The 249,042-nt window shown below is 32.1% G+C and overlaps 7 protein-coding genes across 10 annotated transcripts; 4 read left to right on the top strand and 3 right to left on the bottom strand.

Annotated features, from left to right (window-relative positions):
* Window positions 1-3,121: 3,121 nt before the first annotated feature.
* Window positions 3,122-3,823, bottom strand: LOC148303705 (U6 snRNA-associated Sm-like protein LSm2). The gene has a single exon (XM_088269521.1). It carries the CDS (start codon window positions 3,731-3,733, stop codon window positions 3,446-3,448), a length of 288 nt encoding a protein of 95 aa, XP_088125647.1. The 5' UTR covers window positions 3,734-3,823; the 3' UTR covers window positions 3,122-3,445.
* Window positions 3,824-4,668: 845 nt separating this feature from the next.
* LOC148303706 (DNA-binding protein Ets97D-like) lies at window positions 4,669-18,402 on the top strand. Its single transcript, XM_088269531.1, has 12 exons — window positions 4,669-4,821; window positions 6,937-7,099; window positions 7,891-7,986; window positions 9,448-9,569; window positions 11,063-11,246; window positions 12,015-12,264; window positions 12,721-12,846; window positions 13,674-13,747; window positions 14,482-14,567; window positions 15,700-15,856; window positions 17,480-17,633; window positions 18,270-18,402. Exons 2-12 carry the CDS (start codon window positions 6,937-6,939, stop codon window positions 18,400-18,402), a joined length of 1,545 nt encoding a protein of 514 aa, XP_088125657.1. The 5' UTR covers window positions 4,669-4,821.
* An 8,843-nt stretch (window positions 18,403-27,245) lies between these two features.
* On the top strand, window positions 27,246-40,875 carry LOC148303707 (amine oxidase [flavin-containing]-like). 3 transcript variants are annotated; one of them, XM_088269524.1, is made up of 10 exons: window positions 27,246-27,425; window positions 28,836-28,969; window positions 31,282-31,469; window positions 32,530-32,752; window positions 33,565-33,766; window positions 34,799-34,961; window positions 36,542-36,669; window positions 37,463-37,612; window positions 38,960-39,105; window positions 40,158-40,875. In XM_088269524.1, exons 1-10 carry the CDS (start codon window positions 27,374-27,376, stop codon window positions 40,374-40,376), a joined length of 1,605 nt encoding a protein of 534 aa, XP_088125650.1. In that variant the 5' UTR covers window positions 27,246-27,373; the 3' UTR covers window positions 40,377-40,875. The 3 variants fall into 3 exon arrangements, with proteins under 3 accessions (XP_088125650.1, XP_088125648.1, XP_088125649.1); XM_088269522.1 differs by having other exon boundaries at window positions 28,836-29,032; window positions 40,158-40,874; XM_088269523.1 differs by having other exon boundaries at window positions 27,247-27,425; window positions 28,836-29,032; window positions 40,167-40,872.
* Window positions 40,876-42,310: 1,435 nt separating this feature from the next.
* Window positions 42,311-77,137, bottom strand: LOC148303708 (protein takeout-like). The gene is made up of 5 exons (XM_088269519.1): window positions 76,718-77,137; window positions 52,426-52,666; window positions 47,445-47,578; window positions 45,573-45,722; window positions 42,311-44,555 (listed from the first exon to the last, which is right to left on the bottom strand). The coding sequence occupies exons 1-5, from the start codon at window positions 76,809-76,811 to the stop codon at window positions 44,404-44,406; spliced, it is 771 nt and encodes a 256-aa protein (XP_088125645.1). The 5' UTR covers window positions 76,812-77,137; the 3' UTR covers window positions 42,311-44,403.
* A 17,198-nt stretch (window positions 77,138-94,335) lies between these two features.
* LOC148303709 (MFS-type transporter SLC18B1-like) lies at window positions 94,336-113,962 on the top strand. 2 transcript variants are annotated; one of them, XM_088269530.1, is made up of 11 exons: window positions 94,336-94,981; window positions 99,373-99,542; window positions 100,993-101,140; window positions 102,826-103,012; window positions 104,482-104,597; window positions 105,542-105,735; window positions 106,095-106,190; window positions 107,030-107,198; window positions 109,485-109,624; window positions 110,818-110,898; window positions 112,511-113,962. In XM_088269530.1, the coding sequence occupies exons 1-11, from the start codon at window positions 94,871-94,873 to the stop codon at window positions 112,599-112,601; spliced, it is 1,503 nt and encodes a 500-aa protein (XP_088125656.1). In that variant the 5' UTR covers window positions 94,336-94,870; the 3' UTR covers window positions 112,602-113,962. The 2 variants fall into 2 exon arrangements, with proteins under 2 accessions (XP_088125656.1, XP_088125655.1); XM_088269529.1 differs by having other exon boundaries at window positions 94,337-94,981; window positions 110,812-110,898.
* Window positions 113,963-132,167: 18,205 nt separating this feature from the next.
* Window positions 132,168-242,362, top strand: LOC148303710 (uncharacterized). The gene is made up of 5 exons (XM_088269526.1): window positions 132,168-132,405; window positions 162,341-162,425; window positions 217,984-218,917; window positions 236,987-237,108; window positions 241,495-242,362. Exons 3-5 carry the CDS (start codon window positions 217,998-218,000, stop codon window positions 241,752-241,754), a joined length of 1,302 nt encoding a protein of 433 aa, XP_088125652.1. The 5' UTR covers window positions 132,168-132,405; window positions 162,341-162,425; window positions 217,984-217,997; the 3' UTR covers window positions 241,755-242,362.
* On the bottom strand, window positions 149,984-151,629 carry LOC148303711 (uncharacterized). The gene is made up of 2 exons (XM_088269518.1): window positions 150,160-151,629; window positions 149,984-150,070 (listed from the first exon to the last, which is right to left on the bottom strand). Exons 1-2 carry the CDS (start codon window positions 151,627-151,629, stop codon window positions 149,984-149,986), a joined length of 1,557 nt encoding a protein of 518 aa, XP_088125644.1.
* Window positions 242,363-249,042: the final 6,680 nt, after the last annotated feature.

Here is a 249,042-nt window from a genome sequence, read left to right on the forward strand (position 1 = left end):
CATTTATTGGGCAAACAAAGAATAAATGGTTAAGGTCTTCCTCTTCAAAATGACACTCGCAAATGGGGGACTCAAAGACACCAATCTTCGCAAGGTGCTCTCTCGTACAGCAGATTTATTATATTAACAACAAATAAAAAAATAGAAATATGGGTAAAATTTTCAATCTCTTTGAATAATTCACCGATCGCTTTGAAATTTTGACATAATGTTGCAATCGAATGGTCGCATGTTTTTTAACCGTGACAGGTAAAAATATGTTTTTTTGTTACCGTAATGACAGCGCCATCTGTTCAATGTAACAGCAACACACAATAATTAACATTATTCATAGCAGAGTGCTACTTGACTGATGCTGTCACTTACAATTTTTAATTGCATTGCATTGCTGTTACTAAGATTTTCAATATATTCAGCGCTTCACAAGGATTGTATAATTAAATTGTCGGGTTGTGGTCCCTTGGTTAGTGTTGCGTACTCTTAAGTCAGACTTTCTGGGCTCGAACCCACTCTACCACAATTTGATACCTATTTTTGATAATGAGGCGCTTAGGCTCACAGAAATACTATGAAATTGAAGTATTTTTGTAAATATTATTTTTTGACATCTCAACATAGATGAAGAACAAAATGTAAGTTTGGGCATTTACGGGGTTTACGACCATCATAAGGTGGTTTAAGTGCTCACAACATTCACCAATTCTACCCATGATTGACAACCACACTACTTAAATTCTTGGAAGTTCTACATATTATATGAACCAATTTCGAAACATTGTTCTTCAAGCACTAGAACTTCACTAGAGACATTGGTGAGATGAAAGAAGCTTTTTTTATTTAGTACAAACTCTTTCATTTATATTCGAGGTTTGAATTCTGTATCAATCTAGAATCTTTTTGTAAATAACAAAAACACAAATATATTACACATATGTGATTTTTTTATTTGATTTTGTGTGCCCGGATACACCTAGTATGTAATAAAAATTCTAAAATTATTATTAAATGACTCATTACTCAAACAATGTATGTATTGTATGTTTTCCTTAAATGGATATAATCATATCTATCCAAAAAAATTATCTCACTGCTTCCTTACCTCTTATCAGAATATGGATTACTCCATGTGACGAATCTTAAAATCCTTTTATTAGATATTTATGATATTGTTATATACAACAAGTGGCTGCGCTTTAAATTACAATATTCATTTGGTAACTATAGACGCTACTACCAATGTTTGGCTACCCTTACAGAGGCTTTCAGGACAGTGTTTCAAAATATGTGCATCTGTAATTAACTGAGACTTAAAATCTACATCAATATTTAAGGCCCAGTATTCGTTAAGTCACAACTTATTTTCTCTAAATCCAGGTTACATTTTGTAATTTTTGTTTTTTTCATCGCTGGTCTGTTTTTGGTTGGTTGGAAGACATTGCTTTTCAGCAATAAGCCCGCCAATGTACTTATTTATTTTCTTTACATGAAGTTTAAATAAATAAATAAACGTTTTACGTAATTATTTTTTTTCTTAAAACACCGTTTTTGCATTCAATAAATAAGTTTTTCTTTGAAATAATTATATGGTTTTGAAAAGAAAAGAGTTATTTAAAGGTAAGGAGTTATAAAATATTTTTTCTAAACATTTTCCTAAAAACAAAAAAATATCAGGCGTGACCAGACATGTGACCTCTCCGGTGGAATTAATCCTATGTTAGCGAATATCCTCATAACGCTATTATACTGTTTTGTAGCCTGTTGGATCCTTGACATATTATTAACCTGTCCAGTAGTGAGTTGAGTTTCCACAAATGAAACGATCCCACCGGAGTGAGTGTTTTTTATGATAATTTTTTCTCTTTTTTGAAATACTAAATCGAAGTTATATATATTTTTTAAAGCAAAGCCTCTACTTTTAGTGGTTTGATTGCAGGTAGGATATTAAGGATAGGGAAGGTAAATGTGAAAAATACATCGTAAACACCCATACAATTGAAAATAAATCTTAAATTTATTTTGCATTTGGCGAGAATCGAACCCGCGACGCTAGTTTCGTAGTCGAGTTTCTACCCAAATACCCCACGGCGCCTGCCATATTGCCATATCACAACATATTGTCAAAGACTACTAGTTAAAATAATGCAGATATATGTGGATAGTAAGTATCAATATTGTAGTCTAACATAATCAAAGATATATTATGTTTGATAAAAGGAACTAAAAGTAATCCGCAATAAACTCTTACCTGTTCCGATTATCCATAGTTATTAAACAAAGGAAATATTTATAAAAGTTCTAGTCTCACAGATCGTTATAAAATTCATTCTCCATAACACCAACCTCTTGTTCCATTGTTGTGTCGCTAGACTTCTATTTATTTTGATTAAAATATAATTTAAGTATTATTGTTTATGGCTTAGTGCCATAAACAATAATAACAGCTACTGAGATCACTTCAATTAACATACTATCTATTATAAGAGGTTTCCACTACGTACATGTACATTTCAGTATATAATATAGTATACAATTGGTTAGTTTATTCATTTAGTTATCTCATTTCTCTTTGCGTAGTTTAATCTTGTGTTCCAACCTTAACACACTAAAGACAGGAAAGGTATTTCTACCCGTTGAATCGATTTGGGTTTAATAAATTTAATACAATATTGGAAGTATACAGAGTGCCGCTGCTTGCTCAGTCTGCCAGAAAGTGAATATGTAGATTGTTAACACACTTAGGACGGGAAAGGTATATCTGCCCGTTTGGTTGATAGATGCTTAAGGACGGGAAGGGAATTTTCATCTCCTGCTGGCCCCATTTCAAAGTCAGAAAACAAGAAATTATTTAATGTTTTTATAAGAATATTTTGTGCCAATCTCTTTCTTAAGGTCTTAACTATGTGTACACAATTATCGAATCCCATCGCCAGCAGTCTGCAGGCGTAAAGGACACCTTTCCTTAGTGTGTTAAGAGATGATTCTCACTATATTAACTTGTTTAGTTCCTTACCTGATTACACATAATGATCAATAATCTCAGGTAGATCTCTTGCATCTGCATCATAATGGGAATCACACTAAAGGCGCGAAAAATTTGTAAGATAAAATCAAAAAGTATTTTTAGTGTGATAGATTCTTTATTTCAGTATTTTTTTAACAATCAGACATCTCAATTCCAAGAAAATATTTTCAACATCAGGTCTGAGGTATATAATAAAAAAATGAAGGTGTAGACAAAATATATTGACAGGAGATTTAAATAAACTCAATACCTGGAGAATTCTATATTTAAGAAATATTACATTATAATTCATTACGAAAATGCAAACTCCATTATAACAGTTGTCTTCAGAGGTTGCCAATGTAAAGAAATAATATTCCTTTGACTTTCTTCATTTCATTTTCTTAAAATTAGACTTAGAAGTATGGATAAACATTAATATGACTATCTTGTGGAAACGGCGGCTTCTTTACGTGCTGCATCCTGAAGAAGTTGTGTGTCCACTTCGTCGGCCGGTAATTGAACGTATCTGACGACGGATCCTCTGATGAAACAGTTTTTGACTGAGAGCATGTGGGGGTATTTATCAGAATCTGTCACACTGATGTCGGACAATTTTATGTTCAAATACTGGTCGACTGAGTGCAAGGTCCCGCATATGCTTAGGCCGTTTTTGAGCTCCACCACCACATCTTTCCCAACGAGGGATTTGAAGAAGGAGAAGAATAACATTGTCGGTTTTAATAAACGAAAAGCTTATTTTAAAGGTTTCAAACGTGCATCAATACACTTCAAATTTATGCTTTTGACAGCCGGAGCCGGTTGACATAGAAAAAACGAAGAAATATAATGTGTCATAGACAAGAAGTATAAATTGAGTGTTCTGTTCAACAAACAAAAAAACAATAACAATAAATGGAGTCGATGCGTATCGTGCACTTCTAAACATATACTCGTATCCCATCAGTCCATCAGTAACTGTCGGTGAAAAAAACTATGAAATATAAGGAGGGTTAGGAATGAAATTGTTTTCTTCCTTGCATTGAAAACAACTCCTGTGCATACAAAATGGACACCTGCATGTATAAATTAGTAATAATCAATTTAGCAACGCAAAAAGTTTGTGTAAATCATGAAAAAAAGTATCCATAATACATTTCACACAAAAATCAATAAAAAAAAAAGTTGATTTTTTAAAATTAAAACTCACTTACTACTACTACCATCACACCGTTTCCTTGCAGGGGTAGGCAAAAATGATGGAACGCCACACTCTTTTGTCCTGATATACACTCTTAGCCTCCTTCACATCCATATATCTAGTCATACATATCCTCCAATTAGGCAGACTTTTGACATTTTGACTTTTGAAATGTATTTATTTATTGAAAAAACCATTTGACCATATCGCTGCTGATCAAAAAAATATTACGGATGTCAATACACAGCATTAATTGGACAAAATAATTTCAATCTGAAAATCACGTTCTGAGAGAGTGAGTTTAATTAGAATGCCACCAAATTATTAGCAGTACATTTCTGCAATGTCACAAACGTGGGTACCGACTGCGGTTGCACAAATGTAGGTAAGTACTTATCTTTCAATATAAAAATTATCTTAAATATTTTTCAAAAAGTTGTCTATGAATTTTTGGAGGAAGTGGAAGCAGCTATTTTGTCATTATCGTTCAATTTCGACCGCGTATAATTTATATACGCCTTTTAATATAATAGTTATAATAACTTATCTATTCATCATATTGTACCTGTTGTATATCGCTATAATTATAGCTAAATCGACGGGGGCTACGACATATTCAGTAAGTAAAAAATCGTACATATTCGTTCGGTGTCTGTATCTGTATCCTTGAACAAATTATGTTGACATGTTCTTTTGCATTAATTTCTAAAAAGTAAATATTTTCTTTTATTGAAGTAAGACATGAAACGATTTTACTTCAAGCGCATAGTTTACAATCATTATAACCGTGTTACACTTTTTGGTTATACGCTCACACGTCAAAAACATGGCTAAAGTTTACATGACCTAAAAGTACATAAACTTTTTGACAGTTGACAGTTTACATTTTATTCTTCATATTACTCGCTTGATTTTCTATTCCTACCGCTGTTAATAAATGGAATAAATTAGATTTAGTAACCTATTTTATATTAATTTGATGGATTCGTTAATTTGTTCTAAAATATTTTGTTATCATTTTCTGTCAGCTAGGCAATTTATCAAGTAAGTCGTTTTGTCGTCTACGCCTAAAATAACGCAATAAAGATAGATATTTATATATGTATCTTTATCTCGTAGTTCAGTTATTTTAAAATTAAAATAATCAGTATCCAGAGCGAATATCGAATTTAACATACTTGAGAAATGACAAGTGAGATTTTTTTCGCGCCGGTTTTGACAGTACTGGTACCAACTTTTCAAAACCATGCATATGCGTGAGGATGCGTGAAACACCTCCATATTAAAAGTATTTCAATAAGCGAATTTTGCAAATGATGCAACAAATGGTCAATATTTTGAGTTTATTTAAATCCTAAGCTCTCCTATTGAAAAAAAGTGAGCTTGCATTTTGACGTAACATACTATGGACGGGAAAGGTATTCTTACCCGTTCGGTCGATTGATGCTTAAGGAGTAATACAGAGAGGAAGAGAGTTAAGAAGTACATCCTAGTTTTTATATAATTTTGTATATATAAGTACTTCAATGTCATTCATGTTAATTTCTTTCTAATTGGAGCTATTGTGTACATATAGTTTAGACCTTTTCAAAGAGATTGGTACATAATATTAATATAAAAACACTAAGGATGGAAGGATATTTTTACCTGCTTGGTTGATTGATGTTTAAGGACTGGAAGGGTATTTTTACCTTCTGCGCGGGCCTCATTTCAAAGTCAGAAATTAAGGAATTACATATTTAATGTTTTTATATGAATATTATGTACCAATCTCTTTGTACATTATTATCAAATCCCGTTGCCAGCTGTCTGCTTGTGTTTAAAAACACTTGTCTGAAGTGTGTTAATACTAATGTCGGCTTGTAGTCCCGTGGTAGTGTTGTGGACTTTTGAGTCAGAGTTTCTCGGTTCGAACCCACTCTACCACAATTTGATACCTATATCTATTAATGAGCTGCTTAGGCTCACAGAAATAGTATGAAATCGAAATATTTTTGCAAATAATAAAAACACAAAATTTCCTTTAATTTTTTAACCGCGTTAACTTTGTTCCTGAGAGACACCCATGCGCGGCGGTATTTCGCCGTTTTTTAAATGATTACTTTTATCATGTATTTAATTAAGTCAAAAACGTTCAATGAGATTCATTGTGCCTTTATGGTACTCTATAATACACTTGTGTCACATTATTCTTGAAATATATCGTAATATAAACAAATAAAATCGTAACATAAATAAATCAAAGCACGCATCGTGTGTCACTCTTACCCACTGGCGATGCATAGCGTCGAGAGTGAGACAGATATAGGGCATGATTATGGCACGGATTAATTATCGACCTCAAGAAAAATCAGGGATCTGTTCTTTTATTTATCCTTGTGATGTTACAAATTATTAGTCAGATATTTCAACAGATGTCATAAGGCCAAGGATTGACGTATTATTTTATTGAAAGTTCCACAACATGAAAAAATCCCTCTAAGTTGAACTGAGGTTCGAAACTTGGAGCAAAGTAAAAACACATACGCTTATGTCAGCCGCGTAAGGGGGCATGTTTTGTGAAAACACATACGGTTATGCGAGCCGCGCGGATCCGGTTAAAAAAATAAATACATAAAGGATGAAAAAAATGTTGAATGATATTCGACACGGGACATACAAGGAAAAAATTCACTCGGAATGAGATTCGACATTGGACCAGTCAGGGTTAAGTCACGTTTGTATGGGTTTTCAGATGGATCCCGATGAGAAACTCGAGGATCTGCTGTCACCGCCGACGATTAAACTGGAAGTACCTGACGAGGTGGCGCGCCAGTATCGCCTCGTGGACGGAAGACTCATAGCCATGGACACCGATAACAACATCATCTCGCAGTTCTCCGAAGAGGCCGACCTGTGTAACTTATTTCTATTTATTGATATATTTTCTTTTCATTAATTGATTCGGCAGTCACTTTGTGGTAAAATCTATCCATTTTTAATTAATGTTTTACTTAGTAAATACCACTATTTCTTAAAATATACTGTGACACGTGTTTCGATGCATTCCGCATCATTTTCAAACACCGTAAAATGAAAAGTGTTTGAAAATGATGCGGAATGCATCGAAACTCATGTCACGTAGATTTTAAGAAATAGTGGTATTATCTAAGTAAAACATTAATTAAAAAATGGATATATTTTCTTTAGTTAGTTTATTCATTCAAACCCTTACCCGCACCCCAATGGTGCATAGGGCACTGCGTCATATAAATACAGTATTATCTTGATCGTTAACAAATGAAGGAAAGATGATCAGCCCTCCGCTTCAGGTACCAGTCCAGGGTAGTATTGAATAAATATTGCAGTGATTAAATCACTAATATTTATTTGGCCCCCCCTGGGAATCGAACTGGGGACCTCCAGTACGGGAGCCTAGCGTGCTGATCATTACACTACGGAGGCGGACAAAAGTTGGTTTATAGGGTATTGTATTTTGAATATTGAAAGCATTTACTTGTGGATCACAGTGGTATATAATTTTTTGAGAATTAAAAAGACTTTTCTTTTTGAGCCACTTACATTTTTTATTAACAACCAACTAGTTTCGGCAATAACCTGTTGCCCTCTTCAGGGTTTATTTACAATTACACTACGGAGGCCGACACTATATGCGATTAGATTTTATTAAATGTTTTCTTTTTTTCAGGTTTATCAAGTCAGGCAGATGAACTCCACAGTGTGTATTCTGAAGACCAAGAAGTGGAAAGCAGTGCATTGGACGAAGACACGGTAGACTCTAATGGTATGTATCACTCAAAAACTAATTATTATATATTAGAAATATCAACATCCAGAAGGTGTCCTATCTGGGGCATGTGCTTAGAGGAAAGGACTATTAAGTTTTTGCACCTAATACTAAAAGGCAAAATAGGTTGATGAGGTGTGGGCAGAAGGCGAATTTCCTGGCTCCGGAATATACGAGGTTGGACGGGGATTAGAATAGTTTAGGTGCTGTTTAGAGCTGCCCAAGACAGGGACATATCGTAGTCATACAGGAAAAAGTGACCAAGTGCATTGTTTTACAAAAACGTGATCATTGACTATTTGTTATCTGACTAGCTTAATATTGCCCTGAAAAAATCCCAAAGGATTTTAAACTTGGAAGTATAATATATTGACTAATTAAAAATGACTAACTGCATTGGTGTTTATTTTCTTGCCAAGCAATAGTGACTTAAATGGCCCTCCGGAACATTTTACGTTTTGGTAGTTGGTCACTTTCTCCTGTACGACTACGATATACATAGTCAACGTTGGGGGGACCTTACATGGTCCATAAAGAAGAAAAATTCTTGTTTTGTTAATATTTTATTATTTATTTTTATTTTTGAAGGAATTACCCGCAAAGCGTCTATTTTAGATGCTAGTCTGCAGGTAGGATAGTAAGGATAGGGAAGGTAAATGTGAAAAATACATCACAAACACCCAGATCAATTGAAAATAAATCTTCCCTGAATTCATTTTGCAATTGGCGGGAATCGAACCCACGACGCTAGTTTTGCAGTCGAGCTCCTACCCAACTACGCCACGGCGCCTGCTGCATATTATATCTGTTAAACGATGACAAAAGATGTGCTATTTTATTGATAATACATATCGGTGTTTTTATCCTTGAGTGATAAATGAATAAATAGCTGATATTACAAAATGTATCACATCATGAGTTTATATTCGCACATAAATGCGTCATGAGATTTATGATATGTATAGGAGTTCCAAAAATTTGAGTAATGTGGTTGTCAATCATGGGTAAAATGGTGAATGTCGCAAGTGTGTAATGAGATCAGAAGCCCTGTAAATACCCAGATACCTATATCCTTCTTCATCTATGTTAAGATGTCAAAAATGTAATGATATGATTGTTTTATTTACCAACTTAACACATTTCGGACAGGTGTTTTTTACGCCTGTGGACCGCTGGCGATGGAATTTGAATTATTTACATGTAGTTAACACCTCAACAAAGAGATTGGTACAAAATATTCGTATAAAAACATTAAATAATTCCTTCTTTACTGACTTTGAAATGAGGCTGGCGCAGAAGGTAAAAATACCCTTTTCGTCCTTAAGCATCAATCGAGTGAACAGGTAGAAATACCTTTCCTGTCCTTAGTGTGTTAATAAACATTTTTACATGATTACCCATAAGCATATTAGTTTCATAACTTTCTTCTTCGTTCTCATGATTGTTTTCTGATTTCAGATAATGTATTAGTTCAACTCATGGACATCAGGACCAGCCTCTCGCGGCTCAGAGTGATGTTAGAGCAGAGAATTGGGACGGACCTCTCCGACTATGAATTCTGGCTCCAAGACTCAAAAATGGCAAGCAGATTTTGTTTAATTTAATTTTCCTTTAAATAGGTACCAATCCCGATACTTTACTGCGTGGATAAAGTGATTAAGTCGCTAACCGAGTAAATTATCAATAATTGCAATTGGACCAAGAATTACGGAGCATACAATTTTTTAAACTTTATAAAATAAATCAACTTTGTTTTAACCATTTTCTCTTGGTACACTTTTTCCAACCGGTTTCGACAAGAACCTTGTCATCCTCAGGGTTTATCTACTAATTCTAAAACATTGAAATACTCATAGTTAGGTTATAGTTAATTTATAAAAAGTGGTTAAAACAAAGTTGTTTTATTTTATAAAGTTTATAAAATGTGCCACAAAGTATCTGCGAAAAACATTCAAGAAAACATACTATTTTTGCTATGACATTTAAGTTACAGATAGACATGCTACTTATTAAGCATGCTCTCTAGCTGTACATAGGTTGCTACTTAAGTCGTGAGATATGGCAACACCAGTGTGAAAATGTGAAATCTGACATTGTCTCTGTATAGTTTGCCATTTTTAATGGTAAATATACTCATAACGTTTTGTCATACGAGTGATATTTTTGTAGTTTACGGGTACTTGAAAAATAAATTAATGAAACTAAATCGTGAACATTTTTGTGCGAAGATTTTCTATGACTTTCGGCGTGGATTAAACCAACAACAGTATGCCGGTCAACTCGCTGCGACTTTTGGTGATGAAGCACCATCTCCAGCTACCAAGTTTCGCTGGTTTTCTGTATTCAATTGTGGTCGCATTTCGTTACAGGATTTCACGAAGGTCGACTAAAATCAGCTGTTGTGTAGGAGAAAATTCATTCTTTGCGTGAACTTATATTGCAATATCGTCATGTGACATACTGTGAGATTGAGGCATGCTTGGGCATTAGTTCCACTCGCAGTTTTATGTATTTTTCACATTTTTACCTTCCCATCCTTACTATCCTACCTGCAAACAAGCATCTAAAATAGAATCTTTGCGGGTTAATCCTTTAAAAAAAATCCATCAATATTGCAAGAACGATTAGACGGCCCCTATGTAAAGTACTCTATCTGAAAATCTGTTACTTTACAGGAGAGAGCTTAGAAGATTTTTTCAACATATTTTTTTTTTATTAATTAACGGTTTTATCTGTAATTCTAAACTAGTATTATACATTAAAAACACGATAAAATAATGTATTAAATTGTTTTAAAACTTTATGCTTTGTCAAAATTGAGTAGTTAGCGTTTTAGGAGTTCAGTTCATTTTGAAAATTTGATGTAGATAGCGTCTTATACGCCTGAAAACTAGGCGTAATTTATTTTATAATTTTTTTTTGTTTATTTATATTTGCAGATAACGGTCAGTTGATAACGTACACCAAATATCTCAAAATTGACAAAAATGTAGTTAGAGCACTTTACGTAGGGCACGTCGATTTGTTGTTATTGTTTTTATTTTTTATTACATGTTTTTGTTAATTTTTTTAGTTGGAGAGCCACAAGACCCTGGTGGAACAGTGCATCGACAGGGCAGGGCTGGTGCAGGTCAATATTCAGATCCGACCTAATCAGAAGAGAATCAATATTGTCGATGTGCTTAAACCGGACGAAGAGTTCTTGCACATGGCCAAGGAAGACAGACTCGCCTTTATGGAAATGCCGTCACTCGAAGGTATGTAAAAATGTAAATTATTTGTAGACCAGTTTTTTCCAATAAAACTGTTAGACAAAACTGGTGGTTGTTCAATAGAGTTTTTGAGTGGTAACTCTCCTTATCATTCATCATTTGATGTGTTATATAACCATCTTCTTTTTCTTCTTCAAACACTTATCCGCACCCAATGGTGCATAGGGCACTGCGTTGTATCGAGTGCAGAGTTATCTTGACTGTTACTCACATGAAGGCAAGATTTATTAGTCCTGGGTTTCAGGGACCAGTCCAGGGTAATATTAAATAAGTGTTAGGGCGTTATGTTGTGCACTACATGGAATTTTACCGTCCGGCACTTCAATTAGCATATAAAACGGATGATTGGCTTGGATTGGCTTGTGCTTTTGTCTTTCTTTCTTCCGATTGGTGTGCTCGATCGGTGCATGATCATGGTGCATCAATTTAGCATCGCATAAATTTGATCATGCTAAACTGTCGTAGTCAGTTTTATTTTTCAAAACCAGGCTGCTGGACGGTAAAATTCCGTGTAGTGCACAAGCTGCCTTAGTAACTCGACACTGGCTATAACACCCAAGATGGGGGAAAAGCCATTGAAAAGAAGAAGAAGAAGAAGAAGCTGCCTTTGAGTGTAATATCACAAATATTTATTTTCACTCACCCTGGGATTTGAACCCGGGACCTCCAGCACGGTAGCTAAACATGCCAACCATTACCCCACAGAGGCCGACTAGCCTAAATAAAATAATATATTATAATATTTGTTTTAAGGTCCCAACGATATGGACCCCGGAGCGCAGCTCATGGAAGAGGTGGGCGACGTGGAGTGCGTGGATGACGTGCTGGGCAGGAGCGACGCGGAGCTGCAGGGGGGCGCTGACACGGAAAGCCAAGGAGAGGGGGAAGTCGACCCCCTGCAAATCACCCAAGGGGGCGTGTCCAAGCTGGCCAAGTGGATGGTCGACGCGCAGTTCAAAGCCGACCAGATGAGGCTGAGGATACCGGAGGACCCCAAATTTTGGTACAAAAGACTTTTAATATCTATTCCTACTTTATATTTCTGTCAATATTAACATAGATGAAGAAGAATATGGAGATAAATATCTGAAAAAAAAAATAAAACAAAAATACATAAAGAAACATTTTGAGTGTGTCCAAATACTTGTTCATAAATCTGGATTATCTCCAATTATAGGAGTCATTTATCGTATTATTTTTTGACATCTCAACATAGATGAACAAGAAGTCTGGGTATTTATGAGACACCACTTTACATGCGTATAACATTCACCAATTCTACCCATGATTGACAACCACACTACTCAAATTCTTGGAAGTTCTATATATATATATGATCCAATTTTGAAACATTGTACAAGAATCACTAGAATTTTCACTAGTAACATCTATTGGTGAGATGAATAAGCTTTTTTATTGATCAGAAACTCGATAAATTAATTGTTTATTATTGTCATAGGTCGATTCCCCAAGTAAGACACTGGATCCAGTGGGCCGTGAGACAGTTTAATCTCACCGGAATCAAACTCTACGATTGGTCCATAACTGGAAAGCACCTTTGTGAAATGTCCCTTCAAGAATTCAAGTAGGTCGCTTATTATTCTCAATTGCCTTTTATAGAATATGATAAGTTACTCAAGTCTTTTCTACAGTGAGACCTCTTGGTCAGTGTATTTTTAAACTTTATAAAATAAAACAACATTGTTTTAACCACTTTTTTATTGGTACACTTTATCCAACCGGTTTCGACAAGAACCTTGTCATCATCAGGCTCCATACTGTTTTTGGGCGTTTCCATTCGTAGTTGTCATTTGGAGTCAAGTATTTGCTATGCAACGCACAATAAAAACAACATTTAGGAGTTTTTAAATCATATTTTTTAGATCATATTTTCATATGGTGTACGAAGTGCGTGGAAGTTTTTGGTAGGGGAAGGGTAATTAACTATGAATATTTCAATGTTTTAGAATTTAGTACATAAACCCTGATGATGACAAGGCTCTACAAATAAAAACGTGGTTAAAACAAAGTTATTTTATTTTATAAAGTTTATAAAATGTGCCACAAAGTATCTGCAAAAAACATTAAAAAAAGTTTATTTTTATGCTAAATGTATTACCATGGTCATTATATGTATTGTCTGCCTCCGTAGTGTAATGGTCAGCATGCTCAGCTACCCTACTGGCGGTCCCAAGCTCAACTCCCAGGTAGGGGGGGTCAAATAAATATTTTTCACTCTAATATTTATTCAAAATTACCCTGGACTGGTTGTACCTAAAGCGGAGGGCTGATCCCCTTTTCTTACTCACACTGGGGATTTCCAGTATGGTAGCCAAACACTCTAACCACACTGGATATGTCCATCTATAAGAGCAATTTTGTATGGTGTAATGTGATTTGGTTTTCTTTCAGAGAAAAATGTCCATCAGATCCTGGAGACTTATTTTGGACACATTTAGAACTCTTGAGGAATTGTAAATTTATAGGTATGTTGAATTTTGTTTTTTTCATTATAAAATAAACTATCGTCCTGCTTCTACACCCAAAATTAGATTACTTCTAAAACCCTCCCCCCTGTCGTCTATGTTCCCACTGATAAGAAATAAAAAATAAAATAATAATTATTAAATAAATAAATAAAAATAAGAAACAGCTCCTACCCCCCCCTATTCATCATTCAACATCCCAAGGACCCTACTCTCTCATTTAGAATTAGCATCACGTACGGTGTTTTAAAATGATACGGAATGCATCGAAACATGTCGCTCACTCCTTTCAACAACGTCATATATCAAAAATCTTAAATTTTCAGTTGTGTAAGTTTTCGCAATGCCCAGAAAATGTACTATATCCCAGCAAAAGCGGCATATTTTTAACCTAATATTTACCCGCTACAGGGCGGAAAGTGTTGTTTTTGTATTTTAAAGAAGAGGTATTGTTTAATTATTTTTTAAATATACTAAATGTTTTTCAAATAGAGAAAAAATATTCAGGTTTTACCTAAAAAGATCCGTCACACAGTAAAAAGTTCGATAAGTGGCTTGATATTTATTTTCAGTTCATTTTATTATATTTTTAAACTTTAAAAACGATCTCCTGAAAAATAAAAGTTTTTCTATATATGACGTTGTTGAAAGGAGTGAGCAATGTGTCACAATAGATTTTAAGAAATAGTGGTATTTACTAAGTAAAACATTAATAAAAAATAATTATTTTACAGCTGTGGTACAGAATGAAGATCCTAATGAGCCGGATACTCAAAACACATCTTCAACAAGTCCGGTAGCCATAAGGAAGAAACCAAAAGTTAGTATACTTCTTCTTCTTCAAAACAATGATGTGCATTGTTATCTTATCCGCACCCGATGGTGCATTAGGCATTGCATTATATGAACACGGTATTTTCTTGATCGTTAACACTAGAAGGAAAGGCGATCAGCCTACCGCTTCAGGTACCAGTCCAGGGTAATATTGAATAAATACAATAGTGAAAAAATCTCTTATATTTATTTGACCCATGCGAAACCTCCGGAACAGTAGCCGAGCGTGCTGACCATTACACTACGGAGGCAGAGAATATATAGAAAAAATATTTTTAAATATTTTATTAGCCGGTTAACTGCCGGCAGGTACATGTATGGCGGTACCCAGCACGCCGCGAATTTTACGACAAAAATAAATCCCTCTAAACATATCGTTATTGAAAGTGTAATAATGTTTATTTATAAAACTTACCAAGTAAATGAAGAGTCATTTATCCATAATCATAAAATTAATTCATGGTGCAGGGTTGTCACAAAATTTGTCTTAGAAAATATGAAAACTAAATTATACGTCAAAAGTAATTGTTTATGTTAGTTTAAAAAGTATACACACACATAAACACACACTATGATTTTAAAAAATTAAAAATCATCAGAATCGACACTAAAATCACTGTCATTCATTCGGAAGTGACGGCAACTCGGGGATTATTGGACAACCCTGAGCGCCATTAGTTGTTCTGACGACATAGCTCTCTTTAATTTACGTTTAAAGTGGTAAAAACAAATTCTGTTTCAATTCTAAGTATGCAAAGATATTCTCAATAGATGTCACTATGCGTTCAATATATTTGTACATTTTAAATAACTCATTTTCTTTAGTATAAGCCCATTTAAAACGGCGCGTCTTAGACGTAATTTTTGTATGAGCGGCGCTCAGTTCACAGAAAATTATGCGTCTTAAGACGCTCTTGGCAGTTAACCAGATAACTATTTTTATAAAAATTTTTTTTTCAAAACCATATAATTATTGCGAAGAAAATTTATTTTTTCAATGCAAAAACGGCGTTTTAAGATAAAAATCATTTACTTAAAATGTTACCTGGATTTAGAAAAAATAAAGTTGCGATTTAACGAATTCTTGGCCTTGAACTAAAAGCTAGTTGCTATTGCAGGCTACTCCGCCAGAAAGCAAAGTGTCCTGTAATACCTCCATCACCCTGATGTCGGCCAGCGTGAGTCGGAGCGGGTACAACGGCCAGATTCAACTCTGGCAGTTCTTGCTGGAGCTCCTCACCAGCACCGATCACACGCAAGTCATCCAGTGGATCGGTAAGACCTCTTTTCTTCTTCTAAACCCTCACCAGCAAGACGGCTGTCCAAACTTAAAACACAGTAAGGGGCATTTTTTTTGAAAAATATTTTATTGCATTTTTGGACTTAGTAGATTCTTCTTAGTCCAAAAATGGAGAAAAAACGTTTTTCAAAAAAAATGTCCCTTGCTGTGTTTTAAGTTTGGACAGCCGAAGACCTCTTTAATCCGAATGCCGAAAATGTACCCTCTGTTTGGACTAGTGGAGCGTTCGTATTGCAGTACAGAGAATCTGTAGGGTATTTTATATCAAATAAAATGAATATGTATTGTGAAATTTTGAATTTTCGATTTAAAATTATGCTTAAATTATCTATTAAAAAAAGATCTAAGTACCTTCTTCTTTTAAACGTATAACTCAAATAATACATATTGGCTAACTTTTTTAATTTTCATATTTTTGATTTTTCGTTTCCTCTTATATGTAATCAAATATTTGTAGTTTATATTAGCACTTTTAATCTAATTTTATTACTGATAATATCTATTGTGTTCCTGCCAGTGATCTTTATTATAACCTAAAATATAATGTATACCCACACACAGGCCATGCCTTTATGGGATCGTTTCTTGTATTAATATTTTATATATTTTTGTACTTGTAATTATAATATATTGTGAAATGCAAAAGAATTTCAAATTAAGAAAGAAATGTTTTTATTAAACCTTTTAGAGAAATAAATTATTTTGTTTAGTAAAGATTTATTTAATAACAATTGAAAAGCTTTGTCTCGCAATTTACGTGAAAGCATCTTCTCTGGTACAGGAATATCCACTTGGTTAGTCCATTCTAGGCATGTTTATAAGGCAGACACCGCTCTTGAATTGGGAATATGTGCTACTGCTTCTATTTTATTTATTGTTTCGGCATTAACTTTGTGGTAAGACATGTTACAATGATTAAAGAAAACACTTCGTTTTTTACCACTTGAGTACTCAAGTGGTAAAAAACGAAGTGTTTTCTTTAATCATTGCTACTGCTTCAGCGTCAAATATTTCTGCAACTGGTGTAATGTTGGTGGTAGCATGGATTTCTGTTTTTAAGAAGCGCGGGAGGGATGTTTGGATTAGCGAGGGTTTAGATTATAGAGGTCCGGCTATTTTAATGCAGTTTATTTTTTGACTAGTTATTTTATTCACAACATACACTGAACATATCGCTCACACCTTTCAAGAACGTCATAAATCAAAAATCGTAAATTTTCAGTCATGCATGTTTTCAGAATGCCTGGAAAATGTACTATATCCCAGAAAAAGAGGCATATTTTTAACTTAATATTTACCCGCTACAGGGCAGAAAATGTTGTTTTTGCATTTTGATGAAAAGGTATTGTTTAATTATGTTTTTAAATATACTAAATATTTTTAAAATGGAGAAAAAACCTTCAGGTTATACCTAAAAAGATCTGTTGCACAGTAAAAAGATCAATAAGTGGCTTGATATTTATTTTTAATACATTGTGTTGTATTTTTAAACTTTGAAAACGTTCTCCTGAAAACTCAAGTTTTTTATTTATGACGTTCATGAAAGGAGTGAGCGATATGTCTTGTGATATTTAAACGAGTGTCACTTCACATTTAAGGTACAAACGGAGAGTTCAAGCTTCAGGAGCCGGAGATAGTGGCCCGATTATGGGGTCTTCGCAAGCACAAGCCCACCATGAACTACGAGAAGCTGTCCAGGGCTTTGCGGTACTACTACGATGGAGACATGATATCCAAAGTTCACGGCAAAAGGTAAATCATTTGACTCACAACTCTGTTCTGCAGCATCGGCATCATGTACAGACCAAGAATGCTACCCCATACGAGAGAGAGACCAACTACTAATTTAAAGATGAAGAAGAATATGGAAGTCTGGGCATTTATGGGGCTGACGACCATCATAGGCGGGTTTAAGTGATCACTTTACACACGTGCAACATTCACCAATTCTACCTATTATTGGAAGTTCTAAGATGTCTCTAGTGAAGTTTAAGTGATTCAAGGACAATGTTTCAAAATTGGTTCATATATATATATAGAACTTCCAAGAATTTGAATAGTGAGGTTGTCAATAATGGGTAGAATTGGTGAATGTTACACGCGTGTAAAGTGATCACTTAAACCAACCTATGACGGTCGTCAGCCCCATAAATGCCCAGACTTCTATATTCTTCTTCATCTTTGATGAGATGTCAAAAAATAATATGAAAATAACTTCTGTAATTGGAGATAATCCAGATTCTGTGAACAAGTATTTGGACACACTCAAAATGTTGTAAACTAATTTTGGTGCTTAGACGATGTGGTGTTAGCTTCCTGTTTTCACAAATTTTCTGTTAATGCCATTTTCACCCAACTTATGTATGTATCTTTGTAATATTTTTCCAGATTTGTGTATCGTTTTGTCTGCGACCTGAAGCAGCTCATTGGCTACGATGCGGGTGACCTTGCCAAGCTCGTCAACAAGGGGTCCACCAAATATGACAACGAGGACTCCAACAACTTCACAGTCTACTCGTGAGTCGAGAACATGGGTTCGCAGCGCTGGCGGTGCCGTCCTGCCGTTACCGGCTGAGAGAACTACAGACCTTAGAAGGCGGAAGGAAGGGAAAGGATATTGTCTCTATATTTAGGAACAACATAGAGGAAGAGTCTAACTTGAGTCTAAGAGAAGGATATGGGATGTCTGGGTATTTACCGAGCTTATGACCTGTCATGGGCTGGTTAAGTGATCACTCTACGCGTGCAACATTCTGCATTCTATCCATGATTGACAACCGCATTACTCAAATTTTTGAAAAAGTCTGTACATTTTTGACATTTCAACATGGATGAAGAAGGATATGGAAGTCTGGGTGTTTACAGGGCTTGCGACCCGTCATAAGCTGGTTAAGCAATCACTTTACACACATACAACATTCACCATTCTACCCACGATTGGTAACCACTACTCGAATTTTTGGAAAGGATATTGTCTACATTTTTGACATCTCAACATGGATGAAAAAGGATATGAAAGTCCGGGTATTTACAGGGCTTATGACCTGTCATATGCTGGTTAAGTGATCACTTTACACACGTGCAACTTTCACCATTCTACCCATGATTGACAACCAAGCTACTAAAGTTTTTATAACTCCTACATGTATCATTAATCTCATGAAGCTCTACATGTGAGTTCACTGGAGCCATCTACGTTTGGATTTGGAAAGCTCTAATTTTGCAGAGACTCTTTTATGTCTTTATGATCCAAACACCGGATCATTTTTACATATTTGTAAACACCTTAGAACATGATTTTCAGCTCATAATTTGATCAGTTATTTAATTCACAACATTTTGATTGTGAACAATAGATTATAATATGACCGGTTAATTTATTCACTAGTGCAGGGGTTCCCAAAGTGTGCGCCGCGGCGCTCTGGTGCGCCGTAGAAAGTAAAGAGGGGCGCCGTGAGTCGATCCTCTATCATTATCCGAAACCACAAATATTCTCGGGTACCTATGAAGCAACAATTTATTTTTTGAGAGCTAGCATCTTTCTACCCAACAACTTTTATTGTAGGTACCTACCTATTTCTTTCGACTATAATATATGTACATACATATTTAGTCACATTGTCTTTTCCAAATAGCTGACTAAAGTAGGGCGCCGTGACAAAATACTAAACTTGTAAGTGCGCCGCGGGCTGAAAAAGATTGGGAACCCCTGCACTAGTGTATCAAAATACTTGTTCACAAATCTGGGTTTTTCTATTCTGTCTTCATCTATGTTGAAATTCGAAAAATGTAAAAATAACAAGTATTTGGACACACTCAAATGACAAAATATTGTCTCTCCCCATTCTGGCAATTTTCTTCCCCCATTTATGATTTTTTTTTACAGGGGTTCGCCACATCAAAATAGTTGAGAACCTGTGGTCTAGAATGAATTATAGACATCTGTACATACTTGTTTTTATATAATTTTGTATATATAATTACTTTAATTTCGTAACTCTTAATTTCTTTCTAATTGGAGCTATTCTTTTAACATATGACGCTGTTAAGGCTGAAGGAAAAGTACTAACTTATTGTATACGCAGAGACTAAAATAAACACGTTACTCAAAAGGAATGAATTATTCAGCCTCTGGCATGCAGTGCCGGATCAGGGCGTTTTATAAAAAGAGCCGAATTGTGATAAATAGCTTGCAGTAATAAAACAAAACTGGTGTTCAATGTAAACTTTCACTACATGCTGATTCTAGCTCTCATCTGTACCCAATGGTGCATAGGGCACTGCATTTCATCGACACATTTATATAATTATTTTTGATTATGAGAATACAAGGTTATCACTTCTGCCAGTCCAAAGTTATCATTATTAATAACAATGTAAAAGCTGGTTTATTTAAAATCTCAAATCTCCTTTCAAGAAGCGCGCTCTCCGCCGTGAGCAGTGTTAAGTGTCGCGTGTGTTGCTGTTCCTTCAACAGATGGCGCTGCCATTGCGATAAAAATCTGTTTATTTTAAAAACATACTTTAATGTCACTTTCATTTGAACGCAACATTTGGTAAAAATTTCAAAGCAATCAATGAATAACATTGGAAGATTTAAGATTTTGAATAAATAAACACCATTTTTTTTATTTATTCAAATACAACATCATTATAAAATTTCAGAGCAATCCATGAATTACTTTGGGAGATATCAAGTTTTGAACTAATGAACATTAACTTTTTTATTTATATAGATTATACAGTAAAGTGTTGAATGTATGAATTTTCTAACACACTAAGTACGAGTGTTTTTTACGCCTGCGTAAAGCTGGCGATGGGATTCGATAATTGTGTACATACAGACCTTATTTTTTTTAATTTACATGTTAGTATACATTTGAATTGTTGGGTAATCTTAAAAAGTCTTAGTCTTAAAAAGACGAAACGCGTCACGTATAAACATATACATAAATAAATGTAGAATTCAATCCAATAAACCTTGTTTAATTTTGGATATATGTATTACCCAACAATTCAAAATGGAATTCTACCAACTGTCAGCAGTTACAATAAATAAGTATACATTTATTTAAAGAACAATTTTAAACATATTTTTTTGCAGAGACCCACCAGCCACCTTGTGTGTCTTGTCAGTGGAGTTTTTTTCACATAAATTTTTATTGTTTTTATCCATTTTAACGTAATATACTCCCAAAAAAGCGAGAGAAAATTTAGAATACAAACTACACAGCTAGAAGTACCAACGAGTCCATTCGCCATCGGTTCCTCCTGCTGGCCGGCTGCGCAGGCGTCTTGCGGCCCGGCGTGGCCAGATTTGATTTTTAACAAAAAATATGATATTTTAATATGTATGAAATATTTACAATCTTATGTGTATTTACAATTTTCATAGAATTGACTCTTGGTCATTTACCCATTCCTTTATTTTGCCTTTGTTACATATTTTATTTTGACCTCTAACCCCTACCAAGAAATTAAAAATGTTTGAAATGATATATTGCAGTGTTTGACTCCCATATTTATTGTTTATTCTTGGGACTATCAAACCTTTGTTGTGTGTAAAATCAAAGAGATTGTTATAAAATATTTATATAAAAATATTTCATAATTCCTTCTCTACTGCATTTGAAATGAGGCCGGCGCAGGAGGTAAAAATACCCTTTGCATCCTTAAGCATTAGTCGACCGAACGGGTAGAAATACCTTCCCCGCCCTTAGTGTGTTAATATGGAAAAAAAAAATTTATTGTGATGTACCAATTTCGTAGTATGAATTTCGACTATACTTTTTTGGTTTACTGTAACATTGGCTTTTAACTCTTTCCACTCTTTCCACTCTGACCACTTTTCCTCATAACTGATCAGCTACTCTGATAAAAAAAATGCGACGTTTTTCTACCATTAAAATAAATATTTTGGTTCCCTTATTTTGGGACACTGTCTGGCAATTCGTATGACCATGTAAATTAAGATTAACTGTATTTATCTGAAATATTTTTTGATAAAACATACTTGGGTGATAGAGAAATCAGTGACTAAAGTTATACTTGCGCCGGACCAGACATTGTGGCCCACGGAGCTGCCTACTAGAATCATACGGGCCAGAATGTCTGGCCTACAGAGTGGTAAGAGTTAATATTATTGCGTACAAATATTATATAGTTACACGCAGTGATCCCATATTATCAGTATCTCTTACTGATGACGTGGGATTTCTGTAACAATGTAAAAATATCATAACAGGGTATTAACGTTATATGCTTTTTTGTAATTTGAAATTTATAAATCGATATGTATCCGGCTCATGAAATTTACAGTGTCTTATTTTAATTGCTACTAAACACATGTGGATGTCTTTGGAATGCATATGGCGTACAATACATTTCTTCTCTATCTTTTGGCGTTGCCTATAGCTCTATGGTCATCAACTTTTTTGAGAAAAGGGAAAATTTATATTGATTTCTGAGATCAGGACTCAATATAACCCTAATGTATGAAGCATGGAGTTGGCAAAATAAGGATGAAAGTAAACTGAATGCAGAGTAAACTCCATCTCCCAGATAAATGTGCGTCAAAACGATGTATTATAGATGTTAGAATGGTGTTTGATGTAAGAAAATAATGCAAGGCTGAGATAAGCATTATCAATACATTTCTTGAATGTTTTTTTGCAGATACTTTGTGGGATATTTTATAAACTTTATAAAATTAAACAACTTTGTTTTAACCAATTTTTTTTATTATTAGTACACTTTAACCTACCGGTTTCGACAAGAGCCTTGTCATCATCAGGGTTTATTAAATTGTAAAACATTAAAATACTCATAATTAATTACATTCCCTTACCAAAAACTTATATGAAGTTTAGTGGAAGTTTTTGGTAAGGGAATGTAATTAATTTTGAGTATTGAGTATTTTGATGTTTTAGAATTTAATACACCCTGATGATGACAAGGTTCTTGTCAAAACCGGTAGGTTAAAGTGTACTAATAATAAAAAAGTGGTTAAAACAAAGTTGTTTGATTTTATAAAGATTATCAATACAATTCAGAAAGGTGTGTTGAGATGGTTTTGGTATGTGAATCAAATGAGTAAAGAAAGGATATTTAAACAAATTTATGAGGTGAATGTGGTTGGTAATAGAAGCAGAGAATGACCGAGGAAAACTTGGCATATTCAAGTATTTCAAATACTTGAAAGTGGTCAGGTCAGGAGTCAGAATAATCGGCGGGTATCTATGGGTACATGCATGAATGTAGAAGAGGCAAGGATTGTTTGCAAAGACAGAGTGTTAAAGCTTTATATTTCCTCTGCCTTCCCCTGTGGGAAATGACATTATGGTTAGTAAGTTAGTTCATATATTCTTCATGAATTATTTATATGCCCAAAATTTGGAATTTTTTGAGGGCCGTATGGAAATCTTTTCCGGGCCGGATTCTGCTTGCAGACCTTATGTTGGTGAGCACTGGTCTATAGTTTTTCCCATCAGTCCATATTTTCAGTTTTTTGTATTGTACATTATTATTCTCTATTATAAGTCATACCTTGGCGTGTTTTTGTTATTTTTGTTTACAATTTATCATGGAGGCTCAAGATGGAATGGCCTTTCTGTAATGTCGCCAGGTTAGGATTTCTCACTGTATCCATGGTTGCCAGGTGGCAATTATGAAAATACCGGGTGGTCCACCATATGCATTTCTAAGTCATCTGTGTGTGTAAGAGCCACAAATGACTTTCGTCATTGTGACTGCCATATTTACCGTATATACTTTGATAGGTAGACGTTTAGTTTAAATCTTTTTACATGAGAATATTTATAAATCTAATAAATCATAATTAGATAAAATTTATATATTAGGGGCTCGGAGATGTTCAGTGAAATTGTCAATATTTCTATCAATGACGCTCATGGTATGACGTGTTGGTCATAATATAGTATAAAAATGGCACCATAATAATTCAATTCAATTCAATTAATTTATTTTCAATTAACATATACATTACAAACTAAAATATTTAAAGCGTATATATTAAAATTGAAAATATGCAAGAACTATTCGGCTGTCCAAACTTAAAACACACTAAGGGACTTTTTTTTTGTAGTAGGTTTTTTTTGCATTTTTGGACTAAGTAGATTCTACTTAGTCCAAAAATGCAAAAAAAAAGTACAAAAAAAATGTCCCTTACTGTGTTTTAAGTTTGGACAGCCGTATTGCTAAAGGTGTAGAAGAATCCCGCTTCGGAAAACTCCTTCAGACACATGGAACAGATTAATATCCAATGAGATATTGTTCAACATAGCGGTAGCTCTTCTACAGGCATAACCATCGGCAGGTTGGTCCTGTCGAATTATTACTACTACAACTACTGACCCTTATATGTACTCACCCAATGGTGCATAGGACACTGCATCAAATTAATGCAATGTTAATTTCATCATTTATTATATGATGGCAGGATGACTAGTGCTGCAATGCAGGTACCAGTCCTGGGTTATATTAACACATTGTTGTCGGCGGTTTTTTCATCAACCCCGACCTTAATTAGTATACTATTTAGGGTCGTGTACTAATCACAAGTAACTGCAAACCCAATTCCCATCTGTACTATGTTTTTTGGCGTCTCTTGCACTCTACCAAAAGTAAGCAAATGGAACGCTTTTAAGCGTCTCCCGCTCTCTACCAATAGTATTTAAAAGACGCTTTCAAGCATATCCCGCAAACAAAGTGTTAATAAACTCAAAAGTTGTATTAGAAAAGAATTTAGAAATATTTAAATCACATTATTCCACAAAGTTAATTCATTTTATAATTTCCTAACTCATATTTTTTTCTCACTTTCAGACAAACCTCTGAAATACAGATTATTCGTAAAAATAATAATTGTCAATCATGATAAAATTTATAATTTATATTTGAAGCGCTAACTTTGTGATTTTCCATTTTATAATTAAAATGTAACTTTCTTTTAAAATCACTATAAATATTTTATTATAACATAATTATAATCAGTCTTGATAAAGAAGCGGTTAGCTTTGAAACCGGTAGACATTATAATTAAGTTATTTTAAAATTTTTATAGAGATTTTAAAACAAAGTTACATTTTAATTATTTATGATAAAATATTATTAAAATATATCGCTCACTCCTTTCAAGAACGTCATAAATCAAAAATCGTCAATTTTCAGTTGTGCGTGTTTTCAGAATGCCCGGAAAATGTCCCTATATCCCTATATTTACCCGCTACAGGGCAGAAAAGGCATTGTTTAACTATTTTTTTAAATAAACTAAATATTTTTCAAATGGAGAAAAAACCTTCAGGTTTTACGTAAAAAGATCTGTTGCACAGAAAGAAGTTCAATAAGTGGCTTGATATTTATTTTTGATACATTGTGGTATATTTTTAAACTTTAAAAACGTTCTCCTGAAAAATCAAGTTTTTTGATTTATGACGTTCTTGAAAGGAGTGAGCGATATGTCATTCTTTATTGGTTGTCTCTGGGCGCCTTATTTTTGTTGTATGAATATATCTTATGTGTATATATATATAATTGTAAGTAATTGTTGAAGAATACTACATTTGTATAAAGTTCTTAAAAAATAAATATTTTATGAAATAAAAAGAAATGTGATAAAATATTTTTATATGAATGTCTTATTATTTATTCTTCTCCCTTTCTCGATTATTCTTTGTTTCTTTTGGAAACAAATAAATTAATATAAAATAATCTTCATGTGTGCGTGTCATGTCAGGACTATCACTTGAGAGTAATTGTCCTTGTATTGGGCAGCTCTAAACAGCGCCTCTACGGTCCTGATCCCCGTCCAATCTCGTATATTCCGGAGCCAGGAGATCTGTATTCTGCACACACCTTGTCGACCTTCTATTTTGCCTTTTATGATTATCAAAGAATAATTTAATTACAATTAGTAATATAACTAACTAACGAACTATCACACCGCTTCCCCGTAGGGGTAGGCAGAGAGAATAGAACGCCACACCACTCTGTCTTTGCAATGCGAATTTACAAATGCAAACAATAATAATATTTCATATTTCAATTATAAGTCAATGGACTAATTAACCAGCACTGTGTTTTGACGGTAGGCAGAGAGAATAGAATGCCACACCACAACATTCTTAGTCTTTCCACATTCATGCATATCCTCATACATACTCGCCGATTATTACGACTCCTAACCTGACCATTTTCAAGTATTTGGCATACCTGATCGTGCAATGTTTTTCTCAGTCTTCTTCTGCTCCTTTTTCCAATTACATTCGCCTCATAAATTTGTTTTACCGTTCTTTCCTCACTCATTCTTTCTACATATCCAAACCATCTCAACACACCTTTCTTAATTTTATCGATAATGCTTATCTCTGCTTTGCATTCCTTCCTTATTTCACTATTCGAACATCTATCATACATAGTTTTGTCACACATTCTTCGCATTTTGACTACATTCAGTCTACTTTCATCCTTCTTTTGTCAACTCCATGTTTCACTTCCGTACATTAGAGTTGGAACCAGTACTCCGTCGTGTACTGCCAGTTTAGCTTTATTATTAAAAATTAGTAATATTATTTTTTATATTCATTTACTATTTTAATTTTATTAAAATTAAACAATTCAATATACCACTTTATCGAGTTTTATTTTTATTTACGACTAGTTTCAAAAACGACACATGTTTTCATCTTCTGGTACAAATTAAAACTAACGAACAAAAGTATATTTAGGTGTATATATGGGTTAATTAATATAGGGAGGGGGGTTAAGGAACAAGATTTATTGTAAAAGGAAACATTGATAATAATGGTGACGTATTTTGAAACAGTATATTATTAATTATTGTTTTATCTGAATTAAAATTTTTATGTATTTCTAAACTATTCATGACTTGACCTTTAATTGTAACAGAGTGTAATAATTTAAGTGTATGAGAGTCAAATGAGTGGTTAGTTTCCATGATATGATTTGCAAAATAAAACTTGATAAAGTGGTATATTCAAGTGTTTAATTTTAATAAAATAATCATGTCATTCCACAAAGTTAATGCTGAATCAATAAATAATACTATTATAATGTTTAATTTTTACTGTTTTGTTTTACAATTCAGCATGATAGCAAGCTAGAAATTTGGCGATTTTAAAAATGAAGAAATATTAGTATTTTTTTATATATTTGAAGAATAAATAATAAAAAAACCTGAATTGGGGAATTTTAAACGTCAAGACAATTATAATCTTTTCTTTGAATTTAGAAACCTTAAAATGTAATCTAATAAAACAATTGAAATTCTTGTTTTATGTCATTGTAATTTTTAAAAATATTTTCATGTCAAAATTAAGTGTGAAATATGGGGCACAATTTGGGAAAAAGTCAACAAAATTAGAAGTCAGTTGAGATGTATACATAAATGGCAATTTAATTCAATTTTATAAATCCTCCGTCAAAATTAAACAACAGTAAATTTTTTGTTATGAATGTCAGCAAAATGTTTTGCAGACGTTATTATTCTTGGAAATACAATTCCTGGTGAGTGATAAAGAATAATAATATTAACACTTTGACTGCCAACTACGAGATAACTTGTAAATTGTGTTCTTGGCTTAGGACGCTGATTACGAGTAATCTTGTACTGTGTTTACTTGCAACAATAAACAATAAACTCGTAATATATCAGTGCTAATATGGATAGATGGCGCATGGGAAGAGAACAAAAAATCAATGCTGGCTTACATGAACACAAAATTTATTAATAAAAGTTTATTAACAAAATTCAAGAAGTAAAATAATATTTTCAATTTCATTAATTGATTCGGCAGTCACTTTGTGGTAAAAAGCTCCTACCCCCTCTTCAACCTCCAACGTCCCAAGGACCCAACTCTAAAATTTAGAATTAGCTTCACAAACGGTGTTTGAAAATGATGCGGAATGAATCGAAACAGGTGTCACAGTAGATTTTAAGAAATAGTGGTATTTACTAAGTATTTATTTAATAATTTTTCAAAATATATTACATACATAAGTCATATATATATATATATCATTCCCGATGAGTAATTTCTATTTCTCATTTTGGGACATGGGATTAAGGTTAACAAGACTAGAACACAAATAATAAAGTTACAAAAAAGATTTTAAAAATAACCAAAACTAATACATGGCAAAATATAAAAACAATAAACAGGTATAATAAATAGGCATAAGAAGCATATTCAAAAGAAAATTATAACAAATAAATATTATAAATCAAGAAGTAAAAGAATATTTTTAATTTCATTAATTGATTCAGCAGTCACTTTGTGGTATAAAGCTCCTACCCCCTCTTCAACCTTCAACGTCCCAAGGACCCAACTCTAATATTTAGAATTAGCTTCACATACGGTGTTTGAAAATGATGCGGAATCCATCGAAACAGGTGACACAGTAGATTTTAAGAAGTAGTGGTATTTACTAAGTATTTATTTATTATTTTTTCAAAATAAATTACGCACATAAGTCATATATATATATATAACATTTCCGATGAGTAATTTCTATTTCTCATTTTGGGACATGGGATTAAGGTTAACAAGACTGGAACACAAATAATAAAGTTGCAAAAAGATTTTTTTAAATAACCAAAACTAATACATGGCAAAATATTAAAACGATAAACAGGCATAAGAAGCATAAAGTAAAACTTTAATTAAAAATGAAAATTTTTAAGGTTGGTTTTTTAGACCGGAATTCTGAAAATTGCCACGGCAGTCAACGTGTAAATATTATTTATTAGTCGGACACTGGATTATCACGCTACGGATGAGATGTCAAGTTTAAAGGCCTTCTTATCTATCTTTGCTCAATTTAAATGCTGCCACTACTCTCAAAAGCATCGCTACTGCAGTGATCAAAAGGCTTTTTTTAAATCTCATTATTTTGTCTATGGATTTCAAAATATAGGGGCTTTTGCTGCTCATCTTTTGAAGGAAAAACTGGGTGAAAGTTGTGATGTGCTTCTTATAAACCAGAGATCTGCCAAGGAAGAGAGGCTAAATGCAAAGACCATAAGCAGTATGTTGGGAACTGACAAAAAAGTAACTAAATTCCCTTATGTCTATGAAAAGAAAACTGAAACTGATGCAGCTAAAGAAATATTGGTAATTTAAAAATGTTATTCCCAAATTTGTATTTCATTCAACACATTCATTGGCAACTAAATAATATCTTGTGATTAGCTTCCTTACACTTCAAGAGGACCATTTGATGCTGTGTTATGACCTGCTATAAGTCTGTCTCCTTAGTGTAGTGGTTAGCGTGTTTGGCTACTGTGCTGGAAGTCCGCAGTTCAATTAGCAATGGAGTCAAAAGAAATATCAATGATTTTCTATTTTCAATATTATTCATATTTAAAGCATTTACTTTATGGTTAGTCATTTTTACTTATTAATTTTTTTACAAAAATGTTATTAAAATTAGTATATAACCACTCACCGAATCGGAAATTTAAAAAAATTAATTAGTATAAAACCATTCGGTCGAAAATTGGTATATAACCATTCGGTGAGTGATTATATAGTAATTTTATTAACATTTTTGTAAAAAAATAAATAAGTAAAAATGATTTTTTACAACATTTTGAGTGTGTCCAAATACTTGTTCACAAAATCTGGATTATCTCCAATTACAGGAGTTATTTTCATATTATTTTTTGACATCTCATCAAAGATGAAGAAGAATATGGAAGTTTGGTCAAATTATAAGCTTAATAATAAAAATGAAAATGGTATTTTCTGGCGTTTCTCATGTGTGTGATTATAATCCAGGATTCGGATCTCACATACTAATATAAGAGTTTCTGCTTAGTAAAAAAGCTTCTTTACATCTCACCAATAGATGTCTCTAGTGAAGTTCTAGTGATTCAAGAACAAAGCTTCTAAATTGGTTCATATATATAGAACTTCCAAGAATTTGAGTAGTGTGGTTGTCAATAATGGGTAGAATTGGTGAATGTTACACGTGTGTAAAGTGATCACTTAAACCAGCCTATGACGGTCGTAAGCCCCGTAAATGCCCAAACTTCCATATTCTTCTTCATCTTTGATGAGATGTCAAAAAATAATATGATTTTTTACTTTAATATTTATTTAATATCTCTCTGGGATATAAATAAATATTTAGTATACTTGATGGAAAGGACTAATGACCTTGCTTTCATGTAATGAATGGTAAAGATAAGACTATTAATATGGTGCAGTGCTTTATGCAACATTGGATGTAGACAAAGGCTAGAAGAAGAAGAAGAAAACACTTATAATAAACTGCAGATATTGGCAAACGGCTCCATCTATTGTGCCTTAGTAAAATGCTTGGCAATGAATGTATTGAAAGTGTCTTCAATTTTATGTTGTAAAGTCGAATCTGGATACAAGATACCTAAACACAAGTGAAAGCTCATTAACACTTCACCGATTGCACGGTTTTGCGGGAAGTTTATGAGTGAAACTGCATTTTTTTGCAAAAATTAACATACCACTGCATGCTCCATATTAGAGTACCATTTTTTACATGCGTTATCAACTGCATATGCCACGTTGCGTTCCCAGCTGTATGCAACTTTGATTACAAAAAAAAAAAAAAATTATGCTTTGAAATTTTACTACTTGATGGCAAGATATATTATTGAAATATTGATTAAAATTAATGATATCTATCGAAACCATGGATTTTTTAATTCAATATTTTGTACGTATATGTAGGATATTTCACTAATGTCTTGGTATTTTATATCCAGCTTGGACTTTACAACTTAAAATTGAAGACACATTCATAACATTTATTGCCAAGCATTTTACTAAGGTAGGATATGTTATTAAAATGTTAATTAAAATGAATGATATCTATCGAAAACATGGATTTTTTAAATCATTTTGTACATATTTCCTACCATTAAGATATTTATAAATACTCTTTAATTATGAAATATCAATTAACTATAGAATATTTAAAAATCCATGTTTTTGACAGATGTCAGTTTTTATAATAAAATTTTCGTAAGTATATCTTGCCATCGAGTCGTGAAATTTCAAAGCTCAAATATAAATATAAGATAATGTTTTTTTTTGTTGTGAGCAAAATTGCATATAGTCAAAATGCCAATGTGGCATATCCAGTTGATAATGCATTGCTAAAATAGCATGCCAGCATGGCCTATGAAGTGGTTAAAGTGTTAAAAGAGAGCTAGCTTAAGGTCCCGTCATTTAAACCCTCTCTAAAAAAACAAACAAGGATTTATATCTCTTTTGAGAGACCTCTTTATAAGAGAGAAATGTCCCAGTCGCTTGGAATTTCTTATATCTAGGTTCAGTTGTATTTATTTATAGATGGTTTAGGGTGTTTTTTCTTTCAGGAAAATGGATCTTTGAGAATCCTAAAGCAGTATGAGAAATATATAGATCTGGATTGTAACAATGCAATTGACATAGGAGATTCAGAAAATCTGACCATTTTAAAGAAAATTTATCTTGACGATGAGTTGAATGTAGTAGCTGAAACTGAAAATAGTCAGAGTTTTCCCTATGGAGGCTTTCTGGGGAGGTTGAATAATATTTTTCATTTATTTTTATTTTTTATTGTTTAATAGTTAGATTGATCACTTTATACGCTGTTCACATTCATTCCCCATTCTACTCATGGTTGACAACCACAATACTCTGATTTGGATGTTATATTTATACTTCAATTTAAAACATTATTTATATGCTCCTTCTTTGGTGATATCTATGGTTAAAATTGGTAAGTTTTTATTAGTATAAATGTTAATAAACGTATGTGAGATTCTTCACAAATTATTTTACATATCGCTCACTCCTTTCAACAACCTCATATATCAAAAAACTTGATTTTTCAGTAGATCGTTTTTAAAGTTTAAAAATATAATAAAATGTAATAAAAATAAATATCAAGCCACTTATTGAACTTTTTAGTTGCAACAAATCTTTTTAGGTGAAACCTGAATGCTTTTTCTCCGTTTGAAAAATATTTAGTATATTAAAAAGAAAAATTAAAACGATACATTTTCTTCACAATTAAAAAAACAACACTTTCTGCCCGTAAATATTAAGTTCAAAATATGCCGCTTTAGCTGGGATATAGTACATTTTCTGGGCATTCCGAAAACCATCACAAGTGAAAATTGTTAATTTTTGATATATGACGTTGTTGAAAGGAGTGAGCGATAAGTGAATTTTTTTATATCAGTTAGATTAAGGTTTTTTTACTAATGATTTTTGATAGAATTCCATTGAAGTAATATAGTATTTACTTCATTTGTTATTATTTATTTTATCAGTCACTGGATTATTCACCCTACAGATGATATATCAATTTCATAGGTTTATCAACTTGAGATGAAAATCTATAATTTTTATATTCATTCTTATGCCAAGCCATTTCAGCACACCTTTTTTAATTTGATCAATAATGCTTTTCTCAGCCTTACATTTGTTCCTTATTTTACCATTTGAACATCTATTACACATTGTTTTGTCGCATACTCATATGTCTTTAAAGAATTTTCCAAATTTATGCTTTACAAAGTTACCCATTGATGCTTCAATTACAACTTTAAAAGATTTTTCTTGTACTCCCCTGTTAGTTGGGAAATTTGGCACTGGTTTGGTGAGTTGGATAGTCTGTCGAGACGTTTACCTCTGGCAGGCATCTCTATCTGTCCCGTTTCCCCGGTGGCCGAAGCCCTTGAGAGAGAGCTAGACAGCATAAGCGTCTCACAGCACGCACACGGTTATATATTCACTCCGTTGGCGATGTCTGCAGTAGAGGAACTGGTGTGGGACAGATGTGGCGTTTCACCTGATAAAGTAAGAGGCAATGCACACTGTATTTTATTTAATCCACTTGTGCTAAGTTTTGGTAGAAAATACGAGCTATCAGCAACTCTATGAACACAATTGTTATTGCCTTGCACTTTACGCATTAGTAAAATAAATAAGCTTTTAGTAATTCCTTACCAACAAAGCTGTCTTTGCCTCGTAACTGTATACAGTAGTGAAATAAAAAAGCTTAAGTAACTTCTTACCAAAAGAGTTGTTTTTGCCCTGTAACTGTATGCATTAGTACAAAATACAAGCTTTTAGTAATTCCTTAGGAATAGGGTAATCGCCTTGTAACTGATTGCAGAGGCGTGCATTCTATATAGGCAGAAAAGTAGTGCCTACCCTGGATTACTTGCGTTCCATATAGAAACACGACCAGTGCCTACTATACCTTATACTTACCCAACCCTACTGCCTGCCTGATTAAAAATTCTGTGCACCCCACTGACTGTCTGCATTAGTACAATGAGGACACTTTTATTACTAAAAGTAATTCATTGGTAAGGATTTACATCCTTACCAATAGAGTTGCGAAAGCCTTGCAAGTGTATGTATTAGCAAAATGAAGAAGACTAGGTGTAGATTCTAGCAATTCTTTACTAATAGAGTTGTCATCGCCTTGCACCTTTGTGCATTAGTAAAATAAAGACGCTTTAAATAAGAACTCCTTACCAAAAGAGATGTTAACGCCTTGCAAGTGTAACCATCATGTTATAATTTTAGTCTATCCATTGGTCTTCGATTTCAAACTTCTGTTTTGAAAAATATTTACTATACTTTTACTTTTCCTTAAACAGGTGTCTGTATTATTTTACTTGTGGGTAAGAAATAAGAAGATGGTTCGTCACAACAGCGGGCTGACACTTTTCAAATCCACCTCCCACAAAGTCATAGCCTTGTGGAATAAACGGGGGAACATCCGCATTGATACTGATGAACTGGAGGGGAAATTTGAGTGCAAAACTTTGGCTATTGCTTTAAAGCCGTCTGAGATACAAGGTAGGAGATACATCAACAATGTTTTACAATATGTTTTGTATATCTACAACAGTAGATACATATTACTTAATGATTAGCATTCGTTAAGTCGCTACTTATTTTTTTATATTAATTTTTTTTTTACCCTTATTTGCACCCGATGGTACAAAGGTCACTGCATCGAATTGACGCAGTGTTATCTTGATCATTACTTACATAAAGGCAAGGTGATCACTCTTGTGCTTCAGGAACCAGTCCAGGGTAATATTAAATAAATATTACAGTGTAAAATCACTAATATTTATGTTAACCCCTCTAAGAATCAAACCCGGGACCTCCAGCACGGTAGCTAAACACGCTGACCATTACACTACAGAGGCGGACGATAATTTTTTTTTCTAAATCCAGGTAACATTTAACATAATTGTTTTTTTTAAAAACACCGTTTTTGCTTTAAAAAATTAGATTTTCTTTCAAATAAATATATGGTTTTGAAAAGAAAAGAGTAATTGAAAGGGGTTAAAATATATATATGTATATATATATATATATATATATATATATATATATATATATATATATATATATATATATATATTTTTTTTTTTTTTTTTTCTATTTATACTCTGAAAAACAAAAAAATATCCAATATACATTCCTTAAAAAAATCGGGTGTAAACAGACAAGTGACTTCTCCGGCGGTCTCCGGTGGAATGAATGCAACTTAACGAATGCTTGGCCTTAAGGATCGGTGAAATCACAAAGTGAACTTATAAGAAATATCATAGAATTAAAATCATAACTTCATTGCTAACTTTATCAATTCATGCCTAACAAGATTGAGTTTCATCTTTGGTTTACACTTAACAATATAGTAACTTTAATCATCAAGAGTAAACCCATTCCCACTTAGTAATCTACATGCCTCCGTTGTGTAATGGTTAGCTTGTCAAGCTACCGTGGTCTCAGTTTGATTCCCATGGTGGGTCGAAATAAATATTATATGACAATTTGAAAATACTGAATCAGTTTATCATGACCTTTTGTTCGCAGATATTTATATAGATCCAAATCTCTTGAGCGCCAATGACAATTTGGAAATACTGAACAGAACTTTTCATGGGAAGAAGACTACCTTTAGTTTAGAATATAGTGAACCCTTTTGGAGAGACATGGGCTACAGTGGAGAGATATTTAGTTTTGGTGGACCAATCAGGTAAAGCGCTTTAAAATTATCCGGAACATTGGTCTGTATGTTCCCGATAGTTACCTAAGACAGCGTCGACATAGATTGTTTCACATTCCTATACACAGAACCAACCTGCCGATGGTTATGCCTGTAGGAAGAGCTATCGCTATGTTGAACAATATCTCATTGGATATTGATCTGTTCCATGTGTCTGAAGGAGTTTTCCGAAGTTGGATTCTTCTACACCTTTAGCAATAGTATTCTTGCTTATTTTCTATTTTATATTGCCTATATCTATGTGTATGTTTACGATTTAAATTTAAGTTTGTAATGTGTATATTATCTATAAATAAAAATAAATCGAAATTGATTTTGGATTATAAAGTTTGCATTTTTGATAACTGACTAACTAACCATCACGCAGCTTCTCTTAAGGTTGGGATTGACCGGAGAATTTCGTCGTAATATAACGTCGTAACATCGCTCCCAGCGAGCATCACCAAGCATTTAAAACTATGGATGGAGCGCTCGGCTCGGTGTACTGACTGCCTGAATGCTCGCATCGTAACGTGTTTTGTTACGACGAAATGCTCCGGTCCGTCTGGAGACTGACTGACCACTAAAGGTGGACCTTTAGGGGTAGGTAGAGTGAAAAGAACGGCACACCACTGTGTCTTTGCAAACATTCTTTACCTCTTCTACGTTCATACATCTCCTCATCCACAACAGCTGATAATTCTCACTCCCGCCTGACCGCTTTCTAGTATTTGAAATACTTGATCATGGCAAGTTTTCCCCAGTCTTCGTCTGCTACTATTTTTAACTATTTACATTCACCTCATATATATGTTTTATCGTTCTTTCCTCGGTCATTGTCAGTCCACATGTCTGAACCATTTAAGCACACCTTTCTTAATTTTATCAATCATCCTTATCTCAGAATTGCATTCCTTATTTCACCATTCAAACATCTATCATACATTTAACTAACCAACTAACTAACCATCACGCCGCTTTGCCTCAGGAGTAGGCAGAGAGAATCGAACGCCACACCACTCTGTTTTTGCAAACATTCTTCGCCTCTTCTACATTCATGCATCTCCTAATAAATACCCGACGATTATTACGACTCCTAACACGGCGACTTTTAAATATTTGACATACCTAGTTGCGCCAAGTTTTCCTAGGTCTTCCTCTGCTTCTTTTTCCAAATACATTCGCCTAATAAATTTATTTAACCGTTCTTTCCTCACTCATACGTTCCACATATCCAAATCATCTCAACATACCTTTCTTAATTTTATCAATAATGCTTATCTCAGCCTTGCATTCTTTCCTTATTTCATCATTCGAACATCTATCAAACATTACTGGATATTGTGAGAGGTCACATTTTGACTGCATTCAGTCTACTTTAATCTGTTTTTTTACCAACTCCATGCTTCACTGTCAAATATTTAGTTCAATGAAAAATAAGACTGCAGAGACTTTAATAAGTCTGATTCAACATAAAAATATTAATAACAATACCATCATAATATTATATGTATATAATTATTTACATTTTGTAGGTTTGTGAATGAATAAATTGACATTTTATTTACTAGGTCAGCTCATGAATGCAAATTTCATTCATTGGTAACTGAACAGGATCCCATGAATGAGGCAAAGACAAATAAAAACAAGTCGAAAAGATTTGTTATATCTGGGAGTTTACGAAAACCGGATAAAGATGGTAATAAATTGAGCACTCAATTACTTAGATTTTAAAGGTTTGTAATGACTGAACGTTACTAGTCACTAAGTGATATTGCCCATGATAGAAGGACCTACGACCTGAGGATGAGGAAAGCTGACCTCAACAGTCAACAAAGACAATAAGTTAGGATAGAGCCAGGAAGGAGAAGAAGATGCTACAAATTGTCTTGTTATTGTACAAATTGAAGTGTGTTGTACAAATTTTGCAAATTGTATTGTTATTTTACAAGTTGTATTGAATTGTATTGTTATTAACAGAACAAACAGTATTGTTATTGTACAAGTTGCTATTGTGTCGCCTACTTTCAAAATCCGCCAGATCCATGTAAGTTGATTTTACAAAAAATGCAAATTCTCCAAGTAACATTTCTGTTCAAAAGATTCGTCTGTCTTTAGATTAAATATTATGAAATAGAGAATTTTTTAGAAAATTATACAGTATTTAAAAAAAAAAAACGAGACACAAACCGATAATGACGTCATCTTAATTTTTGACCTATCCCCGCTCTTTGATTGGCCGATACGGGTCAGAAAGCAAGTTCCATGAATATAGAGGAATTTGAAATATAATGCTGTTTTTAAGTATTTTTTAGTAGAGTTTTCAAGTATATAAATATTTTAAAGAATTGGCATTCTGATAGAGAATTTATTTTTAAATCGTATAAAATTGGATCTGGCGGATTTTGAATGTAGGCGACACATTTATAAGTTGAACCTTTTCTACAATATATCTTTCAGATATGAATTTCCTTGTATTTTTTTTCTTCCAGAAAATTGCAACTGTGGCAAATTTATAGGGCAAGACAGGGTTACAGAAATACTAAGTAAATGTTTCGGGGAGAAAGCTAACTATCCTCTTCACTATTTAGAAGAAAAAGACCACGATTTTATAGAAGTACCCCAGTTAGGAGATTTTGTTGGTGAATATACCTTAGTTTTTAATAAATCTTGCCTTAGTTTGAAAAAAATACTTTGTTTGATTAAGTATTCCAAATACTTGGGTGTGGTCAGGTCAGGAGTCAGAATAATTGGCGGGTATGTATGAGGAGATGCAGAATGTGATAGAGGCAAAGATTGCTCGCAAAGACAGAGCGGTGTGCTGTTGTATTCTCTCTGCCTGCCCTTGTGGAAAGCGGCATGATGGTCATTTAGGTTTTTTTTGCTTTTTTTTTACTTTTTATTATATTTATTAATTTCTTCAAACACATATCGCTCACTCCTTCTAACAACGTCATATATCACAAATCGTCAATATTCAGTTGTACATGTTTTCAGAATACCCAGAAAATGTTCTATATCCCAGCAAAAGCGGCATATTTTAAACATGATATTTACCTGCTACAGGGCAGAAAGTGTTGTTTTTGCATTTTGAAGAAAAGGTGTTGTTTAATTATTTTTTTTAAATGTACTAAATACTTTTCAAATGGAGAAAAAACATTCAGGTTTTACTTTAAAAGATCTGTTGCACAGTAAAAAGTTCAATAAGTGACTTGATATTTATTTTTAATACATTTTATTATATTTTTAAACTTTATAAACGATCTCCTAAAAAATCAAGTTTTTTGATAAATGACGTTGTTGAAAGGAGTGACCGATATAAACAATTTAAATTTATAATGTTAAATTGAAAATATGTGTTTAATGTGTCCTTACTGGGTCTTTCCGCACTAAAGGCACATTTTACATTACATATTTTATAAAATTATTGTAAAATGTGTCAAAAATCATGCAGTAATGGAAGACATGGATGATGATGCGATCGATTCCTAATCTTTTAACCTCCATTTTCCATTTATCAATATCTCTTTTATACATGATTTCGATATTTATTGACTTTCTGGATAATGGAAGCAGGTTACATAGCTGTATTGCATAAAATTCAATGTTTTCTTGACCAAATGTGGTATATCTGATGTGTTTCTACATTTTTATTCTTATAGTTCTATGTTTGTTTTTTTTTTATAGTGTGCTATAGTGTATGGTTTTGGTAAGAGTTTATTTCTTATAATTTTAATGTGTAACTTTTAAATGCATATAGTTATACATATAGTTGTTTGACTGTCTCATTTTCATTGTAGATTTTTTTTTAATACTTCGTCACTCTTACCACCCCATCTAATAATCCCATACTTTAGAAAAGACTGACATAAAGCATACCAAAAAATACAAATTATTTTGTATTAAGGATGTCATGAGTTATTTCAAAGATGTAAGTAAGTTTTTTGGTAGTATTTTATTTGTTTACCATGACTTTTTTCAAATTTAAGGCTTACTGAGGATGCAAACATTTGATGGTAAAATGCGTAAAATTGACTGGTCGTGTCTTGATTTAAATAACAACTGCGATCTAGATTCTGCTCTTATGGCTGGATACAAGACTTATGTCAACATTATGTATATGCTGAGGCCACAGGTATTTTGAATTTGTTTTTTATGAATCGCGTTATATTTTCCGTAAAGGGACTTGTACACATGATCAGCGTCTCATTATCAAGCTCTTATGAGTTCAAATATGAGACCTCATTGCTTTGAGTGCTTCTATTCTGCTTTTCTCACTTAATCCGCCACTCAATATATTCGTAGGATTTTTATATTATTTATTTATTTTTTCTAAACATATTACATACATAAGTCATATAAATAATATTCTCGATGAGTAATATATATTTCTCATTTTGAGACATGGCTTTAAGGTTAACAAGACCGGAACACAAATAATAAGTTACAAAAAAGATTTTAAAAAGATAACCAAAACTAATACATGACAAAATATAAAAAAACAATAAACAGGTATAATAAATAGGGATAAGAAGCATATTTAAAAGAAAACTGAAAGGATAACTGATGGAACTTCTGTAATTAGGATGTTTTTCTCTTATTCTTACTATAATAATAATAATAATAATAGTAGGACTCTTATCCGCACCCCACTGCATCATATAAACGAAGTGTTATCTTGATCGCTTACACATGAAGGAAAGGTGATCAGCCCTCCGCTTCAGGTACCAGTCCAGGGTAATATTGAATAAATATTACAGTGAAAAAATCACTTTTATTTATTTAATCCCCCTTGGGAATCGAACCCGGGACCTCCAGAACGGTAGCCGAGCGTGCTGACCATTACACTACGGAGGCGGACATTCTTCTCATTATTCTTACTATAAACATAACATTCAATAATAATTCTATAAATAATAACACTTTTAAATATTTGTTATTAATGGTTCTTCCTTTCTCATGGTAAACGATGAATAAAATACTATGGTACCACTTGTCATCTGCATTTTTAATCGCTTTCGCCAATTTTTTTGCTGATTGCAGTCCAATCAGTTGACTCCCGATTAGACCCCGGATTGAATTGTAGATGCGTTGTTGTTTTTAATTAACTGTGAGCAAACACAGTTCCCACTTATTTGTGTATTTAAATTTATTGAATTTAATATTATTTGAAATTTATCCATGCAGAATTTTCAGGCGGTGAGTTTTCATGACTTATCGAGGATCTTACCATATACTGACATCTCGGGGCCTACCTGCAAGGAGATGTTCTGCTGGTATATTGCGGCCTTGAGAAGAAACACCAGTGCAAAGGCTGCTGGAGGCTTGATGCTAGCTTCTTTGCTAGCTTATGTTACGTATTCTTACATCCATAGAGGAGGAACACCAAGCAACCCAAACGCTTGAATTTTGTTGCTGAAATATCTTTACAGGAAAAATTAAAAAGATTTATTAATACAATAATATGCAGAACTGTCCTCATCATTCATCACTTTGTGAAATTTATTCACTTATCTAACCTAACCATAAAATAACCTTTCTTCTATTTTGTATGTTAAAAGCATTGTGTTTGTGGTATGGTAATATAACACTCTCTTTGTCATTCATCGTTGTAAAATACCACTCAAATACTCTACTTCACGACTACTGGTTTCCGAACAACCTCATCAGGTCAACTATTGACTAATTTTCACTAAAAACTAAATTGATAAAATAATAGGCATACGAATTTTACATCTTAATAAAACTGGCTTTCAAATCACAAAGTGAATGATGAATGATAAATAGAGTTTTATATTACCAAAAAGCTAATTATGCTTTTAAACTACAAAATATTATACTTTATTAATAGGTAGGTACTTCAATAGTTTTATACTGTTTATACTTTAAAAATTATCTTTATTTTTATAAGCAATTAGAAAATGCAAATAAAAATTGTAAAATAATAATTTATTTTGTTTTATTATATTTTCTTACGACAACCATATTATGAGATAAGTAATACAATAAGGTAACTCTTTCTTACATAAGGTTTGTTGGGAAATTGAAATGTAAAGTTGTGATCAATTTGATAAATATGTTTTTGTATTTTTCTTCTTCTTCTTTTTCTAGATCTTAAGGATTTGTTTGTGCCTCTGCTTGTAGCTTTTGGAATGTTGACTCCCAGCTATTTTTCCACCTTTTTGGAGGTCTGCCTGGGGTCTGCGTCCTTCAGGGTTTCCTTGAAGGACGATATGTGGAAGTCTGTCTTCTGAGATTCTGTTTGCATTATCATTCCAGTATCGCCCCTCGTTGTCGTCCCCACCTCACAATATCCTCCGTCTTACATATGATCCGGATGTCGGTATTTCTTACTCGGTCTCGCAATGTGTTTTCGATTATGGATCGGAGTCTTCATCTCGGAGGTTCGAAGTCGAGAGTTTGTTCTAGAAGTATCTTCTCTTGCTTCAATCCCATAAGTAGCTATAGGTCGAACACATGTTTTGTATATTTTTATTTTACTTTCTTTTTTTCATATGTTTGTTCCTCCACACCAAGTTTCTGAGGTATTGGACTGTATTTTTATACTAAAAAAAAATGCATCATAAAAATTCTCAATGATTTTAATGCGTTATGATGTATATTGGTACATAAATACAGACCTAAAAGTAAAGGTGAATGAATAAATGACTAAATACTGTGAACAGAGTGGATGATGCAGTGAAATTAGTTTTAGCAAATAATAATCACCGAAATTTAAATTGGCTGTGTACAATGGACTCTTAATGCATTAGAAAAGAATGCTAGGCTTTTGACGAAGTGGTCTGGTCAGTAGTCAAGTTGTAATTATATGAAAAGTGTGCGGCAAAACAATGTAGGATAGATGTTTGAATGGTGATATTAGAAAATAAAACAAGGCCGAGATAAACATTACCGATAAAATTGAAAAAGGTGTGTTGAGATGGTTTGGACATATGGAACAAAAGAGTGAAGAAAAAACAGTAAAACAAATTAATTTATGCGAAAGAGGCGAATATTTTTTTCAAAGACAAGTTGGTGTGACATTATATTCTTGAGCGTGATGGGTAGTTAGTATATAATATGTACATGGTCATGGAAATATAATTTTGTCCGCCTGGGGAATCCCCAAGAGGGTCAAAATAAATAGTTTTTTCAATCTAATATTTATTTAATATCACCCTGGATTGGTGCTTGAAGTGCAAGGCTAATCACCTTTCCTCTGTGTATTTAACGATCAAGATGACACTGCTTCTATACGGTGCAGTGCCCTATGCACCATCAGTTGCGGATAACGTTTAAAAGGAGAAAGGAAATGCTTAAATAAATAATAAAACAAAATATTTGTTCGTACATTTTATTCTTTATTCAGTTTTTAATAGTATTTTATTTTAAAAAAAGTGTCTTCTTGCTTAGAAATATTCTATTCAAAATTAACCTATTTATTTCCTTATCACAGTTATTTCTTAACAGTATTATAATGATGAGCCATCCACTATTATTTATTTCAATACATAAACTGAATTTGTATTTAAGTAACATGTTTTGTACATTTCAAACTAATCTTCAAACTTAGTCGTTACAATAACTCGAGGATATAATTTCCTACATTAATGTACCAGATAGAAATTAAAGTATTTAAGATGGAGTACTTATATAATTAAGATCAGTGGTTCTTAACCTTGTTGGAGGTACCGAACACCACCAGTTTCATATTTCATTTTCATATATTTTTTAATTCAAAACATAGGAATATATTTATACATAGGTGGACAAAATGAACAAAACCATTAAAAAATAAAGGAAAAAATCCATACTAACATGACATACAACAAAACAAAATAATGAATATTTACTACAAATAAGTGTGACCTCTGCTGTCGCCTTTCAGAGACCAGTTCAGAAATGTGTGGCTTTACCTTGGGCATGTGCCACTCTCATGTCATTTTTGCAACAAAGTCTGTTCCTTTCTTCGTTTTTATATCCAGCGTCCTCCAAAAGGATTGGTGGCAAAGATATGTTGTAACAAACGGTTTGAAAATCTCCAGAACTTTCTTAGTAATCAGGGTACGTTACCATTTGTTTACACCAAAACGTTGAGACCTCTGCCGAACCCGGGAAACTGACTCACCAAACCCCTGGGGTTCGATCAAACCCAGATTAAGAACCAATGATTTAGATGGACTATTTATACTCTATTTATAAGATTACAATATCCTATTTAAGTACAATCTATCAGTATTATGCCATATTTATTACACAGGAGTTGTCTTCGTTTGAAGAATGTGGAAGGAAGATTTAAGCAACTTTGGTGCAATTCGCTTATTGTGATCATTCAGAGACATCATAATTTTTATAGCAGTAACCTAATTGAACATAAGGCCAATAAAAATACATGCAGTTAACAGTAAGCATTTGCAATTTTGACCAAGGACAGGATTTGAACGTGATCATGCAATTTGACAGCATCTATCTTGTTTATATGCAAGAAGATGGAAGTCAGTCTGAGAATCTTCGACTAATGGCAGCACTGTTAGCCGAAATTCCATATCAATTGATTATAACTAAAATTTGAAGGAATCCAACAACAGTGCATTTATATGTACATCTTTCAAAAATAAATGCAATTGGATGTTCAATAATGGGCAGAATGGTGAAAGTTACATAAGTGTTCAAAATTATCACACTTATGTCAGTTTGTAAGCTTTGGGATGCTGAGACTTCCATCTTCTTTTATCTAAAGAGGAACAATAGACGCTTCATGTCAAGTTGAGACACCTATATCATCCGTAGGGTGCATAATCAGGCGTCTGATTTATGTACATAAAATGTAAATGATCGTTTGTTCAAAATCTCCTAAGTTATACACCGATTGATTTGAAATTTCGACACAACGTTGCATTCAACCACTGGTATGATACCGACGGCCCCTGCGTAAAGTACTCTATCTGCAAATCTGTTACTTTACAGGAGAGAGCTTAGATGATTTTTCCAACGTATTTTTATTTATTAATTAACGGTTTTATCTAAAATTCTAAACTAGTACTTTACATAAAAAAAAACGATAATATAATGTATTAAATCGTTTCAAAACTTTATGCTTTGTCAAAATTAAGTAGTTAGCATTTTAGGAGTTCAGTTCATTTCGAAAATTTGATGTAGATAGCGTCTTATACGCCTGAAAACAAGGCGTAATTTTTGTTTGTTTATATTTGTAGATAATGGTCAGTTGATAACCTACACCAAATATCTCAAAATTGAAAAAAATTTAGATTGAGCACTTTACGTACGTCAATATGACCCTTCTGTGTTTTGCTCAGCAATATAATAACTAAATTAAGTATCGTGTACTCTTATTTCTTATTGTGAAGGACTTAATAGTACAATTATTGGTATGCAAGCATTAAATTAAATGATATCCATTGGGGAATTTGGATTAGGGTTTGAGCCACACGTTGATGGGGATCTTGGGGAAGGCGCTGTTGAGGAATCCCTTGAAGTGTTTAGCGATGCTTTGACAGGCGGCAGGTTTCATTTCTTCGATGATTTCGTTAGCGTTGTTGTTGAGAAACTGGTTCATTGCCTCGCCTAGAGAAATTCAAATATATAATAAACATACAACTAGTATAAGATTAGGATACTAACTGTACGTATTTATTTAGGATTGAGAAATTTAAATTGTCTTTTTTCAGAAATTCAGAAGACTATTTTACTGGCTACATTAATGAACAATAAAAAATTCAACAAATAGAAATTATACGACTAGAAAATAAATAGTACAGTGTAAAAATATACATTACGATCCCATTTGGTTCGGGAAGGTCAGGTTAGGACACTTCATGTTTGAGTTCACTAAAGCCATCAATGGGTTTTTTTATATTTTTTTAATTGCAGATACATTTATTATTTACCTTGCTTATAATGTACAAGGTTTATAGATCTAGTGCATTTATGTTTCTTCTAACAAAAAAAAAGTTTTATTTTAATCTGTGTTGGGAACAGGAGGGATAATCTAGTGTGGGCCAGTCAAGAACTTCTTAGCATTTGCTCATTTTTTGTCATCTCATCAAAGATGAAGAAGAATATGGAAGTCTGGGCATTTACGGGGCTGACGACCGTCATAGGCTGGTTAAAGTTATCACTTTACACACGTGTAACATTCACCAATTCTACCCATTATTGACAACCACACTACTCAAATTCTTGGAAGTTCTATATATATATATGAACCAATTTAGAAACCTTGTTCTTGAATCACTAGAACTTCACTAGAGACATCTATTGATGAGATGTAAAGAAGCTTTTTACTAAGCAGAAACTCTTATATTAGTATGTAAGGTCCGAATCCTGGATTATAATCACATACATGAGAAACGCCAGAAAATAAACCCGTAAATAAACTGTGTGTAAACCGTGTGTAACCCGTAAATGCCCAGACTTCCATATTCTTCTTCATCTTTGATGAGATGTCAAAAAATAATATGGAAATAACTCCTGTAATTGGAGATAATCCAGATTTTGTGAACAAGTATTTGGACACACTCAAAATTTTGTAGATCCTAATCTGGTTAGGATCTTACATACGTCTAAGTATTCAATAATTACCGATAACATTTCCCCCGTTGACCAGATCCTTGATCTTGAACCTGGACTTCTGCAGCTTGAAGTCCACGAGCAGCTTGTCGATCATCATGTAGCCAACTCCGTCTCGGACGATCTCCTTACCGAATATCCTGCCGATGGCGGACACGTCACCTAGCACACAAATTAACCAATCTCTTTTATGTTTTGTATATTAAAAGCATCATTAACTTTATGGTATGGTAATATAACACTCTTCCGCCTCCGTAGTGTAATGGTCAGCACGCTCGGCTACCGTTTTGGAGGTCCCGGGTTCGATTCCCAGGGGGGTCAAATAAATATAAGTGATTTTTCACTCTAATATTTATTACATATTACCCTGAACTGGTACCTGAAGCGGAGGGCTGATCACCTTTCCTTCATGTGTTAACGATCAAGATAACACTGCGTTTGTATGATGCAGTGCCCTATGCACCATTGGGGTGCGGATAAGGGTTTTGAATATAACACTACTTATCATTCATCGTTCACTTTGTGTAATACCACTTAAAAGCACTACTTCACGACCACCACAAAAATGGCCAAATTATCTCCGACGTATGTTATAGCCTCTGCCTCTGTGGTGTAATGGTCAGCACGCTTTGCTAACATGTTAGAGGTCCCGGGTTCGATTCCCAGGGGGCTTAAATAAATAATAACAGGTTAACCTGTTTAGCACGGTAGCTAAACACGTTAACCATTACACCACGGAGGCAGAGAAAATTACAAGATCACCTTAACCAGCCAATGATAGGTTGCGCCCAGACTATTCTTCAATATTCTTCTTGGTTTGAGATATCAATCAAATAAAATCTTTATTTGAGATTTTAATGAAAAATCTTCAAACTAATCTTCATACTTAGTGGAGGAAATCTTCACACACTTAAAATATACTGGTTAAATAAATAAATATCATAAATAAACTACTTTATATTTTATTTATTTTGAAGGATTATTGACTAAGTGGCAATTATATTTTTATAGTTTAAAATAAAATGAAGTCAAGGTGGTCAATCCTACGCTTTAAAAACTATTACAAGGAAACATAAAAAAATAAATAAAAAGTGTTTAAAAAAATCTATATCATATTAATGGTGACAAGACAAAAAATGACTTTATGCATATTAATTATATTGGATATTTTGGGTTTAAAAGCAACACAGCTTGAACAAGTAATTAATGAAATGAACTGTATTATATATATATACACACATATATATTTACAGCATAATAATGAAAGGTACCTTACCAGTAATGAAAGGTGGCATGTATCACGCAATTTTAGGTGCTTTGCTAACCATCACGCTGCTTCCCTGCAGGGGTAGGCAGAGAGAATCAAACGCCACACCACTCTGTCTTTGCAAACATTCTTCTCCTCTTCTGTATTCATGCATCTCCTCATACATACCTGACGATTATTACGACTCCTGACCCGGCCGGTTTCCAGTATTTGACATACCTGATTGTGCCAAGTTTCCCTCAGTCTTCCTTTGCTTCTTTTTTCAACTACATTCGCCTCATAAATTTGTTCAACCTTTCTTTCCTCACTCATAAGTTCCACATGGTTTGGACCATCTCAACACACCTTTCTTAATTTTATCGATAATGCTTATCTCAGCCTTGCATTCTTTCCTTATTTCATCATTCGAACAACTATCAACCATCATTTTACCACACATTCGTCTGAGGGATCGCATTTCGACTACATTCAGTCTGCTTTCATCCTTCTTTTGCAAAGCTTGGGTGCTTTGCAATAAATAAAACAAAATAAAATAATCCAAACTCGTTACTTTTTAAGATGTCCCTGTTTTTTTTTGGTCTTATAGGTAAGTGATGGTAAAATGGGTTGTGACTGACCAAAGGCCGCCCAGAAGTCTCCTTGCGACCTCACCGGGAAGAGAAGCACGTTCCCCACTACCTCGTACTGTCCGGTGATCTCGATCCTGGGTAATGTCAGGCCGATGTCAATACGCAGCTTTGGAATGTCACTCCTGAAAAGGCGGTCCAAAACAATATTAACAATTTTACCATTTACAACATTTTGAGTGTGTCCAAATACTTGTTCACAAATCTGGATTATCTCCAATTATAGGAGTTATTTTTCATAGGAGTTATAGGATTCGGACCTCACATACTAATAAAAAAAATTCTGCCCAATAAAAAGCTTATTTTCATCTCACCGATAGATGTCTCTAGTGAAGTTGTAGTGATTCAAGAACAATGTTTCTAAATTGGTTCATATAAATATATATATATATATATATATATATATATATATATATATATATATATATATATATATATATATATATATATATATATATATATATATATATATATATATGTATATATATAGAACTTCCAAGAATTTGAGTAGTGTGGTTGTCTTTAATGGGTAGAATTGGTAAACGTTACACGTGTGTAAAGTGATCACTTAAACCAGCCTATGACGGTCGTCAGCCCCGTAAATGCTCAGACTTCCATATTCTTCATCATCTTTGATGATGTCATAAATAATATAAACTGGTACTTCTTACTAGGGTAGGCAGTAGAGGTAGCTAGTACGGTAAACTGGTACTACTTAGTAAGGTAGGGTATGTACTGGTTGCGTTTTTATGTGTCACGCGCGTAAGTTAGGATAGGGACTGCTTTTCTGCCTATATGGAAGGCACGCCCCTGGTTTTAACGAATCACTCACTTCTTTCAACAACGTCATGTATAAAAAAGATCGTCAATTTTCAGTTGTGCATATTTTCGGAATGCCCAGAAAATTTACTGTATCCCAGCGAAAGCGGCATATTTTTAACTTAATATTTACCAGCTACAGGGCAGAAAGTGTTGTTTTTGCATTTTGAATACAAGGTATTGATTGTTTATTATTTTTAAATATACTTAATATTTTTGAAATGGAGAAAAAACATTCAGGTTTTACCCTAAAAGATCTCTTGCACAGTTAAAAGTTCAATAAGTGGCTTGATATTTATTTTGAATACATTTTATTATTTATTGATTTGTCGTTTAATTTGTAGTAGGTACTCCATTTTAATTTCTGTATTAATTTTTAAATCACACACAGATTTTTTTAGTCTACTGAAATGTATTTTATTAACAAAAACACATAAAAATGAATATTGTGACAATTGTTTCGCCTAGTTATGGCATTTTCAAACAAATATCCATTTTATTATATTTTTAAACTTTAAAAACGATCTCCTGAAAAATCAATGTTTTTTTTAAATATGACTTTGTTGAAAGGAGTGAGCGGAGTGTGAGGTAAACAAAGACACAAGTAAAAGGATAAATAATTCATTTTAACTTTGATGAGACCGGTTCTACTAGAAGACACTATTTACCTTTCGAATTGTCAAGAATGAGCAAAATCATCAAATTCAAGTTCAAATTCAAGGTTACAAATAATGTGAAAAGAACGCATATTACTTGTTTTATTGAATTTTTTGCCAGCCTTTGTAATATTGTTGTTAAGATCCAGTATTCATTAAACGCAACGTAATCTTCTATAAATCCTGGTAACATTTTACGTTAATTGTTTTTTTTAAACACCGTTTTTGCATTGATAAAATAAGTTTTCCTTCGAAATAAATATGTGGTTTAGAAAAGAAAAGAGTTATTAAAAGATAAAAAGTAAAAAGAAATTATATTTTTTTATATTTCAATAAGTTTGAGTTTCATTTAACAAAAAAAATATTGTTAAATGTACCACTGCAAAAAACATTAAAAAAATGATTTATTAACCTATGGATATACCCTGGTCAAAAAATAAATTGGGTTAAAAAAATTACATTTTTTTTCTATAGCTTGCTGACCTCCGTAGGTCAGCATGCTCGGCTACCGTGCCGGAGGTCCCGGGTTCAATTCCCAGTGGGGTGGTCGAATAATAAAAAGTGATTTTTTCATTATAATATTCATTCAATATTACCCTGGACTAGTACCTGAAGCGGAGGGCTGATCACCTTTCCTTCGTGTGTTAACGATTAAGATAACACTGTGTTTATATGATGCAGTGCCCTATGCATCATTGGGGCGCGGATAAGGGTTTGTATTTTGATTTTTGATATATTCAAAAAACAAAAAATATTCAATATAAATTCCAAGAGAAAAAAAATGAGAAAAAATAATTCTGCGTTATACAATGTAGTGCCCTACGCACCACTCCACTTGGTGCTGATAAGAATTAGAAAAAGAAAAATTCTAGTTTTTGATTTTACTATAATATAAGTATATGAAATATTTATTTTATTACATTACATATGGTTGAGGATTAATATTTGTGGTAAATAATTTTAATTAGTTTGTTGAAGTGTGTTTCAATATTTGAAGAATATTTGAGACAAGTGCTTAGTAAATATACCTATGTTTATATAATTTCCTGTATATGAAAAAAAATGTTTGATCTCACCGTACAAACCATATTTCGCCGGTTACATTAAACGCTTCTATTAAAATATTTTCTAACTATTAAAGTCCATCTAAACACGTGATCATATCCTACAACATTTTGAGTGTGTCCAAACACTTGTTCACAAAATCTGGATTATCTCCAATTACAGGAGTTGTTTTAATTGGAGATAATCCAGATTTTGTGAACAAGTATTTGGACGCACTCAAAATGTTGTAAATGAATTATCCAGTCAAATTATAAGCTTAAATAATAAAAATGTAAATGGTGTTTTCCGGCGTTTCTCATGTGTATGATTATAATCCAGGATTCGGACTTCACATACTAATATAAGAGTTTCTGCTTAGTAAAAAGCTTCTTTACATCTCATCAATAGATGTCTCTAGTGAAGTTCTAGTGATTCAAGAACAAGGTTTCTAAATTGGTTCATATATATAGAGCTTTCAAGAATTTGAGTAGTGTGGTTGTCAATAATGGGTAGAATTGGTTAATGTTACACGTTTGTAAAGTGATAACTTAAACCAACCTATGACTGTCGTCAGCCCCGCAAATGCCCAGACTTCCATATTCTTCTTCATCTTTGATGAGATGACAAAAAATAAGATTAGGATCTGATTAGGATCTTGCATATGTCTAAATATAAGGATCTCTGCTGAATAAAAGTTTTCTCAAACCACCCATCAAACGGTGGGAAGTAGTGGAACAGAAGGCCTGTTGATGATATTCAACAGTCCTTCTTTAGCAGTTTCCTCCCAGCAATTAGCAAATGCTAAGAAGTTCCTGATTGGCCCGCACTAGATTATCTCTTCTGTTCCCAACACAGATTCAAATAAAACTTTTTTTTATTAGAAGAAATAAAAATTTACTTGATGATCCATAAACCTTGTACATAATAAGAAGGTATATAATAAATATATCTGCAATTTAAAAAAAAAACAAAAAAACATACCATTGATAGCTCCGGTGAACTCAAACACAAAGCTTCCTGACTTGACCTTACCTAACCTAACCGAATCCTAATGTATATTTATTATTTGGTTCATATATATAGAGCTTCCAAGAATTTGAGTAGTGTGGTTGTCAATAATGGGTAGAATTGGTGAATGTTATACGTGTGTAAAGTGATCACTTAAACCAGCCTATGACGGTCGTCAGCCCTGTAAATGCCCAGACTTCCATATTCTTCTTCATCTTTGATGAGATGTCAAAAAATAATATGATCATATCCTGTTCACAGTCTAACCTGATCCTTGTGGTAATGTAGTTGCTATTGGTAACCTAACAGCCTATTTAAAAACCTCCCTCTTACCTAATTTTTATAATGGTGTAGTTCGTGTTAATATCCTAATACTCTATTTAGAAACTTTGACCTGATCCTCGTTATGGTATGGTTGCTGTCCGTATTCTAATACTTAATAGAGTATTAGAATACGGACAGCAACCATACCATAACGAGGATCAGGTCAAAGTTTCTAAATAGAGTATTAGGATATTAACACGAACTACACCATTATAAAAATTAGGTAAGAGGGAGGATCACTGTAATAGCAGTGATCCGCAGACTTTTTCTATTCAAGGTACATCTACCAAATTAAGAAATTTCAGAGGTGCACATTTACCATGTTATAGTAACATATTTAACATATTATGTTAAATGCGAAATGTGACCCTACTGAACTGAGCACAGGCAATCAAAATTTGGAGCAGTTGTGTTATTTTCTCAAAACTAGACTTTTTACGCGGCACACCAACTAATCACCACGGTACACCAGTGTGCCGCGGCACACAATTTGCGGAACAATGCTCCATTAGAACCTTTGTTTACCTCTTGATGGTTTAGTTGGTGTTAATGTCCCAGAACCTCTTTTGGTGTAGTTGCTATTACAATCCCAACACCCTATTTGGAGCCTCTATCTCACCTGATCCCTGTAATGGTATAGTTGCTATTAGTATTCTAACACCCTGCTTAGAACCTCTATCTTACATCGTGGTGGTGTAGTTGTTATTACTATTCTAACAACTTATTAAGAACCTCTGTCTCACCTCTTGTAGGTATAATTGCCTACCACCTATTCGAAACGTCCACCTCATCCATCAGGATGATCACTCGTGATGGTGTAGTTGCTATTAGTATCTTAACACCCTATTGTCTCATCTCATGTTGGTGCAGTAGGTATTAGTATCCTTACACCATATTTAGAACTTCGTGGTGGTGAAGTTGCTATTAGTATCCTGACACTATACTTGGAACCTCTGTCTCACCTCGTGTTGGTGCAGTTGCCAACATCCTACTCAGATCCTTCTCCTCACCTGATCCTCGTGATGGTGTAGTTACTATAATTATCCTAACACCCTATTGGAACCTCTGTTGGTGCAGTTGCTATCACAATCCTAACACCCTACTCGGATCCTCCGCCTCACCTGATCCTCGTGATGGTGTAGTTGCTGGCGCCCACGACGGACATGTTGCTGAAGGCCGCCTTGATGCGCACGGCCCCGTTGCCGTTCTCGATGCCCATGTAGGGGATGTGCAGCGGCTCGATGCTGGGCACCTGCAGGTCGGCCAGCCCGCCCACCAGGTAGGGCTTGAGGTGCGTGAACGAGTTCTTGATGCACGCGTTCAGTTGGGGGTCGCTCCGGCTGCACGGCAAGATGTATTCCGCTGCCGAAAGAGACACACAGAATTAACATAAAAAGAAAACTACATGTAATTTAATTTCATAGAGATGGACCATCTAGAGATGGTGCTATGATAACAACATATAATTGTTCAATCACGAGCAGGATGGTGAATTCACACAAGTAACAATATTTATTTACAAAGCTATATGAAATAAAATTGTTTATTACAATCAAATACTCTCTTATTATTTTCTCTCCCCTCCTTTTCCAACACATTCCATTTTATACCATATTCTTACCTATTACTTAAATAAATTTAGAAGTTCCTAGAGTTTGAATCGTGTGGTTGTCAATTATGGGTAGAATTAGTGAATGTTACACGTGTGAATTACACACGTATAACATTCACTAATTTTACCCATAATTGACAACCACACGATTCAAATTCTTGGAACTTCTATAGAGTGATCACTTAAACCAGCCTATGACGGTCGTAATCCCCATAAATGCCCAGAATTCCACATAATTTTTCTTATCTTCATCTTCTTCTTCATCTATGTTGAGATGTCAAAAATAATTTAAATAATTCGACATGTTTTTATCCGTTATATCTGTAGTACATTAAATAGAGGTCGGTTATATCGAGGCGTTGCTGTAATGTTGTAATTCTTCTCTTCTCTTCTAATGTCGTCTCATTTTGTCGCGTAATTTTGTAAACATAATAAATATCCATATAATACGGATAAGTCACATCTTCATTGAATTACAAGACCGCCAATTTGCCGGCTTATTGCTATTATGTCACCGGCACATTGCGCGGGTAAGTGGCGCGTCGACCGGCTCCGTCTGCTGTGATCTATTGCGCAACGCGTTCCCATTTCTTCTGCGCAGAGAGAGAGAGAGCGAGAGAGTGACGGGGGCGGGGGGTGGGGCGGGCGCGCTGCTTGCTGGCTGCGGTGAGAGTGTTACATAAGACGGCCTACTTCTCGCGGCGCATGCACTCGCGATGTGAACTCGGTGGGGAATGTGTCTAAGGTCACGCGCTGACACACGCGCGAAATTGTTAAATTAACTTATTGATGTTTTAAATTATACTCGTGTATTTGTACCTCCGCCTTTGTCCGCCTCCGTAGTGTAATGGTCAGCACGCTCGGCTACCGTTCTGGAGGTCCCGGGTTCGATTCCAAAGGGGGGTAAAATAAATATAAGTTATTTTTTCACTGTAATATTTATTCAATATTACCCTGGACTGGTGCCTGAAGCGGAGGGCTGATCACCTTTCCTTCATGTGTAAACGATCAAGATAACACTGCGTTTATATAACGCAGTGCCCTATGCACCATTGGGGTGTGGATAAGGGTTTTATTATTATTATTATTATTATTTGTACCTTATAAGTATATATATAATGGATATTTTAAATATTTTTTACCAAACACTCGTTTTGTTACCACTTGAGTTATATTTACTACTAGTTATGGAAGCTTATGCTTCATCTGCAGGTTTGTTATAATAAACAAGATACGAATATTGCCAGATTGATGACAGTCATGGAAAATGACGAAAATGCAGCTTAGATGTGTTTGAACGCATCTTAGCTCTATTATCGTATAAAAAAACAGCTAAGTATCAATACTTTTTTTGCAGGGCTTTTTTTCCATGTAACGCGGCGTTCCAGCACCTTTTTTCAGGGATTTTTTTTTTATATTTCAAAATAAATTAGACGAAATAATATTTTAGCTTACTTTGTTACAATCCATATTTATATAGTTCGTCAAAATGATAATATATAATGACCTCACATACAAATATAAGAGTTTCTGCTTAATAAAAAGCTTCTTTACATCTCACCAATAGATGTTTCTAGTGAAGTTCTAGTGATTCAAGAACAAGGTTTCTAAATTGGTTCATATATACAGAACTTCCAAGAATTTGAGTAGTGTGGTTGTCAATAATGGGTAGAATTGGTGAATGTTACACGTGTGTAAAGTGATCACTTAAACCAGCCTATGACGGTCGTCAGCCCCGTAAATGCCCAGATTTCCATATTCTTCTTCATCTTTGATGAGATGTCAAAAATAATATGATAATAAATGGTATTGTTATGGATATTTAAATGATCTTTCAAAATTTTTTTTTCAGTGAAAAACTTGACAGGAAGTGAGTTCCAGGACCTTTTTTGTTAAAAAAAAGTACTTTTTGTGTTAAAATGAATTATTAAGCACAATTTCTGAATACGTTATTATAAGACTTTATGGTCAATATTGACGCTTTTTTATAAATCTCTTTTGCTTATTAATAACTAATATATACCAAATCCGGTGTTTTTTTAACCTTAAGATTTAAATAAAAATTGAAGGGCAACTAAGAATTATGTAAATAAAATGTTAATAAAAGGGTCATCTTTTAAAAGTGTCAAAGATATATTCACTCACGAACCGACTCACATTAAATTGCAAAGGTCAGTAGTAAAATTAGTTAATACACGTATGTTTTTTATCATAATAATAATATATAAATAAAAACTCGATGTTGATAATTTAATAACGTGGTTTCCTTGATTTAATTTGGTGTAAATCACAGACTAATGAAGGATAAAAAAAAATGTCACTAAATTCATTTGCATACACTCAATGACTACAAGTTAGAAATATAAATAATTATAAAAAATGTCGAATGCATTAACAATATGTACAAAGTAAAAAGATATATTTTAAATGTATCTAAAAAATTCAGACGATGACGATATCGCTCACTCCTTTCAACAACGTCATATATAAAAAAAACTTGATTTTTCAGAAGAACGTTTTTAAAGTTTAAAAGTATAATACAATGTATTAAAAATAAATATCAAGCCACTTGTGGAATTTTTTACTGTGCTTTCTTTCAAGGAATCTTTTTAGGTAAAACCTTAAGGTTTTTTTTATCTATTAGAAAAATATTTAGTTTATTTCAAAAAATTATTAAACAATACTTTTTCTTCAAAATGCAAAAACAACATTTTCTGCCCTGTAGCGGGTAAATATTAAGTTAAAAATATGCCTCTTTTGCTGGGATTTAGTACATTTTCTGGGCATTCCGAAAACATATGTTTGAAAATTATGCGGAATGCACCGAAGCACATGCCACAGTAGATTTTAAGAAAATGTGGTATTTATTAAGTACAATTTTAATAAAAAATGGATAGATTTTACCACAAAGTGAATGCCGATTCAATTAATTAAATCCTTACCTTTAACTAAATTTTCTTTTCAAAACCATATATTTATTTCAAAGAAAAAACTAATTTTTCGATACAAAAAAGATATTTTAAGCGAAAATCATGTAAAATATTACCTGGGTTTAAAGAAAATTAAGTTGCGATTTATCGTTTATCGAGCCTTAATGCTTGTCAGAAGAAAAAAACAAATCAAATTTATTTATTTAAAGTAATACCGAAGTTAGCAATGCTTATGTTAATATGCATAGAAGTGAAAGTAATGTAAGGATATTCTAGATGTGAATGAATTTACGCATAATTATATTCCTTGCAAATTATTTCAATGCAACCTTGCCTTTGGCATTATAAGGAATCGAACCCGTGACCTCGTCCACCTCACGCGAGCGTTACACCCAAACATAACTTATCACTCGTTAGTCCTCCCAGCGGAAGTTTGGTCATGATCTTTATTATATTAAATTTTTATTATTTTCAAAAATACTAAAATACACAAGAGTTTAGACTTGTGAACAAGGTTTTGAACCCACCCAAAAATGTTATTAATTAAATATTCTGGTCAAATTTCAAGCTGCATGATGATGTTTTTTTTAATTACCTAACGTCCAAGTGACTCTGAAATCTAGCTACGGCTTATGCAACACTGTTTATCATGTCCCTAATCAGGCTTCAACTTTATAAGTTTCATAGCCTATGCCTACTTGTGAGTGGATTTACTCTTTATGTTTAAAGTTACTATAATTTAATGTAATTCATGAGTGAAAATTCTAGGCTAAAACACTCGCTATGATGATGTTTAAGGGCGTCTCAAAGTATTAAAATAAGTTAGGTTAGCAGATTTGAAAAGCCCTGATGTAAAAAGTAAGAAATAAACTCAATTTCATAATGATACATTCTTTTTTTAAAGAGAAATATTTGTGTTTTTATTATTTTTAAAAATACTTCTATTTCATACTATTTCTGTGAGCCTAAGCGGCACATTATTAAAAAATAAGTACCAAATTGTGGTAGAGTGGGTTCAAACCCAGAAATGGACTCAAGAGTCTGCTACACTAACCATGGGACCACAACGTAATGAAAAATGATACTTTTAAATCAATATTAAAAATTAAATTTAATGATAAATTTAATAAAGCTTGAAGAATAATAGTTTAGCAATGAAATATATATTTTATATATAATTTTATATAACGGACTTTCGGCTTTAACGGACACCCCTCTCCCCAAACAGTCCGTTATATCGAGGTTTTACTATATTTTAATAAATGTTCATGGGTATCAATAAACTGTTCCAATTTTTTTTCCAAATTAATCCTTGCAATTTCATAATCAATGTTTTCAATACATATGTAATTATATTATATATAAATAAATCAGTTCCTTGCGTTCTTGAACTGTTTTTTTTTCTTTAATATTTTTATTTTAATTCTAAGGACACGGCCCTCTCAATACATGAAATATGCATTATTTCTCACTATCAAGTATGGCAGGATTTTTGCCATAATTTAAATAAGCGTTGAAGAAAATTTATTGGTTAAACATGAGTTCAAGGGTGAGTGGGTACTTGCATTCATGTTTCACTGACTCGAAAAATTGGTGAAATAAAATGAGAATTGAAGCTTTTTCTTCTTATTTGATCTGGTGCTGAATATGTTTATTAAGTATGACATATAAATGTGTATTTAAACAAGAGTAGTAATATTTTTTTTGTTTTTCCTCCATACTTGTTTTTTAAAATTGTTTTTAACAAATATTAAATAATAAGCCAATATTATTTATTGACAAAGCATTAAGTTTGAAGAAAAACATGATGATTTAAATATTTAAAAAAAAAACTTGTAATAGACCACTTTTTGAGAGTCAACTAATGTAAACATGACTAGTTTCGACTAAACTTTTTATTAAATACAATATAACGTCTAATTTCATATGTAAAACGTCCAATTTGATTTATAAGGCATCCGATTTGATCTGTAAATCGTCCAATTTGGTTTGTCAAATGTCCAATTTGAAGATAAAACGAAAACGTGGTTACGAAACATGTAAGTACGTTTTACAACATTTTGAGTGTGTCCATATACTTGTTTACATATCTGGATTATCTCCGATTAAAGGAGTTATTTATTTATTAATTTTATTTTTCTTCATGTTGAGATGTCAAAAAAATAATACATATCGCTCACTCCTTTCAAGAACGTCATAAATCAAAAATCGTCAATTTTCAGTTGTGCTTGTTTTCGGAATGCCCAGAAAATGTACTTTATCCTAGCAAAAGAGCCATATTTTAAACTTAATATTTACCCGCTACGGGGCAGAAAGTGTTGTTTTTGTATTTTGAAGAAAAGGTATTGTTTAATTATTTTTTGAAATATACTATACATAATATTTTTCAAATGGAGAAAAAACCTTCAGTTTTTACCGAAAAAGTTCAATAAGTGGCTTGATATTTATTTTGAATACATTGTACTATATTTTTAAACTTTAAAAACGTTCTCCTGAAAAATCAAGTTTTTTTATTGATGACGTTCTTGAAAGGAGTGAGCCATATGTACCTTTTAGTCATCTTTCGATACCGTACCCGTATATTGTATATTGGCGTTTATCATTGCCCTGTAGAGTTGTACCTTGCGATGTGAAACAGCTTCTCCGCTCTGATATCTTGATATCTACCAGATCCTGATATTATGCAATCATGGCATCCTCCTTCCTGGTTGCAAGAGTCCTCAACCAGTTTCTATCACCTTGTTTCCGGATGTTATCCGACCTACGGGTTTTAGGTCGGCCAAGGTTAATGCGACTCGTTCTTGGACCTAACTCGAGATCTCTTCCGGTCTAGCTAGAGCTTGTAGTCGCACAACGTGCTGACCACAATTTAGGTTCACATTACTTTGTCTTTGCAAACATTTTTCGACTCTTCCGCATTCACAAGTCACTCACTCCTTTCAAGAACGTCATAAATAAAAAAACTAGATTTTCAGGAGCACGTTTTTTAAGTTTCAAAATATAATACAATGTATAAAAAATAAATATCAAGCCACTTATTGAACTTTTTACTGTGCAACATATCTTTATAGGTAAAACCTGAAGGTTTTTTCTCCATTTGAAAAATATTTAGTATATTTAAAAAAAATATTAAACAATTAATTTTCCTCAAAATGCAAAAATAACACTTTCTGCCCTGTAGCTGGTAAGTATTAAGTTAAAAATATGCATCTTTTGCTGGGATATAGTACATATTTTGGCATTCCGAAAATATCCACAACTGAAAATTGACGATTTTTGATTTATGACGTTCGTGAAAGGAGTGAGTGAAATGTCCTCATACACCCTACTTACTTATTTACATTTTAGCTTTCTTCTTGTGTCCAGTGTTGAATAAATGCCTGTCTCTTGGACTTCCACAGTTGTCTGTTGGACGCGACGCTCTTCCAGTGCAGGCCCGCCACTTTCTCAATGTCATCGGACCATCTCTGGAGCCTACCCGCGCTTCTAGGCCTCCAGTCAAGCACCTGCTTTTTCCATCTATCCTCAGACATACGTGTCACATGACCTGCCCAGTTCCAAATTTGTTCCGCGATTCTTTGAGTCACATCTATTATCTTCCTGAGGGATATTAACAACATTTTGAGTGTGTCCAAATACTTGTTCACAAAATCTGGATTATCTCCAATTACAGGAGTTATATTATTTAGTTTTCTATATTATTTATTTTTATAGTTTTTATATTATTTTTTTGTCAAAAAATAATATGAAAATAACTCCTGTAATTTGAGATAATCCAGATTTTGTGAACAAGTATTTGGACACACTCAAAATGTTGTTAATAAATTATGTGGTCAAATTATAAGCTTGATAATAAAAATGATATATTCTGGCGTTTCTCATGTATGTGATTATAATCCAGGATTCTGACCTCACATACTAATATAAGAGTTTCTGCTCAATAAAAAGCTTCTTTTCATCTCACCAACAGATCTAGTGATTCCATTACAATGATTCAAAAATTGGTTCATATATATAGAACTTCCAAGAATTTGAGTAGTGTGGTTGTCAATAATGGGTAGAATTGGTGAATGTTACACGTGTGTAAAGTGATAGTTAAACCAGCCTATGACGGTCGTCAGCCCCGTAAATGCCCAGACTTCCATATTCTTTTTCATCTTTAATGAGATATCAAAAAAATAATATGCAAATAACTCCTGTAATTGGAGATAATCCAGATTTTGTGAACAAGTATTTGGACACACTCAAAATGTTGTACATAAAGGATATGTTTGGGATCCTTCTCTCCATTGCTCCTCATGCATATTCGCCGATTATTTCGACTCCTAACCTGATCGCTTTTAAGTATCTGACATACCTGATCATGCCAAGTTTTCCTCGTTCGTCCTCTGCCCCGTTTTCTAACTGCATTCGTCTCATAAATTTGTTTTACCGTTCTTTTCTCACTCATTCGTGCCACATGTCCGAACCATCTCAGCACACCTTTCTTAATTGTATCGACTATGAATATTTCAGCTTTACATTCCTTCCTTATTTCACCATTATACTTCTTTTATATGCGAATATCTATTATATAATTTTTTTTAATAAATGTCATGCATAAAATAAGTTTTTAATAATTACTTTAAAAATGTTAATTTTGGAACATTTTCTAAAAAAACCTGTGGGCGATTAATTCAATTTGATATTGTTATTTATGTGACACAGGTGGCCTCGAATTCAACTTTTAATGAACAAAAACTTGATTTTTTAATATTTTCAATAACATTATGTGTAACAGGGATCTCTAACGTAGACAACATTGCAAGAATTTGAGGCAGTACCTTGTGCACCATTGGATACCCATGAGGGTTTTTACCCTTCTCCTTCTTTTTAGAAGAAGGCTTTTGATGTAATTATTATTATTTTAAAAGTAAATTTCGCTTGGTAAACACCACTTCTAATTTTTCAAAATCCAAAGTGACAATTGTTTTGATGCATTCCGCATCATTTTCAAACATCGTAATGATACGGAATGCATCGAAACACGTGTCACAATAGGTTTTAAGAAATAGTGGTATTCACCAAGTGAAATTTGAATGAATTTTAAAGAAAAAGTGGTATTCACCAAGTGAAATTTAAATGAAATATGGATAGATATTGCCACAAAATGACCGATTAAAAAAAGGAATAACCCACAAAGCGTCTATTTAGATGCTTGTCTGGAAGGATAGTAAGGATAGGGAAGGTAAATGAGAAAAATACATCACAAATACCCAGACTAATTGAAAATAAATATTTTTTAAATTCATTTTGCAATTGGCGCGAATCGAACTCGCAACTCCAGTTTCGCAGTCGAGCGTCTACCCAACGCCACGGCGCCTGTCATGAAATTATTATTATTTTTAAGGTTCTAGAGTAGTTTACTGGCCATCGAAGAATGATCGGTTGAAGTATACAATATTTCAAAGGGGAAAATGCTGGAAAAGGTTGGGAACCTCTGATATAGAACAAGGATGATTATGTTATTTTCCATATTTCGTAAAATTGTAAATATAATCACGGAATGACGTCCACATAAACTTTACGAGAAAATCAACTAACCGTCATTTGTACATGTATTTGTTGATATCAGCCATTTTTTGCATTTCATTATGGAATCCGTACTAAACGGTTAAAAAATATTATACTATTATAAAATATTTTCTTCATTTTAATATAATTACGTCTTATTTTACTTAGTGTATATAATTCATTTCGGTACATATTTTCCCTTTCATTTTACAATATTAAAAATTAAAGACTGCGACTAAATAGTATAAAAATAACTTAAATAATTGTCTATTAAAATAACATATGTTACAAAAAACAGACTAGTGATATTGGTCAAAACGTTTGATACCATATACACCTGTTTGCAATCAGAGGGTAGATAGTACTTGAACATTTAAAAAAATATAAATTACAAATTTATGATAATAAGGAAGGCAAAGGATAAATGGAGTTAAGGGAAGGAGGTAGAGGGAAAAACTAAGGTAGGACGTTTGATGGACAGTCAAGATACTAATAATAGATAGTAATGTCTCAGACGTTTCTTCAAAGTTATTAGAGAAGGTGCATTTTTTACAAGGAGAGGTAATTCATTCCATAGTCTGGCCGCTAGGACAGAGATATATGTAAACAAACACATAAGCTCGTGTGTGTGTATGTGTGTACTTAAAAGCCTTCAGAATCAAAAAATAAAAACGTTTGTTATAAAAACACTCATGGATATAATATTTGGTATAATATCATTACTAACAATAAAGGTTTGAATATTAATTATGTCTCAATTAAATTATTGAAATTCTTAAGAACGTTAAAACGCAACAACGTTAAATTATCAAAACAAAACAGCGAAATAATGACGAAATTTAATGAATCACCAAGTAAAATTGAGGCCCAAATAGAGCGATGCTCAAATTCTATAAGGATATTACTGAAAAATTTTACTAGTGCGATTTAAAAATTCCATTCAGCGTTAAAAATTTCAACCAGGTATATGGAAAATTCCAGTCTGGCGTAATTAATTATCTGATTTAGGAAATGTAGCTAAGCTTTATAAAACAAATAGAAATTTCGTTATGGCATGACTGCAATACGGAATCAGGCGAGGAAATTACAAAACGGCTTTTCCAGCTTACTCAAAGTAGATGGATGGTTAGAAACTGACTTAAAGTAGACGGTTGGTGCGATGACGTAAGCATGATGGGACTTGCTATCTGTTAAGGCCCATTATACGAAAAATCGCAACTTAATTTTCATAAAACCCTGGTAATATTTGCCGTTTTTAAATTTTATGCTTAAAATACGGTTTTTTTATAGAAAAATACATGATTTTGAAACGAAAAGACTAATTAACTAACTTCATTGTAACTGCAGATAGTTGGTAGAATTCTAAATTGAATTGTTGGGTAGTTTATCCAAAATAAAACAGGGTTTTCGTTGGATTGAATTCTACATTTAATTGTATATATCTTAATACGTGACGCGTTTCGTCTTCTTAGGACATTATCAAACAATCCATTGTGTTTGATAGTGTCCTAAGAAGATGAAATGCGTCACGTATTAAGATAAACATAATCAAATGTAGAATTCAATCCAACAAAAACCTTGTTTTATTATGGATATATTACTTATCAATGAAAAAAGTTATTTTTCCCTTTTTCCCAATATATATTCTAAAAATCCCCCCATTGCACTGTACGCCTAACTCCAAGGTAGACGACTTTCGGGCAGACCACCAAAGAGATCGACAATTGGAAATCGACATCGCAGGAGGCTTATCCCTCTTAAAAACAGATCACATGATCTACACCAAGCAGAAGAAAAAGAAGGAGAATTTACATAAACGGAATTATTGAACTACTTTCTTTAGACGTTATTAATTTTATTTATTATTTCAGATACTGGATTATTAGCGGGTGTGTCCCTTACAGACAAAATAAAGAAAAAAATCATTATATATTCTTAAAAAAATCGCACGATCGATCTCTAGCGCGGAATCAAGAGTTCATTCACAAGTAGTGTTTTTAAGTGGTATTACACAAAGTAAACGACGAATGATAAGGAGGGTATTAAACAATACAATTATTATTTTAACGTGTTGATGAAAAAATATGTAGTTCTCGAAACAAGTCGTGTTTACATTAAAAAAATCATTATTTATTTAAAACCTAGAGTTTAACCGTAACAAAATTACTGGACTCTACATTTGACCTGACAATGGAATGATTATTAAGAAACTGGCAGTCATAAAGTAGTGTTTTTAAGTGGTATTAGGCAAAATGAACGATGAATGATAAGGAGAGTTATTTTACCATACCACAAACTTAACAATGCTTTTAATATGTAAAATTATCGAACAGATTAATTGAAAAAAAATTTTCGTTGTATTTCCGGGAAAAGTTTTATAAAATCTTTAGTTAATTAGTTACATCACAAATTAATATTTAATATAATTTCATTTGGATTCAGTCAAAGATTCTACTCTTCTTGGCATCTTCTCTATAAGGTTTTGGCACGAGGATGCCATTTTTTCATCTCGAAACTATACCTGAATTATGGACAAAATGAGATTTCCACCGTAGGGCAATCAATTTTGGAGAGCCGATTCTTACAGATTGCCGATAGATTTTCAATTAGGTTTATGTCTGCCAAATTCTTGACCAGTCCAACACTGTTCATTGTTTTTTTTGTGAAAAATTTAATATTTTTTTGGATTTGTGGCAGGAGGTTAAATCCTGCTGAAATATTCCATTACCATTTGACCTTCGTTTTTGTATTTCTGGTAGTATCTTATCCAGTAAAATTGGGTGATACTTCTCACTATTCATCATCATCATCTCAGTCACTAAAAGAAGCAGCCCTGGTCCATAATACGAGGAACACCCCTAAAACGATAAACCTTTTATCGATTGTTGCACGGTATGATCGATAATCCTGAAATCATGCGGAGCATTGGTCTGTATGTTCCCGATAGTTACCTAAGACAGCGTCGACATAGATTGTTTCACATTCCTGTACACAGGACCAACCTGCCGATGGTTATGCCTGTAGGAAGAGCTACTGCTATGTTGAACAATATCCCATTGGATATTGATCTGTTCCATGTGTCTGAAGAGTTTTCCGAAGCGGGATTCTTCTACACCTTTAGCAATAGTATTCTAGATTTTTTTTTATTTTAATGCATACGCAAATTTAAAGTTTGTAATATGTATGTTAATCGTAAATAAATTGAATTGAATTGAATTAAAAACATTTTTGTTTCAATTAATCTGTTCGATACTGTATCGCAAAAAGTGGTCGTATACAAGCGTTTAATTTTTTATATGAAAGAAAGCATATTGAAATATTCCGGATATTGAGTCAGCTTCAGCAATCGGTAGTATTTCTATGTAAATCTCAAAACATCTGCAACAGGTAGTATTTCTATGTAAATCTCAAAACACATATTCGTCCGGTCATTGTTTCGTCACTGGCCAGCGGTACCTACGCATGCAAGACTGTGAAATGACCAAATAAAAAACCCGAGCAATGTTTACGCAGAAAGTGAAATAGGTACGGCCGTCGAGTGGAACGTTGCGAATATTATAATCACTTTTATTATCCGTTGCAGCACACGACCTACTTCCTGCATTTCTCGGATGTGTGAGGGACCTACTTTACGAGCTGTCGGCCGTCTGGCGAGTTTATACTCTATGGTTTACGTTGACCAATCGATGGGAGAGAAATTTTAAATAATTTATTATTATTTACAACATTTTGGGTGTATTCAAATACTTGTTCACAAATCTGGATTATCTCCAATTAAAGGAGTTATTTATCACATTATTTTTTGACATCTCAACATAGATGAAGAAGAATTTGGAAGTCTGGGCATTTACGGGGCTTACGAATATACCTAGACATCCATTTTCTTCTTCATCTATGTTGAGATGTCAAAAAATAATATAATAAATAACTCCTATAATTGGAGATAATCCACATTTATGAATAAGTATTTGGACACACTCAAAATGTTATTCATAAATTACCTGGTCAAATTATAAGCTAAAATAATAAAATGAAAGGGATATTTTCTGGCGTTTCTCATGTATGTTATTTTACAATCCAGGATTCGGGCCTTAAATACAAATATAAGAGTTTCTGCTCAATAAAAAGCTTCTTTTCATCTCACCAATAGATGTCTGTAGAGAAGTTTTAGTGATTCAAGAACAAGGTTTCTTGATTGGTTCAAATATATAGAACTTCCAAGAATTTGAGTAGTGTGGTTATCGATAATGGGTAGAATTGAAGAATGTTACACGTGTGTAAAGTGATGATAACTTAAACCAGCCTATGACGGTCGTCAGCCCGCAAATGCCCAGATTTCCATATTCTTCTTCATCTTTGATGAAATGTCAAAAGAAATATTTCATTAAAATTTTTCGTTAACTCAGCTCAATAAATTTTCTTATAGTGTCGTTTAATAAAATTGTTGATATGCATAATTAATAAAAACCCGTTTTGATCGATTTAGTAAATTTCCAAGAATAACGACGGAGGGTACAATATATATAGTATATATATACATATGATACATTAAATGTTTTAGTGAATTTCAACTACGCCATAATTTAATATCAAGATTTTATTTTCACTAAGTTATGCAACTTGTTTACCCCACAAAATGGTGTTATGACGCATCACATGTCGAATGACGCTTTTGAATATCAATTTTTTGCTTGCGTTACATATATTGTATTTATAGTTAAAACTAATTAATTTGAAGCAAAGAGCTGATGACTTTGGATCATGACTCAGTATCAGATATTAAATTATCGACAGGAAAGGCTAAATCGAGTTTCTTTCTTTACCGTGCGTTAAAATCTCTCGGTTTATATTATATTATATTATATTATATTATATTATATTATATTATATAATAGAATACACTATACAGCCCTTCCACAGTTATTTTATTTTATTTAGTAAGTGATAGGGTTTCACCATTGTCAGACTAGTGAGAAGCTTGTAAAAATTCTGTGTTTTTTAATAATAAAGTCTTGGATACGTTCAAAATATTGAGAATGAAATTACCGGTCAAAAATATAAATAAAAAATAAATTGAAATAATATTTTCAAAGTATCTCCTAGTAAGTACAATAATGCGCGAAGAATCTGACATTCATTTCAAAGGTCTTTTTTTTACTCAATTCAACCATAGATGGTGCCAAAAACTCGCATGTGAAATAAAGTATCGATCGATTGAAGGAACATACAACTTTGAGTAGTGTGGTTGTTAATCATTGGTGAAATCGTGGATGTTACATGTGTATAAAATGATCATTTATACCAGCCCATGACAGGTAATAAGCCCTGTAATACTATGTTGAGATATCTCGGAACTTTAAGTATTTCTATGATTCCTTTTTATGCAATTTTAATACTATTTGATAGAGCAAGGAGACAGTTGCTGACTGATATCAAGGTCCGGAAGGTGTTCTCTCTGGGACATGAGCAAAGAGGAGAGTTATACGAGCTCTGACGAGGTGTGGGGAGAACACAGATCTCCTGGCTCCGGAATATACGAGATTGGAAGGGGATCAGGACCGTCAAGGCGCTGTTTAGAGCTGCCCAAGACAAGGACAATAACTTTCAAGTGATAATCTTTATTCTTACCAGCACATTTGATAATCCAACACAGTAAAATTCGGTACAACAGGACTCTATTTAACGAATTTCGAATATAACGGACATAAAATTTATTCATTTTCCACCTGTTTTTATAAAATGGAGTTTCGGCTTTAGCGGACACTCCCTCAGCCTAATTAATCCATTATTTCGCGATTTTACTGAACTGAATAGGCTGATATAAAGCGTACTAATTTTCCACAAATTGTTTTATAAGTAAAATATAACTTTGTTTTAAAATCACCATGAATATTTTATTCAAACTTAATTATAATTTTTAATTAATGTTTTACTTAGTAAATATATCACTATTTCTGTATAATGTATACCAGTTTCAAAGCTATATAATGCGATTTCAAACCAATTATAATGTATACCAGTTTCAAAGCTGACCGCTTCTTTTTCAAAACTGATTAATACCGGTACCGGTAGATATTATAATGAAGTTATAAAAAATATTTATAGTGATTTTAAAACAAAGCTATATTTTATTTATAAAATGATAAAATCACAAAGTTATTAGTTCAAATATAAATTATATGTTGAATATTTTTCGCAAATACTTGTGGCACATATTATAAACTTTATGAAATAAAACAACTAATGCACAATAAAAACACAATAAAAACAACATTTAGGTTCATTCAACAGGAGTTCTTTAAATCATATTTTTTTAAATCATATTTTCATATGGTGTACGGAGTGCGTGTTAGTTTTTGGTAAGGGAAGGGTATTTAACTAACTATGAGTATTTTAATGGTTTAGAATTTACTATATAAACCCTGATGATGACAAGGTTCTTGTCGAAACCGGTTGGATAAAGTGTACAAATAAAAAAATTGGTTAAAACAACGTTGTTTTATTTTATAAAGTTCATAAATTATATGATTTTTTGTATTTCGGATGATAGGTATCGTTTGAAAGATGTAGTTTTTTCAGTTTTTTGTGTCGTTTATTTTTAATTAGTAATTTGTAATTATTTTTAAACACCGTTTGTTAATAACACCCTCGATTACTAAATTACCTAATCGTAAGTCCCATAAACCTTAACACACTTGGCTATTGAGTATGCGATTTATGAAGCGTGGTGTTGACACTTTAAGTATATTTGAACACGTATGTTACAAAGACATTAATTTTTGTTAAACAGACATTAACTATTACCAAATATCGTAAACAATGGATTCATTAAATGCGTCGCCACAGGACGCTGGTTCAATACTCGAAGATTGGGATGACTATGACCTCTTGTTCTACCGTGTTGCTTCAGTATTCCTACAATATGATTCAGTATTCGTACAAACTAATTTTGTACTGATATATGTGTATCCTGGCTCTTCAGATACCCTTTTATGATGCCTTCATACGGTGAAATAGCCGTTACAAAAATAAGTTAAAAATTTCAATACAATTAATCATCATTAAAGTTATAGGAATAATATTATATAGATAAAGTGAATCATACACGTATGTGGATATACTCCTACATAAATATATATTCTTCATACTATTTCTGTGAGCCTAAGCAGCTCATTTTTGCAAAAGGTATAAAATTGTGGTAGAGTGGGTTCAAACCAAGAAACTCTGACTAAAGAGTCTGTGATACTAACCATGGGAATATTTAAATATATATATATATATATATATATATATATATATATATATATATATATATATATATATATATATATATATATATATATATATATATATATATATATATATATATATATATATATATATATATATATATATATATATATATATATATATATATATATATGTAATAAAATACCTAGGTACCTACCTATACGTTTTAGTAAGTACTTACAAATAGTACCTACATAAAACAGTTCTACCACCAGATGTCGCATGTGTCGCACAGAATAAAACAAAAGACTTCCGATAGAAAAAATATAATATTCTGAACTGTCAGAATCAGATAGATAGATAGAAAAAATATTATAAAGATAAATTAAGAATAAACTTTAATTATAAACTTAATTACAAAGCAACACATTGTTTATTTTATTATTATACACCCAATTACAAGTCCACTTTTAAAAATATTCTGATTGTAATTAATTTAATTCATTCATTTTCCAATGTCTTCATTCTTTCTTTAATTTTTTTTAAATTTTTGTAAATATGTCAGTCTGTAACAATCCCATTTAAATCTACTTTTGACCTGATGATAGAATGATTATTCCGAATTTGGTTGTCATGTAGTGTTTTTTAGTAGTGGTATTACATAAAGTGAACGATGAATCATAAGGAGAGTGTTATATTACCATACCACAAAGTTTACAATGCTTTTAATATACAAATATTAATTTCATTGAATCTTTAAAACACTCTCTATTATTATTACCACATAAACTTTATAAAGATGGGATATGTTACAATGCTTGTGGCATCAAAACTAATTACAAAATGCAGTAAGTTTTCCGTTAATTACATTAAAATACTATAGTATATGCAGAAATTATTACAAACTATATTTTAAGTAAACGCATCCATTAATATCTGATGACGAAAAAAATAAAATACTTATTCTATGTACATACTAGCAATTTAGAGGCGATATTTAATACAGTGGAACCTCTTATAACGAGCACCTCTTAAAATGAGTTACTCGCATAACGAGCTGAAAAATGTGAAAAAGTTGCTTCCTCAACAAGCGACATTTAGCATCACGAGTTACAGAAAAGGGTAAGTCCCTTTTTCACGACATTCACTTGTGAGCCGGGACTTCCGGGCCAGTCAAAACAAAAAAAAAATATTTTTTGACATCTCGTCAAAGATGAAGAAGAATATGGAAGTCTCGACATTTACGGGGCTAACGACCGTCATAGGCTGGTTTAAGTGATCACTTTACACACGTGTAAAATTCACCAATTCTACCCATTATTGACAACCACACTACTCAAATTCTTGGAAGTTCTATATATATGAACCAATTTTGAAACATTGTTCTTGAATCACTAGAAATTCACTACAGACATCTGTTGGTGAGATGACAAGAAGCTTTTTACTAAGCAGAAACTCTTTTATTAGTATGGGAGGTCCGAATCCTGGATGTGTGATTATATCACACACATGAGAAACGCCAGAAAATATCATTTTCTTTGGATTATTTAAGCTTATAATTTGACCAGATAATTTATTTACAACATGAAAATAACTCCTGTAATTGGAGATAATCCAAATTTTGTGAACAAGTATTTAGATGAAATTAACTCCTGTAATTGGATATAATCCAGATTTTGTGAACAAGTATTTGGATGAAAATAACTCCTGTAATTGGAGATAATCCAGACTTTGTGAACACAGTATTTGGACACACTCAAAATGTTGTATCCAAATTAATGCTTACTATGAGAGGTTCCATTGTATTTTGCTAGTTTTGTTCCATGCGAATGCGGAAGAATGACTAGAAATTTAAAAAATGACCTCTACTTTCCGATATTTCTACCATACTGTGATTTAAAAACATGAATAAACCAGTTATTAAACATTTTTTCTAATATCTTAAGACATTGGGTTATTGGTTCCGAACTCTTGATACAAGGTTAAACGATTTCTACAACCCGTTGGTTATGGAATTCTTTCACAAGAATGTGGAAATAATATTTAAAATCATAGACAAGCCGCTACGTAAAAAACAAAGATATTTTTAGAAAAAAATGTTTTAATACTAAATGTAGGGACAATAAAAAAAAATGTCAGGCATTTCCTAGTGTGTGAAACAATTCAGAAATAGTGTCATAAACAGAAATACAGAGTTAGTTACAGTATTCAAAAGTAGGTACCTTGAATAAATTTAAAACAAAGAAAAAAATTATGCCAAAAACGTATCCACATCGCAAAAACGATTGTAATAAATGGATTATTTTACTTTCTTACGCGACTGTTTACTTTAAAGTATTTTAAGTGATATATTATTTTTTGACATCTCAACATAGATTAAGAAGAATATGGAAGTCTGGGGATTTACGAGGTTTACGACCGTCGTAGGCTGCTTTAAGTGATTACTTTACATACGTGTAAGATTCACCAATTCTACCTATGATTAACAACCATACTACTTAAATTCTTGAAACGTCTATATATATTCTTCAAATTCGAAACATATTGCTTGAATTCACTAGAATTTCACTAGAGACATCTATTGGTGAGATGAAATCTTCCTTATTCTTCTTCACCTTTCATCATGTTGAGCTGTCAAAAAATAACTCCTCGATTTAAAAAAAAAATATGAAAAATAACTCCTATAATTGGAGATAATCCAGATTTGTGAACAAGTATTTGGACACACTCAAAATGTTGTAAAGAAAACCATAATGAAAACTCTAGTTTGGAGAATACTGTTATATGGAAGCGAAATGTGGACAATCGGGCAGGCAGAACGGGGGTGGCGGGAGGCGTTTGAGATGTGGTGCTATAGGCGCATGTCGGGTATTTATTGGACGGGACGTATAAGAAACAACGAGGTATCAAACAGGGCTGGGAATTTCAGATGCTTATTAAAAAAAGTTAGATTTTTAAACACCATTAGACATTTAAAAAAATTACAGTGTTTGGAAATGATACTAAACAAAAAAAATTAAAAAAAAAACAAATAAAATAAATACATCGAAACAAGTATCAAAATAGATTTGAAAATATAGTAGTATTTACTATAAAATCATCACATCAAACCCTTATACGCACCCCGATGGGCACTGCATCATGTAAACGCAGTGTTATGTTGATCGTTAACTCATGAAGGAAAGGTGATCACCCTTCCGCTTCAGGTACCAGTCCAGGTTAATATTGAATAAATATTAGAGATGAAAAAATCACTTATATTTATTTGATCCCCCTCCCTGGGAATTAACCCCGGGAATCACTGTATAAATTAATAAAAAAATTAAAACTTATATAAAAATGTTTTTTTTTAAAATTATGATAATGACGTATTCTAATCATGCATCTAAATCAAATTGGAATACGCAGCTCCAATCTTCGCTGGCATCGTTCCACATAATGTGCTATGCTAGACCTTGAAAAGACCTATGGCAGACCATCGGTCAAGTCTCATTACCAGGTTGCCGCTTCGAGCCCAGGTCACGTACAGAGCATTCGTTGACTGTTGAATATACCCATAGGCTACCTGCATTATTCATAGGTTCATTGTTATTGAAAATCGCAAGACGAAAATGGTGCATCTAACGTTTACTGCTAATTTTGTTTTTCTTTGAAGTGTTTTTCAGATCGTTTTAAATAAATTATCGTTTGTGTAGTATTAAATTTTGTTTTTGTATGTAAGTCATGATTCTGATGGATTTCAAAGAATTTGGCTTACAAAATAAATGGACCATCGAGGAATGATTTTATTTTCATATTATTTTTTGACATCTCATCAAAGATGAAGAAGATTATGGAAGTCTGGGCATTTGCGGGGCTGACGACCGTCATATACTTCCATATTCTTCTTCATCTTTGGTGAGATGTCCAAAAATAATATGAAAATAACTCCTGTAATTGGAGATAATCCAGATTTTGAGAAGTATTTGGACACACTCAAAATGTTGTATTGATTTTATTTTATTTTTTAAATTTTCTTCACTATTTGTATCCTTCGTAAATATAAACTAGGTAAGTATATAGCAACTGGGTAGTTTATTTACTAGGTAAATTAACAAATAAGAGATTCTTACATATTTATAACTGTGTTTTTCAAAGACATATTGTATGGAGATAAAAAAAAGGTACAGCAGTGCAGTCAGCCGCTCTACTCTACCAAACTTTGGCTCCATATGTATGGAGCATATACTCGTACAAGGTAAAATAAACGTACATACATATGTACAAGAGAAAAGTTATAACTTATAAATTATAACAGAAAAGTGCATTTCGGACACACTCAAAATGTTGTAAACAAATTATCTGGTCAGATTTTATGTTTAAATAATAAAAATGAAAATTATATTTTCTGGCGTTTCTCATGTGTAGATTCGGACCTCACATACTAATAATAGAGTTTCTGCTTAATAAAAAGCTTCTTGTCATCTCACCAACAGATGTCTCTAGTGAATTTCTAGTGATTCAAGAACAAAGTTTCAAAATTGGTTCATAACATATAGAACTTCCAAGAATTTGAGTAGTGTGGTTGTCAATAATGGGTGGAATTGGTGAATGTTACACGTGTGTAAAGTGATCACTTAAACCAGCCTATGACGGTCGTCAGCCCCGTTAATGCCCAGACTTCCATATTCTTCATCATCTTTGATGAGATGTCAAAAAATAGTATTGTTGTCAATCACGGGTAGAATTGGTGAATGTTACACGTGTGTAAAGTGATCATATAACCAAGCCTATGACGGTCGTAAGCCCTGCAAATGCCCAGACTTCTATATTGTTCTTCATCTACGTTGAGATGACAAAAATTACTTGTATCTATTAGATATTAAATTATATTGAATAGATACTTTATGTCTTAATTTTAAATCAAACACAGATTTTTTGAGTCTACTAAGTTGTATTTTGTTAACAAAAACACATAAAAAAATATATTGTGACAATAATTTCGCCTTGTTAGGGCATTATCAAACGAATGAGTTTTTGTCAATAAAATACAACTTAGTAGACTCAAAAAATCTGTGTTTGATTTAAAATTAATACATAAATTAAAATGGAGTTCTACAAATTAAAAGCCAAATCAATAAATAAATAAATTGAATAGATACGCCTACGTTTCCTGAAATTTTGCAACTGGCAGTACTCGCTCGTATAGTACATACCTATATTGTATAACAGTGTTTGTATATGATTTTCATGTATTTTATGATTTCAACCAGTCAGTAATGACAAGAGATGCAATGACATAACATAAAGAATCTACCGTTGCAAAAGTTGTTGCAACATTATCATCACAACACACTTTGAAGATGTGCATAGATCTCTTCCTCATGTTGGTATTTGTGCAGGTCCTCGCCAAAAAGTTACATTTCCAATAATGCAGAAAAAATCCTTTAAATGCAAATCTTTTCTGTTTACTGTATTTTACCGAAATCTTAATTAAAGTTGCGACAAAACGTGACCAATCCTGTGTTAAACCAATATGAAATCATTAAATCGTACAAAAACGTAACAATTTTACGATCTAGAATTCCTGATTACTTAAAATCATTTAAAATGGAAATGTAACGTCTTGGTGAGGACCTCCATATTTTCAAGTCAATGGCTTTTTTATGTCGCTGGATGAATAAAATAACATAAAACAAATGTTTAAAAACGAACTAAATAACCATCACGCCGCTTTGACGCAGGGGTGGGCAGAGAGGAGAGAACGCCATACCAATCTGTCTTTGCAAATAATCTTGGCCTCGCATTGACACAGAGTTACATTGATCATTAATTACACTAAGGCATGGGGATTAGTCCTGCGCTTCATGGCGATATTCAATAAATATAAGAGTGAAAACATATGTAAATAATTAATTTTACACCTTGGGATTTAAACCTGGGACCTCCAGCATAGTAACCAATCGCTCTAACCACTACAGTAGGTACAGTAGCGTACTCCTAATTAAAAAATAATAATCTAGTGCTTAAAATAAACATAAGAAGTTTTGTTTTCATTTTCTTTCTAATAAAGCTTTCTATGGTTTAAAATATGTTTTTGTAAATAGGTATTGATTTTTCAAGTTTCGGAATCGTTTATTCGTAATTAAACTAATTTAATATAATTTTTTTAAACATCTCAACATAGATGAAGAAGAATATGGAAGTCTGGGAATTTACGGGGCTTACGATCGTCATAGGCTGGTTTAAGTGATCACTTTACACACGTGTAACATTCACCAATTCTACCCATGATTGACAACCACACTATTCAAATTCTCGGATCTTATATTTATAAATATATATATATATATATATATATATATATATATATATATATATATATATATATATATATATATATATATATATATATATATATATATATATATATATATATATATATATATATATATATATATATATATATATATATATATATATATATATATATATATATATTTATATATATATATATATATATATATTTATATATATATATATAAATATATATTTATATATATATATATATATATATATATATATATATATATATATATATATATATATATATATATTTATATATATATATATATATATATTTATATATATATATATAAATATATATTTATATATATATATATATATATATATATATATATATATATATATATATATATATATATATATATATTGTTCAATTTCAAAACAAAGCTATGACGGTCGTAAGCCCCGTAAATGCTCAGACATCCATATTATTCTTTATTCATTTTGGAAGGTGAAAAAAAATAAAATAAAAATAACACCTAATTGGAGATAATTCAGATTTGTAACCATGTATTTGGACACAATCAAAACTAATTTTACATTTTAAAATTACAATTGAATTGAGACCACGTCAATTTCTTAATAATTGATTCACGTTTGGGTGCTTTTTTAAACAACTACATGTGGAAGATGTTGAATTAAGGTACTTACTTTTTTTATTACATATTGCCAAATCATCTCTGTTGGCATTTTACGAATCTTACATGAGCTGAATGCAACAGATAGTATTTTATGAAAATATATATCGTAAATACATGTAACATATCGCTTACTCCTTTCAACAACGTCACATATCAAAAATCGTCAATTTTCAGTTGAACATGTTTTCGGAATGCCCAAAAATGTACTATATCCCAGCAAAAGTGGCATATTTTTAACCTAATATTTACCCGCTACAGGGCAGAAGGTGTTTTTTTGCATTTTGAAGAAAAGGTATTGTTTAATAATTTTTTTAATTATCCTAAATATTTTTCAAATGGAGAAAAATCTTTTGTTGCACAGTAAAAAGTTCAATTAGTGAGTTGATATTTATTTTTAATATATTTTACTATATTATTTTTTGACATCTCATCAAAGATGAAGAATAATATGTAAGTCTGGGCATTTACGGGGCTGACGACCATCATAGGCTGGTTTAAGTGATGACTTTACACACGTGTAACATTCACCAATTCTACCCATTATTGACAACCACACTACTCAAATTTATGTTGAATTAATCCAGATTTTGTGAACAAGTATTTGGATACACTCAAAATGTTGTAAATATTTTATTATAATTTTAAACTTTAAAAACGATCTCCTGAAAAATCGTGTTTTTTTTATTTATGACGTTGTTGAAAGGAGTGAGCGATATGTGGCTGGTGTTTTGCCTATCACACGTAAAAACAAATTTTATGTAAAACAATTTTGTTCTGCAATGGCAGCGCCATCAGTTTAATATAACTGAAATATACTGAATACTAAACTAGGCTAATCACGGACAGCATGCTTCTTGACACTGCTGTAATTTAGCATTTTAAATGTTTTTGATTACATTTGTTGTTTTAAAGGTTTTTAAAAAAGTATTTTGATTCACTTATGAATTAAACATTAGAAATATATTTAAAAATTTTTTTTTATATCTTTTCCATTTAACCAGACTGACCTATAGAAACGTGCGGCCAGTTACAGTTATATTTACAAAGTAAATAAATAGTATTGATAATACATATTTAAAAAAAAAATGAAACAATAACTTACGTGTAGCTTCAAAAAGTCCATTTTGAGCCTCCGATGCCAGTGATCCCAAAATTAGGAATCCGAACAACACTACCGATGACATTAAACGAAACATTTTGAAAATTTTTATTTAAACTAACACAAATTATTGAAAAAAGGAAAAAACCAAATTCTATTCGCGCCCTTATGAAAATGTAACGCAAAGCTGCGCGCGCTTTTAAAATCGAACTGAATTTGAAAAAAGCGAACGTTCCGTTTTGTTGCATAGACAAAATGGAATATTTTTAAATGCTAGGCTGTCGAAGATGGCCGTGTCGCAGCCAGTCGTTCAATTGTGTGATTTTTTCCTTGTTGCACAATATTTTTTAGGTTAAATCGGGTGTTATGTCATGCGAAGTACGTAATGCCGGATCGAGGCTCGCGGCTTGAGATCCGGAGAGTGAAAGCAAGCGCGGGCTGTTGAGCCAATTTATACCCGCGTCAATCGACGCAATGTTTGGCGTTTTTTAAAATTCGTATTCATAGTGCGATCCTCCTGGGTGTATCACCATTTTACTTGGTAAAGTCAGATCTCAGAAATAATCGGTCAGAGTAAGATTGACATTGACGCATTTTATATATAATATATTTTTAAAAATATTTTCACGATTGTGTAACTAATTTAATGCTAAAAAGTATTAGTTAATTTGTTATTTTGATGCAGGTATAATGTTTCAGTAAAAAAATGCATCTTTAAACGTTAATAATTTATATATTAATAATAATAAAGTAGTTTTGAATTTTGAGGATTATTTTTAAATACTACTTAATATTTTTAAATTTGAAGATAATATATTAAATTAATATATGAAAATGAATTAATATTTGAAATAACTATATAACTATATGAAATAAACACACACACACACACACACACACACACACACACACACACACACACACACACACACACACACACACACTTTGAATAAGCAGGGTAGGCAGGGTGAATAGAACGCCACACCAATCTACATTTGCAAACGATCTTTGCCTCTTCCACCTTCATTCATCTCTTCATACATACCCTACGATTATTTTGACTCCTGACCTGACCAATTACAGTATTTGAAACACTTGAGCATGCCAAGGTTTCCTCGGTCTTCCTCTGCCTTTTTTCAACCACTATCGCCTCATATATTTATTTTACTCTCTTTCTTCACTCACTCGATTCACATGTTCAAACCTTCTCAACATACCTTTCTTAATTTCATCAATAATGCTTATCATTGCCTTGCATTCTTTCTTATATCACCATTGGAACATCTATTATGCATAATTTTGCCGCACATTCGTCTGAGTGAACGCATTTCAACTACATTCAGTCTACTTTCATCCTTCTTTTGCTTACTGCATGCTTTAATTCCGTGCATTAAGGTTTTATTTTTCCTGTCTTACCTTGTGGAAAACTACCACTATAAAAATAAAATAAAAACTACACTAAAAGTACCAAGCGAGTGTTTTTGCCTAGAATTTTCACTCATGAATTACATGAAATTATAGTAACTTTAAACACAAAAAGTAAATCCACTCACGAGTACGCAGAGGCTATAAAACTTAAAAAGTTGAAGTCTGAGTAGGGTCATGATAAGCGGTGTTGCATAAGCCGTAGCTAGATTTCAGAGTCACTTGGACGTAAGGTAATTTAAAAAAAAAACAAACGAAAAACACTAAAAGTACCTCTACACTAAGAGCTCAATTGAAAAGTATCCAAGTATTTTTCACTCCAATTTGTATGACAACAGTCAAGATAAAACCATAATATTCTAGAAATAATATTTATTTACTTTTTATATTTTAGTCAGTAAACAACCCAATTATTTAGGAAATAGTTTTGTTCAATGAACCACTTAGAAGTATTTTCTTATTTCATCATACAGACCTTGTAGTTTTGTTTTGTAAACGAATTTTAAAGTAATAAAATCGATTGGGTAAATAATATGTGACTGATGGGCATAAAATCAATCGATTTGTATGTCGTAGTTATAGAGGTTCTTAATTATGAACCATTTATTTTCATAGCGTTATATAAAAGTACTTACTTATCCACCATTAAAGTAGGTACCTACCAATCCATAGATAAATCTATTTAAGTAATATAAATTATTTATTTACACTTCATGTATAGAAAATAAATAAGTACATTGACGGGCTTATTTCTAATAAGCAATTTTCAAACATTTTCTGGACATTCAGAAAACATACACAACTGAAAAATGACGATTTTTGATATATGACGTTGATAAAAAGAGTGAGCGATATATCATTTTCGAATACTGTTGGTGAATTATTAAAATAAAAGATATGTATATAAAATTCATAAATGCATAATAACATAATTTTATGAGTGTTGCCCCATTTGGGTTACTAGATATCCCAATGCAAACATTTATTATCAAAATTTACCTCATAGATTTGATAAATATTAAATAAAACCCCTATACAAATATCTTTATTCTCTAAACTGTCGTAACTGACATATTTTAATAATTCCAGTCTCGACGTAGTCTCTCGTGGCGTAGTTACGTAGACGCTTGACAGCGAAACTGGCGTCGGGGGTTCGATTCCCGCCAATTGCAAGATGAATTCAAGAGAGATGTATTTTCAATTAGTCTGGATGTTTGTGATGATTTTTTTACATTTACCTTCCCTATCCTTACTATCCTACCTGCAGACTAGCACCTAAAATAGACGCTTTGAGGGTTATTCATTTTAAAAAGATTGATTTATTTTTTAATTGCTGTTAGAACATGATACGTGATACGTGTCACATTAGATTTTAAGAAATAGTGGTATTTACCAAGTAAAACTTAAATTAAACATGGGTAAGTATTACCACAAAGTGACCCCTGAATCAATTAATGAAATAAGACATAATATTTTTTAGTTTTTCAGGTATAAATGTGCTCTGAAAATTTCATACATATTTCAACGTTAATTCATATATATAAATAAAAAATAAAAAACGTAACTACTTTTGAAAAAAAAACAATAAAATAAATATATAACCTAGAATCTCACTATTTTAATTTAATAATATAAAACCCTTATCCGCACCCCAATGGTGCATAGGGCACTGCTTCATATAAACCCAGTGTTAAATTGATCGTTTACACATGAAGGAAAGGTGATTAGCCCTCCGCTTCAGGTACCATTCCAGGGTAATATTGAATAAATATTACAGTGATAAAATCACTAATATTTATTTGCCCCCCCCTGGTAATCGATCCCGGGACCTCCAGAACGGTAGCCGAGCGTGTTGACCATTACACTACGGAGGTGGACGAATAATTTAATCGATTAATTTAATCGATTGAAAAAAAAGACAAATTGAACCTTTATGAAATACTCTCAAACTCATTTCAAATTGAATTTATGGTAATAACAGACTATCACACACGCAGGGATAGACAGAGGTGATAGAACTCCTCAACACTCAGTTTTTTAAAAACATTATTTTCCTTTTCCACATTCATGCATATTCTCATACAAATTCGCCAATTATTCCGACTATTCATTATTCAAACCTGTCCTCTTTTTAGTATTTGAAGTAATTGATAATGCAGAGTTTTTCTCGTCTTCCTCTGTTACTATAACTAACTAAATTTTTGTCTCATATATTCGTTTTACTGCTTTTTCGTCACTCCACGTGTCCAATCCATCCAACGCAACTTTTTTTTTTATATTTTACCCATATCACTTTTTCCTAAATTTTCCAATCAAACAGCGAACATACATCGTTTTGTCGTAACATTCATTGGAGTAATTGCTTTTTGACTGTATTCAGAAAATGCTCATCGAAAAATTGAGAACACTCAGTTACGACAGTTGGCCAAGAAAACGACGATACCATAAACATTTAAAATATTATGGTCTTTGCAAATCTCCTCAATCCCACTTCCGCGATATTTATTATGAAATATATCCACACCATAAGTGCCTACGTATAAATTAGGCACATATCGCTCACTCCTTTCAAGAACGTCATAAATCAAAAATTGATAATTTTCAGTTATGCATGTTTTCGGAATGCTCAGAAAATGTACTATATCCCAGCAAAAGAAGCATATTTTTAACATGATATTTACCCGCTACAGGGCAGAAAGTGTTGTTTTTGCATTTTGAAGAAAAGGTATTGTTTAACTATTTTTTTAAATATACTAAATATTTTTCAAATGGAGAAAAAAACTTCAGGTTTTACCTAAAAAGATCTGTTGCACAGTAAAAAGTTCAGTAAGTGGCATGGTATTTATTTTTAATACATTGTATTATATTTTTAAACTTTAAAAACGTTCTCCTGAAAAATCAAGTATTTTGATTTATGACGTTCTTGAAAGGAGTGAGCGATATGTAAAATATTTTTAAGAGGTGAGCAGAGATTTGAGTGTGATTAATATGTTTTTTAAATAAAAGTTATGAAAATATTGTAGACTGTCTCTTGGCGACCATCCCGTTTTAACCCTCATTAGCACCAATGGTGCATAGGGCACTGCATCGTATTGTCAATAAACCATATGATGTCATAAAACGTTCGATGACAGAAATTTGATGACGTTTGCGAACGCACGTTTTTCGTTTTATTCAAATATCTATGTTTAAACTTTAAAATCTCCCTTAGTTCCCAACAGATTTCAATAAGAATGTTATCAATAGTCTTGTGATTTTTCATTTTATTTATTGAACGGCTAATGCTTTTAACATAATACATATCTTATATAAAAATTGTCCGCCTCCGTAGTGTAATGGTCAGCACGCTCGGCTACCGTTCTGGAGGTTCCGGGTACGATTCCCAAGGAGGGTAAAATAAATATAAGGGATTTTTTCACTGTAATATTTATTAAATATTACCATGGACTAGTACCTGAAGCAGAGGGCTGATCACCTTTCCTTCATGTGTAAAAAACGATCAAGATAACACTGCGTTTATATGACACAGTGCCCTATGCACCATTCGGGTGCGGATAAGGTTTTTATTATTATACAATACACTAATAGAAAAAAGTCTTAAACATAAAATAATAATGAAATAACAAATAGTAAGCGATGGTATATACACGTCTCCTTCACACACAATCAGCGAGCAGCGAGAGGGAGTGAAATATAACGTGTAAATTTATCCATTATAACATGGAGGAGAAATGCTGAGAAAGTACAGACTTCAAGGTGGATAACAATATATGAAATAAATCTATACTTTCAAAAGCATTGGCTGACATGTGAATTTAATTTTAAATTATTATCCAATAATCCAACATCGTGACAAAAGCCTATCGAAGAAAGTTTTAGATTTGTCTAATACGTGTAAGCGTATTTTAAGACTGCCACCTTAACTGGAATAATTTTCTATATTTCAGGTTTTAGACGATGTTTGTGGGCCAATGTCACATCGCTATCGCTGTATCGTGATATTATATATCCGTAAAACTAATTTTACTTCTTTTAATGACTAATCACTCCTTGTTTTTAAACGTAATATAACTTGGCATGATCAAGTATTTTTAATACTTGGGTGTGGTCAGGTCGGGAGTCGGAATAATCGGCGGGTACGTATGAGGAGTTGCACGAATGTTGAAGAGGCGAAGATTGTTTGCAAAGACAGGGTGGTGTGGCGTTCTAGTCTACCTGCGGGGAAGCAGAGTGATCGTTAGGCGTGGTTGGGTAGACGCTCGACTGCGAAACTGGCGTCGCGGGTTCGATTTCGATATATATATATATATATATATATATATATATATATATATATATATATATATATATATATATATATATATATATATATATATATATATATATATATATATATATATATATATATATATATATATATATATATATTTATATATATATATATATATATATATATATATATATATATATATATTTATATATATATATATATATATATATATATATATATATATATATATATATATATATATATATATATATATATATATATATATATATATATATATATATATATTTATATATATATATATATATATATATATATATATATATATATATATATATATATATATATATATATATATATTTATATATATATATATATATATATATATATATATATATATATATATATATATATATATATAAACATATATATATATTGACTTCTCAACATCAACTCAAGTCTAGGTATTTACAGGGTTTATGACCTGTCATAGGGTGGTTAAGCGATCACTTTACACGCGTAATATTCATAATTTTACTCATGATTGACAGCCGCATTTCTCAAAGTTTTAGAATCCTTACATATATCATAAATTTCATGACGCTTTCCATATGGAACGAATGAATGAGAAAATATTTTTTTTGAGGCAGATAGAATTGGAAATAAGGAGCAGAGGAAGGCCAAGGAAAACATCGGTAATATCAAGTGTTTCAAATATTTGAAAAAGGGCAGTCAGGAATCGGTATAATCGGTGAGTATGTATACGAGGTGAAGATTGTGTGCAAAGATAGATTTGCGTGGCGTTCTATTCTCTCTGCCTACCCCTTCGGTGAACCGGCTGATAGTAAATTAGATTTCTTAGTTATCGTTGCATAGCATTTTCGGGAAGAAACTTGCAAAATACTGATGCTAGTAAATGTGGTTCAATGTATGAATACGGTTCCTCTTAGATTACGCGTTGTTACTTTGGACCAGTGTCAATTCGACCGCGATCTCCCCTACATGTTTTGCGCAATTTAGTCTTCTTCCTTGTCAATTTTTTCATCTCTCGTCCTTCTATTGTGTTTTCTGCACTAATGTATCGATAGACATTCGTGTCGGCGTTCGTCGATGAGTTGTTGTCGTCCATTTGTCGAAAAAGGGCGGACAAATTGTTGTAATAACCTACCATGATGCCCTATTTAGGATTAAGTGCGACACTAACCTTCGAAGTACGAATCAGTCAAGATTGCAAATTTATAATTGACAATGACACTCGTACTGCTGCTACCAGCAAACGGTTTCTCTGCAAAGGTAGGCAGAGACGATGGAACCCTACGCTAGTCTGTCCTGATATATCGCTCACTCCTTTCAACAACGTCATATTGAAAAAAAACTTGATTTGTCAAGAGATCGTTTTTAAGGTTTAAAAATATAATAAAATGTATTAAAAATAAATACAAAGCCATTTATTGAACTTTTTACTATGCAACAGATCTCTTTAGGTAAAACCTGAATGTTTTTTCTCCATTCGAAAAATATTTAATATATTTAAAAAAATAATTAAACAATACCTTTTCATCAAAATGCAAAAACAACTCTTTCTGCCCTGTAGCGGGTAAATATTAAGTTTAAAATATGCCGTTTTGCTGGGATATAGTATATTTTCTGGGCATACCGAAAACACGCACAGCTGAAAATTTTCGTTTTTTGATACATGACGTTGTTAAAAGGAGTAAGCGATATGTATACTACTAGCTTCCTCTACGTCCATACATCTAATTAGTTATATATATGTCCTCCGGTTACGTAGATTTTTCACAGATCCAGATTTCATATTCTAATTGATTTGATCGTGTCAAGTCTTGTTGAGATGTCAACATGTTACTCGTGTGTAAAGTAATCACTTAAACCAGCCCATGACGGTTTTAATCCCTGGTCGTATGCCCAGACTTCCATATTCTTCTTCATCTATATTGAGATGTCAAAAAATGTATAAAAAACTCCAAAGTGGAGAAATCAATATTTGTGAATAAGTATTTGGACACACTCAAAATGTTGTGAATAAAAATAACTGATCAAATTATAAATTTCATTTAAAAAATTGGAAATCATTTTCTCAGGCTTTTCCCAGTATGTAAAAATATTCTGAATTCGGATCTTGCTTTCAAATAAAGGGCGTCTGCTAAATAAAAAGCTCTCCCAATCCAACATAGATGGCTGTTGTGAACTCATATGTTCTTTATGATGAGATTGATCATATATGTAGGAGTAGAATGGTGAATGTTGAACGTGAGTAAAGTGATCACTTATCCAGCCTATGACGGTCGTCAGGCCCTTAAAATCCCAGACTTCCATATTCTTCTACATCTTTGATGAGATGTCAAAAAATAATATGAAAGTAACTCCTGTAATTCGAGATAATCCAGATTTTGTGAACAAGTATTTGGACACACTTAAAATGTTGTATATAAATAAATAATTTATATTACTTAAATAGATTTATCAATCGATTGGTAGGTACCTACTTTAATGGTGGATAAGTAAGTACTTTTATATGACGCCATGAAAAAAATAGTAAAAAAATTAGAGTAGTGTGTTGTAGTAGTGTTTTTCTTCATCTAAGTATGTTGAGATTTCATTTTTTTTAAAAGCAATTGTTTTATTTATAATTTTATCATGTCTTACCACAAAGTGAATGCCGAAACAATAAATAACGGAAAAATAAATGACGTCACACTTCTAGTCTTGAAATTGTGTCATACTGCCATCTGGTGACAAAACAAAATATTATTCAACTTGATCAACTTGACTTCTTTATGTAAATTATACATACATCCGTGAAATTGTGAATAGCTACCTTTGTGGCCTCTTTACTTTTCAGAGACAGTCAATAGATGACGCTATTGAAGTAATAAAATTAGCCAAAATAACACGATTTAATTTTTTATTATTATTATTTAGGGTTATTCAAACCAGAATACACATCCGATTATTTTAAATACTAGGAGACGCCTAAAAACATGATAATTTTTTTTTATGCGGCTTATTATTTGACCAGAATATTTTATTCACTTCATTTTTATTTGAGTCCAAATACTTGCTTACAAGCCTAAATTCTTGTAAAAAAATGTCGCAAAAATTACTTTTTATTATTTTTTGACATGTCAACATAGATGAAGAAGAATATGGAAGTCTGGGGAAGATTTACGGGGCTCAAGACCGTTATAAGCTGGTTTAAGTGATTACTTTACACACGTTTTACATTCAAGAAATTCTACCCATGATTGACAACCACACTACTCAAATTCTTGAAAAAAAAAGAACATTTATTTGGAGATAATCCAGATTTGATTTGTGAACAAGTATTTGGACGCACTCAAAATTTTGTCAATTAATAAATATTTATTCTTCTTCTTCAAACCGTTATCTGGACCCCAATGGTGCATAGGGCACTGCATCATATAAACGCAGTGTTATCTTGATCGTTATCACATGAAGGAAAGATGACCAGCTCTTCAGGTACCAGTAGGTACCAGTCCAGGGTAATATGAAATAAATATAAGAATGAAAAAATCATTTAAATTTATTTGAACCCCTCCGGGAATCGAACGTGGGACCTCCAGAACGGTAGCCGAGCGTGCTGACAATTACACTACGGAGGCATACGTCTTACAGTATAAAATACATTTCTTTTTAATTCTTTAAGTTTTTTTTAAATTTTTTTAGACAAAATATAATATACGAGTACATTCAGGCATCTCATCATACATTTTCAAACCTTTATACATCATACAATTTTGCGATTCTGTTTTTTTTTAAATGCCTGCCTTATTTTATCCTTATTTCTAGTACTAATGATTATGATTTTTATTTTGATTTAAAACTACTTTATCCTTAAAATATTAAGAAAAATTTAATATAAAAATAAGCATATTATTATATATATGTATATTAGTCTTAAAATGGTTACAAAACCGTTGTTTTTATACCACTTGAGTTTACCACAAATGTCTTACCACAAAGTAAATGCCGAAAGAATAAATAAAATATATTAGTCTTTATATGTATACAGTTCTTTAATGTGATATGGACATGTGGAGCGAATGAATAACGAGAGAATGATTAAGAAAATATATGTGGCGAATGTCAGCGGGAAAACAGAACGAAGACGGCCGAAAACGGAACGATCAATCAGAACCTAAAATCTGGTGGTGTCAAAAGCCTGCGTAATCGGAGGGCATGTATGACTAGATGTATGGACGTGAAGGAGGCGAGGAGTGTATGTCAAGACAGAAGAGTGTGGCGTTCCATCCTTTCTGCTTACCCCTGCGGAGATACGGCGTGATGGTAGTAGTAGTAGTAGTAAAATATATTAGTCTCTTTTTTATAAGTAACAGTATATTTCAGAAATCTGGCAAGCCTACCTATGCGCCATATCGCTCACTCCTTTCAAGAACGTCATAAATCAAAAAACTTATACAATAATATCAAAAACTAACACAATGTATTCAAAATAAATATCAAGCCACTTATTGAACTTTTTTCTGTGCAATAGATCTTTTTAGGTAAAACCTGAAGGTTTTTTCTCCATTTGAAAAATATTTAGTAAATTTAAAAAAATAATTAAACAATACCTTTTCTTCAAAATGCAAAAACAACACTTTCTGCCCTGTAGCGTGAAAATATTAGGTTAAAAATATGCCACTTTTGCTGGGATATAGTACATTTTCTGGGCATTCCGAAAACATGGACAACTGAAAATTGACGATTTTTTATTTATGACGTCCTTGAAAGGAGTGAGCGGTATGGGTTCAAATGCAGTTTTTTTCAATTATTTTTTACACCAGTGTTATGGAGAAAAAAGTAACATCTCGTTGAAGAAACATGTGTATGTTGGCGCCTAACTTCTGGTGACAATAAAGTTTATCAAACCCGCGACCCGGAAAATGTAATATCGCTAGATTACCACAGCTAAACGCGACACGCCGTACGTGATACGCAATACCTACGCGCGCTACCACAGATTACTAATTTCTACGCAGTTTACAAATAAATATGAAGATTTTCAAACAATCGCTTAAAATGAGACGGATATGCGTATAAATCGACGATAGGTCAGCAGATAGGTACCTCCATTATAAATTATTATTAATTATTAAATGCGGATGAAGGAATGAAATAAATATAAATATATGTACATTTATATATATATATACATATATATATATATATATATATATATATATATATATATATATATATATATATATATATATATATATATATATATATATATATATATATATATATATATATATATATATATATATATATATATATATATATATATATATATATATATATGTATGTATATATATATAAATATATATATTTATATATATAAATATATATATATATATATATATATATATATATATATATATATATATATATATATATATATATATATATATATATATATATATATATATATATATATATATATATATATATATATATATATATATATATATATATATATATATATATATATATATCTATATATACATACACATACATATATTATAATAAGCATTACACACATAGCACAGATCATAGATATAGTATGAAATTGAAGTATTTTATTAATTGTTTCGGCATTAACTTTGTGGTAAGACATGTTACAATGATTAAGGAAACACTTGTATTTATACCACTTGAGTTTTATTAAAGACTACTAGTTTCGGAAGCTAAACTTCCATCGTCAGGTCTGAAAATAACATCAGACCTGACGATGGAAGTTTACCTTCCAAAACAAGTGGTGTAAAAACAAGTGTTTCCTTAATCATTGTAAATTAAGGATTTTTTGTAGATGATAAAATCACAAATACTTCTCTTTTTTTAAATAAAAAAAAAAAAAAAAACTTTGTTGTCTCTAAGTTACGAGCTGCGTAATACAACTTCCATACAAATATGAACTGTTGTCTTTTGGCAGAATTCTTCAAATATCATTATCAGATGATCATTTCGGGAAAGGTTAAAAAAAGACTTCCGGGCTGCTGCGTTCTTCCTCACACGTCCTCATTCCTCTCAAAGTCATGCCATCCTAACAGTCTATAAATAACATGTTTTGACGGTCTGTAAATATGTACATAACGAGGGTACTGTGTTGAATTTTGATAATGACCGTCTTCTAGGAATTATGTCAAATTGAATACAATTATCATTAGACTATTTTTGAAGATAACAATGTAAACAGTAACAGATCGATAAACTAATCGTATTTCCGCTGTCAGTTACGTCAACATTAAAAAATCATGGATCCATATAAAAAGATTGATGTTTATATTAAAAAAAACCCTCTCCGCCTCCGTAGTGTAATGGTCAGCACGCTCGGCTACCGTTCTGGAGGTCCCGGGTTCGATTCCCAAGGGGGGTATAATAAATATAAGGGATTTTTTCACTGTAATATTTATTCAATATTACCCTGGACTGGTACCTGAAGCGGAAGGCTGATCACCTTTCCTTCGTGTGTAAACGATCAAGATAACACTGCGTTTATATGACGCAGTGCCCTGCACCATTGGGTGCGGATAAGAGTTTTTTTATTTAATTTATTTTTATTTTTATATATATTAAACCTCGCGTTAAGCATAAAAATTCATTTAAAAAAGGCAAATTTTCCATAAAAATAAAGTATTCTATAAATTTTCTTTTTATTTCTTTTTATTTGCCGAAGCCATGTCCATGACTTTTTCAAGTTATGGACCATAGTCGATTTACGCGTCCAAATGGATTACCCCTTAAGCATTATTTATTTATATATTAAAATTAAGCACTGATTTTTAGAGTGTAGTAAATTGTATTTTATTATTTGACATCTCATCAAAGATGAAGAAGAATATGGATGTCTGGGCATTTACGGGGTTGACGAGCGTCATAGACTGTTTAAGTGATCACTTTACACACGTGTAACATTCACGAATTGTACCCATTGTAGACAACCACACTCCTCAAATTCTTGGAAGTTCTATATATATGAACCAATATAGAAACCTTGTTCTTGAATCACTAGATCTTCAATAGAGACATCTATTGTTGAGATGGAAAGAAGCTTTCTACTAAGCAGAAACTCTTATATTAGTATGTGAGGTCCGAATCCTGGATTATAATCACACACATGAGAAACGCCAGAAAATACCATTTTCATTTTTATTATTAAGCTTGTAATTTTGACCAGATAATTTATTTACAAATTTTGTGAACAAGTATTTTGACACACTCAAAATGTTATAAATTGCATTTTGTTATTAAAAACACAAAAACTAAATTTGTGATAGTTGTACTTAACAAAATTACCTGGGATGCTATGTCAGCCATTTTCATTTTATTTATAGATTTGGCGTTTAATTTGTAGAACTCCCTTTTAATTCATATATTAAATTTTAAAATCAAACAAAGTTGTGTTGAGATGGTTTGGACATGTGAATCTAATGAGTGAAAGAGAACAGTATAACGATTTTATAAGGCCAATGTGGTAGGTATAAGAAGCAGAGGAAGACCGATTTCAGAAGTAAAAATAATCAGCTGGTATGTAAGATGAGATGCATGAATGTAAAAGACGAATGTGAAGACGAAGATTATATATGTATGAAGATTATACATACATATGGATATAACATACGTAGGATATTACTGTTAGTAGAACCTGAGAGTGAGAACATCAATAATGGCTACGGCACTAGGGGTTGCATACCCGTATTTTTGCATCCCACTTCCTTGCACATATCGCTCACTATTTTCAAGAACGTCTTAAATAAAAAAACTTTATTTTTCAGGAGAACGTTTGAAAAGTTTAAATATATAATACAATGGATTAAAAATAAGTATCAAGTCACTTATCGAACTTTTTACTGTGCAACAGATCTTTTAAGGTAAAACCTGAATGTTTTTTCTCCATTTGAAAAATATTTTGTATATTTAAAAAAAAAACAGTACCTTTTCTTCAAAATGCAAAAACAACATTTTATGCCCTGTAGCGGGTAAATATTTAGTTAAAAATATGCCGCTTTTGCTGGGATATAGTACATTTTCTGGGCATTCCTAAAACAAGGTCAACTGAAAATTGACGATTTTCGATTTATGACGTTGATGAAAGGAGTGAGCGATATAATACACCTTTGACACCAGCGTCCGTAGGTCTTCTCTACCATCGCCAAGATCACAGCATCGTCTGCATGCAAAAGTCAACAGGCAAAAAAATAAATTAAATGAACTTTTTCGTTACGTCACATATCGACGGGATCTCTGAATCAGTATTCAAATAAATAAAAAAAATTAAAAATGAAATAAAATTTTCAAAAGGTGGTGGTATTATACGAGTATGTACCTACCATTCATGAGATTTTTTTAAATAACATATTCATAAGAAAAATTCACCAATTAGTAAAAAAATAATATTGATAATTTTGACGAGTTTGGACTCAATATGTCAGAGATACTATATCTTTCAGCCCAAATACTGCCCCAACCTAATCTCAACGATATGACAATATTATATTTTGTCTCTAGATACATATGAAATTCATAATTAATTTGTCGGAAATTCTTATTCCATCTCAGGGTTGTCAAAAATCTGCAAGATAATGAAGCCTCAATCCGAAAATAATATATATTTTTGAATATTATTATCTGACGGCGCCGTAGCGTAGTTGGGTAGGCGCTCGACTGCGAAACTGACGTCGCGGGTTCGATTCCCACCAGTTGCTAAATAAATTTAATAAAGAAAGAAATATTTCTTTTCAATTGGTCTGGGTTTTTGTGTGGTATTTTTCACATTTACCTTCCCTATCCTTACTATTCTACCTCCCGACAAGACTCTAATAGAGGCTTTGCGGGTTATTCCTTTTTTTTTTTAAATAATAATAAAAATAAAATAAAATAAGAAAAAGAAAAAGCTCCTACCTCTTCAACACTCAATGTTCCAACTGTAAATTTAAGTTGATATATGAAACGTTAAAATCAAACGCTGATTTCTTAAATATATTAAATTGTATTTTGTATAATTTTTGACATTACAAAAAATAATGTAAAAAATAACTCCTATAATTTGAGATAATCCAGATTTGTGACCAAGTATTCGGACACACTCAAAATATTGAAAATTGTATTTTATTGTTAAAAACATATTACATGACATTAGTTGGAAATGCCATAACGATTGCCACAAATATATATTTTTTTGTGTTTTTAACTAAAAATACAATTTAGAAGACTCAAAAAATCAGTGTTTAATTTTAACATTTAATAAATAACTTTAAATGCGGTCAAACGCCACACATCAAAAGCTAAATCCATAAATATATATAAAATTTAGACTTACCTTCACATAAGGTGTTTGAAAATGATGCGGAATGCATCAAAACACGTGTCACAATAGATTTTAAGAAAAAGTGGTATTAACTTAGTAAAACATAAATTTAAAATGGATATATTTTACCATTTTTTTTCTAAGTGACTGCTGAATCAATAAGTGTTTTTTTTTATATTTCGGTAGTGTAAAGGCAAAGGGGTATATCTGTCTCAGACCAAATTTTACAGGAGAGCAAAAACAAACTTGTCAAATTAAATAACTCATTTGTTTTTTGTATTTTTATGTGTACATATCTTAATAAAACTATAATAAGTATTGCAACTACAGCTATATCCTTTTGCCAGATTATGGAATACACTATTTTAGACGTTTTGTGGAACAAACTTAGAAAATTAAAAATTTGACAGATTTACCCCTTTGCCATTACACGATAGTGTAATGGCAAAGGGTAAATTTATGTAGGATTTAAAGCATTAACTCTGTGGTCAGTCATTGTAACAAATTGATAGTCATTACCACTCACACAGGGAAATTGCGAGATGATTAGTTACTAGATAAGTTAGTTTTTAGCTTTAAGAAAATTGGTTTTTATTTATATAACTGAATAAAAAGTTCAATAATATTTATTAAATTGGACACTGGGTTATTCACACTACGGATGAGATGTCAACTGATGGCGTAACAACCGACCATAATTCCTGGCTGTATCGAAAACCTTACCGAATAACTCGACACTGGCTATAACACCCAAGAAGGGTGAAAAGCCATCAAAAAGAAGAAGAAGAAGAAGAAAACCTTACCGCTATGCGGTAGGATGTAAGATCATTGCAAACTTTCAAGAATTAGTGCAATATGGATGTGCAATAACGGGCAGAATGGTGAACGTTACACAATGTATAAAGTGATCGCTTAAGACAACCAAATGCCAAATATTGTACATAGTTTATGCATAAAATGTTAACATCGAACATTGATTTTATTGGAGTCTGCTAAATTGTATTTTATGTTTATTATTTTTATTTTATTTTATTTTCAAAAACATATTACATATGTAAGTCATATATACATATAATATTCCCTAAACCTAAACCTGAATTCTAATAATAATTTATTAAATAATATATTGTTTCAAAATTCTTCACCATTGCTTTCCATTTTTCCTTTGTTTTCAAACTCCGTCCCTTGACTAACCCCTTCCCTTTACTTTCCCCTCTCCTTATTTATAGAACAATTTTATATTTTATATTTTAGTTATTATACAGACCTGAATGATGGAAGTTTAACTTCTGAAACATGTAGTCTATAATAAAACTCAAGCGGTAAAAAACGAAGTGTTTTCTTTAATCATTGTATAATATTCCCGATGAATTATTTGTATTTCTCATTTTGGGACATGGGATTAAGGCTAACAAGACACAAATAATAAAGAAACAAAAAAGGTTTTTTTAAATAACCAAAACTAATATATGGCAAAATATAAAAACAAGAAACAGGTATAATCAATAGGCATAAGAAGCATATTTAAAAATAAAAATAAATATTTAAAAACATAAAAATAAAATTTGTGACAATTGTTTCGCCTTCTTATGGCATTTTAAAACTAATGTTGACATTTATGTGTTTTTAACAACAACAAAAAAATACAATTTAGTAGACTCTAAAAATCAGTGTTTGATTTTAGCATTTAATGTATAAATTGAAATAGAATTCCACAAATTAAACGTAAAATAAAAAAAAGCCATATTCTTGACTTACATAGAATATAAACACGTTTCATATTAAGTTGAGACACTACTAAAATAATAAAATTTCATGAATGTGTTTAAAAAAATCATTAATATGTCATAAAAAATACTTACTGAATTGTATGATATGTTTGCGAGTACCCCATTAACGTTGTCACCATATATCTGAACAACAAACTAGATCAAATATAGAAATCCTCTAGTGCACAACATGATACACGATTTACCCACACCGAAGGTTTGATAGTCCCAAGAATTAACAATAAATATGGGAGTCAAACACTTCAATATATCGTTCCAAACTTTTTTATTTTGTTGCCGACGGAGGTTAGAGGTCAAAATAAAATATAGAACAATGGCAAAATAAAGGAATGGGTCATTTACCCATTCCTTTATCAACAGTTAATTCTATGAAAATTTAAAAAAAGTTTTTATTTTCAATTTTTTCTTTCTTTTTTTATGTGTAGGTACTTTAGGTTAAAATAGATAAAAACAATAAAAATAACATATGTAAAAAGAACTCCACTGACAAGACACACAAGGTAGCTTGGTGGGTCTCTGCAAAATATATTTTAAATATGTTTTTAATTTTTTAAATAAATGTATACAGTTTAAAGAAAAAAAAACCCACTTTACCAACCTTCGCTGATCATATTCGAGTGTGTATGGACCTCATAACACTATACTGACGCATAAACTAAATAATTGTTGCAAAAACAGTATAGTACCCCTTGTGAAAGTGTGGCATCCTTGTTTATTGGTTTTGTTATTCGTAAAGATAATGTACAATCAGGGGTCAAAACAAGTAAAGTTTCGTTCTTATTTACTGTGAATCGGTGCAAAAACACGTCTCGTCGTCTACAGTACTAAAATACACATCCATTTAGATTATATGACTAGTCAAATATCAAAGATAAGTGTTGTGTTTACTCGTTGACATTGCGTACTTTGAATTTGTTTATATACAAGCAATTTTATCATAAAGTAATATTATGTGATTTTATTCAAGTTATAACGAGGCATTTGGTGCAGTGATTTGGGAACAACATCACCTTTGAATATCGTCATTCATTTAAATAAAAATACTGAATTTTTGGAATAAATCCGTGTGAATCGATAAAAATAATATATAATATAATTCGAACAATGGTTTGATTGAAATTTTAGATTGAAATAATAGTGAAAAATTGGTCAAACATGAAAACAAGAAAGATCTAGTAATATTTTTTTAGTTTGTAAGATCTCTTACTGCTTTTATTAAAAAAAAATATTGAAACAGTTATCGAGTCTGTCGCATTACATAGTGTTTTAAAATATTTTAAAAGAGTTCATTCGTCCGAAACATGGGTTTTAAATTCACAAAACGACAATGGATGACAATAATTGCAATGTCGATTGCAGATTTCTGCAATGCTATTTGTGTCTCACTACAAGCTCCGTTCTATCCTCATGAGGTACGTATTTACTATAATGAAAACTAACTAACTAACCAACCATCGCGCCGCTTCCCCGCAGGGGTAGGCAGAGAGAATAGAGCGCCACACCACTCTGTCCTTACAAACATTCTTCGCCTCTTCCACGTTCATGCATCTCCTCATACATACCCGCCGATTGTTACGACTCCTAACCTGACCACTTTCAAGTATTTGGCATACCTGATCGTGCCATGTGTTTCTCAGTCTTCCTCTGCTTCTTTTCCCACTAACATTTGCCTCATAAATTTGTTTTACCGTTCTTTCCTCATTCATTCGTTCTACATGTCCAAACCATCTCAACACACCTTAATTTTATCGATAATGCTTATCTCAGCTTTGCATTCCTTCCTTATTTCACTATTCGTACATCTATCATACATCGTTTTGTTGCACATTCTTCTGAGAGATCGCATTTCGACTGCATTCAGTCTACTTTTATCCTTCGTTTGCCAACTCCATGTTTCACTTCTATACATTAGAGTTGGAACCAGGACTCCGTTGTGCACTGCCAGTTTAGCTATACTATAATGATATGATATAGGTACTATATGATATGATAAACTATAGCTTTACTATAATGATCTTAAAATAATTCTCCCAACATATGAGATTACAAATATATTGCCTCAAATAATGTTTAAAACGACTCACAGCAACACCAAACTGATTTTGAACTATATTCATCTTCATACTACACGGGATATAATTGAATTTGATTTTTTTTGCTCCTTACCTTTCAATAACTTTTCATTCAAAACCATATGTCGCTCACTCCTTTCAACAACGTCGTATATCAAAAAACTAGATTTTTCAGGAGGTCGTTTTTAAAGTTTAAAAATATAATGAAATATATTAAAAATAAATATCAAGCCACTTTTTTTTCTATGCAACGGTTCTTTTTAGGTAAAATGTTTTATTTTGAATTAAACATATATTTAGTATATTTAAAATATAATTAAGCAATACCTTTTCTTCAAAATGCAAAAACAACACATTACACAAAATAAATATCAAGCCACTTATTGAACTTTTTACTGTGCAACAGATCTTTTTAGGTAGAACCTGAGGGTTTTTTCTCCATTTGAAAAATATTAAGTATATTTAAAAAACATTAAACAATACCTTTTCTTCAAAATGCAAAAACAACACTTTCTGCCCTGTAGCGGGTAAATATTGAAAAATATGTCGCTTTTGCTGGGATAAAGTCTATTTTCTGGGCATTCCGAAAACATACACTACTGAAAATTGACGATTTATGATATATAACGTTGTTGAAAGGAGTGAGCGATGTGTATTTGGAAGAAAAACTTATTTTTCGATACAAAAAAAATATTTTAAGAATAAAATTCAATTACGTCAAATGTTACCTGGGTCAAAAATAATATAATTGCGATTTAACATACGTTGGGTTTTAAATCAAATAAACTTTATTATTGTCCATATGGCAACTAAAATTTAAGGTGACGCAATCTTTATAAAATACGGAGAGCTAAAAAATTACAAAGCTTTTTATAATGCTTGATAAAATTAATTAAAATTAAACGAAAAAAAAGACTGTGTCCAAAATTTTATTGGCCAACGCTGCATTTAATTTTACTTGCGGGTTGTTTACCACGATTTTTATCAATATCTTAACGTAAATAATGGAAAAATAGACGTTTGGGTATTCACAGGGTTTACGACCTACCGTTGGCCGGTTTAAGTACTTGCTTAACTAACTAATATATTATTAGATTAAAACCAATATTTTTAGCTTTTCCACTTTATTTTCATTTGACCAGCGACCGGGTTTTGTCGTTACCGACATCGCCAGTCTGATGATGTCGGTAACGGCGAAACCCGGTCGCTGGTCAAATAAAATAAAGTGGAAAAGCTAAAAATACTGGTTTTAATCTAATAATATATTAAAATGCAATTCCATCACGAAGTATCAGTGGATAATATAAATCTATTGATAAAATTATGTTTTTTTTCTAAAATAATTTTTTCGTTATTTTCCATATTATTATTAATAAAGCAACTTAACTTTAATGTATTTTTTTTTAATTCAGAGAAGTTGAGGAATAATATAGACTTTATAAAATAAATAAAAACTTTGTTTTACCAACTCTGTATTAGTTTAATAATAATGAAAAGTGATTTTTTCACTTATATACAAATATTTATTCAATATTACCCTGGACCGGTACCTGAAGCTGACAGCTGATCACCTTTCCTTTATGTGTTAACGATCAAGATAACACTGCGTTTATATGATGCAGTGCCCTATGCACCATCGGGTGCGGATGAGGGTTTAAAGAAGATTTATGTGTTTTCAATTTAAGTTTTACTTAGTGAATTTCACTATTACTTTAAATCTACTGTGACACGTGTTTCGATGCATTCCGCATACTTTTCAAATACCTTATGTACATACGGTGTTTGAAAATTACGCGAAATACTTCGAAACACGTGTCACAGTAGATTTTAACAAATAGTGGTATTTTCTATGTAAAACTTAAATTAAAAATGGATAGGGTTTTCCACAAAGTTACTGCCAAATCAATTAATGAAGAGTATTATTTTTTGTCATCTCATCAAAGATGAAGAAGAATATGGAAGTCTGGGCATTTACGGGGCTAACGACTGTCTTAGGCTGGTTTAAGTGATCAATTTACACACGTGTAACATTCACCAATTCTACCCATTATTGACAACCACACTACTCAAATTCTTGGAAGTTCTATATATATGAACCAATTTAGAAACCTTGTTCTTGAATCACTAGAACTTCACTAGAGACATCTATTGATGAGATGTAAAGAAGCTTTTTATTAAGCAGAAACTCAGAAACTTTTTTTATTAAATTAGTATGTGAGGTCCGAATCCTGGATTATAATCACACACATGAGATGAAATGTTGTAAGATATATGAGATCCAAATTTTTTTAAAGTGTAGTTGTCATTCATGGGTAGACTGGTGAATGTTACACGTGTAAAAAGTGATCACTCAAACGTAAATACCCAGATTTCACCTATGTTGACATGTCAAAATGTAATGTTAAAGTTCCCCGATATCGTTATTTATTAAATGGCTTCTGCCATTGAAGATTGTATGAATAATTACCAAAATTAAATATTTACATTTATTTTAACGACGCATTAATCACTGTGTACATTATCAAGAAAAAGCCGCTATCAGTCTCCAAATATTATCTGACATATATTGTAATTTTATTTATATTAAATTAATAACAGCGAGATAGTTTGTCAATAAAAATGGTTGTCAGTTGTCATAATGATTTGATTTTTATTTCCTGTTATAATAATTATTTCCTGAAAAAAAATAGTAAATTTATGTATGATATTTATATTTAGACCCGGTATTTGATAAGTCGCAACTTATTTTACTGTTAATCCAGGTAATTTAAACATTTTATGTTTTTGATTTTTTTCTTACGACACCGTTTTTGCATTGAAAAGAAAAGTGTTATTGAAAGGCAAGGAATTGATTTTTTCTTCTCTATTTACTAAAAAAAACAAAAATATATCCAAAATACACCCTTAAAAACAATCGGGTGTGAAAAGACGTGTTACCTCTTTGGCGGTTGGCAAGGAATTTTTTTCTCCCTAGATACTAAAAAAACAAAAATATATCCAAAATACACCCTTAAAAACAATCGAGTGTGGAAAGAAGTGTTACCTCTTTGGCGGTTGGCTGGTGAATGAATTCTGTCTTTACGAATATCCCCTTTATGTAACTCTCATGTATGGAAGTGAAGCATGGAGTTAGCAAAAGAAGGATGAAAGTAGACTGAATGCAGTCGAAATGTGATTTCTCAGTGCGGCAGAACGATGAATGATAGATGTTCTAATGGTGATATAAGGAAAGAATGCAAGGATTAAGTAAGGTTTATTGATAACTAACTAACCATCACGCCGCTTTTTCGCAGGGTTAGGCAGAGAGAATAAAACGCTACACCAATCGGTTTTTGCAAGCATTCTTCGCCTCTTCCACGTTCATGCATCTCCTCATACATACCCGCCGATTATTACGACTCCTAACCTGACCACATTCAAGTATTAGGCATACCTGAGCGTGCCATGTTTTTTTCGGCCTTCCTCTGCTCCTTTTTTCCAATTACATTCGCCTCATAAATTTGTTTTACCGTTCTTTCCTCACTCATTCGTTCTACATGTCGAAACCATCTCAACACAGCTTACTTAATTTTATCGATAATGCTTATCTCAGCTTTGCATTCCTTCCTTATTTCATTATATAACAAAAAAAAATCAAATAATTATTCTTAAAATAATAAAGCTGGTCATGTACATTGTGTGTTAGCGAGTACACCTTAATTGTAAATAATATGAGAAATTCTCCATTTCAGGCTGAGAAAAAAGGCTGTGTCGCGACTGAATATGGTCTAGTGTTTGGTATATTCGAACTGGTGGTATTCTGCGTCAGCCCATTCTATGGTTCTCACCTCAACAAAATAGGGCCCAGAGTCCTCTTCAACGGAGGCATCTTCACCACTGGAACATGTGCCATTCTCTTTGGGTATGTATTCAGTAATATTTAAAAATACATCAACTTTGGGTACGTATTCAGTAATATTTAAAAATCCATTCACTTTGGGTATGTTTAAAAATCCATTAACCTTAAACATAAAAAAAACATTAAAAAATGTTATGTTTAAAAATCCATTAACCCATTCTTGGTTGGCATATTCTACCAGCAATATACCAACGATCACCAGTTTGCAGTCGCACTGTCTCTAGATAAACTAGACAGTTTTTAAGTGATTAATTAAAATGGGAACTATTTCCGAAATCACGTAGAAAATGTAATAATCTTAGTTTCTAATTGATAATTCATTTCATGACATTCTAAAAGAAAAATCGATTTTGCAGTGCCAAATTCTCTTTTTTTCTGCAAAGTTATGTTGACTTGCCATTAAATTTATATTGACTTGCCATTAAATCTCACTTGCCATAAAAAGGATGATTTAAATATGAAAATAGAACTTTTTTATTAGACCACATTTGTACCTATTATTTTTAATTTTTTTATTTAATATGGTTCCAAAAGTTTTTTTTTTAAATTCATTTTATATACATTTCTACTTTCACAATCTTAAAATTGATAACGCAGTTCTCTCCAATAAAGAGACTAAGCTTTTGTCTAGAGCTCTGTAGTTCTCTAAACTAACCATGTTTACATAAATAAACTTTATGGATTTATTTATTTATTATTTAATGTTTAGTAGCATATCAATCTACAATTTATTTCATATTTTGGACTATTATCGCGGAAGTTGAAAGAATATGATGTATTTCTTATTTTTTTTAAACCGTTAAAAAATAAAGTCACATTGTAATATATATATATATTTATATATATATATATATATATATATATATATATATATATATATATATATATATATATATATATATATATATATATATATATATATATATATATTCAAGTGAGTCCGCGGATCAAGAATATTTCATCATTAACACAAGTTTATATTTTCATCTGCTGATGAAAATATCTGTAAAATATATGAAATTAGTTCTCGAAACTAGTTGTGTTTACCATGCATTTATAAACTCAGATTTTGACTTATACAAGTGTTTTAGTCGTATATTTAAATCGCAATATTTATCAAGACATACCTACTATAATGAAAAATTGACTTATACCTTAGAATTCAACTGAAAACAAAATTCGTAAATGAGTAAAACTTCGACTCCCACTTTTGTGCTTGAATTTGGTAAATTCAATGAAATTTTTCATGGAATGTGTGTAAATTTTTACCAGAATTCTTTCACATACTAAAAAATACCTGAAAATATAGTTAACAATCAAATTATGCTTATTTTTGGAGTAATATTCAGATGATTTGAGGGTGTCCAATTTTTATTATTTTTTTAGGTTCTTGATTCACATTTGCTCATAGGATTAGATGCATTTTTTCTAATGTACGATTTATTGTCTTTAGATTATTGGACAAGGTGGAGGGCCACTATCCCTTCATAATCCTGAGCTTCATCATCAGGATAGTAGAAGCGATGGGCAACGCCGCCTTCCTCACAGCATCCTTCGCTATCATTGCCAAGGAGTTCCCTGACAATGTCGCTACTATGTTTGTGAGTACAATACAAATAACTGGTGCAAACTTGCTTTGTACCCAATAATAATTTGGGAAAAATGTTTTCCAATGATGAAAAGTTTGATAATGATGTAGAAAGGAGAGTGAATGCTGGGAATATAGTGAATGGTGCACTGAATTCAGTTGTAGCAAATAAAACTTGAGTCTTAGATCATCCACCAGTGGTTAGAAATAACGAAAGGAGATGATCTTTAGAAAAAAACTAAAAACACATTTGTTTGCTGAATCATTTCCACCATAATATTTTCCCCGATTCATTCACAGTAAAGCGCCCTTGTTGAGGTAGTATTTTACGAAAATGGCGCTATATTAATTATCCAAATTCATTATTAGTATTGTTATTTATCCTTAATTAATAAAAGTGAAGCGTGGAGTTGGCAAAAGAAGGATGAAAGTAACCTTAAAGCAGTCCAAAAGCGTTTTCTCAGACGAATGTGGGCCAAAAAGGTGAATGATGCTGGTGACATTAGGAAAGAATGCAAGGCTGAGAGAAGCATTACTGATAAAATTAAGAATGGTAGATTGAGATGGTTTGGATATATGATAAGAACGAAATATGCACATTAAAACGATTAAGAAATTATTGAGAGCTAAATCTGAACTGCAATTCTAGTCCACCTTTATTATTAAAGCATTAAGAATTCCAGTAGTGATCATGTCTTTAAGAACAGTGTCCGTCGATGGTTGCTTCTCGTTGGAAGGGACAAGGTAGAAAGTGAGTTAATTAAAGTCCAGGTGTGATTATTTTATTGTAAAACCTTTATACTGTAAATTGTTATTTTATCTATTGTATGTAAAGTAATTATATAATGTAATAATTAAAAATACAAATAATAATAAGAATCAAAAATTGTATTAACATGTAAGTATTTTGGCTCAACACGGGCCATGCCTAATGAGCCGTAATACATATAGTAAAAAAAATAATGTATCTGTGAAATAAATTAATTAATTAAACAATTAAATTATAATTATAGACCTTTATTCAATAACGGATACTATTTATTTATTTTTATATATTTATTTATTTCAAAACATATATCATACATAAGTCATATACACATATAATATTCTATTTCTCATTTTGGAACATGGGATTAAGGTTAACAAGACTGGAACACAAATAATAAAGTAACAAAAAATATTTTTACTAAATAACCAAAACTAATACTAAAATATGGCAAAATATAAAAACAATAAACAGGTATAATAAATAGCCATAAGAAGCATATTTAAAATATAAAAAATGGGAAAATATAACAAATGAGAAAATATAAAAAAACATAAGATTAAAACTAAATATGACTAATGACTACATATATACTCCCAATAAAACTTGATTTCACACTTAACAAGGATTTAATTAATTAAATAAAAAATCTTTTGAAAGTAAGGTATCCATAAGACCATTACTAAAAGCGAATAATGTCCTTGCATCTCCTTTGAAAGTTTGATCAAGTCAGATTTGTATGTCGTTATTTTAAGCACGTTTCCACGTTCTTGACAATAAGGTGGTTTCTCACTTTGCTTTTGATAGGGTTCATGCTTGAAAGAGATTGTTCTCATGGCTATGAAGAGTCGAAGAGAACCGCACTTAAAAGGTCAAAGACCGGCTCCGGAGCCACACCTTACCGACCCATGATGACTTTGTGTTGATTTTAGGCATCTCTGGAGACCTTCTTCGGACTTGGGCTGATCGTCGGACCTATGGTTGGAGGAGCTCTTTATTCCGTCGGTGGTTACACGACTCCCTTTGCTGTGATGGGTTCTGTGCTGTTTGGAGCAGCAATCATGACCTATTTTGCTCTTCCCAAACACGATGAACCCGAAGAAGACTCGGAAAATGGCGGTAAGTCATGAAAAATACTTTATTTTATTGTTTCGGCATTAACTTTGTGGTAAGACATGTTACAATGATTAAAGAAAACACTTGTTTTTATACCACTTAAGTTTCATTAAAGACTACCAGTTTACACTCTCATAAATTTTAATGATTACACCTTGTTCCACATAAAGGCCAAATTATGAATTATCAAGAAAATTTAAAAATCCAAAAAAACCTAAATTCTAATAGTAATTTATGAAATAATATATTATTTCTAAATTCTTCACCTTTGCTTTCCATTTTACCTTTGTTTTCAAACTCCGCCCCTTGACTAACCCCCTCCCCCTAACTTTCCCCTCTCCTTATTTATAGAACAATTTTATATTTTAGTTATTATTCAGACCTGACGATGGAAGCTTAACTTCCGAAACTAGTAGTCTTTAATAAAACTCAAGTGGTATAAAAAAAGTGTTTTCTTTAGTCATTGTAAAAATACTTTATGTTCCATTTGAAAATGATTTAAAGAAGAAGTAAAAATAATAAAGAAAGGTGAAAATAGACTGAATGCAGTCGAAATGGGTTTTCTGAATTCAGAAGAATGTGCGGAAAAACGTTGTGGGACAGATGTTCGAATGATGAAATACGGAAAGAATGCTTGGCCGAGATAAGCATTATCAATAAAATTAAAAAAAGGCGTATAGAGATGGTTTTGGCATGTGAATTGAAAGAGTAAAGATAAAATAGTAAAATAAATTTAAGGTGCTAATGTGGTTGGTGACATGATCAAGTATTTCAAATACTTAGGCGTGATCAAGTCAAAAGTCATCAAAATCTTTTTAACAGCTTATTATATCAGACACTGGATTACTCACCCTAAAAATGATATATGAATATAACATACGCAATAATTTTTATTTGAGATGAAACATCTGTCGTTTTTGCACGAAAAAAGATGGAAGTTCGACCATCCCAGGGCTAACAACCTAACATTTGGCTGGCTTAAATGATCAATTTATACACTTGTGTAACTTTCACCATTCTGCATATTTTGGAACATCCATATAGCATTAATTTTTGGAACTTGTATATCGTAGTCATACAGGAGAAAGTGACCAAGTGCATTGTTTTACAAAAACGTGATCATTGACTATTTGATATCTTACTAGCTTAATATTGCCCTGAAAAAATCCCAGAGGATTTTAAACTTGGAAGTATAATATATTGACTTGTTAAAAATTACTAACTGCATTGGTGTTTATTTTCTTGCCAAGCAAAAGTGACTTAAATGGCTCTCCTGAACATTTTACGTTTTGTTAGTTGGTCACTTTCTCCTGTACGACTACGATATATGCAATGGTCTTAGGTCCTTTTCACATGTGGGTTCAATTCAATAGTTTTGGAATGATTCATATTAAATGATAGTGTTTCATCTCAAGTTGAGTCACCTTTAATACTAAAAATATTGATGATTATTTAAAAACCTTTCCTTTCAGCCTCTTTGATAACCCTGCTTAAGATTCCATCTGTTCTACTTGCTGCGTTGACTATCATAATAGCAAGTACCAGCATTGGTTTCCTGCAAGCAACTCTTGAACCTCATTTGCGACAGGTCAGTACTAACCTAATCCAGTCCAAATATTATCACTCTATGTGTAGCTCATTGTCAAAACCTTTGATGTTTTTTGAAAACGTATCCAAATCGCAAAAAAGGCTGTAATAAAAGGATGCTTATACAAAAGTGACCTTTTTACGCTTGCGCTTTAAGCATGGAAGTACGTTTATGGATGCGGCTTTTTAAAGCGTCATGCGATTAACGATATATGTAGGATATAAATTTGAGTAGTGTGGTTGTCAATCATGGGTAGAATGGTGTATTTTGCACGTGTGTAAAGTGATCACTTAACCAATTTATGAGACGTCGTAAGCCATTTAACTACCCAGACTTCCATATTTTTCTTCATCCATGATGAAATATCAAAAAATATACAGTCAATGCTTCGAATACATATTAATAAAAATTTAGTAATAAATTATACTCGGGTTCATTTAGACTTATTATCTTGTTGATATTTGCCAACCCTAAGACAGTTTTTTTTCAATCAGTAATATATTTAATATATATCTAGAGAAAAATATAATATTGTCATAGCGTTGATATAAGGTTGGGGCAGTTTTTGGGCTGAAAGATATCGTAGTCGTACAGGAGAAAGTGACCAACTAACAAAACGTAAAATTTTCACGAGGATGGGTCTTTTACTTGGCAAGGAAATAAACATCAGTACAGTAAGTCATTTTTAACAAGTAAATATATTATACCTTCCAAGTTTAAAATCGCTTTGGGATTTTTTCAGGGCAATATTAAACTAGTAAGATATCAAATAGTCAATTATCACGTTTTTGTAGAAAAAATGCACTTGGTCACTTTCTCCTGTATGACTACGATATATACGAGTATGTATAAGCCCTGTAAACGCCCAGACTACAATGTTCTTCTTCATGTATATTGAGATTTCAAAAATGTAAAAAAATTAGATTTTAAATAATAAATTCTAGTTCGAGTTCACCCCTGTGATCCTTGGTCTAATGTTCATCATCAACGGAGGGGTATACGCCGTGTCGGCTCCCGCTTGGGGGTGGGTTTGCGACAGGCCTAACTTCAACCCCAAGTGGATCAGCCTGCTGGGCTGTGTGTTCGTGGCCCTCGGCTTCACCCTTGTAGGACCGGCGCCATTCATCCCCAGCGAAACGTGAGTTATCTTCAATTATTAAATAATTATTCTTCTAATAATAATTTATTAAATAATATATTGTTTCAAAATTCTTCACCTTTGCTTTCCATTTTTCCTTTGTTTTCAAACTCCGCCCCTTGACTAACCCCCTCCCCCTAACTTTCCCCTCTCCTTATTTATAGAACAATTTTATATTTTATATTTTAGTTATTATACAGACCTGAATGATGGAAGTTTAACTTCTGAAACATGTAGTCTATAATAAAACTCAAGTGGTAAAAAACAAGTGTTTTCTTTAATCATTATAAATAAATCAACTAATAAAAAACTACTTTGCCATTGTCAATTAATTTTCATATGATTTAATTTGTTTTTAGAACTGTATGGATTTGTATAACAGGATTGGTGTTACACGGATTTGGAATGTCATGCCAATTAGTTTCCTCCTTCACGGACGCCCTCAAAACTGCTATGTAAGTTCTTATAAAATGTGTTTTTTTTTATCTTACATACTCACTTATCATTATGCCGCCTTCCCGCAGGGGTAGGCAGAGAGAATAGAACGACATACCAATATGTATTTGAAAACAATTTTCACCTTTTCTAAATTTATGTATCTCCTCATACACGTATATACATACCCGCCGATTTTCCAACTCTTGACCTGATCACTTTTAGTATTTGACAAATTTTATATGCCAAAATTTTTTCGGTCTACTTCTGCTGTTTTTTCCAACTTCATTCACCTCATTAAGATGTTTTATCGTTCTTTCCTCGCCCATTCGTGCCACATGTCCAAACCATCTCAACACAACTATACATTTTTCATAGTTACTTTGTCCACCTAAACCTTAAATTGCACCGTCTGCACTGACTGAACTCTTCGGGAAGCTGGACTGACCTGGGTGGAAACCAAGGAAATAACGTTAGACAGGGTGGCTTGCAGATGACTTGCGGCGGCCATATGCTCTAACTAGGGAGTGAAGATGCATAAAGAAACTTTAAAATATTACTTTTAATTTGATTTATTATTTTATTGTTATATTATTTATATATAAAAAAATAAAACCCTTATCCGCACCCCAATGGTGCATAGGGCACTGCGTCATATAAACGCAGTGTTATCTTGATCGTTTACACATGAAGGAAAGGTGATCAGCCCTCCGCTTCAGGTACCAGTCAAGGGTAATATTGAATAAATATGACAGTGAAAAAATCACTAATATTTATTTTACCCCCCTTGGGAATCGAATCGAATTATATTATTTAAAGTTTTATTTTTGTTTTATTGTTGTTTTATTATTGATTCCAGCGGAAACGGATTCCCAAACGGAATCGAAACATATGGGCTAGTATCAGGACTATGGACTTCGACGTTTGCTCTTGGCGCCTTTATCGGTCCTACAGTTTCAGGATTTCTGTTCGACAAAACTGGATTTAGAATGTCCACCATATTCATCTTGGTACTGCACACATTATCGGTAAGGTTTTATTTATCATTGTCTAAAGAATTGACTTCGTGTGCAGACATTGGCCAGAGTCGAGCCATCCGAGTGTGATTCCTCGTCAGGAAGAATTACGATACAATACAATAAAGTCCAATTGTGTCGCCTACTTTCGAAATCCGCCAGATCCAATATAATAATATTTAAAAATAAATATAAGATATATATATATATATAAAACCCTTATCCGCACCCCAATGGTGCATAGGGCACTGTGTCATATTAACGCAGTGTTATCTTAATCGTTTACACATGAAGGAAAGAATTATGGATGGATAAAAAAGTGTTATGGATGAAGGAAGGATGATCAGCCCTCCGCTTCAGGTACCAGTCCAGGGTGATATTGAATAAATATTACAGTGAAAAAAATCACTTATATTTATTTTACCCCCCTTGGGAATCGAACCCGGGACCTCCAGAACGGTAGTCGAGCGTGCTGACCATTACCCTACGGAGGCGGACTTAAATAAATACTCTATCGGAATGCCAATTGTGGGTTTTATTTGTTTAAAATATTTAAATACTTGAAAACCCAGCTGAAACAGCTTGTATTTCAAACTTCGCTATATTTATGAAACTTGCCTTCTGACCCATATCGGCCAATCAGAGAGCGGGGATAAGTCAAAAATTAATATGACGTCATTATCGGTTTGTGTCTCATGTTTTTTTTTAAATACTGAAAAAATTCCCAAAAAATTCTCTATTTCATAATATTTTATCTAATGGTAGACAAATCTTTGAAACATAAATGTTAGCCGGAGAATTTGCATTTTTTGTAAAATCGACTAACATGGATCTGGCGGATTTTGAAAGATTTTTGTTTTTTTTTTAAATTGACACAATTCGCCAATGGACTCGTTGGTGTGTTTAGCTGTCCATGAAATTCGGAGCTTGCGCCTCCAACACCACATTTCAAATGCGTCAATTTTTCTCCTTCCTGCTTCTTTTATGGTCCATGTTACAGAAGCATAAAGAAAAATGGAGAAGACCAAACTCCCGACAAGCTTCATCTTGGTGTTGTTACTCACACCCCGGTCTATTCAGATTTTGTCTAGCTTAGACATGGCACTTTTGGCAATGGCGATACGACGTCTAATATCTCCTTTGCTAAGTGCGTTCATGCTTATCTAAGAAAAAGTGGTATTTACCAAGTAAAATTTAAATTAAAAATTGATAGATATTACGACGTCTGGTCTCTTTTTTGCAAGTACCTTCATTGCTTATTTAAGAAATAGTGGTATTTCTCAAGTAAAATTTAAATTCAAAATTGATAGATAGATATTACGACGTCTGATGTCTCTTTCGCAAGTATCTTCATTGCTTATTTAAAAAATAGTGGTATTTCCCAAGTAAAATTTAAAGTCAAAATTGATAGATATTACGACGTCTGATCTCTCCTTCGCTAATTGCCTTCATTACTAATTTAAGAAACAGTGGTATTTCCCAAGTAAAATTTAAATTCAAAATAGATAGATATTACGACGTCTGATCTCTCTTTTGCAAGTATCTTCATTGCTCATTTAAGAAATAGTGATATTTCCCAAGTAAAATTTAAATTCAAAATTGATAGATATCCGCCTCCGTAGTGTAATGGTCAGCACGCTCGGCTACTGGTCTGGAGGTACCGGGCTCGATTCCCAGGGGGGTTAAATTAATATAATTGATTTTTTCACTGTAATATTTATTCAATATTACCCTGGACTGGTACCTGAAGCGGAGGGCTGATCACCTTTCCTTCATGTGTAAACGATCAAGATAACACTGCGTTTATATGACGCAGTGCCCTATGCACCATTGTTTTTTTTATATTAAACCTTTGAACGCGTTAAGCATAAAAATTCATTTAAAAAAGGCAAATTTTCCATAAAAATTAAAGTATTCTATAAATTTTCTTTTTATTTCTTTTTATTTGCTGAAGCCATGTCCATGACTTTTTCAAGTTATGGACCATAGTCGATTTACGCGTCCAAATGGATTACCCCTTAAGCATTATTTATTTATATATTAAATTTAAGCACTGATTTTTAGAGTCTAGTAAATTGTATTTTATTATTTTATATAAAGCAGTGCCCTGTACACCGTTGGGGTGCGGATAAGGGTTTTATTATTATTATTATTAAAATTTAAATTGAAAATTTATTTAAATTAAAAAAATTAACAAATTATTATTAATAAATTCAATTTAAACAATTTTAATTAAAAATTTGATAGATATTACCTCAAAGTGCCGAAACAATTAATGAAAATGTGATTCTTTTACAGGGGCTGTTAATAATGCTTTATTTGATATTTGGAAAGCAGAAGCTTGCTGAGTTTAAAGCACTAGAAGAAGAAGAAGGTGACGATAAGAATGAAGAAAACGTAGAACGGTCGTTGATTAGAGGCAATGGCTCACTGAAGAGGTATGAATAAGTTTAAATAAGAAGAAGAGTCATATCCTGAATTGAGAGAGTGATACCAGTGGACCACTTTTTTATTAATACAATTTAACCGTTTCGACAAGAACCTTGTCATCATCAGGGTTTATTAAAATCTAAAATATTAAAATACTCTCACCAAAAACTTCCACACACTCTGTAAAAAATCCTAATGTTATTTTTTTAAAGTTGTTTGATTTTATAAAGTTTATAAAATTCGCCACAAAGTATCTGCGGAAAACATTCAAGAAAAGCACTTAGTCCGTTAGCTTTGCCATTATTTTATTATTATTATATCATTATTTTGCTTTTATACTAATGTGACACAAAATATTGTGTCGGGTTGTGGTCCCGTGGTTAGAGTCGCAGACTCTTGAGTCAGAGTTGGGCCCGAACCCACTCTATTACAATTTGATACCTATTTTTAATGATAAGCAGCTTAGGTTCATAGAAGTAGTATAAAATCGATATGAAAACACAAAAAATTCTCTTTTTATTAAAATAAAAATAAAATGTTTAGAGGAATAATTTTATATTAAAATATCCCTTTTCCATTAACAAAAATAAAATCCCGCCATTAAAAAACTTTAAATTCCTGATAACTTGTCAGTTTTGTATGTGTAATGTAGGTAATTTATGCATTCTAACAAAAAAACAATCCTTTATTTACCGACGATTTTTTAAAGACTTACCTTAAAAAACAAACAAATTCTTACTTATACGGCTGTCCAAATTTAAAACACAGTAAGGGACATTTTTTTGTAGTAGGTTTTTTTTGATTAAATAGACTCTACTTAGTCCAAAAATGCAAAAAAAAGTACTACAAAAAGATGTCCCTTACTGTGTTTTAAATTTGGACAGCCGTATAGTAAAAAAGTACATTTAACAAAAACATTATTAATTTCTATATCATCTTGTTCATTTACAAGTAGAGATTTATCTAATTTGATAACGCAAAAGGTTTTCTCGAAATGCTCCATAACCCGTAAAAAATTGAGAAAAAACATAATTTAATTTTTTTTAATGAAAATTCAAACAATTTTGTACAGTCATGAAGAACATTTTCGAATTTTTCCTTATTCTGTTTCAATGTACCGACTATTCTAAATATTAAACATTTTCTCTCGTATGGCTTTTGGTAGTTGATGTGTTAATATGTGAATATTCAAAAGTTCCAGATCACAAATTGGAATTTCTATCGAAAGAGCTAGACCATCTGGATTGAACAGCCTTATAGCGTGTAACAGCTTCAAAAACAGGTATCTATAATATTTTTAAATGAAATAAGTTAATATTTATTTGTAATCAATCTGAAATTTCCTGAAACAGCAATACTTATTCGCGAAACATAATAGATGCTTTGATAAATGCTTTGTGTCGGGTTGTGGTCCCGTAGTTAGTGTCAGGAAACTTTTAACCTGTCCAGGAGTATGGACGTAAATGAACGTCCGTGCGAATTTTCCTTAAAGGAGTATAGACGTTGATGAACGTCGAAGTTCGTCTGTCAGTTAGTATGATGTAACCTGTATAGCAATGACATCTGTAGATATTTGTGTGTAATTTTGTCATAGTTAAAAAATATTTCGAATAGAAGTTTTTTTAAGAAAAATATTTTTTTCATGTTAAAAGAACCCACTCCCCATAGAAAGTCGGACATAATTTTTTGTACTACCGGAAAGATTAAGTAAGAGTTGCTTGGTTCGAACCCACTCTACCACAATTTGATAGCTATTTCTGATAATGAGCCGCTTAGGCTCACAGAAATAGTATGAAATTGAAATATTTGTGTCAGTAATAAAAACACAAAAAATATTCAATTTATTATCAAACACTTACACACTTAAATATTACACAGATTTTAAACGGATTTATTTTTCTTGAAATTGAAAAATTAGAAATAAGTGAAGCGATCAATAAATAAGCAGTTAAATTTAATTTTTCACATTTGAAAATATCCCCACAGTAATTCCTTTATTTTCTTTCTCTCTTTGTTCTTATTCTAACTCTTAACTACACACAATGGTGCATAAGGCACTGCATCGTATAGAAGCAGTGTGATCTTAATCGTTAAATACACGAAAGAAAGGTGATCTGCCTTGCGCTTCAAGTACCAGTCCAGGGTGATATTAAATAAATATTAGACTGAAATATTACTAATATTTATTTCGTCCCTCTTGGGAATCGAACCAGAGACTTCCAGCATGGTAGCCTAGCGTTTTTACCACTATACTATGGAGGTTGATAAAAAAAGCTTTTTTTTTAAATGATAATAATAATTTCGATTCATATATATGAGACCGTAGTAATTTCAGTTCAGTTTGTAAGTACACAAAGTGAACGATAAATAATAAAGATAGTGTCATATTCATAAATCGCTCACTCCTTTCAAGAACGTCATAAATCAAAAATCGACAATTTTCAGTTGTGCATGTTTTCAGAATGCTCAGAAAATGTACTATATCCCAGCAAAAGTGTGCATATTTTAAATTTAATATTTACCCGCTACAGGGCATAAAATGTTGTTTTTGCATTTTGAAGAAAAGGTATCGTTTAATTATTTTTTTAAATATACTAAACATTTTCAAATGGAGCAAAAACCTTCAGATTTTACCCAAAAAGATCTGTTGTACAGTAAAAAGTTCAATAAGTGGCTTGATATTTATTTTTAATACATATTGTTATATTTTTTAACTTTAAAACGTTCCCCTGAAAAATCAAGTTTTTTGATTTATTACGTTCTTAAAAGGAGTAAGCGACATGTAAACTGTAATTGGATCTAACTGTACACATGATTTTTTTGAATGAAGAATAAATTCCGAATTTAATTAAGCTTAGCTCATGTATTATGTATGAATGTGTCAACTTTTTCAGGAGCAGATCATGGGCTAGGGGTAACAACAGTGTTGGTGGATATGGACGATCCTATGGGAGCATGGCTACAGACAGATATCGTCTCACATAATATTATTAAAAGCTATATATACAATATTCGCTCTAATATTAAGTAAAAAAATACCCTAACTTATACGAATACCAATACATATTTAAAGACAACAAAACCATAGAATCCATGGAATGTCATTTCAAATATAAATTGAATAATTTCATTTTGATTAACTATTTTATGGTTAATACCAATATTTAAACAAAATTGTCACACATGTTTTGATGCATTCCGCATCATTTTCAAACACAGCATCAAATTAAATAATCTTTTTTAAAACACCGTATTAAATCTAATAATCTATTTTTAAAATCTGCGTTAGTTCTTCCATCTCCCTTTTTATAGTCAGTTGTATTCAAATTCGAATTAAAAAAAAAAAATTAAAATACATTTTTGTGGTAATATATAATCGAAATTTACTTGGCAAATACCAATTTTTATTAAAATCTATTATGACACGTGTTTCGATGGAGTTTTCTTTTTTATTTATCAGTGGAAACATGGAAAATAGAAAGAGACTTTAGTAACTGTAATATTGATAAGTATGGATTAATTATTATCTATTTGATATTGATGTAGAATGCACCGTAACACGTGTAACGATATATTTAAATAAATAGTAATATTTTTTGAACATTATAGGGGCAGTTGACGATTCGGAGAACAATAAAAAACTTTATAGAATTCATATTTGAAAGATATTTTTTTTAATTGCAACAGGGCACTGCATCTCATCGTTGCAGTGTTATCTTAATAGTCAATGAAATGAAAGCAAACCCGATCAGTCTTGCAATTTAGGTACCTGTCCAGGATGACGTTTCATCAATATTTCAATGAAAAATCATTCAATGGTCTAAACACCACACTCTTGAAATGGATGATTTAAGTTGATCACGGTAAATGATGTTTTCTTTTTTTTAACCTATGATGTTCCACCATGAATATGGTCCTTACATCATTCAAAGAAAGAATATTACTTACATTACATCGTGAATATAAATACATTTATAATTACATAATTTAATTGACAGGTCAAAACACGTGAACAGCCTACAAACGGTTAAGAGTTGAACTAGCCTTAGTTTATTTGAAATTTTGACACAAACCTTAGACCAGGGATAGCGAACCTTAAAAGAGCCTGAGCGCCATTTTTTTTAATAAATAATATTTCGCCTGCCACATGCCATGGAAATAAAAATGCATCAAATGTTTGTGTAACTTTAGATTTTCTTATATTAAAAAAGCAATAATACATCAAAAAAAGATAATTACCTACTTGTCAATGGCAAAATAAAAGAAAAAAAATAGACTTCACTACACTTTGAGTGTGTCCAAATACTTGTTCACAAAATCTGGATTATCTCCAATTACAGGAGTCACTTTCATATTATTTTTTGACATCTCATCAAAGATGAAGAAAAATATGGAAGTCTGGGCATTTACGGGGCTGACGACCGTCATAGGCTGGTTTAAGTGATCAATTTTCACAGGTGTAACATTCACCAATTCTACACATTATTGACAAACACACTACTATGACGGTCGTCAGCCCCGTAAATGCCCAGACTTCCAAATTTTTCTTCATCTTTGATGAGATGTCAAAAAATAATATAAAAACAAACTAACTAACCATCACGCCGCTTCCCCGCAGGGGTAGGCAGAGAGAATAGAGCGCCACACCACTCTGTCCTTGCAAACATTCTTCGCCTCTTCCACGTTCATGCATCTCCTCATACATACCCGCCGATTGTTACGACTCCTAACCTGACCACTTTCAAGTATTTGGCATACCTGATCGTGCCATGTTTTTCTCGGTCTTCCTCTGCTTGTTTTCCCAATATAAAAATTGACTTAATAAAAAAAAACTAGAACCCCTTAAACTTCATCATTATTGAATTTTTTTGTTGAATTCTAGATGCCATTTTTTTATATCAGGTTCATGGCTAGTAGTTTTTTAATAGAATACAAGCAGGAGTTAGTACTTTCTTCTGTAAGTCTATATTTATTTGCATGATCGCTTTTACTTTTTTTCTCTTCATTCGCGTGTCACCTTATGGCACGCGCGCCATATGTTCGCCATCCCTTGGTCTGATATAATAAATATTAATGCAATTATTTTTACAAATAGCTAATTACTAATATAATTTACTTGTGTGCTTAATATTGAAGCATTTTCAATTATTATTTTATAATACGACAAAATATGATATTATTATTTGAAAATAAGCATTATTTTTTAAAATGTGAAAGTCTATTTTATGAACAATTTGTTATGTACATAATTACATGTTTTGTATTGTTTTAAATTTGAATAAATTGATTTTTATAAAAAGAAGTTTTCATTGTATACTTATCTGAATTACATATTATTTTTTGATATCTCATCAAAGATGAAGAAGAATATCGTAAATGCCCAGACTTCCATATTCTTCTTCATCTTTGATGAGATTTCAAAAAATAATATGAAAATAAGTCCTGTAATTGGAGATAATCCAGATTTTGTGAACAAGTATTTGGACACACTCAAAATGTTGTAAATAAATTATCTGGTCAAATTATAAGCTTAATAATAAAAATGAAAATGGTATTTTCTGGCGTTTCTCATGTGTGTGATTATAATCCAGGATTCGGATCTCACATACTAATATAAGAGTTTCTGCTTAATAAAAAGCTTCTTTACATCTCACCAATAGATGTCTCTAGTGAAGTTCTAGTGATTCAAGAACAAGGTTTCTAAATTGGTTCATATATATAGAACTTCCAAGAATTTGAGTAGTGTGGTTGTCAATAATGGGTAGAATTGGTGAATGTTACACGTGTGTAAAGTGATCACTTAAACCAGCCTATGACGGTCGTCAGCCCCGTAAATGCCCAGACTTCCATATTCTTCTTCATCTTTGATGAGATGTCAAAAATAATTAGAATATGGAAGTTTGGGCATTTACGGGGCTGACGACCGTCATAGACTGGTTTAAGTGATCACTTTACACACGTGTAACATTCACCAATTCTACCCATTATTGACAACCACACTACTCAAATTCTTGGAAGTTCTATATATGTATATGAATCAATTCAGAAACATTGTTCTTGAATCACTAGAACTTTACTAGAGACATCTATTGGTAAACAAGTATTTGGACACACTCAAAATGTTGTGAATACATATTACATAAGTTAATATTTCTAATAACTTATGTAATATATCATCAAATATAACTAACTAAACTTACTGACCATCACACCGCTTCCCCACAGGGGTGAGCAGAGAGAATGGTATGCCACACAACTGCCATACCTGATTATGCTAAGTTTTTCTTGGTCTTCGTCTGCTCCTTTTTCCATTCACCTCATAAACTTGTTTTACCGTTCTTTTGTTACTCATTCGTTCCGCATGTCCCAACCATCTCAGCACATCGTACTTAAATTGTATCGATAATGCTTATCTCAACTTTGAATGCAATCCCTATTTCACTTTTCGAACATCTATAATGCAACGTTTTGCCGCACATTCACCTGAGGTATCGCATTGCGACTGCATTTAGCATATTTTTATTATTCTTTTGGCAACTCCATGTTTCACTTCCATGATTGTACATGGAAGTGACGCATGGAGTCCCATGGTTGGAACCAGGATTTCGTTATGTACCGCCAGTTTAGCTTTCACTGATAGGTTTTTATTTGCAATAACTAAAATAAAGCATATAACGTAAAATGTTTCGTAAAACGTAAGTCACCATAAACAAAAAAATGCTTGGATCAAAGCAATTCATTCAAGGCAATATTTTATCTTTAAAAAGCTTGGATCGATCTCTGTTGAGCATTATCCGAATCCAAGAGAATATAAAGCGACCATAAACCGATTGAATTAACCGGTTGATAATTATCATATGAAAATATTATGTGGTATTTACAACAGAGGGCGCTGTAAGGAAGTTTTGTTTCAAGTCAAGTAGAAAAAATGCAAAAAATCTTATCATTTTCCATCCGTCAGTCACCCATCGAGAATTTTTTTTATACGATGTAATCTGTGGTCCTTTTTGTATTTCTTTGTTAATAATGATCCAAAGATTATTGTTCCGTAAAGTTAATGCCAAATCAATAAATAATATAATTATGAGCAGTAACACAAATCAATACAAAAAAAAACTAGGCATTTAATAATTTTAAGAGTCTCAATCGCCATGTTTTTTTCAAGTAAATGATTTCACGATTTACAATGCCTGCATTGCTTCTGTTCTCTTATACGGCTGTGAAACATGGCACCTTACAAGGGCCCAGAGCAGCCGTGTACTAAGCTTTGAGAATAGGTGTTTGCGGAGAATTTCAGGCGTGCGGTGGTTTGATTTTGTGAGGAATGAAGAGATAATGCGTAGGACGCAGCAAATCTTGGTCACAACTGTCTTTAAGAAAAGGCGATTCAGTTGGCTTGACCATGTACTCCGCATGCCTCCTGAGAGCCGCCATCAAGCTTGCCTCTTTTACAAGGTATCAGGTTCGCGCCGCCCAGGACAACCACTGCTGACAATTCGTCGGCAGTTCTCGTCAGAACTTCAGGACTCGGATCTGACTTGGGAGGATGCAAGGGAGCTGGCAGCCGACAGAAAAGCCTGGAGACAGTTTGTGGACTCCATATGCTCCACCTAGGGAGCGGATATGGTTTATTATTATTTTTTTATTTTATTTTAAATGATTTCATACAGAAAATTTCCCCCTAGTAGGATGAAAATAAAATTTAGAAAAATACTTGGAAATAAAAAAAAAATGTTAAATTTTTTTTTTATTAACAAAAGTATTTATTTTTGGAGAAAAGAGATTTCAAAATTTTAACAAACAATTATTTACGTTTTTATAAATAAATGACTAACCACAAAGTAAATGCTTTATATATTAATAATATTGAGGGTAGAATATTTACGTTTTTATTTATATAGATAGATGAACATTTCATGTCGATATTCTTGGTATTCCTGATTATATTTTCTATTTATTTAATTAGATTCATGGAAGTTATGGGCAGTATTATTTCTTTTTAAATTTTGAACAAACAAATATAATTTTTTTTTATTTATATTCAAAGATGGACATTTTGTTGATTTGTTTGGTATTTATTGATGAAACTAATATCGCTAACCCTTTTCAAGAACGTCATAAATCAAAAAACTTAATTTTTCAGAAGAACGTTTTTAAAGTTTAAAAATATAATGCAATGTATTAAAAATAAATATCAAGCCACTTAATAAACTTTTTACTGTGCAACCGATCTTTTAAAGTAAAACCTGGATATTTTTTCTCCTTTTGAAAAATATTTAGTATATTTTAAAAAATAATTAAACAATACCTTTCCTTCAAAATGCATTAAAAAAAATTGCCCTGTAGCGGGTAAATATTGAGTTAAAAATATGCCACTTTTGCTGGGATATAGTATATTTTCTGGGCATTCCGAAAACATGCACAACTGAAAATTGTCGATTTTTGATTTATGACGTTCTTGAAAGGAGTGAGCGATATGTTCAATTAATTTAATCAAATATTGGTAGTTTTAGTTCGTAGTATTTAAAAAAAAAATATTTTCAATAGAATTTCTATTAGGTAGTTGTTGAAAAAACTGGTAATACCTTCATTTAAATCATTCCCAGTAATGATGGTTGCATTCTTTTTGGATATAGTCAAAATCGTGACGCATTCGCGGCGTACGGTAAGATCGTAAATTATAAGCAAAATATTATTTATCTGAGCCAAAGTTGTTATACGGAATAAGCGGGAACAGCGCGTCACTTCGTTTTGCGTCAACTTCGTAAAAATATAAACAAAATGAACTTTGCGAGCAAACAAAAATTGGCAACACTGGTATAGGGAAGTCATAACTCAAAAATCATGATTTAATCCACGAATTTATTTTTATATTATTGTTTTTTTTTTTAAATATATTTTTAAAAAGAAAGATTAAGCTTTTTTAAATAACCCGTAAAGTCTCTACTTTTGAGGCTTGTCTGCAGGTAGGATAGTAAGAATAAGGAAGGTAAACGTGAAAAATACATCACAAACACCCAAATCAACTGAAAATAATTATTTCTTGAATTTATATTTTTTTTGGCGGGATTCGAACCCCCGACGCCAGTTTTCCAGTCGAGCGTGTACCCAATTACGCCACGGCACCTGTCATAACTAATCATAATAACTAGTGTGATGATGTCGGTAGCGACGAAACCTGGTCACCCGCCAAATAAATTTAAAAGTGGAAAGATGTATACAGTTGTACATATCAAATCACTAGTATGTATGTGTATATATATATATATATATATATATATATATATATATATATATATATATATATATATATATATAAAAATATATATATATATATAAAAATATGTATATATATATATATATATATTATATATATATATATATATATATATATATATATATATATATATATATATATATATATATATATATATATATATATATATATATATATATATATATATATATATATATATATATATATATATATATATATATATATATATATATATATATATATATATATATATATATATATATATATATATATATATATATAAGGCTGAACTAGGGACAATTGAATAGTTTAAGAAAAATATTTAAAGTGGTATGAACATATGTATAACAAGAGAATGACTATAAAGGTGGCGAATGTGAGTGGAAGAACGGAACGAGAACGGCCGAAAAAGACTTGGCACGATCAGATCAATCAGAACCTAAATCTGGTGGTGTCAAAAGTCTGCGTGATCGGAGGACATGTACATATGATTAGATGTATGGATATGAAGGAAGCGAAGACTGCACATCAGGACAGAAGAGTGTGGCGTTCCATCCTCTCTGCCTTTCGAAAATTCATATTCGGCGTTTCTTTAGTATAGGTACTTCATAAACTCGAAAGAATAAAGAGAGGATAGAAAAACGAATATTTTGAGTTATGACAGAATGTGAACAGACGTGCGATTCCGTCAATTCTTAAAAAAAATAACTCCAGAATATTGTTACACGTCAAATATTCACAAATTTCGTTAAAATATTGCATTGTTTGCTTCCGCTAAGGAACGAATTTCGCTCGGCTTATTTTTTATAGCGCCGTAAGTAAAAACAGAGAAAAAAACAATAACAGCTATAAAGTTTGTTATTAATTTCCTGTTGATGATGTTTGACATAACAGAATCAATTTAAAATATTTTTCTTCAATATTGTGCGTGTATAAAAAAAATACGCTGTGTTTCGGAATATGGACGCTGCAGTCCAGTTTAAATGCATGTAGAGACATCATACAGCGTAAATAAATCGACGTTCATTAAGTAAAGATTTATAAATCCATTAAAATATTATTCTTAAGGCCTTATTCGCAATAACAAATTCATTAAGCGTACAGCTGCGGGGGGAGCCGGACGTTATTTCACGTCCGACTTTTTTTAAAGAATACATTTAAGTTTTTTTGTTTGTTTTTAGAATAAACATATCGTAGTCGTACAGGAGAAAGTGACCAACTAACAAAACGTAAAATGTTCAGGAGGGCCATTTAAGTCACTTTTGCTTGGCAAGAAAATAAACATCAATGAAGTTGGTCATTTTTAACAAGTCCATATATATATATATATATTTATATATATATATATATATATATATATATATATATATATATATGTATATATATATATATATATATATATATATATATATATATATATATATATATATATATATATATATATATTATATATATATATTTATATATATATTTATATATATACAACATTTTGAGTGTGTCCAAATACTTGTTCTCACAAAATCTGGATTATCTCCAATTACAGGAATTATTTTAGGAAAAAGACTTGGCACGATCAGATCAATCAGAACCTAAAATCTGGCGGTGTCAAAAGTCTGCGTAATCGGAGGGCATGTATGACTAGATGTATGGATGCGAAAGAGACGAGGAGTATATGTCAGGACAGAAGAGTGTGGCGTTCCATCCTCTTTGCCTACCCCTGCGGGGAATCGGCGTGATAATAGTAGTAGTAGTACAGGAGTTATTTTCATATTATTTTTGACATCTCATCAAAGATGAAGAAGTATATGGAAGTCTGGGCATTTACGGGGCTGACGATCGTCATCGGCTGGTTTAAGTGATCACTTTACATACGTGTAACATTCACCAATTCTTCCCATTATTGACAACCACAAAAAATAATAAGTCCATGTATTATACTTACAAGTTTAAAATCCTTTGGAATTTTTTTAGGGCAATACTAAGCTAGTAAGATATCTAAAAGTCAATCATCATGTTTTTCTAAAAAATGCACTTGGTCACTTTATCCTGTATGACTACGATATATTGAAAAAAATATTATTTTTCGTTATATTTTTTAACTTCTTACCTTTCAATTGTTATTTTCTTTTCAAAACCATGTATTTATTTCGAAGAAAAACTTATTTTTTTAAATACAAAAACGGTGTTTTAGGAAAAACAAAATTAATCACGTCAAATATACCTGAGTGAAAAGAAAATAAAGTAGCGATTTATCGCAAGTTGCGCCTTAATATAACGTAGTTTTTTGAGTATGTCCAAATACTTGTTCACAAATCTGTGTTTTCTCCACTTAGGAGTTATTTTTAACATTTATTTGTCATCTCAATATACGTAGATGAAGAAGAATTTGAATGTCTGGGTATTTAAAAGGCTTGATACCTGTCATAGGCTTGGAAAAGTGATCACTTTACACACTTTATACTTTATACTTCGGGAAAAGAAGCAGAGGAAGACCGAGAAAAACATGGCACGATCAGGTATACCAAATACTTGAAAGTGGTCAGGTTAGGAGTCGTAACAATCGGCGGGTATGTATGAGGAGATGAGAAGAGGCGAAGAATGTTTGCAAAGACAGAGTGGTGTGGCGCTCTATTCTCTCTGCCTACCCCTGCGGGGAAGCGGCGTGATGGTTAGTTAGTTAGTTAGTTAGTTATGAAAGAAAATTGTTTACGATATGCAATCAAGAGTAGAGCGGCTGAACTGCACTGCTTCACCTTTTTTCATTTTCAGTACAATTTCGCTCACTCCTTTCAAGAACGTCATAAATCAAAAATCGTCAATTTTCAGTTGTGCATGTTTTCGGAATGCCCAGAAAATGTACTATATCCCAGTAAAAGCGGTATATTTTTAACTTAATATTTACCCGCTACAAGGCAGAAAGTGTTCTTTTTGCATTTTGAAGAAAAGGTATTATTTAAGTATTTTTTTAAATATAATAAATATTTTTCAAATGGAGAAAAAACCTTCACAGTAAAATGTTCAATGATATTTATTTTTTATATATAGTATTATATTGTTAAATTTTAAAAACGTTCTACTAAAAAATCAAGTTTTTTGATTTATGACGTTCTTGAAAGGAGTGAGCGATATGTCTTCAAAAAACTGTAGTAAATATGTAAAAATCTGTAATATATAAGTAGGGTACAAATACTAAAGGATAAAAAATATACAATCTATTTTAGATCTACCTACCTCCGTTATCCTTTGGATGTGTAAAGAGTACACACTTTGATTCAGCAGAGATGGAATTACGTTCCAATATACATATTTCAGGTAAGTATTATATGAAATTCATAAGATGGTGAAGCTTTTGTTTCCATTAATCCTTGGTATACATACGGACATATTTATAATTACATATTGGATATAAATCCTTTCTTGTATTAGGCAGTATATTCGTAGTCACAGAAGCTCTAGACAACAGCAGAGAAGAAGTTCAGTCACCCGAGACATAGAAGACACTACTGGCCAAGAGCCCATATAGAGTATGCGTAGCTCGTAGTGAGATCGCCATTCGTTCTACAATCGAACGTTTTAACCATACCTATCTGGAAATTTTAACAAATGATTTGTTTTGAAGAGAAATATATAAATAACTAATTAAACATCATGCTGCTTTCCGCAGAGGCAGGCAGAGAGAAATGAACGCCACGCCCATATGTCTTTGCGAACAATCTTTAGGATCATTCTTTTCAAAATATATTTTAGTATATATTTTGAAAAAAAAATCTTTTTGTTGTTTAACTCCTTGCCTTTTAATAACACTTTTTTACAAAATCATATATTTGTTTCGAAGTAAAACTTTTTTTTTCAATACAAAAACTGTGTTTTAAGGAAAGGATCAATAACGTTATGGCCCTATACACGTTAAATCCAAAGTTTTTTTTAATCCAGGTAAAATTTGTTTTCTTAAAACGCCGTTTATAAAAACGGCGTTTCAAGAAAACAAATCTTGATAAAGAAATATTGAAAAAACATTTTTTTCATTGAAATAAATACAGTATATGGATTTGAAAAGAAAAGAGCTATTGAAAGGTAAGAAGTTTTTTTTCTCAACATACATACTAAAAAAACAAAATCCAATAATTATTCTAAAAAAAATTAAGCGTGAACAGCCGTCCAGCCCTCAGCTCGATCGAGCGCGTTGTGATTTGAACGCTTGAGTTTTTTTTTTAATTTAAATTTTTAATTAAAAAAAAATAATTTGCGTTTTTATTAATTACACAAATATTTCAATATCATACTATTTCTGTGAGCCTAAGCGGCTCATTAATAGAAATAAGTTATCAAATTGTGGTAGACCTTAAGGATCTGAAGTAATCTAGACCTTAAGGAAATCGTAAGTCGTGACGAACGAATGACGATCGGAAATATGCTAGAATTTAAAGTGTAACATAACGCTTTTAGGTATTGCGTACATGGAAGTATACTCGCATGCACACAATGACTATACGGCTCTCCAAATTTAAAACACAGTAAGGGACATTTTTTTTGTAGGACGTTTTTTTTGCATTAATGGACTAAGTAGACTCTACTTAGTCCAAAAATGCAAAAAAAACGTACTACAAAAAAATGTCCCTTACTGTGTTTTAAATTTGGACAGCCGAATAGTCAATGTATATTTTTGCAGCAGGTCAATCTCGGATCTGCAATAAAGCAGTACCTAACCTGCCAGACTATAAAGCATGTCAGAAAGGTAACGCATAATGTTGGAGATGCATACATTTGCATGCAATTTGGAATATATTACTTTAAGAGACTGTGCTTGCTAATAAAGATGCGGTTTAGATGCAGTACTCGCTATGAACCTATATGATGTAATATCCGGTATGGAGGATTTACAAAATGAGACGTTTTGTTGGCCTTTGTTGGTCTATGACGTAAACAATGATTTGGGAAAATATGACATCATATTTTTACATTTTTGACTTAAAAACACATGCAGTTGAAGAAGAATATGGAAGACTGGATATTTTCAAGGTTTATGATCTGCCATAGGTTGGTTAAGTGATAACTTTACAGTTGTATAACATTCACAATTCTACCCATGATTGACAACCACACTACTAAAATTTTTGGAACTCATACATATCTAGAAATTTTAAAAATTTTAGTTGTGTGGTTGTCAACCATGGGCAGAATTGGTGAATGTTACAAGAGTGTCAAGTGATCACTAAACCAAACCTTTGATGGTCGTAAGCCCTGTAAATGTCCAGACTCCCATATTCTTCTTCATTTATGCAGAGTTGTCAAAAATTTACACTTTATTTTGTGTTTCACAATTACTGTCAACTTTATCTTCTTTTTTCTGGCTATATCTTAACTTATTATCATCGTAGACTGTTGGTCAGACCTCCTCGTCCTCAGGTTCTAGATGCTTCTATAATGAACAACCAGTAAATGCCCAGACTTCCATATTCTTCTACATCTATGGGATGTCAATAAACACTTTTATTTTTGTATTATAAAATAAGCAATTAGTTGTTTTTAATAAAATTTCGGACTCAACTACCGTGAAAATCATCCAAGTGCAAAACAAGGACTAGAAACTACATATGGAAGTATGTGTGTGTATGTGTGCGTGTGTGTGTGTGCGGCAGTATTCCTGTCCACCGTGCGTTTGGTAAAAAGAGGTCAGAAGAAACAGGAAGTGTGGGGAAGAATGAACATCCGGTGTTAGTTTTAAAGGCGATCACGAAGGCGTGAAACAATGCATTGAACAACCCAAGAAGCTCCTCAGTTTATATCCTTTATGTATCGATCCTTGCACTTGATAATGATAACTGTATATCGTAAATGGGGATTACGAAATATGCACAGATTTAAAAAAAAATTACATTACAGTTGTATTTATTATTTACCTTAATTATTAATTTGGAGTAAGGTCCTTAAAATATATTGCCTACTAACCAGCTCCCTGACATATCGCTCTCTCCTTTCAAGAACGTCATAAATAAAAAAAACTAGATTTTTCAGGAACTAAAAACTAGTTTTTAAAGTTAAAAAATATAACACAATGTATTTAAAAAATATCAAGTCACTTATTGATCTTTTTATTGTGGAACAGATCATTTAAGGTTAAATCCGAAGGTTTTTTCTCCATTTGAAAAATATTTAGTATATTTATAAAAATAATAAAACAATACCTTTTCTTCAAAATGCAAAATCAACATTTTCTGCCCTGTAGCGGATAAATATTAAGTTAAAAATATGCCTCTTTTGCTGGAATATAGCACATTTTCTGGGCATTCCAAAAACATGCACAACTGAAAATTGACGATTTTTGATTTATGACGTTCTTGAAAGGAGTGAGCGATATATAAAAGAGAACTCGTTCGGGCATCCAAAATAAATGATCTGAAAAAATACTTTACGGAAAGATATAATATGTAGCGTTTAGTTATATTTTCTTATTTTGTTTTTACATTATGTTTTTTTTATATTTATTATATTTTCTCATTTGTTTATTTCAAATATGCTTTTTACCCTATGTTTTCCTCATTTATTTCTTTTAAATATGCTCCTTATGCCTAGTTATTATACCTGTTTATTGTTTTTATATTTTGCCATGTACTGCTTTTGATTATTTAAAAAAAAGTAATTTTATTATTTGTATTCCAGTCAGGACAATCACAGCCACAGCACGCTGTGGTAGTGATTGTCCTAACGAAGAGACGGGTACGTCTCGAAACCGGTAGACATAAAAATCTCGGTGAGTGGTTAGATACTAATATTACTAACATTTTTGTAAAAAAATAAATAAGTAAAAATGACTTACCACAAAGAAAATGCTTTCAATATTGAACGTGGCTACTTGAACTTTGATGTGTTACTTGAGCCCAGTATGAAAAAAAGATTTAAATCTGTATTTGGTCTACAATAATGAACGTATCGACATGATTCATTGTTTCCCTGACAGGTGACACTTATTGCCACGATACTTCGATCGATACCACGATCTAATTTTTTTTTGTACTGGGCTCAAGTAACACATCAAAGTTCAAGTCCCGTTCTACGGTAGTTTAAAAAATACTTCGAATTAAACAAAGTAATTTCTTAATACTAGAATAATAGAAAATGATACTACTTTGTTTAAGTTTGACCGTGTTTTTTTTTCAAATAAATAAGTACATATTACAAGGTAGCTCTAAATGAGTGACTGGTTTCTAGAAGGGACAAATCTAGAATGCCCTTGCCAGACTGTGCGGGTGTGCACGCAATTCTTATATTGTTGTTACCAATGTGTCACAAATATCCCCACATTCTTTAAAACCATACTTGGTGTCGAGAAATATGAGGGGTGTTTTGAGTTACGACACAGGGTGCCTGACCTAAATTCATTCCACAATTTTAACTTAGCACCTGCCTTAAATAATAATGTAGAGTCACTTAGTCTTCATTACACACTTCTCTCTCTCTCTCTCTCTCTCTCTCTCTCTCTCACAGGTGAAATATTTAGTAACTCATGTTTGAGCAACAAGTGATAAATCATTTGTCCCTTTCGAATTCGATTAATTTATGAATTTCACTTTTAAAGAACACGCTCAATAGGAACTTATATTTCGATGACTGAGATAAAACAGAGAAAATTAAGTAGCATTTATAATTGATGAGTGGGTATATAATTTTAATTAATAGGGTATTTTAATTAATCGTGGATATCGAGTTGAATATATTTTTACGATTTTAACCCTAGAATAATAACTATCGTAAAAATTACGACGGCAAAATGACGATTTCTGAAAAAAATAATGTTTGTGACGTTCCTGCGCCCCCTGCTTCATAGTATCTTCCAGATGTACTTTTAATTATTTTCATTATAACGTATCTCTTGCAAAAATGTTGCATTGCTTGTAAAATAAAAAAAAAAAATGATCTCATTTATTCTGGTTTTATTTCTAAATTCTTTATTTCCGCCTCCGTAGTGTAGTGGTCAGCACGCTCGGCTACCGTTCTGGAGGTCCTGGGATCGATTCCCAAGGGGGGTAAAATAAATACAAGTGATTTTTTTCACTGTAATATTTATTCAATATTACCCTGGACTGGTACCTGAAGCGGAGGGCTGATCACCTTTCCTTCATGTGTAAACGATCAAGATAACACTGCGTTTATATGATGCAGTGCCCTATGCACCATTGGGTGCGGATGAGGGTTTTATTATTATTATTTATTTTTATGTCGTAATTTTACAAATACAACGTCGCTCGTAGGGAGTAGCGAGTACATAAAATTAATTACGGTAGGCAGTAGAGGTAGGTAGTAAGGTGTGTTAAGTTCTATTTACTAGGGTAGGCAGTAAAGGAAGTTAAAAGGGTATATAGGTACTACTTAGTAAGGCAGGATAGATACTGGTTATGTTGGGTAAGTTATGATAGGCACTGCTTTTCTGCCTATATAAAATGCACGCCACTGCTCGTAGGATAGTTAAATAATCTAGGGTTAATTATGCTTAACTAATGGTTTCTTTCTTGCACTGATATACTTTTGTTGCGTTTTTTATGCCCCTTGCTGCAAAATATATTCCCAATGTACCTTTAATGTTTTTTTTAAATATTATTTCCTGATGTTTTTTACACATTGTTTTATTTTATAAAGTAAATAAATTTATATTACATATACAAATATTTCTTCGCATTGTTTATCATTATGAAGGTGCCTACAAAATATACAAATGTAGTATAAAGGTATAGTGTGACAATATAGTTAGTACAGAATATATTGTCAATAAATTGAAATTGTGTTTTGACAATGAAAATACTGATTTTTTCCGATTGAAGAAATGTTGAAAATCGTTGAAAAATGTCTCATAGAGAACAATATACGTAAATATTTATCTCTTTTATTTCTCAACATATCTTCTACCATGATTCCACTCAGATTCCGCGCAGACTCGAAAATGAAGAAAAAATCACATATCCAGCAGTTGGTTGCATGAGAATTTGATTCGAATTCCACGTGCAAACGCTTTTTAAATAAACAGAAATGAGTTTAATTTCAGTATTTATTATGTTCTTTAAAAATATGAAATTCACGAGATAATTCTTACTGACACAATGCTATAAATAATTTACGTTTTAGAGCAATCTTGAAGTTGATCGGTTTATTTTTTTGTTTGTTTTTTTTTTATTATTTGAGTTAGTTTTATTTGAGTTGGTATTATTCAAGTGTTTAAATATATTTAAAAAATCAATATATTCAATAATTAACCTTGTAAATAACCAAACTCGTCTTGATAACAAACAATTCAAAGAGAATAAGTTATTGATATGGAAATTTTTGTAGTCTGGGCATATTAATAAAAATCTTGATAGCAACCTTGTAAAGCGCTGTTTTCCAAACCTATATAACAATTGTGTACAAATATTTGAATAGTATATAAATGTTTATGAATGACTTTCAATTAGAACATTTTGTATATTTTCATTGAAAAAAATAATTGAATTTCAAGTGTATAAACTAAAAATATTGTTCAGCTCTTAAAATAACACAATACACTGAATTTTACAAGACAACGAGAACTTTTTAAAGAGAATATAATTTATATTTGAAACACTAACTTTGTAATTTTCCGTTTTATAATTAAAATGTAACTTTGTTTTAAAATCACATTGAATATTTTATTATAACTTAATTATAATGTCTACCGGTTTCGAAACTAACCGCTTCTTTATCAAGACTGATAATATTAATAATAGTATCAGTCTTGAAAAATAAGCGGTTAGCTTCGAAACCGGTAGACATTGTTATTAAGTTATAATAAAATATTTATAGTGATTTTAAAACAAAGTTATATTTTTATTATATTTATTTTTTAATTTCCTAAATTTATTTATTTAATTTAGTAATTAGTAGTATTTAATTTAGTTTAACTTTTTTTTACAATTTAATACAATTTCTATACATTTCTACTTAATTTTAGTAGCGCTGAGCCTCTCCTCAAAAACAATATTTCAAATTTCGGTCACTCCTTTCAACAACGTCATACATCAAAAATTGTTATTTTTCAGTTGTAGAAAATGAAACTGTACTATATCCTACCAAAAGCGGCATATTTTAAACTTAATATTTCCCCGCTACAGGGCAGAAAGTTTGTTTTTGCATTTTGATGAAAAGGTATTGTTTAATTATTTTGTTAAAATATACTAAATATTTCTCAAATGGAGAAAAAACATTCAGGTTTTACCTAAAAAGATCTGTTGCACAGTAAAAGGTGTAAAAAGTGGTTTGATATTTATTTTTAATACATTTTATTATATTTTAAACATTAAAAACGATCTCTTGAAAAAATTTTTTTTTTTTTAAATATGACGTTGTTAAAAGGAGTGAGCGATTTGTAAGGCGCTTATATGAGATGGAGTAAACAGTCTCGAACGCCATTCGACATGTTTATTTGTACTCCTAACACGTACCTATTGGAATTAATTTTAGCAATGAAACGACATTGGATAATTTAGTAAACACCAAGATGATTTAGGCTGAAGAATAATACACACAACAGCGACTCTTGAATGAATAGAGATCATCAGACAGCTGCAAACATTGAATGTGATCGAGGAGTGCGGAGTCGGATGGAGCAAACAACAGAACATCTGGTGCTAAGAGCAAACCACGCTAATAAGGTAAATTGACATTTCTCATAGAACAAATACAGTATCGAGTCTGATGTTCACATAAATGACATTCAGGTGACGCAACGCTCTTTCGATAAATAATGAAGTCTTCGTTGCTCATTCAATTTGTATTAAATCACCTCGTTCAGAAGTAAGCAAGATGTACAGGACGTCCTAAAAGCTACGGAGAATCCTGTTTTTGATGGTAGACCTGACCACAGACTATTACTTAGACTGAGTGAAAATCATGTGGTTTTCGGTGTTTTATAGTCGATCACAGTCCGGCGTTGAAATTAAGTGACGCTTTCAACTATTTGACATATGTACCAGATCACGCCAAGTTTTATACATATTTATATATATTATATATATATATATATATATATATATATATATATATATATATATATATATATATATATATATATATATATATATGTATGTATATATATATATATATATATATATATATATATATATATATATATATATATGTATGTATATATATATATATATATATATATATATATATATATATATATATATATATATATATATATATATATATATATATATATATACGTCTCAAAGATACCATTTCAACTTAATGTTCATTTTAATTTTTTTTGCAAGGTCGCTTAAACCGAATATAACGTTTTAATTGTAATTCAATCATTTTCCAACAGCTGTTTTACACTTGGAATTATCGCTCTACATACAAAACAATTTTGTGAATTTCCTCTTGAGTTTTATACCGGTTAAATTTGTGAATATTGATTAAAAATTTAAATAATAATCAATATTCGTTACGAAACATCCTGCATATGAGGCCACTGTAAATTGACAAAATATTATCAATTCAAGCAAACATATTTTAATATTTTACATGCAATCTTTTAAATAGATTTTCAAATAATATTTTAGAGATATTTTGTCATAAATAAATTCCAAACAATTGTCAGACACGATCTCCTGTATTGCTCTGAGTGCTGGATGATGTATAACACCTACTCTAGGCAACTAGAAACTGCTGAAATGCGAATGGTTAGATGGTCAGCTAGAGTGTCCCTTGGAGACAATTTGAAGAGTTCCACGCATTCGTGGAAGCCTGGCTGTAACCAATAGTTAAGTTAAGGAAAAGCAATCGAGATGGTATGGGCACATAAGACGTAGTGAACCTGAACATATTGTATACCAGGCGATTGGCATGGATCTTTCTCGAAAGACATTTAGAGAAAGACCAAAAAATTCGTGGATGCTACAGAAAGATAACATGATTTGAAGGTATGACCTAGGTGAAGATGTCCATGACAGAAGGACCTACAACCTGAAGACGAGGAGAGCTGACTCCAACAGTCTACAAATATGAGAAGTTAGTATAGAGCCAGGAAAAATGTATTTTGACATAAATAATGGTTGATAATTAAATTTCAGACCACTGAAAGATTAATTATAGAAAACTTCTCTTGAATTTGTGAGTTGTTTTATAATTTTTATTTGAATTCAATAACGTAAATCTAAACTCTAATTGGGTAACATTAAACAAATCTCGTGACAACTCTAAAAATTAGACTATGGTTCACACGCTATGTTTGATAATGATACTGAATGCATTGAAACACGTGTCACAATAGATACTAAGAATTAGTCATATTTACCAAGTAAAATTTTAGTTAATGAATATTTTTGAGGTTGGCTTTTAAGACCGGAATTAAAAAACAAAAACTAAGAAAACATTGATATTTAATGCCTTGCAATTTTGAATAATTCATTATCAGAATTTTAACTAAATCTTTATTAAACCCCATCGTGAAAGGATTAATCGTACTTCATATGTACCTACATATATTAATAATTGCATTTATTGTTTCGGCATTAACTTTGTGGTAAGAACTGTTAAAATGATTAAAGAAAACACTTGTTTTATGCCAATTGAGTTTTATTATAGACTACATGCTTCAGAAGTTAAACTTCCATCATTCAGGTCTCTATAGTAACTAAAATATAAAATATAAAATTGATCTATAAATAAGGAGAGGGGAAAGTTAGGGGAAGGGGTTAGTCAAGGGGCGGAGTTTGAAAACAAAGGAAAAATGGAAAGCAAAGGTGAAGAATATAAGAATTTTTGCTTTCAAGTTTTCCTTTGTTTTCAAACTCCGCCCCTTGACTAACCCCTTCCCCTAACTGTCCCCTCTCCTTATTTATAGAACAATTTTATATTTTATATTTTAGTTACTATACAGACCTGAATGATGGAAGTTTAACTTCTGAAACAAGTAGTCTATAATAAAACCCAAGTGGTAAAAAACAAGTGTTTTCTTTAATCATTAATAATTTCACATACGATATACGTTTTTTTCTCAGTAAATTAGAATTCTAATTGGATATGTTCCAACGAACTAGCCAGAGAGACGATCAAGGATAATTCGAATCTTTCATTCGAATTATCCCGCGTGACGCGCGGCCAGGTAAGAACGTAGGTAGGTACTCCAAACTTTTGATATTTCGAACAGGTAGGTACCTGCGTAGAACTTTTGATAAATAATATTTCTCGCAATAAACGGGCAGGTAGTCCGAAAGTGGGGGTAAATATCGTACTGGCTGGTTATTTTCCAGCACTCGAGCAGTTCGCTGCGACTAGCCGTCGGTTGTCGTCGTCTGCGGGAAAGAGCGCGCGCGCGGTTCAAGGATAGTGGTTTTTACATTCACATTTTTGAATTTACAAAAGAGGGAGAATTTAGTTATTTACTTATTACTTTTGTGTATCTGTGGCATTATCGATAGTTTGTTAAGTGTTTTTTTGTGAATATTTTTCGTTCCTGTGGAGTTTTAGTGATCGAAAGGATTAATCGAATGTCGACAGGTGAATTTTTAAATATATTTTTTTCATCCGGCGCGATCGCTGCGCCGCCGAATCCAAATATCTCCGGAATTGAAACTTTTGAACGGGTGGCTGTTTTGACACGTTACAAATGAAGTTTTGCAACATGTTGTGAAATGTGTGTGGAGGTCCTCACCGAAACGTTACATTTCCATTATAAATGATTTTAAGTAATCAGGAATTCTGATTTGTAAAATTGTTTCGTTTTGGACGATTTAATAATTTCATATTGGTTTAACACAGGATTGGTCACGTTTTGTGGCAACTTTAATTAAGATTTCGATAGAATACAGTAAACAAAACAGATTTGCATTTAAAGGATTTTTATGTGCAATATTGGAAATACTGTAACTTTTTGGTGAGTTTGTATGTATTGGAATTTATACCTTCACATGTATAAATTCCAATACATACTTGCAATCTTAAAAACCCTTATATTAGGGTTTTAGTTCAATACACATCGCTCACTCCTTTCAACAACGTCATATATAAAAAAAAAACTTGATTTCAGAGATCGTTTTTAAAGTTTAAAAATATGTATAGTAAAATGCATTAAAAATAAATATCAAGCCAGTTATTAAACTTTTAACTGTGCAACCAATCTTTTTAGCTAAAACCTAAATGTTTTTTCTCCGTTTGAAAAATATTTAGAATATTGAAAAATATAATTAAACAATGCCTTTTATTCAAAATGCAAAACAACACTTTCTGCCCTGTATCGGGTAAATATTGAGTTAAAAATATGTCGCTTTTGCTGGGATATAGTACATTTTCTGGGCATTCCGAAAACATGCACAACTGAAAATTGACGATATTTTGATATACCATATACCCTACACACTAAATTCGTGATTTGGCATTGAATTAAAATGTGGTTTTAGATAAAAAAATCTTTATGCCCATGGAGTCATGATACCCTGCCGTTGCTCCTCCATTTCCTTTCCCACATAACGGTAACGTCCTTTAACCTTAGTCACTTACGACATAATATCACTCCTTTTAACAACGTCATAAATAAAAAATCGACGATTTTCAGTTGTGCATGTTTTCGGAAAGCCCAGAAAATGTACTACATCCCAGCAAAAGCGGCATATTTTTAACTTAATATTTACCCGCTACAGGGCAGAAAGTTTTGTTTTTGCATTTTGAAGAAAAGGTATTGTTTAATAGTTATTTTTAATGTACTAAATATTTTTTAAATGGAGAAAAACTCTTCAGGTTTTACCTAAAAAGATCTCTTGCATAGTAAAAAGTTGAATAAGTGGCTTGATATTTATTTTTAAAACATTTTAATATATTTTTAAACTTTAAAAACGATTTCCTGAAAAATCTTTTTTTTTATTCATGACGTTGAAAGGAGTGAGCGATATGTATCCATATAATGCATTCAACTTTTAAACACGTGACTGAACCTTGCCTTCATATAATTGAAAAAAAAAACTAACTAACCATCACGCTGATTCTCCGCAGGGGTAGGCGGGGAGAACAGAACGCCACACCAATCTGTCTTTGTAAACAATCTTCGCCTCTCCCACATTCATTCATCACCTCATACATACCCGAAGATTATTACGCCTCTGACCCGGCCGCTTTCAAGTATTTGACATACCTGCTAGTCTCGGTCTTCCCCTGATTCTATTTCCAACTAAATTCGCCTCATAAAATTGTTCTACTGTTCTATATACGTATAACTTTTTCCCTGTCGTTCAGCGTTCACTTTGTGTAATATCACTTTTCTTTACCATACCACAAAGTTAACAATGCTTTTGATACACAAAATATGTTCTATGTATAATTAATGAACAAGTTAACACTGCATCAATCCGACCCCATACCCTTTACACTATTTGGGAGTTGCGAATCGAGGTCAATGAAAAGAATATGAAAAAAATAAATGATGCATGGTTTTTTTTTCTTTAAATATAATTTTTTTTAAATTATGTAATATCTATGGGTGTGTGTCGAGTTTAATGAATGTTTAACCTTTGAACAAGTATTTTAGGGTTATGCCATTATATAGCTGGTAACCTCAATAACATTTTATTTTAAATATAGGTAGGTAGGTTGATATGAAGATATTTTGAAAGTAAACCCACTACAAATTTGATTACTATTTTTTTATTACTGGCCGGGCACGCGTTGCTCTGGCTCAGTCTGGTTAAATGGAAAAGAAAGAAAATGGAAAGCAAACATTGAAGCGCCCTTGAGGTAGTATTTTACGAAAATGGCGCCGTATAAGTTATTTAATTTTTTTTATTATTATTTCTAATTTGTTAAATTTCATAAAGTTTCACATTTCAAATACTTAATATGAAGAGATGTTTGAATGCGGAAGAGGTGAAGATTGATTGCAAAGACAAATTGATTTGACGTTCTATTTTCTCTGCCTACCCCTGCGGAGAAGCGGCGTTTTGGTTACTAAGTTTTTTTCATGTCAATGTTTTTAAAAACCAATGAAACAGCAATGCAATCGAAAGCATCGAGTGATGGCACAGTTGTTAATAAGCACGCTCCCTGCCATGAGAAATGTTGAATATTGGGTGTGTTGCTGTTACTTTCAACAGATGACGCTGCCATTGCGGCTACTGTTTTTTTTAAACATGTTTTTATTTGTCACAGGTAAACACGTGTCAAAGGTTGTCAACAAAAACCACTTGAGTATATTATACTCACAGAAACTTAAGAGAGAATTAATGATGATTTTGACCAAACGTACATTTACATTTTTATTTTATTTGTTTATTTTACTAAAATTCTTTAAAAAGTAAAAAGCATTATGCTTTTGTTCGATGTGTAAGAAAACATTTACATGTTTATTTATATACGAAATTTTATTTGTGTATAAAACTAAAATTCTTTAAAAGTAATAAGGGTTATGCTTTTCTTCGATATCTAAGAAAACATTAACATTTTTTTGTATAGAAAATTTTATTTGTGTATAAAACTAAGATTCTTTAAAAAGTAAAAAGTATTATGCTTTATTCTATATATAAGAAAACATTTACATTTTTATTTTAACAGAAAATTTTATTTGGTCATAAAACTTAAATTCTTTAAAAAGTAAAAAGTATTATGCTTTTTTTCAATATCTAAGAAAACATTTACATTTTTATTTAAATAGAAAATTTTATTTAGTCATAAAACTTAAATTCTTTAAAAAGTAAAAAGTATTATGCTTTTCTTCGATTTCTACGAAAACATTTACATTTTTATGTATACAGAAAATATTATTTAGTTATATAACTGAAATTCTTTAAAAAGTAAAAAGTATGATGCTTTTCTTCGATATGTACGAAAACATTAACATTTTTTGTATAGAAAATTTTATTTGTGTTTAAAACTAAGATTCTTTAAAAAGTTAAAAGTATTATGCTTTTCTTCGATATCTTCGATTCGGTAAAAAGTACAATAAATAAGTGGCTTGATATTTATTTTTAATACATTTTAATATATTTTTAAACTTTAAAAACGTTGTCCTGAAAAATCAAGTTTTTTGATTTATGACGTTCTTGAAAGGAGTGAGCGATGTGTGGATGATCATTGATCAGCACAATCACCTCGCGTTAGTATCTTATTGTGTGTAGGAATTTTTATAGGCACTTGTTTTCCAGCATTCATTTCGGACTCATCTGAAACGTATTATGAAATATTCCACATACACTTATTATTTATTATTTTTTCCATCAACACTAAGTAATAATATTTGTTTTCGATTTTATTGATTTGAACTTTAAAAACTGGCTTTAGAAATAAAATTTATATGTGAATTTGCAGACTGAATTTCTGAATAATCAGTTTATTTGCGGCAAAACGACCTATGCTAATATGTAAAGGCAACTAGCCGTTACTCAAGTGGCGGCTGTTTGGCTTAACAGGGCTCAAAGCATTCTTATAACTGGCCTCTATCAGATACAATAATAGATTTTTCTATACTCTTTCCTTTACTGAGATATTCATTAAATAATGAATACAAAATTGTATTAATTTGATACATGTTTTGGCAAAAAGCATTATTTGAAGTTAACTATGAACTCGTTTATCTCAAAAATACTGTTTTTAACATGCGGCTATTTGCCTTTGCACATTAGTATTATATATAGATGTTCGAAATGTGAAATATGGAAAAAATGCAATTTTTTTGACATATTGCATTTACTACTATTGACCCTTATCCGCCCTTAATGGTGCATAGGGCACTGTATCCAATTGACTAGCCACAAAGTAAATGCTAAAAAACATTAATAATATAGAATTAACAGCATGAAAGTGAAGCATGGAGTCGGCATAAGAAGGATGAATGTAGGCCGAATGCAGTTGAAATGCGATCCCTTAGACAAATGTGCGGCAAAACGATGTATGATAGGTATAAGAACGCTGTAACAGGGAAAGAATGCAAAGCTGGGAAATGCATTATCGATACAATTGAGAAAGATGTGTTGAGATGGTTTGGATATGTGGAACGAATGAGTAAGTAAAGAATAGTCAAACAAATTTATGAGGCGAATATAGTTGGAAATAGGAGCAGATGTAGAACGAGAAAAACTGGGCATGATCAAGTATATTTTAAATACTTGAAAGTGGTCATGTCAGGAGTCGGAATAATCGGCGAGTATGTATGAGGAGATGCATGAATGTGGAAAGACTAAGAATGTTGTGATGTGGCGTTCTATTCTCTCTGCCTACCGTCAAAACGCAGTGCTGGTTAGTTAGTCTATTGACTTATAATTGAAATATGATATATAATTATTGTATGCATTATTATATGCTATCACAGCGTAACCTCTCATAACGAGCATAATTCGTTCCAGAATCTTAATCGTTGAGCGAAACATTTTTTGTTTTGACTGGCGCGGAGGTGTAATTCGTTATGCGAATAGTCGCTCGTTAAAGAAAACAATTTTTCCATTTTTTACTCACTTTGCCAATTACTCCATTGTATTTTATATTAAAATGTATTATTATTTACTTATTTTGTATAATGACAGTATTAGTACGGATTTTTAGGTATCTTTTATTGTTATTGAGTTCCATATGGCAATTATACTCGTATGTTGGATTTTTTCTTGTATGCAAAAAAACGACAGACCTTTTTGAAACAATATAATAATACGTTTCTACACGTGTATAAGATAACAGGTGTATAACAGGTGTTAAGACCCGCATCAGTGTTACTGATGTAAGATCATAAAAATAGGTAAGAATATTTTTATTTCATCTACGTAAGTATATACATACTTAAAATGTGAATGTCCGTTGTTCAAAATATAACATGAATATGACAAAATATATATAGGCACGGCCTAGGTGACAAGGACCTACAACCTGAGGATGAGAAGAGCTGATCCCATCAGTCTACAAAGACGATAAGGTGGGATGGACAGGAAGAGGAGATTAAAATTTGGCGAATAATTACATATTTTTCATAATTTTTTTAGCTCCTAATCTTTCAATAACTGCTTTATTAACAAAACCGTGTATTAATTTCAAGGAAACACCAATTTTTTCAATATAAAAATGGGGCTAAGCAAAAATTTAAATTACCATAGAACGGGGCTACTTGAACTTTGATGTGTTACTTGAGCCCAGTACAAAAAAATATTTAGATCTGTATTCGGTCTACAAAAATGAACGTATCGACATGATTCATTGTTTCCCTGACAAGTGACACTTATTGTCACGATACGTTCATTATTGTAGACCAAATACAGATTTAAATTTCTTTTTTGTACTGGGCTCAAGTAACACATCAAAGTTCAAGTAGCCCCGTTCTACGGTACGTTGAATGTTACTTGGCTTTAAAGAAAATAAAGTTGCGATTTATTGGGCCTTCAGTAAAGCGTATATGGTAAAATAATTATTGTATGGAAATATTATGTTTCCACACCCTTTGAGTTATTTTTTTTCTTAAGAATTATTTAAGGCGACGCGAATTCAAAAACGCATTCCGATTCGATGTTTGACATTACTTAAAATGCATAAAACGGGTAGGTACTTAAATGAGGCTGGTTCGACAATGGAGAAAAAGACCTTGTTTGTTTTTAAAAACGCGTTCCAAATCAATTTGCGGAAACACTTAAAAATGCATAAAACGGTAGGTAGTGGCTTGTTCGACAGACGAAAAAAGTTCTCGTTAATTTTACAAACAAAAATAACGGATTCCAAATCAATTTTTGAAAACACTTTAAAATTCATAAAACGGGTAGGTACTGGTTGGTTCGAAACGGAAAAAAGTCCTAAAAAACAAAACGCTTTCCAACTAATTATCTATGATTGTTTCGATTTAAAATTTTGCTTACATTATTTATTTTAAAAAAAACTGATCTACGTAAGTTCTTCTTTTAAACGTATAACTCATATGAGTAGTACATATTTGCTAACTTTTTTCATTTCCGTCTTTTTTATTTTTTGTTTTATATTGAATTCAAATATTTGTAGTTTATATTAGCACTTTTAATCTAATTTTATTTCTGATATCTATTGTATTCTTATCAGTGCCCTTTGTTATAACCTAAAATAAAATGATTACCCACACACAGGCCATGCCTTTGTGGGATCTTTTTTTGTATTAATATATATTTTTTTGACATCTCATCAATGATGATGAAGAATATGTCTTTGATGAGATGTCAATAATATGAAAAATTACCTCTATAAGTGGATTTAATGCAGATTAAGTATTTAGACACACTCAAAATGTTTTAATTTTACTTGTAATTATAATATATTTGGAAATGCAAAAGAATTTGAAATATTGAAAAATTAATTTTTTAAAACACTTCAAAATATAAGCATAAAACGGTAGGTACTTAAATAAGGCTGGTTTTACAATGAGAAAAAGTCCTCGTTTGTTGTGTGGGTGGCATTCACGGCCTGTTTGCCAACCGCCTGCTGGCTGCCCACAACGAAAGCAAGAGTTGTCGGCGTGTTGAGATTCGAACGCGTTCGGCAGTTAGAATCGGGAATTCCGACCGATTAAATATTCCGAACAGACTCCTCCTCGCCAGTTCTTACCTGGCGGAGCGTGACGTCAACACTAAACACGCCGAATTCTACCATAGACAACTGACGTAAAACAAAGAAATTCAGATGCGTTTGCTATATTATACGGGTATAGTGTGCATGCATATGGGTGTATTTGTATTTTTGGGCAATGCATTTTATTCTTTTTTTTATATGAGAAATTGAAATTTGGACTTGTATTATATTATATCACAATGTGTTATATGATATAACGAAGTTTGTTTCTAGTCTTTATCATATTTAAGTTTTTGTACGATAGGTTCATACATTTCACCCAACACTTATATTGAATATTATATCTAACTCTACTGTTTACTATATATATATATATATATATATATATATATATATATATATATATATATATATATATATATATATATATATATATATATATATATAATTATAACTTACTTTCACGCTGCTATTCCGCAGGGGTAGGCAGAGAGAACAGAACGCCACACAAATCTGTCTTCGCACACATTCTTCAAATTTTTCCACATTATTACAACTGACCTGACCACTTTCAAATAATTGAAACACTAGATTGCGCCAAGTTTTGTTCTATCTTACTCTGCTTCAATTACCAACCACATTCGCCTCATAAATTAGTTTTACTATTCTCATTCGATTGTCATGCTTAAACCATATTATCACACCTTCAATTTTATCGATAATGCTCATCCTCTGCCCTGCATTCTTTCCTTTTATCACCATATTGAAGTTTAGTCGCATATTTCTCTGAGAGATCGAATATATAAATATATATATATACATAGATATACTTATGTGTGTGTTTTTAAATGAACCAGGTATATTTTTTATGCCTTAAAGCCTAAAAGGTTAGAATCAGCGTGTTTTAAGCGACCTACTTTTTAAAATAAATTTGGTATTCTCACATAGGTGCCATACACCTACAGATTTGTTAAAAATACCGTTTATGAATTATATATTCATGTTGCCATTTTTTTACAATATTGTAGCTTAGTTATGTTTACATAAATTCTCCATTTCACAGTTTCATTTTGCAATGAAGCGTTCCGTTGCAAGCTGCTGACAAGACAGCTTTTTCTAAAGCCTCTACACGTTTACGAGTGACTTTAGCTCTAACCAAAAAATATGTGCATTGTAATAACAATAAATAAAGGATATTTTCTCATTTGTTTATTTTTAATATGCTTGTTATGCCTTTTTGTTTTACCTGTTTATTACAATGATTAAAGAAAACACTTTATACCACTTGAGTTTTATTGAAGACTACATGTTTCAGAAGTTAAACTTCTATCATTCAAGTCTGTATAGTAACAGTAGTTATGTAGTTATTATACAGACCTGAATGGTGGAAGTTTAACTCCTGAAACATGTAATCTTTAATAAAACTCAAGTGGTATAAAACAAGTGTTTTCTTTAATCATTGTAACATGTCTTACCACAATGTTAATGCCAAAACAATAAATATATTCCCTGTTTATTGTTTTTATATTTTGCCGTGCATAAATTTTGGTAATTAAAAAAAAAAAAAATTTGAAACTTTATTATTTGTGTTCCAGTGTTGTTGACCTTAATTCCATGTCCCAAAATGAGAAATAGAAATTATCTGGAATATTATATATATGACTTATGTATGTCATATGTTTTGAAAAAAAAATGAATAAATAGATATCAGAGGAGATAAAGATAGAAGCAAAATGAAAACAATAAAAATATTTAATTGCTATTAAGGAGAATGTAAAATGAACAATTCGGTCTATATGAATTAAATCTTATTAAAATGTGGACAGGAAAAAATATTGTAACGTAAAATGTAACCATGAAATGAGAATCATGTACACACACATATAAACCTCATTCAATTTAAAAACCAAAGTTCATCTGTACTTCCATCTAATCTCAGGCAATGACGTTCCCTCAAACCAAGCTGCAAAAAAACTGTGAATAAATTCGCAGACATAACGGAATTTTTGAACGACCTCCATATCGTATTTTAAATCTTCATAGATTCAAGTTTGGCAAGGAATTTGGAGATACGGCAGCGAAAGGAAACATGCTACTCTGAATTTATAAGTAATGATGAAGTAATGAATAGTGCGTTTTTACTCGGTGGCATTTGAGTAAATAGTATTGTTTAATACCTATATTATTAAAATAACTATTGTTAGTGTGATTTTAACGTATCAGCATTACCTTTCTAAAAAAGGGTGTTTTTTTAGATGTATACAGATTCAAATTTCCCGCCATAAATTGATGGTGGCACCCGCCGTGTGGCATGTTGCGCCATTTTGTTAAAACCACAGCTCTGTCACATCAATGCCATACAACTGAGGTACGAAGAAGTCAGTTATCATGGTTTTGTAGTGCTCTCCAATGACCATCCGAACATTCTGGCCGGTATCATCTTTAAAAAATATATAAATATGGACTAATGATTCCACCTGCTCATAAAGCACACCAAACAGTGACTCTTAATAGATATAAGGGCGTCTCAAAAAAGGCTTCTGAGTTTTTTCTTCTCCAAACTCGGCAATTCTGCTTATTGACCATTTAACCAAAAATGTGCCTTATCGGTGAACAAAATTTTGTGTTAAAAAAGAGGATCAAGCTGAATATTGTTTTCGGCCCATTCACGAACCTGCGACGCGCATAATGGTCATTCAGTGTATTTGTGGTGAAATGGCAAAACGTACTGACTACAAATTGACTGTCAACTGTCGAATCGACAGTCTGTAGAAACAATTTTGCCAGTTTAAAGATCAAACCTCTAAAAAAACATCCTTATATAAGTATAATATGTTACAATGTATAATGTAACAACATGTTAACAGTCAAATAATGTCAATTATCGATTTAATGTTTTTTTATTCAAAATACTATATCCTGTGGGCTTTTTTTGAACTACCGTTAAATTCTTTACCCAAGCATACAAACACACGTCGCCATCGCGTAGACTGACCACCCGAAAATAAGCTTAGCTACATTCGAACGTACAGGTATGTTTTCAATATAAAAACTTAATTACCTTAGCCAATCACAGCAGAGTTTCTTAGAAATGGCCTCTCATTGGCCAATCAACACAATCTTAATTATCTACAGTCGGTGAAATACAGAAGGAATGTTTGTCATCTATGAATTTCTAATATCTATGGACATTTGATGATTTAAAAATATATCCGAAAGCGATTCCATGGATAAAACCTTTATCTTTTTGATGTTTAATTCCACGTATACATTCCACGTTTATGAATTTATTTTATTTTGGGTTTTATAACCGCACTATTGGCCTTTTACTTTTATAATCGGAATAAGATTTAGACATGGGCGTTTGAGCTTAAAAATAATTCATAAATAACGACTAACGACGTTTTAAAATAAGTCGTTTTTTAATTCGGTTTTGGTTTTGATGATTTACGCCGATTCATGAATTTTGGAAAATAATCAGTTTATTTTAATTTTTTATGTTTTTGATATTAAAATGATGATTTATTTATTGATTCAGCATTAAATTTGTGGAATGACTCGCTCACACCTTTCAACAACGCCATATATTAAAAATCGTTATATAGTAAAGATCGTTTTCAAAGTTATAAAATATAAAAATATAATAAAATGTATTTAAAATAAATATCAAGCCACTTATTGAACTTTTTACTGTGCAACAGATCTTTTAAGGTAAAACCTGAATGTTTTTCTCCTTTTGAAAAATGTTTAATATATTTAACACTACCTTTTATTCAAAATGAAAAAACAACACTTTCCGCCCTGGAGCGGGTGAATATTAAGTTAAAAATATGGTGTTTTTGATAGGATATAGTACATTTTCTGGGCATTCAAAAAACATGCAAAACTGAAAATTGTTGTTTTTATACATATATATGACTTTGTTGAAAGGAGTGAGCGACATGTTGATTATTAAAAATAAAAATAAAAACGTTTGTGTAATACCACTTAATGAGTTTTATTTCATTACACACGACTAGTTTCGAAAAGAAACAGATGTTTTCATCTACATTTTCATCTTTTTGAGTTTTGCTTTTCACCAGTAGATGAAAACATCTGTTAATTTTGGAAACTAGTCATGTGTATTAAATAAAACTCATTAAGTGGTATTTTACAAATGTTTATTTATTTAAAAAAATATATAATGCATTATCGAAAGGCATTAAAAACTATATTTTCCAATTATTATGATTTTTTTCAACACAGGTATCATTTGACTAATTTAATTTTTTTTCTTATAATACCGTTTTTGCATTGAAAAAATAATTTTCGAAATACATATACGGTTTTGAAAAAAATGTAAGGTGTTTAAATTGAAAGAAAAGGACTTTGATTTTTTTTTTCAATAGGCATATATTATTAAAAAAATAGTGCTCGGAAAACACATCTGACGCGGTCGTTCGCATTCTGAATTTGAACATTTGAGATATCAGCTTTAAGCTGGATAAAATATAAATATATATATATATACTTAAGAGAAAATGTACCAAATTAAATTCCAATCAGTTTATGGAAAAAGTGACAATTACTTATTCGTCACACATGTATACACATATCGCTCACTCCTTTCAAGAACGTCATAAATCAAAAAACTTGATTTTCCAGGAGAACATTTTTAAAGTTTAAAAATATAATACAATGTATTAAAAATAAATATCAAGCCAGTGACTGAACTTTTTACTGTGCAACAGATCGTTTTAGGTAAAACCTGAAGGTTTTTTCTCCATTTCAAAAATATTAAGTATATTTAACAAAATGATTAAACAAAACCTTTTCTTGAAAATGTAAAAATAACACTTTTTGCCCTGAAGCGGGTAAATATAAAGTTAACAATATGCCGCTTTTGCTGGGATATTAAACATTTTCTGGGCAATCCGAAAGCACGCAAAATTGAAAATTGTCGATTTTTGATTTATGACGTTCTTGAAAGGAGTGAGCGATATGTGTATGTACAACTTTAATGCCTTCTTGTATGTACGTCGCATTGAGAAACGATACACGGCATAATAGCCGAGATGAAAGCAATCAGCACAGGTAGTTACAAAAAAATATACAAAAAATATGTAATTGTAATATTTTCATACGAATTGCATTCACCGGAAATTGTTCCTAATCAAAATTGGCATTGAGAGAAAAATAATAAAACAAAAATGAGGAAATGCTTTTACTTAAAAAAATGCAATATGCGGATTTTAATGCTTGTATTATAACATATGAATTGCAAAATACGCATAAATATTACAGTATTTTTAAACATTGTTGTGATTTAAAAAAATATTTAACATGTTATGTGATGAGCTGGTTTTGTTAGAATACATTACTTCCTGCATATTTCTTATATTATTTGTTATATAATTATTATATTTAGATTTCCGACTTTTGGGCACCCCCGTATTCTTCCCTCATCCAGTTTAAGGGTGTACTTTCAAATATACAATTCAGTGCGCAAGACGCAACACGTTCGGTTTGCGCATATTTTTTTTTTAGAATTTATTATGAATTAGATTTTTTGGAAGTGTATATATTTAAAAAATATTTTTAATCATTTTTTTTACTCCTTACCTTTCAAAACAAATATATTAATAGATGGCGAAGAAACACTGATATTTTTCAATACAAAAACGGTGTTTTAAGGCCTTACTCGCAAATATGGAATTTAGTAAACGACCGGCTGCGCGAGATGTCACACGTCTCTCCACGCCCATTTTTTAAGAATATATATCGGAATAAGTTTTTTTAGAATAAGTATATATTTTAAAAAATGTTTTATATTTAAAAAAATAACTCCTTACCTTTCAACAACTCTTCAATTTAACCTATGCATTTACTTAGAAGAAGTACTTAAACTTTCAATACAAAAACGGTGTTTCAATTTTATTTTTAACAATTGATTTAAATGTTGCCTGGGTTTTAAGAAAATTAAGTGGAGGGCTTTCGTTTATACCGCCTTAAAAGATCATATTTTCAGGTAAATCAACTACGTTTAGGACCCAAGTACCATAAACCCCAAAGCGAACGTATCTGCCATCGTAAAATAAAACATCGACATAAACAATGATAATTTATATCAGTACTATCGGGTGCAGATGATAAGAATAATGACAGCTTTGTAATAGTTATACATCCGGTTTTCTTGGGCGCCATTTTATAAATTTAACTTATTTTTCATTGTTAGATTCGGCAGTAACTTTGTGGTAAAATCTATCCATTTTTAATAAATGTTTTACTTAGTTAATACCACTTTTTCTTAAAATCTACTGTGACATGTGTTTCGATGCATTCCGCATCATACGGTGTTTGAAAATGATGCGGAATGCATCGAAATACGTGTCACAGTAGATTTTAAGAAATAGTGGTATTTAATAAGTAAAAAATTAATTAAACTTATTTTATTTGACTATCTTTGTTAGTTAGAGAAAAAGATCACTAAAACCAAAAAAAATATTAAAACGATATAATAAATTTCACACTGAGAGAAAGTTATATTATAAAGTGCTGTAAAAATAATAAAACTAATGGTTTCTTCTTCTTCCTGGCTCCATCCCAACTTATCGTCTTTGTAGACTGTTGGGGTCAGCTCTCATCGTCCTCAGGTTGTAGGTACTTCTGTCATGGACAACGTCACCTAGGCCATGCTTTCGAATCATGTTTTCTTTCTGCAGTATCCATAAATTCCTAGGGGGGGTTCAAATAAATATAAGTGATTTTTTCATTCTAATATTTGTTCAATATTACCCTGGACTAGTCCCTGAAACGCAGCAGTGATCACCTTGGCTTCACGTAAGTAGCGATCAAGATAACGCGCGTCAATACGAGGTAGTGCCCTATGTACCATTGGGTCTGGATAAGGGCTAGAAGAAAAATAGAAATAAAATATATTTTTATATGCAAAAATATATTTTTAAAATTTTATTCAAGTTTTACTTAGTAAATACCACTGTTTCTTAAAATCTTCAGTGACACGTGTTTCGATGCACTCCGCACCATTTTCAAACACCGTAAAACTTAAATGAAATAGATTTCTTAAAAATGGATAGATTTTACCACAACGTGACTGGCGAATTAATAATGTTTTTTTTATATTATTTTTTGACATCTCATCAAAGATGAAGAAGAATATGGAAGTCTGGGCATTTACGGGGCTTACGACCGTCATAGGCTGGTTTAAGTGATCACTTTACACACGTGTAACATTCACCAATTCTACCCATTATTGACAACCACACTACTCAAATTCTTGGAAGTTCTATATATATGAACCAATTTAGAAACCTTGTTCATGAATCACTAGAACTTCACTAGAGACATCTATTGGTGAGATTCTTTACATCTCACCAATAGATGTCTCTAGTGAAGTTCTAGTGATTCATGAACAAGGTTTCTAAATTGGTTCATATATATAGAACTTCCAAGAATTTGAGTAGTGTGGTTGTCAATAATGGGTAGAATTGGTGAATGTTACACGTGTGTAAAGTGATCACTTAAACCAGCCTATGACGGTCGTAAGCCCCGTAAATGCCCAGACTTCCATATTCTTCTTCATCTTTGATGAGATGTCAAAAAATAATATGAAAATAACTCCTGTAATTGGAGATAATCCAGATTTTGTGAACAAGTATTTGGACACACTCAAAATGTTGTAATGTTTTTTTTATTTCCCAAATATCGGACGATTATATATGTGTATTAAACAAATAAAAAAATGAGATATTGTTTACAACATTTTGAGTGTGTCTAAATATTTGTTCACAACATCTGGACTATCTCCTATTACATGAGATATTTTCATACAATTCATTGACATCTCATCAAAGATGAAGAAGAATATGAAAGTCTGGGCATTTACGGTAAATGCACAGACTTCCATATTCTTCTTTATCTTTGATGAGATGTCAAAAAATAATAAAAGATATTATTGATGATTTGGCATTTGCGTATGTGACCCAATTCCATACACAATATAACAGATTAAGAACGAAGTATAGTTGAGTCTGTGAGTATATATCTGTAATTCAATATTCTCAGCAGTTGTTGAAGAAGATATTTTAAGAGTTCAGACAGGTTGTAATGCGAGCCATGCTGCTATTAGATGACAAAGTCCTGACGAAATGAGATTATTTCTTAATGAAATAAAACTTATTTACATCCTTTCTCAATTTCGACGCCTATCTGATACGTTCTTGGAAGATCAGATTGTGCGTAATTTTATATTTTATTTCTAAGAAACAGCTATGGGTTCACCGACACAACGTTCAGAATTCACGGCAGTAAATCAAAACCCGTGAATCACATTGGTCTTGCAAGTGTAGCTCCGGTTTTGCGAGATTATTACAAGCTTATAACTCCTGTTATCCTGGTAAGATTATCTAAAATATTGTATTATTTTTTTACATCTCAACATAGATAAATAAAAAAATAACTCCTACCCAATTGGAGACAATCCAGATTTGTTAACAAGTATTTGGACGCTTTCAAATAGTTTTAAACATTGTTTTAAAAAATTAAACATGATTTGTTCGGAGAACTACTAATGTTCTCATCAACAAGTGAAAATATAAACTTATTGCTAACACGACTAGTTTAGAGAACATCTGTAGTTCTCGAAACCAGCTGTTACATTAATAAACTGAAAAGTGGTCTAACACAAGTGTTTTGTTTTGACATTTAAATTATCTAAATGACGTACAATTAAGCAGTTCGCATTCAAGGTTTTAGTATTTTCAATTGCACTTTCTTTCGGATATTAGATTTCATAATAATTGATATTCAAGTGTGTTCGGGGGCGCACTCGTGACCTCCATGTATTTATCAAGTCAGTAAGCGATTGCCATGGTGAAATGATAAAATTACCGCCCAGGTAACCTTGATCCAAATGAGCAAAAAACTAGTTTCAAAACAATTCAAATAAATTCCCAATAACGTGATTCATAAGTGCGTGTGTCATACGTTTATTGCTGATCGCAAACGCATAAGGTTGCGTCTATTATTACAAATTATTCTTCACATTGTTCATTTAATAACCATATCCGCTCCCTAGGTGGAGCATATGGAGTCCACAAACTGTCTCCAGGCTTTTCTGTCGGCTGCCAGCTCCCTTGCATCCTCCCAAGTCAGATCCGCGTCGCGAAGTTCTGACGAGAACTGCCGACGAATTGTCAGCAATGGTCGTCCTGGGCGGCGCGAACCTGATGCCTTGTAAAAGAGGCAAGCTTGATTAAGGCTCTCAGGAGGCATGCGGAGTACGTGGCCAAGCCAACTGAATCGCCTTTTTTTGACGACAGTTGTGACCAGGATTTGCTGCGTCCTACGCCTTATCTCTTCATTCCTCACAAAGTCAAACCACCGCACGCCTAAGATTCTCCGCAAACACCTGTTCTCAAAGCTTAGTACACGGCTGCTTTGGGCCCTTGTAAGGTGCCATGTTTCACAGCCGTATAAGAGAACAGGAGCAATGCAGGCATTGTATAGGCGGCATTTGGTTTTCACCGAGTATAAATCCGATCTCCAGACAGCCTTCATACTGTTGAATGCGGACCCAGCGAGTCCTAATCGCACTCCCAGTTCCTTTTGAAGGCTGCCATTTTCAGTCGCGTACACTCCCAAGTACTTGAAACTCTCGACCCTTTCGATGCGCTGGTTACTCAACGTCAAGGGTTGTTGGGCATCTAGGCATGAGCTGTTGCACAACACATGGGTTTTTGCAACATTTATTGTAAGCCCCATGTGCGTAGAGTACCTATTTACCCTGTCGACGATCAATTGAAGACCCTCGACGGAGTCATCAATTAAAACAGCATCATCTGCGTACTCTAGGTCGCAGAGTTTCCGGGAGGGGGAGATGGATATACCTCGGTCAGATGGTAATGACTTTCGAAGAATGAAATCCATGAGGATGATGAAGAGAAACGGTGCAAGGACGCAGCCTTGTCTGACTCCGGTAGAGACCCCAAACCAATCCGTGACAACATCGTCAACTCTCATTCGACATTCACTATTGAGGTGAAGGGACTTAATTAGCTCCACTAATTTCGCAGGCACCCCATAAGCTTCCAGTACTTTCCAGAGTGTGGGCCTGTGCGGACTATCAAACGCTTTCTCATAGTCTACAAAACACATCGCCAGAGAACTGTTAAATTCCTGGCTCTGCTGTAGAATGTGGCGAATATTATGGATTTGATCCGCACAGGACCTGCCAGGCAGAAACCCTGCCTGGTTTTCTCTGAGCACCTGCATAATGGGGGCTCGGATTCTCTGCAAGATTACGTGGGCAAGCACCTTCCCAGGTACGCTGAGTAGCGTAATGCCGCGGTAGTTGTCACAGTTGAGTGGATCACCCTTCTTATGTAACACGGTAATCTCCCCATTTACCCAGTCTCTAGGGCATCGCTCTTCTTCCCACACACTGGACATTAATTGGTGTAAAGGGCCAATAATGCCAGTAACGCTGCATTTCAAGAATTCCGGGTGGATACCATCAACACCAGGGGCAGTCCCATTTTTCAATTTCGACACGGCAGCTATAATTTCTGCCTGTGTCGGTGGACCATCAGGTATGGCGACCGCCCGCGGAATGCTTGACGCAGCCTCCGTGGGAATATCGAGGATGATTGGAGGAGGAGGGCGATTCAAGACCCTGTGGAAATGATCACGCCATATTTCCTTTACACGATCCGCGTCAGATTCGGTAACTCCATTTGAGTTTTTCACAGCTCCAGGGGTTACCGAATTCTTTCCGCAGATCTTCCTTGTTATTTGGAATAATTTCCGCGTGTCATTTCCTTGGGCAGCATGTTCCGCCGTTACAATAAGAGAATCGAGATGACGGCGCTTATCGAGTCTGCATGATCGTTTGACTATACGATCTTGGCGCCTGTAGTCATCTCTGAGGGTGTCCAGTTGGTAGGGGTCACTTTCACTGTCCCTCAGTGCTTTTAAGTGAGCGCGCTCAGCCATCTTTCCCCAGGTCTCATCTGACATCCAATGGGGTCTTTCTCCTATCCTGGGGCCAAGAACCTCATTGGCGGAAGAGTTGAGAGCCGATTTGAGACTAGCCCACTGTGCCTCAATCGAGTCAACATTAATGGGCTGAGGATCGGTGTCTTGCTGGACACGTTGTCCGACCGTTTCCTCGAATCTCAATCTTATTTCGGCACTCTTCAACTTGTCTAAGTTGATTCTCTTCCGCCGAGGACATCTCGGCAGACGTTTGAGCTGCAGACAGATTCTTCCGACGAGTAACTCGTGATCACTATGAATGTCGGCCCCTCTGTAGGACCTGACATCGAGGAGCTCTCGCCGGTTAGCACGTCCATAGAGGATGTGATCTATCTGCGCTCTTGTTCGTCCATCAGGGGAGGTCCAGGTGTACTTATGGATGGACTTATGGGGAAATAGCGTACCGCCAATGACAAGGTCGTTAATACTAGCGAACTCGACCAGTCTTTCTCCATTGCCATTGGCTTGCCCATAGCCGTGCCTTCCCATCACCGTTGGGGCAAGTGATGGGTCTGTTCCGACTCTCGCGTTAAAATCTCCCAATACTACCACGCGGGTTCTTCTTGGGAGAGAGGCGATGACCGCATGGAGAGAGTCGTAGAAGGCATCTTTTGTTTGGGCATCTGCAATTTCGGTAGGCGCGTAGCACTGTAGGACAGTGACAGAACTATCGGCCGTTTGGAGGGTGACGCGTATAAGCCTTTCAGAAATTGGTTCCCAACTAAGCAAGCACTTTGCTGCTCTTTCTGATAGGAGAATTGCCACCCCTTGACGGTGATATCGTTCTTGGCCGGAGTGCAGACACATGTGACTATCCAACAACCTCTTTCCAGATCCTTTCCATCGCGACTCGCTCAGTCCTAGGATATCTAACTTGTAGTCATCCATGATACGAGTCGCGTGAATATCTTTTCCGCGGACCTGCATTGTCCGCACATTGTACGTTCCAATGCGGAAAGATGAATTGTTGGATAGGAGCCGTTTAGTGAGCGCAGTCCTAATACCACAGCCGGGTCGGGGGGTGCCAGAGAAGCCGGTGTCCGAGGCATTTCGTGGACTTATCGTAATCAAAGTGTTTAGGGAGGCAGAGTGATTGGCCCTGCGCTCCCGAGGCCTGAGGTCCGAGGACCCCTCAACAGGTCGACTCAACCTTGTTTCCCGCTTTGTCTGGCCTCTCTTCACCAACCTGCTTGGCATGGGAGACCCTTCTGGTAGTTAGACTACCGCCATAGCCTGGTGAATCACTGAGGCACGCAAACCCCCTCACCGCGACAAGGTGGGGATCAAGAGGGGGAAACATTGTTCATACTGAAACAAAATCCCTGAATTCATTCTTGTGGGTTACAATCTTTGTGGTGATTATTTATAGATTTGCCGTTTAATTTGTAGAACTTCATTTTAATTTATATATAAAATGCTGACACATTAAGAACAGGAATGGTATTTCTACCCGTTCGGTCGATTGATGCTTAAGGACGGGAAGGGTATTTTTACCCCCTGAGCCGGCCTCGTTTCAAAGTAAGAAAATAAGGAATTATTCAATGTTTTTATATTAATATTGTGTACCAATCTCTTTGTAAAGGTGTTAACTATATGTGAATAATTCAAATTCCATCACCAGCGGTCCGCAGGCGTAAAAAACACCTATCCTTAGTTTGTTGAAATCAAACACTGATTTTTAGAGTCTACTAAAATGCATTTCTATTATTTTAAAAGAAATTGACAATTGTTTCGCCTTGATATGACATTTTCAAAGTAATGTGAAGATTAAATGGACTAAGGGTCCTTATATAGCCATTCAATTCTAGGTACTTAATGGTTATAACATGTGCAGTAATACTTATGGGAGAAAACAAAAGTTGAGGATAAGGCCAAGTGTTAAGTGGATAATTGGGCGTAGAGTATACTTCTTTTTATTTTCGGGGAAAGGAAGAATCTATTGACATGGCATTGTGAAACAATTAATGATTTTATAGCTTTAAAAAATGTTGGTTATTTTATAAAAATTAACCAGCTGCCTGACATATATAAAATAAACCCATTCGAGGATCCAAAATAAGTGATCTGAGAAGGTACTTTATGGAAAGATATATATGTAGTGATTAGTCATATTTTCTTGTTATGTTTTTACCATATGTTTTTTTATATTTTCTCATTTGTTATATTTTCAATTTTTTTATATTTTCTCATTTGTTTATTTTAAATATGCTTCTTACCTTGTGTTTTGTAATTTATTTCTTTTAAATATGCTTCTTGTGCCTATTTATTATACCTGTTTATTGTTTTTATATTTTGCCATGTATTAGTATTAGTTTTGGTTATTTAAAAAAATTATCTTTTTTGTTGCTTTATTATTTGTGTTCCAGTCTTGTTAACATTAATCTTATGTCCCAAAATGAGAAATAGAAATTACTCATCGGGAATATTATATGCATATATGATTTATGTATGTAATATGTTTTGAAATAAATAAATAAATAATAGACTAGTGTTATTTGACTCCAATACATGACATGAGTATTATCAAGGACTTATAGAAGCACAAATGCATTTATAGCTTTACCAGACCTTTGGTTTGTTCCTTTCGTGGTCAGTCTCCACTCGTATCTTCATCTCGGCGTACCAGCTACAGCGCATGTCGGAGATAATTTGGACCATGTAGGTTTTTTTTAGATGGGAAATTTACCTTGCTTGTATGTACAAGGTTTATAGATCATTTAGTGGATTTTTGTTTCTTCTAGCTAATTAAATATGTCTATTTTAATCTGTGTTGGGAACAGGAGGGATAATCTAGTGTGGGCCAAACAAGAACTTCTCAGCATTTGCTCATTGCTGGTAGGGAACCACGTTGCACTCCTCAGGAGAAGGCGGACTGTTGACTGTCATCAGCAGACCTTCCGTTCCACTAGAAGAGTGTTCGGCATTTTGTGTCCTACTTTGGTTTATGTATGATACTACCTCTCGTGACAGTTCCTTATGAACTATCACGGATCCGATGTCGGATAGGTCCTCACCCAGGCTCCTGCAACGCGCCCCCAGCTGTTGTCTTTGAAAGCTGAAAAGGGGGCAAAGCATCAACAGGTGAGGGACATCTTGAGGTGTCTCATCATCACACGTACAGCTGTCGATCTCGGAGATCTTGAAACGATGTAGGTAGCTCATGAACCCACCGTGACTCGTGAAGATTTAGGATTTTAGTAAGGACCATGTAGGTTAAGCGAGGTCATCCTCTGTAGCTTGTGCCTTCGCAAATGCTTTCCGCAATCGTAAAGAGCAGGCCAAGTGTCTCGTTTTATGGCCTATATCAATATCCATTTTACTTACTGTTTTGCTACTTTATTTAGTAAGTATCTAGACTCCTCAGCCCTGCTTAATACCTCGTAGTAACTTACATATTCATATATTTTTTTGAAGATAAAAGTGCGTCGTATAGTCTAAAAACACGATTAGTTTTTTTCTTATCTTCCATGAATCTAAAGATATAGGTTTGGGACGCATGACTCATCCACGGGAAGCTATAACAATACTTTATTACGTCCACCGTATCCCCTTTGTCCAGTAGTGTATGTGTAATCCCATATGCATCTGTGGATGTGTTAGTCATTAAATCTCCCTGTATTCCGTGTGCATCCTCTAACAGGACCGTACTCGCACCAACGTCGTTATTTCAAAATGAATTTAATGTAATAATAAAAAAATGAAAATTATTAATTCTGGTATTTCTCATGTGTGTGATTATAATCCAGGATTCGGACCTCACATACTTAAAAGCTTCTTTTCATCTCATTAATAGATGTCTCTAGTGAAGTTCTAGTGATTCAAGAATAATGTTTCAAAATTGGTTCAAATATAGAGATCTCTTAAGAATTTGAATAGTGTGGTTGTCAATAATGGGTAGAATAGGTGAATGTCACACATGTGTATCACTTTACACCTATTCTATATATATTTTGCATACTAAAAGCATTAGTTTGTGGTACGGTAATATAACACTCTCCTTATCATTGATCGTTCACTTTGTGTAATACCACTTATAAACACTTGGAAACATTATTCTTAAATCACTAGAACTTCACTAGAGACATCTATTGGTCAGATAAAAAGAAGCTTTTTATTGAATAGAAACTCTTATGTTAGTATGTGAGGTCCGAATCCTGGATCATAATCACATACATGAGAAACGCCAGAAAACAAAATTTTCGTTTTTATTATTATAGCTTATAATTTGACCACTTACATTTTCTTTACAACATTTTGAGTGTGTCCAAATACTTATTCACAAATCTGGATGATCTCCAATTAAAGGAGTTATGTTAAAATCATATCTAATGGAACCATCTTTAAAATTGACATCTTATCCATAATTTAGTTCCGATATTATCATAATATTAATATAGTTCACCCCCCTATAACGCTGAGATAAGTACCACGTTATCGGAGAGAACGTTCTGGTAAATGTTTTGAAATTATAATTTATTTTAATAATGACTCATTACGGTCATTTACGCTGGTTCCTTATAACGTTCTCTCCGATAACGCGGTACCTATCTCAACAATATCAAAAAAGTTATAGTTAATAGTTAAAAAATACCAATATACTACAAATTATATATTTTTTTTACTACAAAATTTTTCTTCCTACCCCATTCACTCCTGTATAATAAAGACTTCTTATAATAGACCCTTCTTACCTCGGCAATACCTTTGAAGAAGAATCTCAGCCGAATCGTTTTTTTTAAAACTTCTATTTACTTTTTCATTCACTCACAACAGGTTGAGGAATGTTAAAGGAATGTGACGTCACATTCAATCCTTCGTACTTCTATAACACAATAGGAATATTGAAATTATAGTTTTTTTTTAATATCTTATCAAAGATGAAGAAGGATATGGAAGTCTGGGCATTTACGGGGCTGACGACCGTCATAGGCTGGATTAAGTGATCACTTTACACACGTGTAACATTCATCAATTCTACCCATTATTGAAAACCACACTAGTCAAATTCTTAGAAGTTCTATATATATGAACCAATTTAGAAACCTTGTTCTTGAATAACTAGAACTTCACTAGAGACATCTATTGGTGAGATGAAAAGAAGCTTTTTATTGAGCAGAAACTCTTTTATAAGTATGTCAGGTCGGAATCCTGGATTGTAATCAAACACATGAGAAACGCCAGAAAATATTATTTTCATTTTTATTATTTAAGCTTATAATCTGACCAGATAATTTGTGAACAAGTATTTGGACACACTGAAAATGTTGTAAAGAAATTATAGGATATTATCACTCGGGAGGTATATCGAATTTCAAATATTTTACAAGACCAAGTATGTTTCAAGTTTTCCTCGGCTTTCCTCTGCTTCTTTTTCCTACAAAAAGACCAAGGAAAACTCGGCACGATCAGGTTTATCAAATACTTGAAAGCGGCCGGGTCAGGGTCGAGAAATAATCGGCGGGTATGTATGAGGCAATGCATGAATGTGGAAGAGGCGAAGAATGTTCGCAAAGACAGGGTGGTACTGCGTTCTATTCTCTCTGCCTACCCCTGCGTGGAGGAGGCGTGATGGGTAGTTAGTTAGTTAGTTTAGTTACTATATATATTTCAGACACTTGAAAGTGGTCAGGAGAAAGATCGGCTTCTATTAATGAGGAGATGTATGAATGTGGTAGAGGCGAAGATTGTGTGTAAAGACATATTGGTTAGTTAATAAGTTAATTAAGAATAATTTCACTAGTATTGACCATCATTTTATGTACTTGTTTTCTACTTCAAAAGTAATTACGTGTTTCGATAGTTGTTACACTGATAATAATCGAATCTTTCGAGTGTAATTACATATTACATGATGCGGTGTCATTACCAAAGTAATAATTAACACCAATCATATACTTATTACAGTATTTTTGTTCTATTCTCTTTAGAGAGACAAGCACTTAATCCAGATTTGTGAACAAATAATTGGACACACTCAAAATGTTGTAAATAAATTAACTGGTAAAATTATATGACTAAATTAAAATTAAAAATGATTTTTTCTAGCGTTTCTCAAGTATTTGAATATAATCCAGGATTGGGACCTCACACACAGATTAAATAGTCTCTGCTTAGTAAAAGCTTTCCTCATCCCACCATAGATGTTTTTAGTTAACTCTCGCATACTGTGTAGTGTGGTTGTCAATCATGGGTAGAATTGGTGAATGTTACACGTGTGTAAAGTGATCACTTCAATAATCCAGATTAGTGAACGAGTATTTGGACACACTCAAAATGTATAATATATACATTCTGACTCAGCTAACACTTATTTATTCTTTATAATATTTTTTGACATCTCAACATAGATGAAGAAGAATATGGAAGTCTGAGCATTTACGGGGCTTACGACCGTCATAGGGTGGTTTAAGTGTACACTTGACACACGTGTAACATTCACCAATTCTACCCATGATTGAACACCACACTACTCAAATTCTTGGATCATCTATACATATTGTAAATAATATAAGAAAAATAACTCCTATTGGAGATAATCCAGATTTGTAAAGAAGTATTTGGATACGCTCAAAATGTTAAATTTTTCACTCAATGTCAGCCATGGTATTCATAGTCAGATAATATTGATAAAATTCGATTATGGCCGGACGACTGTGAATATGCGATGACGGCATTGTCACGATATCATGCACCATGCGTGAGCGAGCAAAAAAGGGCCTAATGACCGACTACCTAAGGCTGTTTTTTTATTGCTCTTTAGGAGTCGTGGGATACGATTTGGTTCCCAAAGGAATTTTGTGAGTGTAATCAATCATGCCATTTTATAATAGTTTTTTTTCCTCCTTTTAAACACTATTCATTCGCGTATTCAAAATTGCTTATAAAATTTGACTTCTATCAAGTCTATACAAAAAATAATAATACCCATTTGCGTATTATTCGTAAGAAGTGCAAGATTTTCCAAGTTTCATATAAAAAGATGATCGAAAAAAAATATATGACGCGGTGAATTCGCTCACTCCTTTCAAGAACGTCATAAATCAAAAAAGTTGAGTTTTCAGGAGAACGTTTTTAAAGTTAATAAATATAATACAATTTATTAAAAGTGAATATAAAGCCACTTATTAAACTTTTTACTGTGCAACAGATCTTTTTAGGTTAAACCTGAAGATTTTTTCTCCATTTGAAAAATAAGTATTTTACTTAAAAAAAATAATAAAACAATACCTTTTCTTCAAAATGCAAAAACAACACTTTCTGCCCTGTAGCGGGTAAATATTAAGTTAAAAATATGCCGGTTTTGGTGGGATATAGTACATTTTCTGGGCATTCCGAAAACATGCACAAATGAAAATTGACGATTTTTGATTTATGACGTTCTTGAAAGGAGTGAGCGAATTGTGTAATTTTCTTTGAATTACGATTTATTCTGTTATGCGACCATTCCAGATATTTTACGTCATCATGTGATGGTATGTTTATAAAAAACTACATTTTCCCGAATATAACGTGTAACGGTTATAACGAGCAAATTCAGTCGGTCCCGTCATCCTCGTTATAATCGAGTTCAACAGTATTAAGAATATCATTAATATTTATAGAATTTACTTTGTGGTTAATCATTTTTACTTTTTTTTAACGAAAATGTAAGTAATGTTTCTTAATATAAATACTTACCGAGATTTTTCTTCTACCGGTTTAGAGACGTACCCGTCTCTTCGTCAGGACTATCACGACACTAGTATGCAAATAATACTACTCATCACCACCAAAGCACTATTCACACAATTATAACTACGTAAAACGTTAATCACATGCGTTTTTGGTCGACCCGAGGACCAATATGCCGATGTCTGAAATACAAATAATATATTAGACCGGTTTTTTACCTTTGTATCCTCTCCTTATCGTGTTAAAATCATCGTATTATTAGTTTAATTATGGGCGCTCAACATGTGTCAAAAACCGATAGCGAACGCAGTCGCCGTTCGTTATGTTTAACGATTTTTTCCATGATAATTGATTTCTACACCTACTACTATTACATACCCTTATCCGCACCCAATGGTGCATAGGGCACTGCATCAAATTGGTTCAATGTTTATTCGATAATTTTTTTTTATGAAAGCTATCCTGCGCTTTAGGTACCCGTCCGAGGTAACCTTTCCCGGGTCCGACATAGATTTGGAATAAAAATGCTCCTGGGAGTCTGCCTCGCGATGATTTTTTTCGCTCAAAAAATATTGTAAGTTTTCAAGGCAAAGTACTATTAAATTTTAATTGTTGTGTAATTAAACCACATCGCAATAACTCACAAAAAATATTATATTTTTCGCAAATAATTTTTCACATATAATATAATATATTCTAAGACGGGTAAATGTTAGTTACACGAGTATATGAAAAAGTGAACAACCCTTTGATTACAAAATCATCTCGCACCTTTTGTGCATGTCCTGACGTAGAGTGTTTCATCCAGAAGTATTGTTATGAATCGCAACAAAATAAAGGAGATGTTTGTGTAATATTTGCTGGATGACCGGTTCGTGCTTGGTTGCCTCGAGTTTAGTAAACTGTAACGGGCAGTTTCGCCTTTGAAATTGCGCCGTGTCACGGGCAGTCGGTAGTTAAATGGAAAACGCGGTGACGAGGTTTCGGAGGCAGTGCTGGATTTGCGTAGCGAGCGTTTTTGCCAAGTATTTTCAGTCATAAATTACATGAAACTTATAGTATATTTAAACAAAAAGATTTAATTCACTCACAAGTAGGTATAGGCTATAAAACTTATATAGTTGAAGCCTAAGTACGGCCATTATAAGCGGTGTTGCATGAGTCGTAGCTAGATTTTTAAATGACTTGGACGTTAGGTCATTCAAAATATATTGTTATAACTTAAAACAAAGGATATAAGACGAGATAAGACAGAAGCAAAAAAAAAACATTAAAAATTAACTCACATTAAGGAAAATGTAATAACTATTCAGTCTACATTAATTAAATAATTTATATTTTTTTTAAAAAGAGAAATATTTGTGTTTTTATTATTTACACAAATATTTCAATTTCATGCAATTTCTGTGAGCCTAAGCGGCTCATTATTAGAAAAAGGTATCAAATTGTGGTATTAAAATTTGGACGGCAAAAATTATTGTTACTTTCAATGTAACTATCTAACCGTCCTAGCGGCCAGACTATGGAATGAATCATGTATCTCTCCTTGTAAAAAATGCACCTTCTCTGATAACTTTTAAGAAAGGTCTAAGACATTACTATCTATCATTAGAATCCTGTCAATCAAACCTTATCCCTTAGCTTTTCCCTCTACCTCCTTCCCTAAACTCCCTTTTTCCTTTGCCTTCCTTACTCTCATCAATTTGTAATTTTCATATAATTTTCTTTCCTTTTAAATACCGTATAATGGGGCTACTTGTACTTTGATGTGTTACTTGAGCCCAGTACAAAAAAATATCTGTATTTGGTCTACAATAATGAACGCATATGTGCCACCTGTCAGGGAAACAATGAATCATGTCGATACGTTCATTATTGTAGACCAAATACAGATCTGAAATTTTTTTGTACTGGGCTCAAGTAACACATCAATATTCAAGCCCCGTTCTACGGTATATTTAACAAAATATAAAGCAGTTGCTTGATAAATTGATACAACAGTAATTTGTAATTTATGTTTTTTTTAATGTTCGAGAACTATTGCAAACAGCAATATAAGGTATCATACGTTTTGACCGATATAAATAGTCTGTTTTTGGTCGGTTGGAAGATATTGCTGTTTGACAATAAGCCCGCTAATATACATATTTATTTTCTGTCCATGAAATGTAAATTAATATAAATAAACTTTGATATGAGGGCTATTGGATTACCCCACCTTAATCCGACACTGTACGGCGGTCATGGTTTTGACTCTATATTGTTGTCTTGCATCGAACTGCTGGAGTGGCCGCGCCGAATTGGGAATAATAAAATATTATGTATTTTAGCGTCTGCAGGTTATACGTTCGTCTTCTCTGCGTGGCGGACTGAGACGATTGTTTCTGCTCTAATTTACCTCGTGAAGGTCACATTAAATTTTACCCAAAGCGTGCAAAAGGGCAATGTTATATAATGTCCTTTGTAATTGCTTAACTAATTGCGCTGTAATCTGTTTTAATATTACGTATAACGTATGACGAATGTAACAAATATGAAAAGAAGTGGGATGAACGCGTGTTACATGCCAATTAATGCCGAGAAATATGTTTCCGTACATGAAATTGATATTTTATTTACTGATTTGGCGTTTGATTTGTAGAACTCCATTTTAATTTATGTATTATTTTAAATCAAACACAGATTTTTTTGAGTATACTAAGTTGTATTTTATTAACAAAAACAAATAAAAAAATTATATTGTGACAATTGTTTCGCCTTGTTAGGGCATTTTTGATAATAACCTAACAAGGCGAAACAATTGTCACAATATGAATTTTTATGTGTTTTTGTTAATAAAATACAACTTAGTAGACTCAAAAAAATCTGTTTGATTTAAAATTAATACATAAATTGATATTTTATTTTATATTTTACTAAGCCTTCACTCGTTTACGAGTGATTTTCGTTCCAACAATCAAAATACATTATAATTTCAATTAATAAAGGATATAAGAGGAGACAGAGATAGTAGAAAAAAAAGACAACAGTTATGATGATATAAGAATGTTGCACGTGTGTAAAGTGATCACTTAAACCAGCCTATGACAGTCGTCAGCCCCGTAAATGCCCAGACTTCCATATTCTTCTTCATCTTTGATGAGATGTCAAAAAATAATATGTAAGGATTGTTTTAGCGTAACAAAAAAACGCGCTAAGAGTGTCAGAAATGAAGAATCTAAGGAGCACATCTGCCAAGAGTTTACGAGATAAAATAGGGAACATCAGGATTAGAGGAACATGCGAGATCAAAGATGTCGTTAGGTGGGGAAGGCAATGAAGAAGAATGTGAGGAGAATGGAACCATCCAGACTTCTCACATTGCACTGCAAGGCAGACTCTTGGGCAGACCACCAAAGAGATGGATTTTTTTTATTGTTTCGGCATTAACTTTGTGGTAAGACATGTTACAATGATTAAAGAAAACACTTGTTTTTTACCACTTGAGTTTTATTATAGACTAAATGTTTCAGAAGTTAAACTTCCATCATTCAGGTCTGTATAATAACAAATACAATAATAATATTTAATAATAAAACCCTTATCTGCACCCCAATGGTGCATAGAGCACTGCGTCATATAAACGCAGTGTTATCTTGATCGTTTACACATGAAGGAAAGGTGATCAGCCCTCCGCTTCAGGTACCAGTCCAGGGTAATATTGAATAAATATGACAGTGAAAAAATCACTTAAATTTATTTTACCCCCCTTGGGAATCGAACCCGGGACCTCCAGAACGGTAGCCGAGCGTGCTGACCATTACACTACGGAGGCGGACATACAATAATAATAAATAATATTACTATACAGACCTGAATGATGGAAGTTTAACTTCTGAAACATGTAGTCTATAATAAAACTCAAGTGGTAAAAAACAAGTGTTTTCTTTAATCATTGTGAGATGGATTTACACCTGGGAATCGACATCGCAGGAGGCTAATCACTCTTAAAAACAGATCACAAGGCCTACACCAAGAAAAAGGAAAAGAAAAAGAAGTTTAATCGTAAAATCGTTTTTCTGCTTATGGAATCGATCCAAACATCTTTCTACCTATCTGCGCATTGTCTATGGTCGACTATAACAGTCGACCATGCGATAGATTCCACCGCATGTGGCAACATGCAAGGTTTAAGTTATTAAACACTGAAGATACTTGTTCAAAGGGTAGTATTTGATTTTTTTCTTCTTTTTTACAGGAATAAGTGGTATATAACGAAGGTCCATAGGTCCGAAGCAGGACTTACGGACTCGAGCTGGATTACCTCAGCACAGAGGAATAATGTAAGTTTTTAATTTTATTTTATAAAGTAAAAATATCGTTAAAGAAAAACATTTGTTTTTTACCAATTGAGTTAATTTTATAATCACGACTAGTTTCGCAAGCTATGAGTATATATATTTAGACCTAAAGATGGAAGCATAGATTCCGAAACTAGTCGTTATAATAAAATAAACTCAAGTGGTACAAAACATGTGTTTTTCTTTTACAATTTCATCGTGTCTTGCCACAAAGTAAATGCCGAAACAATAAATAAAATACTAAAAATATTACAGTTCAATTTATTTTCAAAGTCGACATTTCTACTTATAACATATATTAGTATTTACAACATTTTGAGTGTGTCCAAATACTTGTTCACAAAATCTGGATTATCTCCAATTGCAGGAGTTATTTTCATAAATTATTATTTTATTAATTTATTATTTTATTAATTATTTATTTTAATCCAGATTTTGTGAACAAGTATTTGGACACACTCAAAATGTTGTAAATAGATTATCTGGTCAAATTATAAGCTTAATAATAAAAATGAAAATGGTATTTTCTGGCGTTTCTCATGTGTGTGATTATAATCCAGGATTCGGATCTCACATACTAATATAAGAGTTTCTGTTTAATAAAAACAGCTTCTTTACATCTCACCAATAGATGTTTCTTGTGAAGTTCTAGTGATTCAAGAACAAGGTTTCTAAATTGGTTCATATATATAGAACTTTCAAGAATTTGAGTAGTGTGGTTGTCAATAATGGGTAGAATTGGTGAATGTTACACGTGTGTAAAGTGATCACTTAAACCAGCCTATGACGGTCGTCAGCCCCGTAAATGCCCAGACATCCATATTCTTCTTCATCTTTGATGAGATGTCAAAAAATAATATATTAGTATTAGTTACGCTGTTCCTCTCCAAAAAAGATTTTTTTTTGAGATCTTAATATAGATGAAGAAGAATATGGATATCTGGGAATTTACAGGGCTTATAACCTGTGTTAGGCTAGTCAAGTGATCATTTTATACACGTGCAACATTCACCATTCTACCCTTCATTGATTACCACACTATTATATTTTTTTGGAATTTATATATACTTATTTCAAAAATATCATCACACTTTGATTTGAGAAAGCTTTTATTTCGCAGAGGCCGAATTTATTTTTTATTAAATGAATGCAATGTCCTAACTTGATTATTTTACGTACCTACTGAGAGACGCCTCAATACATGATTCCAATTTTTACGCAGCTTATAATTTGACCAGATATTTTATTTACAACATTTTTCGACGTTTCCTTGATCACAAATCTGTTTTTTTTACACTTTATCATCTTAACATAGATACATAGATCAAGAAATCTGAGCGTAAATGTTATGTTGTTTTTTTCGTTTTGTGAATAGACTTATGTTTTAATATATTTTACCATATGAAAAATGTATGATGTTATTACATCCAGTCAAAATTACAGTTTTAATAAACTTACACAATTGTCATAATTTAAAAAAAAATTCATTGAATTGATTATACACTATCCAATGCTCTCAGCTTTGAATCAAACATAAACAACAAAAAACTCCATATGCAAGCAAAGATTATTTTTATAAATGTAAAAAATACCATGATCGACCTTGAAGTTCCAAGAACATGATGTGATCATCAATTATTTACCATTATCTAAAACGTTTGGTGTAAATTAAGTAGAAATAGCGACAGGATACATCAACTGAAACACCTTTATGTCAAGGCTTCGGCGGAATGCTCATTACAAATTTCCTCTTTCGGTCCGTACAAACAAGTCAATTATGGTCGTTAAAACGTAACTTAAAAAATCTAAATACCACCTTGCTCTGTGCGTCATACACGCACAACTTTTCGTCAAATTATTTCAAATTTGTTTTGATATTCCACAGTTCTTAGCCCATTGCTCAGTTTTTTATTTAAAAAAATGTTTACTAATGTGGAGGTCCTAAATGATTATAAGTCATCAGGAATTCTAGCTTGTAAAATTCTTACGTTTTGGTGCGATTTCATATTGGTTTAACACAGGATTGGTAACGTTTTCTCGCAACTTTAATTAAGATTTCGATAGAATACAGTACACACAATAGATTTGCATTTAAAGGATTTTTGTGCAATATTGGAAATGTAACTTTTTGGTAAGAACCTCCGCAAATGTACTAATTGAATGTATCCCCGAAAGTAAAAAAGTTGCCCCGCTCGGAGGAGAGGTGACATGGTTTGTCAAACAATGACGCGCTAATATTTTGCACCCGATAAAACGAAAAAAACACTGCAACTGCAATCAGAGTTAAACTGATCGTTTAATTTGTAAATTCTAAATTTTATTTTATTTATTGTTTTGGCATTCAATTTGTGGTAAGATATGATTAAATTATAAAAGAAAAAAAAAATACCCCTTGAGTTTTTCTTACAATGATTAAAGAAAACACTTGTTATTTACCACTTGAGTTTTATTATAGACTACATGTTTCAGAAGTTAAACTTCCATCATTCAGGTCTGTATAATAACTAAAATATAATATAAAATTGTTCTATAAATAAGGAGAGGGGAAAGTAAGGGGAAGGGGTTAGTCAAGTGAGTTTTTCTTATTACAATGACCAATTTCGAAGGCTATGCTTCCATTTTCATGTCTAAATATAAACTGGCTATATAGTTTGTATTTGGACCTGAGGATGGAAGCATAGTTTCCTAAACTAGACGTTATAATAAAATAAACTCAATTGGTTAAAAACAAGTGTTTTTATTTTACAAATTCTAAAAATTATTTTTACGTCTATGGCCTTACGCTTTCGGATTACGCAACTAATTTGTGCACTGATTGGTGATCGAATCTTAAAACCGAATAAGTAACGACTTGTTTTAAAGTAGTCGGTATTTAAATCGGTTTTTTAGATCGATCGCCCATGTCTACCATGACATCACTTTTTTGATCCAACTCGTTTTTATCAGGTTTCGCTCTTAACCTTCATTGAACTCTAGTTTCATTCGGGAACTGAACTGATGGTTTTGTTTCTAAGAATTTTTACCCACGCAATTCACGTAATATAATCGACTTCTGTGCTGTAATATTCGATAACTTTCAAATAGCTGATATAACATCCGAATAAGACCATTATAAGCTGTGTTACATAAGCCGTAGCCAAAGAATTGAATGTCTTTATATTTGTTAAAGTACAAATTAAAAGAAAATATCGCGGATATTAAATCTAGTGTAGTGATGAGAACGTTCGATTCCCAGGGGAGTCAAAACGAACGTTAATGGTTTATCATTTTGGTATTTATTTTATGCTGTCCTGAACTGGTATCTGAAGCGCAATGCTGATCACTTTTCCTTCATGAATTACATGATCAAGATAACACTGCTTCTATGCAATGTAGTGTCCTAGGCACTATCGGGTACGGATAAGTTTTAGAAGAAAAAATGAATATATACTGTATGTGTGTATTTATATGTCAATATTTAGTAATTTTGTCTTATAAAATTTTAAGATAAAAAAAAACTTATTAGTTAAAATAATCTTTTGAAATGTGTCTTTACAAAAAAGTTTTTTTCTGATTCCTTATGACCCATTTTAAAAACTTTATATAGTAAAATAAATAAAACACAACCATTGTTTTAACGATTATTTTATGCCCTATTATTCCAACTGGTTTCGACAAGCACCCTGCCTTTTTCAGGTATGTACGTGTGTAATCCCTGAAGAAGATAAGGTATTGTCGAAACAGGTTGGAATCATAGTATCAAAAAAAGGTTATTTTATTATTATTTACCCTTTATGTGTCTGGATGATTGAAAAATTTTCCTAATAAAAAACGGTTTCTAGAATGTTTTCTGCAGATACTTTGTGGCACATTTTATAAACTTTATAAAATTAATAAACCTTTTTTCACCACTTTTTAATTAATAAAATTTAACCTACCGGTTTCGACAAGAACCTTGTCATCATCGGGGTTTATTTTAATTAAAAAACAATTAAAACATTAAAATACTCTCACCAAAAACTTCCACACACTCCGTAAAAATCCTAAAAACGATTACGGTGTTTAAGAAAAAAAAACAACCAACTAACTAACTAATTAACCATCACGCCGCTTCTCCGCAGGGGTAGGCAGAGAGAATCGAACGCCACACCACTCTGTCTTTGCAAACATTCATTGCCTCTTCTACATTCATGCATCTCCTCATACATAGCCGACGATTATTACAACTCCCGACCCGGCCGTTTTCAAGTATTTGACAAACCTGATTGTGCCAAGTTTTCTTCGGTGGTCCTCTGCTTCTTTTTCCAACTACATTCGCCTCATAAATTTGTTTAACCGTTCTTTCTTCACTCATACGCTCCACATGTCCAAACCATCTCAACACACTTTTCTTAATTTTATCGATAATGCTTATCTCAGCCTTACATTCTTTCCTTATTTCATCATTCGAACATCTATCAAACATCGTTTTGCCACACATTCGTCTGAGGGATCGCATTTCGACTGCGTTCAGTCTGATTTCATCCTTCAAAGAAGAAAAAAAACAATTCCGTTAAATGTTATAACTGATAACTGGGCCTTAAGGAATAATGATCTTTATGAAATTCGTACCTGTTTGGGCGAAGCCGGAAATAAAATCTTACATCCTGTTGCAGTCCTGCGTCGAATTCTTCAGCGTTATCCTTTTACCAAAGGTGAATCACTTCTCTATAATTCCAGAGGTGACTCATAGTCGGCCGTAAACTCAGCCTGGCTCAATATACATCTGCGAGGAAAGGAACAATCTCGCTTTGTTCTCGGAAATCCTATTCAGGCTCTCGCGCTGAAACTAAAATACCCGTGAAGTCATTAGTCTGGCCTGATGGCTAGAGAATAAAACTGCATAATGTGGTACTAAACTCCATGCATCTCATTATATATATATATATATATGTATATATCTATATATATATCTATATATATATATATATATATATATATATATATATATATATATATATATATATATATATATATATATATACATATACATATATATATATATATATATATATATATATATATATATATATATATATATATATATATATATATATATATATAAATATATATATGTAAATAAAATTCTTTTATAAATTATCATATTCAATTTACATGTATTGTAATTATAATTTGATGAAAGCATGTGTTTTCTATTAAATATGTTGTTTTTTTTACTTAATATGTTTTATCATAATACGGATCGAAACTTGATATATTAGCAACTTAGCAAATCCCATTATTTTTTAATGCGTTTTTTATGAAGTGCCAATTTTAGAGCTGAAGTTTTTTTTTTTTACTTAATGCTTACGTAAAACCCAAAGTCTACGAGATGGTAATAACATACGTAAAAAAATAATTATAGATTTTTGTTATTCATCATTTTTTGCTAATCTTAATGTATCTAATAACACGTTTATTTAAACACCTAGAAATAATTCATTGATGGAGGGTCATCATGATAATTCAACTAAAATAAAATGTTTGTTTGTGCCATTGAAGGTTAAGGAAAAAGATATTTGAAAATAATCAGTTTTTGGAGTGGGAATCCATAAATATTACAAATAATCATTGAACTTTCATAACTATCGTTAATATTGCGTATATTTTATTTATTGTTTCGGCATTAACTTTGTGGTAAGACATGTTACAATGATTAAAGAAAACACTTGTTTCATACCACTTGAGTTTTATTAAAGACTACATGTTTCAGAAGTTAAACTTCCATCATTCAGGTCTGTATAATAACATATTAGTTATTATACAGAGCTGAATGATGGAAGTTTAACTTCTGAAACATGTAGTCTTTAATGAAACTCAAGCGGTATGAAACAATTGTTTTCTTTAATCATTGTAATATTGCGTATACTTTTTTATTAAGTGAACTTAACCATCACGCTCCTTCCTTGCAGGAGTTGGCACAGAGAATAGAACGCCACACCATTCTATATTGGCAAACCTTCGCCTCTTTGTATTAAGAACTTCAAACTAAGATTCAATTAATTCCCTATATCATATTATGATTAGGTACAGAAAAGAAACATTTTTGCTATGAGAATAATGTTACAAACATACATAGAGGTATTGCGTAACGAATTTTGGCAATGAAAATCACCATTATAATAACGAGGACGTTACAAAATGTATGTGGAGCCGATAAACACAACTAAGTTTGGAGTAAGGTCCTTACAATGTATTGCCTATACCCAAATTAACCAGCTGCATGACATATCGCTCACTCCTTTCAAGAACGTCATAAATCAAAAATCGTCAGTTGTGCATGTTTTCGGAATGTCCATAAAATGTACCACATCCCAGCAAAAGAGGGATATTTTTAACTTAATATTTACCCGCTACAGGGCAAAAAGTGTTGTTTTGCATTTTGAAGAAAAGGTATTGTTTAATTAATTTTTTAAATATGCTTAATATTTTTCAAACGGAGAAAAAACCTTTTACCCAGTAAAAAGTTCAATAAGTGACTTAATATTTATTTTTAATACATTGTATTTTATTTTTAACCTTTAAAAACGTTATACTGAAAAATCGAGTTTTTTGATTTATGACGTTCTTGAAAGGAGTGAGCGATATATAAAATAGAACCCAGTCAGGGATACAAAATAAATTAACTGAAAAAATTCTTTGTGGAAAGATATTTGTGTTAGTGATAAGTTGTATTTTCTCATTTGTTTCTTTTCAACATGCTTCTTACCTTATGTTTTTTTTATATGCCTATTTACTCTACCCGTTTATTTTTTTACAGTTTATATTTTGCCCTGCGTTAGTGTTTATTTTTTTTAATCTTTTTTTGTAATATTTTTATTTGTGTTTCAAATTTGTTCCAAAATGAGAAATGAAAAATACCAATCAGGAATATTATATAATTAAACTTATGTATGTAATATATTTAAAAATATATATATTGGATTAAGGGATGGGGCGTAGTAAGTTTTGAAACTCCATATTGTCGTATTACCTCTGTGTTAGTAATTTATTTGTATCAACTCTGATGGCATCATGTCTACAACATATGGTATCACTGCCGAGAAAATCTTCAAAACTATTTTCTCATAAACACACAAACTTTGCTTGTTAGTAAAATTTAAATGTAATGACAAGTTATAATGAGATACACCATTATAATCTTAAAACACACAAAGTAATTTGTTTTTAAACAACGTAGGTGGAAACAGAGAAGTAAAGTTATTAGTTTAATACACATTAATTGTTCACTCACTTGACGAGGTTTGTTGACAATAATTTTGGATTTTAATATTGAAAACAACACTGCGATAATGACTGCACTTACAAACTATTAACAAACACCTTCAATGACTATTAAAATATTTCTCGTAAAAATAGGAAAAAAATATATTTTCATTTTGTATGGAATAATACAACAATTTAAGATTGTATTATAATGATTAAAGAAAGCACTTGTTTTTACCACTTGAGTTTTATTATAGACTACATGTTTCAGAAGTTAAACTTCCATCATTCAGGTCTGTATAGTAACATGTGTAGAGTTACTATACAGACCTGAATGATGGAAGTTTAACTTCTGAAACATGTAGTCTATAATAAAACTCAAGTGGTAAAAAACAAGTGTTTCCTTTAATCATTGTAACATGTCTAACCACAAAGTTAATGCCGAAACAATAAATAAAAGATTGTATTATTGTAAAGTGTAGAATTTCCACTAATGAGTAACAGTTAGTTTTTCTATTTTTTATTTTAAAAGCATTGTTAATATTTTGGTGCGGTAATATAACGCTCTCCTTATCATTCATCGTTCAACTTTAAAGTGGTATTACACAATGTGAACCATAAATGATAAGGATATCATTTATGCTTTACTTTTTTGATTTTCCGATTTAAATCGTATTCATTAATTTTATTCGGCTTATATTTTTTTCCTGCTTAGATTTTTTATTTTCATTAATTGATTCGCTAGTCATTTTGTGGAATTATCTATCCATTTTATTTTTTTTCCTTGGTTAAAACCACTATTTCTTAAAATCTATCGTGACATGTCGGCTGTCCAAACTTAAAACACAGTAAGGGACATTTTTTTTGAAAAACGTTTTTTTCAAAAAAACGTTTTTATAAAAAATGTCCCTTACTATGTTTCGAGTTTGGACAGCCGATGTGTTTCAATGGATTCTATCTATCCAGTAATTTGATCTTCACTTAGTAATTATATCTTTTTCTTAAAATTTATCGTGATAACCACAATAATACAAATAAATAACACGTCGTTATAAGGTTGTGGTAGGTATCTGCTTAAAAAAACATTGACAAATATTCATCGTATTCAAATAAGTAAATGTAGGTTAGATAATTTGCATAATAACTGTCGTCTGATCCTACACGATGTTAATTTTGTATTATAACCTTGGAATTATTAATATTTCTAATTATTTCATTTTGATTCATACGCCCAACGAGGATAATTTTATTTCAAACGCTTTAAATTATTCGACAGAGGTGTTGAATTATTTTATACTTTGAAATGACACTCTTCAAATGGAAAAAATATTTTTCATTTGTTATTTTTCGATTTTTCGTTAGTATAATTTAGATTTTATTTGGTAAATACTACTATTAATAACCTTCTACCTTCTAACCCTTATCCGCACCCAATGGTGCATAGGGCACTGCAACGCATTGACGCAGTGTTAATTTGATCGGTACTTACATGAAGGCAAGGTGATCACTTCTAGAACCAGTCCAGGGTGATGTTAAATAAATATTAGACGTAAAATCGGTAGCAAAATTTTTATTTAAAAAAAATTTACTTGTATAATACCACTTACTTAATGGGTTGTATTTCATTACACACGACTAGTTTCGAAAATTACACTTGTTTTCATCGAAAGGTATATTGTAAAGTGTTTATTAAAAAAAAATCTACATATCATTTCATAAAATTAACTAACTAACTAACTAACAAACCATCACGCCGCTTCCCCGCAGGGATAGGCAGAGAGAGTAGAGCGCCACACCACTCTGTCCTTGCAAACATTCTTCGCCTCTTCCACGTTCATGTATCTCCTCATACATACCCGCCGATTGTTACGACTCCTAACCTGGCCACTTTCAAGTATTTAGCATACCTGATCGTGCCATGTTTTTCTCGGTCTTCCTCTGCTTCTTTTCCCACTTACATTCGCCTCATAAATTTGTTTTACCGTTCTTTCGTCACTCATTCGTTCCACATGTCCAAACCATCTCAACACACCTTTCTTAATTTTATCGATAATGCTTATCTCAGCTTTGCATTCCTTCCTTATTTCACTATTCGCACATCTATCATACATCGTTTTGTCGCACATTCTTCTGAGAGATCGCATTTCGACTGCATTCAGTCTACTTTCATCCTTCATAAAATAAATGTCGACTCAATTAAGAATATAATACAGTAAAACCCCCTATAAAGTTAAGATAGGTAGATACCGCATTTTTCAGAGGGAATGTTATAAGTGATTAATTTTTTAAATTGTATTTTTGCTTTTTAGCCAGCGGAAAAGACTGAAATGAGTTATTTAAAATTATAGTATAATTTAAAATCATCAACCTCTACAACGTTCCCATTGATAAACGCGGTAATATCTCAACGTTATAGGGAAGTTTACTGTATTATATTATTTATTGATTCGGCACTAACATTGTGGAATGACATGTTGAGTATTTATTTTCAACCCCCTGGGAATCGATCTTCCAGCACGGTAGCTAAACACGCTAACCATTACACCACAGAGGCGTACAAAATCGCAGGACTTTTGTGTGAGTCAGAAAATATATGCAGAAAGTAAAATATGTTTGTATGTGTGCACCTTTATACGTTATTGCTCATGTGTGTGCAACTTAGAAATCTACCTACTAGCTCCCAAGAAGTCGAAACGGGTTTTTTTCCAAAGTATGTCCGATATTTTCACCTTTGCAAATATAGCGATTGGTGATTTGCGACCGGAATAAAAAGGTCAGCTCATTTGATTAATGTATTATTGACAGAGGTACGTTGAATGCTTTCCACTGTTGTGCGTGTCATTTACTGTTGGAATTTCTTTTGGCGTTTAGTATGGACTCTAAATACCAGACGACCTAGAGAAACTAAATATGAAATTATTGAATTCTGCGTTTTGGTAATGGCTAAATTAAATCGTACGTTTCATTGATTGATTCGACAGTCACATTGTGGTTATATTTGTCAATTTAGAATTTTTTTTTACTTGGTAAATACCACTATTTCTTAAAATCTATTGTGACACGTGTTTCGATGGATTTCGCATCATTTTCAAACTAAATTTTAGAGTTGTCTCCTTGGGACGTTGAAGGGTGAAGAGGGGGTAGAAGCTGTTTCTTATTTTTCCAGTGGGAACATAGACAATAGGGGTAGGTGTTAGTCTCTGTCATATTGTTAATTATGTATTTATGATTATTTATATTTTTCAAATTATTTATTTTAACCCTTCGCTGCATCGTGTATCAAATTCGTAACATAGCCAAAAGTTAGTGTTAAAACATTTATCAATATCCCATAAGGATATCCATTGCATGTTGTTGCAAATTTGATTCAAAAGTATTTTTTTGATTTTTCCTTGTTTTTTTATTTTTATTTTTATTTTTTTTATTTTTCCTCTAATGTTTAGAATAGGACACAAAAGAAATATTTTTATTTATTTAAAATAAAAGTCATGTAATGAAGGGTTAAATTATATTTAGAATCAGCTGTGAAGCTGTCACATACGGTGTTAGAAAATGATGCGGAATGTAACGTATCACAATAGATTTTAAGAATAAGTGGTATTCACCAAGTAAAACATAAATTCAAAATTGATAGATATTGTGTTATTTATTATAAAATAAAAATAAATTAATTAAAACTTACTAACTTACCGTCGCGCCGCTTCTTCGCAGGGGTAGGCAGAGAGAATAGAACGCCACACCACTCTGTCCTTGCAAACATTATTCGCCTCTTCCACGTTCATGCATCTCCTCATACATACCTGCCGATTGTTTCTACTCCTTACCTGACCACATTCAAGTATATGGCATACTTGATCGTGCCAAGTTTTTCTCGGTCTTCCTCTGCTCCTTTTTCCAATTACATTCGCCTCATAAATTTGTTTTACCGTTCTTTCCTCACTCATTCGTTCAACATGTCCAAACCATCTCAACACACCCTTCTTAATTTTATCGATAATGCGTATTTCATTATTATACGTATTACAAATAATTATTTGTAGTGATCAAAAAACTCCTGTAATTGGAGATAATCCAGATTTTGTGAACAAGTATCTGGACACACTCAAAATGTTGCATCAAAATTTATCATTCTGGTAAAAATATTGATTCTTGTTTGGTCAGCTGTCGGAATAGTCGACTGGTACGTACGAGGAGATACATGAATGTGAAGGAGCGAATATTGTTTGCAAAGACAGATTGGTTAGTAAGTTAGTTAAGTATGATTTCATTAGTTTTGATTATTTATTTTATTTATTTTATTTAAACTTCATGTACAGAAAATAAAAAGTACATTGGCGGGCTTATTGCTAAAAAGCAATATCTTCCAACCGACCAAAGACGGACTAGTGATATTGATCAAAACGTTTGATACCATATATAGCCGTTTGCAATCAGTGGGCAGATAGTACTTGAACATTTAAAAAAACATAAATTACAAATTGTCATTTGAAAAGAAACATAAATTAACAAAAGACGATAATAAGGAGGGCAAAGGAAGAAGGGAGTGTAGGGAAGGAGGTAGAGGGAGGAGGTTTGATCGACAGTTAGGATTCTAATGACAGATAGTAATGTCTCAGACGTTTTTAAAAGTTAATACATATTATTGTCTGATGTAATAGATTTTATCAAAAAACTAAAAAACAATTATTAACAATTAGACAAAAAAGTATTCAAGATTCTAATGATAAATAGGTAGAATCAGGTAGCAAGTTTAAGAGAGGAGGGGTCAGGGGAGGAGGAGATGGACAATTAGGGTTCTAAGGTAAGATAATGACGTTTCAGGCGTTTTTTGAAGGTTAAGATAGAAGGTGCATTTTTTATGTGTGATTATCATTTTATGTAAGTGTTTTCAGCTTCAAAAATATTTACGTGTTTAGATCGTTAAACTGATAATAATCGAATCTTTCGAGTGTAATTACATATTACATGATGCGATGTTATAATCAAACTGATAAATGAACACTAATTACATATCAAAGTATTTTCTGTGTAACCACTCCAATAAGCATTTTCGTTTATAGTGGCTGTCTTGTGGTGTATTGAAAGTGAAAATTGTAGAACTGGTACTGATTGTAATACATAATATGTAATATGATTGAGTAGTCAGTTTATATTGACTTTCTCATTGAGTATTTAGTACTAATTGTCAAAGTAACTCTTCTTCTTCCTTGCTTGATTCCAACTTATCGTCTAAGTAGACTGTTAAGGTCAGCTCTCCTCGTCCTCAGGTTGTGGGTCCTTCTATCATATGACCTGCCAATCAGAGGTTAGATAGTGCTTGAACATTAAAAAAACATATTATTTTTTGACATCTCATCAAATATGAAGAAAAATATGGAAGTCTGGGAATTTACGGGGCTGACAACCGTCATAGGCTGGTTTAAGTGATAACTTTACACACGTGTAACATTCACCAATTCTACCAATTATTGACAACCACACTACTCAAATTCTTTGGAAGTTCTATTAATATATGAACTTATTAAGAAACCTTAAACTAATTTACACACGTGTACAATTCAAAAACAATGTTTCGAAATTGGTTCATATATATATAGAACTTGCAAGAATTTGAATAGTGTGGTTGTCAATAATGGGTAGAATTAAACCAGCCCCGTAAATGCCCAGACTTCCATATTCTTCTTCATCTTTGATGAGATGTCGTTGTTCGTTGTTCTTGAATCACTAAAACCTCACTAAAGACATCTATTGGTGAGATGAAAAATGATCTATTGTTAAAAGATAATATGAAAATAACTCCTGTAATTGGAGATAATCCAGATTTTGTGAACTAGTATTTGGACACACTCAAAATGTTGTAAATATTTTTTTTATTTTTTCCTTCATAAATAGCATTCGACAATGTTCACAGTGTAATATAAATTCTCTCGAAACTCTATTAAATTTGAAGAGACGATTATGCAAAGCGGATAGAGTTTCCGCGCATTTCGCCTTCCTGAGCTGTGCAATGCAAGATGCCAAAGGTCGTCATGACGAAAACAGAGAAATTGTATTTGATTATCGCCTGACATCGGGAGGGGAACATCTCGCCGAATCTCTTCCGCGACTTTCACAAAATGAATGCATTAGGTTTGTGCGCAAATTCAAATTATCTTACGGGAACTATTTCTTCCCATAATCACACTTTGGCTCAATCTAGTTCAATAGATATAGGTTTTTCATTTCAAATTTGACGTTTTACAAAACAAATTGTACGTTATATTGTATTTTATAAATAAGTTAGAATTTTCAAAATATGTACAGTTTAGTACCCGTGATTTGTCCGCCTCCGTAGTGTAATGGTCAGCACTCTTGGCTCCCGTATTGGAGGTCCCGGGTGCGATTCCGAGGTGGGGTCAAATAAATACAAGTGATTTTTTTACTATTACCTTGGATTGGTACTTAAAGCGGAAGGCTGATCACTTGCTCATCATGTATTAATGATCTAGATAACACTGCGTTCATTTGATGCAGTGCCCTATGCACCATCGGGTGTGGATAAGGGTTTGAAGATAAAGAAGACTCACGATTCAAATCTTAATTGAAAATCTTATAGAATTGTAAAACGTCTATTTTAAAGTGAAAAAAAATTACATACTGGAATACGCCTGAAAACATGGTTAATTTTTTTATTATTTTATTATTTATTTTATTGAGTGATACGTTGACCGAAATTCAATGTCATCAAAGCAGTTAGTAGCTCGTATGTAGTAAGGCAATGTCACCAGGGTTCAATTTATCGGACCGACAATGCTATTCGCTTGATCGTTGACATTCAACATCATGGTACTATCCTTAGTGCAATCTTTGCATTAGTTTATGGCATCCCATATTAATATTTAATTGTTAAGTAGGTACTTACCAGTAGCGGACCAGTGACTTGCAATACAAATTACTATACGAATTTTTTTTTACTTGTTGTACAGCTACGAGCTACGATAGGGCTGCCATATTTCCAAAATCTGGTCTCTTCATACAATACATGTTAATGTAATTACTTGAAAAAAGTTTGAAAATTATTAAAAAAAAAAAATTATAATAAACCCTTATCCGCACCCCAATGGTGCATAAGGCACTGCGTCATATAAACGCAGTGTTATCTTGATCGTTTACGCATGAAGGAAAGGTGATCAGCCCTCCGCTTCAGGTACCAGTCCAGGGTAATATTGAATAAATAAAACAGAGAAAAAATCACTTACATTTATTTTACCCCCCTTGGGAATCGAACCCGGGACCTACAGAACGGTAGCCGAGCGTGCTGACCATTACACTACGGAGGCGGACGAAAAAATAATAATAAAAAATTCCTACGGAGGAGACAGATAAGGCTCGTTTTTTGTGTTATAAAATAATATATTAATGTATTAACATATAAAAATAAAACATTTTTTAACAATTTTTTTCTTCAGTTTCAAACTTTCACGGAGAGAATAAAAAGGAAGTTAAAAATAACAATTATCTTTTTTACTATATTTATTTACTCTAAAGAAGTCCATATTTTTTTGATTTTGTGACATTATAAATGTCGTGGGACATTGGTGTGAATAAAGATAACATGTCACACTAATATATTAAGGACATCGGATTTCCTTTCAGCATCTAATCATGCTCATCGTTTATTTTTTCTACGGTCTTTTCCGGTTGTAAAAGAATATTAAAACTACTAAAAAATCTAGCAATGTTTTATGTTGTATTTTGTATATTAAATGCATTGTTAACTTTGTGATATGGTAATATAATTACTTTATTAAAATTATTATATTATTTTATTTTAAATTACCAATCCGCTTCTGGTCTAATGACAACACGTAGTAAAATTTAACATGACATTGTATTTTATAAAAGGTCAACAAGTGAGCATTTTTGTCCGTTTATAATCTTATTAAATTGAATTATTACTAAAATTTGAATATGAAACGCGCATTTACGCACTAAAAAAGAAAAAGAAACAAAAAATAGTCGAAATATAAGATATTGAAAACTAGGCAAATTTGGGTGATAATAGAAGCAGAGGAAGGCCGAAGAAAACTTGATATGATTAAGTATTTCAAATACTTGAAAGTGGTCAGATCATAAGTCGGAATAATCGGCGGGTATGTATGAGGAGATGTATAAAGCCAAGATTTTTTGCAAATACAGATTGGTGTGGCTTTCTATTCTCTCTGCCTACCCCTGCGGGGAAGAGGCGTGTTGGTTGGTAAGTTGGTTAGTTTTTTGAAAATTATGTTTTGAGGCTTAATGTGTTAGTATAATTCGGAAAGAAATAATGATGAATTAGACATATCGCTCACCCCTTTTTTGTCGAAACCCGGTAGGTTAACTTGTTATTATAATAAAAAGTTGGTTAAAACAAAGTTGTTTAATTTTATAACGTTTGAAATAAATGTCATTTTATGGTATGTATGATACAAGTGTTTCCACAAAGTTAATGCCGAATCAATAAATTACATATTTAATTGTTTCAATGGTCGTATACATATGAATCATTATGACACTAGTCAATAATTTCTACACATTCTTGGAAAATTTCATGTTTAGAGGCACCAGTAAAATTACTGTATTCAGTCGAACGATTTAATATTGGCTTTCATTAGTTGTTCCTTCCACGAATACACTTACTAAAGTGTAATACTGCCAGGTCAAACATATTCTTCCTTTTGTAAAATTCTTGGTCATCACTACACCTAATAACGCAAGCGGAAAACATTTATGTATTTATTTATTTAATATACATATAACATACGTAATTCATAAAAAAAATATATATAATATTCCCGATGAGTAATTTCCATTTTTATTTTGAGACATGGGATTAAGGATAACAGGACTGAATCACAAATAAGAAAGTTAAAAAAAAAGATTAAACATTAAACAAAACTAACACAGGCTAAAATATATCTTCTTATTATTCGAACCCTTTTCCGCACCTCAATGGTGCATAGGGCACTTTTTCATATAAACTCAGAATTTTCTTGATCGTTAACACATGAAGGAAAGATGGTCAGCCCTCCGCTCCAGGTACCATTCCAGGGTTATATTGAATAAATATTAGAGTGAAAAAATCATAGAGTGAAAACGAACTTGGGAAGTCCAGAACGGTAGCCGAGCGTGCTAACCATTACACTACGGAGACGGACAAAAAAAAACAGGTATATTACCTTAGATTAAGAAGTTTATACAGTATTTGTATTTAATACTATCCGCCTCCGTAGCGTAATGGTTGACGCGTTTAGCTACGTGCTTTAGGCTTCAGGTTCAATTCCCAGGAGGGGAGGGGAGTCAAATAAATATTAGTGATTTTCACTCTTATATTTATTTAATATTATCCTTGACTGGTTCTTGAATTGCAGAACTGATCCTCTTGCTTTTGTGTAAGTAACGATCAAGATAACACTGCGTCAAAACGGTGAAGTATCTTTTGCGTTTGCGGAAAGTGGTAATAATGGTGATTCAATGGACATATCACTATTTATAAATAAATAAATCCATTTAAATTAAGATTTTTGTTATGTCGACACAGATGGGAATGCAAAAATCTTGGCATTTACAGGGCTTGCGACCTATCATTGTGTGGTTGATGCGATTATTCTATATATTCCGTAACGTTTACCATTTAATCCATGATTGACAACAAAATAACTCAAATTTTAAAAAGTTTTATATACATATCGCTCACTCCTCAAGAACGTCATAAATCAAAAAACTTGATTTTTCAGGAGAGCGTTTTTAAAGTTTAAAAATATAACACAATGTATTAAAAATAAATGTCAAGCCACTTATTGAACTTTTTACTATGCAACACATCTTTTTAGGTAAAACCTGGAGGTTTTTTTCTCCATTTAAAAATATTTCATATATTTAAAAAAATAATGAAACAATACCTTTTCTTCAAAATGCAAAAATACACTTTCTGCCCTGTAGCGGGTAAATATTAAGTTAAAAATATGCCTCTTTTGCTGGGATATAGTACATATTCTGGGCATTTCGAAAACATGCACAACTGAAAATTGTCAATTTTTGATTTATGACGTTCTTGAAAGGAGTGAGCGATATATGGTATGCATGCTTCAATTGAAAAGATCAACTACATTTTCTAATAAAACATTGTTTGGGTCATATACATAATCACCGAAATTCCAACCAAGGTTTGAATATTGTTGTAATTTTGACTTGGAGCATAGCTACATATATTGAAATGTATGAGTATTAACATTTTATTTTTTGACATCTCATCAAAGATGAAGAAGAATATAGAAGTCTGGGCATTTACGGGGCTGACAACAGGCTGGTTTAAATGATCACTTTACACACGTGTAACATTCACCAACTCTACCCATTATTGACAACCACACTACTCAAATTCTTGGAAGTTATATGTATGAACTAATTAAGAAACCTTGTTCTTGAATCACTAGAACTTCACTAGAGACATCTCGGCTGTCCAAACTGAAAACACAGAAATGGACATTTTTTGTAGTACGTTTTTTTGCATTTTCGGACTAAGTAGAGTCTACTTAGTCCAAGAATGCAAAAAAAACATACTACAAAAAAATGTCCCTTACTGTGTTTTAAGTTTGGACAGCCGATCTATTGGTGATGAAAATAACTCCTGTAATTGGAGATAATCCAAATTTTGTGAACAAGTATTTGGACACACTCAAAATGTAGTATTAACATTGTTTGGCTGAAAAAGGATTACAATTATCTTCAAACGAAAAATGGAAAGCACCATTAGTATATTTTGGAACCATAAAATATTCACAACTTTGTATGAACCGATAGTTGTTTTGGTATTATATTACTTAATGCCAGACATGTCGAATTATGGTCGGCGCCATTTAAATTTCGGCCAAATGTATTCCGGTATATTGTCCTTTCTAAACACTTGAATACTCAAGAAATATTTGATTATTTTCTTTGTATTTCTTATCTTTACCAGATATAATAGTATTCCATACCATATATTATTCTATTGCGATTAATCCTTAGACATTTACAGGTAAAGCCTTTGTACGAGGGTAGATCCTTTTTGCTAATTGCATTCAAAATCTTTATTGGTTTATGAGTATTGGATCTTTTAAAATAGAAAGTAAGTAATTAAGTTTACATTTAGAAGGTTGAGTTATGAGTAAAGTGACCATACGTCCCGTTTTGAACGGGACCGTCCCGTTTTTAGATAGCCTATCCCGTTGTCCCCAAGTAAAGTTTCGGGACGCAGAAATGTCCTGTTTTTAAAAAAGAGCAACACAGTAACAATTTTTTTTTAAAAGTGCAAAAATCGACGGTAGTTTGTAGTATCGCCGTTTCATATAACTTTGCTTTCATTATTTTTTCATATTTTTATTTTCTTTATCAACATTCCTTTGCTTTTTATAAATACATAAGGCTATGAAAAAATATGACCATTTTCTTGAATATACATACTTTTACGTGAAAATTGGAAAATGTCCCGTTTTGAGGACAAAAATAAATGGTCAGTTTAGTTATGAGTCAAAAGCGGATATGTAATGTAATACAATGTATGTACTTTATATTTTTATAAAAATATATATTGTACCATATATTTACATATTGATTGAAAAAAAAATACATACTATGTCCGCCTCCGTAGTGTAATGCTTAGGATGCTCGGCTACCGTTCTGGAGGTCCCGGGTTCGATTCCCAGAGGAGAGTCTAATAAATAAAAGTGATTTTTTCACTCTAATATTTATTCAATATTACACTGGACTGGTACCTGAAGTGGAGGGCTGATCACCTTTCCTTCATGTGTAAACGATCGAGGTAACACTGCTTTTATATAAAGCAGTGCCCTATGCACCATTGGGGTGCGGATAAGGGTTCGAATGAAAAAAAATGTAGTTTTTATTTTTTATAAACATATATATATCATATTTACTAATTGATTGAAAAAAAATCTATAATAATACACACTAAGATACAATTTCTGTTATTATTTTTTTAAACCTCATCAAAGATGAAGAAGAATATGGAAGTCTGGGCATTTACGGGGCTGACGACCGTCATAGGCTGGTTTAAGTGATTACTTTACGCGCGTGTAACATTCACCAATTCTACCCATTATTGACAACGACACTACTCAAATGCGGCAAAGAAAGTCGAAGGCAAATAATAGATTCTAATAAATATTGATTACGTAGAAATTTAATATCCATGAGTAACGAGATCTTTGGGATATATTTGATATTGCAACATGTCAAAATGTCACAAAGTAAGAATAGTTTATTAGTAGTAGAGTTTACGGCTACCGCGCTGGAGGTCCCGGGTTCGATTCCCAGGGGGGGTGAAAATAAATATTAGTGATTTTTCCACTGTAATATTTATTCAATATTACCCTGAACTGGTACCTGAAGCGGAGGGCTGATGACCCTTCCTTCGTGTGTTAACGATCAAGATAACACTGCGTTTATGATATGATATGATGCAGTGCCCTATGCACCACGGGGTGCGGATAAGGGTTTGAAGAAGAAGAAGAAGTTTGGTTTAACAATTGATATATAAATCCAGTTTCTGATCATATTATTACCTAACTCCAATAGTTTCAAACATATTTTTTTAAATATGTGTAGGTACAATTATGATTAACGCTTTCAAAAAATGATTGAAAAAATGTGTTTTCGTCCATTTTAAGTTGTGCGTGTTTTCGGAATACACAGAAAATGTACTATATCCCAACAAAAGAGGCATATTTTAAACTTAATATTTACCCGGTACAGGGCAGAAAGTGTTGTTTTTGCATTTTGAATAAAATGTATTGTTTAGTTTTTTTAAATATACTAAATATTTTTCAAATGGAGAAAAAACCTTCAGATTTTATCTAACAAGATCTGTTGCACAATAAAAAGTTAAAAAAGTGGCTCGATATTTGTTTTTAATACATTGTATTATATTTTTAAACTTTAAAAACGTTTCCTGAAAAATCAAGTATTTTGATTTATGGCGTTCTTGAAAGGAGTGCGCGATATAATGGCTCATTGTCCATTTCAAACATTAGCTGAAATATTCGCAATCTGCTTTCTCTGAAGTCTCTCTAAAACCCACCTTGATGTTTTAATAAGATGGTCTACTCAATTAAAATGCAATCTTCAAAATAACGACTTTCAGTCGTTAAAAATGATTGATTGTTTATCTGTGAAGATGTTTTGATACAAAAATTTCCTAGTGAGTTGAATAAAGTTGATAATATGGATAATATGTATAATATAACCAGGTCCAAGTGAAATTTATTTATATACATCGCTTACTCCTTTCAACAACGTCATATATCAAAAAACTTGATTTTTCAGGAGATCGTTTTTAAAGTTTAAAAATATAATAAAATGTATTAAAAATAAATATCAAGCCACTTATTCAACTTTTTACTGAGCAACAGATCTTTTTAGATAGAACCTGAATGTTTTTTTTTCATTTGAAAAATATTTAGGATATTAAAAAAAAAATAATTAAACAATACCTTTTCTTCAAAATGCAAAAACAACACATTTTGCTCTGTAGCGGGTAAATATTAAGATAAAAATATGCCGCTTTTGCTGGGATCCAGTAAATTTTCAGAGCATTCCGAAAACATGCACAACTGAAAATTGACGATTTTTGATATATGACGTTGTTGAAAGGAGTGAGCGATATATGACTAGATGCACGGATGTGACTGAAGTTAGGAGTGTATCCTCTCTGCCTACCTTTTCAGAACAATGGCGTGATGGTAGTAGTAGTTATAAATTTGCATTTATGATAACATCACTCAAACGATTGAAGGCATTTAAAAAATCTTTTTTATAGTCAATTTTACAAAGATCAGATAATTTGCTGTCCATTTTAATGTTGCCATTAATAATAATAATAATAATAATAATAATAATAATAATAACACCCTTATCCGCACCCTAATGGTGCATAGGGCACTGCTTCATATAAACGCAGTGTTATCTCAATCGTTTACACATGAAGGAAAGGTGATCAGCCCCCCACTTCAGGTACCAGTCCAGGACAATATTGAATAAATATCAGTGAAAAAATCACTTATATTTATTTGACCCCCCCTGGGAATCGAACCCGGGACCTACAGAACGATAGCCGAGCATGCTGACCATTACGCTACTGAGGCAGATATTGCCATTGATTACCCAAAATTAAGCAAGAAAAATTATTTCAAAGGTCACTAAGAACGTGCTCAGTGGGTACAGTGAATATTCGATATTAATGTATGTATATAGTTATATTTTAAATAACACATAATTAATCCCTCATATTTATAATAAACATAGATAATACAATGACTTATTCTCCAACGTGGAATTCCATTTGGCGCTGTGTGGTTTATGGTGTCACGATTTTTGTATAATTCTATTGTTAACCTTTAATATTATGATAAAATAAAATATAAAACACGCTCATAAAGAACGCTGACTAGCATTATTTATTGTATTAGACATTTTCTAAACTCGGCAAAATAAAGTATAACTTAAAAATGATTTTTTATCTTTCAACATACAACAAAAATCATTAACTGATTCGGTTAAACTCCAGTGACTTATTGATGAATGTTAGCAAATCCAAGATTATGGTTTTTGAAAGAGAAGAATGCAGATCTGAATGTGAAATATTGGTAAACGGAGAGATTCTGGAACAGGTAGATGATTTCGTGTATTTGGGTAGTATGTTTTCTAGGGATGGAAAGATTGATAAAGATATAGGAAGGAGAGTGAATGCTGGGAACAAAGTGAACGGTGCACTGAAATCAGTTATAGCAAATAAAAACCTATCAGCGGAAGCTAAACTGGCAGTGCACAACGGAGTCCTGGTTCCAACTCTAATGTATGGAAGTGAAACATGGAGTTGGCAAAAGAAGGATGAAAGTAGACTGAATGCAGTCGAAATGCGATCTCTCAGAAGAATGTGTAACAAAACGATGTATGATAGATGTGCGAATAGTGAAATAAGGAAGGAATGCAAAGCTGAGATAAGCATTATCGATAAAATTAAGAAAGGTGTGTTGAGATGGTTTGGACATGTAGAACGAATGAATGAGGAAAGAACGGTAAAACAAATTTATGAGGCGAATGTTAGTGGGAAAAGAAGCAGAGGAAGACTGAGAAAAACATGGCACGATCAGGCATGCCAAATACTTGAAAGTGGTCAGGTTAGGAGTCGTAACAATCGGCGGGTATGTATGAGGAGATGCATGAACGTGGAAGAGGCGAAGAATGTTTGCAAGGACTAACTAACTAACTAACCATCCCTGCGGGGAAACGGCGTGATGGTTAGTTAGTTAGTTAGTTAGTTAAACTCCAACGCAAAATTTAATGTGTGATTAAATAATTGTAAGTAATTTAATGTGGTGTTTGAAAATGATGGGCAATGTAATGAAAATAAGAAATAGTGGTATTTACTAACTGTAATAAGAAATAGTTCAACAACGTCATTTATCAAAAAACTAGATTTTTCAGGAGATCGTTTTTAAAGTTTAAAAATATAATAAAAATAATAATAATAATATTAACAATAAATATCAAGCCACTTATTGAACATTTTACTGTGCAACAGATCTTTTTAGGTAAAACCTGAATGTTTTTTCTCCATTTGAAAAATATTTAGTATATTTAAAAAAATAATTTGACAATACCTTTTTTTAAAAATGCAAAAACAACACTTTCTGCCCTAGAGGGTAAATATTAAGTTAAAAATATGCCGCTTTTGCTGGGATATAGTACATTTTCTGGGCATTTTGAAAACATGCACAACTGAATATTGTCGATATTTGCTATATGACGTTGTTGAAAGGAGTGAGAGAAATGATTTCCCAGTTTTCGCTTGTAGCACTTACTACATGTCAAACGCCTCTAAATCGGTCGATATCAAATGAAGAGCTGATTACTGACGTCGATCAAAATCTTCTTAGTAATTGTATCTAGGGCATATCAAGTTGCATTGTGATAGTTCCTGACGATATCGAATGCATTTGTCACTTTCCCGAGTTGTCAAAGTGTCCGCTATGAAGTGACTGCGTAACGAATAGAGATTGCGTAAAATGAAGAAGGCGTCACTCAAATGCAAACGGATTGAAGCCTTCGCTTGTGAAATGCAAAGGTTGAAGTACCGCGGATTGTAATGATCATCCTACACCGAATTTAATCGACGACTCCCACATCAGAAAGAGTGAAAGAAATTAAAAAATATCACATCTTGGGAAATTTTCTGCGTTTTAATAAATTTAATGTAAATGTTGCGTCCGCCTCCGTGGTGTAATTAATGGTCAGCGTGTTTAGCTACCGTGCAGGGGGGGTGAAAAGATTAGTGATTTTACACTGTAATATTTATTTAATATCACCCTGGACTGGTTCCTGAAGCGCAAAAGTGATCACCTTGCCTTCATGTAAGTAATGATCACGATAACTCCGTGTCAATTCGATGCAGTGCCCTATGCACCATTGGGTGCGGATAAGGGTAATAAGTAAGTAAGTAAATATAGTGTCCGCCTCCGTAGTGTAATGGTCAGCACGCTCGACTACCGTTCTGGAGGACCCGGGTTCGATTCCCAGGGGGTGTAAGAATAAATATAAGTGATTTTTTCACTGTAATATTTATTCAATATTACCCTGGACTGGTACTTGAAGCGGAGGGCTGATCACCTTTCCTTCATGTGCAAACGATCAAGATAACACTGCGTTCATATGACGCAGTGCCCTATGCACCATTGGGGTGCGGATAAGGGTTTTATTATTATTATTATTATTAAGTAAATATTGCAAAACCATTCATGGTCCATTTTTTAAAATCATCTATAAGCACTCAATGGTGAATATGTATGTGGGGTTACCATACGTCCTGTTTATACGGGGCTATCCAATCAAATGTTATGGGGTAATCGCAGACATAGAACTTAAGGAAATTATCGAGAGGCCACACGTGTCTACATATATTTTTTAAAGAATGCACACTAAAATTTGATTTATTTAGAAAAATTGTTTTTATAATTTTTTTAAACTCACCTTACAGTAACGCTTTTATTTTTAAACCCATGTATTTATTTCGAAGACAAATTTATTTTTTCAATAGAAAAACGGGTTTTCCTGCAGTCTTTCACACCCATTTTTTAAAAAGAATTTACATATTTTTAAAAATGTTTTTTTAGAAGATACATACATAAGTACACTGTTTTTTTTAAACTCCTTACCTTTCAATAACTCTTCTTTTAAAAACAAAATTTCGAACAAAAACTTATTTTTTGAATTGAAAAACGATAATTTTTAATTAGGCGTATGACAAGAAATATATAAATATATTTTTTTAACTTTAAAATGTATTGGTTTTAATAATCACCGAAATGGAATGCAAAATTGACCTAGAGAATAAAATATTTTTTAAAGCGTTAATGCGTCATCCTTTCTAAATAGCAATGACGTGCCATTTGTTAGAAGAAACTTACTACCTTTTGTTGCTTGTGTGGCAAAAAATAAACTTTGACTTACTGCGTGTCTATATTTTATTGTTATTATAAAAAAATATATAAAAAAATAAAGTTTAATTCTCTTTCTAGTTTCGTTATTCAAAAAAAATTGTTATTGCAGTATAACAAATTGTTATAAAATATGTAATTTACTATTTTTTTTATATCTTCTGTGCAAATAAAAATCGAAATATTCATTTGTTCAAAATTTTAAATCTCCTTGAGCATTCACCAATTGCTTTGCAATTCGGATGCAACGTTGTATTTGAATACGCGCGTGTTTTAAATAATGTAGCACATATAAATATCTTCTAACCCTTATCTGCACCACAATGGTGCATAGGGCACTGCATCATATACACGTAGTGTTGTCTTGATCGTTGACACATGAAGGGATGATCAACCCTCCGCTTAAGGTACCAATCCAGGGTTATATGGAATAAATATTAGAGTGAAAAAATTACACTACAGAGGAAAGGTGATCAGCCTTCCGCTTCAGTTACAAGTCCAGGGTAATATTTAATAAATATTGGAGTAAAAAACCACTTTCATATTTATTGACTCCTGAAACTGAACTACTGAACCTCCAGTATGACAGCCGAGCGTGGTGACCATTACACTTCAGATAAATGTATAGACATGCTACTTTAATTTTTTCAGTGCGATTTAAAAAGTACATTCAATCGCTTTGTACATACTTGTCAGATTTCGATACAGGCACCACAGTTTTTTCGTATGTAAATCAAAATTTAATTATTTAATTGAAATAGCACTTACATGGAAATAAAACGAGCAGGTTTTTTACGTCGAGTTTGTTATAAGAGCGAAAGTAGAAATCTTAAGAAATCGTCTCAAGTCAATGAAGTGGCGATGCAAACTGTTCGCTTTTACCTTTCAACGCCACCACTGAGATAATTATAAGTTAATATGTTCACTTTTATGCCTGCACTAAAAATGCTGCTAATGAATGATGCCGTCTTTTGTTTAAATAATAATAATAAATCTTTATTTTAGCTTGACTGAGTGGTGGGTACAATACTTAGTCAGCCATATATATTTTACAACTTTTTTTTTATACAATGAAATTAAAAATAATAAACAAATAAGAGATATGAAAATAACTCCTGTAATTGGAGATTATCCAGATTTTGTGAAAGGAGTGAGCGATATATGGTATGCATGCTTCAATTAAAAAGATCAACTACATTTTCTAATAAGACATCGTTTGGGTTTTATAATCACTGAAATTCCAACCAAGGTTTAAATATTGTAATTTTAACTTGGGGCATAGCTACATACATATATTGAAATGTATGAATATTAACATTTTATTTTTTACATCTCATCAAAGATGAAGAAGAATATGGAAGTCTGGGCATTTACGGGGCTTACGACCGTCATAGGCTGGTTTGAGTGATCACTTTACACACGTGTAACATTCACCAATTCTACCCATTATTGACTACCACACTACTCAAATTCTTGGAAGTTCTATATATATGAACCAATTTAGAAACCTTGTTCATGAATCACTAGAACTTCACTAGAGACATCTATTGGTGAGATGTAAAGAAGCTTTTTATTAAGCAGAAACTCTTATATTAGTATGTGAGATCCGAATCCTGGATTATAATCACACACATGAGAAACGCCAGAAAATACCATTTTCATTTTTATTATTAAGCTTATAATTTGACCAGATAATTTATTTACAACATTTTGAGTGTGTCCAAATACTTGTTCACAAAATCTGGATTATCTCCAATTACAGGAGTTATTTTCATGTTATTTTTTGACATCTCATCAAAGATGAAGAAGAATATGGAAGTCTGGGCATTTACGGGGCTTACGACCGTCATAGGCTGGTTTGAGTGATCACTTTACACACGTGTAACATTCACCAATTCTACCCATTATTGACAACCACACTACTCAAATTCTTGGAAGTTCTATATATATGAACCAATTTAGAAACCTTGTTCATGAATCACTAGAACTTCACTAGAGACATCTATTGGTGAGATGTAAAGAAGCTTTTTATTAAGCAGAAACTCTTATATTAGTATGTGAGATCCGAATCCTGGATTATAATCACACACATGAGAAACGCCAGAAAATACCATTTTCATTTTTATTATTAAGCTTATAATTTGACCAGATAATTTATTTACAACATTTTGAGTGTGTCCAAACTTGATTATTCAGGAGAACGTTTTTAAAGTTTAAAAACATAACACAATGTATGAAAAATAAATATCAAGCCACTTATTGAACTTTTTACTGTGCAACAGATCTTTTTAGGTAAAACCTGAAGGTTTTTTCTCCATTTGAAAAATATTTACTTTAAAAAAATAATAATTAAACAATACCTTTTCTTCAAAATGCAAAAACAACATTTTCTGCCCTGTAGCGGGTAAATATTAAGTTTAAAATATGATTCTTTTTCTGGGTTATAGTACATTTTCTAGGCATTCTGAAAATATGCATAACTCAAAATTGACGATTTTTTATTTGTGACGTTCTTGAAAGGAGTGAGCGACATGTCCAGCTCCCATCTGTGCTCCACATAATTTAGCCAAAAGACGCGCTATGAATGCCAAAATAATAACTTCACTTGTCTCTCGAAGACGAACTGTCAATGCAGTCATGCAAAAAAAGTCATGCAGTAAAGGGTTAAGAAGACGAAACGCGTCATGTATGAACACATACATAAATAAATGTAGAATTTAATCCAACAAACCTTGTTTTACGCAACAATTCAATATGGAATTCTACCAACTGTCTGCAGTTACAATAAATAGGGTAGAAATACCTTTCCCGACCTAACTAACTAATCATCACGCCGCTTCCCCGCAGGAGTACGCAGAGAGAATCGAGCGCCACACCACTCTGTCTTTGCAAACATTCTTTGCCTCTTCTACATTCATGCATCTCCTCATACATACCCGACGATTATTACGACTCCTGACCCGGCCGCTTTCAAGTACGAGTATTTGACATACCTGATTGTGCCAAGTTTTCCTCGGTCGTCCTCTGCTTCTTTTTCCAACTATATTCGCCTCATAAATTTGTTTAACTGTTCTTTCTTCACTCATACGTTCCACATGTCCAAACCATCTCAACACACCTTTCTTAATTTTATCGATAATGCTTATCTCAGCCTTACATTCTTTCCTTATTTCATCATTCGAACATCCATCAAACATCGTTTTGCCACACATTTGTCTGAATGTGCGGTAAATATATCGCTCACTCCTTTCAAGAACGACATAAATAAAAAATCTTGATTTTTCAGGAGAACGTTTTTAAAGTTTAAAAATATAATACAATGTATCAAAAATAAATATTAAGCCATTTATTGAACTTTTTACTGTGCAACAGATCTTTTTAGGTAAAATCTGAAAAACCTTTAGTATTTAAAAAAAAATTATTAAACAATACCTTTTGTTTAAAATGCAAAAAAACACTTTTTGCCCTATAGCGAGTAAATATGAATTTAAAAATATGCCGCTTTTACTAGGATATAGTACATTTTCTGGGCATTCTGAAAACATGCACAATTGAAAATTGTCGATTTTTGATTTATGACGTTCTTGAAAGGAGTGAGCGATATGTTGAATATTCGGGTACGAGTATAATATTTTTAAATTGGAGTTCTCACACGGCCAAATTTGACCTCGATCTTCAACCATGTCACGAGGAAGCGAGCGCTCAGGAATTTCGGAACAAGTATCGGTAATTGATGACCGCGGGTACCGCCTGCAGTGCGGCTGCAAATATTTATGTAGGCGAATACCTGCTATGCTTTACTTTCTTCCGAGCTCGTTATCGTTGAAAGTTGAACGCAGAACGGTCAGACGTCTCCATCTGATCCAGAGACTTCATTTTTCTTTCACGCGCGTATGTTGAATCGATTGATGAGAACTCGTCTTGAGGTCATCTTAATTTTGCACACGTGGATCGCATGTGACCTAAATTAATACAGGCACAAGTCGCTCACTCCTTTCAACAACGTCTGTATATATTGGACTTTTGGAGGGCTTATCCAAATTCACTGTTGGTACTAAGTAGATAATCTCATTCAATTTGTGTGCAAAGTTTAAACATTCTTGTAGTTATGGTGTAATATTAAATTAGATTGTTATGTATCAAAAATCAATTAAATCAAAAGTCGTCAATTTTCAGTCGTGCATGTTTTCGGAATGCCCAGAAAATGTACTATATCCCAGCAAAAGTGGCATATTTTTAGCTTAATATTTACCCGCTACAGGGCAGAAAGTGTCGTTTATGCATTTTGAAGAAAAGGTGTTGTTTAATTATTTTTTAAATGTACTTAATATTTTTCAAATGGAGAAAAAACATTCAGGTTTTACCTAAAAAGATCTGTTGCACAGTACAAAGTTCAGTAGTAATTTGAGATGTCAAAAATGTAAAAATTGTAGAAAACCCAGATTTGTGAAAAAGTATTTAGACACACAAAATGTTGTGAATTATCAAAAGAGTCTATTACATGTTTTTTACGGCATGGCAGTGCCATCTGTTGAACGAAACAGCGACAAACGTAATTTTTAACATTGTTTATGTAGCGGACAGTTTGTTTCTTGCCAGATATTGTCGTTTACTATATTTGATTTTTTGATTGCATTAGATTTTTAATAAGAAGCATATCAGGCAAGAGTCTTCGAGATAGAATAAGAAACGCCAGGATCAGGGAAATATGCGAGATCGAAGATGTCGTTAGGTGGGGAAGGCAACGAAGGAGGCAGTGGTATGCGCATGTGAGGAGAATGGAACCATCCAGACTTCCCCCATATCGCACTGTACGGCCAACCCCATGGTAGAAGGCCAAATAGATGGGTCGATAGCTGGGAATCGACATCGCAGGAGGCTAATCCCTCTTAAAAACAGGCCACAAGACCTACAACAAGATGAAGAAGAATATTTTTAATATACCATACGTATTCATTTTCTTCTAAAGTATTGTTTTACTAGATATGTGTGTTTTATATTTTTTTATTAGACAAGATTGAGCCACAGCAACTCGTGACCGGTTATTCGTCTTAAATGATCAAAAGATAACAAAAAACCGGCAAAACTGTAAAATAAATAGAAAATTAGAACTGATAAAAAAATATGTTGGAAGAGAGCATTATCGTTGGAAATTTTTACCGTTTGCTCAACTATGTGAATAATGAATGCGGATCTTATTGATATCTGTTATTTAGTATTGCCAAATTAATCAATTTCCAAATTAAAACTTTTAAATCATGTTTCAAAACCTCTTTTTATGGAAAAACCCGATTTTTATCAATTTGTAAAAGAAGAAATACCGCTTTTCTCTTTAGTGGCGGATAAAAACATTTAATTTTAAAGCGTCCGCCTCCGTAGTGTAATGTTCAGCACGCTCTGCTACCGTTTTGTAGGTCCCTGGTTCGATTCCCAAAGGGGGTAAAATAAATATAAGTGATTTTTTCACTGTTATATTTATTCAATATTACCCTGGACTGGTACCTGAAGCGGAGGGCTGATCACCTTTCCTTCATGCGTAAACGATTAAGATAACACTGCGTTTATATGACGCAGTGCCCTTTGCACCATTGGGGTGCGGAAAAGGGTTTTATTATTTTTTATTATTATTAAATTTAAAGCATGTTTGTAAAATTTAATGTCTTGTAGCAGATTTTTTTCCTTACGAAAAGTAAGTTATTTTTGAATAAATTCATTGAAAAATATTAAATATTAATACATTTGTGTTTATACAAGTCCTTGATCATACGTCATGTATTGGAGTCAAATAATACTAACCTGTTATTATATTATGAATACTTTCCACAATGGATCTTTGTCAGACAGGAGAAATATCTAATTTAACATACTCAACCTATAAAGGATTGTATTAGACTCGTTTTGTGTTTATAACAGCTGATTTTTTCATTCATCATTTTCTTTTGGAAAATTCGCCTTCGAAAAAACGTTATTTTCGTAAGTTGGCAATGAATGACGTCACAGAAACGATGGAGTTATTTTAATGTTGGTGTCATTGCTTAATTATTGGCAGCTCTATTTGTTGATATCTATGGTCGACCCTCATTTGAAATTGTACATTTTACAAAACAAATTATACGTTATATTATATACGTATTTTACAAAAAAGAGGAATTTAATAAAATATTAAAGTTATCTACAAATGTTACTTCCGTATTATTTTTTGACATCTAATCAAAGATGAAGAAGAATATGAAGGTCTGGGCATTTACGGGTCTGACGACCGTCATAGCCTGGTTTAAGTGTACACTTTATACACACAACATTCATCAATTCTACCTATTTTTGATTACCACACCACTCAAATTCTTGGAAGTTCTATATATATATATATATATATATATATATATATATATATATATATATATATATATATATATATAGTATGAACCAATTTCGAAACGTTGTTCTTGAATCATTAGAACTTCACTAGAGACATCTATTGGTGAGATGAAAATATACCTGAGCATCGATTACTTCCGTATGCAATCGGTGCTCAGATATATTTAAAATACCAACGTCATGATATTCTAAAGATGAAATAGAAAAGAATTAAAAGAGAGAGTGTTTGTTTTTAAAACACAGACAAAAATATATCGAAAGTTCATGAATATGTATTACCTAATTATCGCATTATGAAATTTGAGAAGATTTTTCTTAGTCATAATCACAATAATAATGATATTATATTTGTATTCCAGCTTGACTAAACAGCTTCATAGTATAATTAAGGCCCAGTATTCGATAAGCCGCAATTTATAATCGATAACTTATAGTCGACTAGTTTTTTTTCGAAATTATTTCATGGTTTTGAAAAGGAAAAAGATTTTGAAAGGTATGGAGTTTTTTTTTATATGTACATATCGCTCACTCCTTTCAACAACGTCATATATAAAAAAACTAGATTTTTCAGGAGATCGTTTTTAAAGTTTAAAAATATAATACAATGTATTAAAAATAAATATCAAGCTACTAATTGAACTTTTTACTGTGCACAGATCGTTTTAGGTAAAACTTGAATGTTTTTTCTCCATTTGAAAAATATTTAGCATTTAAAAAAATTATTAAACAATACCTTTTCTTCATAATGCAAAAACAACACTTTCTGCCCTGTAGCGGGTAAATATTATGTTAAAAATATGCCGCTTTTGCTGGGATATAGTACATTTTATGGGCATTCCGAAAACATGCACAACTAAAAATTTACGATTTTTGATATTTGACGTTGTTAAAAGAAGTGTATTCTAAAGTATTCTAAAAAAATATCCCATATAATTGATTAAAAAAATCAGGCGTGGAAAGACGCGTTACCTTCTCGGCTGTTGGCCGGCGAATGAGTTATTTCATTGCGAGTATCCCCTTAACTAACTAACTTATAAACCATCACGCCGTTTTTCCGCAAGGGTAGGCAGAGATAATGGAATATCACACCACTCTGTATTTGCAAACAATCTTCGCCTCTCCCACATTTATGCATCGCCTCATACATATCCGCTGATTATTTTGACTCCTGATATGACCACTTTCAAGTACTTGAAATCATCCAAGTCTTCCTCTGCGTCTACCTTCAATTTTACATTACGTTTTATAAACAGTTGAACATTTACACTTCCCAAAGCTACTGCTGTACATAAGTTACAAAAGTAATTAATAATGCACAATTGAATCGGAGGTCAACATTTTTTTTAAATACAAACGCAGATATGAATTTACCATAGTTAAGAGCAGTGAAAGTAATTCTGATACATAAGTGCGAAAAATTAAAAGGAAAAGTATTTTTTGTCTCATTGTACGCGATTTCTTGCAATACTAAAAGTCAGTATTTCCCAATCTGTGGTGCGCGAATTGGCATCAAGGGACCAGTGCAACATATTTTTGACTAAGATAATTTAATCAGTGTAAAACAACAATTTCTTACATTTATTTTTAATCAATCAGTTTAATTAAACCACTTTTACAGTGTAATATGTAACAAAGAAACTTAACCCTCAGTCTACCGACAGCAAAAACTTTCTAAAACTAATGTCCTGGAACATTAGCTTTAACTTATGTCCGCCTCCGTAGTGTAATGGTCAGCGATCACTTAGCCAGCCTATGACATATAGTTATCCCTGTAAATACCCATACTTCCATATTCCTAATCATCTATGTTGATATCTTTAAAATAGTTATAAATGTTTAAGAAAACTGATTTCCTTTTTATTTATCGTTCCTGCAATATGGAGTTTGAGGTGTTTATCGAAGTGGTGTGCAGGAAATACTAGTTGGGAACCACTGGTGTATGCTGTAGTCCGTTCAGACGGATGCTCACATTTCGTATTCTTGAATGGGACCATGGAATGTCGTCTCATCCAATTTAAAGGCTTTCAACCTACTTAGCACATCGAAATCGCCATGTGCAGAGAAAATTTCTTTTTCTCAAAGTAGGTACCCCAAATTAAAAGCAGGATCGAGAAACTGCTGTTTCGACTCTGCCCCTTCCTTCCGCGAATTCAAATTAAGGGGATACAACGTAACACAGAATGCAGTCAACGACCGACCGCCGGATAGGTCACACGTCGAAACTAGTCGTGTGCAATGAAATAAAACTCATTGAGTGGTATTATTTTATTTATTTTAACTTCAAGAACAGAAAAGAAATAAGTACATTGGCGGGTTGATGGCTGAAAAGCAATATCTTCCAACCAACCAAAAACAGACTAGTGATATTGGTCAAAACGTTTGATACCATATATAGCTGTTTGCAATCAGAGGGTAGATAGTACTTGAACATTAAAAAAAATAGATAACAAATTGATGATAATAAGGGAGGTAAAGGAATAAGGGAGTTTAGGGAAGGAGGTAGAGGGAAAAACTAAGGGAGGAGGTTATCTTGGACAGTAAGGATTCTTATGATATTATACAGGTGATTTTTTTACAACATTTTGAGTGTGTCCAAATACTTGATCACAAATCTGGATTATCTCCAACTGAAGGAGTTATTTTTCATATTATTTTTGGACATCTCATCAAAGATAAAGAATAATATAGAAATCTGGGCATTCAGATGCCCAGACTTCCATATGCTTCTTCATCTTTGATGAGATGTCAAAAAATAATATATTTTTTTAAATAATCGTCAAGATAACATATTGCTCACTCCTTTCAAGAACGTCATAAATCAAAATACGTGGTTTTTCAGGAGAACGTTTTTAAAGTTTAAAAATATAATACAATGTATTAAAAATATATATCAAGCTACTTACTGAACTTTTTATTGTGCAACAGATCTTTTTAGGTAAAATCTGAAGTTTCTTTCTCCATTTGAAAAATATTTAGTTAATTGAAAAAAATAATTAAACAATACATTTTCTTCAAAATGAAAAAAACAACACTTTCTGCCCTGTAGCGGTTAAATATTAAGTTAAAAATATACCCCTTTTGCTGGGATATAGTAAATTTTCTGGGCATTCCGAAAACGTGCGCAACTGAAAATTGACGATTTTTTATTTATGACGTTCTTGAAAGGAGTGAGTGATATGACACTCATGTCGCACATCGTATAACATAACTGTAATACAAATCATAATAATGCAGACGAAATAATACATCAGTACATTTTCTTCCTCATGTATCATGAAGTAACGTTATAATAATTCCTGATATTTTTGCGAGAATGCTAACTTTTACCTCTCGGCTATCGAACGAAATGTTGGTCGAGCGATCGTCATAACGGGTTCTACATACTAAATCACTCCTATTTTTAATAATTTTCTTAAAGAAAGTACTAAATTTGATGCCTTCATATAAGTGCTTCCATTTCGTGGGAAATTTTTCATAAAGATATCATTATTGGTTTAATACTAAAATTCACCAATTTTCAACCGCTATTAAAAGTAACTAATTTAATTTACAACATTTTGAGTGTGTCCAAATACTTGTTCACAAATCTGGATTATCTCCAATTATAGGAGTATTTTTAATATTATTTTTTGACATCTCATCAAAGATGAAGAATAATATGGAAGTCTGGGCATTTAAGGGGCTGACGACCGTCATAGGCTGGTTTAAGTGATCACTTTACACACGTGTAACATTCACCAATTCTACCCATTATAGACTGTCACGCCTGTTTATTGTTTTTCATTAGTCATGTAATTATGGATGACATGGCTGAATGACAATCTATTTCTTTGCTAATTACCTCCATTTTATTATTTTTAATATCTCTTTTATAAATAGTTCCGTTATTAAAATTATTTTTAGATAATTAGAGGATATTTAAAGGTTTTTTTGAAGTAATTCTCAATGTTCCATTATAAAATAAATGCATATGTATATATGTATTAAATTAGAAATTTTATTAGGTTCATTAAGCTAAGCTTTGATTATACAATCACACATATTTTTTTAAATCATAGTATTTTGTAATACCATCTCCAACAAAACGTTCATTATTAATACGTACGATTAATTATTTTACTAATCTTTGATAAAAATGGAGCCGATAAAATATTCTTCTGAAAAATGTGCAAGATAATGGTGAATTCTGCTAATCATGAAATATAATCATTGTGGCATGATACAAAATTACTACTGTTGTAACTGTTACATGTCGGAGTTACCTAAAATGACTATCGAAAGCTTGATATAATATATATGGTATATATATATATACACACATCTATATATATATATATATATATATATATATATATATATATATATATATATATATATATATATATATATATATATATATATATATATATATATATATATAAATATATAAATATATAAATATATAAATATATAAATATATAAATATATATATATATATATATATATATATATATATATATATATATATATATATATATATATATATATATATATATATATATATATATATATATATATATATATATATATATATATATATATATATATATATATATATATATATATATATATATATATATATATATATATATATATATATATATATATATATATGTATCTTTCTATTCTTAAAACTCCTAAGTATACTAAACATAATATACTGATCGAACTCGTGACACAGTACACGGTGAGTTCACAACAGTCATCTATGTTAGAACAGGAAGAGCTTTTATTTAGCAGAGACTATGTTTATTTGTATGTGAGGTCCAAATTTTAGATTATACTCACATACCTAAAGGGAGATTTGTGAGCAAGTATTTGGACACACTCAAAATGTTATAAACACTATTACATTATTTCGAATCATTAATTAAGCCCTCATTATGACGTTAGTAATTATTTTCTTTTTTACGTAATGGTGCGTAAGTATTGGTAATTACAAAACATGCTTATGTCTAAATTACGCTATCATCTGTAATTATTTCAACATCAATTATTTTCTATTTTCATCGTGTTAGGTGTTACCATGCAACATTATGTACCTACTTAATTTTCGAGTACCTATTTTTTGATGAAAAAATGTAGTTCACCGAACTTCCCTCCAAAACGTTTTTGTATGCACGATTTTAAAATAACAAGGTGCAAAAAATAGGGAAAAATTAGCATTCATTTGACAATATAGCACACCTAGATCAAAACTGTATCAATTCAAAAATTATGATTTTTTTAGAAAATCACGTGTTCGGATGCTACATACGAAGACGAATATATCAATTTATCTGATTTTCAAAATCTTAAATATTCTTCAATAGATAGCACTATACATATCGCTCACTCCTTTCAACAACGTCATTTATCAAATATCGTCAATTTTCAGTTGTGCATGTTTTCGGAATGCCCAGAAAATGCACTATATCCCACCAAAAGCGGCATATTTTAAACTTAATATTTACCCGCTACAGGGCAAAAAGTGTTGCATTTTGAATAAAATATGTTGTTTAATTGTTTTTTTAAATATACTAAATATTTTTGAAATGGAGAAAAAACCTTCAGGTTTTACCTTAAAAGATATGTTACACAGTAAAAAGTAAGTGGCTTGATATTTATTTTTAATACATTGTATTATATTCTTAAACTTTAAAAACGATCTCCTAAAAATCATGTTTTTTTATATATGACGTTGTCAACAACGTCATATATAAAAAATTTCATGTTGTCAACAACAAGGAGCGAGCGATATCGCACACCTAGTAGAACAAAAGAGTATTTTTAAAGAGAAATATTTGTGTGAATTATTAGTTATAAAAAATACTTCCATTTCAAACTCTTTATGTGACCTTAAGCGGCTCATTATCAAAACTAGGTATCAGACAGTTTGTAGAGTGGGTTCGAACCCAGAAACTTTGACTCAAGAGCCCGCGACCCTAACCACGGGACCATAACCATATAATATTTTATGACATAAGACGATACACACGTGTATATATGTTTTAATAACTGTATTTTTGGTATAGTACCTATTAACAACATTTTGAGTGTGCCCAAATACTTGTTTACAAATCTGGATTATCTCCAATTATAGAAGTTATTTTCATATTATTTTTTTAAATGTCATCAAAGATGAAGAAGAATATGGAAGTCTGGGCATTTTTCCTTTTCATCTTACCAATAGATGTCTCTAGTGAAGTTCTAGTGATTCAAGAACATGGTTTCTAAATTGGTTCATATAAGTATATAGAACTTCCAAGAATTTGAGTAGTGTGGTTGTCAATAATGGGTAGAATTGGTGAATGTTACACGTGTGTAAAGTGATCACTTAAACTAGCCTATGACGGTCGTCAGACAGTTGGTAGAATTCCATATTAAATTGTTGGGTAATATATCCAAAATAAGACAAGGTTTGTTGGATTGAATTCTACATTTATTTATGTATATGTTAATACGTGACGCGTTTCGACTTCTTAAGACATTATCAAACACTCTTGAGTGTCCTAAGACGAAACGCGTCACGTATTAACATATACATAAATTAATGTAGAATTCAATCCAAAAAACCTTGTTTTATTTAGGGTATATTATTCAACAGTACAGTTGTGCTTTGCAACGGATTAAAGCTCCAGGCGGAATTGTTGAGAATCACTGGCCTCCCGGGACGGTCGCCAAATGTTGTTGACCTCAACAGTCAACTCCTGCCTCGGGTTTAATACAACAATCGGAAGTATAAGTATGAATGTAATAGTACAAAGGTATGGATACTGCATATAGTATTATGAGCAATGGCTTTTAAATGTCCTAGACCTAGAATCATTTTAAACGTAATAAAATGCATTAATTAAGGTAATTAACTAACTAACGTAGTTGGGTTGACGCTCGATTGCAAAACTGGCGTCGAGGATTTGATTCCCACCAATTTTGAAATAAATTTAAGCAAAGATTATTTTCTATTGGTCTGGGTGTTTGTGATGTGTTTTTCACATTTACCTTCCCTATCCTTACTATCCTACCTGCAGACAAGCCTCTAAAAGTAGATGCTTTGCCGGTTATTTATTTTTATTAAAACAAGAAATAAACCACCACTTTTCCAGGGTAGGCATAGAAAATAGAACGCCAAACATTTGTGGCAAGCAATCTTCTCCTAATACATACCCACCACGACAAATAACATATGGTAGTTTTTATTTCATTAAATTTTTGTGATATAATACTGCACAATGTAGTGTAATACAATACTGCACAAAATATATTATTTAGTATATTAAATTTATATTATCCACTGACACTTCGTGATGGAATTGCATTTTTAATATATTATTATATTAAAACCAATATTTTTAGCTTTTCCACTTTATTTTTATTTGACCAGCGACCGGGTTTCGTCGTTACCGACATCATCACCAGTCTGTTGATGTCGGTAACGACGAAACCCGGTCACTGGTCAAATAAAAATAAAGTGGAAAAGCTAAAAATATTGGTTTTAATCTAATAATATATTAGTATATTAAAATCATTGATTACTTTGTGGTATGATAATAAAACACTCTCCTTTTCATCCATTGTTTACTTTGTGTAGTACCATTATTGTAAATAAACAATAATATGGGTAAACTGTTGGTGAATTGTAAAGATCAAGAAGATAAATTGAATCATTTTGGTGTTTATAAATTAAATTGTTCCAATTGTCCAGCCTTTTACATAGGAAAAAGTCGCGTAAATTCATATCAGAGTTAAAGAATATCTAAGGTGCCTTAATAATAATAATTTTTCGTAATTTGCTCAGCTCCTTATATCTGAAGACCATAATTTGAATAAATATAACGGGTAAAGAAATTTTACATATAAATAAAACTGGTATTTGTTTAGATAATCTAGAAAAATTAGAAAAAAGTTAACCAATCAATAGACTTAATTTAATAAAAAACCAACTAAATTTAACTTCGAGTCCACTTTTGAAAATATTCCCATTGTGATTCAACTGTCTCCTTTCTCTCTTTCAAAATTTTATTTTTATCCAAATGTCACATCGTAATAATTTTATTTTAATGACCTGACGATGGAATGATTTTCCGAAACTGATGGTATTACTCAAAGTAAACAATGGATGATATGCAGAGTGTTATACAAAGTATAATGTTTACTTTGTGTTGAGCCAAAATGGAATAATTTTTATTATTATCATTAAATAATCAACCCAGATAACGCGGTAGGTACTATACATCCACTTATACGTATCAAAGTACCTTTAACTCTCTCTTAAAACATATAATTATTCATTTTAAATTTTGTATCACATTCTTTCAATCTGCTTCCGTATAAAAACGACATGTGTTTGATTATCGATTCGGTTTAAACAGAATGTATCAGTTGTGCTATAGGAGTAGTCTGGTAAATCTCCGTAACAAATTGTTATTAGCAATATTACCAAACAGTAACTGGTGGTTAGTGCTTACCACATATCTCTGTCAGTGGAGTAAACTAGCTGCGTAATTTCAAAGTAACTCTTACATTGCAACCCGAATAACGAAATAGTTGTTATAGCACGTTGCTCACTTGGACGGAGATTAAATTCTAATCTTCACGTCGAGTTTAACGATTATTGACACGTTCAAAGATATTTATCAGTTTTTTTCACAAAACTTAACCGCAAAGTTTAATTTTACTTCTTATAATATCTATTGTATTCTTGCCAGTGCCCTTTACTATGACCTAAAATATAATGTATACTCACACACAGGCCATGCCTTTGTGAGATATTTTTTTGTATATATATATATATATATATATATATATATATATATATATATATATATATATATATATATATATATATATATATATATATATATATATATATATATATATATATATATATATATATATATATATATATATATATATATATATATATATATATATATATATATATATATATATATATATATATATATATATATATATATATATATATATATATATATATATATATATATATATATATATATATATATATATATATATATATATATATATATATATATATATATATATATATATATATATATATATATATATATATATATATATATATATATATATATATATATATATATATATATATATATATATATATATATATATATATATATATATATATATATATATATATATATATATATATATATATATATATATATATATATATATATATATATATATATATATATATATATATATATATATATATATATATATATATATATATATATATATATATATATATATATATATATATATATATATATATATATATATATATATATATATATATATATATATATATATATATATATATATATATATATGTGTAAAAATTGTACTTGTATTTGTATTACATATGTTGTGAAATACAAAAGAATTTATAATGAAGGAAAAGTTAATAATAACAAAATAAAATGCTACAATTTAAATATTAAAGATATTCTCTCTCTTATTAGTCTTCTTGGAGTAGGTTTTGTAGCTTGTTTTTAAGAGGGATTAGCCTCCTGCGATGTCGATTCCCAGCTGTCGATCCATCTCTTTGGTGGTCTGCTCGGGAGTCGTCTACCTTGGATTTGGGCGTGCAATGCAATGTGAAAGAGTCTGGATGATTCCATTCTTCTCACATGCGCAAACCATTGTCTTCTTCGTTACCTTCCCTACCTAAAGACATCTTATCTTATCCTGGTGTTCCTTATTCTATCTCGTAGACCCTTGCCAGATATGCTCTTTATAGTCTTCATTTCTGACACTCTTAACACGTTTTTTGTTACTGCAACTACTTTTGACCCTTGACCTTTGACCTTTGACCTTTTGAACTTAGGTTTATAGCAAATATATTCAAAGTAATACGTAAACTGTAATCATAACCATGAATTTGAGTGCACCATAATTGCTAAGTGTGAGTTAAAAAATCACCAAGCTTTGATCGTCTCGAGGAATACATGGAATGAAACAATAATTAAAAACATAAGTATCTTTTAATAATTTAGTACGTAGACTTATGTAAATTGCTACGATCTTACATACTCGTAGATTGCAGATACTAAATATAATATAACAGAACGCATTGTTTAAGAATGTCTTAATTAAAACCATACGTTAAAAACATATCATTAGGGTTGATAGCTTCGTAGCTTTGGGAGGCTAAAAACGCTACTTCATGCGTGTATACGAATTTATAATAGGCATGCTATTATATAAGTATAGGTAACTAACTTCCTTCTAAACCGGTTGGTAACGAAATATTACATTTTTAAACTAGATTGAAGAGGCCAGTTTACCTTACATAACGCTAGATTAATGTACTTAATATTTGTAGTAATATCAGGGTCATTGATAAGGATTGCCGCAGGATTGTATATAATCGTAAAACATGGTAGACATCTGTGGGGGATTATTTGGTTTTGGTCTTTATATTAATTGTTGATCAAAATATATTAAATCATAAATTATTTATAATAATTAAATACTTTGGCTTCGAATATTGGACGATGTATAACACCTATTCTAGGCAACTAGAAACTGACGAAATACAAATGCTTAGATGGTCAGCTGGAGTGTCCATTAGAGACAAAATAAAGAGTTCACGCATTCATGAAGTCTTTTTTTATGAAAATTTGGAAATAGTTTTCTCTTTATCTAGTTATATTAATATTAATATATTAAGATGCAATAAAAAGAACGGAACCAAAATTTATGATTGAAAATTACCTACGATTCAAAATTAAAAGGTAATTTTTTCTTATAAAATATGGTTCAGACTTGGAAGCTAACAATATTATAACTCTTTATGGGATCCTACTTTTGTCATTAGTAAGTGGTATTTTAGGGACCAATGAGTTTATATAAAAAAGGATAACCCTATAAATTTCCTTAACTTACTCGTCCGGCAATTCGGTAGGGTGTATACGAATTAAACCTCTAACGTAATACTGTGTGTCATATGTTTTTTATGGTTGTGTATTGGAGTGTATACTCGAGCAAAATGTCCGCGCTTTAACTTCCGGTCATTGGCACCAAAGTATTTCAACGATCGGTAACAAAGGAAACCTGAATCACCTTCAATCCTTGCAAGTCGGGGGTCTATAACAGATCCTTATGGCGAATATTGCATGTCATTATTGGCTCGATTCAATGAATATTATTATTATATATATATATATATATATATATATATATATATATATATATATATATATATATATATATATATATATATATATATATATATATATATATATATATATATATATATATATATATGCAGGTTTAAATGGGAGAAAAAAGTATACGTTCCAATACGGAACGCGATTTTTTCTACACAAAAAGATGCTTCAATACAATAAAAATATGTTAAATGTTACCTGAGTTTAAAGAAAATTTAGTTGCGTTTAACGTATGTTGGGCCTTAACTAATGAACCAAGAGGTTTTCGACACCGAGTGAAAAAATCATTGCATCAATTAGATGCCGAGTGTTCTATAGCGTTGTAGATTTGCTTTTTTTAAGAGTCGTGAACCTGTTTTGGTTCATTCAGTTGTATTTCCTGCAGTGAATAATGCAGTTTACCTTTGCGAAATATAATCGGCACAAATTATGCAACATTCTCGACGTATGGTTGGTACAATGAAATGATATTGTAAATAACTTACCAGGAATGCAACAAGTATGCGGATAAAACTATATTGTATGTATGTATGTATATATATATATATATATATATATATATATATATATATATATATATATATATATATATATATATATATATATATATATATATATATATATATATATATATATATATATATATATATATATATATATACTTAACTGAGCACAGGCAATCAAAATTTAAAGCAATTGTGTTATTTTCACAAAACTAGACTTTTTCCGCGGCTCACCGACTAATCACCACGGTACACCAGTGTGCCGCGGTACGCACTTTGGGGAACAATGCTCTACATGTCTTTTGAAGAAGATCCATTACGATTGCCTGGTTCAAAATATGATCTTCTACGTTTATGATCTTCTACGTCGTGAGATGGTATGGGCACCGTCTACGGTGCCCATACCATCTCAATTGCCTTTCCTCTACCTTACTATCGATGTCTTCTGTTACACCCAGGCTTCCAGGAATGCGTGAACTTTTTGGAACTTGTACATTTATATTTCGTACATATTTATTCAGTTACTGTGAGTAACTTTTAATTATTTAAACACCATTGTAATTTGAAGACCCTTTTTTACATTAAAGAGGCGCCGGCAACAAAGTCTGAAATTTATAAGGACGATTGAAAGACAGTTGAATGTCTACAAGACCAAAGACAATAGAGATTCATAATTCGGTGTTTGAATTGAAAGTGTCATCACGTTTTATTGCCAGACATCAAAAGGATTTCTTTACGTACAAGGATTAACGTAATTAAGGATTCCGAATGGGATGTTTTAGGGACCTTTGGTGTGAATGACACCTCAACGCACTTTGACGACACCTCGAATGAATTGAAAACTCTGTACGTGTTTTTTTTAAAATTGATTGTACTTTAAAATACTGATGATGTTAATATGAAATTTGAACTCAAAATATGTTTATTAACAAAATATATTTTCATTTTTTATGTGTTTTTATTAGAATCAAGTGTTTTAACAATATGGCATGTTGCGCCATGTTGTTGAAACCGCAGCTCTGTCACATCAATGCCATTCAACTGAGGTACAAAGAAGTCAGTAATCATGGTTCTGTGGCGCTCTCCATTGATCGTCACATTCTGGTCTGCATCGTCTTCAAAAAAATATGGGCCAATGATTCCACCTGCCTATAAAGCACACTTAAAAATGACTTTTAATGGGTGTTAGGGCGGCTTGACAAAGGCTTCTGGGTTTTCTCCACTCCAAATTCGACAATTCTGCTAATCGACATAGCCATTTAACCAAAAATGTGCCTCATCTGTGAACAAAATTTTGCGTTGAAAAAAGAGGATCAAGCTGAATATTGTTTTCGCCCCATTCACCAGACCTACGACGCACATAATGGTCATTCATTCTATTCGTGGTGAAATGGCAAAACGTACTGTCAACTGTCAAATTTATGTATTTCTGTCAAATCAAATCAACTACATTTCTACAGACTGTCAATTTATATGAATATTGACATAACCATTTAATCAAAAATGTGCCTCATTGGTGAAAAAAAATTTGCGTTGAAAAAGAGGATTAAGCTGAATTTTGTTTTCGGCCCATTCACCGGACCCACGACGCACATAATGGTCATTTCATTCTATTCGTGGTGAAATGGCAAAATGTACTGTCAACCGTCAAATTTCTGTCAAATCAAATCAACTGTTTCTACAGACTGTCAATTTATATGAATATTGACATAGCCATTTAATAAAAAATGTGCCTTTTCGGTGAACAAAATTTTGCGTTGAAAATGAGGATGAAGCTGATTAACTATTTTGGCTACAGTTTTGGATGTGGTGTTTAGAGTATGGGAAAGCATCGCGTAGCCAAAAGGTAATCATTAATACCTTTCAGTTCTCACGCTAAAATGTGTTTTTCGACAACACGTATATTCTTCCTCCAAATTATCTCTTATATAACACATTATGATACGCATCTTTTTGTGTATTATATATGTGATTCAAATTTAAAATGCTGTTGCAGAAAGTAGAACGAATCTTAAATCTCTTCGCGTTAGTTCGAATAAGTTATACCATTCGTGGCATCAGACGAATTACGTTGCGTATATATTTAGAAAAAAATCTAATATGGATTCATTATTGCCTCGGACTGGGATCTGACGCGCAGAACTGATCACCTTGCCATCATTTAATTAAATTTCAAATTGGAGTAGCGAAACACTTAGATGCAGTGCCCTTTGCACTATTAGGTACGGACAAGTATCAGAAGAATGTATATATTAAAAAAATACATGTATTAAAAAAAAAAATACATATATATAAATATATATATATATATATATATATATATATATATATATATATATATATATATATATATATATATATATATATATATGTATATATATATATATATAACGTGGTAATATTTTCCTTTTGAAAATTAAGTGTAAATAATATGTAAAGTGGGTGTATAATAATAATAAAATAAACAATGTGTTGCTTTGTAATTAAAGTTTATTCTTAATTTATCTTTATAATAATTTTTATATCTATCTATCTATCTATCTATCTGATTCTGACAGTTAATAATATTATCGGAAGTCTTTTGTTTTATTCTGAGCGACGCATGCGGCATCTGGTGGTAGAACTGTTTTATGTAGGTACTTTTTGTAAGTACTTAATAAAATGTATAGGTAGGTACCTAGGTATTTTATTACATCTCCCCCCTTGGGGATGAAAATTCATAGTAAAATTTTCACTCGTCCTCCGGATCATCTTCTTGTAGTGAAGGGACTGGTATAAGTTTAGTGATATGATAAAGTTTTTTTTTTATTTTTTCCTCCTATCTTTTTTCCTTCTTTTTTTTTCTTTCTTTTTTTCTTTCTTGTTTTTTTTTTTTCTTTCTTTCTTTTTTTTTCTTTTTTTTCCGTTCTTTTTTTTTCTTTCTTTTTTTTGTATTTTTTTTTTCTTCTTGACCCTTTTAAAGTAGACACAGTTTTTCTCAATCCATTTGTTTTTTTTCTTTTGAATTCCTTCATTTTTATTCAGATCTCTTAAAGTATCTTCTAATATAACCAAATGTACAACTTTTAATTGTTCATCTGCATTTTTATTCGATTCTAAAACTGGGTTCCGGCTTAGACAATCTACTTCTAAATTTTTCTTTCCTGGAGTATATTTTATTTCATCTTTCGTAGAAGTTTTTTCTACTTTATTTTTATTTTCATTTTTCAAGCACTGTTTCTGTGTTATTTGTATGTCTTTATTTTTATTCTGATCTTTTAAATTATCTTGTAATTTAACCAAATTTACAACTTTTAATTGTTCATCTGCATTTTCATTCGATTTTAATACTGGATTCCTGCTTAGACAATCTACTTCTAAATTCTTCTTTCCTGGAGTATATTTTGTTTTATCTTTCGTAGAAGTTTTTTCTACTTTATTTTTATTTTCATTTTTCAAGCACTGTTTCTGTGTTATTTGTATGTCTTCATTTTTATTCTGATCTTTTAAAATATCTTCTAATTTAACCAAATTTACAACTTTTAATTGTTCATTTGCATTTTCCTTCGATTCTATTACTGGATTCCTGCTCATACAATCTGCTTCGAAATTTTTCTTTTCTGGAGTATATTTTATTTTATATTTTGTAGAAATTTTTTCCACATTATTTTTATTTTCATTCTTCAAGCACTGTTTCTGTGTAATTTGTAAATCTTCATTTTTATTATTAATCTTATCATCCTCTTTTGTTTTAAACCAGCACGTTGCTTCAGAGTGATATCGAGTTCCCTTATTTAAATTTTCACAAATCTTACATGGACTTTTATCTTTAATTTTATCACTAGTTCTTAGATTTCCACGTCTTCTTTGATTATCTTCTAATCGTTTTCTTTGATCATCTTCTAATTTTTCTCTCTCACTCCGAACATATTGTAGTAATTGTTTTAATACATCTAATGTTTCATCATCCATTTCCAATTAACAAAATTGTCGTTTTATAACGTGGTAATATTTTCCTTTTGAAAATTAAGTGTAAATAATATGTAAAGTGGGTGTATAATAATAAAATAAACAATGTGTTGCTTTGTAATTAAAGTTTATTCTTAATTTATCTTTATAATAATTTTTATATCTATCTATCTATCTATCTATCTGATTTTGACAGTTAATAATATTATCGGAAGTCTTTTGTTTTATTCTGAGCGACGCATGCGGCATCTGGTGGTAGAACTGTTTTATGTAGGTACTTTTTGTAAGTACTTAATAAAATGTATAGGTAGGTACCTAGGTATTTTATTACATATATATATATATATATATATATATATATATATATATATATATATATATATATATATATATATATATATATATATATATATATATATATGTATATATATATATTTATAAATATATATATATATTTATATATATATATATATATATATATATATATATATATATATATATATATATATATATATATATATATATATATATATATATATATATATATATATATATATATATATATATATATATATACATATATATATATTGAAAGACCCTGTATATATGTCATAGGAAGAACAAGAGTCATGTGGTGAGAACATTTTGAGTGAGTTCAAATACTTGTTAACTCTGGATCATGTCGTCTTAGAAGTTATTTTTTACATTTTTTAAAATCTCAACATAAATTATGGATATGGAAGTCTGGGCATTTACGGGGCTTACGACCGTCATAGGCTAATTTTAGTGATCACTTTACACACATATCGCCGTATGTAAACAATTTTTAGCGGTCATAGTAATCACAAATTATGCCTCAAAACTTCAAAAGTACAAACAAAACTTGATTCCTTTTTCAAAGCAGGATTACCGAAAGCAAGCGCGTCGATATCGTCGACAAGTGTCTGAAGGCAGTAAATGGATTTTTTTTGTGTTTCGTATTGTTTATTTATATCTAAATTCAATGATATTTAATATATATTTATTTTATAAACAAATATTTAAAAAAAGGTTTTTGATTTATTTTTAACTAATTTTTATATAACGGACTTTCGGATTAAACCGACACGTCCCCTCTCAAATTATTACGTTATATCGAGGTTTTACTGTATTTTCGTTTCGTCTTTTGAGAAATTATGGTCCTATCGTCTTCCCGGTCTTCCTCGTGTCCGTACGCATCGCCATCAGTGGGTGCTTTCATGGTATTCTTTGTACGTATCCGGACCACCACGATTATCCAGTTTTCGGATTGCCACGATATCCAAATTATAAAACAATTCAAAAACACGTTTTGTGTTCTTGCATCCGGCAGTATTTAAACTCGTGTCGGGGACTTTTGGCAATCGATACCAATGCATGACTAATCTATTGCAAAAGTTTCGCGAACGCTCATTTCAGTACCGTGTGTCATGAATGAAAATCGCAGGTTCGTACAATACAAGTGAAGTTATGAAAGACTCAAGTATTTTGGTGTTGAATCATACGAACAACGGAACAATATACAACGTTTTGAGTGTGTACAAATACTTGTTCACAAATCTGGATTATCTCCAATTAGTTATTTTCATATTATATTTTGACAATAGATCATTTTTCATTTCACCAATAGATGTCTTTATTGAAGTTCTAGTGATTCAATAACAACGTTTTGAAATTGATTCATATATATATATATATATATATATATATATATATATATATATATATATATATATATATATATATATATATATATATATATATATATATATATATATATATATATATATATATATATATATATATATATATATATATATATATATATATATATATATATATAATATACATATATATATATATACATTTATATATGTATATATATATATATTTATATATATATATATATATATATATATATATATATATATATATATATATATATATATATATATATATATATATATATACATATATATATATATATATATATATATATATATATATATTTATATATATATATATATATATATATATATATATATATATATATATATATATATATATATATATATATATATATATATATATATATACATATATATATATATACATTTATATATGTATATATATATATATATATATATTTATATATATACATATATATATATATATATATATATATATATATATATATATATATATATATATATATATATATATATATATATATATATATATATATATATATATATATATATATATATATATATATATATATATATATATATATATATATATATATATATATATATATATATATATATACATATATATATATATATATATATATATATATATATATATATATATATATATATATATATATATATATATATATATATATAAATATATATATATATATATATATATATATATATATATATATATATATATATATATATATATATATATATATATTTACCCGCTACAGGGCAGAAATTGTTGGTTTTGCATTTTGAAGAAAAGGTGTTGTTCAATTATTTTTCAATTATTAAATGCCCAGACTTCCATATCCTTCTTCATCGTTGATGAGATGTCAAAAAATAATAGTCAAAGGTAGATTTCTGTCGGCCAGACCACCAAAGAGATGGATTGATAGCTGGAAATCGACATCGCAGGAAGCTAATCGCTCTTTAAAACAAGCCACAAGGCCTACACAGTGTTTTTTGACTGCCGTGTATTAATTTGATGCACTTTTGCAGTATTTTGAATGTACAGTAGACCCGCATAACGATGTTTGTACAATACAATATCAAGACGAGTTCTCTGCATCTTGTGTGTCAGTAATTACTAATGTAGATGATCTAATATCTTTCAAAAGTCACGAATTTGTACAAGTGTTCTCAATGCTGTTTGCTGAGCGGATACCTAATTTCGCCTGTTCTTGGGAATTATGCTCATCGAAATAATGGTGTACAATAAATACCCAACGTCGTATTTGTAAAATGATCGAATACGATCCAGAGATTCTTGCAAATTATTTATTGATACGGTGGAACCTCTCAAAACGAGCACTTCTCATAACGAGCAAAAATGGTCGTGAAAATAATGCTCCCTTAACGAGCGACTGGAGGAAAGTATGAGTGAGGAAAGAACGGTTAAACAAATTTATGAGGCGAATGTAGTTGGAAAAAGAAGCAGAGGAAGACCGAGGAAAACTTGGCACAATCAAGTATGTCAAATACTTGAAAGTGGTCAGGTTAGGAGTCGTAATAATCGGCGGGTATGTATGAGGAGATGCATGAACGTGGAAGAGGCGAAGAATGTTTGCAAAAATAGAGTGGCGTGCTGGTTAGTTAGTTAGTTATCAATAAACCTTACTTAATCCTTACATTCTTTCCTTATATCACCATTCGAACACTTGAAAGAGGCCGGGTCAGGAGTCGTAATAATCTTCGTATGTGAAGAGATGCATGAATGTGGAAGAGGCGAAGAATGTTTGCAAAGACAGAGTGGTGTGGCGTTCGATTCTCTCTGCGTAGGCAGAGAGAATCGAACCCCACAGGGGAAGCCCTGCGGGGAAGCGGCGTGATGTTTAGTTAGTTAGTTTAGTTCGAAAATCTATAATAATGGTTTTTGAAAGAACAGGTATGTTAAATAATTTAATAACAATACAATTTGATAGTAATAATAAAGCGTCAAAGGTATATATCAGGAGATGCATGACTGTGGAAGGGGCGAAGAATATTTGCAAAGCCAAATTGGTGTTGCGTTCTATTCTTTCTACCTACATGTTAAACTAATGCATTGCGAAAATTGCTGGCCACACCTCAACGCTTTTTCAAATACATGCAAATAGCACATAATAAAATGGCGTTGAAGAATGGGAAAAAAATCGCATACCATTGTGAGGCGAAAATTATAATATTCCTGTGATCGAGAACGTGTTACTGCATAGTAATGTTTGGATAATATTCAATTCGAGAATTAGGACATTTGCTTTATTTGTACCAAAGGCATTTCAGCGAAAGGAATTCGAAATTAATTTCTTGGAAATAACGAACCACACAATTCCTTTATTTGATGCAAGTGAGTATAAGGAATATTTATAAATTGAAACAACTTTGTTTTAACCACTTTTTTATTATTAGTACATTTTAACCTACCGGTTTCGACAAGAACCTTGTCATCATCAGGGTTTATTAAATTCTAAAACATTAAAAACATTAAAATACTCATAATTATAAATTAATTAATTAATTGATTGATTATTTCACATTCCCTTATTGTAATTAACTATGAGATTTTCATGTTTTTAATATTTTAGAATTTAATAAACCCTGATGGTGACAAGGTTCTTGTCGAACCCGGTAGGTTAAAGTGCACTAATAATAAAAAAAGTGGTTAAAACAAAGTAGTTTAATTTTATAAAGTTTATAAAATGTGCCACAAAGTATCTGCGAAAAACATTTAAGAAATAAGGAATATTGTTTATCAAAATTATTTCATCCAGTGTCGGGTTGTAGTCCCGTGGTTAGTGTCGCAGACTCTTAGGTCAGAGTTTCTCGGTTCGAAACCACTCTACCACAATTTGATACCTATTTCTAATAATGAGCCGCTTAGGCTCACAGAGATAGTATGAAATTGAAGTATTTTTGTAAATAATAAAAACACAAATATTTCTCTTTTTTAATAAATAAATAAAAAAATTCAATAATACTTTCAATTATAATATAATCTATTTGAACATACCACTTTAATGAGTTTTATTTCTATATACGACTAGTTTCGAAAACTTACAAATGTTTTAAATTTGTACCAGAAAAAGAAAACATCTGTAAGTTTTCGAAACTAGTTGTAAGTATGTATAAATAAAACCCATTATAGTGGTATATTCAAGTGTTTAATTTTAGTAAAATAATCAACATGTCATTCCACAAAGTTAATGCCGAATCAATAAATAATATAATATAATCCATTTGAATTATAATATTTATATGATAAAATGTCCGGATAAACACGAAGATTTGCTAAATGATCTGGAAATATGGAGAAGGATTTTAGAGGACAATTGATTAAGACTAAGCAGGAACAAGATCGAGTATTTGTACCTACCGTTCGAGAATATACCATAAATGCAGCCATCCTCCCAATACAGGTTAATGGAGAAAAAATACTAAATTGCGACTCCTTCCTTGAATTATCTAAGGTTACTAATACATAAAGATGGAGAGTGCAACAGATGCATTGCACAGAATTAATGTGGAGATGAAGCTTCAATTCGTGAAGGGTGTCCTTTGTGACCCAATGCCAGCTAAGCCAAAAACAAGAATCTCAAATCGCCGATATGCACAAATTGACAGTTCGTCTTCGAGTGACAAGTGAAGTAATTATTTTGGCGTTTATAGCGCGTCTTTTGGCTAAATTATGAAGTATACGTGAGTTATGAATGTATCTAATCAGTAATAACAAAGAATGGTTGCTTATATTTTTAAAGGACATTTTAACACCAACTTTTGGGTATGTAACAAATTTGATACACTAGGGTCAAGGAAAAAATTCTACCAAACAATTGTCAGACCTACTGCTTTATGACTCCAAATGCCGGACGATGTATAACACCTACTCAAGCAACTAAAACTACTGAAATGCAAATGCTTAGATAGTCAACTGGAGTGTCAAAATTAAGACAACATTTTGAGTATGTGCAAATACTTGTTCACAAATCTGGATTATCTCCAATTATAGGAGTGAGTAAGAAACAAAATTAAAGAGTTCACGCATCGTGGAAGCCTGGGTGCAACAGACATCAGTAGTAAGGTAGTGGAAAAGCAATTTAGATGGTATGGTCACATAAGACGTAGAGAACCTGAACATATTATGAACTAGGCAATTGCCATGGATCTTCCTCGAAAAATATCTAGAGGAAGAGAAAAAGAATTCGTGGTTGCTGCAGAAAGTAAACATGGTTCGAAACCATGGCCTTGGTGACGTTGTCCATGACAGAAGGACCTACAACCTGAGGATGAAGAGAGTTAGCCCCCATGATCTATAAAGACGATAAGTTGGGATGGAGCCAGGAAAAAGGAGAAGACAATTCCTTTTAATTAAGATAATGGTAACAATCTTCGCCGTACTATCTTTACGCTGAATTATATTTCGACGCAATCGACATTGACGATGTTCAAAGCAGAAAACAAAATATGTGACTAAAATAACCCAAATGCGCAATACCAACACAAGTGTTCAAACAGCGAATTGTTGACCGACTCGTGAGTAATGCATCTGCAGCCGCTGAGGCGGTAAGGCGTATCTGTTTCATTACTTACTCAGTGCTTAGCACTCGGAGTAAAGACGAATCGTCATTCTTGTACCAGTACCTGCAGGAATGGTCAATCATTTTCTTCTTCTTCTCCGTCTTACTCATCATTACTGAGGGTTGTGACCCTTGTCGAAGCAATGACTCTTCTCCAGGTATTCCTTGATTGCGCTGCACGTAGCGCTTTAACAACCGAGGTGCTTTGTTGCTGCCTTAACATGGTCGGTCCATCGTGTAGGGATCTTCCTCTCCCTCTCTTCCCCTCCAGGCTACCGATGGTTCCAGGCTGGTTCCAGGCTATCCTCATTGCCACGAGCAATGTGTCCAAAGTACTGAAGAATCTGTCGTGTACAGATATTGGCCAGAGTCAAGCCATCCAAGTGTAACTCCTGACGAATGGACGCGTTGGTCTAGCTGTTCATTGAATTTGGAGCATGCGCATTGAATCTATACAATATCCCATTAAATTTATACAAATAAAAATGTAAAAGTTCTTTTGTTCAAAATCTTAAATCTCCCAACACCAATTGCTTTGAAATTGTGTCTACGCGGGTGTTGAATACGCAACACTTAATGGCAGATAGCATACTTCATGACAACTGTATGCTACATACTCTAAGTAAATTCTTACAAATCTTCTCTATTAGTGTATAGATCTTCTTCATTGTTCATGGTTTATAAAAGAGATTTTTTTAAATTTAACTGAAAGATATTACATATTTTTTAGTTTTTTTCTTAAACATTGCGGTAATGTGTTGGCGATTCCTGGCTATTGGGTATTCAATACATGATCGTTGACAGATCACGACGTTAGAGAGTCTGGTGGTAAAAATAAATGGCCATAAAACACGGTGATAGCAAACATATTAACGATACTGTAGGTCATACAAATAAACCTACTTGACAATACAAAATTTCACCAAACAATCCAAGTCTTTCCTAGGGTAAAGACCCCAGTTATTGCCACTTTAAGCAAAGTAGTTCATCAATATGGATTCACAACTAAGTAATTTATTATATCATTGTTATTTATTTCTCTTCGTACAAACGAATCTTTCTTTCACTAAAATGATTTCTTATGCGTATAAATTAAGACTTATTTAAAGTCTCAAATTTCTTTGTTTATTTCTTTCAAGTTATGCAGCGATTGCTTTGAAAAATTGACACAACGTTGCATTAAAAAAAGCAGTACAGATAAAATTATGCTTTTTTGAAAAACAGTTTTTTTAAAACAATGGCAGCGTCATCTGTTGTATGTAACCCACGCGATAGCGTCAGCAACACGCGCGATACCAAATATTGTTCATGGCGGACAGCCTGCTTCTTGAAAGTTGCTGTCACTTCGATTACATTATTTGATGTTATACTGCAGCTGTCTTGTTCACAAATTTTAAATATGATTAACGTACAACGCTATTTGCAAAAATGATCACATCTTCCGATAGGGTAATTATTTTTGCGCCACCCTGTTCAATATACCCACTATAAGGCATTGAAATTTGTTTGAAGTCACGATGTTTTTATGAAAATAATTATTTATGTAGCGGAATTTCATATTTATAGTATTCGTTCAAAGCACGTGTGTTATGAAACGGATTTAAATTACCTTTTTAGCTGATTCCATCGGTTTTTCTATAGAGACAGATAGCTTTTGTTTTAGCGTATACATTTATGGGGTTTTATTACCTACATGTACATAATATAATAAAACACAATAAAAGTGTATAGGAATATATTATGCGTTTTTTCTCATCGGTTATACGTGAGATTAAAAGGTTATCGGTTTTATGGTAAAGTTATGAGATTTAAAATTGTTTATTTGAAACACCCTTGAGTATAATAATATAAATTCTAACGTATTGCAAACATTTGATTGAAAAACGCGCTAGTTTATTGAACTTTTATAAGTACTTTCCATGTTTTCTCATCGTTAATAATACTCCGAATTCAGTACCGAGGTTATAATCATTATGATTTTAACATTTTATTAAAATTGAACACTTGAATATACCACTTTAATGAGTTTTATTTTCATATTATTTTTTGACATCTCAACAAAGATGAAGAAGAATATGGAAGTCTGGGCATTTACGGGGCTGACGACCGTCGTAGGCTGGTTTAAATGATCACTTTACACACGTGTAACATTCACCAATTCTACCCATTATTGACAACCACACTACTCAAAATTTTGGAAGTTCTATATATATGAACCAATTTAGAAACCTTGTTCTTGAATCACTAGAACTTCACTAGATCATCTATTGGTGAGATATAATATAAGAGTTTCTGCTTACACTATTGGGTGCAGATAAGGTTAGAAAGAAGCAAAAGGAATCATCGTTATTGACCGTGAATGACTTTGTTTTCATTTTTTTCTTCCTTTTGTTTCAGAATAATCATCCACCATGGATGAAGCATTCGTCTTCGTCCCGGATGCATCAGCAGGCCACCACATCGACATGCCCAACGGGCATGGAAACGCGTCCAATCCCCAGCACCCTCAGGATGCCCACCACATCACCATAACCAATGTGGCGGGCACCGCTGATCTCGACGACGTGGGACTGACTCCCAACGATCCCCACGACATGTTCCGCACGCCGGTTTCGTTCGCCATCCAGGACGAAACCACCAAGAACCAAGACGAGAAGCTCAAATTTCAAATCCACCACCAAGACAACGAAATGAGCGGACACCATAACGAGAATGATTCGTTGCCGAGCTATGACTCCAACGAAACCATGCCAAACTATGAAAACGTCACCATGGGTGACAAGAACTTCCAAAGTTACGAGAGCACTCAGAATTTAACCCATGTCGGTACTCCAAGATCCAGCCGAAACGAACCTTTTATAGGCATCGACAATCCCGCTTTCCACAATGATGAGATGGCCAACGATCCTAATAAGGCAAGACACAGCGAGAAGTTCGCCAAAGACCATGACGGAAAGAATGTTCACTCTAAGGTGGAAGGCTTCGAGAGGAAACGCAAAGATTCCCACGAACTGATGAAAGACAAGGCTAAGCACGACAACAACGGTGTGAATGGCTCTGCTAACACAACCATCACGTTGGGCCTTTCCTCTCCGACTAAGTCAGAGCACAACGGAGACACCAAGGTTCCTGAAGCTGTGAATCTAGAACTTGTCAACATGGCACCTATCTCCAAACCGAATGGGAAATCTACAGATAACAACGGAGGGCTACCTCCCAATGTCACAGGACTCAATAGCATCCCTGTGAAGAAGGATACTGAAGTAGACCTGGGAGCCGAGCATTTTGATGAATACTTTGTTCCTGTCAACGAACACCGAAAGTATATGAGGTAGGTCTTACTACTTTTTAAACATTTTACATCCAACCGTTGTTACATACGTAGATTTCATTCAGCTCTGGATACATTTATACATTTGATTGCTGTTATTAATGTGGGTGATACATTGGCTACAACAACATAGCCGCTACCGTGGATATACCAGCACAGTCTGGCAAGCGGATTCTAGATTTGTCTCTTCTATAAACCACTCACATAGACCTACCTAGTAAAACATATTTATAATAAAATACTAGGGAGTTATAATTGATCATCTTCCACACCTAAGTACATACAAATTTCATTAGAAACATCATACGTAAAAGAGAATCATTGCAATGTAGGGGAGAATTATTACATAATAAAGCCTTAAAAAAAGCTTACTCCCCTAAAGAAGCTTGTACCCATTATATTTCCGCACCCAATGGTGCATAGGGCACTGTTATGCACTTTTTTTTTCGTTTTTTAACACTACATACAAGTTTAAAAAATATATATTTTGACGCAAAAGCATTATGTCTCATAATAAAAAAAGCACTCAATGATACATTAGATCAGTGATTCCCAAAGTGGTCTATATCAACCCCCAGGGGTCTATGACTACTTGCAAGGGGTCTATGTTTTAATTTGAATTAAAAATATAAATGTATAAAACCTAACATGTGTGGTTCAAAGTGAGTAACACTACATATACCGGCTGTCAAAAATACATTTGAAGTTAATGAATTTGATAAAAATCAATATCAGGTAAGGCAAGGGGTCTACGAGATAAAAGAGTTTGGGAACCTCTGCATTAGATGATTGCTATTTTTATTTCATTTATATATTTTACATTTTAAATGGCATTTTGTTTAGGCTCTACCAGGAAAACATAGTTGAACTTTCGTGTAAAAAATACAGGAAAACATAAACAATAATAAATTCAATGGTTTTATAACTCAACACAGCTAAAATGTTGCCCGGCAACATTTCTGAATCAAATTGATTTACCACATCACACACATGTACTCCTGGTCGAATCGTCAATTAGGCATTAATTAAATAGTTATAATGATTGCTTTATCTATATAGATTGCAGATTGGCAGGAATGTCGAATTGAGGTTTATTATTCACAAACTCGACTAAACATGATACTATTTTTTCCTCGTATTATTCCAGTCGGATAGTTCAAGTTACTTGTATGCTAATTTTTCAATTTTCATTTGCACATTTTTACTAATAAACGCTAAATTATTATTTTTTCATTAATACAAGAAAGCAAACGACTCGTCTCAATCATAATTACGGTGATTTTTTTCCGAATATTTTTTAAACGAATATTTATTATGTTTTGAATATTGAAAGCATTAACTTTGTGGATCATATTGATATATTATTTTGAGAAATAAAAAAACTTTGTGTTTTGATCCACTCACATTTTCACTAACCAACTAGTTTCGGCAACAACCTTTTGCCCTCTTCAGGGTTTAATCATAAATTAAACCCTGAAGAGGGAAGAAATAAGACATAAATTAAACCCTGAAGAGGGCAACAGGTTGTTGCCGAAACTAGTTGGTTAGTAAAAATGTGAGCGGATCAAAAGACAAAGCTTTTTTATTTCTCAAAATAATATGATGGTTAATTAAATACATAATGTAATTTCATATATTTAATTTAATTAATACATTCTGCAGTCACTTCGTAATAATATCTATCCATTTGTAATTTGAATTTCAATTGGTAAATACCCATTTCTCACTTGTCCTCACTTTCTTACTTGTCCACCTCCGTAGTGTAATGGTCAGCACGCTGGGCTACCGTACTGGAGGTCCTAGATTCGATTACCAGGGGAGGGAGTGAAAATAAATGTTAGTGATTTTTACACTGTAGCATATATTTAATATTACCCATGGACTTGTTCCTAAAGTGCATTACCTTGCCTTTATGTAACGATCAAGATAACACTGCGTCACTGTGTCTGACGTACTGCGTACGACGCTGTGTCCTTTGCATCATTGGGTGCGGATAAGGGTTAGATGATGAAGAATTAAATACACAAATTGCATATTTTTCATTTCATCAACTAATTCGGCGGTCATTTTGAAGTAATGTCTTTCTATTTTAAATTTTTATTTCATTTACGGTGTTTGGAAATGATGCGGAATGCATCGAAACACGTCGCTCGCTCCTTTCAACAACGTCATATATTGAAAATCGACAATTCTCAGTTGTGCATGTTTTTCTAATGCCCAGAGAATGTACTATATCCCAGCAAAAGCGACATATTTTTAACTTAATATTTACCCGCTACAGGGCAGAAAGTGTTGTTTTTTTCATTTTGAAGAAATTGTGTTGTTGAATAGTTTTTAAAATATATTAAATATTTTTCAAATGAGAAAAAACATTCAGGTTTCACCTAAAAAGATCTGTTGCACAGTAAAAAGTTCAATAAGTGGCTTGATATTTATTTTTAAAACATTTTATTATATTTTTTTACTTTAAAAATGATCTCCTGAAAAATCAAGTTTTTTTATTTATGACGTTGTTGAAAGGAGAAATCGACGTGTAACAACACTAAAAAAAAATAAAACTCACGAAGTGAAATTAAAATTAAAAATTCATATTTTTTATTTAATTAGATAGGGTTATTTCAGTATTCGATTGTTTTTGTTAAAGTCTATTGTATGGTTACTAAGATAGAGTAAAAAAATACGAATACATATAAAAATAAAGCAAGCGTTGCAAGGAAATGTATTTTTCTTACAAAACAACCTTCAGATTTTTTTTCTACGAAAAGGATAAAAAATAATAAAATTTAAATCGTTAAATTGAAGCATTGAAGTAGTATTCCTCATTGCAAAATTATGAAAATAGCATGGGCGTGTATTCCGTATAAGCAGATAATCAGTGCCTACCCTACCTCAATAAATAATGCCTACCCTTCTTTACAATTTCAACATTATTTGCTCGCCACTGGTAAATAAGTACTGATTGATTCTAAAATATATTCAGAATACACAACAAAAGTATTTAACTCTTATTCAATCACACTGTGTAGGTGCTATCTTATTGTTTTAAAAGTATATATTGCCCGTTCCGGTCTGATTTGAGTGTTAATAGTATTTATCTGTATTTACGTTCCATAACACTTGAAGGTAATATTTTAACACATCCTACGCGGTATCAAAAACAATCGATGCAATTCTCAAAGCATTTCGTTATTTACAACATTTTGTATGTATCCAAATCCTTGTTCACTTACTTACTTCAGCCTTCTTCTTGCGTCCAGCATTGAGCAAAGGCCTCCCATTGGGATAAGGAAAGCTTGTATAAAACAGAGAATCCTTTCATTTGTACATATCGCTCACTCCTTTCAACAACGTAATATACCAAAAAACTTGATTTTCAAGAGATCGTTTTTAATGTTTAAGAATAAATTTAAAAAATTTTAAAATAAATAATAAGCCACTCATTGAATTTTTTCTGTGCAACAAATCTTTTATTGTAAAACCTGAAGGTTTTTTCTCTATTTGAAAAATATTTGTTAAACAATAGCTTTTCTTCAAAATGCAAAATCAACACTTTATGCCCTATAGCGGGTAAATATTATGTTTAAAATATCCCGCTTTTGTTGGGATAAAGTGCATTTTCTGGGCATTCCGAAAACATGACAACTGGAAATTTACGATTTTTGAAATATGACGTTGTTGAAAGGAGTGAGCGATATGTGAGGTCCGAATCTTGAATTATATAAACATACTCTAGAATCGCTTGAAAACATGATTTTCATATATTTTAGCTTATAATTCGACATGTTGATTTATCTACAATATTTTGAGTATGTCCAAATACTTGTTCACAATTAGGATCACTATATCTCTAGATGATCAATCTCTAGATGATAGAATTTGATCAATATATCTCTAGATGTTTCAAAATTTTCAGTAGTGTGGTTGTCAATCATGAGTGGAATTAGTGAATGTTACACGTGTGTAAAGTGATCGCTTAATCAAGACTTTGACGGTCGTAAGACCTGTAAATGCCCAGACTTCCATATTATTCTTTATCATCGTCGAGATGCCAATAAATAATGCAAATCCGCCTTCATGCATCAATTTAAAAATGATTTTTTGGCAACACAATTTTTACAGATTTTAATGATAAAAATATCATTGTAATAACTTATATTTTTCTTCATAAATACCAAATTATCCGAATCCGTGAGTCATATAACCGAACTCGACCACATTATCAGTAATCTCGACGTAATTATCCCAATAATTAGCGTTTAGAGCAGAGGTTCCCAAACTTTTTTTTGTCTCGTAGACCCCTTGCCATGTTTTTCGATTTTTGGTAGATCCCTCCTTACCTGATATTGTTTTTCAGCAAATTCACTATTTTCTAATGTATTTTTGAAAGTCGATGTATGAAGTGCACATGGAAAGATTGAAATTTATAACGTGTATGATAATTTATAAAGTGTAATGAAAATTCAAAAAATACACACATGTTAGGTTCATTCAAATTAAAATTAATCTCTGTTAAATAAAATAAATAAGCAAAAAATAAATGCTTTTATTCTTAGGAATAAACTTGATGTCGTTGACCTCCATTTCTTTTTCATGGACCCCCAATTTTTTTTCGCTGACATATACCCCTTCCAAGTCGTCGTAGACCCCTGGGGGTCGATATAGACCACTTTGGGAATCACTGGTTTAGAGCCTTGAGGTTATCATTTTGCAATATTAGAAATATGCTCAATAAATAATCAAAAATTAAAATTCTTTCATAAATAACCAGCTTTAATGCGTCAGTATTTACCAATATTTACCGCGAATGAGTCCGTCAATTACAAAATTCAAGGTAAATCTAATTAATAGATTTATATTATCCACTGACACTTCGTGATGGAATTGCATTTTTAATATATTATTAGATTAAAACCAATATTTTTAGCTTTTCCACTTTATTTTTATTTGACCAGCGACTAGGTTTCGTCGTAACCGACATCATCAGACTGGTGGGAGGCTATACAAATTGTTATGTTATATATAAAACAAGGCAGGAGTTGATAACCATGATTTGATATAATTTTATCAAATCAATAAAATTATATCAAATCATGGTTATCAACTCCTGCCTTGTTTTATATATAACATAACAATTTGTATAGCCTCCCACCAGTCTGATGATGTCGGTAACGACGAAACCCGGTCGCTGGTCAAATAAAAATAATGTGGAAAAGCTAAAAATATTGGTTCTAATCTAATAATATGTAAATCTAATTTATATGTTATTAAACGTTACAATTTGTCACATTAAAATTTTGTTTTATGTATTAAATGCTAAAATCGAACACTGATTTTTTGAACTTTAATAAAATAAAACAACTTTGGAATATTATTGAAATATTATTAGTTGGAATATAAGCTAACTAATAATAATAATAATAAAACCCTTATCCGCACCTCAATGGTGTATAGGGCACTGTGTCATATAAACGCAGTGTTATCTTGATCGTTTACACATGAAGGAAGGATTCAGGTACCAGTCCATGGTAATATTGAATAAATATTACAGTGAAAAAATCACTTTATTTATTTTACCCCCCTTGGGAATCGAACCCGGGACCTCCCAGCGTGCTGACCATTACACTACGGAGGCGGACAAGCTAACTAAAGAAATAATAAATACAAATATATATGTAAATATGTGATCAATATTATTCTTTAGTGTTTATAAAAGTTTAGTTTCTCTTGTTTCAACTTTACCTTCTAACGACCTCCATCACTTATACGGCAAGCATCTTCTTCACCTTACGTTCACTTCCATAAGTTGTTCAATGCTCTATCCCACATAATGAATTATTACTTTTTATTATGCACATATATAACCGATTAATATATAGAAACAACCTGTACAATACATCTGCGATAATTGATAATGTTACTGTAAACACTGTTATTGAATTGTAGTATTTTCCTCAATATATATAAGTTTGGCTGGATTACCTTCATAATATGCATAATTTCCTCCATTTATTAATATCATTGGTTGTTTATTTATTAAATACTTACTGTTTTTTTAATTGCCTAACGTCTAAGCGAATCCGAAATCTAGCTACAGCTTATGGAACACCGTTTTTCATGGCTCTACTCTAAGGCTTTAAAATGATAACAGTTTTATAGCCTTTATATACTCGTAAGTGGATTTAATCTACATGTTTAAATTTACTATCTAATAAGTCAAATATGTAGGCAAAAATACTCGCTTATTAAATACTAGCTGTTCCTCCAGCTATTTGTAAGGTGAATGTGGTTGGTAATAGAATCAGAGGAAGATCGAGGAAAACTGGGCATAATCAAATATTTCACATACTTTAAAGTGGCCAGGTCAGGAGTCAGAATAATCGGCGTGTATGTTTGAGGAGATGCATGAATGTGGAATATGCGAAGATTGTTTGCAGGGATAGATTGGTGTAGCGTTCTATTCTCTCTACCTACCCCTACAGGGAAGCGTTTAGTTTTTTTGTTGATAGTTGATACCTCGTCAAAAGCAAAGCAAATCACTCGGATATCTCATTCATTTTATCATTCGACCCATTTCCAGGTATTTGTGACATTACTTCAAAGTCTTCATTAAACATATGTACATCCACTTTTAACGTAATAAGCTAGTGTGTCTTTATCCAGTGCATCCTCAGGTACCTCATCAAAATCAAAATATTCACTCAGATATTTCATTATTTTTTTCATTCTACCCGTTTCCAAATATTTTTCACCATACCTCAAACTGTTCATCAGACACACATCCATAAAACTATGACGTAACAAGCTATCTTTGAGCTAGCGTTGCTTTTTCCAATTCATCCTCAGGTATCTCATCAAAATCAAAACATTCACTCAGATATCTCATTAATTTGTTCATTCTACCCGTTTCCAAGTATTGTGACCATACCTCAAACTCTTCATCAAACACACATCCACTTTTGACGTCACAAGCTAGTTTCGCTTTATCCAGTTCATCCGCAGGCACTTCGCCAAAAGCGAAACATTCACTCACCTCATTCGTTTGACCATGTGAACCGACTCCAGTCTTTTCGAATGACTAAACCCCTTTCTCCTATCCACCAGTGTGTCCTTCGGCGACCGTTACGTGTACCCAAGAGCCTCATCAGGGGTAACTATGGAGGGTCACTCCGTTCGTGTTCCCACTCCTGGCGTTGTTTCGTACCAAGAATGGCTTTCTCGTTCTAGGTAAATACCTCATCTAGCCCTTCATAATGCTTGCTGGCTGTGCTTGCTCTTGGTGGGAGGTGGATGGTGGAAGTCCGCTAAAATGGCTTGATTAACAAAATTGCTCGTTTATTGTTACTATCCATCGCTGTACCGATAGTTCCGATATGACCTTGACGGGCTATTTTTTGTTTTGTTCGGTTAACCCAGAGGTTTCCAAACTCTTTTATCTCGTAGACCCCTTGCGTTACCTGATATTGATTTTTATCAAATTCATTATCTTCAAATGTATTTTTGACAGCCGGTATATGTGGTGTTACTCACTTTGAACCACACATGTTAGGTTTTATACATTTATATTTTAAATTCAAATTAAAACATAGACCCCTTGCAAGTTGTCATAGACCCCTGGGGGTCGATATAGACCACTTTGGGAATCACTGGGTTAACCCTTCACTGCATAGTGTATCAAAATTGTTACATACCCAAAAGTTAGTGTCAAAACGTTCTTTAAAAATATAAGCAATCATTTTTTGTTGTTACTTCTTAGATACATTCATAACTCATGTATATAGTTCGTAATTTAGCCAAAAGACGCGCTATGAACGCCAAAATAATAACTTCACTTGTCTCTCGAAGACGAACTGTCAATGCAGTCATGGAGTCAGGCAAAAAAAAAGTCATGCAGTGAAGGGTTAAATTTTTAAATATTTTGTATACTTTATCAAACTTTCTGGAGATGAAAGGATTATTTGCACTGAATAGCGTTCTTAAACCTTACTTTCAAAAGATTTTTAATCAGTTAATAAAATCCGTATTTAGTGTGAAATCCAGCTTTATTAGGTATTTATTGATTTGGCGTTTAATTTGTAGAACTCCATTTTAATTTATGTATTAATTTTAAATCAAACACAGATTTTTTGAGTCTACTAAGTTGTATTTTATCAACAAAAACACATAAAAAATTATACTGTCACAATTGTTTCGCCTTGTTAGGGCATTATCAAACATTCGTTTAATGTGTGTCCGAATACTCGTTCGCAAATTTGGGGTTTCTCCCGTCTTTTAAATAAAAGCTTTCTCAATCCAATATAGATGGCTCTTATGTACTCATATAACACATATTGTGTCATGAGATTAATGATATATATAGGAGTTCCGAAAATTTGAGTAGTGTCATTGTTAATCATAGGTAGAATGGTGAATATTGCTCGCGTATAAAGTGATCACTCAACCAGCCGATATCAGGTGGTTCGCCCTGTAAATACCCAGACTTCCATATTCTTCTTCATCTGGCAGGCGCCGTGGCGTAGTTGGGTATACGCTCGACTGCGAAACTGACGACGCGGGTTCGATTCCCGCCATGTGCAAAATAAATTCAAGAATTTTTTTTTTCTATCTTAGTGTTTGTGATGTATTTTTATATTAACTTCCCTATCCTTACTTTCATACCTGGAGACAAGCCTTATAAAGAAGAGGCTTTGCAGGCCATTAAAAATTCCACTAAAAAAATATATTTTGAGATATGAAAAACAATGTTTTTTTTTACAACATTTTGAGTGTGTCCAAATACTTGTTCACAAAATCTGGATTATCTCCAATTACAGGAGTTAATTTCATATTATTTTTTAACATCTCATCAAAGATGAAGAAGAATATGGAAGTCTGGGCATTTGCGGGGCTGACGACCATCATAGGCTGGTTTAAGTGATCACTTTACACAAGTGTAACATTCAAGAGAGTAAATAAATTGTCTGGTCAAATTATAAGCTTAATAATAAAAATGAAAATGGTATTTTCTGGCGTTTCTCATGTGTGTGAGGATTCGGACTTCACAAACTAATATTAGAGTTTCTGCTTAATAAAAAGCTTCTTTACATCTCACCAATAGATGTCTCTAGTGAAGTTCTAGTGATTCAAGAACAAGGTTTCTAAATTGGTTCATATATATAGAACTTCCAAGAATTTGAGAAGTGTGGTTGTCAATAATGGGTAGAATTGGTGAATGTTACACGTGTGTAAAGTGATCACTTAAACCAGCCTATGACGGTCGTCAGCCCCGCAAATGCCCAGACTTCCATATTCTTCTTCATCTTTGATGAGATGTTAAAAAATAGTAACAATGTTTTCATTTCCCACCGAAAATATGAATTTAGATTTTGACTGATTACTACAAGATTTCGTAGAACGAACAAGAATTTTTCTTAAAGTACTAAATCATTCTAAGCATACCTCGCTGTCAAGAAAAGGCATTCAAACTGTATTTAAATATTCTCAGGTTGGTGATTCAAACGAGCATGATAAATTCGAGTGGCTCATGTTTATATTTCAGTTTGAAGATCTTTCCCAAGATGGCAGACAAGCCATTCATAATTCTAATTTAATCCAATGGCGTCGAAATCAACAGCCGAGTTTCATTTTTCTTTCAGCGCTATTAGAAAGTGTCCATCTTGAAGTGTTCAGGAGAGTGAATAATTAGCATATTTTAGAGGCTGGTGGTACATGAACCTGCCGTTGTGACGCGGCGACTCGAGCGCCAATAACAAATTTTCTATTTGCGTAACGATCGGAGACTTGTGACTACGTAATTCTCAATAATCGTGCAAATCGCACCTGATTTGTTAAACACTCGAACCGATTTGTTGCAGACTGATTTGCAAGTAGACTGTTGTTGGTAATTTGTTGGATAAATATTTGAAATTGAGATTTTTAAAGAATAAACTTTTGTAGATATATCTCCAATTTTGGCTGAAAACATCGACTTTTTAGCTTTCAGCAATTTTTTTGCAAATATTTATTGAAATCGTCGAGATTTCAGCTATACACTTCGGCGATTATATCTCCAATATTAGCTTAAAACATTGAGATCAGTCCTCGGCAACTGTTAGATATCTTCAATATAAGCTGAAAACATCGAGTTTTAGCTGTCGCCGATTATATGCAAATATTACCTAAAATCAACGAGTTTTTGCTTTAAACTTCGGCCATTATATTCGCAATATTAATTTAAATCTCCAGCTAAAAACTACGGGATTACATCTTCTATATAAGCTGAAAACGTCGAGTTTCAGCCTTTGACGATTTTAATCCAATATAAACTGAAATCGTCGAGTTTTTAGCTGTAAGCTTTTACCATTATATCTTTAATATTAGCTGAAACTATCTAGCCTTCACCCTTCGGTGATTATATCTCCAATATTAACTAAACATCGAGTAATCAATATTTTAAAAACAATATGCTAATGTTTTAAGTAGTTAAGGATGGCACAGAACGCAAAAAGCGATACTCAATGAAAGGGTATCTTTGCCAGTGGGAGAATGGGAGGGCTGAGATGAGATTAGATGATATATGAAAAACCGTCTATAAGTTTTTTAAATAAAATAATTTTGCAGATACTTTGGGCACATTTTATAAAACATTATAAAATAAAACTAAAACTGTGTTTTTAATCACATCTATTTTTTGTACTCTTTCCAACCAGTTTTGACAAGAACCAAGAGTTTATATATATTTTTTAAACATCAGAATCTAACGATAACAATGAATTTTCAATGTGAATATTTATTTTTAGTAACAGTGCTTACATACATTATTTTGTATATCGCTCACTCCTTTCAGGAACGTCAAATCAAAAATCGTCAATTTTCAGTTGTGCAAGTTTTCGGAATGCCCAGAAAATGTACTATATCCCAGCAAAAGAGGCATATTTTTAACTTCATTTTACCCGCTACAGGTCAGAAAGTGTTATTTTTGCATTTTAAAGAAAATGTATTGTTTTATATTTTTTTTAAATATACTTAATATTTTCAAATGGAGAAAAAACCTTTAGGTTTTACCTTAAAAAGTCTGTTGCACAGTAAAAAGTTCAATAAGTGGCTTCATATTTATTTTTAATACATTGTATTGTATTTTTAAACTTTAAAAACGTTCTCCTGAAAAATCAAGTTTTTTTTACTTATGTCGTTCTTGAAAGGAGTAAGCGATATGTCCGTGAGCTTGCTGAATGCATATATACATGATGAATTGTTGCCTCTTTCCAGCAAAATAGTATTGGTAGAAATCTACAAAATCGGTCAGGTTTTGTGCATACGAATGTATTATTTTGGCATTTATCTCGCGATGCGGTTTCAAAGTCAACTCAAACAGGTTTGTATTTATTTGACAAATGGTATTTTACGGGCAAAGTCATCACATCAGTCCTTGACTGAAGTGTGTCCGTTTGGAAAAATAATTCTAATACATTTTCATATCGTTTATTTATTCGGCATTAACTTTGTGGAACGACATGTTGATAATTTTGAAAAAAAAATAAACATTTGTAATAAAACACCTAATGAGTTTTATTTTTGCTCGTTAGTTTTAATTTTCACCTGTAGATGAAAACATCTGTAAGGTTTCGAAACAAGTCGTGTATAATTAAAATTAATAAATAAAAAATTAATTTATAAAAAAAATATTACATTTTAGCATCTCAAACATAGATGAGGAAGAATACGGAAGGTCTAGGTATTTACAGATCTTATGATCTATCATACGCTGTGACAGCTCATAATCTGCGACTATTTTAAAGTGGAGTTGTAAAGAGTGATGGCGTTGTCCTTAGAGAAAACTGTAACTGAAAAATAAAAAAACAAAATTATTTTATTTACATCATTTCAAATTAATAATTATTATAAGATATAAAACATAGTAAAAAATAAAGTTACATGGTATAAATAAAACTAGTTTCGCCTAGTTATAGCATTTTCAAACGAATGTCATTCGTATAATTTTATTTAAAGCACTTACTTTGTGATTCTCCATTTTATAATTAAAATGTAACTTTGTTTTAAAATCACTAAAAAATATTTTATTTTAACTTAATTATAATGTCTTCTGGTTTCGAAGCTAATCCATTATTTATCAAGACTTGATAAAGAAGCGGTTAGCTTCGAAACCGGTAGACATTATAATTATGTTATAATAAAATATTTATTGTGATTTTAAAACAAAGTTACATTTTAATTATGGAATGTCATTCGATTGAAAAGGCGAAACAATTGTCACAAAATTGATTTTTATGTGTTTTTTCAACAATAAAATACAACATAGTAGACTCAGGAAATCAGTGTTTGATTCAACATTTAATACATAAACTTTATTAAATGTTGAATCATGAATGAATGAATGTCCGCCTCCGTAGTGTAATGGTCAGCACGCTCGGCTACCGCTCTGGAGGTCCCGGGTTCGATTCTCAAGGGGGGTAAAATAATTTAAGTGATTTATTCACTGTAATATTTATTCAATACTACCATGGACTGGTACCTGAAGCGGAGGCCTGATCACCTTTCCTTCATATGTAAACGATCAAGATAACACTGCGTTTATATGACACCGTGCCCTATGCATCGTTGGGTGCGGATAAGGGTTTAAAAAAATATAAACATAAACTTTTAAAAATACCTGAGTTCTCAACAGTTAGCAAAGTCTTGACATAGTTCTACTGCCCAAAGGTCGTCGCAAATTTTCACAAATACGCTGTATTACATTTGTCAGCCGGATTCCGGCTCGCTAACTGGATCCAGTTCTCGAGTCACGAGTGTCGCTATCTGGCCAGTTTGGCATTGTCAGATTCGAGAACTTTCGGAGCAGTTTTTACAATCGGCTCTCGGCCGAAAGTGGACCGCGCCGGATTGTGTAACACCAGAATGCATGCAGTTTTTGCGCTTCACGACGCGAGCTACTGAGGCGAGCCGCATTGTTCCAACGCTCGTGGATGTAAGTCACGTCGATAGTGCAATAGTGTGCAAACTGCAAATTTTGCATCTAAAATTCAGATATTAGAACATTTTGAGTGTGTCCGAATACTTGCTCACAAAACTGGATTATCTTCAAATAATTATACGAAAATAAAACCCTTATCTGCACCCCAATGGTGCATAGGGCACTGCTTCATATAAACGCAGTGTTATCTTGATCGTTTACATATGAAGGAAAGGTGATCAGCCCTCTGCTTCAGGTACCAGTCCAGGGTATTATTAAATAAATATTAGAGTGAAAAAATCACTTATTTATTTGACCCACACATTTATTTGACCCCCACTGGGAATCGAACCCGGGACCTCCAGAACGGTAGCCGAGCGTGCTGACCATTACACTACGGAGGCGGACAATAATTAATAATAATAGTAATTAATTAATCAAATAGTTAATTGGAGATAATCCAGATTTGTGAGCACGTATTTGGACTCACTAGTCAAATTATTAAGCTTAAATAATAAAAATTAAAATGATATTTTCTGGCGTTTCTCATGTGTGTTCTTTTCATCCAGGATTCGGACCGCACATGCTAATTAATATAAGAGTCCCTGCTTTAAACAAAAGCTTCTTTACATCTCACTAATAGATGTCTCTAGTGAAGTTCTAGTGATTCAAGAACAAGGTTTCGAAATTGCTTCATATATATAGAACTTCCAAGAATTTGAGTAGTGTGGTTGTCAATAATGGGTATAATTGGTGAATGTTAAACGTGTGTAAAGTGATCACTTAAACCAGCCTATGACGGTCGTCAGCCCCGTAAATGCCCAGACTTCCATATTCTTCTTCATCTTTGATGAGATGTCAAAAAATAATATGAAAATAACACTTGTAATTGGAGATAATCCAGATTTTGTGAACAAGTATTTGGACACACTCAGAATGTTGTAAAAAAATATTTATTACTTCAATTTAAATTTTGATTCGATATCCGTTTAGTTTATAAATTATGTAATGAGTTTTTTTATGCCTTTTTTTTATTTTCCAATTTAAAAGAATGATATTTTATGTAACGTCTTCTGCAAATTCTGAAAAATTGTAAGAAAATTCTTGCCAAATGGCTACACTTACAAAAATACGTTCAAGCAAAATACAAATGTCAGATTCAGTCGAATACAATAAATAATTATCATTATCATAATACGGTTAATGACTTTTTATTTTATGATAAATGACTGTATATTACGTTCCTAATGATCACGCGAATTCGTAATGTGTTTGAGGCATAATTTTTTATCATTATTTATTATTATGACGGAGAAAATGGCGTAACGGTTACACAGATCACTCACTCCTTTCAACAACGTCATATATCAAAAAACTTGATTTTTCAGGAGATCGTTTTTAAAGTTTAAAAATACAAAAAATGTATTAAAAATAAATATCAAGCCACTTAGTGAACTTTTTACTGTGCAACAGATCTTTTTAGGTAAAACTTGAATGTTTTTTCTCCATTTGAAAAATATTTGGTATATTTAAAAAAATAATTAAACAATACCTTTTCTTCAAAACGCAAAAACAACACTTTCTGCCCTGTAGCGGGTAAATATTAAGTTAAAAATATGTCGCTTTTGGTGGGATATAGATTATTTTCTGGGCGTTCCGAAAACATGCACAACTGAAAATTTACGATTTTTGATATATGACGTTCTTGAAAGGAGTGAGCGAGATATTCTCAGATATACATAGATAAAAAGTTGTTATAGCTGCTATAGACTTCAAACGTTTCCGCGAATGCATCTATGGTGACTTGTAAGTTTTCACAACATTTTGAGTGTGCCGAAATATTTCTTCACAAATCTGGGTTTTCTGCACTTTTATTAGGAGTTATTTTTACATTTCTTTGACATCTCAACAAGGATGAAGAAGAATATGGATGTCTGGGTATTAACAGGGGTAACCTGTAAAATATTTTTATGATCAGATATAGAAAAAGGTTCACAAAGTACTATAACAACAGATATAAGAACTTACTTTAAATATAACTTAAGCAATTGCATAAAAACTGTCGAGTAAAATCCACATGTGCACTGAGAAAAAATAACGTAAAAAGATAGCTTCGTACAAAACGGCTTTCAGGAAAGACAGTGTTGCCAAAACCATAAAAATGCCCCAATTATTACGTGACCAAAATGTAATTTAAACTTTTTTTAAACTTTTCACTTCATAGTTAGAAAAAGAGGATTATATTTGATTATTGTCAATTTCATAGGGTGGCCATCATAAATTATCACACGACTGTATATATGAGTTCATAACAGTCAAATATGGGTAGAATGGTGAATACTTCACGTGAATAAAAGGATCACTTAAACCAGCTTATAACAGGTCGTAACCCCTGTAAATGCCCAGACTTAAGCCCCATATTTTTCTTCGAAATTTTAAATTCTGATCTAAAACGGAGGAGTAGAGAAAATCCACATTTGTGAACTAGTACTGTATTTAGACACACTTAAAATGTTTTTGTTATTTTAATACCCAAATCTGTTGTCAGCAACGACTTAATATTAATGGACTGATTTACACGTCACAGAATGGACTTAGCGCTTGTGTTTTACATAAATATTGCGGAACGTCTATTAGTAATTTGATGGCATCCTACGCGATGTGCAAGGGGATTTGTTCTTTCGGTTGGTCAATAATAGCGTTGCAAATGGCGCAACGCGAACATTTGTCTGAATTGTCGCGGATATTTGCCTAATTTTTACTTCTCTCATCGACTGTTTAGTTTTGGTACATACAGTATGAGTATATTACAGTGGCGTCCACAGATAATGGATTTTTCTCATGATGTTGGTTTATTAGGTAATAAATTAATATGAAAATTCACAAGACTATCGGTAACATTCTTATTGAAATCTGTAAAGAAGTAAGGGAGATATTAAGGTTTAAACTTTATATATTTAAATAAAACGAAAAACGGACACCGCTATACGTCATCAAATTTTACGTCATCGGGTGTGTTATGGAGCGTATCACTCTATGTATCTGCTTTATAGAGCTGTAATAGTAGTAGTGTGGATTCGTTTCTGTGACGTCATTCGTTACCACCTTACGAAAATACCGTTTTTACGAAGGTGAATTTTGCAAAAGAAACTGATGAATGAAAATATTGATTATATCGGCTGTTATAAACACAAAACGAGTCTTAAACAATCCTTTATAGGTTGAGTATGTTAAATTAGATATTTGTCACTAAACTCTGTCTTTGCGAACATTCTTCGCCTCTTCCACATTCATGCAGCTCCTCATACACACCCGCCGATTATTTCGACTCCTGACCCGACCGCTTTCAAGTATTTGACATAATGATCATGCCAGTCTTCCTCTGCTCCTTTTCCCAAATACATTCGCTTCATAAATTTGTTTTACCATTCTCTCCTCATTTATTATTTCCACATGTCCAAACCATCTCAACACACCTGTCTTAATTTTATCATTATTTTGAGTAACACTACTGCCTTAATTATTGTAGTTTTATAAATGAAAACTAAAACCGTCAGCAATTGTTGAGAAATATCTCATTTTTAGTTCATTTTTTTATCAACTGGTGAAAATGTATAATAGCTCCCATTCTTTATTCAATAAACTTCATCAATAATTATTAAGAAACTGTGTTGAAATCAATAATATCCCATTGCTTTTATTAACAGCTAATCTAGTTAAATATATTTCATAATGCGATATTATTTATGCCTTTAATTTTTGCCTCATAATTAATTACAAATGAATGAATATCCAAATATTAAATTTATAAAATATGTAATACATTTGATTATTATTTTCTTTACAACATTTTGAGTGTGTCCAAATACTTGTTCACAAAATCTGGATTACATCCAATTACAGGAGTTATTTTGATATTATCTTTTGACATCTCATCAAAGATGAAGAAGAATATGGAAGCAGGTTCTTTTCATCTCACCAATAGATGTCTCTAGTGAAGTTCTAGTGATTCATGAATAAAATTTAAAAATTGGTTTATATATATAGAACTTCCAAGAATTTGAGTAGTGTGGTTGTCAATAATGGATATAATTGGTGAATGTTACACGTGTTGAAAGTGATTACTTAAACCAGCCCATGACGGTCGTCAGCCCCGTAAATGCCCAGACTTCCATATTCTTCTTCATCTTTGATGAGATGTCAAAAAATAATATTATTTTATTAAGTGTAAAAGTGGGTTAATTTTCATAAATAAATCAATTGATCCTCAAAATTATCGTTCATCTTCACAGTAGCTTTAACGAGTAAAGGTATGCAACCCCTAGTGCCCTTACTACTACAGCTATTCTCTTTTTACTTTCATATAAATCTTGCATTTCTTACTTTACTTCCTTTTCTATGAAACAGTAAAGTCCTTCACTTACCTATGTCATCTGTATTGATCTAAAAAAACTGGAGATTAGGACTAATTACCCTATCTTCAAATGGTGTTTTTTATATGGGAGTTGCATTTAATATTTACCTTGCTTATTATGTACAAGGTTTATAGATCATTTAGTGGATTTTAGTTGGCTAAATATTTTTATTTTCATTTTAATCTGCGTTGGAAACAATGGGGATAATCTAGTGCGGGACAATCAGGAACTTCTCAGCATTTGCTCATTGCTGGGAGGAAACCACGTAAAACTTCTCAGGAGAAGCCGGACTGTTGTCAATCGTCAACAGACTTTCCGTTCCACTACAAGAGGGTTCGGTATTTTGTGTCCTAGCTTGGTTTATAGTACCAATGTCCTTATTTTTTTAAAATTAAATACTTGAATATACCACTTAATGAGTTTTATTTATATATATACGATTTGTTTCGAAAACTTACAGTTGTTTTCATCTTCTGGTAAAAATTAAAACTAAGGAACATAAAATATATTTAGGGGTATATATTTTTTATTAAGTGGTATTTTAAATTTTTTTTTAAAAATCAACATGTCATTCCACAAAGTTAATGCCGAATTAATAAATAATACCAATGTTTTTCACCATTTTTGTCATATAATGATGCCACCGATGTTTTCATATGTCCACCGATCAATTTAAGTGTAATTTTACATTATTTGATTTGTTTCCAGGGGTGAGAAGCTGATTCTGACAATGGACAAGAGGCCTGGGAAGGGAGCCTGGAAAAGTTGGATCTGGTGGGGAGTTGGAGCCATACTGATTCTCGCTATCCTCTTCGCTATTCTTGCTGGAGGTGAGTGAAGCTGGAAGCATCTTTATAAGCCTAGTAATCTCCCATTTCTCGTTCAGTGTTGAGAGTCATGATACCCTGGAATTTCTGGAAATTAAATGGAGGATGGAGGATACCACTTTTTCTTAAAATCTATTATGACACGTGTAAAATCGATGCATTCCTATCATTTTCAAACACCGTATGTGAAGATAAGTCAAAATTTTACAACACAATCCTTAACATTCATCATTCACTTTGTGTAATACCTTTTTTATGAACACTTAAAGTCATTTAAATAAAATTATTACGGTTTGACATTTTGCACAAAAATAAAAAGTTTGAAAGCGAGATAGAAGACAAATGAATCACAATGGGAATATTTTTAAAAGTAGACTCGATTCAAATTTAGTTGGTTATTTATGATGAGATATGTCTATATTAATTGCTTTACTACTTAATAATTTTTCTAGATTATATAAACAAATACCGATTTTACTTACATGTAAAATTTCTACATTTTTAAATTTTAGAGTTTTTTCCTTGAAACGTTGAAGGATGAAGAGGTGTAACAATAGATTCTTAGAAATAATGGTATTTACCAAGGAAAAATTCAATTAAAAATTAATAGATTTTACCACAGAGTTACTGCCGAATCAATTATTGAAATTAGATGTAGGAACTTAGATGAATGGAAAAGGTGAATGTCAGAAATTGCAAGAGCACTATAGCTTACATACGTTTACTCGTAAAAAATACTATTAATATGTATGAGTATCTTGAGGACATAATTTTAAATTTTCATGCAGTTATTATTTGACCAATTAATTTATTTGCAACATTTTTATATACGTAAAATGTAGTTCCACCAAGAAATGTCAGAAAAAAATTAAAATCTGGTCGTATTTAAATTAATATACTCAAAAAATTGGTCTTACTTAAGTGTTTTATTTTTATAATTTTTATTTGAAGCACTGTTTGATTTTTCATTTTATAATTAAAATGAAACTTTGTTTTAAAATCACTTAAAATATTATATTATAAGTTAATTATCATGTCTACTGGTTTCAATTGTAACCGCTTCTTTATCAAGATTATATTAAAATTAAAATTAAAATTGTGATCTTCGCAAATGGTATTAAATAAATATTTAAAATGACAAATCGCTCACTCCTTTCAAGAACGTCATAAATCAAAAATCGTTAATTTTCAGTTGTGCATGTTTTCGGAATGCCCAGAAAATGTACTATATCCCAGCAAAGGAGGCATATTTTTTACTTAATATTTACCCGCTACAGGGCAGAAAGTGTTGTTTTTGCATTTTAAAGAAAATGTATTGTTTTATTATTTTTTTTAAATATGCTAAATATTTTTCAAATGGATAAATAATATTCAGATTCAACATAAAAAGATTTATTGCACAGTAAAAAGTTCAATAAGTGGCTTGATATTTATTTTGAATACATTGTATTATATTTTTAAACTTTAAAAACCATCTGCTGAAAAAAGTTTTTTGATATATGACGTTGTTGAAAGGAGTGAGTATAATGATACACAAAAAAAGATTCTTGGAATGCCCTTCAGTACATAATAAGTAAAATATGTCAATATCCAAGGCGATCTTGTACGTTAATGGTCCCTTCTAATCAAAGATACAGGTTTATTGGAAATGTCAATGACCTTTGTGTTAAATAATTGTATTGTTCTAAATCAGGCTTGGTCAACCCAAATAGCATCCCAGGCCGCATCGATGACTTAAAATTTTCCCAAGGGCCGCATACAGATATTTTTACAACAACGAATTTCATACTTATTTATTTTTTGTGAGTACATATTATAAATAATATAATGCGGAGGTAATCAGAAAGTAAAATCATTGAAATTGTGAAGAAAGAAAACATTACTACGACCAGAAGTGAGTAGAAAACATACAATGAACCAACAAAAATTTATTGGTATAGTAACAAACATTTTGAAAATTTTTAATATTCAAAATTATTTACAACATTTTGAGTGTGTCCAAATACTTGTTCACAAAATCTGGATTATCTCCAATTACAGGAGTCATTTTCATATTATTTTTTGACATCTCATCAAAGATGAAGAAGAATATGGAAGTCTGGGCATTCACGGGGCTGACGACCCGTAGCTTCTTTACATCTCACCAATAGATGTCTCTAGTGAAGTTCTAGTGATTCAAGAACAAGGTTTCTAAATTGGTTCATATATATATAGAACTTCCAAGAATTTGAGTAGTGTGGTTGTCAATAATGGGTAGAATTGGTGAATGTTACACGCGTGTAAAGTGATCACTTAAACCAGCCTATGACGGTCGTCAGCCCCGTAAATGCCCAGACTTCCATATTCTTCTTCATCTTTGATGAGATGTCAAAAAATAATATTTCAAAATTATTAATTAGGGCATATAAATCAAACATTTATATATATATATTAACATTTTTATTGAAAAAAAAATTATAAATGACCACTCATTTTGAGATTTCAGTTTCAGATTTCAATTTCAAATCTATTTCAATAGTTGAAGTTACACACTTTAACTGGTTTTCGAGATTTTTTGAGATTTGCAACGCTGAAGAGTGTGCGAACGGATATTGTTCACTTTTATAACAACATGCATGACTTGGCTCATAGAATACTTGAGGACATAAATTTTGTTGATGCATCAAACCGTGTATCACAAATATATCACTGGTTCAAAAATATTTTCTTCACACATGTCCGCGGGCCGCGGGTAGGCCACCCGTGTTCTAAATCGTACCATGAAAACTAGGTGAAATTGATTTTTCACTGTGGATAAATACACATTGGATAAATTGTTGGTATCATTTATAATAATAATAATAAAACCCTTATCCGCACCCCAATGGTGCATAGGGCACTGCGTCATAAAAACGCAGTGTTATCTTGATCGTTTACACATGAAGGAAAGGTGATCAGCCCTCCACTTATAATACTTAAAAAAAAGTATTAAATAATTTCAACAAAATTTTCAAGAAATTATGCCTAACTTTAAGATTTAAATTTAAATACTCGTATTTTCTGTTATATTTTTCAAAAATATAATTCATTGAATTTATAATTCGTATTTTTTGTTATATTTTTCAACGACGAGACGAAATATACGAAAATTATTGTTTGCGAAAAGTTTAAAAATGTATTCTATTTTATTTAAATAACATTATTTACGTTGTAGTAAAGATAATCAATAAAATTATTATGTAAAAGAGGAATGACATTATAATTTGTTGAATAAATTACAATCTTCAATTTAAAAAAAAAACTCGAAAATTATAAACAATGTTATTAGTGTTTTGGATAAAAACATTGTGAAAAAATGCATAATTTATGAATGTAAATATTGTCACCTAGATAACAAATGAAATCAAATTATGATTTTAAATTATTTATTTTATCAGACACTGGATTTTATTCATCTTCCAGTTGATACATCAATTTGTAGATATCTTAACTTGAAATGAAGCATCTATATTTTTATACATACAACTATAAATGCTTCATCTTAATTCGAGACACCTATAACAATCAAATCGATTGAATGTAAGCAAGAAAAGTTGGACTTACGCAACCAGAATCTAGTAATATTATCTCGAGTTGATATTTCGTGTTCTTTAAATACAAATTTAAACCAATTCCAAAGCAAGCGGTAATAAAAGCGGGCCATAAACAATTGTCGTCAACAAAGGTCTGTCTGCCCACGATTCCTGACGAAGAGATTAATATCCTGGATATATTTTTACTGACTATTGTTTGTTCTTGGTGAATATATCGTCTCAAGTCGTCGTCGACTTTAGAAGTGGATATAACTTGTCTTGTAAACGCATATACGAGTGTTATAAGTTTATACAGAGAAGCGTAACCAATTGACAGACCCGCGACGATGTAAACACCTACTCTAGGCAACTAGAAACTGCTAAAATGCTATGCTCAGATCGTCAGCTGGAGTGTCCCTTAGAGATAAAATAAAAAATTCACGCATTCTTGAAAGCCTGGGTGTAACAGACATCAATAGTAAGGTAGAGAAAAGCCAATTGAGATAGTATGGGCACATAGGACGCAAAAAACCTGAACATACTGTGAACCAGGCAATCGCACATGGATCTTTTTTGAAAAGCATCTAGAGGAAGGCCAAAAAAACATAGATGCTACAGAAATGTAACAAGAATTTGAGTTTTTATAGGGTTTATGACATGTCATAGGCTTGTTAAGTGATCACTTTATACAAGTGTAAAATTGACCATTCTACACACAAACATAGCCGATCTTCTTACACCATCTCTCCAATATTTATTTATTATCTTTTGCAATATTTCTTATGTTATAATTATTATTGATCTGAAATTATTTACCATATTTTTTTCATTTTTTCAGTTGGAGTTTTCTCCAAGGACGACGCCATCATCACCCCTTACAACTCCACATTCCAAGAGTCGCAGGCCAGGAGTCTGGATGGACCGATCAAAACAGGAGGAATATTCGGCGCTGGTGACACCAACGATCTAGGACACGGAAAGGATGCTGAAGATGATGATGCTCCAAAGGATACCACTTACCCTTACACTCCTGGACCACCTATCGCTGATATTGGACCACCTCCGACTACAGACATAAGCATGATATATGGTGAGTGACTCATTATCCTGTAAACTTTTGAAAATTTTCAAATTATTTGTAAATATACAGGATTTTCAAATTATTTTATTTCTTAAGTTAGCTTATATTACAACTAATATAAACTATTATTTACACTTAATTTTCATCATCTATATAAATATATATTTATTTACATTTCTTCACAGTAAACAAAACATTTATTTTTAAATACTTTCAGACTCTTTTCATTCTTCATACATTCAGGCATCTCATCATACATTTTCAAACCCTTATACATTAAACAGTTTTACGACTCAGTTTTTTCAATAATGGCAGTCTTATTTTATCCTAATTTCTAGCAATATATACAAGACAATTTTTGTTTAATACTATTTTATCCCTAAAATATTTTGGTAATTTATCGTTAAAAAAATTATGTACAAAGATCAGCATGTTAAATTTTATTCTCTTTTTTTTAAAGATAACTAGTTTAGTTCTTCTCTCATTTTTCGTATATTATTATACTTATTTTTCTTAAGAACTATTTTCATCCCTTTATTTTGTTTAATTTGTAATTTATTTAAATTTCCTTTGTTTGCTAAAAATAATATTGTTGAGCAGGATGGGGATAATAACAAATTATTTTTATAAACCTTCTTTTTTTCCTGGCTCCATCCCAACTTATCGTCTTTGTAGACTGTTGGAGTCAGCTTTCCTCGTCCTCAGGTTGTAGGTCCTTCTGTCATGGACAACGTCACCTAGGCCATGCCTTCGAATCATGTTTTCTTTTTGCAGCATCCATGAATTCCTTGGTCTTCCTCTAGATGTCTTTCGAGGAAGATCCATGGTGATCGCCTGGTTCACGATATGATCAGGTTCTTTTCGTCCTATATGCTCATAACACTTTAATTGTATTTCCTCTTCCTTTATTTTGAAATGTGTTACACCCAGGCTTCCACGAATGCGTGAACTCTTTATTTTGTCTCTAAGGGACACTCCAGCTGACAATCTCTAATGTGGAACTAGCCGTAACTCAGGTTGCGGCTGTTTGGCTTAATACGGCTTAAAGTTTAAGTCTTAAAGCATTCTTATAACTGGCCTCTATCATATACAATCACAGATTTTGATCTCTTTCCTTTACCGAGATATTCATTATCCAAATAGCCGCAACATTGTATTTATTTGATACATCGCTCACTCCTTTCAAGAACGTAATACATAAAAAAACTTGATTTTTCAGGAGAACGTTTTTAAAGTTTAAAAATATAATACAATGTGTTAAAAATAAATATCAAGCCATTTACTGAACTTTTTACTGTGCAACAGATCTTTTTAAGTAAAACCTGATTGTTTTTTCTCCATTTGAAAAATATTTAGTTAATTTGAAAAAATAATTAAACAATACCTTTTCTCCAAAATGCAAAAACAACACTTTCTGCCCTGGAGCGGGTAAATAATTAGTTAAAAATATGACTCTTTTGCTGGGATATAGTACATTTTCTGGGCATTCCGAAAACATGCACAACTGAAAATTGACGAATTTTGATTTATGACGTTCTAGAAAGGAGTGAGCGACATGTGTTGGCAAAAAGCATCACTTTAAGTTAACTTTAAAGACGTTTATCTCAAAACTACTGTTTTTAACTTGCGGCTTTTTGCCTCTGCACATTAGATCCAAGCATTCGCATTTCAGCAGTTTCTAACTGCCTATTTTTTTTATTACACTCATAAATTTGTCTTACCATTCTTTCCTCACTCATTCGTTCCACATGTCCAAATTATCTCAACACACCTTTTAGTGTAGAATATCCTCAACCTTCCAGTAATATTAGGTTTTGATAATTGCCTTACCATTTATATAACACGCTCTAGTTTCTTGATTACATGTTTGGAACATGAATGAGGAACTGTGTGGCAATGATGTCAAGGTCTGTCATAACTGTACCGAACGTGTTTCTATATAATTGCTTGTCAATACGAAATAAATGTACAATATTTGCATGAACAACTGTTAAAATAATCATTTTTCATGCGGTAAAAATCTCAAAGCCTTGCCTTTACTAACCCTAGATTACAAGACGTTCGTATTATTTACGACGGACATCTGTGGGGAGCATCGAGGCAACACATGTAAAGAAAGAAGTGATACTAGCATGTATCTTAATTTTTTTAACCTATATTTTAGGTTCGTATTTTATATGAAGTTCTCGAAAAATATGTTGCTTTTATTTTTCAAGGTTTTTTGTCCGCCTCCGTATTGTAATGGTCAGCACGCTCGGCTACCGTTCTGGAGGTCCCGGGTTCGATTCCCAAGGGGGGTAAAATAAATATAAGTGATTTATTCACTGTAATATTTATTCAATACTACCATGACTGGTACCTGAAGCGGAGGCTTGATCACCTTTCCTTCATGTGTAAACGATCAAGATAAAACTGCGTTTATATGACACAGTGCCCTATGCATCATTGGGGTGCGGATAAGGGTTTTATTTTTATTATTTTTGTAAAACATAAGTTTTGAAAAATAAGTGCAATATGGTAAACGTTTTTGGTAAAATGTGAGTTTTTCTTATCGTCGTACAACGTCGTAACTCCCGTATTACTGTTTATTGAAACAAGTTCCGTGGTCTAAGGTTAAAAATATGTTTTAGATATTACGACAGAGAGAAGATATTTCTTAAGAACAGAAATTTCATTAATTGATTCGTCGGTCACTCTGTGGTAAATAAATTTCCATTTTTAATTTGGATTTTGCTTGGTAATTATCATTAAACATACACACACAAGCTCTCTCTTAATATACAACAAAGTATTCATAACACATATTGCTCATTCCTTTCAACAACGTCATATATCAAAAATCGTCAATTTTCAGTTATGTTTTCGGAATGCCCAGAAAATTTACTATATCCCAGCTAAAGCGGCATATTTTTAACATAATATTTACCTGCTATAGGGCAGAAAGTGTTGTTTTTGCATTTTGAAGAAAAGGTATTGATTAATTATTTTTTTAAATATACTAAATGTTTTTCAAATGAAGAAAAAACCTTCAGGTTTTACCTAAAAAGATCTGTTACACAGTAAAAAGTTCAATAAGTGGCTTGATATATATTTAAAAAAAAAATAATTATATTCTTAAACTTTAAAAACGATCTCCTGAAAAATTTAGTTTTTTTATATATGACGTTGTTGAAAGGAGTGAGCGATATGTGGAATTATTTGATTAGCCTTTATTATTGTCAATCTAACTGTTATTTTATTTTATTTTTTTGTAAAAGCTGTATAATTCCCAAATAAATAAATTATTGTTGTGTAAGTAAAATTTAATTATTAATCATATAAAAATATTTGGGTATTTGAAAACGGTACAACATGACATTGACAGATTTAATTTACAATACAATAAATTCAAAATGTAATAAAACACAAGTTTCAACAATATAAGATAATAATTTAATTATTGAGTCCCGTATTAAAGGTACTTTGACACAATGGTCTAAGGTTAAATAATTAAGTATAGCGTCTGAAATGAGGCTAAATTTTTAAAAGCGATTAGGAGAGATAAATTGATTTCGTTAATTGATTCGGCAGTCACTTTGTGGTAAAATCTATCCATTTTTAATTAATGTTTTACCTATAGTATTTACTGAGATAAATTGATTTGGCAGACTCCCAAGGACAGTTTTTGGCTTAGAGGCACATTGGAGCATACATGTCCTGTATAACCTTGAACATAATGAGTGACTCTAAAATCTGTTCTGTTTTGTACTTTACTGAACAAAGGCTCAACTTAAATCGGCTGTCCAAACTTAAAACACACTAAGGGAAATTTTTTTTTAGTACGTTTTTTTTGCATTTTTGGACTAAGTAGAATCTACTTAGTCCAAAAATGCAAAAAAAAACGTACTACAAAAAAAATGTCCCTTACTGTGTTTTGAGTTTGGACAGCCGAAGTATTCAATAGCTTTTTACTAGTTTTACTGTGGGATATTGACGAAGTTGTCGGGATTTCGGCACATTTAAATAAGTATATAACTATAACACACCCGATGACGTAAAATTTGATGACGTATGGCGGTGTCCGTTTTTCGTTTTATCAAAATATCTAATGCTTAAACCTTCATATCTCCCTTACTACTCTACAGATTACAATAAGAATGTTACTGATAGTCTTGTGAATATTCATATTAATTTATTAGCCAATCACACACACATCATGATAATGATCCATCATTTGATTTTCCACAACTAATTTACATCTTACCGGGTTTCTACTTATTGTAAGACTTTACTTTTATAATGCCAATAATTCCAATTACCTTTGTAATGCCAATAATTCCAGTCAATTCATTGGTAGCGCTAAATACTGCTAACTGTTACCTGTTAGAAAACATGAATTCATTCCGCGAACAAGATTCGAAAAGTCCAATTCAGAGATAAACGACCATTTTTGAAGAAACCCACAATTTAACATTTAATAATGTATAAAATAGTAAAATTTGGCTAGTTTATTTAGCGCCATTTTATAAATAAATAAAATAAAACATATTTTATTTACAACATTTTGAGTGTGTCCAAATACTTTCGCAAAATCTGGATTATCTCCGATTACAGGAATCATTTTCATGTTATTTTTTGACATCTCATCAAAGATGAAGAAGAATATGAATGTCTGGGCATTAACGGTCCTGAGGACCGTCATAGGCTGGTTTACAAGTATTTGGAGACACTCAAAATGTAAATAAAATATGTTATATATATATATATATATATATATATATATATATATATATATATATATATATATATATATATATATATATATATATATATATATTATAAATATATATATATATATATATATATATATATATATATATATATATATATATATATATATATATATATATATATATATATATATATATATATATATATATATATATATATATATATATATATATATATATATATATATACATATATATATATATATATATATATATATATATATATATATATATATATATATATATATATATATATATATATATATATATATATATATATATATATATATATATATATATATATATAAATATAAAAGCTAACTTAAGGAATAAAATTATTTCCCTATGATGAATTGAACAACATACTTGTGAAACGGGATTTTCTTTGATTTCCCAATTCATTATAAAAAGATGTGTTGAGTGAATAATTGTGCCACTGGTTGCCGACTTCTGGTCCAATGAATGGTCTCCGGTACGCCACACGACGGAAAGTGAATGTGGTACATACCAAACGAGTTTGCGTTGCCCAACGTTCACCAGTTCGCCTATGTGGCTGTAATCCGTAATGAGGCTGTGTTGCCGGTAGAAAAATTCCAGACTGCCATAGATCTGGTAGGACAAAATCAATATAGGCATTCGCTAATGTCACACCCATAGAAAAAAATCTATGGAATCGGAGAGATCGTTAGCATTTACAATGCAATTCGTTTAACACACAGTTCTTATACAACAATGAAATATAACTGTTTTTTGTATAAAATATATTAGACGGTAAATCAAGACACGTAGGGTTTTTTTCAAAAAAAAAATTTATTAGAAGGAAAAACAACAGTTTCAATACATGAAAAAAAAAGGATACAAAAAAAATCATGTATACCAATTACAGTTTTTCACATTTATACATAGGAAAAGTGAGAGAGGAAAAAATCTATATAAAACAAGAGATTTGAGATAAGGATGGGATAAAGAGAAAAGGAGATGACAGTGATAGGAAAAGAATAAAAGGAGAGGACTGGGAATAGAATTACCCTTTTCGGTTTATAATAGTTCGAATAATATTTTATCCTGGTTTCCTAGAACCCCGAATACCCTTTTTCACACAAGTTTGTGAACTGGAATTTTCTGAACCAGAATAGCAGTATGCCAAATACTTGAAAGTGGTTAGATTAGGAGTCGAAACAATCGGCGGGTATGTATGAGGAGATGCATGAACGTGGAAGAGGCGAATTATCCTCGCAAAGACAGAGTGGTGTGGCGTTCTATTCTCTCTGCCTACCCATGCTGCGAAGCGGCGTGATGGTGAGGAAGTAGCAGTTGAGGTGGAAATCAAAGATGGAATTGAGGATGATGCTGCAAATATTGGTGCTTGTACTAACCAAATGGCCCTTATAAGGGGATATATATGTAATTATAATACATATATATAATCAAAATATAAATTTCAAGGAATATATCAAGATTACCACATTTTGAGTGTGTCCAAATACTTTTTCGCGTAATCTGGATTATTTCCAATTACAGGAGTTATTTTCATATTATTTTTTGACATTTTATCAAAGATGAAAAAGATCTAGCCTATGACGGTCGTCAGCCCCGTAAATGACCAGACTTCCATATTATTCTTCATCTTTGATGAAATGTCAAAAAATAATATCAAGATTACACTGCTTCTATACTATTAATTGCCCTATGCACCATTGGGTGAGGATAAAGGTTAGAGGGAATTGTACCGTGGACCATAAAAGGTCACTGTAGTGTTTTTACGTGCATACGCTAGCTATAAGCTGGAATGGTCGTGTTATAAATGCATTAGGCTACTTTTTTAGAGCCTAGATCCGGCAGATGACGTCATTCCATGCGGCGGAGTCCTGTGGAACCGGTCGCACCCACGGCACCCAGATGCAGTCGTGCGGTATGGATTAGTGAACACATAGCAGTCTGAACATCCTTGGAACGCGAATCTGAACATTCGAGAGAAGGCTCAGAGAACAAGTCGAATGATTTGAGTAATTTAAACTGATAACATCAAATGTTTTATTGTATTCACGTGAACTAGATTCAACCCTTAATGTACTAATAATGGATTAATAAATAATAAACCCTTATCCGCACCCAATGGTGCATAGGGCACTGCGTCATATAAACGCAGTGTTATCTTGATCGTTTACACATGAAGGAAAGGCGACCAGCCCTCCGCTTCAGGTACCAGTCCAAGGTAATATTGAATAAATATTACAGTGATAAAATCAATTATATTTATTTTACCCCCCTTGGGAATCGAACCCAGGACCTCCAGAACGGTAGCCGATAAAATAAATAATGGATTAAGTAACACAAAACAGTCTGAACATCCTTGGAACGCGAATCTGAACATTCTAGAGAAGGATCAGTGGATAAGTCGAATAATATAAGTTACTTCAAGTGATAATATCAAAAGCTTTCGATGGCAAATTGTCGAATTATAGCCACTTGAACTAGATTCGACCCTCAATGTAACACTAAGAGATTAATGAACATAAAAGAGTCTGAACATCCT

Source organism: Brachycentrus maculatus, unplaced genomic scaffold, assembly GCF_059751285.1.
Source record: "Brachycentrus maculatus isolate JH-2025_06_01 unplaced genomic scaffold, ASM5975128v1 h1tg000354l, whole genome shotgun sequence".
In the NCBI taxonomy this organism is placed as follows: Eukaryota; Metazoa; Arthropoda; class Insecta; order Trichoptera; family Brachycentridae; genus Brachycentrus; species Brachycentrus maculatus.

Coding starts and splice junctions, on each gene's coding strand:
- LOC148303711 (XM_088269518.1), bottom strand. CDS start 151,629: ATGCCAAGCAGGTTGGTGAAGAGAGGCCAGACAAAGCGGGAAACAAGG. Junction 150,071..150,159: donor AGATCTGCGGAAAGAATTCG/GTAACCCCTGGA, acceptor TCATTTCCACAG/GGTCTTGAATCGCCCTCCTC.
- LOC148303708 (XM_088269519.1), bottom strand. CDS start 76,811: ATGTTTCGTTTAATGTCATCGGTAGTGTTGTTCGGATTCCTAATTTTG. Junction 47,579..52,425: donor TACACCATCACGAGGATCAG/GTGAGGCGGAGG, acceptor CCGCCTTTTCAG/GAGTGACATTCCAAAGCTGC. Junction 44,556..45,572: donor CAACGGGGGAAATGTTATCG/GTAATTATTGAA, acceptor GAATTTCTCTAG/GCGAGGCAATGAACCAGTTT.
- LOC148303705 (XM_088269521.1), bottom strand. CDS start 3,733: ATGTTATTCTTCTCCTTCTTCAAATCCCTCGTTGGGAAAGATGTGGTG.
- LOC148303707 (XM_088269522.1), top strand. CDS start 27,374: ATGTCAGCAAAATGTTTTGCAGACGTTATTATTCTTGGAAATACAATT. Junction 34,962..36,541: donor AGTTTTGGTGGACCAATCAG/GTAAAGCGCTTT, acceptor TTTATTTACTAG/GTCAGCTCATGAATGCAAAT. Junction 39,106..40,157: donor TGTATATGCTGAGGCCACAG/GTATTTTGAATT, acceptor TTATCCATGCAG/AATTTTCAGGCGGTGAGTTT.
- LOC148303709 (XM_088269529.1), top strand. CDS start 94,871: ATGGGTTTTAAATTCACAAAACGACAATGGATGACAATAATTGCAATG. Junction 103,013..104,481: donor AGAAGACTCGGAAAATGGCG/GTAAGTCATGAA, acceptor CTTTCCTTTCAG/CCTCTTTGATAACCCTGCTT. Junction 105,736..106,094: donor CCATTCATCCCCAGCGAAAC/GTGAGTTATCTT, acceptor ATTTGTTTTTAG/AACTGTATGGATTTGTATAA.
- LOC148303710 (XM_088269526.1), top strand. CDS start 217,998: ATGGATGAAGCATTCGTCTTCGTCCCGGATGCATCAGCAGGCCACCAC. Junction 218,918..236,986: donor GAACACCGAAAGTATATGAG/GTAGGTCTTACT, acceptor ATTTGTTTCCAG/GGGTGAGAAGCTGATTCTGA. Junction 237,109..241,494: donor CTTCGCTATTCTTGCTGGAG/GTGAGTGAAGCT, acceptor TCATTTTTTCAG/TTGGAGTTTTCTCCAAGGAC.
- LOC148303706 (XM_088269531.1), top strand. CDS start 6,937: ATGGATCCCGATGAGAAACTCGAGGATCTGCTGTCACCGCCGACGATT. Junction 9,570..11,062: donor GGCTCCAAGACTCAAAAATG/GCAAGCAGATTT, acceptor TAATTTTTTTAG/TTGGAGAGCCACAAGACCCT. Junction 14,568..15,699: donor CCATAAGGAAGAAACCAAAA/GTTAGTATACTT, acceptor TTGCTATTGCAG/GCTACTCCGCCAGAAAGCAA.